Source organism: Scyliorhinus torazame, chromosome 22, assembly GCF_047496885.1.
Source record: "Scyliorhinus torazame isolate Kashiwa2021f chromosome 22, sScyTor2.1, whole genome shotgun sequence".
Lineage (NCBI taxonomy): Eukaryota > Metazoa > Chordata > Chondrichthyes > Carcharhiniformes > Scyliorhinidae > Scyliorhinus > Scyliorhinus torazame.
In genome coordinates, this window is record NC_092728.1 from 25,545,707 (window position 1) to 25,834,064 (window position 288,358).

Here is a 288,358-nt window from a genome sequence, read left to right on the forward strand (position 1 = left end):
GTGACGAAACCTCCAAATGGAATTTGATCTATTGACCACGGGAAAAGCAGAGGCGCAGTGGAGGAAAATGCAGGGGGCGGTATATGAGTATGGGGAGAAGGCGAGCCGGATGCTGGCACATCAGCTTCGTAAGAGAGAGGCAGCGAGGGAGATTGGTGGAATTAGAGATCGAGGGGGGAATACGGTCCGGAGTGCGGTGAGAATAAACAAGGTATTTAGGGTGCTTCTATGGGGATCTGTATAGGTCTGAGCCCCCGGAGAGGGGGGGGGGGGTGTGAGGTTCCCGAGGGTGGAGGAGGAGCAGGTGACTGGTTTGGGGGCGCCAATTGGGTTGGAGGAGCTGGTTAAAGGATTGGGGAGCATGCAGGCGGGGAAGGCCCCGGGACCGGACGGGTTCCTGGTTGAATTTTACAGAAAGTATGTGAACCTGCTGGGCCTGTTGCTGGTGAGAACTTTCAATGAGACGAGGGAGGAGGGGACCCTGCCCCCGACAATTTCCAGGGCGCTGATCTCGTTGATTTTGAAGCGGGATAAGGATCCATTGCAATGTGGATCGTATGTGAGGTGTCGGGTGCTCCGAGGTACAGACGAACCAACACGGTTGCGATTGGTACAACGCAGTTTTATTCCATCTATTTATACATCAGACTTGGTACTCAGTACGTTGTGACTGTGTGAGTGTCTTGCTAATGAGGTCCTGGCCCTGTGCCGTCTCCAGGTGGACTGCCTTGGAAGTGTTGTGTTTCTTGTCTTATACTGTGTCTGCTCTTGTCTGTGATTGGCTGTCGTGTTATGTGTGCTAATTGGTCCGTTGGTCTGTCTATCATTATGTATGTGTTATGATGTATGTTTGAATATCATGACAGTATAGGCCGATTTCGCTCCTCAATGTAGACGCTAAGTTGTTGGCCAAGGTGCTGGCTACGAGGATTGAGGACAGTGTCCCGGGGCTGATCCATGAGGACCAGACGGGGTTTGTGAAGGGCAGGCAGTTAAACACGAATGTGCGGAGGCTCTTAAATGTGATCATGATGCCCTCGGCGGAGGGGGAAGTGGAGGTAGTGGCGGCTATGGACGCGGAGAAGGCCATTGATCGGGTGGAGTGGGAGTGCCTCTGGGAAGTGCTGGGGAGGTTTGGGTTCGGGGACGGGTTCATAAGATGGGTCAGGCTGTTATATAGGGCCTCAGTGGCGAGTGTGGCTACGAACCGGCGGAGGTCGGAGTACTTTAGGTTGTACCGCGGGACGAGGCAGGGGTGTCCCTAATCCCCATTGTTGTTTGCACTGCCAATTGAGCCGCTGGCCATGGCACTGAGGGAGTCCAGGAAATGGAGGGGATTGGTCCGGGGGGGGGGGAGAAACACCGGGTGTCGTTATATGCAGATGACCTGTTATATGTTGCAGACCTAGTGGAGGGGATAGCGGAGGTTATGCGGATCCTTAGGGAGTTTGGGGACTTCTCGGGCTATAAGCTCAACGTGGGGAAGAGTGAGCTCTTTGTGGTGCATTCAGGGGACCAGGGAAGGGGGATAGACGAGCTACCGCTGAAGAGGGCGGAGAGGAGTTTCCGATACCTGGGATCCAGGTAGCTAGGAGCTGGGGGGTCCTGCACAAGCTCAATTTGACGCGGTTGGTGGAGCAGATGGAGGAGGACTTTAAGAGGTGGAATATGCTGCCACTCTCCCTGACGGGTAGGGCGCAGTCGGTCAAGATGACGGTCCTCCCGAGGTTCCTGTTTGTGTTCCGGTGCCTGCCCATCCTAATCCCCAAGGCTTTTTAAAAACGGGTAAGCAGGAGTATTATGGGATTCTTATGGGCGAATAAGACCCGAGGGTGTTTTTGGAGCATAGCAGGGACGGGGGGGGCGGGCTGGAGCTGCCGAATCTATGTGGCTATTATTGGGCAGCTAATGTGGCGATGATCCGTAAGTGGGTGGTGGGGGAGAGGGGGCGGCGTGGTGGAGGCTAGAGGTGGTGTCTTGTGTGGGTACGAGTCTGGGGGCGCTGGTGATGGCACCGTTGCTGCTTCCACCTTGTCCGGTGGTGGCGGCGACTCTGAAGATCTGGGGCAGTGGAGGCGACATAGGGGCGAGGTGGGTGCCTCGGTCTGGTCCCCGATACGAGAGAACCACAGGTTCGTTCCGGGTAGGATGGATGGGGGGTTTCTGAGCTGGCATCGGGCTGGGATTAAAAGAGTGGGGGACCTATTCATCGATGGGACTTTAGCGAGCCTAGGGGCGCTGGAGGAGAAATTTGGGTTACCTCCCGGGAATGCTTTTAGGTACATGCAAGTGAGGGCGTTTGTAAGATGGCACATGAGGGAACTTTCGCTGCTCCCAGCACGAAGGATTCAGGACAGGGTGATTTTGGGTGTATGGGTTGGAGAAGGCAAGGTCTCGGCGATCTATCAGGAGCTGCTGGAGGCGGTGGAGGCCTCGATGGAGGAGTTAAAGGGGAAGTGGGAGGAGGAGCTGGATGAAGATCTTTGGGCTGCTGCCCTGAGTAGGGTTAATTCTTCCTCCTCGTGCGCCAGGCTCAGCCTAATACAGTTCAAAGTTGTCCATAGGGCGCATACGACAGGGGCGAGGATGAGTAGGTTTTTTGAGGTGGAGGACAGGTGTGTGAGGTGCTCAGGGAGCCGAGCAAATTACGCCCACATGTACTGGACATGCCCGGCGCTGGAGGGGTTCTGGAGGGGCTTTGCGAGGACTATGTCTAGAGTTGTGAACACCCGGGTCAAGCTGGGCTGAGGGATAGCACTATTTGGGGTATCGGACGAGCCGGGAGTGCAGGACCCAAAAGAGGCCGGAGTTCTGGCCTTTGTGTCCTTGGTAGCCTGGCGATGGATCCTACTAGTGTGGAGGGATGCGAAGCCCCCAAGCGTGGAAGCTTGGATTAACAATATGGCAGGGTTCATCAAGCTGGAAAGGATAAAGTTTGCCTTGCGACTGTCAGTGCAGGGGTTCTCCAGGCGGTGGCAACCGTTCCTAGACTTTTTTGCGGAATGTTAGGTGGAGGTCAACAGCAGCAGCTGTTGGAGGGTGGGGGGGGGGGGGGGTGGCGTTTAGTTTTTCTGTTTTGTTTAGGTTAGAGTGGGGCGTTTTTCCTTACTGGTGTGTTTATTTGTTAATTGGGGGTTATTGTATTTTGGTGGAAATCTCATGTACAATTTTTGCTTTATTCTATTTTTTTCTGGTTGTAGTGTTTTGTTGAAAATCGTTGAAAATTTGAATAAATATATATTTTTTTTAAGTTGTGGGTCAGGTGAACTCCATGATACACTTTAGGGTTCTCTAAACCCTGGCCCATAACAAATTGTGGGCTCAAGGGGGATAAAAGTCTATCTATTGGATTGGCTTAGTGGACTTAAAGACAGTGAGGGGTGAGCATATTGTGGTTGCTTTTCAAGTGTGGTATTCTAGTTTAAGTAGGGACAATGGCTCTTTCAGAGGCTCAGATGTTTGTGGGGGTGGAGATGGTCACATGCAGTGCCTTACGGACAGAGACTAAAAGCAGACTGTTAGATTTGGCAAAAACATTGCAGTTAACATTACCTGACAAAATACGAAAAGATGAGGTAATTATGGCGGTGGCTAAGCATTTTAAATTGCCTGAGATACAGTTTGACTCATTGGAAATGGTAAAAATTCAGTTACAACTTAAACAAATGGAACATGAGAAAGAATTAAAGCAGCTTGAATACGAAAGAGTGAGAGAGGAAAAAGAAAGAGAAAGGGAGACACAGATCAGGGAAAAAGAAAAAGAGAGAGAGTTTGAACTTCAGAAAATGGCCATGAAACATGACAGTCAGTTAAAATTGGGCAGGCGTAAAGGGAAACGTACAGTTGGATGATAGTGATGAGGATAGTGAGAAAGAACGTCATTGTTGAAGGCTTGGTGGGATCTATTTAAATGTGTCCCAGCATTGCGAAGGTTTGATGAGAAGGAGGTGGAAGCATTTTTCATTTCATTTGAGGAGATAGCTAAACAAATGAAATGGCCACAGGACATGTGGGTATTACTGATTCAAACAAAGCTGGTAGGTAGGGCTAGTGAAGTGTTTGCATCACTATCAGAGGAGGTATCTGGGATGTATGAGGAGGTGAAAAAATCTATCTTGGGTGCATATGAACTAGTGCCTGAAGCCTACAGACAAAGGTTTAGAAATTTAAGGAAAGAATTTGGTCAAACATACATGGAGTTTGAAAGGATCAAACAGAGTAATTTTGATAGATGGATAAGGGCTTTGCAAACAGACCAAACGTATTCAGCTCTCAGAGCAATTATACTTTTGGAGGAGTTTAAAAATTCAATTCCTGATGTAGTGAGAACTCATGTGGAAGAGCAGAGGGTTAAAACTGCGAGATTAGCAGCAGAAATGGCAGACGATTATGAATTGGTTCATAAATCAAAGTTTGGTTTCCAATATCAGTTTCAGCCTGTGAGGGATAGAAACTGGGAACATGAGAAATACTCAAGTGGTAAAGGTAAAGGTGATCTGATGAGAGATAATAAGGAGAGTGTACGTCAGATTAAAAAAGAAATCCAGGAGGGTGGAAGAGACATGAAAAATTTCAAATGTTTTCACTGTAATAAATGTTATGGGCGAGGCGTTTTCAGAACCCCAAAATGTATCATGGAGTTCAACCAACCTCTCCCTTTAATGGATTTGTTGCTTTTCCTAGCACACGGCTTGTTCCCTAGGTGTGTGATTACAATTATGGACACGTGGGTTTTTAAACACAAAACACTGTTTATTCCATGAACTCAACTTAACATCTTAAATAAACATTGGATCTCTTAACACCCCTTACTTCAAAGATAACTCAGAAAATATTGCAACAGTAAATAACTCCTTAAAATGTTCCTTCAAACTTCCAAGAGACTTAACACCTTTAAACAGTATCACATCAGGTTAAAGGATATATATATTTTCTGTAGAATTGCAGAGATATATTAGCTTGGGTGACTTCAGCTCCAGCACCTTGCTTTCTTCATGCAGCTCTCTGGAAACCCACAGACACACACACGCTGCTTTCTCAAACCTGGCTTTCTCCCTTCAAGCAGATCACAGCAAAACAGAACTTCTCAAGCTGCTGTCTCAAACTGGCTTTCTACTTTTAAATTGCTCTCAGCAAAACCAGTGATGCACAATCAATTACTCGTGAGACAAGGAGAGTCATACTAATCGGCTTTAATCAGCTAGAACTGTACCCAGCAGCTTCGATACAGAAAGTGAAGGCTGCTGGGATGGCATTGGTTCTTGTACCCCGCCTCTCAGGGCGGAGCTATGTACGTTAGCCAATGGTAGACTGCTAGGTCTAGCCAATGGTCATCCACCTCTCAGGTACTGCAATACCTGGTATTACCACAACCAGCCAGGCACTTTTCAAAACTGAAACTAAACTGCAAAATGGCTGAACTGAGCTGAGCTCCACCCACTCCATGACATCACTGTTTTCTTAAAGGTACATTGCTTAAACATCCCGTTCTTAAAGGCACTCTCGCATGACATAAACCAGGCCATGGTTTACCGGGGCATCACGGTAGCATTGTGGATAGCACAATTGCTTCACAGCTCCAGGGTCCCAGGTTCGATTCCGGCTCGGGTCACTGTCTGTGCGGAGTCTGCACATCCTCCCCGTGTGTGCGTGGGTTTCCTCCGGGTGCTCTGGTTTCCTCCCACAGTCCAAAGATGTGCAGGTTAGGTGGATTGGCCGCAATAAATTGCCCTTGTGGAGTAAGGTAACTGCTTTGAGAAAGAGAAAACAAGTTCTATGTTCTATGTAGATGGGCTTTAGAGTGATTTCACAGGTTGGCGCAACATCGAGGGCCGAAGGGCCTGTACTGCGCTGTAATGTTCTATGTTCTAAGGTATGGCATTGGCTCTTTCTCTACCATATGGCAGTAAAATCCAAAACAAAGTGCTTTCTGAGCTGGAATTGGAAGAGTTAGACTCAGAAGAAGGCCTGGAGACTTTATTACATTATATGGATAAGATTTATAAGAAAGGTGACTTGTTAAGTGCGTATGAAGCATGGTCGGATTTTGCTAAGTTCCGGACAATGGAGGCTATCTCCATGGAAGACTATATAATGGAATTTGGCAGACTATATAAAAGGCTACAGAAACACAAGCTGGAATTTCCACAGTCTGTGTTGGCCTTTAAATTACTTGACTGTGCTAGAGTGAGCAACATGAAATGAAATGAAATGAAAATCGCTTATTGTCACAAGTATTCTTTCAAAGGACGTTACGGTGAAAAGCCCCTAGTCGCCACATTCCGGCGCCTGTTCAGGGAGGCTGTTACGGGAATTGAACCGTGCTGCTGGCCTGCCTTGGTCTGCTTTCAAAGCCAGCAATTTAGCCCTGTGCTAAACAGCCCCTGGATAGGCTCCTGGTTTTGACAGGAGTTCAGTTTACTGATAAGGATACCTTATTCAAACAGATGACAAAAGCTTTACAAACGTTTCTGGGGAAACATTCGATTCCGATGGCTCTGATGACCCAAATAGGTCAGCCTGCAATAAGGCAGAATATGGAAGGTACACTACTAACAGGATGGTGAAATCGTATGGCTACGAACAGGGCTCAAGAATATAGAAGGAGACCAAGATAAGGAAATTATGAAGACGGAAACCCAGTTAGAACCTACAATAGGAAGATGAACCCCAGAAATGCACGGGGCATGATAAATCGACGTTTTCAATGTGACTCTCAATACCATTATGCTTTCAACTGTCCAACTCGTTATGATAGAGTGTTTGAAGCAACATATGACACAGAAGAGTCAGAAGAGGAAAAAGATAGTGACCAGAAAGAAGGCAATGTCCTATTGACAAGCAGTTTTACGCCGGTAATGAGGGTGTTGGTTGCAGAATCCTTTAACTGTGCTGTATTGGACAGTGGCTGCACATCTACTGTGTGTGGAATTGACTGGCTAAAATGTTATCTGGACTCCTTGAATGCTCAAGATCGTAACAAGGTTATGGAATTTGAAAGTTCCACAAGTTTCAGGTTTGGGGATGATAATACTCTGAAGTCGCTGAAAAGAGTGGTGATCCCTTGCAATATTGCCGGAGTGAATCATTTCATTAGCACGGATGTTGTATCAAGTGAGATACCTTTGCTTCTGAGCAGACCGTCGATGAAGAAAGCACACATGAAACTGGATATGGAACAGGATAAGGCAACAGTTTTTGGAAAGACGGTGGACTTACAATTTACACAGTCGGGACACTATTGTATTCCATTACTGACAAATACTATTTCAAGTAGAGTGGTTAAGGATGTGTTAATGGCAGTTGAAAATGGGACTTTAGCTGATAAAAAGCTTGTGGAATTAAAACTGCATAGTCAATTTGCACATCCGTCTCCTTGGAGGCTGAAAAATGTATTAAAGGATGCAGGGGTAAGGGATGACGACTATGCTAAACTGATAGAATAGGTTAGTGACCGCTGTGAAGTTTGTAGGAAGTACAGAAGGACACCAGCACGACTGATAGTAACCCTACCTTTGTCCAGGGATTTTAACGACATTGTGGCCATGGATCGTAAGATCTGGGATAAAGCAAATAATATCTTTATTTTGCATTTTGTAGATTTAGCAACCAGATTTAGTCAATCAATGATTGTACGAAGTAAAGAAAAGAGAGTAATTCTGGATCAAATCGTGGAAAAATGTATAGGGACAGGAATGGGTCCACCGGCAAAATTCCTTACGGACAATGGGGGGGAATTGGCTCATGATGAGTTTAGGGATATGTGTGAAAGCGTGAATATCAGAGTTATGAATACGGCTGCAGAAAGCCCATTTAGTAATGGCGTCTGTGAAAGAAATCATGCTGTCATCGATGACATGCTTCGGAAAATGTTTGCAGATCAACCAAATTGCAGGCTAAATTCAGCTTTAGCCTGAATTCATTGCAGATGGTTGGGGGCTATAGTCCTTATCAATTAGTGTTTGGTAGAAATCCTAAAATTCTGTCTATTTTGGAGCGGGGAGCGAGCGGGGAGTGAGATTAGACTGTGTGGGATATTAAAGTGTGTGGGGAGTTAGGGGGAGAGTGGGATTAGACTGGGTGGGATAATAAAGTGTGAGGTGAGTGAGGGGGAGAGTGGGATTAGACTGGGTGGGATATTAAAGGGTGCGGGGAGTGAGGGGGAGAGTGGGATTAGACTATGTGGGATATTAAAGTGTGTGGGGAGTAAGGGGGAGAGTGGGATTATACTGGGTGGGATATTAAAGGGTGCGGGGAGCGAGGGGAGAGTGGGATTAGACTTGGGAGGGGACTACAATTAGCTCTGGTTTTGCTGAACATTTAAATGCATTACATAGCAGTAGAAAAGCTTTTTTGAAAGAAGTCTCTGAAAGAATTCGCAGAGCTTTAAGACATAACGTACGGCCATCAGATGCCATTTTTCAGCAAGGAGGCATGGTATACTATAAGAGAGACAATTCTAATAAATGGAAAGGCCCAGGGAAGATCATAGGCGTAGATGACAAAACAATTATTTTGCAACATGGTCATAAAACTGTTAGGGTACATTCATCAAGGATAATGGGTACAGATTACAAATTTTCAAATTTAGACAGAGCAGACAGACATGACGAGGAACCAGAGTCATCTGGTACGCATGTGTTACAGAACTATGAGGAACAGTTAACTGATATAGACAGGGTTCTTGTAGAGGAACACAACACTTCTGATGAATTAGAACAGGCCATTTTTCCGAAAGGGCGACTGCCAAAGGTTGGTACAAAAGTGACATACTTGCCTGAAGGATCTCGTCAATGGAAGGATGCAACTGTTATTAGTAGAGCAGGGAAGGTCACTGGAAAGTATAAACATTGGTTGAATGCACAGCATTCAGTGGAAGGAGTCAAGACAATGGATTGGGAAAACGAAGTTCAAAAATGGAGGGCACAGAAACGCAGCGCCAGTTCAGATAGTACATCGGATAGTGAACAGGTTCGCAGGAAAAGGTCGAGAACTATTGAAAGGCCATCCTACAGCAGAAGGGAAAGATCAAGCAGTAGCAGTACAGAACGAGATACCAGGCGGGACAGGGGACGTAGTTTATCAAGATCTCGGAACATGAGTAAGACTAGAAATACTAATAGGAGTAGAAGCCCACATGCATGTGAGATTTTGGTGGCTTCAAATAAATTCGATGAAAAGTTATCAAAGAAGCTAAACAGCAAGAATTGCACAGTTGGAGTGAATTTGGGGTATACACGGAATTACCGGTTAGGGGACAAAGAGCTCTATTCCACAGATGGATTTGCATGGAAAAGGTTCTTCCGGATGGAACTTATAAGGCAAAGGCCAGGCTTGTGGCAAGGGGATTTGAAGAAAACTTAGATCAGGATTTAAGGGTAGATTCACCTACAGCAGGACAGGTTATTTTAAAGATCTTCTTGGCTCTATTAGCCACAAAGGCATGGGAATGCAAAACTATAGATATAAAAACTGCCTTTTTGCAGGGGCACCAGCTCCAGAGAGACATTTTTCTCCGTCTTCCTAAAGAAGCAGCTAACACAGAAGGGGTACTCTGGAAGTTGAACAAATGTGTATATGGATTAAATGATGCATCTAGAGCCTGGTATTTTTCGGTAAGGTCAGTTTTGTTAAAGTTAGGCTGTTGCCAGTTCAAAGCAGATCCTGCAATGTTTTACTGGCACTATAAAGGAAATCTTTCTGACATTTTTATGATGCATGTCGATGATTTTTTGTGGGGTGGGACTAGTGATTTTGAAGCTATTGTAATCTCTGGTTTGAGGAAAGAATTCAGGGTTGGAAGTCAGGCTTCCGGTGCATTTAAATATATTGGACAGACTAAGTTAGGGGCAATTTTACGTCAGCAATCTTATTTGGAAAGCATCAGCCCAATAGCAATTAGTCATGGCCGAGTTTCACAAAAAGATGCAATGGTTTCAAAGATAGAAAAAGAGCAACTGCGAAGTTTAATTGGGCAACTGAACTGGTTAGGTAGACAAACTAGACCAGATGTGAGTTTTGATGTCTTAGAGTTGAGTCCAAAAATGAATGATCCCAAAGTGGAAGACATAATAAGAGCAAATAAAGCGTTGGCCAAACTAAAAATGCAGGAGTGTGTTTTGAAGTTCCCGGTTTTAGGTGATCTTAGGCACTTGAAACTCATAGTTTATAGTGATGCGTCCTACGCAAATTTATGTGATGGGGTTTCAAGCGCAGGAGGTTTTATAATTTTCCTTTTGGGGAACAATGGTAAATGTTGCCCGCTTGCGTGGGAAAAAAAGAAAATAAGGAGAGTGGTAAAAAGCACTTTGGCTGCTGAGACATTAAGCCTTGTAGAGGCGGTGGATATGGCCTTTTATATAAGTCAGATATTGACAGAAATTTTGGGATTAGGGGATTTGAGTAATATACCTATTGACTGTCACATTGACAATAAATCCCTGTGGGAAAATGTGCACTCTCCAAAAAGTGTCAATGAAAAGAGGTTATGGATAGACATCGCAAGTTTGAAGCAGATATTGGACAGAGGGGGAATAACAAAAAATTAAATGGGTCGACAGTAGCTATCAACTGTCAGACTGTTTTACGAAAAGAGGGGCGAGTTCACAGAAACTTTTGGATATTGTTTCTGAAGGGCGCTTGTTTCTGTGACTGTTTTTTTTTCTTTCTCATCCAAACAAGAAAAAAAAGGGGGGGAAATCATGTGTGTGTTTTTGAGTTTCTTGAAGTTTTGTTTTCACCTAATTATTTCTTTTCTCCAAGGAAGGGCAGACCGTTAATTAATGGGTTAAGAGACATGGCAATTGTCTTATTTATGTTAAGTGTCCATTAATTGACACTGATATGTAAAGGGGCTTCAGGTGGCCTCTGGCAGGTGATGTGTATTTCGAGTTTTGTGCAAAGTCTGTTGGAATGAAATAAATGTGTGTTGGTGAAAAAGGAACAGAACTTTAGACTCTTCATATCACAGCAACTAAAACGTCTAACAATCTTGTGGTAAAAGGACGTAGATCCACTGGGAGGACGCGATTCTCACGTTTTGGCGCTTCAGAGTCTCCTTCAGATTGCCCTGCGTCGTCACCAATTTCACTATTTCCGTCTCTGGGCGGTGATCTGGTCTGTTGAGGCTTTTTCTAATTATTTTGTGGTGTTCCCCTGGGCCTCCAGGTGCCTCTCAGCCTTGTCCAGGGCCACCTGCGTGGTTACCATGGCCTCCGCGTCCGCCACACTGATCGTAGCTTGGATAACGGTCTTTGTCTCTTCCCTGTGTTCTCTTAGTTCCCCGGAGAGGAACATCCTCCATCCACCCTCTGGTGAGGGGGAAACCCCATGTGCGGTTTCCGGCCCTTTATGCTCTGGTGGGACTGGCGCTTCATCGCCTCGTGCGTCTGCCATCTCGGCCGCTTGTCTCTCTCGGTTTCTCGGCTCTTTACGGCCTTTGGTGTTTCTATTGTTCGGCATCCTCTCTTGTAGTATTATTGGCTAGGCGGAGGGGATACTTTTTTCCCGGTTTTAACGGGTTATTTTGGGTAGAAGAGTCTGTTGTCGGGTTCGTAGGAGGAGAGCCACATAATGTGCGACTTCTCAACACATCCCCGTCACCGGAAGTCCCAGCAGGGCCAATACTGTTGCCCAGTTTGGGATGAACTTGCCATAATAATTTATATGGCCCAAAAAAGAATGAAGTTCTGTTTGTTCCCTTGACACGGTGGCCTGTCGGATTGCCCGTACCTTATCGTCCACTGGGGGTAACCAGTTATTGTCCACCCAGTCGCCTCAGCATACTGCCTCTTTCGCCTGGAATAGGCACTTTTCACACTGTAGGCGGACCCCGACTGCCTCGAAGCGACACAGCTCATCCTCCAGGTTTTTCATGTGCTCCTGGTCGGAGGAATCAGTGACCAATACTTCATCCAGGTAAACCGCCACCTGTGGTAATCCTCAGAGGATATTCTCCATCACCCCTTAGAATATGGCACGTGCTGAAGAAGCTCCGAATGGCAGCCTGGTTTACTCATACTGTAGCCATGTAAAATGATCACCTGCAAAGGACCATGGGAATTGTGGTCAAGTTGGGACACAGACAGGTACACAGCCTCTGTGTATTGTGCAAAGAAACCAGACTTGGCTGAAACTTGTATCCATTAAGAGTCGATCACCATTTCCCCCAGGACAATAGAGTTTGAATCAAGGAGTTACAACAGTAGCAGGCTAACCAGTGTTATGGGCGAGGCGTTTTCAGAACCCCCCAAAATGTATCATGGAGTTCAACCAACCTCCCCCTTTAATGTATTGTTGCTTTTGAAGCACACGGTGTGGTTTTGCAATTATGGACATGTGGGTTTTTAAACACAAAACACTGTTTATTCCATGAACTCAACTTGACATCTTAAATAAACATTGGATCACTTAACACCCCTTACTTCAAAGATAACCCCGAAAATAATACAACAGTAAATAATCCCTCAAAATGTTCCTTCAAACTTCCAAAAGACTTCACCTTTAACAACAGGCATGAGGTTACATTCAATATACTTATAGTCTCAACAGACCAGTTCTGTGTTTTCTTATTGCAGTTTTTTGCAAAACACCTCCCAGCTTTCTCCTCAAACTGGCTTTCTCCTTTTATGCAGCTCGCAGCAAACCAGCCAGGCACTTTTCAGCTGCTCTCCTCAAACTAAAAACTGCAAAATGGCTGAAGCTCCACCCACACTCTGACATCACTGCATTTCTTAAAGGCACATTGCTTAAACATCCATTTCTTAAAGGTACTCTCACATGACACCAACGCCAGCCCTCTTATTTGGAAAGGCCTGGGACAATAAGAGCCGGGACCCGCCCAGCTATCGAGGTTTCGCCCCCTAATTGGCTGAGATCGATGAGGGTGATTGAAAACCCTATCGATCCATTGGACCTGGAGTAAGGACCGCCCAAAAGGGCGCGAAAGAGACAAAGGATAAAAAGCCCTGCGCACTAGAGATCGGCCTCCTTTGGGACCGGCCTGTGTGCGACCAACTGCAGCAGAACAACCAAGTTCAAGGACCCACAACCATTCCTGAAGGATGAGCCCAGCTGAGACGAACCCAGCAACTTAGAACCGACCACGTGGACCCGGATAAAGGCCTTATCTCGCACATTGCCGGTCACTCGAAATGAAGTAAAGGTCATCTTAGTCGTTAGGTGTAGTTTAGTACGGAGCCGCGTGTATTATTGCATAGAGATACAAGTCTTGTTTTATTAATAAACTGTGTCTTTGAGCTGGTTGTGTGGTCATTTGGTCAATATAAGAAACAGCTTGTGGTTCACATAAAGGGTAAGAAAAGGCATTAGGGGCTTTTCACAGTAACTTCATTTGAAGCCTATTTGTGACAATAAGCGATTTTCATTTCAAATACAAACCCCTGTGAGTGTTGATGGTACATATTTCTGCAAGGCCAGGTCCAGAACTATTTGAAGATAAGTGTGGCTCATGTCGAGCTTGGTGAAGGTACAACCTCCACTGAGCCTCCAGGCCTTTGGTTTCAGTGCAAAGGGGATGGGGCGGGCCCGGAAATACCTTGGTTGGGCCCCTGGGTCCACTGAGATCTTGGCGGCGGCCCCTCAGATGGTACCGAGTCCCACTTGGAAAACCCCTCCCTGGGAATCGTGGCAATACTGAGTCCGGCCTGTCGGAGTACTTACGGCAGGCACAGTTGCTGCCAGTCCAGCCGGAGGCGTATCAGCCAATCACAGCCCGGCAAATTTGGGCCTGAGCCTTTCACTACCACCAATGGTAGGTTTGCTGACCGGGTCCCGTATTCCATGGGGACTTCCGAAGTGCCCAAGATCTCCAATAGTTCCCACGTGTCTGTCGCCAGCCGAGTGTCGGTGTCTTGCAACTCCAAAACACATATGTCTGAGCGGATTTGGTCGTAAATGTTGGATTTGTTTATTGTCAAGTGTACCGAGGTACAGTGAAAAGTATTTTTCTGCGAGCAGCTCAACAGATCATTAAGTACATGGGAAGAAAAAAAGGTAATAAAAGAAAATACATAATAGGGCAACACAAGATATACAATGTAACTACATAAGCACTGGCATCGAATGAAGCATACAGGGTGTAGTGTTAATGAGGTCAGTCCATAAGAGGGTCTTTTAGGAGTCTGGTGACAGTGGGGAAGAAGCTGTTTTTGAGTCTGTTCGTGCGTGTTCTCAGATTTCTGTATCTCCTGCCCGATGGAAGAAGTTGGAAGAGTGAGTAAGCCGGGTGGGAGGGGTCTTTGATTATGCTGCCCGCTTTCCCCAGGCAGCAGGAGGTGTAGATGGAGTCAATGGATAGGAGGCAGGTTTGTGTGATGGACTGGGCGGTGTTCACGACTCTCTGAAGTTTCTTGCGGTCCTGGGCCGAGCAGTTGCCATATCAGGCTGTGATGTAGCCAGATAGGATGCTTTCTATGGTGCATCTGTAAAAGTTGGTAAGGGTTAATGTGGACATGCTGAATTTCCTTAGTTTCCTGAGGAAGTATAGGCGCTGTTGTGCTTTCTTGGCGGTAGCGTACACGTGGGTGGACCAGGACATATTTTTGGAGATGTGCACCCCTAGGAATTTGAAACTGCTAACCATCTCCACCTGATGCTGACAGGGGTATGTACAGTACTTTGCTTCCTGAAGTCAATGACCAGCTCTTTAGTTTTGCTGGCATTGAGGGAGAGATTGCTGTCGCTACACCACTCCACTAGGTTCTCTATCTCCCTCCTGTATTCTGACTCGTCGTTATTCGAGATCCGGCCCACCCTCTATGGTCGTATCGTCAGCAAACTTGTAGATGGAGTTGGAACCAAGTTTTGCCACGCAGTCGTGTGTGTACAGGGAGTAGAATAGGGGGCTAAGTACGCAGCCTTGCGGGGCCCCGGTGTTGAGGGCTATTGCGGAGGAGGTGTTGTTGTTCATTCTTACTGATTGTGGTCTGTTGGTCAGAAAATTGAGGCTCCAGTTACAGTGTGGGGAGCCAAGTCCTAGGTTTTGGAGCTTTGATATGAGCTTGGCTGGGATTATGGTATTGAAGGCGGAGCTGTAGTCAATAAATAGGAGTCTAATGTAGGAGTCCTTGTTTTCAAGATGCTCTAGGGATGAGAGTAGAGCCAGGGAAATGGTGTCTGAGGTGGACCGGTTGCAGTGGTATGCGAATTGCAGTGGATCAAGACGTTCTGGGAGTATGAAGGTGATGCGCTTCATGATCAACCTCTCGAAGCACTTCATTACGACTGAAGTCAGGGCCTCTGGTCGGTAGACATTGAGGCACGTTGCCTGGTTCTTCTTTGGTACCGGTATGATGGTGGTCTTCTTGAAGCAGGTGGGGACCTCAGAGTGGAGTAGGGACAGGTTAAGGAGAATTTGAAGGCAGTTTTGGCAGCATTTTAAATTGGGGGTGGGGTCAAAGTTGATGTCGATCTGAGGAAACTGTGGGGTTGAACCTGGGAGGATGGATGCAAGGTTTCGGGGGTGATGCGACATTCACCCCCTGTTTAAAAAATGAAGTCCGGCGGGGGTGACGGGCTCACAGATTCAGTCGGTCCGGTGGCCGGATCATACGTTGCGACCGCCGAAGCACTGGTGTTGCAGCCGCTTCGGGTGGCTGTGGAGCTGGGCCCGGAGCAGGCACAGGCGTGGACTCCGGGAGCGGCTCTTCCAGAGCTTAATTCCTGTGTACCAGTGCGGCAGGTGGGAGGGAGCCCGGGAACCATATCGGGGTGGGGGCGCTGAACATGGGAGGTTGGACGGGACATAGTGTGGGGGATGCAGTAGTGGGAGTGGTGTTGGAGCGTACGGGCGCCAGGTCCTGGAGGGAGACGGTATCCTGCCGGCCATCGGGGTGTTCGACGTACGCATAGTGTGGGTTGGAGTGCAGGAGCTGGACCCTCTCTACCAGGGGGTCGGTCTTATGGCTCCGAACATGTTTTCGGAGGAGGACTGGACCCGGTGTCATCAGCCAGGGCGGAAGCGAGGCCCCTGAGGTAGCTCCCCTCGGGAAAACAAACAAACGGTCATGAGGAGTCTGGTTTGTGGCCGTGCAAAGGAGGGACCTAATAGAGTGGAGCGCATCGGGGAGGACCTCCTGCCAGTGAGAAACTGGGAGATTCCTGGACCGCAGGGTCAGGAGGACGGTCTTCCAGACCGTCGCGTTCTCCCTCTCCACCTGCCCGTTTCCCCTGGGGTTATAGCTGGTAGTCCTGCTCGAGGCGATGCCCTTACTGAGCAGGTACTGACGCAGTTCGTCGCTCATGAACGACGAGCCCCTGTCGCTGTGGACATAACTGGGGAAACCAAACAGGGTGAAGACACTATGCAGGGCTTTAATGACAGTGGGGGTGGTCATATCGGGGCAGGGGATGGCGAACGGAAAACGGGAGAACTCATCGATGATGTTGAGGAAGTACGTGTTGCGATTATTGGAGGGGAGGGGCCCTTTGAAATCGATACTGAGGCATTCAAAGGGCCGGGATGCCTTTACCAGGTGGGCCTTATCCGGTCGATAGAAGTGCGGTTTACACTCCGCACAGATTTGGCAGTCCCTGGTCATGGCTCTGACCTCCTCGGTGGAGTAGGGCAGGTTACGGGCCTTGATGTAATGGGCGAGCCGGGTGACCCCCGGGTGGCAGAGGTCATTGTGGATAGCCCGTAGTCGGTCATCTTGTGCGCTGGCGCATGTGTCGCGGGACAGGGCATCTGGGGGCTTGTTGAGCTTCCCAGGACGATATACCATATCGTAGTTATAGGTGGAGAGTTTGATTCTCCACCTCAAGATCTTATCATTCTTGATCTTGCCCCGCTGCATATTGTCAAACATAAAGGCAACTGATCGTTGGTCGGTGACGAGGGTAAACCTCCTACCAGCGAGGTAGTGCCTCCAGTGCCGCACGGCTTCCACGATGGCTTGGGCTTCTTTTTTGACCGAGGAGTGTGGAATTTCGGAGGTGGTGAGGGTGCGTGAAAAAAACGCTACCGGTCTGCCTGCTTGGTTGAGGGTGGCGGCGAGAGTGACCTCTGAGGCGTCGCTCTCCACCTGGAAGGGGACGGACTCGTCCACCGCGCGCATCGCAGCTTTGGCAACGTCCGCCTTGATGCAGCTGGAGGCCTGGCGAGCCTCGGCTGCCAGTGGAAAGGGGGTGGCCTTAAATAGTGGGTGGGCTTTGTCTGCATACTGGGGGACCCACTGGGCGTAATAGGAGAAAAATCCAAGGCACTTCTTCAGGGCCTTGGGACAGTGAGGGAGAGGGTGTTGTAGGAGGGGGACGCATACGGTCAGGGTCGGGCCCTCGGACCCCGTTTTCCACGACGTAGCCGAGGATGGCTAGCCTGGTTGTGCGGAAAACGCATTTCTCCCTGTTGTAGGTGAGGTTGAGTTTTTGGGCGGTTTGGAGAAATCGGTGGAGGTTGGCGTCGTGGTCCTGCTGATCATGGCCGCAGATGGTGACATTGTCCAAGTACGGAAACGTGGCCCGCAGCCCGTACTGGTCCACCATTCGGTCCATCGCTCGGTGGAACACCGAAACCCCGTTCGTGACACCAAAGGGGACAAATGGAAAAGGCGGCCGTCTGCCTCAAAAGCCGTGTAGTGGCGGTCCTCCAGGCGGATTGGGAGCTGCTGGTATGCAGACTTCAGATCTACCGTAGAGAACACGCGGTAGTGCGCGATCTGATTTACCATGTCTGCAATCCGGGGAAGGGGGTACGCATCGAGTTGCGTAAACCGGTTAATGGTCTGGCTGTAATCAACCACCATCCGGAACTTTTCCCCGGTCTTGACGACCACCACCCGAGCTCTCCAGGGGCGATTGCTGGCCTCTATGACCCCCTCCCGCAAGAGACGCTGGACCTCAGACCTAATGAACGTCCTTTCCTGCGTACTATACCGCCTGCTTCTGGTGGCTACTGGCTTGCAATCGGCTGTGAGGTTTGCGAAGAGGGGGTGGGGTCGATTTTTAGGGTCGCGAGGCTGCATATGGTGAGTGGGGACAGGGGCCCCCCGAACTTAAGAGTTAGGTTCCTGAGGTTGCACTGAAAGTCGAGTCACAAAAGGAGAGGAGCGCAGAGGTCTGGGAGCACATATAATTTAAAGTTAGCGTTGTCAGCGCTCTGTATCGCTCGGGTTGCAGTAGTGCACCCTTGGATTTGCACCGAGTGCAACCTAGAGGCGAGGGATATGGTTTGTTGCGTCGGGAATATTGGGAGCGAGCAGCGTCTGACCATGTCCAGGTGAATGAAGCTCTCTGTGCTCCCGGAGTCGAAAAGGCAAGGTGTCTCGTACCCGTTAACCCGGACGGCCATCATGGAGCTCCGGAGGCGCTTAGATCGCGACTGGTCCAGGGTGACTGCGCTGAGGTGTGGGTAGCCGGCGGCGTGATCGGTGGTGCTGGGGCGGCCCCGCGATGGCTGTCCGTGTAGGTCGTACGCGTCGAGCGACGTAGCAGCCCCCGTTGGTCAAGAGTGGCGGGCGGTGAGGAAGATGGCGTCCAAGATTGCGGCTGCCATGGATCGCACGTGGCCGGCCGCGTGGGGGGAGGATGGCCAAGATGGCGGCCCCCGTTGGTCAAGCGTGGCGGGCGGTGAGGAAGATGGTGTCCAAGATGGCGGCCCCCATGGATCGCACGTGGCCGGCCGAGTGGGGGAGGATGGCCAAGATGGCGGCCCCCATGAGTCGCACATGTAATGTGGAGGCGGAGTCAGCAGACATGGTGCCACCTTGCGGGGTCTGCGGGGTCTGCGGGCCTGTGAGTCTGTGGATCGGGTCTGTGAGTTCGAGTTCTTAGACCTGGCCAGGCAGACCTTGGCGAAATGTCCTTTTCGCCCGCAGCTGCTGCAGTTCGCGTTGCGGGCCGGGCAGTGCTGTCGGGGGTGTTGGGACTGGCTGCAAAAATTGCAGGGTAGCCCCCATGATGGGCGGGCAGCCGCGCGGCACAGGCCTGGGGTAGTCTCGGGTCGGGGGCCCACAAGGAGGTCGCGTGATCGGCCGGGAACGCAGTAAGGCTCTGAAAAGCGGCCTCCAGAGAGGTAGCCAGTTTTACCGTGTCGTCCAGGTCCTGGGCTCCTTTTTCGAGCAGGCGCTGTCTCACATAGTTCGATCGGACTCCCGCCACGTAGACGTCTCGGACGGCGAGCTCCATGTGCTGAGTGGCCGTAACGCCTGGTAGCAAGGGCTTTGAGGTTGCGTAGGTAATCATCTAGCGACTCCCTGGGGCGCTGGCGGCGAGTGGTGAAGACGTGTCGTGCGTATACCTCATTCACGGGCCGCACATAGAGGCGTTCGAGGGCCTCTGTATTGGAATCGGCTTCGTCGAGCTGGACAGAAATGCGATGGCTGACCCGTGCGTGGAGGAGGCTCAGCTTCTGTTTGTCAGTGACGGATGGCGTAGACGACGTGGCGAGATAGGCCTTGAAGCATCGAAGCCAATGTGAAAACATTTCTTTCGCCTCCGCGGCCTGTGGATCGAGTTCCAGTCTGTCAGGTTTGAGGGCTGATTCCATAGTAGTATTTTAAGCTGATTAAATTGATGCTACCATCAATTCACTCGAAGACACGTGGAGAAGTAAACCGTGGTCTTAATCAGCTTAGAACTGAGCCTGCCTGTGACCGGTACAACACTGAAGGCGGCCCCGCAGGTCAGCAGCTCTTATACTTCCTGTAAAGGGGGTGGGGCCATGGGCGGAGCCCGTACATGCCCCGACATATCCCCTGTGGGTGAAGCCACACAATGGCCCATAGGTAGAGTCCACAGGGTTAAACACATAACACAGTGCACTGGTGAATTATCTGTAATTATACATTCACCACAAGGGGTTAGGAGGAACGAGGGCTGGCGGAAGTGAATGATCTGTTTTTAGAAGGTCGATTATGCGACCTTGGAGGAGCTGGAGATAATTTATGGGGTCCCCTAGGGGGAGGGGTTCAGGTTTATGCTGGTGTGGGATTTTGTAAAAAAAAAAGGCCTGGTGGTGGGAGGAGGTGGTGTCGGTGGGAGGGCTGGAGGGGAGGGTTATCTCGGCGTTATGTGGGAGGGTATTATGGGCACCTCTGGAGGGGGTCAATGCCAGTTGGGAGGAGGTGTTGGGGATGGAGTTGGAGGAGGAATTGTGGTATGAGGTGCTGCGGAGGGTGAATGCCTCGTCTGTGAGACCTGTGCGGTGTGGGAGGGGACCAGCCAATCATGTGCATATATTCTGATCCTGCCCGAAGTTGGGGAAGTTTGGGGTCGCTCTTCAGCACCATGTCGATGATCTTACATGTGGACATGGAGCCCAATCCTCTGGGGGCCATTTACGATGTGTTGTACTTGCCAGAGTTGCAGATGGGTGCGGGGTCAGATATTTTATGGGAATAGTGTAGATGGGCTTCAGAGTGGTTTCACAGGTCGGCGCAACATCGAGGGCCGAAGGGCCTGTACTGCGCTGTAATGTTCTATGTTTTAGCCTCGTTCACCACTTGCAGGCGGGTCCTATTGGGGTGGAGGTCAGCTTCTCCTCCCTGTGCTCAGTGTGGCTGGGAGATTTAATGGAGTTCCTGGCCGGGATTCTCCAAAATCCTGGCTAAACGTTGACGCCGGCGTAAACACCAGAGTGTTTCACGCTGGCGTCCACAGCCTCTTGGCCCAGCGATTCAGTGGGCCACAGGGGGCCAGCACGGTGCTGGAGTGCTCCACGCAGCTCCGGCGTCGATACACGGCCCTGCGCTGCCGGCGCAGGTCCGCACATGTTCGCAGCGGCCATTTACACGCCGGTGCATGCACTGCCGGCCGACGACCAATGGAAGCGAGGTAGCCCCCGACCGCGGGCCTGGCCGTCGTGGAGGCCCCACCGAAGTCTGATCCCCTCCCTCCCCCCACTAGGACGGCCACCGCAGCCGCGGGTCCGAGCTCCCGCCGGGTGGTACCATATGTGAACCACGCCGTCGGAACTCAGCCAGTCGACGCGAAGAATCGCCGCAGGGGCCTCTTTCAACGGCCCGCGACCGGCGCCGCATCGACCGTGAGCATGCGACTGCCGCCGATTCTCCGGTCGCCAGAGAATCGCGTCCCCGTGTCGGAGCGGTGTGGTGGGAATTTTCGGCATCACCGCCGATTCTCAGACCCGGCGCGGGCTCGGAGAATCCCGATCCCTGTGTTTGGAAAAGGTGAAATTTGCCTTGAGGGGTCGAGTGAGGGGTTCCACAAGAGATGGGGATCTGTCTGTATTACATGTTGGTGAGCTAGATGTCGCTAACAGGTAGGGGGGAGGGGTTGGGTGGGTTTGTGGGGTTGCTTCAGTTGGAAATGTTGTGTCTACCTAGGATTCAAAGCTCATTTGACATACCCTCCACAGATCAGCTGGTGTGTCGAGATCAGGAATGGACGACAATATTTATTTAATGAATATCACATCATTCCAGTTTGGCGCATAGATATTTACTGGGACCACCAAAGTGTAGAGACCCACTGACCATTACGAATCTGCCATTGGGATCCGATACGGTCCCAGTGGCCTGGGTCAAAATCCTGGACCTCCATCCCTAACAGCACTCTGGGTGGACCTACACCTCAGGGACTGCAGCGGTTCAAGAAGACAGTTCACAACCACCTTCCGAAGGGCAACTAGGGATGGGCAATAAATGCTGGCCTAACCAGCGACGCCCAATTCCGTAAGTTAATTTTTAAGAAAGAGTCAGTTTACTGACTAAGATCTCTGCACCTCAGGCCCGTCCATCTAAACCCAAATGAACACTTGGGTCATATATTATTATTATTATGGTGGGCAGCACGGTGGCGCAGTGGGTTAGCCCTGCGGCCTCACGGCGCCATGGACCCAGGTTCGATCCCGGCTCTGGGACACTGTCCGTGTGGCGTTTGCACATTCTCCCCGTGTTTGCGTGGGTTTCACCCCCACAACCCAAAGATGTGCAGGGTAGGTGGATTGGCCCCTTAATTGGAAAAATGAATTGGGCACTAATTATTATTTACCCCTTCTGCAGTCTGATTTGATCCCTTCACAGCAAATGGGTCTTCAGCAAAAACACCGCATCAGCACTCAGGGCAAAAAATTCTCAACCTTTTTTACCGGCCCACCAAACCCCCAGGTGGCCAGCCAAATTTGGGGCCTCCCATCACCGTCGTCCCTGAGTCAGTCAATTCCAGAGGCAGGGGCCGCCAAGTTCCTACTCAAATTCACCCACAGTGAGGCAAAGAGAACCTTGTAATTACCATCAGCAAACTAACCCTCCCCAACTAACACGTCACACAAATATACATATTGATGGTGTTATAACCCCCTACAGGACGTAACTTGTATAACATCCGATTCCCCTCCCCCGTATACCAGAGCTACCCAGATGACTAGGGGGCAGAGTTTCCTCCCAATTGGAGGAGCTTCCCACAGGATATAAACCAGTTCGGGAAAGGAAATCCGTTGCGGAGTGATTGTTGTGACCAGTGTGGAATAAAGAGAGTTGTACCGTCAGCCTGGTCTCTTGTGGAGTCTATTCCTCAGCCTGCAACGCTGGCGATGAGGATGGGATGGGTAGGCAAGTGCTGCGAGCTGGGACCCTTTTTCAACGACCTCGGGAGGCTGCTCTCCAGCCGGCAGGCATCGCACACATAGATAAACTCAAGCCTTTTGACGCCGACTCGGACGATTGGGGCCAGTATGTCAAAAGACTTAAACTTCTTTTTCGCACAAACGCCATCACCAATGATGAGCGACAAACCGTCACCTTGCTGATCGTTGTTGGCGGATCAGCTTTTGCACTAATCAGGAACTTGACTTACCCGGACAGGCCGGATGGATTGCCATTCGCCATGCTGATCGGCCAGGTGGGCAGTCACCTAAATCCACAGCCTCCGATTATGGTCCACGGTATCGCTTCCATACCGCAGACGCCGCGCAGTCCACCGGGGAATATCTGGTATGCTGAGGGGGACTCTCTGCCCCCTGCGAGTTTGGAGCTGCCCTGGCTGAATCATTGTGGGACCGCTCCATTTGTGGACTTTGAGACCGGGAGACACAGCGGAAGCTGCTAATGGAGACACCCTTGACCCTCGACAGGGCCACTGACATAGCGCTCAACCAGGAAAGCAGCGACTGCGGACTCCAAGAACTCAGGGCCTGCTGGTCCTGAACATTGGGCATCGAAAAGACTGCCGGCCGACGACCAATGGAAGCAAGGTGCCTAGACCGTCCCAGGTCAGAGGTACCGCAGGTTCTGCAACCGCCGCTGCGACTCACCCCGGAGCGACCGTGGAGCTTCCCCGACTCAGCATTCCTGGATGGCAGGCAGCAGTATGGAACAGGACACCAAGTCCAGGAACGAGGCTGCAGGCGATCATGTGAGAGCGCCGTTCCCTGGCAGTGGACAAGTCGCCATTCCCCCCCCCCCCCTCCTCGAGAGGCCACAAGCGTTTCCTGGAGTACGTCGAAGCTGCGGAGCCAACCCTGCCATTGCTGTGTGTGACTGGCCCCAGAATGGCACCTATCCGGGTGATGCTGCTGCTAAACAGACCCCACCGACATGGAACTGGAAATGGGAGCAGCCGTTTCGGTCATTGGTTTTCACACATTTACAGCCATCCGGACGGATCTTCAGCCGCTGGAGCTTCACAACATGGGGCCCGACTGGCCACGTATACCAGGGAGCCGTTAGAAATTGGGGGCACCGCCCATGTGCTCGTGGCACACGCCAACCAGTCCGCGTGCCTATCACTGGTGGTAGTCCGCAGTAACGGGCCCAGCCTATTGGAGTGCGATTGGCTGCATCAACTATGTTTGGATTGGCAACGTGTGTGCCAGATGTACCCCCAGGCTGTCCAAGATGGAGTGCCGTCCAAGTTGCCTTTGGTTTTCGCCGAAGGCCTCGGGAGCATTAACGGAACGATTAATGTGGAAGGGAACGCCTAGCCCTGATATTTCCGTGCCCGCCCTGTGCCGTACGCACTTTGCGCCAAGGCAGACCGGGAATGGATCGTTTGGAGCAGCTGGGTATTGTTCTCCCCTTCCACTATGCTGATTGGGCCACGCCTGTAGTCCCCGTGTTGAAGCCAGACGGGTCGGGACGGCTCTGTGGGGACTATAAAATGACTGCAAACCGGGTATCCCACCTTGACCGTTACCCGGTCCCTCGGATCGAGGATCTCTACGTCTGGCTCAGCGGAGGAAAAATCTTCACTAAGCTGGATGTGAACCTCACCTACTGGAGGTCACATATCTCGGCTACCAAGTGGACAGCAGCGGTCTCCATCCAATGGAGGACAAGGTGCAGGCGATTCGCCAGGCCCCCATCCCTCGTGACCAAAAGGAGCTCCGCTCTTTCCTCGGCCTGGTGAACGATTACAGGATGTTCATCCCAGGGTGGCCATGCTGCTCAGTCCGCTCCACCAACTACTGAAGAAGGGGCAGGGGTGGGACTGGGCCCCCGCACCTGAAGGCGTTTCAAGAGGTGAAGCGGCAATTCATCGTCAGGTGAATTGCTGACCCACTTTGACCCGGACAAGCCCCTGCTCCTCACGTGCGACGCCTCGCCATACAGCATTGGGACAGTCCTGGCACACCACACGTCCGACGGCTCAGAGCGACCGATAGCTTTTGCATCCTGCACGCTGGCGGACCGAGCGAAACTTCGCACAGATAAAGAAGGCTTGGCAGTTGTGTTCGTGGTGAGGAAATTCCACGACTATGAACAGGCGTTGACGGTATAATCTGACCACCAGCCCCTGCTGGGGTTATTCACGGAAGATCAAATGTTTCCACTGATCATCTGTCCTGGTTCAACAGTGGGCCCTGCTGTTGTCGGCCTATGAACAAAGCCGCCAGCTCCCACCCCAGCCACAGAGGTGATAGCTGCGGAGGTAAAAGCCACCCTCCATTTCATGGACACTTTGCCTGTAATGTCAGCTCATATCCGAGAATGGACCCAGACCGACCCTTCATTGTCGAGGGTCCGACATATGACCCAAAACGGGGCCCGACGTAGAACGATACCAGACGGACTGAGGGCCTACACCTCCAAGCTGCCCGAAATGAGTGTCGAAGACGGCACCATCCTGTGGGGGACACGGGTGGTCGTACCTGAACGGAGGCGGGCACTCCTGTTGAACGACCTCCATAGTGGGCACCCTGGGGTGGCTAAAATGAAAACGTTGGCGCGCAGCTACGCTTGGCGGCCCGGACTGGATGCCGAGATCGAGCAGGTGACCCGCAATTCCGCCCCATGCCAGGAACACCAGAAGGCCCTGATACACCCTGGGGAATGGCCCGGGAAGCCATGGACCCATGTACACATTGACGTTGCCGGCCCATTTTAGTGGGCCACATTCCTCAGATTAATGGATGGCCTCTCGAAGTGGCTTGAAGTACACTGGGTACCCAGGGCAACCACACGAGCAACTACGGACAGACAGCAAGGTATTGTAGCACGCACTCACTGCCCGAGGTCCTGGTGTCCAACAGTGTACCGGCATTTACAAGCCACGAGTTTGCGTCGCTCATGGCTACGATGGCATCAGTCAGCCCTGTACCACCCGTCTACCAACGGGTCAGCCAAACAAGCGGGTCAAACATTCAGGCGGGCCATGAGAAAGATGACCTCGGGGTTGGGAAACGCGGTTGGCACGGTTTCTCTTCAGTTACTGCAGGGCACCTCACACCATAACCGGCAACGCACTGGTGGAGTTGCTCATGGGGCGACGACTTTGGACACACCTCAACCTCGTCCTCCCCGATGTCAGGGTACAGGTATGTCAGCTCTCACCGCCGCCCACAAGCTCGCACCTTCACGGCAGGTGGTGCAGTTTAAGTGAGGAACTTCGGGACCAGAGGCACATGGATCCCTGGGGTAGTCCTCCACTTGACGAGGCCAGTCTCCTACGCGATCCAGGAACAGGGCACAGAGACATCATCGAATTTACAATGCAGGAGGGCATTCGGCCCATCTAGTCTGCACCGGCCCTTGGAAAGAACATCCTACCCAAGCCCACACCTCCACCCTATCCCAGTAACCCCAACTAACCTTTTAGGACACTAAGGGCAATTTATCATGGCCAGTCCACCAAACCTGCACATCTCTGGACTGTGGAGGAAACCGGAGCACCCGGAGGAAACCCACGCAGACACGGGGAGAACGTGCAGACTCCGCACAGACAGTGACCCGAGCCGGAATCGAACCTGGGACCCTGGAGCTGTGAAGCAACTGTGCTAACCACAATGCTACCGTGCTGCCCACATGCCGCCACCTGGACCACTTACGACGACGCGAACCGGAACCACCGGCGCGAGGCCTGGAGGCCCCACGTAAGACCCTGACTACGTTCCCCGAACGGCCAAGGGGGTGCCCCGAGGCCAGAGAGGAACCAGGGCCCCACTGGCCCGCTCCGCCTCCTATTGAACATCAGGACGCCAGGGGATGTCACATCCACGGATCTGGCCAGCGCCGGCGTAGACAGCGGAGCAGATTCCAATATTGAACCGGCAATACGCCAATGATAAGCCGGCACCGTACCGGCTGCCTTGCCGGCTGCACCAGCTACAAGGTTTCTCACGGACGCAGTGGTCCCCGGGTGCTACACACCACCCGGGCCAGCTGTACCACCTCTGGACCTCCCTCTCCCCAGCCCCTCCCTCTCTTCAGCCCCTCCCTCTCCCCCCTCCCCCAGCCCCTCCCTCTCTCCTCCACCAGCCCCTCCCTCTCTCCTCCCCCAGCCCCTCCCTCTCTCCACCCCCCCAGCCCCTCCCTCTCTCCTCCCCCAGCCCCTCCCTCTCTCCACCCCCCTGCCCCTCCCTCTCTCCTCCCCCAGCCCCTCCCTCTCTTCAGCCCCTCCCTCTCCCCCCTCCCCCAGCCCCTCCCTCTCTCCTCCACCAGCCCCTCCCTCTCTCCTCCCCAAGCCCCTCCCTCTCTCCTCCCCCAGCCCCTCCCTCTCTCCACCCCCCCAGCCCCTCCCTCTCTCCACCCCCCCAGCCCCTCCCTCTCTCCTCCCCCAGCCCCTCCCTCTCTCCACCCCCCTGCCCCTCCCTCTCTCCACCCCCAGCCCCTCCCTCTCGCCACCCCCCAGCCCCTCCCTCTCTCCGCCCCCCAGCCCCTCCCTCTCTCCCCCCAGCCCCTCCCTCTCTCCACCCCCCAGCCCCTCCCTCTCTCCACCCCCAGCCCCTCCCTCTCGCCACCCCCCAGCCCCTCCCTCTCTCCGCCCCCCAGCCCCTCCCTCTCTCCCCCCAGCCCCTCCCTCTCTCCACCCCCCAGCCCCTCCCTCTCTCCACCCCCAGCCCCTCCCTCTCTCCGCCCCCCAGCCCCTCCCTCTCTCCGCCCCCCAGCCCCTCCCTCTCTCTCTCCCCCCCCAGCCCCTCCCTCTCTCCCCCCAGCCCCTCCCTCTCTCCCCCCAGCCCCTCTCTCCACCCCCCAGCCCCTCCCTCCACCCCCCCAGCCCCTCCCTCTCTCCACCCCCCCAGCCCCTCCCTCTCTCCACTCCCAGCCCCTCCCTCTCTCCACCCCCCCAGCCCCTCCCTCTCTCCACCCCCCCAGCCCCTCCCTCTCTCCACCCCCCCAGCCCCTCCCTCTCTCCACCCCCCCAGCCCCTCCCTCTCTCCACCCCCAGCCCCTCCCTCTCTCCACCCCCCAGCCCCTCCCTCTCTCCGCCCCCCAGCCCCTCCCTCTCTCCACCCCCCAGCCCCTCCCTCTCTCCACCCCCCCAGCCCCTCCCTCTCTCCACCCCCCAGCCCCTCCCTCTCACCTCCCCCCAGCCCCTCCCTCTCACCTCCCCAGCCCCTCCCTCTCCTCCCCCCCCAGCCCCTCCCTCTCCCAGCCACGCCGCCTCCCTCCCCCAGCCCCGCCCCCTCTGTCAGTTCTCGCGAGCTCCCTCCCCCCCCCCCCCCCCAGCGCCGGCCCGCTCTGCCGGCTGCTGTGTGACGCGCTGGAAATAATTTGAAAATGGCCGCCGCGCCGAGCGGAGGAGAGAGGCTGTGAGTACCTGAGCGGGAGGGAGAGCCTTCCAGCAGGCCCGGGGCGGGCGCCCGGGGGTGGCCGAGCGATTTTCTCTCTGCCTGTGCGTGAGGAGGAATAGTAATCATCAATCGGGACAGCTTTAGGAGGAGAAGCTTTGATTTACCAAGGGGGGGGTGGTGGGGAGCGGGGTTGCGGGATGAATGATAATCTGTCTTCCAGGAGCTAAGGCCTAGCTGGAAAAGGGCGGGGTGCAGAGAGAGAAGGAGGCAGCCGTTAGACGCCAGCGGATGGAGGGGGCGCCGGGGGCCAATGTCCAGGGGGGCCCCCCTCCCGGGGGCGGGGGGGAGCAGGCCCCATGGCAACCAGCCCCGGCGACGCCATGGCAACCCCGCCCCCCTCGCGTTCTCGCTCGCTCAACCCCCAGCTGTCAATCAAATCCCAACTGTCAGTCCACCCCCAACTGACAATCAAACCCCCAACAGTCAATCAAACCCCCCAACAGTCAATCAAACCCCCCAACAGTCAATCAAACCCCCCAACAGTCAATCAAACCCCCCAACAGTCAATCAAACCCCCCAACTGACAATCAAACCCCCCAACAGTCAATCAAACCCCCCAACAGTCAATCAAACCCCCCAACTGACAATCAAACCCCCAACAGTCAATCAAACCCCCCAACAGTCAATCAAACCCCCCAACAGTCAATCAAACCCCCCAACAGTCAATCAAACCCCCCAACAGTCAATCAAACCCCCCAACAGTCAATCAAACCCCCCAACAGTCAATCAAACCCCCCAACAGTCAATCAAACCCCCCAACTGACAATCAAACCCCCCAACAGTCAATCAAACCCCCCAACAGTCAATCAAACCCCCCCACAGTCAATCAAACCCCCCAACTGACAATCAAACCCCCCAACTGACAATCAAACCCCCAACAGTCAATCAAACCCCCCAACAGTCAATCAAACCCCCCAACAGTCAATCAAACCCCCCAACTGACAATCAAACCCCCCAACTGACAATCAAACCCCCAACAGTCAATCAAACCCCCCAACAGTCAATCAAACCCCCCCAACAGTCAATCAAAACCCCCAACAGTCAATCAAAACCCCCAACAGTCAATCAAACCCCCAACAGTCGATCAAACCCCCAACAGTCGTTCAAACCCCCCAACAGTCGTTCAAACCCCCCAACAGTCGTTCAAACCCCCCAACAGTCGTTCAAACCCCCCAACAGTCGTTCAAACCCCCCAACAGTCGTTCAAACCCCCAACAGTCGTTCAAACCCCCCAACAGTCGTTCAAACGCCCAACAGTCGTTCAAACCCCCCAACAGTCGTTCAAACGCCCAACAGCCGTTCAAACCCCCCAACAGTCGTTCAAACCCCCCAACAGTCGTTCAAACCCCCCAACAGTCGTTCAAACCCCCCAACAGTCGTTCAAACCCCCCAACAGTCGTTCAAACCCCCCAACAGTCGTTCAAACCCCCCAACAGTCGTTCAAACCCCCCAACAGTCGTTCAAACCCCCCAACAGTCGTTCAAACCCCCCAACAGTCGTTCAAACCCCCCAACAGTCGTTCAAACCCCCCAACAGTCGTTCAAACCCCCCCCAACAGTCGTTCAAACCCCCCCCAACAGTCGTTCAAACCCCCCCCCAACAGTCGTTCAAACCCCCCAACAGTCGTTCAAACCCCCCAACAGTCGTTCAAACCCCCCAACAGTCGTTCAAACCCCCCAACAGTCGTTCAAACCCCCCAACAGTCGTTCAAACCCCCCAACAGTCGTTCAAACCCCCCAACAGTCGTTCAAACCCCCCAACAGTCGTTCAAACCCCCCAACAGTCGTTCAAACCCCCCAACAGTCGTTCAAACCCCCCAACAGTCGTTCAAACCCCCCAACAGTCGTTCAAACCCCCCAACAGTCGTTCAAACCCCCCAACAGTCGTTCAAACCCCCCAACAGTCGTTCAAACCCCCCAACAGTCGTTCAAACCCCCCAACAGTCGTTCAAACCCCCCAACAGTCGTTCAAACCCCCCAACAGTCGTTCAAACCCCCCAACAGTCGTTCAAACCCCCCAACAGTCGTTCAAACCCCCCAACAGTCGTTCAATCCCCCCCAACAGTCGTTCAATCCCCCCCAACAGTCGTTCAAACCCCCCCAACAGTCGTTCAAACCCCCCCAACAGTCGTTCAAACCCCCCAACAGTCGTTCAAACCCCCCAACAGTCGTTCAAACCCCCCAACAGTCGTTCAAACCCCCCAACAGTCGTTCAAACCCCCCAACAGTCGTTCAAACCCCCCAACAGTCGTTCAAACCCCCCAACAGTCGTTCAAACCCCCCAACAGTCGTTCAAACCCCCCAACAGTCGTTCAAACCCCCCAACAGTCGTTCAAACCCCCCAACAGTCGTTCAAGCCCCCCAACAGTCGTTCAAGCCCCCCAACAGTCGTTCAAGCCCCCCAACAGTCGTTCAAGCCCCCCAACTGTGGATCCACCCACAAACTGTCGAGTAGACTTCAACTGTCGATCAACCCCCACCTGTCAATCAAATGCCCCTCCTCCCAACTGTCAATCACATTCCTGTCCCAGCTGTCAATCAAATTCCTGTCCCAGCTGTTAATCACATTCCTGTCCCAGCTGTCAATCAGTGCATATATGTAATGTATTTAGCACAACAATAATTTCATATGTCTGATGATTCCTCCTCTTGCAATTCTTGTATGTGTATATAATATATATTTCCAACATCTGCGATAATATGTTCATACGTATCTTTTCATTATGCCGCAATCCCTTGCAATTTTAATGTGCAGATTTCATTTTGCAGATTATATGTATTAATTATTTTGTACATCTCATTGTACATAATTTCACGTCTTGAATATATAATCTATTCTATATCACATTGTGTATTATATGTGCTAATTTTATACATGTTCCTCCTGCAATTCTTGTGTGTGTGTGTATATTTAACTTTGCCCAATTTATTTTCTTCCAAATGATTCCTCCCTCCTCTTTATGCAGTCATATGGAAATGATGCATCCTCCTTTTTATTTCCTTGATACTGTTTTGCACGATTGATTCTTCCTCTTTTTGCGATTCCCAAATATTAGTTGTTTTGCCCAGATCCACCCCCCACCTCTTGTGGCTAAGATACCTCACGAGGACGTGCGCGGTGTGCCCCAGCGCAGTACGTTGGTCAAACTAGTCAGTCCCGATCGTGGCCTGACCTGCGTTGCGCTGGCGAATCTTGTGGGTGGTCTTTCCTTTTTTTTTCTTGGTTGGATGGCACAGAAGCGAGCTGAAAGTCTGCACGTAAACCGTCGCCAAGGTATCAAACCTGATGGCGGCCGCTTTTGCATCGCACATCTGGCGCGCGGTGGCCAGCCTTGTCTTTTTTAATGTTTGCAAAGTGTGTCTGTTCCTGTTGCGGGCGAGTATGTCAGCCACCAAAAGATATTATTGGGCTGACAGAATTGGAAGAGGGTGAGGGTGGAGCACGTTGGACGCAATAAGACCGTAACACAGTCCGATGTTGTGATCTGAAAGGCCAGTTGAAGCAGATTCACCCTCAAATGAAGCAAATTAGATACACAGTTAAATAGCTAAATTGTGTTGGGCTGTGGGCAAAGAAGTTTGGAGTAGGGCTTATTAGATATTTCTTTCAAAGTGCCAACACTGGTGCAAGGGGCTGAATGGCCACCTGTGCTGTGTGACTATATCATTTTTTTATGGATGATATGGTCTTGTTATGGGAAATCAGCGGAATCCTCTGTGTATTACTCAGCACGGCAATTTGCGTTTCTGTTTCTGAATTTATACAACGCTGCTGTATACATCTAACTGTAGGGTGTAGTTATTCTGGTGTTATTTTCTTGTTGTCTCTATCACGACATTAACTCCGAGTTGAGCCGGTCGATATAACTTAATAAAGCAGTGCAGGTCAGGTTTCTTCTTTTTCCCAGCCTTGCTGCCCGATGAGAGTTCCTGAAGAACTAATCCTCACCCTTGTTTTCCTTCCCCCGTCAGTTGCGTTGTTACCGTCGAGAAAAATTCCGCACCCTTCTGTCCCGGTTTCAATAAAGGTTGCGGGTTGGGTGAAAGTGAAAGTTGTCTTGATGAGAAGCGGGCGGCCTTAAATTATTTGTTTTTTTGACGGGCTGACTAATAGCATTAGATGTGTCCGCGATGCTGCAGGTCCGACAAGATCTTGATCATGCAACAGGCTCTATCATCGCACACTGCACGTCTGGCAGGCGGTCTCTCTGGTGTTGTGAGCATTGCTCACCATCCTAAGAACGACAGGAAATTTCCTTGAATCCTGCCCGTTAGTTGGGAGGGGGCAGGGCAAAATCTTATGGTCCAGCTCCTGGTTGGTTGGGCAAAGTGAGCCCCTTTTTTCAAAGTTTTGAAGCCCGAGTAAGTGACACAGCAGCAACTACTTGTATTTATGTAGCACCTCTCGTGTGAAACGTCCTGAGGTTCTGTGCATGAGCATGTTACAAAGCAAGATTTGATGCAGAGCCGCAAAAGGGGACATTGGGAACAGAGGTCAAGGAGGTCAGTTTTAAGGAGCGTTTTAAAGGAGAGGGAGCGAGAGAGAGACAGGGAGGTTTAAGGAGGGAATTCCAGATCTTGGGCAGCCCAGGTAACTGAACGCATGCCCACCAATGCAGCGTGATGGAAACCAGAGTGCGCTGAGAGCTGTCCCAGAAGCCTGAAATGGAGAAATGTTGAGATTTGGGAGGGTTGCATTGGAGAAGATTACACCGAGATGGAGAGCGAGGCCATTGGAAGCGTTTGAAAAGAAGGATGAGAATTTTGAAATGGAGGCATTGCCAAACTGGGATCCAGTGGAGTTCATCGAGCACAGGCGATGATGGGTGAACGGGACGGAGAGTTTGGATACTGGGCAACAGAAGGTTGGGTGACCCCAAATCTCCGGAGGGCGGAATGTGGGAGGCTGGTCAGGAGATCCTTGGATTGGTCGAGTCTGGGGGAGGGGCATGAAAGGCTTTTCAGCCGGAATGGACGCGGGCAATGTTGCAAAGATGGCGATGGGCTGACGGCGGGGAGATCAAATTGTAGAAAACCAGCCGTCGTGGAACGGTTTGAGAGCCACATTTCCACAACACACTTTATGCCAAGGAATGGTTGATTTGCGAAGAAAATTTGCACCTCCAGTTTCACGCTTAAATCGTCAACCATTTCCATGCATTGGATGAACTAGTTCTATTCACAGCTGGGCCCAGTGCTATTCTCATCCACCATCCGCATGTGCATTTAGCACTGTGAACTTTGGAAGATATCGAGTCGGTGCTCCGATACCTAGCTGGACACTGTTTACACACGCAATCTCTATCCTCTTAGGTTCCTGGTTTCCAGGAGATTGCGGAGGAGGAGGGAAAGTCCGAAGGATGAGTCAAGCTGGTGCCTTGTGCAGGTTCCTGGGCTCCGGCAACGGTTCCGGGTGGACCAATGAATGGGTGTGGACGGGGCATGAGAAGCAGAGTGTGTGAGGACGGAGTGAGCCATTCCCTCAATGGTCTGGAAGGCTAGCGGCGCCTGAACCCGTGCGATGGCCACTTCGAACTGGAGAGCTCCCGCTTTCAGGAGAACTGTCACTAAGCGAGGAGCCACCATATTGAAAAGGGAAGGTGGTCAGCAACTTTGGTCAGCCAAGTAAAAGGACCAGAATCTGACCTTTTTTGAAAATAATTTTTTGTTTTAAGTAATCAATTTGAGGTATAGTGGAGAAGGCAGGCCCAGCATTTGCTGCCCATCCCAAATTGCCCCTCGAGAAGGTGGTGGGTGAGCCGCCATCTTGAACCGCTGCAGTCGCCATGTGGTATGCATATATCCACAGTGCTGTTAGGAGGGAGTTCCAGGATTCTGACCGAGCGGCAGTGAAGGAATGGCCGTATTTCCAACGTCGGGATGGTGTGTGTGTTGGGGGAGGAGGCTCGGAGGGGGAACTTGCAGGTGGTGGATGTTCCTCATGGCATCTGCTCCCTTGTCCTTCTAGGGGGTAGAGGTGGCGGGTTTAGGCAGCGCTGTCGAAGGAGCTATGTAGATGGTACACACAGCTGCTGCTGTGCGTCAGTGGGTGGAGGGAGTGGATGTTTGAGTAAGGGGCACCGATCAAGTGGGGCTGCTTTGTTCTGGATGGTGCCGAGCTTCTTGAGTGGGAAGGGGCTGACATTTCCTGTAAAACAAAAACTTGTGATTGTAGAATTGTCAGTTTAGTTCATTGAGAGAGGGGCTGCCTGAATACCACTCCGATTCCAGATGGTACTCATTGGGAACCACTCTTTTTTCCTATTTTAATTTTCCCTGGACAATCCAGTACGTGGTATCTCTTTAACACCTATCGCATCTGATCATTAAGATTTGTGTTCGAGCACCTGGATATGTGGGAGGAAAAGGAACAATGGTTCTCATTTTAATTTTCCCGCTTTCTGAAATGCACCGGCGCCTGAACACTTCCCACCTTTTTTTCCATTCTGTCCTGAAGGCTTTGGGAGCGACTGTGGACTCCTCAGTCACGGGGCTTTCAGATCCAGCCCGTTGTGCACACGATGTTACCAGCCAGGCTCGCTGAGTTGACCTACACCTCGAACTCAGGCACGATGAAGATAATCGGCGTGTCCGAACTGCTAATCCGGCTGGGGACACCGGCTGGCGGACTCAAGCGGATCAGCAATTTGCGTGATGACCTTGCCGGACTGTCGGTGCAACCCCGACGCCGTCGATAAAGAAAGCTTCCCATCCCACAGGGATAGCGGCAAGCCTCGGTGACCCTCCGCCCGAAAGGAGGGGCGGGGGGGGAAATGCACCCCGGGCCGCCTGCCTCTGATCAGTAAATGGACGTCAGTCGAGGGAGCTCAGCTTGGATCCTTCCCTCCAGTCCAGTAACCCATCAGCAATTAACCTTCAGGACTCGTACAAGGGACCCTAAAACTTGGATAAGTGTGAAGCAGTTAAACCAGCCCCCCCAAAAAAATAAAGTCTGCAGTGCCTTCGGAAGGCGAGGAAAGTGGGAGAAGAGTTACATTTTCAAGTTGTGTTTAAGTCGGCAGAGTTGTGCGTAGCTGAACGTGTATGGCGCCTGTATCGGCTCCCCTCATAGTGTTGTGCAGACCTTGGTACAGCATGGTGCTAGTCAAGCATACTAATTTTGTTTTGGTTCATAAACATTGATGTTTTTACAAATTAATCCTGTAAGGTGCAGCTGTACGTGTGGTGTCATTGTGATTAGCGATGGACCGAATCCTGAGGCAAATGGCGTGTCATAGGCAGAGCACAGAGTTGTTGGATAATGGGCAGGGTGTTGAGTTCCTTGATAAACGAGAGGTTTTACTTCAGCGTCGCAAATGCCTCCAGATTTCGGAGATAGAAATGCGGGGGTGTGACGGTGGCCCATTCTGTGTTTACGGCGAAGGGTTTACGGCATGACTGCGTTCTTGCCCGCTTTCTGATTCCTTCCCCCTGTCCTTTGTCTTTTAGCACTCCTCACGGAGTCACTGCCACTTAACGACCACCCCACAGAGATTCCGTGGAGATCAGAAACGTGGCTCTCAGGTGATCGTGAATGTATACCCACATCCTGCCAGCGTGCAGTGTGGCTCAGTGAGCCTCTGGCATGCTGTGCCACCGCACTGTCTCCCATCACCTGTGTCTTACCTGCAAGTTCATAAGCAGCCTTGACTGCATTTGAACGCCTGTAATTTGAAGCAACGCTCTCCCTGTCCTCACGTTTGTCGTTTGTGCGCCATTGTCTGACTAAAGAAGGCCAGCTCTTTGTAAATTGCTGCTCTGTGATGTGGCAGAGCCGCCCTGGGTGAGTACATTTGAATCTGATAACTTATATTGGATTGAGAATTCCTGTTTGGTCGCACCCACCATTCAATTGTCCTTTGCCCCTTTTTGTGTGTAATGCATGGGCCCAGACCATTGTGTTTGCTGTGTTCGATGTCACCGGGGAGGAAGTCATTGCTGGAAACGTGTGCTGTTCTCCGGGGCCTCGTCATCTCTGAAATATTGACTTGACTATTTCAGCTGAGGATTATTTTAGCTGCGCCCAGCTCTTACCTCCTTTCCGGAGTGCGTACCAGTGCATTCTTTGCAAAGTCGCAGAACTTGACCCGAGCACCATTTGGGTTGATTGTAGCGCGAGCCCCTTCGGCATTTTAAAAACTAAACTTGTTCCTCGGATGAAGCCGTGGCTGACCTTGCTCCGGTGAGGTGGCGGTAGTGCCCTGGGCAGTTTGCTTGGCTATTTCAGAAGGTAAAGAGTCAACCCCCTCCCCGCACATTGGCATGAGCCTGGAGTCACAAGGAGGTCAGACTGGGTAGGGGGCGGGACTGCCCCTTTCCTGGAAGGAGATGATGGGCAGACAACTTTGCGATCGATCTTGCTGATTCTAGCTTTCTTTAACTTTATAAATTAAATTTGCGTTCTCCTATTACGATCTCAGACCAGACCCTATCAATGGACAGAAACCCCAATATTTTATTTTAATTTTGTAAGAGAGTGAGGAAAGGATACTTCGCTCCAGGAGTGATTTCACAAAAAAATAAGGATCGGGTTTATTGAAACAAACTTTATTACTAACACAGTATTAAAATCTTCAACATCACACCAGAAAATAGCTTACAATTACTCCTTAAACAATACCACTTAATACAGTGAATCTAATAGCCTTAACTGCTCTCTTTATTCCCACTTAAACAAGAAATTAAACCATCTCAGCTCTCAATCCACCTTAAATATCAATGGCACAAAGGAATCTTGCTTTACAGAGTTATTCTTTGAGAAAGAGATTTCTTGACACTGCTTTACAGAAAAGATCTGACTCCTGTCAGACCCATGCAGAAACCTTGGCTGTATGTCTTCAAAAGCTGTTTCAACTGGCTTGTTTCAGCTTCTCCTCGTACTCAAACAAGTCTGCACTGCTTTAAAGACTGTTCATCTCTTTTTAACTAAACTGCAGAGAGCAAAATCTGACTCGTCTCAGCTTCATACTGAACTGAACTGAAAATGCATCTTCAAACAGCCTTAGCTCCACTCAGCAATTACATCATCGCACCAAGCTGAAAACTAATTAACTCCCAGGGAATCCCCTTAATCAAAATCAAACTGCATTTGGCCAAGCTTTTTACGATGGTTTAATTGCACCTCGGGCTCCCAAAAACGTTATAGTCTTTCAACCCAAGAATCTTTTAAAACGTGATTTCAGCAGTCAAACACACGCAAACCCAGGTTTTTAACCCTTGGGTCACCAACTGATTCTAATACAATATATCTGAAATCCGCTGGGTTATTGGATTATTAATATCGCGCTGGGAATCTCACTCGGCCCACACCTGCTTGGTGTTCAGCTGGGGGATCTCAGTCACGCCGGGCCCGACCACTGGGTCAGCGAGACAAAAATCAAACTCGCCTTTCAGCAAATGGGCACGCTGAGCAAAAGCAGAACTAACTGGGTTTGGGACGGAGTGGCTCCGAACAATCCCACCCCTCTCCCCGGGTGATTGTAATTATGCAGAGGTCAGAAACCGTTAAGTCCGATTGGTGCAGCACATCATCGAATGGGTGCCTTTACTTAACCAAGGTGGTCTTTTTGTCCCTGCTGGAATTAAATGATTTTTTTTCCTTGCCCCCTTTCCTCCTCAGGGTATCTTATTCTGTAGATGCCCTCTCCACACATTTTACCCGAATGGCAGGGTCGGGAGAGGGGTGGGTTTGTCCGTCCCAAACCCAGTTAGTTCTGCCGTTGCTTAGCTCCATTTGCTGAAAGGTGAGTTTGATTTTTGTCTCCCTGACCCAGTGGTCGGGCCCGGCGTGACTGAGATCCCCCAAGTGAACACCAAGCAGGTGTGGGCCAAGTGAGATTCCCAGCGCGATATTGATAAACCAGTTTTCAACCAGTGCTCTCCCAGTGTGGAGATTTCAGGAAAGGGGCAGAGGTAACCTTAAACCCTCCATCCCTCGACTTAGCCCGTGCCTTGGGGAGCATTTCAAATTCTGGAAGGTAGGAACGTGAACTTCTGCTTGTCTCTCTCTGCTGATGCGGGGCGGACCGGTGGCACAGCGGGTAACACAGCGCCAGGGACCAGGATTCGATTCCGGCCTTGGGTGACTGTCTGCTTTTAATTCAAGTATTCTCCCTCAATCATCTTTCTAAAAGTTGCCAGAATCTGCAGAACTTGTTGATGAGGTTTGCTAATTTGGACCTTGTGGGTTTCTGAGATGAGGTGTTTGATAGCGGGGAATTGTGACGTTGTTTCGAGGCAGCTTGTGGCATCTCTGCGGCTGAACACTGGGAAATGGTCCGTCTCGTTAATATATCATATCGCCCAACACAGAACTTGCTCAGTGACCTCTAGCGGATATGATGAGGCACATAGAAAGATAAACCCCGGGGACCTCTTCCGGCTGCTTGCTGGTTTTTGTCCGATCTTCCCCTTCTCTGAAGCACCTTTTTCATAGATTTCATAGAATTTACAGTGCAGAAGGAGACCATTCGGCCCATCGAGTCTGCACCGGCTCTTGGAAAGAGCACCCTACCCAAGCCCACACCTCCACCCTACCCCCATAACCCAGTAACCCCACCCAACACTAAGGGCAATTTAGCACGGCCAATCCACCTAACCTGCACATCTTTGGACTGTGGGAGGAAACCGGAGCACCCGGAGGAAACCCCCACACACACGGGGAGAACGTGCAGACTCCGCACAGACAGTGACCCAAGCCGGGAATCGAACCTGGGACCCTGGAGCTGTGAAGCAATTGTGCTAACCACTATGCTACCGTGCTGCCCACCTTGGATGTTTTTATATTTTAAACGCCCATTACCAGTGTTGCTGATACCGCACGGCTAAGCAATTTTTCTCCGGGGTGGTGGAGAGAGAGAGTGAAATGGGCGGAAGTGTGTACTTGGGAGTTCTTGCCTTACCCCACTGATAGTGGGGCTGAGATCAGGAATGCGGTGGCACAGTGGTCAGTACACTGACTCACAGCGCCAGGGATCCGGGTTCAACTCCAGCCTTGGGTCACTGTGTGGAGTTTGCACTTCCCGTGTCTGCTTGAGTTTCCTCCCACAGTGCAAAGAGGTGCAGGTTAGGTGGATTGGCCATGCAAATTGTCCCTTCGTGTCCAAAAAAAGGTAAAGTGGGATTACTGTGTTACAGGGCTAGGGTGGGGGCGTGGGCCTACGTAGGGTTCTCTTTCAGGGGGTCGGTGCAAACCCGATGGGCTGAATGGGCCCCTTCTGCACTGCAGGGATTCTATGAAGCCAACCAAAATAACGAACTTCATCACCCGACATCTTGTTGGGGAGTGGTTGTCGAGTTGCCGAGCACCCTCCTGCCCTCGCCTAATTAACCAATTAACCGTTTCTGCTCATGAGTCCAGAATGGGAAGAACCGTCTCACTCTCTGAATTCAGATTTTCTTTTTGGCAACCCAGCCTGCTGGGTCCTCTCCTTTCCAGCTAGCAAACAGCGGATGCAACCGTGTGCGACCGGACCCTCGCCCAAAATCGCACCCCCCCTCGCCCTCCGCCCGCCAATAACAGCCACCCCAGCCCATGACCTCCACCTCCCCCCTCGCCCACAAAAGCCCCCCACCTCCCTTGTCCATGGCCAGTTCCCTCACCCATGACCGCCACTCCCTCGCCCTGACTGCGCCCCCCCCACCCACAACCGTGCACCATCCTTCGCCCACGACTGCCTCCACCCCTCCCTAATCCAAAAGCGATGTGAGGAACACTGTGGAGCTTTTACCGCCTCGCTGGCTCGACGAGGTATTTTAATACAGGCGATTGAATCTGGAATTTCCTGCTCTGTGTGACTCATTCACTGAACCACTGTGGGAGCTCTGAGCAAATTATTTATAATGTGAAAATATTTCAGCTTTCAGTGACTAAATCTGTAGCTGCTTTGTTTACTATCTCTGTTGTTACGGGAATCTGCCCGAGGTGTTTCTCTCCAGTGCTCGGTGCCTTCAAGAAGATATTTGAAGATTTAAAAAGAAAATACATCGAAGTAACATTTCCGGAAATGTTGCCAGGTCCATGAATTCGCTGCAGGAGGGTGGGTGGGGATGGTGCGGAGAGTAAGGAAACTCCTTGTCGGCACCGTGATCTTGAATTGCTTTTCATAACGTTCCTTCCGTCCTTAACCTTCGCCGAAAATGGCGACTAAAGTGTTTGACTAATGTCTTTTTGTGGTGCCCATGCTCCGCTGTGGAATATGTGTTCGCGGTGTGCGTTCCCCAAGTGTGAGGGGTGGAAAGGCTGTCTCTTATCTTCCCATTCGTGGGTGGAAGTGGCGGTGGGAGACAGAAAAAGTTTTTAATGGCTTTATTGAAGGAAAGATTTGCACGCCGTGGTTATTTATTGTCGCTCTCTGCCTGGAGTTTGTTTCGCTCCGCCCACAGGTCCAGCCCCTTTCACACTGAGCTATGCTAGATGCGGTTCCATCTGGGTGATTCCCAACGCTACTACCCAGCCTCCCCTGCGGACCCAAACTCTCAGGCAAGGCTGGGAGCGATTTGACAATTTTGTCACGCCGTTTGCTGGAGATTACAAGAATGAGAGGCGGGCCGGAATTCTCCGTCCGATCGCCAGCGCTGGAATTCTCTGGTCACGCTGGCAATAGCCTCCGCCTGCGGGTTTCCCATGGGGGCGGCTTCTATGGGAAACCCCATTGACAAGCGGCAGCAGTAGCGAATCCCGCTGGTGGGAAGAGACTGGAGACCAGGCTCGGAAAGAGAGGGAGGGTCATTGCCTTCGGGCAGTTGTCCTGCTGGAAGTTATCGACTGACTGGAAGAATGGATGCGCTGTGATCCAAAATCGGAAGAAAGTAAATTTGTCACCCTATCCCAGCATTGATTAAAAACAGATGGCGAGGGTCCCACTGAGGAAACCGAACTCCCTTTAGCCCCCCCAAAAAAGATTTGTTTCTTCCAATTGGTCAGGCCATCTCCATTTTATTTTGTCTTCTCGTTCTGACCAGCAGTGGAAATAAGCCGAATGCGCTTTATGCCTAAATAGGACGTGCTGCTAAATTAAATGCTCTCCCTGCAATATTAAATGACCCCCCCCCCACATTTCCCCCAATGTGTATGAATGAGAGCTGCTTGGATAGATTCCAGTGAAGCAGAAGCGGGAACTGGCTAGTTCAGGAGGATTGGTGTCTGAAAGGCAACGGTCAGCTAACCATTCCTGTGTGCCTCACAACCCCCCCCCCCCCCCCGTTCAGTGTCCCAGTTGCAATGTTTCGTTGTTTTCCTCTTTTAAGCTGCTCACTGGACTGTGCGTCAGCAGCCTTTTCCGTTTCGTTTTCTAACTGATATCAGCTGCTGCTCCTGCTGTGCTCTTTGGAATGCTTGGTTGCTGCATAACGAAGTGTAATAGTCACCCCCCCCCCCCCCCCACGCACTCCGTGTCTGCCAGGCCTTTTAAAAATCTCTGCACCAAATGCACAAGTGCGACTTTTCAGAGTCGCAAGTCATAAGCAGCGGTGTGGCAGCACAATCTGCACATGACAATTTGTACCTGCCTGGATTCGAAAACAATTAAATCAGCAGGCTTTTGGGGGGGGGGGGGGGGTCTGCATTTATGTGGCACCTACTTGCCTTTTACAAAGATCTCAAGGAGCGACAGGCGGAGAGCGGAGCCATTTCTTTTTCTAAGTTGCACTGACTTGTGGTGGAGGACATTTTACAAACAGCAAAGTTCCCACAAAGCAGCAAAATGAATGACCGTTCACTCGTTTTCTGGCAGCGCTCTGTCGAATTGGGGGCGCTGCACCGGACTATCAGCCAGGGCTGCCCACTGGATTGGACCGAACGGGGTGTTTGGAATCTACTCGAGTGGGCAGATCGCAGTTTCCGACTAATGCTCTCCGTCCAAATCGTGCATCTCTGTCGTGGGGCTTGACTCCGAGCTCGGAGTGCCACCAACTGAGCTGCGCCAGCCAGTGGCGCTATGCCGACAACTTCTGTAGGTCTGCCAGTGCATCTGTTGCAAGTGACGTGATAGAGTGTTGACATTCCCTTGTAGGAAATGGAGTTACCTCTGTTCGGTGGCAGTCTGGGTCTGCGTCCAGCTCCTTTTCCGTTGTGCTTTGGGAACCACAATATGGTTTGATGCCGCACTTAGTTAACGCACTTGGCAATGTTGGAGTTTCTACAACTGGTGCCTGCTGGCTCCATGCAAGATGAACCTCTGTTTCCATTTTGTTGCTGTCCACCTGAAGGCTGACTCGTTCCGGCACATTGTGCTGTCAGCCTTCCAGTCCCTTCACCCAACTGCCTACCACAACGTGAGCTGGGATAGTGTACATCGACAAGCTGTCCAAATATCAAACTCCATTCTATTCTCGTTCAAATTCCACACGTGTGAGCTTTCCAGGAGTCCCCATGGCCGAATTCAGGCCTCCCACACCATCCCTGCCCTTTCCCCCAATTGAGATCAGCCAGATTCCTAGAAGAATCCTTATGAGTCGCCTTACTCAGTCACTCCCTGGCAGTTGGGACGCGTGTGTGTCAGAGTGTAAATGTCTGGCGGGGCATAATTGTGCTGGATGGTTACCATCCACCTCCCCCTGTGGTGAAAAAGCCGTCGACACTTTCTGTCCGAAGTCTGTTGGGCAAGGTAAAGAAAGACACTGATCCCCACAGACTTGTAATTAAAGAAATAGCCGCCACAATTGGGAAGTGGGGTGAGCAAAAAAATTAGTGAGGCCAAAAATGAGCTGGATACTCTGTCTTTTTAAAGAGAAATATAACCAAAACTTGGGATGCAAAGCAATCTTATTTTTGCTTCTACTGTGTGTATGCGTGTCTTTCTGTTTGTGAGTGTGTGTGTGCGTCTGCCTCTGCGCTTGCATGTCTGCCTGTGTCCATGTGTGTGTGAGCTCATCTGCCTGTGTGCTCGTGTGTGTGTGCTCATCTGCCTGTGTGCTCGTGTGTTCGTGCTCATCTGCCTGTGTGCTTGTGTGTTCGCACACACATCTGCCCGTGTGCTCGTTTGTTCGCGGGCGTCTGCCTGTGTGCTCGTGCGTGTGCCCGCATATGTGTGCACGCATGGCTGCCTGTGTGCATGTCTGTCTGTGTGCGGGGTTACACACCTGCCTTTGTGTGTATACCTGCACACATCTTTGTTTGCTTGTGTGTGCGTGTCTGCCTGTGCACACGTGTGCATATCTGCTTTTGTGCATATATGTGTGCGCACAGCTGGTTGTGTGCATGTGCCCGTCTACCTTTGTACATATGTGTGCATGCATGTCTGCCTGTCTATACGTGGTCACCTGCCTGCTTGTGTGTGTGCATGTCCGCCTTTGTGAAGCGTGAATGCATGTGTATACATCTGCCTGTGTGTGCGTGTCTACCTGTGTATACATGTATGTGCTTGTGTCTGCCTATGTGCATAGTTGTGTACACGCCTGCCTTTGTGTGTACATGTGTGTGCATCTGTCTGCGTGCGTGAGCCTGTCTACCTGTGTGTTAGTATGCGCGTATGTGTACATGTCAGCCTGTGTACATGTCCGCCTGTGTGCATGTGCCGTCTACCTGTGTGTGTGAGACGCAGGTCTACCTAAGCACAAGTGTGTGCGTGCATGTGTACCTGTTAGTGCAAGTGTGCACGAGCACGTCTGCCTATGCAAGCACATCTGCCTGTGTGTGCATGCGCGTGTGTACACATGTCTGCCTGCATGCACATGTCTGTGTTTGAAGAATGTCAATAATCAAGTTATATATGTGCTAATGACCTAAATTTATTTTGTTGTTGGTCGAGGTCGTCATTACCTCTGAGTTAATTAACATTGACAATATTTATTTATCCAGGGGTGCTCCAGTATTGACGCCAATTTAAGTTGCCTATCTACTAATTTAACTCGTGCGCAGATTTGCCCAATCTCCCTGGGCGCATTGCTGTGACGTTGTCAGCGATCAGTAATTAAACATTAATTAGGAGAATTAATCTTATGAAATGAGCAACAAGGTTCTCTCATCAACACTGTTTTGTTTTCTAATGTCAGTTTTAACCACACCGCCCGGAGTCTGTAACTGCAAATCTCGTGTAGCTGCCCCTGCCCGCGTGGCTTTGGCCCCGTGCCCACGTAGCTCCGTCCCCTTGCCCGCGCGGCTCCGGCCCCCTGCCCGCGCGCCTCCGGCCCCCTGCCCGCGAGGCTCCGGCCCCCTGCCCGCGCGGCTCTTTGGTTCGCCCCACGACCGCGCGGCTCTTTGGCCCGCCCCATGCCCACGCAGCTTTTGAGGCTCCGGCCCCCTGCCCGCGCGGCTCCGGCCCCCTGCCCGCGCGGCTCCGGCCGCCTGCCCGCGCGGCTCTTGGCGCCACTCCCTGCCCGCCTGGCCCTTGGGGCAGCCTCCCCTGTCTGCGCATCTCTTGGGTCCCCTGCCTGCGTGGCTCTTGGAGCTGCCGCCTCCTGCCTGCGTGGCTCTTGGAGCTGCCGCCCCCTGCCTGCGTGGCTCTTGGAGCTGCCGCCTCCTGCCTGCGTGGCTCTTGGAGCTGCCGCCTCCTGCCTGCGTGGCTCTTGGAGCTGCCGCCCCCCTGCCCGCTCGGCTCTTGGAATTGCCGCCCCCCTGCCCGCTCGGCTCTTGGAATTGCCGCACCCCTGCCCGCTCGGCTCTTGGAGCTGCCGCCCCCTGCCCGCTCGGCTCTTGGAGCTGCCGCCCCCTGCCCGCTCGGCTCTTGGAGCTGCCGCCCCCTGCCTGCGTGGCTCTTGGAGCTGCCGCCCCCTGCCCGCTCGGCTCTTGGGAGCTGCTGCCCCCTGCCCGCGTGGCTCTTGGGGCCGCCTACCCCTGCCCGTGCGCTCTTGGGGCCGCCTCCCCCTGCCCGTGCGGCTCTTGGGGCTGCCTCCCCCTGTCTGCATGGCTCTTGGGGCTGCCTCCCCCTGTCTGCACGACTCTTGGGGCCACCCACTGGCCATCAGCAGTGGCCGCTCTCCAGCCAGTTTTTACCATCCCCTTTCCTTTTTCATCAAGTTAAGATCAAGGCCAGCGACCCAGAACGTACCACTGCTGAGCAAGTATTTCCAACTATTTTGGGTTAACCAATTAACCTAAATCAAATGAACTGGGGGACAAAGTAAAAGGGGCAGCCCCTTAGAGGGATGCAGCCTTGAACAAACACACACCACAAATTAAACCTAAAATATTAAAGCACCCTCAAGGGTCCCAGCTGTGAAGTTTAGAAAGATGCAGTGTCATTCAAGAAATCGCAGAATGATTGCATGTTTTTCGGCTTCACACACCAGCAGCCTGATGGTCTGTGCCTCCCCTGTTTGAAAACCTGGGGCTTCAAAGGTCCCGTGTCACAATTCATGTTTTGCTTTTGGGGGGGGAGGGGGGGGGGGGAGTTTGTGGGGTCTGACAAGGGAGCAGACGCTGCCGTTTTGTCAAATCCTGCATCAGCTGAACCTCAGAAGACCAACCGAGCCGCGCAAGTTCATCCAAAAGGAGCTTTTTGTTTCTGTTCTGAAGTGGCGAGACCTGATGACCTCGTGAAGGGGTGGCCGGGGTTTTGTTTTTGAGGGAGTGGCTGATTGAAGTTAACTGAGCTGTGACAGCATGAAGCAGCTCAATGAACGGCGGACAGTTAAAGGAAAGGATTCCCTGTTCTCTGGGGTTACTGAGTCGTGGCTGCTGTTTGTTTTCTCACGCCATCGGTCTCAGCCATTTTGCTTTGATAGCGTCATCAGTGCTTGCTGTTGTTACACCACGCACACACACACGAGAATGGGGAGGGGTGAGAAAAATCTTCAATCTAGCGGCCCTTAATAATTGCTTCATCTGTCTTTTTCCTTGTGTTAAATGTGCATAAAGGTGTCCTGTGAGTGAAGCTGGCATGTTACGCAGAGCACTGTTGTCAAGGTTGCTTTTAATCGCACTCTCCCGAAGCCCGATGCATATATCACCAGGTATCCATGATGTAATCTGATACCTCGGTGAATTTGATGCTTCTGCCCAGAGTGCCGCGTTCTGCTTTATTCATTGTCGTTGACTCCCGTTCTCCAGTTCTGTTTTTCCTTGCCGAAAGGGTTTGCAGCTTTTTGGATACATTTTAATGAGCTGTGTTGGTACCTGGAAGGGTGGGGCAGGACGTGTTTGGATGGGTGGGGGGGTGGGGGGGGGGGGAGGTGCAGCGACTACAATTATTGATTATTTCCTCTTGTGGGGGCGGGGGGGGGGGGGGATTTTGCAGTATTTTTGCCTGGGTGGTCTGCAACAGGGTCTCTTGCCCCCTTTGCGGTTTGTTTCGTTCCCCATTTTGTGCAACATGACGAGCTTGTCCCTGCACCCCTCACCATGTCGCCGGTCCCTTCGGGGTGGTCTCTGCGAAGAATTGGACTCATCCCCTTTGCAACATGGTGCAAGATTGAGGAGGCCTCACTGCGATGGTCCTTCTCTGTAACACTTGGCGTACAAGTCTCTGATTTACTGGAGTGGGCCCTATCCAGGTGTGTGTTTGAACAGCGAGGGCTCTCAGACACTGTGCAGGCATTGCGACTGATCCTGATCATATCTCCACATCAACCTGGATGGTGGCCAGGGGCAGGAATCCTGGCCATGTTTGGCCTTCCGTAACACAGTGACACTGAGGCCAAATTTAATTGTTGTCCTGGATGCAAATCACTGAGCCAAGCTTTTATTGTTTTTTTTAAATGTCTACCAATTTCAGAATTCAGTTTCCTGCATCACTTTTTATCGTTGGGGCCTTATTTTAGACATTTCTACGTACTACAGTCTTTCTCAGTGGTCCTGCTGCTCCCCATGTCAGTCACGTGGAGTTCCAAATTATGGCCGTCTGTCTTCTGGGTACGCAAACACACAAGATACACTTGGACAAAGACAGAGAAACACCTACAAGAACGAGAGAGAGAGACGAACACCACAAAGAGAGAGAGAGAGAGACAGGCTGACGGAGAGAGAGAGAGAGACATGCTGGCGGAAAGAGAGAGCGACACGCTGACGGAGAGAGGGAGAGAGAGACACGCTGACGGAGAGAGAGAGAGAGAGAGAGACACGCTGACGGAGAGAGAGAGAGACACGCTGACGGAGAGAGAGAGAGACACGCTGACGGAGAGAGAGAGGCATGCTGAGAGAGAGAGACACGCTGAGAGAGAGAGACACTCCAACAGAGAGAGAGGCACGTTGAGAGAGAGAGAGAGACACGCTGACAGAGAGAGACAAACACCAACAGAAAGTGGGAGAGAGCGAGACAAGCTGACAGAGAGAGAGAGAGAGAGAGACATGCCGACGGGGAGAGAGACACGCGCCAACAGAGAGAGAGAATGAATGAAATGAAATGAAATGAAAATGAAATGACTGAATGAAATGAAATGAATGAAATGAAAATCGCTTATTATCACAAGTAGGCTTCAAATGAAGTTACTGTGAAAAGCCCCTAGTCGCCACATTCCGGCGCCTGTTCGGGGAGGCTGGTACGGGAATCGAACCGTGCTGCTGGCCTGCCTTAGTCTGCTTTAAAAGCCAGCGATTTAGCCCAGTGTGCTAAACCGACAGAGAGAGAGAGAGAGAGACGCCAACTGAGAGAGACGCCGACAGAGGGAGAGAGACACCGACAGAGCGAGAGACGAGAGATGACGACAGAGAGACACCAACAGAGAGAGAGAGAGACGCCGACAGAGAGAGAGACGCCGACAGAGAGAGAGACGCCGACAGAGAGAGAGACGCCGACAGAGAGAGAGACGCCGACAGAGAGAGAGACGCCGACAGAGAGAGAGACGCCGACAGAGAGAGAGACGCCGACAGAGAGAGAGACGCCGACAGAGAGAGAGACGCCGACAGAGAGAGAGACGCCGACAGAGAGAGAGACGCCGACAGAGAGAGAGACGCCGACAGAGAGAGAGACGCCGACAGAGAGAGAGACGCCGACAGAGAGAGAGACGCCGACAGAGAGAGAGACGCCGACAGAGAGAGAGACGCCGACAGAGAGAGAGACGCCGACAGAGAGAGAGACGCCGACAGAGAGAGAGACGCCGACAGAGAGACGCCGACAGAGAGAGAGACGCCGACAGAGAGAGAGACGCCGACAGAGAGAGAGACGCCGACAGAGAGAGAGACGCCGACAGAGAGAGAGACGCCGACAGAGAGAGAGACGCCGACAGAGAGAGAGACGCCGACAGAGAGAGAGACGCCGACAGAGAGAGAGACGCCGACAGAGAGAGAGACGCCGACAGAGAGAGAGACGCCGACAGAGAGAGAGACGCCGACAGAGAGAGAGACGCCGACAGAGAGAGAGACGCCGACAGAGAGAGAGACGCCGACAGAGAGAGAGACGCCGACAGAGAGAGAGAGACGCCGACAGAGAGAGAGAGACGCCGACAGAGAGAGAGAGACGCCGACAGAGAGAGAGAGACGCCGACAGAGAGAGAGAGACGCCGACAGAGAGAGAGAGACGCCGACAGAGAGAGAGACGCCGACAGAGAGAGAGACGCCGACAGAGAGAGAGACGCTGACAGAGAGAGAGACGCCGACAGAGAGAGAGAGAGACGCGGCGACAGAGAGAGAGAGAGACGCGGCGACAGAGAGAGAGAGAGACGCGGCGACAGAGAGAGAGAGAGACGCGGCGACAGAGAGAGAGAGAGACGCGGCGACAGAGAGAGAGAGAGACGCGGCGACAGAGAGAGAGAGAGACGCGGCGACAGAGAGAGAGAGAGACGCGGCGACAGAGAGAGAGAGAGACGCGGCGACAGAGAGAGAGAGAGACGCGGCGACAGAGAGAGAGAGAGACGCGGCGACAGAGAGAGAGAGAGACGCGGCGACAGAGAGAGAGAGACGCGGCGACAGAGAGAGAGAGAGACGCGGCGACAGAGAGAGAGAGAGACGCGGCGACAGAGAGAGAGAGAGACGCGCCGACAGAGAGAGAGAGAGACGCGCCGACAGAGAGAGAGAGAGACGCGCCGACAGAGAGAGAGAGAGACGCGCCGACAGAGAGAGAGAGAGAGACGCGCCGACAGAGAGAGAGAGAGACGCGCCGACAGAGAGAGAGAGAGACGCGCCGACAGAGAGAGAGAGAGACGCGCCGACAGAGAGAGAGAGGGACGCGGCGACAGAGAGAGAGAGGGACGCGGCGACAGAGAGAGAAGCCCACAGAGAGAGAGAGAGAGAGACGCCCACAGAAAGAGAGAGAGAGACGCCCACAGAGAGAGAGAGAGACGCCAAGAGAGACAGAGACGCCGACAGAGAGAGAGAGACAGGCCGACCGAGAGAGGAGACACCAACAGAGAGAGACATGCCGAGAGAGAGAGAGAGAGACACGCCGACAGAGAGAGAGAGACACGCCGACAGAGAGAGAGAGAGAGAGATGCTGACAGAGAGAGAGAGACACGCCGACAGAGAGAGAGAGAGAGAGATGCTGACAGAGAAAGTGATATACACTCCGACAGAGAGAAAGCGACAGGCAGACCAGAAAGAGAGAGAGACGCCGACAGAGAGAGAGACGCTGACAGAGAGAGAGAGACGCCGACAGAGAGAGAGAGACGCCGACAGAGAGAGAGAGACGCCGACAGAGAGAGAGAGACGCCGACAGAGAGAGAGAGACGCCGACAGAGAGAGAGAGACGCCGACAGAGAGAGAGACGCCGACAGAGAGAGAGAGAGACGCCGACAGAGAGAGAGAGACGCCGACAGAGAGAGAGAGACGCCGACAGAGACCGCCGACAGAGAGAGAGAGAGACGCCGAGAGAGAGAGAGAGACGCCGAGAGAGAGAGAGAGACGCCGAGAGAGAGAGAGAGACGCCGAGAGAGAGAGAGAGACGCCGACAGAGAGAGAGAGACGCCGACAGCGAGAGAGAGACGCCGACAGAGAGAGAGACAGAGAGAGACAGAGAGAGAGAGAGACGCCGACAGAGAGAGAGACGCCGACAGAGAGAGAGAGAGAGAGACGCCGAGAGAGAGAGAGAGACGCCGAGAGAGAGAGACGCCGACAGGGAGAGAGAGACGCCGACAGAGAGAGAGAGACGCCGACAGAGAGAGAGAGACGCCGAGAGAGAGAGAGAGACGCCGACAGAGAGAGAGAGAGAGAGACGCCGAGAGAGAGAGAGAGAGACGCCGAGAGAGAGAGAGAGAGAGAGACGCCGACAGAGAGAGAGAGAGACGCCGACAGAGAGAGAGAGAGACGCCGAGAGAGAGAGAGAGACGCCGACAGAGAGAGAGAGACGCCGAGAGAGAGAGAGACGCCGAGAGAGAGAGAGACGCCGACAGAGAGAGAGAGGCATGCTGAGAGAGAGAGAGACACGTTGATGGAGAGAGAGAGAGACACGCTGACAGAGAGAGAGACACGCTGAGAGAGAGAGAGAGAGACACGCTGGCGGAGAGAGAGAGAGACACGCTGACCGAGAGAGAGGCACGCTGAGAGAGAGAGAGACACGCTGACAGAGAGAGACAAACACCAACAGAAAGTGGGAGAGAGAGAGACAAGCTGACAGAGAGAGAGAGAGAGAGACACGCCGACGGGGAGAGAGACACGCGCCAACAGAGAGAGAGAATGAATGAAATGAAATGAAATGAAAATGAAATGACTGAATGAAATGAAAATCGCTTATTATCACAAGTAGGCTTCAAATGAAGTTACTGTGAAAAGCCCCTAGTCGCCACATTCCGGCGCCTGTTCGGGGAGGCTGGTACGGGAATCGAACCGTGCTGCTGGCCTGCCTTAGTCTGCTTTAAAAGCCAGCGATTTAGCCCAGTGTGCTAAACCGACAGAGAGAGAGAGAGAGAGAGAGAGACGCCGACAGAGAGAGAGAGAGAGAGAGACGCCAACTGAGAGAGACGCCGACAGAGCGAGAGACGAGAGATGACGACAGAGAGACACCAACAGAGAGAGAGAGAGACGCCGACAGAGACGGAGACGCCGACAGAGAGAGAGAGACGCTGACACAGAGACGCCGAGAGAGAGAGAGAGAGAGACGCCGAGAGAGAGAGAGAGAGACGCCGACAGAGAGAGAGAGAGACGCCGACAGAGAGAGAGAGAGACGCCGACAGACAGAGAGAGAGACGCCGACAGAGAGAGAGATGCCGAGAGAGAGAGAGATGCCGAGAGAGAGAGAGAGATGCCGACAGAGAGAGAGAGACGCCGACAGAGAGAGAGACGCCGACAGAGAGAGAGAGAGACGCCGAGAGTGAGAGAGATGCCGAGAGAGAGAGAGATGCCGAGAGAGAGAGAGAGATGCCGACAGAGAGAGAGAGACGCCGACAGAGAGAGAGACGCCGACAGAGAGAGAGACGCCGACAGAGAGAGAGACGCCGACAGAGAGAGAGACGCCGACAGGGAGAGAGACGCCGACAGAGAGAGAGACGCCGACAGAGAGAGAGACGCCGACAGAGAGAGAGACGCCGACAGAGAGAGAGACGCCGACAGAGAGAGAGACGCCGACAGAGAGAGAGACGCCGACAGAGAGAGAGACGCCGACAGAGAGAGAGACGCCGACAGAGAGAGAGACGCCGACAGAGAGAGAGACGCCGACAGAGAGAGAGAGACGCCGACAGAGAGAGAGAGAGACGCGCCGACAGAGAGAGAGAGAGACGCGCCGACAGAGAGAGAGAGAGACGCGCCGACAGAGAGAGAGAGAGACGCGCCGACAGAGAGAGAGAGAGAGAGAGACGCGCCGACAAGAGAGAGAGAGAGACGCGCCGACAGAGAGAGAGAGAGACGCGCCGACAGAGAGAGAGAGAGACGCGCCGACAGAGAGAGAGAGAGACGCGCCGACAGAGAGAGAGAGAGACGCGCCGACAGAGAGAGAGAGAGACGCGCCGACAGAGAGAGAGAGAGACGCGCCGACAGAGAGAGAGAGAGACGCGCCGACAGAGAGAGAGAGAGACGCGCCGACAGAGAGAGAGAGAGACGCGCCGACAGAGAGAGAGAGAGACGCGCCGACAGAGAGAGAGAGAGACGCGCCGACAGAGAGAGAGAGAGACGCGCCGACAGAGAGAGAGAAGCGACGCGGCGACAGAGAGAGAGAAGCGACGCGGCGACAGAGAGAGAGAAGCCCACAGAGAGAGAGAGAGAGACGCCCACAGAAAGAGAGAGAGAGAGACGCCCACAGAAAGAGAGAGAGACGCCCACAGAGAGAGAGAGAGACGCCAAGAGAGAGAGAGAGACAGGCCGACCGAGAGAGGAGACACCAACAGAGAGAGACACGCTGAGAGAGAGAGAGAGAGACACGCCGACAGAGAGAGAGAGACACGCCGACAGAGAGAGAGAGAGAGAGATGCTGACAGAGAGAGAGAGACACGCCGACAGAGAGAGAGAGAGAGAGAGATGCTGACAGAGAAAGTGATATACACTCCGACAGAGAGAAAGCGACAGGCAGACCAGAAAGAGAGAGAGACGCCGACAGAGAGAGAGAGACGCCGACAGAGAGAGAGAGACGCCGACAGAGAGAGAGACGCCGACAGAGAGAGAGAGAGAGACGCCGACAGAGAGAGAGAGACGCCGACAGAGAGAGAGAGAGAGACGCCGACAGAGAGAGAGAGAGAGACGCCGACAGAGAGAGAGAGAGACGCCGAGAGAGAGAGAGAGACGCCGAGAGAGAGAGAGAGAGAGACGCCGACAGAGAGAGAGAGACGCCGACAGAGAGAGAGAGAGACGCCGACAGAGAGAGAGAGAGAGACGCCGACAGAGAGAGAGAGACGCCGACAGAGAGAGAGAGAGACGCCGACAGAGAGAGAGAGAGACGCCGACAGAGAGAGAGAGACGCCGAGAGAGAGAGAGACGCCGAGAGAGAGAGAGAGAGAGAGAGAGACACGCTGGCGGAGAGAGAGAGAGACACGCTGACCGAGAGAGAGGCACGCTGAGAGAGAGAGAGACACGCTGACAGAGAGAGACAAACACCAACAGAAAGTGGGAGAGAGCGAGACAAGCTGACAGAGAGAGAGAGAGAGAGACACGCCGACGGGGAGAGAGACACGCGCCAACAGAGAGAGAGAATGAATGAAATGAAATGAAATGAAAATGAAATGACTGAATGAAATGAAAATCGCTTATTATCACAAGTAGGCTTCAAATGAAGTTACTGTGAAAAGCCCCTAGTCGCCACATTCCGGCGCCTGTTCGGGGAGGCTGGTACGGGAATCGAACCGTGCTGCTGGCCTGCCTTAGTCTGCTTTAAAAGCCAGCGATTTAGCCCAGTGTGCTAAACCGACAGAGAGAGAGAGAGAGAGACGCCGACAGAGAGAGAGAGAGAGAGAGAGACGCCAACGGAGGGAGACGCCGACAGAGGGAGAGAGACGCCGACAGAGCGAGAGACGAGAGATGACGACAGAGAGACACCAACAGAGAGAGAGAGAGACGCCGACAGAGAGAGAGAGAGGCCGACAGAGAGAGAGAGACGCCGACAGAGAGAGAGAGAGACGTCGACAGAGAGAGAGAGAGACGGCGACAGAGAGAGAGAGAGAGACGCCGACACAGAGACGCCGAGAGAGAGAGACGCCGAGAGAGAGAGAGAGATGCCGAGAGAGAGAGAGACGCCGAGAGAGAGAGAGAGACGCCGAGAGAGAGAGAGAGACGCCGAGAGAGAGAGAGAGACACTGAGAGAGAGAGAGAGACGCCGAGAGAGAGAGAGAGACGCCGAGAGAGAGAGAGAGACGCCGAGAGAGAGAGAGAGAGAGACGCCGAGAGAGAGAGAGAGACGCCGAGAGAGAGAGAGAGACGCCGAGAGAGAGAGAGAGACGCCGAGAGAGAGAGAGAGAGACGCCGAGAGAGAGAGAGAGACGCCGAGAGAGAGAGAGAGACGCCGAGAGAGAGAGAGAGAGACGCCGAGAGAGAGAGAGAGAGACGCCGAGAGAGAGAGACGCCGAGAGAGAGAGAGAGAGACGCCGAGAGAGAGAGAGAGAGACGCCGAGAGAGAGAGAGAGAGACGCCGACAGAGAGAGAGAGAGACGCCGACAGACAGAGAGAGAGACGCCGACAGAGAGAGAGCGACGCCGAGAGTGAGAGAGATGCCGAGAGAGAGAGAGATGCCGAGAGAGAGAGAGAGATGCCGACAGAGAGAGAGAGACGCCGACAGAGAGAGAGAGACGCCGACAGAGAGAGAGACGCCGACAGAGAGGGAGACGCCGACAGAGAGAGAGACGCCGACAGAGAGAGAGACGCCGACAGAGAGAGAGACGCCGACAGAGAGAGAGACGCCGACAGAGAGAGAGACGCCGACAGAGAGAGAGACGCCGACAGAGAGAGAGACGCCGACAGAGAGAGAGACGCCGACAGAGAGAGAGACGCCGACAGAGAGAGAGACGCCGACAGAGAGAGAGACGCCGACAGAGAGAGAGACGCCGACAGAGAGAGAGAGACGCCGACAGAGAGAGAGACGCCGACAGAGAGAGAGACGCCGACAGAGAGAGAGACGCCGACAGAGAGAGAGAGACGCCGACAGAGAGAGACAGAGACGCGGCGACAGAGAGAGAGAGACACGCGGCGACAGAGAGAGAGAGAGAGACGCGCCGACAGAGAGAGAGAGAGACGCGCCGACAGAGAGAGAGAGACGCGCCGACAGAGAGAAAGAGAGACGCGCCGACAGAGAGAGAGAGAGACGCGGCGACAGAGAGAGAGAAGCCCACAGAGAGAGAGAGAGAGACGCCCACAGAGAGAGAGAGAGACGCCCACAGAGAGAGAGAGAGACGCCCACAGAGAGAGAGAGAGACGCCGTCAGAGAGAGAGATACGCCGACACACAGAGAGACGCCAAGAGAGACAGAGACGCCGACAGAGAGAGAGAGAGACGCCGACAGAGAGAGAGAGAGGCCGACAGAGAGAGAGAGACGCCGACAGAGAGAGAGAGAGGCCGACAGAGAGAGAGACGCCGACAGAGAGAGAGACGCCGACAGAGAGAGAGACGCCGACAGAGAGAGAGACGCCGACAGAGAGAGAGACGCCGACAGAGAGAGAGACGCCGACAGAGAGAGAGACGCCGACAGAGAGAGAGACGCCGACAGAGAGAGAGACGCCGACAGAGAGAGAGACGCCGACAGAGAGAGAGACGCCGACAGAGAGAGAGACGCCGACAGAGAGAGAGACGCCGACAGAGAGAGAGACGCCGACAGAGAGAGACGCGCCGACAGAGAGAGAGAGAGACGCGCCGACAGAGAGAGAGAGACGCGCCGACAGAGAGAGAGAGACGCGCCGACAGAGAGAGAGAGAGACGCGGCGACAGAGAGAGAGAAGCCCACAGAGAGAGAGAGAGAGAGACGCCCACAGAGAGAGAGCGAGACGCGGCGACAGAGAGAGAGAAGCACACAGAGAGAGAGAGAGAGACGCCCACAGAGAGAGAGAGAGACGCCCACAGAGAGAGAGAGAGACGCCGTCAGAGAGAGAGAGAGACGCCGACAGAGAGAGAGAGAGGCCGACAGAGAGAGAGAGAGGCCGACAGAGAGAGAGAGACGCCGACAGAGAGAGAGAGAGGCCGACAGAGAGAGAGAGGCCGACAGAGAGAGAGACGCCGACAGAGAGAGAGACGCCGACAGAGAGAGAGACGCCGACAGAGAGAGAGACGCCGACAGAGAGAGAGACGCCGACAGAGAGAGAGACGCCGACAGAGAGAGAGACGCCGACAGAGAGAGAGACGCCGACAGAGAGAGAGACGCCGACAGAGAGAGAGACGCCGACAGAGAGAGAGACGCCGACAGAGAGAGAGACGCCGACAGAGAGAGAGACGCCGACAGAGAGAGAGACGCCGACAGAGAGAGACGCGCCGACAGAGAGAGAGAGAGACGCGCCGACAGAGAGAGAGAGACGCGCCGACAGAGAGAGAGAGACGCGCCGACAGAGAGAGAGAGAGACGCGGCGACAGAGAGAGAGAAGCCCACAGAGAGAGAGAGAGAGAGACGCCCACAGAGAGAGAGCGAGACGCGGCGACAGAGAGAGAGAAGCACACAGAGAGAGAGAGAGAGACGCCCACAGAGAGAGAGAGAGACGCCCACAGAGAGAGAGAGAGACGCCGTCAGAGAGAGAGATACGCCGACACACAGAGAGACGCCAAGAGAGACAGAGACGCCGACAGAGAGAGAGAGAGGCCGACCGAGAGAGAGAGAGGCCGACAGAGAGAGAGAGAGACGGCGACAGAGAGAGAGAGAGAGACGCCGACAGAGAGAGAGACGCCGACAGAGAGAGAGACGCCGACAGAGAGAGAGACGCCGACAGAGAGAGAGACGCCGACAGAGAGAGAGACGCCGACAGAGAGAGAGACGCCGACAGAGAGAGAGACGCCGACAGAGAGAGAGACGCCGACAGAGAGAGAGACGCCGACAGAGAGAGAGAGAGACGCCGACAGAGAGAGAGAGAGACGCCGACAGAGAGAGAGAGAGACGCCGACAGAGAGAGAGAGAGACGCCGACAGAGAGAGACAGAGACGCGGCGAAAGAGAGAGAGAGAGAGACGCGCCGACAGAGAGAGAGAGAGACGCGCCGACAGAGAGAGAGAGAGACGCGCCGACAGAGAGAGAGAGAGACGCGCCGACAGAGAGAGAGAGAGACGCGCCGACAGAGAGAGAGAGAGACGCGCCGACAGAGAGAGAGAGAGACGCGCCGACAGAGAGAGAGAGAGACGCGCCGACAGAGAGAGAGAGAGACGCGCCGACAGAGAGAGAGAGAGACGCGCCGACAGAGAGAGAGAGAGACGCGGCGACAGAGAGAGAGAAGCCCACAGAAAGAGAGAGAGACGCCCACAGAGAGAGAGAGATACGCCGACACACAGAGAGACGCCAAGAGAGACAGAGACGCCGACAGAGAGAGAGAGAGACGCCGACAGAGAGAGAGAGAGGCCGACAGAGAGAGAGAGAGGCCGAGAGAGAGAGAGAGAGGCCGAGACAGAGAGAGAGAGGCCGAGACAGAGAGAGAGAGGCCGACAGAGAGAGAGAGACGGCGACAGAGAGAGAGAGAGAGACGGCGACAGAGAGAGAGAGAGACGGCGACAGAGAGAGAGAGAGGTGCCGACAGAGAGAGAGAGACAGGCCGACCGAGAGAGGAGACACCAACAGAGAGAGACACGCCGAGAGAGAGAGAGAGAGAGACACGCCGACAGAGAGAGAGAGACAAGTCGACAGAGAGAGAGAGAGAGAGATGCTGACAGAGAGAGAGAGACACGCCGACAGAGAGAGAGAGAGAGAGAGATGCTGACAGAGAAAGTGAGATACACTCCGACAGAGAGAAAGCGACAGGCAGACCAGAAAGAGAGAGAGACGCCGACAGAGAGAGAGAGACGCCGACAGAGAGAGAGAGACGCCGACAGAGAGAGAGAGACGCCGACAGAGAGAGAGAGACGCCGACAGAGAGAGAGAGGCGCCGAGAGAGAGAGAGACGCCGACAGAGAGAGAGAGGCATGCTGAGAGAGAGAGAGACACGTTGATGGAGAGAGAGAAAGACACGCTGACGGAGAGAGAGAGAGACACGCTGACAGAGAGAGAGACACGCTGAGAGAGAGAGACACTCCAACAGAGAGAGAGGCACGTTGAGAGAGAGAGAGAGAGAGAGACACGCTGGCGGAGAGAGAGAGAGACACGCTGACCGAGAGAGAGGCACGCTGAGAGAGAGAGAGAGACACGCTGACAGAGAGAGACAAACACCAACAGAAAGTGGGAGAGAGCGAGACAAGCTGACAGAGAGAGAGAGAGAGAGACACGCCGACGGGGAGAGAGACACGCGCCAACAGAGAGAGAGAATGAATGAAATGAAATGAAATGAAAATGAAATGACTGAATGAAATGAAAGAAATGAAAATCGCTTATTATCACAAGTAGGCTTCAAATGAAGTTACTGTGAAAAGCCCCTAGTCGCCACATTCCGGCGCCGGTTCGGGGAGGCTGGTACGGGAATCGAACCGTGCTGCTGGCCTGCCTTAGTCTGCTTTAAAAGCCAGCGATTTAGCCCAGTGTGCTAAACCGACAGAGAGAGAGACGCCGACAGAGAGAGAGAGAGAGACGCCAACAGAGAGAGAGAGACGCCGACGGAGAGAGAGAGACGCCGACACAGAGAGACGCCGAGAGAGAGAGAGAGACGCCGAGAGAGAGAGACGCCGAGAGAGAGAGAGACGCCGACAGAGAGACGCCGACAGAGAGAGAGACGCCGACAGAGAGAGAGAGACGCCGAGAGTGATCGAGATGCCGACAGAGAGAGAGAGACGCCGACAGAGAGAGAGAGACGCCGACAGAGAGAGAGAGACGCCGACAGAGAGAGAGACGCCGACAGAGAGAGAGACGCCGACAGAGAGAGAGACGCCGACAGAGAGAGAGACGCCGACAGAGAGAGAGACGCCGACAGAGAGAGAGACGCCGACAGAGAGAGAGACGCCGACAGAGAGAGAGACGCCGACAGAGAGAGAGACGCCGACAGAGAGAGAGACGCCGACAGAGAGAGAGACGCCGACAGAGAGAGAGACGCCGACAGAGAGAGAGACGCCGACAGAGAGAGAGAGACGCCGACAGAGAGAGAGAGAGAGACGCCGACAGAGAGAGAGAGAGAGAGAGAGACGCCGACAGAGAGAGACGCCGACAGAGAGAGACGCCGACAGAGAGAGACGCCGACAGAGAGAGAGAGAGACGCCGACAGAGAGATAGAGAGACGCCGACAGAGAGAGAGAGAGACGCCGACAGAGAGAGACGCCGACAGAGAGAGAGAGAGACGCCGACAGAGAGAGAGAGAGACGCCGACAGAGAGAGAGAGACGCCGACCGAGAGATAGAGAGACGCCGACAGAGAGAGAGAGAGACGCCGACAGAGAGAGAGAGAGACGCCGACAGAGAGAGAGACGCCGACAGAGAGAGAGACGCCCACAGAGAGAGAGACGCCCACAGAGAGAGAGACGCCGACAGAGAGAGAGAGACGCCGACAGAGAGAGAGAGAGAGACACGGCGACAGAGAGAGAGAGGGGCACGGCGACAGAGAGAGAGAGAGACACGCCGACAAAGAGAGAGAGACGCTGACAGAGAGAGAGAGAGAGACACGGCGACAGAGAGAGAGAGGGGCACGGCGTTAGAGAGAGGGACACGGCGAGAGAGAGAGAGAGAGATGCCGACAGAGAGAGAGACACGCCGACAGAGAGAGAGACACGCCGACAGAGAGAGAGAGAGACGCCGACAGAGTGAGAGATGCCGACAGAGTGAGAGATGCCGACAGAGTGAGAGATGCCGACAGAGAGAGAGATGCCGACAGAGTGAGAGACGCCGACAGAGAGAGAGACGCCGACAGAGAGAGAGACGCCGACAGAGAGAGAGATGCCGACAGAGAGAGAGATGCCGACAGAGAGAGAGATGCCGACAGAGTGAGAGATGCCGACAGAGTGAGAGACGCCGACAGAGTGAGAGAGCGATGCCGACAGAGGGACAGAGAGAGACACGACGACAGAGAGAGACACGACGACGGAGAGAGAGAGAGAGACACCGACAGAGAGAGAGAGAGACGCCGACGGAGAGAGAGAGACATGACGACAGAGGGAGAGAGAGAGACACGACGACAGAGAGAGACACGACGACGGAGAGAGAGAGACACGCCCAGAGAGAGAGAGAGACGCCGACGGAGAGAGAGAGACGCCGACAGAGAGAGAGTGAGTCACGGCGACAGAGAGCGACACGGCGACAGAGAGAGAGGGGGACACGGTAACAGAGAGAGAGACACGCTGACAGGGAGAGAGAGAGACGCTGACAGAGAGAGAGAGACACGCTGACAGAGAGACAGAGACATGCTGACAGAGAGAGAGAGACGCTGACAGAGAGAGAGAGAGAGACGCTGACAGAGAGAGAGAGAGACACGCTGACAAAGAGATAGAGACGCTGACAGAGAGAGAGAGAGAGACACACCGACAGAAAGAGAGAGAGAGAGACCCTGACGGAGAGACAGACACGCCAAGAGAGAGAGAGAGACACGCTGACAGAGAGACAGAGACAAGCTGACGGAGAGACAGAGACACGAGAGAGAGAGAGAGAGAGACGCCAACAGAGAGACAGAGACACGCCGAGAGAGAGAGAGAGAGAGACGCCGACAGAGAGACAGAGACACGCCGAGAGAGAGAGAGGGAGACATGCTGACGGAGAGACAGAGACACGCCGAGAGAGAGAGAGAGAGAGACGCCGACAGAGAGACAGAGACACGCCGAGAGAGAGAGAGACACGCCGAGAGAGAGACAGAGACACGCCGAGAGAGAGAGAGAGACACGCCGAGAGAGAGAGAGACACGCCCAGAGAGAGACAGAGACACGCCGAGAGAGAGAGAGAGACACGCCGAGAGAGAGACGCCGACAGAGAGACGCCGAGAGAGTGAGAGGGAGACACGCTGACGGAGAGACAGACACGCCGAGAGAGCGAGAGAGACACGCTGACAGAGAGAGAGACACGCCGACAGAGAGAGAGACACGCTGACGGAGAGACAGACACGCCGAGAGAGAGAGAGAGACGCCGACAGAGAGACAGAGAAACGCCGAGAGAGAGACGCCGACAGAGAGACGCCGAGAGAGTGAGAGGGAGACACGCTGACGGAGAGACAGACACGCCGAGAGAGCGAGAGAGACACGCTGACAGAGAGAGAGACACGCCGACAGAGAGAGAGACACGCTGACGGAGAGACAGACACGCCGACAGAGAGAGAGACACGCCGACAGAGAGAGAGACACGCCGACAGAGAGAGAGAGAGACGCCGACAGAGAGAGAGACACGCCGACAGAGAGAGAGAGAGACACGCCGACAGAGAGAGAGAGAGACACGCCGACAGAGAGACAGACACGCCGACAGAGAGAGAGAGAGAGACACGCCGACAGAGAGAGAGACACGCCGACAGAGAGAGAGAGAGAGAGAGAGAGAGGGAGACACGCCGACAGAGAGAGGGAGAGACGCCGAGAGAGAGAGAGAGACGCCGAGAGAGAGAGAGAGACGCCGACAGAGAGAGAGAGACGCCGAGAGAGAGAGAGAGACGCCGAGAGAGAGAGAGAGACGCCGAGAGAGAGAGAGAGACGCCGAGAGTGAGAGAGGGAGACACGCCGACAGAGAGAGAGAGAGAGACGCCGACAGAGAGAGAGAGAGACGCCGAGAGAGAGAGAGAGAGACGCCGAGAGAGAGAGAGAGAGACACGCCGACAGAGAGAGAGAGAGAGACGCCGAGAGAGAGAGAGAGAGACGCCGAGAGAGAGAGAGAGAGACGCCGAGAGAGAGAGAGGGAGACACGCTGACGGAGAGACAGAGACACGCCAAGAGAGAGAGGGAGACACGCCGACAGAGAGAGAGACACTCCGACAGAGAGAGAGAGACACTCCGACAGAGAGAAAGCGACAGGCCAACCAGAAAGAGAGAGGGATGGCGGCAGAGAGAGAGGCACGGCGGCAGAGAGAGGGACACGGCGATAGAGAGAGGGACACGGCGACAGAGAGAGAGAGAGAGAGACGCCGGCAGCACGTGAGAGACGCCGACAACGAGAGAGAGACGCAGACAGCGCGAGAGAGACACCGACAGAGAGAGAGACGCCGACAACGAGAGAGAGATGCCGACAGAGAGAGAGACGCCGACAGAGAGAGAGAGACGCCGACAGAGAGAGAGACGCCGAGAGACAGAGAGAGAGAGAGACGCCGACAGAGAGAGAGACGCCGACAGAGAGAGAGACGCCGACAGAGAGAGAGACGCCGACAGAGAGAGAGACGCCGACAGAGAGAGAGACGCCGACAGAGAGAGAGACGCCGACAGAGAGAGAGACGCCGACAGAGAGAGAGACGCCGACAGAGAGAGAGAGACGCCGACAGAGAGAGAGACGCCGACAGAGAGAGAGAGAGAGGCCGACAGAGAAAGAGAGAGAGACGCCGACAGAGAGAGAGAGAGAGACGCCGACAGAGAGAGAGAGAGAGACGCCGACAGAGAAAGAGAGAGAGAGACGCCGACAGAGAGAGAGAGAGACGCCGACAGAGAGAGAGAGAGAGACGCCGACAGAGAGAGAGACGCCGACAGAGAGAGAGACGCCGACAGAGAGAGAGACGCCGACAGTGAGAGAGACGCCGACAGTGAGAGAGACGCCGACAGAGAGAGAGACGCCGACAGAGAGAGAGACGCCGACAGAGAGAGAGACGCCGACAGAGAGAGACGCCGACAGAGAGAGAGACGCCGACAGAGAGAGAGACGCCGACAGAGAGAGAGACGCCGACAGAGAGAGAGACGCCGACAGAGAGAGAGACGCCGACAGAGAGAGAGACGCCGACAGAGAGAGAGACGCCGACAGAGAGAGAGACGCCGACAGAGAGAGAGACGCCGACAGAGAGAGAGACGCCGATAGAGAGAGAGACGCCGACAGAGAGAGAGAGAGAGACGCCGACAGAGAGAGAGAGAGAGAGAGACGCCGACAGAGAGAGAGAGAGACGCCGACAGAGAGGGAGAGAGAGACGCCGACAGAGAGAGAGAGAGAGACGCCGACAGAGAGAGAGAGAGAGACGCCGACAGAGAAAGAGAGAGAGAGACGCCGACAGAGAGAGAGAGAGAGACGCCGACAGAGAGAGAGAGACGCCGACAGAGAGAGAGAGAGAGGCGCCGACAGAGAGAGAGAGAGAGACGCCGACAGAGAGAGAGACGCCGACAGAGAGAGAGACGCCGACAGAGAGAGAGACGCCGACAGTGAGAGAGACGCCGACAGAGAGAGAGACGCCGACAGAGAGAGAGACGCCGACAGAGAGAGAGACGCCGACAGAGAGAGAGACGCCGACAGAGAGAGAGACGCCGACAGAGAGAGAGACGCCGACAGAGAGAGAGACGCCGACAGAGAGAGAGACGCCGACAGAGAGAGAGACGCCGACAGAGAGAGAGACGCCGACAGAGAGAGAGACGCCGACAGAGAGAGAGACGCCGACAGAGAGAGAGACGCCGACAGAGAGAGAGACGCCGACAGAGAGAGAGACGCCGACAGAGAGAGAGACGCCGACAGAGAGAGAGACGCCGACAGAGAGAGAGACGCCGACAGAGAGAGAGACGCCGACAGAGAGAGAGACGCCGACAGAGAGAGAGACGCCGACAGAGAGAGAGACGCCGACAGAGAGAGAGACGCCGACAGAGAGAGAGACGCCGACAGAGAGAGAGACGCCGACAGAGAGAGAGACGCCGACAGAGAGAGAGACGCCGACAGAGAGAGAGACGCCGACAGAGAGAGAGACGCCGACAGAGAGGGAGAGACGACGACAGAGAGAGACAGACGACGACAGAGAGAGACAGACGCCGACAGAGAGAGAGAGACGACGACAGAGAGAGAGAGAGACGGCGACAGAGAGAGAGAGAGACGCCGACAGAGAGAGAGACGCCGACAGAGAGAGAGACGCCGACAGAGAGAGAGACGCCGACAGAGAGAGAGACGCCGACAGAGAGAGAGACGCCGACAGAGAGACGCCGACAGAGAGAGAGACGCCGACAGAGAGAGAGACGCCGACAGAGAGAGAGACGCCGACAGAGAGAGAGAGAGACGCCGACAGAGAGAGAGACGCCGAGAGAGAGAGAGAGACGCCGACAGAGAGAGAGAGAGACGCCGACAGAGAGAGAGAGAGACGCCGACAGAGAGAGAGAGAGACGCCGACAGAGAGAGAGACGCCCACAGAGAGAGAGACGCCGACAGAGTGAGAGAGACGCCGACAGAGAGAGAGAGACGCCGACAGAGAGAGAGAGAGACGCCGACAGAGAGAGAGAGACGCCGACAGAGAGAGAGAGAGATGCCGAGAGAGAGAGACACGGCGACAGAGAGAGAGACACGCCGACAAAGAGAGAGAGACGCTGACAGAGAGAGAGAGAGAGACATGGCGACAGAGAGAGAGAGGGACACGGCGAGAGAGAGAGATGCTGAGAGAGAGACACGCCGACAGAGAGAGAGACACGCCGACAGAGAGAGAGACACGCCGACAGAGAGAGAGAGACGCCGACAGAGAGAGAGAGTGAGAGACGCCGACAGAGTGAGAGATGCCGACAGAGTGAGAGATGCCGACAGAGTGAGAGATGCCGACAGAGAGAGAGAGGCCGACAGAGTGAGAGACGCCGAGAGAGAGAGAGACGCCGAGAGAGAGAGAGACGCCGAGAGAGAGAGAGACGCCGACAGAGAGAGAGACGCCGACAGAGAGAGAGACGCCGACAGAGAGAGAGACGCCGACAGAGAGAGAGACGCCGAGAGAGAGAGAGACGCCGAGAGAGAGAGAGACGCCGAGAGAGAGAGAGACGCCGACAGAGAGAGAGACGCCGACAGAGAGAGAGACGCCGACAGAGAGAGAGACGCCGACAGAGAGAGAGACGCCGACAGAGAGAGAGACGCCGACAGAGAGAGAGAGGCCGACAGAGTGAGAGACGCCGAGAGAGAGAGAGAGACGCCGACAGAGAGAGAGACGCCGACAGAGAGAGAGACGCCGACAGAGAGAGAGAGAGAGAGAGACGCCGACAGAGTGAGAGACGCCGAGAGAGAGATGCCGAGAGAGAGAGAGAGACGCCGAGAGAGAGAGAGAGACGCCGACAGAGAGAGAGACGCCGACAGAGAGAGAGACGCCGACAGAGAGAGAGACGCCGACAGAGAGAGAGACGCCGACAGAGAGAGAGACGCCGACAGAGAGAGAGACGCCGACAGAGAGAGAGACGCCGACAGAGAGAGAGACGCCGACAGAGAGAGAGACGCCGACAGAGAGAGAGACGCCGACAGAGAGAGAGACGCCGACAGAGAGAGAGAGAGAGAGAGAGACGCCGACAGAGAGAGAGAGAGAGAGAGAGACGCCGACAGAGAGAGAGAGAGAGAGAGAGACGCCGACAGAGAGAGACGCCGACAGAGAGAGACGCCGACAGAGAGAGAGAGAGACGCCGACAGAGAGAGAGAGAGACGCCGACAGAGAGATAGAGAGACGCCGACAGAGAGAGAGAGAGACGCCGACAGAGAGAGACGCCGACAGAGAGAGACGCCGACAGAGAGAGAGAGAGACGCCGACAGAGAGAGAGAGAGACGCCGACAGAGAGAGAGAGACGCCGACAGAGAGAGAGAGAGACGCCGACAGAGAGAGAGAGAGACGCCGACAGAGAGAGAGAGAGACGCCGACAGAGAGAGAGAGAGACGCCGACAGAGAGAGAGACGCCGACAGAGAGAGAGACGCCCACAGAGAGAGAGACGCCGACAGAGAGAGAGAGACGCCGACAGAGAGAGAGAGACGCCGACAGAGAGAGAGAGACGCCGACAGAGAGAGAGAGACGCCGACAGAGAGAGAGAGACGTCGACAGAAAGAGAGAGAGAGAGACGCTGACAGAGAGAGAGAGAGATGCCGAGAGAGAGAGACACGGCGACAGAGAGAGAGAGAGACACGGCGACAGAGAGAGAGAGAGACACGCCGACAAAGAGAGAGAGACGCTGACAGAGAGAGAGAGAGAGACACGGCGACAGAGAGAGAGAGGGGCACGGCGTTAGAGAGAGGGACACGGCGAGAGAGAGAGAGAGAGATGCCGACAGAGAGAGAGACACGCCGAGAGAGAGAGAGAGAGACGCCGACAGAGTGAGAGATGCCGACAGAGTGAGAGATGCCGACAGAGTGAGAGATGCCGACAGAGAGAGAGACGCCGACAGAGAGAGAGACGCCGACAGAGAGAGAGATGCCGACAGAGTGAGAGATGCCGACAGAGTGAGAGACGCCGACAGAGTGAGAGAGCGATGCCGACAGAGGGACAGAGAGAGACACGACGACAGAGAGAGACACGACGACGGAGAGAGAGAGAGAGACACCGACAGAGAGAGAGAGAGACGCCGACGGAGAGAGAGAGACATGACGACAGAGGGAGAGAGAGAGACACGACGACAGAGAGAGACACGACGACGGAGAGAGAGAGAGAGACACCGACAGAGAGAGAGACGCCGACAGAGAGAGAGAGAGAGACGCCGACAGAGAGAGAGTGAGTCACGGCGACAGAGAGCGACACGGCGACAGAGAGAGAGGGGGACACGGTAACAGAGAGAGAGACACGCTGACAGGGAGAGAGAGACACGCTGACAGAGAGACAGAGACATGCTGACAGAGAGAGAGAGACGCTGACAGAGAGAGAGAGAGACACGCTGACAAAGAGATAGAGACGCTGACACAGAGAGAGAGAGAGAGACACACCGACAGAAAGAGAGAGAGAGAGACCCTGACGGAGAGACAGACACGCCAAGAGAGAGAGAGAGACACACTGACAGAGAGACAGAGACAAGCTGACGGAGAGACAGAGACACGCCGAGAGAGAGAGAGAGAGAGAGACGCCAACAGAGAGACAGAGACACGCCGAGAGAGAGAGAGACACGCCGAGAGAGAGAGAGAGAGACACGCCGAGAGAGAGAGAGGGAGACACGCTGACGGAGAGACAGAGACACGCCGAGAGAGAGAGAGAGAGAGACGCCGACAGAGAGACAGAGACACGCCGAGAGAGAGAGAGACACGCCGAGAGAGAGACAGAGACACGCCGAGAGAGAGAGAGAGACACGCCGAGAGAGAGAGAGAGACACGCCGAGAGAGAGAGAGACACGCCGAGAGAGAGAGAGACACGCCGAGAGAGAGACAGAGACACGCCGAGAGAGAGAGAGAGACACGCCGAGAGAGAGACGCCGACAGAGAGACGCCGAGAGAGTGAGAGGGAGACACGCTGACGGAGAGACAGACACGCCGAGAGAGCGAGAGAGACACGCTGACAGAGAGAGAGACACGCCGACAGAGAGAGAGACACGCTGACGGAGAGACAGACACGCCGAGAGAGAGAGAGAGACGCCGACAGAGAGACAGAGAAACGCCGAGAGAGAGACGCCGACAGAGAGACGCCGAGAGAGTGAGAGGGAGACATGCTGACGGAGAGACAGACAAGCCGAGAGAGCGAGAGAGACACGCTGACAGAGAGAGAGACACGCCGACAGAGAGAGAGACACGCTGACGGAGAGACAGACACGCCGACAGAGAGAGAGACACGCCGACAGAGAGAGAGACACGCCGACAGAGAGAGAGAGAGACGCCGACAGAGAGAGAGACACGCCGACAGAGAGAGAGAGAGACACGCCGACAGAGAGAGAGAGAGACACGCCGACAGAGAGACAGACACGCCGACAGAGAGAGAGAGAGAGACACGCCGACAGAGAGAGAGACACGCCGACAGAGAGAGAGAGAGAGAGAGAGAGAGTGAGAGAGGGAGACACGCCGACAGAGAGAGGGAGAGACGCCGAGAGAGAGAGAGAGACGCCGACAGAGAGAGAGAGACGCCGAGAGAGAGAGAGAGACGCCGAGAGAGAGAGAGAGACGCCGAGAGAGAGAGAGAGACGCCGAGAGTGAGAGAGGGAGACACGCCGACAGAGAGAGAGAGAGAGACGCCGACAGAGAGAGAGAGAGACGCCGAGAGAGAGAGAGAGAGACGCCGAGAGAGAGAGAGAGAGACACGCCGACAGAGAGAGAGAGAGAGACGCCGACAGAGAGAGAGAGAGACGCCGAGAGAGAGAGAGAGAGACGCCGAGAGAGAGAGAGGGAGACACGCTGACGGAGAGACAGAGACACGCCAAGAGAGAGAGGGAGACACGCCGACAGAGAGAGACACTCCGACAGAGAGAGAGAGACACTCCGACAGAAAGAGAGAGACACTCCGACAGAGAGAAAGCGACAGGCCAACCAGAAAGAGAGAGGGATGGCGGCAGAGAGAGAGGCACGGCGGCAGAGAGAGGGACACGGCGATAGAGAGAGGGACACGGCGACAGAGAGAGAGAGAGAGCGACGCCGGCAGCACGTGAGAGACGCCGACAACGAGAGAGAGACGCAGACAGCGAGAGAGAGACGCCGACAGAGAGAGAGACGCCGACAACGAGAGAGAGATGCCGACAGAGAGAGAGACGCCGACAGAGAGAGAGACGCCGAGAGACAGAGAGAGAGAGAGACGCCGACAGAGAGAGAGACGCCGACAGAGAGAGAGACGCCGACAGAGAGAGAGACGCCGACAGAGAGAGAGACGCCGACAGAGAGAGAGACGCCGACAGAGAGAGAGACGCCGACAGAGAGAGAGACGCCGACAGAGAGAGAGACGCCGACAGAGAGAGAGACGCCGACAGAGAGAGAGACGCCGACAGAGAGAGAGACGCCGACAGAGAGAGAGACGCCGACAGAGAGAGAGAGAGAGACGCCGACAGAGAAAGAGAGAGAGACGCCGACAGAGAGAGAGAGAGAGACGCCGACAGAGAGAGAGAGAGAGACGCCGACAGAGAGAGAGAGAGAGACGCCGACAGAGAGAGAGAGAGAGAGACGCCGACAGAGAGAGAGAGAGAGACGCCGACAGAGAGAGAGAGAGAGACGCCGACAGAGAAAGAGAGAGAGAGACGCCGACAGAGAGAGAGAGAGAGACGCCGAAAGAGAAAGAGAGAGGGAGACGCCGACAGAGAGAGAGAGAGAGACGCCGACAGAGAGAGAGAGAGAGAGACGCCGACAGAGAGAGAGAGACGCCGACAGAGAGAGAGAGAGAGACGCCGACAGAGAGAGAGACGCCGACAGAGAGAGAGACGCCGACAGAGAGAGAGAGACGACGACAGAGAGAGAGAGACGACGACAGAGAGAGAGACGCCGACAGAGAGAGAGAGACGGCGACAGAGAGAGAGACGCCGACAGAGAGAGAGACGCCGACAGAGAGAGAGAGAGACGCCGACAGAGAGAGAGAGAGACGCCGACAGAGAGAGAGAGAGACGCCGACAGAGAGAGAGAGAGACGCCGACAGAGAGAGAGACGCCGACAGAGAGAGAGACGCCCACAGAGAGAGAGACGCCGACAGAGTGAGAGAGACGCCGACAGAGAGAGACGCCGACAGAGAGAGAGAGAGATGCCGAGAGAGAGAGACACGGCGACAGAGAGAGAGACACGCCGACAAAGAGAGAGAGACGCTGACAGAGAGAGAGAGAGAGACATGGCGACAGAGAGAGAGAGGGACACGGCGAGAGAGAGAGAGAGAGATGCTGAGAGAGAGAGAGACACGCCGACAGAGAGAGAGACACGCCGACAGAGAGAGAGAGACGCCGACAGAGAGAGAGAGTGAGAGACGCCGACAGAGTGAGAGATGCCGACAGAGTGAGAGATGCCGACAGAGTGAGAGATGCCGACAGAGAGAGAGATGCCGACAGAGAGAGAGAGGCCGACAGAGTGAGAGACGCCGAGAGAGAGAGAGACGCCGAGAGAGAGAGAGACGCCGAGAGAGAGAGAGACGCCGACAGAGAGAGAGACGCCGACAGAGAGAGAGACGCCGACAGAGAGAGAGACGCCGACAGAGAGAGAGACGCCGACAGAGAGAGAGACGCCGACAGAGAGAGAGACGCCGACAGAGAGAGAGACGCCGACAGAGAGAGAGACGCCGACAGAGAGAGAGACGCCGACAGAGTGAGAGACGCCGAGAGAGAGAGAGAGACGCCGACAGAGAGAGAGACGCCGACAGAGAGAGAGACGCCGACAGAGTGAGAGACGCCGAGAGAGAGATGCCGAGAGAGAGAGAGAGACGCCGAGAGAGAGAGAGAGACGCCGACAGAGAGAGAGACGCCGACAGAGAGAGAGACGCCGACAGAGAGAGAGACGCCGACAGAGTGAGAGACGCCGACAGAGTGAGAGAGAGACGCCGACAGAGAGAGACACGCCGACAGAGAGTGAGAGACGCCGACAGAGAGAGAGAGTGAGAGACGCCGACAGAGTGAGAGATGCCGACAGAGTGAGAGATGCCGACAGAGTGAGAGATGCCGACAGAGTGAGAGATGCCGACAGAGAGAGAGAGGCCGACAGAGTGAGAGACGCCGAGAGAGAGAGAGACGCCGAGAGAGAGAGAGACGCCGACAGAGAGAGAGACGCCGACAGAGAGAGAGACGCCGACAGAGAGAGAGACGCCGACAGAGAGAGAGACGCCGACAGAGAGAGAGACGCCGACAGAGAGAGAGACGCCGACAGAGAGAGAGACGCCGACAGAGAGAGAGACGCCGACAGAGAGAGAGACGCCGACAGAGAGAGAGACGCCGACAGAGAGAGAGACGCCGACAGAGTGAGAGACGCCGAGAGAGAGAGAGAGAGACGCCGACAGAGAGAGAGACGCCGACAGAGAGAGAGACGCCGACAGAGAGAGAGAGAGACGCCGACAGAGTGAGAGACGCCGAGAGAGAGATGCCGAGAGAGAGAGAGAGACGCCGAGAGAGAGAGAGAGACGCCGAGAGAGAGAGAGAGACGCCGACAGAGAGAGAGACGCCGACAGAGAGAGAGACGCCGACAGAGTGAGAGACGCCGACAGAGTGAGAGAGAGACGCCGACAGAGAGAGAGACGCCGACAGAGAGAGAGAGAGAGAGAGAGAGAGAGAGACGCCGAGAGAGAGAGAGACGCCGAGAGAGAGAGAGACGCCGAGAGAGAGAGAGAGACGCCGAGAGAGAGAGAGAGACGCCGAGAGAGAGAGAGAGACGCCGAGAGAGAGAGAGAGACGCCGAGAGAGAGAGAGAGACGCCGACAGAGAGAGAGAGACGCCGAGAGAGAGAGAGACGCCGACAGAGAGAGAGACGCCGAGAGAGAGACGCCGACAGAGAGAGAGACGCCGACAGAGAGAGAGACGCCGAGAGAGAGATGCCGAGAGAGAGAGAGAGAGACGCCGAGAGAGAGAGAGACGCCGAGAGAGAGAGAGACGCCGACAGAGAGAGAGACGCCGACAGAGAGAGAGACGCCGACAGAGAGAGAGATGCCGACAGAGTGAGAGACGCCGACAGAGAGAGAGATGCCGACAGAGTGAGAGACGCCGACAGAGAGAGAGAGCGATGCCGACAGAGGGACAGAGAGAGACGCCGACAGAGAGAGAGAGAGATGCCGACAGAGAGAGAGACGCTGAGAGAGAGAGAGAGACGCTGAGAGAGAGAGAGAGTGAGTCACGACGACAGAGAGAGAGAGACACACCCAGAGAGAGAGCGAGACGCCGACGGAGAGAGAGAGACATGACGACAGAGGGAGAGAGAGAGCCACGACGACAGAGAGAGACACCGACAGAGAGAGAGAGACACGCCCAGAGAGAGAGAGAGACGCCGACGGAGAGAGAGAGACATGACGACAGAGGGAGAGAGAGAGCCACGACGACAGAGAGAGACACCGACAGAGAGAGAGACGCCGACAGAGAGAGAGAGAGAGAGACGCCGACAGACAGAGAGAGACGCCGACAGAGAGAGAGACGCCGACAGAGAGAGAGTGAGTCACGGCGACAGAGAGAGAGGGGGACACGGTAACAGAGAGAGAGACACGCTGACAGGGAGAGAGAGAGACGCTGACAGAGAGAGAGAGACACGCTGACAGAGAGACAGAGACATGCTGACAGAGAGAGAGAGACGCTGACAGAGAGAGAGAGAGACACGCTGACAAAGAGATAGAGACGCTGACAGAGAGAGAGAGAGAGACACACCGACAGAAAGTGAGAGAGAGAGACGCTGACGGAGAGACAGACACGCCAAGAGAGAGAGAGAGACACGCTGACAGAGAGACAGAGACAAGCTGACGGAGAGACAGAGACACGCCGAGAGAGAGAGAGAGAGACGCCGACAGAGAGACAGAGACACGCCGACAGAGAGAGAGAGAGAGAGACGCCGAGAGAGAGAGAGGGAGACACGCTGACGGAGAGACAGAGACACGCCAAGAGAGAGAGAGAGACACGCCGACAGAGAGAGAGAGACGCCGACAGAGAGAGAGAGAGAGACGCCGACAGAGAGAGAGACGCCGACAGAGAGAGAGACGCCGACAGAGAGAGAGAGACGACGACAGAGAGAGAGAGACGACGACAGAGAGAGAGACGCCGACAGAGAGAGAGAGACGGCGACAGAGAGAGAGACGCCGACAGAGAGAGAGACGCCGACAGAGAGAGAGAGAGACGCCGACAGAGAGAGAGAGAGACGCCGACAGAGAGAGAGAGAGACGCCGACAGAGAGAGAGAGAGACGCCGACAGAGAGAGAGACGCCGACAGAGAGAGAGACGCCCACAGAGAGAGAGACGCCGACAGAGTGAGAGAGACGCCGACAGAGAGAGACGCCGACAGAGAGAGAGAGAGATGCCGAGAGAGAGAGACACGGCGACAGAGAGAGAGACACGCCGACAAAGAGAGAGAGACGCTGACAGAGAGAGAGAGAGAGACATGGCGACAGAGAGAGAGAGGGACACGGCGAGAGAGAGAGAGAGAGATGCTGAGAGAGAGAGAGACACGCCGACAGAGAGAGAGACACGCCGACAGAGAGAGAGAGACGCCGACAGAGAGAGAGAGTGAGAGACGCCGACAGAGTGAGAGATGCCGACAGAGTGAGAGATGCCGACAGAGTGAGAGATGCCGACAGAGAGAGAGATGCCGACAGAGAGAGAGAGGCCGACAGAGTGAGAGACGCCGAGAGAGAGAGAGACGCCGAGAGAGAGAGAGACGCCGAGAGAGAGAGAGACGCCGAGAGAGAGAGAGACGCCGACAGAGAGAGAGACGCCGACAGAGAGAGAGACGCCGACAGAGAGAGAGACGCCGACAGAGAGAGAGACGCCGACAGAGAGAGAGACGCCGACAGAGAGAGAGACGCCGACAGAGAGAGAGACGCCGACAGAGAGAGAGACGCCGACAGAGAGAGAGACGCCGACAGAGTGAGAGACGCCGAGAGAGAGAGAGAGACGCCGACAGAGAGAGAGACGCCGACAGAGAGAGAGACGCCGACAGAGTGAGAGACGCCGAGAGAGAGATGCCGAGAGAGAGAGAGAGACGCCGAGAGAGAGAGAGAGACGCCGACAGAGAGAGAGACGCCGACAGAGAGAGAGACGCCGACAGAGAGAGAGACGCCGACAGAGTGAGAGACGCCGACAGAGTGAGAGAGAGACGCCGACAGAGAGAGACACGCCGACAGAGAGTGAGAGACGCCGACAGAGAGAGAGAGTGAGAGACGCCGACAGAGTGAGAGATGCCGACAGAGTGAGAGATGCCGACAGAGTGAGAGATGCCGACAGAGTGAGAGATGCCGACAGAGAGAGAGAGGCCGACAGAGTGAGAGACGCCGAGAGAGAGAGAGACGCCGAGAGAGAGAGAGACGCCGACAGAGAGAGAGACGCCGACAGAGAGAGAGACGCCGACAGAGAGAGAGACGCCGACAGAGAGAGAGACGCCGACAGAGAGAGAGACGCCGACAGAGAGAGAGACGCCGACAGAGAGAGAGACGCCGACAGAGAGAGAGACGCCGACAGAGAGAGAGACGCCGACAGAGAGAGAGACGCCGACAGAGAGAGAGACGCCGAGAGAGAGAGAGAGAGACGCCGACAGAGAGAGAGACGCCGACAGAGAGAGAGACGCCGACAGAGAGAGAGAGAGACGCCGACAGAGTGAGAGACGCCGAGAGAGAGATGCCGAGAGAGAGAGAGAGACGCCGAGAGAGAGAGAGAGACGCCGAGAGAGAGAGAGAGACGCCGACAGAGAGAGAGACGCCGACAGAGAGAGAGACGCCGACAGAGTGAGAGACGCCGACAGAGTGAGAGAGAGACGCCGACAGAGAGAGAGACGCCGACAGAGAGAGAGAGAGAGAGAGAGAGAGAGAGACGCCGAGAGAGAGAGAGACGCCGAGAGAGAGAGAGACGCCGAGAGAGAGAGAGACGCCGAGAGAGAGAGAGAGACGCCGAGAGAGAGAGAGAGACGCCGAGAGAGAGAGAGAGACGCCGAGAGAGAGAGAGAGACGCCGACAGAGAGAGAGAGACGCCGAGAGAGAGAGAGACGCCGACAGAGAGAGAGACGCCGAGAGAGAGACGCCGACAGAGAGAGAGACGCCGACAGAGAGAGAGACGCCGAGAGAGAGATGCCGAGAGAGAGAGAGAGAGACGCCGAGAGAGAGAGAGACGCCGAGAGAGAGAGAGACGCCGACAGAGAGAGAGACGCCGACAGAGAGAGAGACGCCGACAGAGAGAGAGATGCCGACAGAGTGAGAGACGCCGACAGAGAGAGAGATGCCGACAGAGTGAGAGACGCCGACAGAGAGAGAGAGCGATGCCGACAGAGGGACAGAGAGAGACGCCGACAGAGAGAGAGAGAGATGCCGACAGAGAGAGAGACGCTGAGAGAGAGAGAGAGACGCTGAGAGAGAGAGAGAGTGAGTCACGACGACAGAGAGAGAGAGACACACCCAGAGAGAGAGCGAGACGCCGACGGAGAGAGAGAGACATGACGACAGAGGGAGAGAGAGAGCCACGACGACAGAGAGAGACACCGACAGAGAGAGAGAGACACGCCCAGAGAGAGAGAGAGACGCCGACGGAGAGAGAGAGACATGACGACAGAGGGAGAGAGAGAGCCACGACGACAGAGAGAGACACCGACAGAGAGAGAGACGCCGACAGAGAGAGAGAGAGAGAGACGCCGACAGACAGAGAGAGACGCCGACAGAGAGAGAGACGCCGACAGAGAGAGAGTGAGTCACGGCGACAGAGAGAGAGGGGGACACGGTAACAGAGAGAGAGACACGCTGACAGGGAGAGAGAGAGACGCTGACAGAGAGAGAGAGACACGCTGACAGAGAGACAGAGACATGCTGACAGAGAGAGAGAGACGCTGACAGAGAGAGAGAGAGACACGCTGACAAAGAGATAGAGACGCTGACAGAGAGAGAGAGAGAGACACACCGACAGAAAGTGAGAGAGAGAGACGCTGACGGAGAGACAGACACGCCAAGAGAGAGAGAGAGACACGCTGACAGAGAGACAGAGACAAGCTGACGGAGAGACAGAGACACGCCGAGAGAGAGAGAGAGAGACGCCGACAGAGAGACAGAGACACGCCGACAGAGAGAGAGAGAGAGAGACGCCGAGAGAGAGAGAGGGAGACACGCTGACGGAGAGACAGAGACACGCCAAGAGAGAGAGAGAGACACGCCGACAGAGAGAGACACTCCGACAGAGAGAGAGAGACACTCCGACAGAGAGAGAGAGAGACGCCGACAGAGAGACAGAGACACGCCGACAGAGAGAGAGAGACACTCCGACAGAGAGAGACACGCCGACAGAGAGAGAGAGACACTCCGACAGAGAGAGAGAGACACGCCGACAGAGAGAGAGAGACACTCCGACAGAGAGAGAGAGACACTCCGACAGAGAGAGAGAGACACTCCGACAGAGAGAGAGAGACACGCCGACAGAGAGAGAGAGACACGCCGACAGAGAGAGAGAGACACTCCGACAGAGAGAGAGAGACACGCCGACAGAGAGAGAGAGACACTCCGACAGAGAGAGAGAGACACGCCGACAGAGAGAGAGAGACACTCCGACAGAGAGAGAGAGACACTCCGACAGAGAGAAAGCGACAGGCCAACCAGAAAGAGAGAGGGATGGCGGCAGAGAGAGAGGCACGGCGGCAGAGAGAGGGACACGGCGATAGAGAGAGAGAGACGCCGACAGAGGGAGAGAGAGAGAGACGCCGGCAGCACGTGAGAGACGCCGACAACGAGAGAGAGACGCAGACAGCGAGAGAGAGACGCCGACAGAGAGAGAGACACACGACGACAGAGATTGAGACACGGCGACAGCAAGACATAGACGCTGACAGAGAGAGAGAGAGAGGGACACGGCGAGAGAGAGAGAGAGACGCCGACAGAGAGAGAGAGAGAGACGCCGACAGAGAGAGTGAGAGATGCCGACAGAGAGAGAGAGAGATGCCGACAGAGAGAGAGAGAGAAACGCCGACAGAGAGAGAGAAACGCCGACAGAGAGAGAGAAACGCCGACAGAGAGAGAGAGACGCCGACAGAGAGAGAGACACCGACATAGACGCCGACAGAGAGAGAGAGAGAGACTCCTACAGAGAGAGAGAGACGCCGACATAGGCAGAGAGAGAGAGAGAGAGACACCGACAGAGGCAGAGAGAGAGAGAGAGACGCCGACAGAGAGAGAGAGAGAGAGACGCCGACAGAGAGAGCGAGAGAGACGCCGACAGAGGGAGAGGGAGAGACGCCGACAGAGAGAGAGAGGCGCCGACAGAGAGGGAGAGGGAAACGCCGACAGAGAGAGAGAGACACGCCGACAGAGAGAGAGAGACACGCCGACAGAGAGAGAGAGAGAGAGAGATGCCGACAGAGAGGGAAAGGGAGACGCCGACAGAGAGAGAGAGACACACCGACAGAGAGAGAGAGAGACACGCCGACAGAGAGAGAGAGAGACACGCCGACAGAGAGAGAGAGAGACACGCCGACAGAGAGAGAGAGAGAGACGCCGACAGAGAGAGAGAGGCGCCGACAGAGAGGGAGAGGGAGACGCCGACAGAGAGAGAGAGACACGCCGACAGAGAGAGAGAGACACGCCGACAGAGAGAGAGAGAGAGAGAGACGCCGACAGAGAGAGAGAGAGAGACGCCGACAGAGAGAGAGAGAGAGACGCCAACAGAGAGAGAGAGACGCCGACAGAGAGAGAGAGAGAGACGCCGACAGAGAGAGAGAGAGAGACGCCGACAGAGAGAGAGAGAGAGACGCCAACAGAGAGAGAGACGCCGACAGAGAGAGAGACGCCGACAGAGAGAGAGACGCCGACAGAGAGAGAGACGCCGACAGAGAGAGAGAGAGAGACGCCGACAGAGAGAGAGAGAGAGACGCCGACAGAGAGAGAGACGCCGACAGAGAGAGAGACGCCGACAGAGAGAGAGACGCCGACAGAGAGAGAGAGACGCCGACAGAGAGAGAGACGCCGACAGAGAGAGAGACGCCGACAGAGAGAGAGACGCCGACAGAGAGAGAGACGCCGACAGAGAGAGAGACGCCGACAGAGAGAGAGACGCCGACAGAGAAAGAGAGAGAGACGCCGACAGAGAGAGAGACGCCGACAGAGAGAGAGAGAGAGACGCCGACAGAGAGAGAGAGAGAGACGCCGACAGAGAGAGAGAGAGACGCCGACAGAGAGGGAGAGAGAGACGCCGACAGAGAGAGAGAGAGAGACGCCGACAGAGAAAGAGAGAGAGACGCCGACAGAGAGAGAGAGAGAGACGCCGACAGAGAGAGAGAGAGAGACGCCGACAGAGAAAGAGAGAGAGAGACGCCGACAGAGAGCGAGAGACGCCGACAGAGAGAGAGAGACGCCGACAGAGAGAGAGAGAGGCGCCGACAGAGAGAGAGAGAGAGACGCCGACAGAGAGAGACGCCGACAGAGAGAGAGACGCCGACAGAGAGAGAGACGCCGACAGAGAGAGAGACGCCGACAGAGAGAGAGACGCCAACAGAGAGAGAGACGCCGACAGAGAGAGAGAGAGACGCCGACAGAGAGAGAGAGACGCCGACAGAGAGAGAGAGAGATGCCGACAGAGAGAGAGAGAGATGCCGAGAGAGAGAGACACGGCGACAGAGAGAGAGAGAGACACGCCGACAAAGAGAGAGAGACGCTGACAGAGAGAGAGAGAGAGACATGGCGACAGAGAGAGAGAGGGACACGGCGACAGAGAGAGAGAGAGATGCTGAGAGAGAGAGAGACCCGCCGACAGAGAGAGAGAGACGCCGACAGAGAGAGAGAGAGAGAGACGCCGACAGAGAGAGAGAGTGAGAGACGCCGACAGAGTGAGAGACGCCGAGAGAGAGAGAGACGCCGACAGAGAGAGAGACGCCGACAGAGAGAGAGACGCCGACAGAGAGAGAGACGCCGACAGAGAGAGAGACGCCGACAGAGAGAGAGAGGCCGACAGAGTGAGAGACGCCGAGAGAGAGAGAGACGCCGACAGAGAGAGAGACACCGACAGAGAGAGAGACGCCGACAGAGAGAGAGACGCCGACAGAGAGAGAGACGCCGAGAGAGAGATGCCGAGAGAGAGAGAGAGACGCCGAGAGAGAGAGACGCCGACAGAGAGAGAGACGCCGACAGAGTGAGAGACGCCGACAGAGAGAGAGAGAGAGAGAGAGAGAGACGCCGAGAGAGAGAGAGACGCCGAGAGAGAGAGACGCCGACAGAGAGAGAGACGCCGAGAGAGAGAGAGAGACGCCGAGAGAGAGAGAGAGACGCCGAGAGAGAGAGAGAGACGCCGAGAGAGAGAGAGACGCCGAGAGAGAGAGAGACGCCGAGAGAGAGAGAGAGACGCCGAGAGAGAGAGAGAGACGCCGAGAGAGAGAGAGAGACGCCGAGAGAGAGAGAGACGCCGAGAGAGAGAGAGACGCCGAGAGAGAGAGAGAGACGCCGAGAGAGAGAGAGAGACGCCGAGAGAGAGAGAGAGACGCCGAGAGAGAGAGAGAGACGCCGAGAGAGAGAGAGACGCCGAGAGAGAGATGCCGAGAGAGAGAGAGACGCCGACAGAGAGAGAGACGCCGAGAGAGAGATGCCGAGAGAGAGAGAGAGATGCCGAGAGAGAGAGAGAGACGCCGAGAGAGAGAGAGATGCCGACAGAGTGAGAGACGCCGACAGAGAGAGAGATGCCGACAGAGTGAGAGACGCCGACAGAGAGAGAGAGCGATGCCGACAGAGGGACAGAGAGAGACGCCGACAGAGAGAGAGAGAGATGCCGACAGAGAGAGAGACGCTGAGAGAGAGAGAGAGAGAGAGTGAGTCACGACGACAGAGAGAGAGAGACACGCCCAGAGAGAGAGAGAGACGCCGACGGAGAGAGAGAGACATGACGACAGAGGGAGAGAGACACGCCGACAGAGAGAGAGAGAGACACGACGACAGAGAGAGACACCGACAGAGAGAGAGAGACACGCCCAGAGAGAGAGAGAGACGCCGACGGAGAGAGAGAGACATGACGACAGAGGGAGAGAGAGAGCCACGACGACAGAGAGAGACACCGACAGAGAGAGAGACGCCGACAGAGAGAGAGAGAGAGAGACGCCGACAGAGAGACAGAGACACGCCGAGAGAGAGAGAGACACGCCGAGAGAGAGACAGAGACACGCCGACAGAGAGAGAGAGACGCCGAGAGAGAGAGAGGGAGACACGCTGACGGAGAGACAGAGACACGCCAAGAGAGAGAGGGAGACACGCCGACAGAGAGAGACACTCCGACAGAGAGAGAGAGACACTCCGACAGAGAGAGAGAGACACTCCGACAGAGAGAAAGCGACAGGCCAACCAGAAAGAGAGAGGGATGGCGGCAGAGAGAGAGGCACGGCGGCAGAGAGAGGGACACGGCGATAGAGAGAGAGAGACGCCGACAGAGGGAGAGAGAGAGAGACGCCGGCAGCACGTGAGAGACGCCGACAACGAGAGAGAGACGCAGACAGCGAGAGAGAGACGCCGACTGAGAGAGAGACACACGACGACAGAGATTGAGACACGGCGACAGCAAGAGAGAGACGCTGACAGAGAGAGAGAGAGAGGGACAGGGCGAGAGAGAGAGAGAGACGCCGACAGAGAGAGAGAGAGAGACGCCGACAGAGAGAGTGAGAGATGCCGACAGAGAGAGAGAGAGATGCCGACAGAGAGAGAGAGAGAAACGCCGACAGAGAGAGAGAAACGCCGACAGAGAGAGAGAGACGCCGACAGAGAGAGAGACACCGACATAGACGCCGACAGAGAGAGAGAGAGAGACTCCTACAGAGAGAGAGAGACGCCGACAGAGGCAGAGAGAGAGAGAGAGAGACACCGACAGAGGCAGAGAGAGAGAGAGAGACGCCGACAGAGAGAGAGAGACACACCGACAGAGAGAGAGAGAGACACGCCGACAGAGAGAGAGAGAGAGGCGCCGACAGAGAGAGAGAGAGAGAGGCGCCGACAGAGAGAGAGAGGCGCCGACAGAGAGGGAGAGGGAGACGCCGACAGAGAGAGAGAGACACGCCGACAGAGAGAGAGAGACACGCCGACAGAGAGAGAGAGAGAGAGAGAGAGAGATGCCGACAGAGAGGGAAAGGGAGACGCCGACAGAGAGAGAGACACACACCGACAGAGAGAGAGAGAGACACGCCGACAGAGAGAGAGAGACGCTGACAGAGAGAGAGAGAGAGAGAGAGTGACGCCGACAGAAAGAGAGAGAGACACGCTGACAGAGAGACAGAGACAGAGACATGCTGACAGAGAGAGACGCACGCTGACAGAGAGAGAGAGAGTGACGCCGACAGAAAGAGAGAGAGACACGCTGACGGAGAGACAGAGACACGCCGAGAGAGAGACACGCTGACAGTGAGACAGAGACAAGCAGACGGAGAGACAGAGACACGCCGAGAGAGAGAGAGAGAGAGACTCTCCGACAGAGAGAAAGCGACAGGCCGACCAGAAAGAGAGAGGGATGGCGGCAGAGAGATAGGCACGGCGGCAGAGAGAGGGACACGGCGACAGAGAGAGAGAGAGACGCCGACAGCGAGAGAGGGACACGCCGACAGAGAGAGAGAGCGAGACACGCCGACAGAGAGAGAGAGAGAGAGAGACGCCGACAGCGCGTGAGAGACGCCGACAGCGAGAGAGAGACGCCGACAGCGAGAGAGAGACGCCGACAGCGAGAGAGAGACGCCGACAGCGAGAGAGGGACACGCCGACAGAGAGAGAGAGCGAGACACGCCGACAGAGAGAGAGAGATGCCGACAGAGTGAGAGACGCCGACAGAGAGAGAGAGAGAGACGCCGACAGAGAGAGAGAGAGAGACGCCGACAGAGAGAGAGAGAGAGACGCCGACAGAGAGAGAGAGAGAGACGCCGACAGAGAGAGAGACGCCGACAGAGAGAGTGAGAGACACCGACAGAGAGATAGAGAGAGATGCTGACAGAGGGAGCGAGAGAGACGCCGACAGAGTGAGAGACGCCGACAGAGAGAGTGAGAGACGCCGACAGAGAGAGAGAGAGAGATGCCGACAGAGGGACAGAGAGATACGCCGACAGAGAGAGAGAGACGCCGACAGAGAGAGAGAGAGAGAGAGACGCCGACAGAGAGAGTGAGAGACGCCGACAGAGAGAGAGAGAGACGCCGACAGAGAGAGAGATACGCCGACAGAGAGAGAGAGACGCCGACAGAGAGAGACGCCGACAGAGAGAGACACTGACAGAGAGAGAGAGACACGAAGACAGAGAGAGAGAGACACGACGACAGAGAGAGAGTGACACGACGACAGAGAGTGAGAGACACGACGAGAGAGAGAGAGAGACACGCCGACAGAGAGAGAGAGACACGCCTACCGAGAGAAGAGACACCAACAGAGACAGAGACATGCTGACAGAGAGAGAGACGCTGACAGAGAGAGAGAGAGTGACGCCGACAGAAAGAGAGAGAGACACGCTGACGGAGAGACAGAGACACGCCGAGAGAGAGAGACACGCTGACAGTGATACAGAGACAAGCTGACCGAGAGACAGAGAGACACGCCGAGAGAGAGAGAGAGAGAGACGCCGACAGAGAGACAGAGACACGCCGAGAGAGAGAGAGAGACACGCCGAGAGAGAGAGAGACGCCGACAGAGAGACAGAGACACGCCGAGAGAGAGACGCCGACAGAGAGACAGAGACACGCCGAGAGAGAGAGAGACACGCCGAGAGAGAGAGAGAGAGAGACGCCGACAGAGAGACAGAGACACGCCGAGAGAGAGAGAGACACGCCGAGAGAGAGAGAGAGAGAGACGCCGACAGAGAGACAGAGACACGCCGAGAGAGAGAGAGAGAGACACGCCGAGAGAGAGAGAGAGAGAGACGCCGACAGAGAGACGCCGACAGAGAGACAGAGACACGCCGAGAGAGAGAGAGAGACACGCCGAGAGAGAGAGAGAGAGAGACGCCGACAGAGAGACAGAGACACGCCGAGAGAGAGAGAGAGACACGCCGAGAGAGAGAGAGAGAGACGCCGAGAGAGAGACGCCGACAGAGAGACAGAGACACGCCGAGAGAGACACGCCGAGAGAGAGACGCCGAGAGAGAGACGCCGAGAGAGACACGCCGACAGAGAGACGCCGACAGAGAGACAGAGACACGCCGAGAGAGAGACGCCGACAGAGAGAGAGAGACACGCCGAGAGAGAGAGAGAGAGACACGCCGAGAGAGAGACGCCGACAGAGAGACAGAGACACGCCGAGAGAGAGAGAGAGACACGCCGAGAGAGAGAGAGAGAGAGACGCCGACAGAGAGACAGAGACACGCCGAGAGAGAGAGAGACACGCCGAGAGAGAGACAGAGACACGCCGAGAGAGAGAGAGAGAGAGACGCCGACAGAGAGACGCCGACAGAGAGACAGAGACACGCCGAGAGAGAGAGAGAGACGCCGACAGAGAGACAGAGACACGCCGAGAGAGAGAGAGAGAGAGACGCCGACAGAGACACGCCGAGAGAGAGAGAGAGACACGCCGAGAGAGAGAGAGACGCCGACAGAGAGACAGAGACACGCCGAGAGAGAGAGAGACACGCCGAGAGAGAGAGAGAGAGACGCCGACAGAGAGAGAGACAGAGACACGCCGAGAGAGAGAGAGAGAGAGACGCCGACAGAGAGACGCCGACAGAGAGACAGAGACACGCCGAGAGAGAGAGAGAGACACGCCTAGAGAGAGAGAGACGCCGACAGAGAGACAGAGACACGCCGAGAGAGAGAGAGAGAGACGCCGACAGAGAGACAGAGACACGCCGAGAGAGAGACGCCGAGAGAGAGACGCCGACAGAGACACGCCGACAGAGAGACGCCGACAGAGAGACAGAGACACGCCGAGAGAGAGACGCCGACAGAGAGACAGAGACACGCCGAGAGAGAGACGCCGAGAGAGAGACGCCGACAGAGAGACAGAGACACGCCGCCAGAGAGACGCCGACAGAGAGACGCCGAGAGAGAGAGACGCCGACAGAGAGACAGAGAAACGCCGAGAGAGAGACGCCGACAGAGAGACAGAGAAACGCCGAGAGAGAGACGCCGACAGAGAGACGCCGAGAGAGTGAGAGGGAGACACGCTGACAGAGAGACAGACACGCCGAGAGAGCGAGAGAGACACGCCGACAGAGAGAGAGACACGCCGAGAGAGAGAGAGAGAGACGCCGAGAGAGAGACGCCGACAGAGAGACAGAGACACGCCGAGAGAGAGAGACACGCCGAGAGAGAGAGAGAGAGACGCCGAGAGAGAGACGCCGACAGAGAGAGAGAGAGACGCCGAGAGAGAGAGAGAGAGACGCCGAGAGAGAGAGAGAGAGACGCCCAGAGAGAGAGAGAGAGACGCCGAGAGAGAGAGAGAGAGACGCCGAGAGAGAGAGAGAGAGACGCCGAGAGAGAGAGAGAGACGCCGAGAGAGAGAGAGAGACACGCCGACAGAGAGAGAGACACGCCGAGAGAGAGAGAGAGAGACCCCGAGAGAGAGACGCCGACAGAGAGACAGAGACACGCCGAGAGAGAGAGAGAGAGACGCCGAGAGAGAGAGAGAGAGACGCCGACAGAGAGACAGAGACACGCCGAGAGAGAGAGACGCCGAGAGAGAGACGCCGACAGAGAGACAGAGACACGCCGAGAGAGAGAGAGAGACACGCCGAGAGAGAGAGAGAGACACGCCGAGAGAGAGAGAGAGAGACGCCGACAGAGAGACAGAGACACGCCGAGAGAGAGACGCCGACAGAGAGACAGAGACACGCCGAGAGAGAGAGAGAGACACGCCGAGAGAGAGAGAGAGAGACGCCGAGAGAGAGACGCCGAGAGAGAGAGAGAGACACGCCGAGAGAGAGAGAGAGACACGCCGAGAGAGAGAGAGAGACACGCCGAGAGAGAGAGAGAGACACGCCGAGAGAGAGACGCCGACAGAGAGACAGAGACATGCCGAGAGAGAGAGAGAGAGAGACGCCGAGAGAGAGAGAGAGAGACGCCGAGAGAGAGAGACGCCGACAGAGAGACAGAGACACGCCGAGAGAGAGAGAGAGAGAGACGCCGAGAGAGAGAGAGAGAGACGCCGAGAGAGAGAGACGCCTACAGAGAGACAGAGACACGCCGACAGAGAGACGCCGAGAGAGAGAGAGACACGCCGACAGCGAGAGAGAGACGCCGACAGCGAGAGAGGGACACGCCGACAGAGAGAGAGAGCGAGACACGCCGACAGAGAGAGAGAGATGCCGACAGAGTGAGAGACGCCGACAGAGAGAGAGAGAGAGAGACGCCGACAGAGAGAGAGAGAGAGACGCCGACAGAGAGAGAGAGAGAGACGCCGACAGAGAGAGAGAGAGACGCCGACAGAGAGGGAGAGAGAGACGCCGACAGAGAGAGAGAGACGCCGACAGCGCATGAGAGACGCCGACAGCGAGAGAGAGAGAGACGCCGACAGAGAGAGAGAGAGACGCCGACAGAGAGAGCGAGAGAGAGCCGCCGACAGAGAGGGAGAGAGAGACGCCGACAGAGAGAGAGAGAGAGAGACGCCGACAGCACGTGAGAGACGCCGACAGCGAGAGAGAGACACGCCGACAGAGAGAGAGAGAGAGACACGCCGACAGAGAGAAAGAGACGCCGACAGAGAGAGAGAGAGAGACGCCGACAGAGAAAGAGAGAGATGCCGACAGAGGGACAGAGAGAGACGCCGAAAGCGAGAGAGAGACGCTGAGAGAGAGAGAGAGAGTCACGACGACAGAGAGAGAGAGACACGCCCAGAGAGAGAGAGAGACGACGACAGAGAGAGAGAGAGAGACACGACGACAGAGAGAGAGAGAGAGACACAACGACAGAGAGAGAGAGAGAGACACAACGACAGAGCGAGAGAGAGACACGGCGACAGAGAGAGAGAGAGAGACACGACGACAGAGAGAGAGAGACACAACGACAGAGCGAGACAGACACGCCGACAGAGAGAGAGAGAGACACGGCGACAGAGAGAGAGAGAGACACGCTGACAGAGAGAGAGAGACGCTGACAGAGGGAGAGAGAGAGAGACGCTGACAGAGAGAGAGAGAGAGACACGCCGACAGAGAGAAAGAGACGCCGACAGAGAGAGAGAGAGAGACGCCGACAGAGAAAGAGAGAGATGCCGACAGAGAGAGAGAGAGAGACGCCGAAAGCGAGAGAGAGACGCTGAGAGAGAGAGAGAGAGTCACGACGACAGAGAGAGAGAGACACGCCCAGAGAGAGAGAGAGACGCCGACGGAGAGAGAGACACACAACGACAGAGAGAGACACGACGACAGAGAGAGAGAGAGAGACACGACGACAGAGAGAGAGAGAGACACAACGACAGAGCGAGACAGACACGCCGACAGAGAGAGAGAGAGACACGGCGACAGAGAGAGAGAGAGACACGCTGACAGAGAGAGAGAGACGCTGACAGAGGGAGAGAGAGAGAGACGCTGACAGAGAGAGAGAGAGACGCTGACAGAGGGAGAGAGAGAGAGACGCTGACAGAGAGAGAGAGAGAGACACGCCGACAGAGAGAAAGAGACGCCGACAGAGAGAGAGAGAGAGACGCCGACAGAGAGAGAGAGAGACGCCGACGGAGAGAGAGAGAGAGACGCCGACAGAGAGAGAGAGAGACGCCGACAGAGAGGGAGAGAGAGACGCCGACAGAGAGAGAGAGAGAGACGCCGACAGCGCATGAGAGACGCCGACAGCGAGAGAGAGAGAGACGCCGACAGAGAGAGAGAGAGACGCCGACAGAGAGAGCGAGAGAGAGCCGCCGACAGAGAGGGAGAGAGAGACGCCGACAGAGAGAGAGAGAGAGAGACGCCGACAGCACGTGAGAGACGCCGACAGCGAGAGAGAGACACGCCGACAGAGAGAGAGAGAGAGACACGCCGACAGAGAGAAAGAGACGCCGACAGAGAGAGAGAGAGAGACGCCGACAGAGAAAGAGAGAGATGCCGACAGAGGGACAGAGAGAGACGCCGAAAGCGAGAGAGAGACGCTGAGAGAGAGAGAGTCACGACGACAGAGAGAGACACGCCCAGAGAGAGAGAGAGACGCCGACGGAGAGAGAGAGACACGCCGAGAGAGAGACGCCGACAGAGAGAGAGAGACACGCCGAGAGAGAGACAGAGACACGCCGAGAGAGAGACGCCGACAGAGACACGCCGAGAGAGAGACGCCGACAGAGAGACAGAGACACGCCGAGAGAGAGAGAGAGACACGCCGAGAGAGAGAGAGAGAGAGACGCCGACAGAGAGACAGAGACACGCCGAGAGAGAGAGAGACACGCCGAGAGAGAGAGAGAGACACGCCGAGAGAGAGAGAGAGAGACACGCCGAGAGAGAGAGAGAGACACGCCGAGAGAGAGAGAGAGAGACGCCGAGAGAGAGACGCCGAGAGAGAGACGCCGACACGCCGAGAGAGAGACGCCGAGAGAGAGACGCCGAGAGAGAGACGCCGAGAGAGAGACGCCGAGAGAGAGACGCCGAGAGAGAGACGCCGACAGAGAGACAGAGACACGCCGACAGAGAGACGCCGACAGAGAGACGCCGAGAGAGAGAGACGCCGACAGAGAGACAGAGAAACGCCGAGAGAGAGACGCCGACAGAGAGAGAGAGACGCCGAGAGAGAGACGCCGACAGAGAGACAGAGACACGCCGAGAGAGAGAGAGAGAGACGCCGAGAGAGAGAGAGAGAGACGCCGACAGAGAGAGAGAGAGACGCCGACAGAGAGAGAGACACGCCGAGAGAGAGAGAGAGAGACGCCGAGAGAGAGAGAGAGAGACGCCGAGAGAGAGAGAGAGAGAGACGCCGAGAGAGCGAGAGAGAGAGAGAGAGACGCCGACAGAGAGACAGAGACACGCCGAGAGAGAGAGAGAGAGAGACGCCGAGAGAGAGAGAGAGAGACGCCGAGAGAGCGAGAGAGACACGCCGACAGAGAGAGAGACACGCCGAGAGAGAGAGAGAGAGACGCCGAGAGAGAGACGCCGACAGAGAGACAGAGACACGCCGAGAGAGAGAGAGAGAGACGCCGAGAGAGAGAGAGAGAGACGCCGAGAGAGAGAGAGAGAGACGCCGAGAGAGAGAGAGAGACGCCGAGAGAGAGAGAGAGAGAGAGAGAGAGACGCCGACAGAGAGAGAGAGAGAGACGCCGAGAGAGAGACACGCCGAGAGAGAGACAGAGACACGCCGAGAGAGAGAGAGAGAGACGCCGAGAGAGAGAGAGAGAGACGCCGACAGAGAGACAGAGACACGCCGAGAGAGAGAGACGCCGAGAGAGAGACGCCGACAGAGAGACAGAGACACGCCGAGAGAGAGAGAGAGAGAGACGCCGACAGAGAGAGAGAGAGAGACACGCCGAGAGAGAGAGAGAGACACGCCGAGAGAGAGAGAGAGACGCCGAGAGAGAGACGCCGACAGAGAGACAGAGACAGGCCGAGAGAGAGAGAGAGACACGCCGAGAGAGAGACACGCCGAGAGAGAGAGAGAGAGACGCCGAGAGAGAGAGAGAGAGACGCCGACAGAGAGACAGAGACACGCCGAGAGAGAGAGAGAGAGAGACGCCGAGAGAGAGAGAGAGAGACGCCGAGAGAGAGAGACGCCGACAGAGAGACAGAGACACGCCGACAGAGAGACGCCGAGAGAGAGAGAGACACGCCGACAGCGAGAGAGAGACGCCGACAGCGAGAGAGGGACACGCCGACAGAGAGAGAGAGCGAGACACGCCGACAGAGAGAGAGAGATGCCGACAGAGTGAGAGACGCCGACAGTGAGAGAGAGAGAGACGCCGACAGAGAGAGAGAGAGAGACGCCGACAGAGAGAGAGAGAGAGACGCCGACAGAGAGAGAGAGAGACGCCGACAGAGAGGGAGAGAGAGACGCCGACAGAGAGAGAGAGAGAGACGCCGACAGCGCATGAGAGACGCCGACAGAGAGAGAGAGAGACGCCGACAGAGAGAGCGAGAGAGAGCCGCCGACAGAGAGGGAGAGAGAGACGCCGACAGAGAGAGAGAGAGAGAGACGCCGACAGCACGTGAGAGACGCCGACAGCGAGAGAGAGACACGCCGACAGAGAGAGAGAGAGAGACACGCCGACAGAGAGAAAGAGACGCCGACAGAGAGAGAGAGAGAGACGCCGACAGAGAAAGAGAGAGATGCCGACAGAGGGACAGAGAGTGACGCCGAAAGCGAGAGAGAGACGCTGAGAGAGAGAGAGAGAGTCACGACGACAGAGAGAGAGAGACACGCCCAGAGAGAGAGAGAGACGCCGACGGAGAGAGAGACACACAACGACAGAGAGAGACACGACGACAGAGAGAGAGAGAGAGACACGACGACAGAGAGAGAGAGAGAGACACAACGACAGAGCGAGACAGACACGCCGACAGAGAGAGAGAGAGACACGGCGACAGAGAGAGAGAGAGACACGCTGACAGAGAGAGAGAGACGCTGACAGAGGGAGAGAGAGAGAGACGCTGACAGAGAGAGAGAGAGAGACACGCCGACAGAGAGAAAGAGACGCCGACAGAGAGAGAGAGAGAGACGCCGACAGAGAAAGAGAGAGATGCCGACAGAGGGACAGAGAGAGACGCCGAAAGCGAGAGAGAGACGCTGAGAGAGAGAGAGAGAGTCACGACGACAGAGAGAGAGAGACACGCCCAGAGAGAGAGAGAGACGCCGACGGAGAGAGAGACACACAACGACAGAGAGAGACACGACGACAGAGAGAGAGAGAGAGACACGACGACAGAGAGAGAGAGAGACACAACGACAGAGCGAGACAGACACGCCGACAGAGAGAGAGAGAGACACGGCGACAGAGAGAGAGAGAGACACGCTGACAGAGAGAGAGAGACGCTGACAGAGGGAGAGAGAGAGAGACGCTGACAGAGAGAGAGAGAGAGACACTGACAGAAAGAGAGAGAGAGAGATGCTGACGGAGAGAGAGACACGCCGAGAGAGTGAGACACGCTGACAGAAAGAGAGAGAGAGACACGCTGACAGAGAGAGAGAGACACGCCGACAGAGAGAGAGAGACACGCCGACAGAGAGAGAGTGACACGCCGACAGAGAGAGAGAGACACGCCGACAGAGAGAGAGAGAGGCGCCGATAGAGAGAGATAGGCGCCGACGGAGAGGGAGACGCCGACAGAGAGGGAGAGAGAGACGCCGACAGAGAGGGAGAGAGACACACCGACAGAGAGAGAGACACGCTGCCAGAGAGAGAGAGACACGCCGACAGAGAGAGAGAGACACGCCGACAGAGAGAGAGAGAGAGATGCCGACAGAGAGGGACTGGGAGACGCCGACAGAGAGTGAGAGACACACCGACAGAGAGAGAGAGAGAGACACGCCGACAGAGAGAGAGAGAGAGACACGCCGAGAGAGAGAGAGAGGCGCCGGCAGAGAGAGAGAGACGCTGACAGAGAAAGTGAGATACACTCCGACAGAGAGAAAGCGACAGGCTGACCAGAGAGAGAGAGACGCCGACAGAGAGAGAGACGCCGACAGAGAGAGTGAGAGACACCGACAGAGAGATAGAGAGAGATGCTGACAGAGGGAGCGAGAGAGACGCCGACAGAGTGAGAGACGCCGACAGAGAGAGTGAGAGACGCCGACAGAGAGAGAGAGAGATGCTGACAGAGGGACAGAGAGATACGCCGACAGAGAGAGAGATACGCCGACAGAGAGAGAGAGAGACGCCGACAGAGAGAGAGAGAGAGAGAGACGCCGACAGAGAGAGTGAGAGACGCCGACAGAGAGAGTGAGAGACGCCGACAGAGAGAGAGATACGCCGACAGAGAGAGAGAGACGCCGACAGAGAGAGACGCCGACAGAGAGAGACACTGACAGAGAGAGAGAGACACGAAGACAGAGAGAGAGAGACACGAAGACAGAGAGAGAGAGACACGACGACAGAGAGAGAGTGACACGACGACAGAGAGTGAGAGACACGACGAGAGAGAGAGAGAGACACGCCGACAGAGAGAGAGAGACACGCCTACCGAGAGAAGAGACACCAACAGAGACAGAGACATGCTGACAGAGAGAGAGACGCTGACAGAGAGAGAGAGAGTGACGCCGACAGAAAGAGAGAGAGACACGCTGACGGAGAGACAGAGACACGCCGAGAGAGAGAGACACGCTGACAGTGATACAGAGACAAGCTGACCGAGAGAGAGAGAGACACGCCGAGAGAGAGAGAGAGAGAGACGCCGACAGAGAGACAGAGACACGCCGAGAGAGAGAGAGAGACACGCCGAGAGAGAGAGAGAGAGAGAGACGCCGACAGAGAGACAGAGACACGCCGAGAGAGAGACGCCGACAGAGAGACAGAGACACGCCGAGAGAGAGAGAGAGGGAGACGCCGACAGAGAGACAGAGACACGCCGAGAGAGAGAGAGACACGCCGAGAGAGAGAGAGAGAGAGACGCCGACAGAGAGACAGAGACACGCCGAGAGAGAGAGAGACACGCCGAGAGAGAGAGAGAGAGAGACGCCGACAGAGAGACAGAGACACGCCGAGAGAGAGAGAGAGAGACACGCCGAGAGAGAGAGAGAGAGAGACGCCGACAGAGAGACGCCGACAGAGAGACAGAGACACGCCGAGAGAGAGAGAGAGACACGCCGAGAGAGAGAGAGAGAGAGACGCCGACAGAGAGACAGAGACACGCCGAGAGAGAGAGAGAGACACGCCGAGAGAGAGACGCCGACAGAGAGACAGAGACACGCCGAGAGAGAGACGCCGAGAGAGAGACGCCGAGAGAGACACGCCGACAGAGAGACAGAGACACGCCGAGAGAGAGACGCCGACAGAGAGAGAGAGACACGCCGAGAGAGAGAGAGAGAGACACGCCGAGAGAGAGACGCCGACAGAGAGACAGAGACACGCCGAGAGAGAGAGAGAGACACGCCGAGAGAGAGAGAGAGAGAGACGCCGACAGAGAGACAGAGACACGCCGAGAGAGAGAGAGACACGCCGAGAGAGAGACAGAGACACGCCGAGAGAGAGAGAGAGAGAGACGCCGACAGAGAGACGCCGACAGAGAGACAGAGACACGCCGAGAGAGAGAGAGAGACGCCGACAGAGAGACAGAGACACGCCGAGAGAGAGAGAGAGAGAGACGCCGACAGAGAGACGCCGACAGAGAGACAGAGACACGCCGAGAGAGAGAGAGAGACACGCCGAGAGAGAGAGAGACGCCGACAGAGAGACAGAGACACGCCGAGAGAGAGAGAGACACGCCGAGAGAGAGAGAGAGAGACGCCGACAGAGAGAGAGACAGAGACACGCCGAGAGAGAGAGAGAGAGAGACGCCGACAGAGAGACGCCGACAGAGAGACAGAGACACGCCGAGAGAGAGAGAGAGACACGCCGAGAGAGAGAGAGACGCCGACAGAGAGACAGAGACACGCCGAGAGAGAGAGAGAGAGACGCCGAGAGAGAGACGCCGACAGAGAGACAGAGACACGCCGAGAGAGAGACGCCGAGAGAGAGACGCCGAGAGAGAGACGCCGAGAGAGACACGCCGACAGAGAGACGCCGACAGAGAGACAGAGACACGCCGAGAGAGAGACGCCGAGAGAGAGACGCCGAGAGAGACACGCCGACAGAGAGACGCCGACAGAGAGACAGAGACACGCCGAGAGAGAGACGCCGACAGAGAGACAGAGACACGCCGAGAGAGAGACGCCGAGAGAGAGACGCCGACAGAGAGACAGAGACACGCCGACAGAGAGACGCCGAGAGAGAGACGCCGAGAGAGAGAGACGCCGACAGAGAGACAGAGAAACGCCGAGAGAGAGACGCCGACAGAGAGACAGAGAAACGCCGAGAGAGAGACGCCGACAGAGAGACGCCGAGAGAGTGAGAGGGAGACACGCTGACAGAGAGACAGACACGCCGAGAGAGCGAGAGAGACACGCCGACAGAGAGAGAGACACGCCGAGAGAGAGAGACGCCGAGAGAGAGACGCCGACAGAGAGACAGAGACACGCCGAGAGAGAGAGACACGCCGAGAGAGAGACGCCGAGAGAGAGACGCCGACAGAGAGAGAGAGAGACGCCGAGAGAGAGAGAGAGAGACGCCGAGAGAGAGAGAGAGAGACGCCGAGAGAGAGAGAGAGAGACGCCAAGAGAGAGAGAGAGAGACGCCGAGAGAGAGAGAGAGAGACGCCGAGAGAGAGAGAGAGAGACGCCGAGAGAGAGAGAGAGACGCCGAGAGAGAGAGAGACACGCCGACAGTGAGAGAGACACGCCGAGAGAGAGAGAGAGAGACGCCGAGAGAGAGACGCCGACAGAGAGACAGAGACACGCCGAGAGAGAGAGAGAGAGACGCCGAGAGAGAGAGAGAGAGACGCCGACAGAGAGACAGAGACACACCGAGAGAGAGAGACGCCGAGAGAGAGACGCCGACAGAGAGACAGAGACACGCCGAGAGAGAGAGAGAGACACGCCGAGAGAGAGAGAGAGACACGCCGAGAGAGAGAGAGACGCCGACAGAGAGACAGAGACACGCCGAGAGAGAGACGCCGACAGAGAGACAGAGACACGCCGAGAGAGAGAGAGAGACACGCCGAGAGAGAGAGAGAGAGACGCCGAGAGAGAGACGCCGACAGAGAGACAGAGACACGCCGAGAGAGAGAGAGAGACACGCCGAGAGAGAGAGAGAGACACGCCGAGAGAGAGACGCCGACAGAGAGACAGAGACACGCCGAGAGAGAGAGAGAGAGAGACGTCGAGAGAGAGAGAGAGAGACGCCGAGAGAGAGAGACGCCGACAGAGAGACAGAGACACGCCGAGAGAGAGAGAGAGAGAGACGCCGAGAGAGAGAGAGAGAGACGCCGAGAGAGAGAGACGCCGACAGAGAGACAGAGACACGCCGACAGAGAGACGCCGAGAGAGAGAGAGACACGCCGACAGCGAGAGAGAGACGCCGACAGCGAGAGAGGGACACGCCGACAGAGAGAGAGAGCGAGACACGCCGACAGAGAGAGAGAGATGCCGACAGAGTGAGAGACGCCGACAGAGAGAGAGAGAGAGACGCCGACAGAGAGAGAGAGAGAGACGCCGACAGAGAGAGAGAGAGAGACGCCGACAGAGAGAGAGAGAGACGCCGACAGAGAGGGAGAGAGAGACGCCGACAGAGAGAGAGAGAGAGACGCCGACAGCGCATGAGAGACGCCGACAGCGAGAGAGAGAGAGACGCCGACAGAGAGAGAGAGAGACGCCGACAGAGAGAGCGAGAGAGAGCCGCCGACAGAGAGGGAGAGAGAGACGCCGACAGAGAGAGAGAGAGAGAGACGCCGACAGCACGTGAGAGACGCCGACAGCGAGAGAGAGACACGCCGACAGAGAGAGAGAGAGAGACACGCCGACAGAGAGAAAGAGACGCCGACAGAGAGAGAGAGAGAGACGCCGACAGAGAAAGAGAGAGATGCCGACAGAGGGACAGAGAGAGACGCCGAAAGCGAGAGAGAGACGCTGAGAGAGAGAGAGAGAGTCACGACGACAGAGAGAGAGAGACACGCCCAGAGAGAGAGAGAGACGCCGACGGAGAGAGAGACACACAACGACAGAGAGAGACACGACGACAGAGAGAGAGAGAGAGACACGACGACAGAGAGAGAGAGAGAGACACAACGACAGAGCGAGACAGACACGCCGACAGAGAGAGAGAGAGACACGGCGACAGAGAGAGAGAGAGACACGCTGACAGAGAGAGAGAGACGCTGACAGAGGGAGAGAGAGAGAGACGCTGACAGAGAGAGAGAGAGAGACACTGACAGAAAGAGAGAGAGAGAGATGCTGACGGAGAGAGAGACACGCCGAGAGAGAGAGACACGCTGACAGAAAGAGAGAGAGAGACACGCCGACAGAGAGAGAGAGACACGCCGACAGAGAGAGAGTGACACGCCGACAGAGAGAGAGAGACACGCCGACAGAGAGAGAGAGAGAGAGGCGCCGATAGAGAGAGAGAGGCGCCGACGGAGAGGGAGACGCCGACAGAGAGGGAGAGAGAGACGCCGACAGAGAGGGAGAGAGACACACCGACAGAGGTAGAGAGAGACACGCTGCCAGAGAGAGAGAGACACGCCGACAGAGGTAGAGAGAGACACACCGACAGAGAGAGAGACACGCTGCCAGAGAGAGAGAGACACGCCGACAGAGAGAGAGAGACACGCCGACAGAGAGAGAGAGAGAGAGATGCCGACAGAGAGGGACTGGGAGACGCCGACAGAGAGAGACACACCGACAGAGAGAGAGAGGCGCCTACAGAGAGAGAGAGACGCCGACAGAGAGAGAGAGACGCCGACAGAGAGAGAGAGAGACACACCGACAGAGAGAGAGAGAGACACACGCCGACAGAGAGAGAGAGAGAGACACGCCGAGAGAGAGAGAGAGGCGCCGGCAGAGAGAGAGAGAGAGAGAGACGCTGACAGAGAAAGTGAGATACACTCCGACAGAGAGAAAGCGACAGGCTGACCAGAGAGAGAGAGACGCCGACAGAGAGAGAGACGCCGACAGAGAGAGTGAGAGACACCGACAGAGAGATAGAGAGAGATGCTGACAGAGGGAGCGAGAGAGACGCCGACAGAGTGAGAGACGCCGACAGAGAGAGTGAGAGACGCCGACAGAGAGAGAGAGAGAGATGCCGACAGAGGGACAGAGAGATACGCCGACAGAGAGAGAGATACGCCGACAGAGAGAGAGAGAGACGCCGACAGAGAGAGAGAGACGCCGACAGAGAGAGAGACGCCGACAGAGAGAGAGAGAGACGCCGACAGAGAGAGAGATACGCCGACAGAGAGAGAGAGACGCCGACAGAGAGAGACGCCGACAGAGAGAGACACTGACAGAGAGAGAGAGACACGAAGACAGAGAGAGAGAGACACGACGACAGAGAGAGAGTGACACGACGACAGAGAGTGAGAGACACGACGAGAGAGAGAGAGAGACACGACGACAGAGCGAGAGAGACACGCCGACAGAGCGAGAGAGACACGCCTACCGAGAGAAGAGACACCAACAGAGACAGAGACATGCTGACAGAGAGAGAGACGCTGACAGAGAGAGAGAGAGTGACGCCGACAGAAAGAGAGAGAGACACGCTGACGGAGAGACAGAGACACGCCGAGAGAGAGAGACACGCTGACAGTGATACAGAGACAAGCTGACCGAGAGAGAGAGAGACACGCCGAGAGAGAGAGAGAGAGAGACGCCGACAGAGAGACAGAGACACGCCGAGAGAGAGAGAGAGACACGCCGAGAGAGAGACAGAGACACGCCGAGAGAGAGACAGAGACACGCCGAGAGAGAGAGACGCCGACAGAGAGACAGAGACACGCCGAGAGAGAGAGACGCCGACAGAGAGACAGAGACACGCCGAGAGAGAGAGATTGAGAGACGCCGACAGAGAGACAGAGACACGCCGAGAGAGAGAGAGACACGCCGAGAGAGAGAGAGAGAGACGCCGACAGAGAGACAGAGACACGCCGAGAGAGAGAGAGAGAGAGACGCCGACAGAGAGACAGAGACACGCCGAGAGAGAGAGAGAGAGAGACGCCGACAGAGAGACAGAGACACGCCGAGAGAGAGAGAGAGACACGCCGAGAGAGAGAGAGAGAGAGACGCCGACAGAGAGACAGAGACACGCCGAGAGAGAGAGAGAGAGAGACGCCGACAGAGAGACAGAGACACGCCGAGAGAGAGAGAGAGAGAGACGCCGACAGAGAGACAGTGACACGCCGAGAGAGAGAGAGAGACACGCCGAGAGAGAGAGAGAGAGAGAGAGACACCGACAGAGAGACGCCGACAGAGAGACAGAGACACGCCGAGAGAGAGAGAGAGACACGCCGAGAGAGAGAGAGAGAGAGACGCCGACAGAGAGACAGAGACACGCCGAGAGAGAGACGCCGACAGAGAGACAGAGACACGCCGAGAGAGAGAGAGAGACACGCCGAGAGAGAGAGAGAGAGACGCCGACAGAGAGACAGAGACACGCCGAGAGAGAGAGAGAGAGAGAGACGCCGAGAGAGAGACGCCGACAGAGAGACAGAGACACGCCGAGAGAGAGAGAGAGAGAGACGCCGACAGAGAGACGCCGAGAGAGTGAGAGGGAGACACGCCGACAGAGAGAGACAGACACGCCGACAGAGAGAGACGCCGAGAGAGAGAGAGAGACACGCCGACAGAGAGAGAGAGACACGCCGACAGAGAGAGACGCCGAGAGAGAGAGAGAGACACGCCGACAGAGAGAGAGAGACACGCCGAGAGAGAGAGAGAGAGACGCCGAGAGAGAGACGCCGACAGAGAGACAGAGACACGCCGAGAGAGAGACGCCGACAGAGAGAGAGAGACACGCCGAGAGAGAGACAGAGACACGCCGAGAGAGAGACGCCGACAGAGACACGCCGAGAGAGAGACGCCGACAGAGAGACAGAGACACGCCGAGAGAGAGAGAGAGACACGCCGAGAGAGAGAGAGAGAGAGACGCCGACAGAGAGACAGAGACACGCCGAGAGAGAGAGAGACACGCCGAGAGAGAGAGAGAGACACGCCGAGAGAGAGAGAGAGAGACGCCGAGAGAGAGACGCCGAGAGAGAGACGCCGACACGCCGAGAGAGAGACGCCGAGAGAGAGACGCCGAGAGAGAGACGCCGACAGAGAGACAGAGACACGCCGACAGAGAGACGCCGACAGAGAGACGCCGAGAGAGAGAGACGCCGACAGAGAGACAGAGAAACGCCGAGAGAGAGACGCCGACAGAGAGACAGAGAAACGCCGAGAGAGAGACGCCGACAGAGAGACAGAGAAACGCCGAGAGAGAGACGCCGACAGAGAGAGAGAGACACCGAGAGAGAGACGCCGACAGAGAGACAGAGACACGCCGAGAGAGAGAGAGAGAGACGCCGAGAGAGAGAGAGAGAGACGCCGACAGAGAGAGAGAGAGACGCCGACAGAGAGAGAGACACGCCGAGAGAGAGAGAGAGAGACGCCGAGAGAGAGAGAGAGAGACGCCGAGAGAGAGAGAGAGAGAGACGCCGAGAGAGCGAGAGAGAGAGAGAGAGACGCCGACAGAGAGACAGAGACACCCCGAGAGAGAGAGAGAGAGAGACGCCGAGAGAGAGAGAGAGAGACGCCGAGAGAGCGAGAGAGACACGCCGACAGAGAGAGAGACACGCCGAGAGAGAGAGAGAGAGACGCCGAGAGAGAGACGCCGACAGAGAGACAGAGACACGCCGAGAGAGAGAGAGAGAGACGCCGAGAGAGAGAGAGAGAGACGCCGAGAGAGAGAGAGAGACGCCGAGAGAGAGAGAGAGACGCCGAGAGAGAGAGAGAGAGAGAGAGAGAGACGCCGACAGAGAGAGAGAGAGAGACGCCGAGAGAGAGACACGCCGAGAGAGAGACAGAGACACGCCGAGAGAGAGAGAGAGAGACGCCGAGAGAGAGAGAGAGAGACGCCGACAGAGAGACAGAGACACGCCGAGAGAGAGAGACGCCGAGAGAGAGACGCCGACAGAGAGACAGAGACACGCCGAGAGAGAGAGAGAGACGCCGACAGAGAGAGAGAGAGAGACACGCCGAGAGAGAGAGAGAGACACGCCGAGAGAGAGAGAGAGACGCCGAGAGAGAGACGCCGACAGAGAGACAGAGACAGGCCGAGAGAGAGAGAGAGACACGCCGAGAGAGAGACACGCCGAGAGAGAGAGAGAGAGACGCCGAGAGAGAGAGAGAGAGACGCCGACAGAGAGACAGAGACACGCCGAGAGAGAGAGAGAGAGAGACGCCGAGAGAGAGAGAGAGAGACGCCGAGAGAGAGAGACGCCGACAGAGAGACAGAGACACGCCGACAGAGAGACGCCGAGAGAGAGAGAGACACGCCGACAGCGAGAGAGAGACGCCGACAGCGAGAGAGGGACACGCCGACAGAGAGAGAGAGCGAGACACGCCGACAGAGAGAGAGAGATGCCGACAGAGTGAGAGACGCCGACAGAGAGAGAGAGAGAGACGCCGACAGAGAGAGAGAGAGAGACGCCGACAGAGAGAGAGAGAGAGACGCCGACAGAGAGAGAGAGAGACGCCGACAGAGAGGGAGAGAGAGACGCCGACAGAGAGAGAGAGAGAGACGCCGACAGCGCATGAGAGACGCCGACAGAGAGAGAGAGAGACGCCGACAGAGAGAGCGAGAGAGAGCCGCCGACAGAGAGGGAGAGAGAGACGCCGACAGAGAGAGAGAGAGAGAGACGCCGACAGCACGTGAGAGACGCCGACAGCGAGAGAGAGACACGCCGACAGAGAGAGAGAGAGAGACACGCCGACAGAGAGAAAGAGACGCCGACAGAGAGAGAGAGAGAGACGCCGACAGAGAAAGAGAGAGATGCCGACAGAGGGACAGAGAGAGACGCCGAAAGCGAGAGAGAGACGCTGAGAGAGAGAGAGAGAGTCACGACGACAGAGAGAAAGAGACGCCGACAGAGAGAGAGAGAGAGACGCCGACAGAGAAAGAGAGAGATGCCGACAGAGGGACAGAGAGAGACGCCGAAAGCGAGAGAGAGACGCTGAGAGAGAGAGAGAGAGACACGCCGACAGAGAGAAAGAGACGCCGACAGAGAGAGAGAGAGAGACGCCGACAGAGAAAGAGAGAGATGCCGACAGAGGGACAGAGAGAGACGCCGAAAGCGAGAGAGAGACGCTGAGAGAGAGAGAGAGAGTCACGACGACAGAGAGAGAGAGACACGCCCAGAGAGAGAGAGAGACGCCGACGGAGAGAGAGACACACAACGACAGAGAGAGACACGACGACAGAGAGAGAGAGAGAGACACGACGACAGAGAGAGAGAGAGAGACACAACGACAGAGCGAGACAGACACGCCGACAGAGAGAGAGAGAGACACGGCGACAGAGAGAGAGAGAGACACGCTGACAGAGAGAGAGAGACGCTGACAGAGGGAGAGAGAGAGAGACGCTGACAGAGAGAGAGAGAGAGACACTGACAGAAAGAGAGAGAGAGAGATGCTGACGGAGAGAGAGACACGCCGAGAGAGAGAGACACGCTGACAGAAAGAGAGAGAGAGACACGCCGACAGAGAGAGAGAGACACGCCGACAGAGAGAGAGTGACACGCCGACAGAGAGAGAGAGACACGCCGACAGAGAGAGAGAGAGGCGCCGATAGAGAGAGAGAGGCGCCGACGGAGAGGGAGACGCCGACAGAGAGGGAGAGAGAGACGCCGACAGAGAGGGAGAGAGACACACCGACAGAGGTAGAGAGAGACACACCGACAGAGAGAGAGACACGCTGCCAGAGAGAGAGAGACACGCCGACAGAGAGAGAGAGACACGACGACAGAGAGAGAGAGATGCCGACAGAGAGGGACTGGGAGACGCCGACAGAGAGTGAGAGACACACCGACAGAGAGAGAGAGAGACACACGCCGACAGAGAGAGAGAGAGAGACACGCCGAGAGAGAGAGAGAGGCGCCGGCAGAGAGAGAGAGACGCTGACAGAGAAAGTGAGATACACTCCGACAGAGAGAAAGCGACAGGCTGACCAGAGAGAGAGAGACGCCGACAGAGAGAGAGACGCCGACAGAGAGAGTGAGAGACACCGACAGAGAGATAGAGAGAGATGCTGACAGAGGGAGCGAGAGAGACGCCGACAGAGTGAGAGACGCCGACAGAGAGAGTGAGAGACGCCGACAGAGAGAGAGAGAGAGAGAGATGCCGACAGAGGGACAGAGAGATACGCCGACTGAGAGAGAGACGCCGACAGAGAGAGAGAGAGAGACGCCGACAGAGAGAGAGACGCCGACAGAGAGAGTGAGAGACACCGACAGAGAGATAGAGAGAGATGCTGACAGAGGGAGCGAGAGAGACGCCGACAGAGTGAGAGACGCCGACAGAGAGAGTGAGAGACGCCGACAGAGAGAGAGAGAGAGAGAGATGCCGACAGAGGGACAGAGAGATACGCCGACAGAGAGAGAGATACGCCGACAGAGAGAGAGAGAGACGCCGACAGAGAGAGAGAGACGCCGACAGAGAGAGAGACGCCGACAGAGAGAGAGAGAGACGCCGACAGAGAGAGAGATACGCCGGCAGAGAGAGAGAGACGCCGACAGAGAGAGACGCCGACAGAGAGAGACACGAAGACAGAGAGAGAGAGACACGACGACAGAGAGAGAGTGACACGACGACAGAGAGTGAGAGACACGACGAGAGAGAGAGAGAGACACGACGACAGAGCGAGAGAGACACGCCGACAGAGAGAGAGAGACACGCCTACCGAGAGAAGAGACACCAACAGAGACAGAGACATGCTGACAGAGAGAGAGACGCTGACAGAGAGAGAGAGAGAGTGACGCCGACAGAAAGAGAGAGAGACACGCTGACCGAGAGACAGAGACACGCCGAGAGAGAGAGAGAGAGAGACGCCGACAGAGAGACAGAGACACGCCGAGAGAGAGAGAGACACGCCGAGAGAGAGAGATTGAGAGACGCCGACAGAGAGACAGAGACACGCCGAGAGAGAGAGAGAGAGAGACGCCGACAGAGAGACAGAGACACGCCGAGAGAGAGAGAGAGAGAGACGCCGACAGAGAGACAGAGACACGCCGAGAGAGAGAGACGCCGACAGAGAGAGAGAGACGCCGAGAGAGTGAGAGGGAGACACGCCGAGAGAGAGAGAGAGACACGCCGAGAGAGAGAGAGAGAGAGACGCCGACAGAGAGACGCCGACAGAGAGACAGAGACACGCCGAGAGAGAGAGAGAGACACGCCGAGAGAGAGAGAGAGAGAGACACGCCGAGAGAGAGAGAGAGACACGCCGAGAGAGAGACGCCGACAGAGAGACAGAGACACGCCGAGAGAGAGAGAGAGACACGCCGAGAGAGAGAGAGAGAGAGAGAGACGCCGACAGAGAGACGCCGAGAGAGTGAGAGGGAGACACGCTGACAGAGAGAGACAGAGACGCCGAGAGAGAGAGAGAGACACGCCGACAGAGAGAGAGAGACACGCCGAGAGAGAGAGAGAGAGACGCCGAGAGAGAGACGCCGACAGAGAGACAGAGACACGCCGAGAGAGAGAGAGAGAGACGCCGAGAGAGAGAGAGAGACGCCGAGAGAGAGAGAGACGCCGACAGAGAGACAGAGACACGCCGAGAGAGAGAGAGAGAGACGCCGACAGAGAGACAGAGACACGCCGAGAGAGAGAGAGAGAGACGCCGAGAGAGAGACGCCGACAGAGAGACAGAGACACGCCGAGAGAGAGAGACGCCGACAGAGAGACAGAGACACGCCGAGAGAGAGAGAGAGAGACGCCGACAGAGAGAGAGAGACGCCGAGAGAGAGAGAGAGAGAGACGCCGAGAGAGAGAGAGAGAGACGCCGAGAGAGAGACGCCGACAGAGAGAGAGAGAGACACGCCGAGAGAGAGAGAGAGAGACGCCGAGAGAGAGAGAGAGAGAGACGCCGAGAGAGAGACGCCGACAGAGAGACAGAGACACGCCGAGAGAGAGAGAGAGACACGCCGAGAGAGAGAGACGCCGAGAGAGAGACGCCGACAGAGAGAGAGAGAGACACGCCGAGAGAGAGAGAGAGAGACGCCGAGAGAGAGAGAGAGAGACGCCGAGAGAGAGACAGAGACACGCCGAGAGAGAGAGAGAGAGAGACGCCGAGAGAGAGACGCCGACAGAGAGACAGAGACACGCCGAGAGAGAGAGAGAGACACGCCGAGAGAGAGAGACGCCAAGAGAGAGACGCCGACAGAGAGACAGAGACACGCCGAGAGAGAGACGCCGACAGAGAGACAGAGACACGCCGAGAGAGAGAGAGAGACACGCCGAGAGAGAGAGACACGCCGAGAGAGAGAGACGCCGAGAGAGAGAGAGAGAGACACGCCGAGAGAGAGAGAGAGACACGCCGAGAGAGAGAGAGAGAGAGACGCCGAGAGAGAGACGCCGACAGAGAGACGCCGAGAGAGTGAGAGGGAGACACGCTGACGGAGAGACAGACACGCCGAGAGAGCGAGAGAGACACGCCGACAGAGAGACAGAGACACGCCGAGAGAGAGAGACGCTGACAGAGACACGCCGACAGAGAGACAGAGACACGCCGAGAGAGAGAGAGAGAGAGACGCCGACAGAGAGACGCCGAGAGAGAGAGAGAGAGAGACGCCGACAGAGAGACAGAGACACGCCGAGAGAGAGAGAGAGACGCCGACAGAGAGAGAGGGAGAGACGCCGACAGAGAGAGAGAGACACGCCGACAGAGAGAGAGAGAGAGAGAGAGATGCCGACAGAGAGGGAAAGGGAGACGCCGACAGAGAGAGAGAGACACGCCGACAGAGAGAGAGAGACACACCGACAGAGAGAGAGAGAGACACGCCGACAGAGAGGGAGAGGGAGACGCCGACAGAGAGAGAGAGACACGCCGACAGAGAGAGAGAGACACGCCAACAGAGAGAGAGAGAGAGATGCCGACAGAGGGAAAGGGAGACGCCGACAGAGAGAGAGACACACACCGACAGAGAGAGAGAGAGACACGCCGACAGAGAGAGAGAGACGCTGACAGAGAAAGTGAGATACACTCCGACAGAGAGAAAGCGACAGGCCGACCAGAGAGAGAGAGACGCCGACAGAGAGAGAGACGCCGACAGAGAGAGAGAGAGACGCCGACAGAGAGACAGAGACACGCCGAGAGAGAGAGAGAGACACGCCGAGAGAGAGAGAGAGAGAGACGCCGAGAGAGAGACGCCGACAGAGAGACGCCGAGAGAGTGAGAGGGAGACACGCTGACGGAGAGACAGACACGCCGAGAGAGCGAGAGAGACACGCCAACAGAGAGACAGAGACACGCCGAGAGAGAGAGACGCCGACAGAGACACGCCTACAGAGAGACAGAGACACGCCGAGAGAGAGAGAGAGAGAGACGCCGACAGAGAGACGCCGAGAGAGAGAGAGAGAGAGACGCCGACAGAGAGACAGAGACACGCCGAGAGAGAGACGCCGACAGAGAGACAGAGACACGCCGAGAGAGAGAGAGAGACGCCGACAGAGAGAGAGGGAGAGACGCCGACAGAGAGAGAGAGGCGCCGACAGAGAGGGAGAGGGAAACGCCGACAGAGAGAGAGAGACACGCCGACAGAGAGAGAGAGACACGCCGACAGAGAGAGAGAGAGAGAGAGATGCCGACAGAGAGGGAAAGGGAGACGCCGACAGAGAGAGAGAGACACGCCGACAGAGAGAGAGAGACACACCGACAGAGAGAGAGAGAGACACGCCGACAGAGAGAGAGAGAGAGACACGCCGACAGAGAGAGAGAGACACGCCGACAGAGAGAGAGAGACACGCCGACAGAGAGAGAGAGAGAGAGATGCCGACAGAGGGAAAGGGAGACGCCGACAGAGAGAGAGACACACACCGACAGAGAGAGAGAGAGACACGCCGACAGAGAGAGAGAGACGCTGACAGAGAAAGTGAGATACACTCCGACAGAGAGAAAGTGACAGGCCGACCAGAGAGAGAGAGACGCCGACAGAGAGAGAGAGAGACGCCGACAGAGAGAGTGAGAGACGCCGACAGAGAGAGAGAGAGATGCCGACATAGAGAGACGTCGACAGAGAGAGAGAGACACAACGACAGAGAGAGAGAGAGACACGACGACAGAGCGAGAGAGACACGCCGCCAAGAGAGAGAGAGACACGCCGACCGAGAGAAGAGACACCAACAGAGAGAGACACGCTGACAGAGAGAGAGAGACGCTGACAGAGAGAGAGAGAGAGAGAGAGTGACGCCGACAGAAAGAGAGAGAGACACGCTGACAGAGAGACAGAGACAGAGACATGCTGACAGAGAGAGACGCACGCTGACAGAGAGAGAGAGAGTGACGCCGACAGAAAGAGAGAGAGACACGCTGACGGAGAGACAGAGACACGCCGAGAGAGAGACACGCTGACAGTGAGACAGAGACAAGCAGACGGAGAGACAGAGACACGCCGAGAGAGAGAGAGAGAGAGACTCTCCGACAGAGAGAAAGCGACAGGCCGACCAGAAAGAGAGAGGGATGGCGGCAGAGAGATAGGCACGGCGGCAGAGAGAGGGACACGGCGACAGAGAGAGAGAGAGACGCCAACAGCGAGAGAGGGACACGCCGACAGAGAGAGAGAGCGAGACACGCCGACAGAGAGAGAGAGAGAGAGAGACGCCGACAGCGCGTGAGAGACGCCGACAGCGCGTGAGAGACGCCGACAGCGAGAGAGAGACGCCGACAGCGAGAGAGGGACACGCCGACAGAGAGAGAGAGCGAGACACGCCGACAGAGAGAGAGAGAGAGAGAGACGCCGACAGCGAGAGAGAGAGACGCCGACAGCGAGAGAGAGACGCCGACAGCGAGAGAGAGACGCCGACAGCGAGAGAGGGACACGCCGACAGAGAGAGAGAGCGAGACACGCCGACAGAGAGAGAGAGATGCCGACAGAGTGAGAGACGCCGACAGAGAGAGAGAGAGAGACGCCGACAGAGAGAGAGAGAGAGACGCCGACAGAGAGAGAGAGAGAGACGCCGACAGAGAGAGAGAGAGAGACGCCGACAGAGAGAGAGAGAGACGCCGACAGAGAGGGAGAGAGAGACGCCGACAGAGAGAGAGAGAGAGACGCCGACAGCGCATGAGAGACGCCGACAGCGAGAGAGAGAGAGACGCCGACAGAGAGAGAGAGAGACGCCGACAGAGAGAGCGAGAGAGAGCCGCCGACAGAGAGGGAGAGAGAGACGCCGACAGAGAGAGAGAGAGAGACGCCGACAGCACGTGAGAGACGCCGACAGCGAGAGAGAGACACGCCGACAGAGAGAGAGAGAGAGACACGCCGACAGAGAGAAAGAGACGCCGACAGAGAGAGAGAGAGAGACGCCGACAGAGAAAGAGAGAGATGCCGACAGAGGGACAGAGAGAGACGCCGAAAGCGAGAGAGAGACGCTGAGAGAGAGAGAGAGAGTCACGACGACAGAGAGAGAGAGACACGCCCAGAGAGAGAGAGAGACGCCGACGGAGAGAGAGACACACAACGACAGAGAGAGACACGACGACAGAGAGAGAGAGAGAGACACGACGACAGAGAGAGAGAGAGACACAACGACAGAGCGAGACAGACACGCCGACAGAGAGAGAGAGAGACACGGCGACAGAGAGAGAGAGAGACACGCTGACAGAGAGAGAGAGACGCTGACAGAGGGAGAGAGAGAGAGACGCTGACAGAGAGAGAGAGAGAGACACTGACAGAAAGAGAGAGAGAGAGATGCTGACGGAGAGAGAGACACGCCGAGAGAGAGAGACACGCTGACAGAAAGAGAGAGAGAGACACGCCGACAGAGAGAGAGAGACACGCCGACAGAGAGTGACACGCCGACAGAGAGAGAGAGACACGCCGACAGAGAGAGAGAGAGGCGCCGATAGAGAGAGAGAGGCGCCGACGGAGAGGGAGACGCCGACAGAGAGGGAGAGAGAGACGCCGACAGAGAGGGAGAGAGACACACCGACAGAGAGAGAGACACGCTGCCAGAGAGAGAGAGACACGCCGACAGAGAGAGAGAGACACGCCGACAGAGAGAGAGAGAGAGATGCCGACAGAGAGGGACTGGGAGACGCCGACAGAGAGTGAGAGACACACCGACAGAGAGAGAGAGAGAGACACGCCGACAGAGAGAGAGAGAGAGACACGCCGAGAGAGAGAGAGAGGCGCCGGCAGAGAGAGAGAGACGCTGACAGAGAAAGTGAGATACACTCCGACAGAGAGAAAGCGACAGGCTGACCAGAGAGAGAGAGACGCCGACAGAGAGAGAGAGAGAGAGAGAGAGACGCCGACAGAGAGAGAGACGCCGACAGAGAGAGTGAGAGACGCCGACAGAGAGAGAGAGAGAGATGCCGACAGAGGGACAGAGAGATACGCCGACAGAGAGAGAGATACGCCGACAGAGAGAGAGACGCCGACAGAGAGAGTGAGAGACACCGACAGAGAGATAGAGAGAGATGCTGACAGAGGGAGCGAGAGAGACGCCGACAGAGTGAGAGACGCCGACAGAGAGAGTGAGAGACGCCGACAGAGAGAGAGAGAGAGATGCCGACAGAGGGACAGAGAGATACGCCGACAGAGAGAGAGATACGCCGACAGAGAGAGAGAGATACGCCGACAGAGAGAGAGAGAGACGCCGACAGAGAGAGAGAGACGCCGACAGAGAGAGAGACGCCGACAGAGAGAGAGATACGCCGACAGAGAGAGAGAGACGCCGACAGAGAGAGACACTGACAGAGAGAGAGAGACACGAAGACAGAGAGAGAGAGACACGACGACAGAGAGAGAGAGACACGACGACAGAGAGTGAGAGACACGACGAGAGAGAGAGAGAGACACGCCTACCGAGAGAAGAGACACCAACAGAGGCAGAGACATGCTGACAGAGAGAGAGACGCTGACAGAGAGAGAGTGACGCCGACAGAAAGAGAGAGAGAGACACGCTGACGGAGAGACAGAGACACGCCGAGAGAGAGAGACACGCTGACAGTGATACAGAGACAAGCTGACCGAGAGAGACAGAGACACGCCGAGAGAGAGAGAGAGAGAGACGCCGACAGAGAGACAGAGACACGCCGAGAGAGAGAGAGAGACGCCGAGAGAGAGACGCCGACAGAGAGACAGACACGCCGAGAGAGAGAGAGAGACACGCCGAGAGAGAGAGAGAGACACGCCGAGAGAGAGAGAGAGACACGCCGAGAGAGAGAGAGAGAGACGCCGACAGAGAGACAGAGACACGCCGAGAGAGAGAGAGAGACACGCCGAGAGAGAGAGAGAGAGACGCCGAGAGAGAGACGCCGACAGAGAGACAGCGACACGCCGAGAGAGAGAGAGAGACACGCCGAGAGAGAGAGAGAGAGACACGCTGACAGTGATACAGAGACACGCCGACTGAGAGACGCCGACAGAGAGACGCCGAGAGAGTGAGAGGGAGACACGCTGACAGAGAGAGAGAGACACGCCGAGAGAGAGAGAGAGACACGCCGACAGAGAGAGAGAGACGCCGAGAGAGAGAGAGAGAGACACGCCGAGAGAGAGAGAGAGAGACGCCGAGAGAGAGACGCCGACAGAGAGACGCCGAGAGAGTGAGAGGGAGACACGCTGACAGAGAGAGACAGAGACACGCCGACAGAGAGAGACGCCGAGAGAGCGAGAGAGACACGCCGACAGAGAGAGAGAGACACGCCGAGAGAGAGAGAGAGAGACGCCGAGAGAGAGACGCCGAGAGAGAGACAGAGACACGCCGAGAGAGAGAGAGAGACACGCCGAGAGAGAGAGAGAGAGAGACGCCGAGAGAGAGAGAGAGAGACGCCGAGAGAGAGACGCCGACAGAGAGAGAGAGAGACGCCGAGAGAGAGAGAGAGAGACGCCGAGAGAGAGAGAGAGAGAGACGCCGACAGAGAGACAGAGACACGCCGAGAGAGAGAGAGAGACGCCGACAGAGAGAGAGAGACGCCGAGAGAGAGAGAGAGAGAGACGCCGAGAGAGAGAGAGAGAGAGAGAGACGCCGAGAGAGAGACGCCGACAGAGATAGAGAGAGACACGCCGAGAGAGAGAGAGAGAGACGCCGAGAGAGAGAGAGAGAGAGACGCCGAGAGAGAGACGCCGACAGAGAGACAGAGACACGCCGAGAGAGAGAGAGAGACACGCCGAGAGAGAGAGACGCCGAGAGAGAGACGCCGACAGAGAGAGAGAGAGACACGCCGACAGAGAGAGAGAGAGACGCCGAGAGAGAGAGAGAGAGACGCCGAGAGAGAGACAGAGACACGCCGAGAGAGAGAGAGAGAGAGACGCCGAGAGAGAGACGCCGACAGAGAGACAGAGACACGCCGAGAGAGAGAGACGCCGACAGAGAGAGAGACGCCGAGAGAGAGACGCCGACAGAGAGACAGAGACACGCCGAGAGAGAGAGAGAGACGCCCACAGAGAGAGAGGGAGAGACGCCGAGAGAGAGAGAGACGCCGCGAGAGAGACGCCGACAGAGAGACAGAGACACGCCGAGAGAGAGACGCCGACAGAGAGACAGAGACACGCCGAGAGAGAGAGAGAGACACGCCGAGAGAGAGAGACGCCGAGAGAGAGACGCCGACAGAGAGACAGAGACACGCCGAGAGAGAGAGAGAGACACGCCGAGAGAGAGACAGAGACACGCCGAGAGAGAGAGAGAGAGAGACGCCGACAGAGAGACAGAGACACGCCGAGAGAGAGACAGAGACACGCCGAGAGAGAGACAGAGACACGCCGAGAGAGAGAGAGAGACACGCCGAGAGAGAGACAGAGACACGCCGAGAGAGAGACGCCGACAGAGACACGCCGAGAGAGAGACGCCGACAGAGAGACAGAGACACGCCGAGAGAGAGAGAGAGACACGCCGACAGAGAGAGAGAGAGACGCCGAGAGAGCGAGAGAGACACGCCGACAGAGAGACAGAGACACGCCGAGAGAGAGAGACGCCGACAGAGACACGCCGACAGAGAGACAGAGACACGCCGAGAGAGAGAGAGAGAGAGACGCCGACAGAGAGACAGAGACACGCCGAGAGAGAGACGCCGACAGAGAGACAGAGACACGCCGAGAGAGAGAGAGAGACGCCGACAGAGAGAGAGAGGCGCCGACAGAGAGGGAGAGGGAAACGCCGACAGAGAGAGAGAGACACGCCGACAGAGAGAGAGAGACACGCCGACAGAGAGAGAGAGAGAGATGCCGACAGAGAGGGAAAGGGAGACGCCGACAGAGAGAGAGAGACACGCCGACAGAGAGAGAGAGACACACCGACAGAGAGAGAGAGACGCTGACAGAGAGAGAGAGACACGCCGACAGAGAGAGAGAGAGAGAGAGAGAGCGAGATGCCGACAGAGGGAAAGGGAGACGCCGACAGAGAGAGAGACACACACCGACAGAGAGAGAGAGAGACACGCCGACAGAGAGAGAGAGACGCTGACAGAGAAAGTGAGATACACTCCGACAGAGAGAAAGCGACAGGCCGACCAGAGAGAGAGAGACGCCGACATAGAGAGAGAGACGCCGACAGAGAGAGAGAGAGATGCCGACATAGAGAGACGTCGACAGAGAGAGAGAGACACAACGGCAGAGAGAGAGAGAGACACGACGACAGAGCGAGAGAGACACGCCGCCAAGAGAGAGAGAGAGACACGCCGACCGAGAGAAGAGACACCAACAGAGAGAGACACGCTGACAGAGAGAGAGAGACGCTGACAGAGAGAGAGAGAGAGAGTGACGCCGACAGAAAGAGAGAGAGACACGCTGACAGAGAGACAGAGACAGAGACATGCTGACAGAGAGAGACGCACGCTGACAGAGAGAGAGAGAGTGACGCCGACAGAAAGAGAGAGAGACACGCTGACGGAGAGACAGAGACACGCCGAGAGAGAGACACGCTGACAGTGAGACAGAGACAAGCAGACGGAGAGACAGAGACACGCCGAGAGAGAGAGAGCGAGAGACTCTCCGACAGAGAGAAAGCGACAGGCCGACCAGAAAGAGAGAGGGATGGCGGCAGAGAGATAGGCACGGCGGCAGAGAGAGGGACACGGCGACAGAGAGAGAGAGAGACGCCGACAGCGAGAGAGGGACACGCCGACAGAGAGAGAGAGCGAGACACGCCGACAGAGAGAGAGAGAGAGAGAGACGCCGACAGCGCGTGAGAGACGCCGACAGCGCGTGAGAGACGCCGACAGCGAGAGAGAGACGCCGGCAGCGAGAGAGAGACGCCGACAGCGAGAGAGAGACGCCGACAGCGAGAGAGGGACACGCCGACAGAGAGAGAGAGCGAGACACGCCGACAGAGAGAGAGAGATGCCGACAGAGTGAGAGACGCCGACAGAGAGAGAGAGAGAGACGCCGACAGAGAGAGAGAGAGAGACGCCGACAGAGAGAGAGAGAGAGACGCCGACAGCGCATGAGAGACGCCGACAGCGAGAGAGAGAGAGACGCCGACAGAGAGAGAGAGAGACGCCGACAGAGAGAGCGAGAGAGAGCCGCCGACAGAGAGGGAGAGAGAGACGCCGACAGAGAGAGAGAGAGAGAGAGACGCCGACAGCACGTGAGAGACGCCGACAGCGAGAGAGAGACACGCCGACAGAGAGAGAGAGACGCCGGCAGCGAGAGAGAGACGCCGACAGCGAGAGAGAGACGCCGACAGCGAGAGAGGGACACGCCGACTGAGAGAGAGAGCGAGACACGCCGACAGAGAGAGAGAGATGCCGACAGAGTGAGAGACGCCGACAGAGAGAGAGAGAGAGACGCCGACAGAGAGAGAGAGAGAGACGCCGACAGAGAGAGAGAGACGCCGACAGAGAGAGAGAGAGACGCCGACAGAGAGGGAGAGAGAGACGCCGACAGAGAGAGAGAGAGAGACGCCGACAGCGCATGAGAGACGCCGACAGCGAGAGAGAGAGAGACGCCGACAGAGAGAGAGAGAGACGCCGACAGAGAGAGCGAGAGAGAGCCGCCGAAAGAGAGGGAGAGAGAGACGCCGACAGAGAGAGAGAGAGAGAGAGACGCCGACAGCACGTGAGAGACGCCGACAGCGAGAGAGAGACACGCCGACAGAGAGAGAGAGAGAGACACGCCGACAGAGAGAAAGAGACGCCGACAGAGAGAGAGAGAGAGACGCCGACAGAGAAAGAGAGAGATGCCGACAGAGGGACAGAGAGAGACGCCGAAAGCGAGAGAGAGACGCTGAGAGAGAGAGAGAGAGTCACGACGACAGAGAGAGAGAGACACGCCCAGAGAGAGAGAGAGACGCCGACGGAGAGAGAGACACACAACGACAGAGAGAGACACGACGACAGAGAGAGAGAGAGAGACACGACGACAGAGAGAGAGAGAGACACAACGACAGAGCGAGACAGACACGCCGACAGAGAGAGAGAGAGACACGCCGACAGAGAGAGAGAGAGACACGCTGACAGAGAGAGAGAGACGCTGACAGAGGGAGAGAGAGAGAGACGCTGACAGAGAGAGAGAGAGAGACACTGACAGAAAGAGAGAGAGAGAGATGCTGACGGAGAGAGAGACACGCCGAGAGAGAGAGACACGCTGACAGAAAGAGAGAGAGAGACACGCTGACAGAGAGAGAGAGACACGCCGACAGAGAGAGAGAGAGGCGCCGGCAGAGAGAGAGAGAGGCGCCGACGGAGAGGGAGACGCCGACAGAGAGTGACACGCCGACAGAGAGAGAGAGACACGCCGACAGAGAGAGAGAGAGGCGCCGACGGAGAGGGAGACGCCGACAGAGAGGGAGAGAGAGACGCCGACAGAGAGGGAGAGAGACACACCGACAGAGGTAGAGAGAGACACACCGACAGAGAGAGAGACACGCTGCCAGAGAGAGAGAGACACGCCGACAGAGAGAGAGACGCCGACAGAGAGAGAGACGCCGACAGAGAGTGAGACACGCCGACAGAGAGAGAGAGAGAGATGCCGACAGAGAGGGACTGGGAGACGCCGACAGAGAGTGAGAGACACACCGACAGAGAGAGAGAGAGAGACACGCCGACAGAGAGAGAGAGAGACACGCCGAGAGAGAGAGAGAGGCGCCGGCAGAGAGAGAGAGACGCTGACAGGGAAAGTGAGATACACTCCGACAGAGAGAAAGCGACAGGCTGACCAGAGAGAGAGAGACGCCGACAGAGAGAGAGACGCCGACAGAGAGAGTGAGAGAGATGCTGACAGAGGGAGCGAGAGAGACGCCGACAGAGTGAGAGACGCCGACAGAGAGAGTGAGAGACGCCGACAGAGAGAGAGAGAGAGATGCCGACAGAGGGACAGAGAGATACGCCGACAGAGAGAGAGAGATACGCCGACAGAGAGAGAGACGCCGACAGAGAGAGAGAGACGCCGACAGAGAGAGAGACGCCGACAGAGAGAGAGATACGCCGACAGAGAGAGAGAGACGCCGACAGAGAGCGACACTGACAGAGAGAGAGAGACACGACGACAGAGAGAGAGTGACACGACGACAGAGAGTGAGAGACACGACGAGAGAGAGAGAGAGACACGCCTACCGAGAGAAGAGACACCAACAGAGACAGAGACATGCTGACAGAGAGAGAGACGCTGACAGAGAGAGAGAGAGTGACGCCGACAGAAAGAGAGAGAGAGACACGCTGACGGAGAGACAGAGACACGCCGAGAGAGAGAGACACGCTGACAGTGATACAGAGACAAGCTGACCGAGAGAGAGAGAGACACGCCGAGAGAGAGAGAGAGAGAGACGCCGACAGAGAGACAGAGACACGCCGAGAGAGAGAGAGAGACGCCGACAGAGAGACAGAGACACGCCGAGAGAGAGACACGCCGAGAGAGAGAGAGACGCCGACAGAGAGACAGAGACACGCCGAGAGAGAGACGCCGACAGAGAGACAGAGACACGCCGAGAGAGAGAGAGAGACACGCCGAGAGAGAGACAGAGACACGCCGAGAGAGAGAGAGAGAGAGAGACGCCGACAGAGACACGCCGAGAGAGAGACACGCCGAGAGAGAGAGAGACGCCGACAGAGAGACAGAGACACGCCGAGAGAGAGACGCCGACAGAGAGACAGAGACACGCCGAGAGAGAGACGCCGACAGAGAGACAGAGAAACGCCGAGAGAGAGACGCCGACAGAGAGACGCCGAGAGAGTGAGAGGGAGACACGCTGACGGAGAGACAGACACGCCGAGAGAGCGAGAGAGACACGCCGAGAGAGAGAGAGAGAGACACGCCGACAGAGAGACGCCGAGAGAGCGAGAGAGACACGCCGACAGAGAGAGAGACGCTGACAGAGAGAGAGGGAGACACGCCGACAGAGAGAGAGAGAGAAACGCCGACAGAGAGAGAGAGAGAGAGACGCCGACAGAGAGAGAGACGCTGACAGAGAGAGAGAGTGACGCTGACAGAAAGAGAGAGAGACACGCCGACAGAGAGAGAGAGACACCAACAGAGACAGAGACATGCTGACAGAGAGAGAGACGCTGACAGAGAGAGAGAGAGTGACGCCGACAGAAAGAGAGAGAGACACGCTGACGGAGAGACAGAGACACGCCGAGAGAGAGAGACACGCTGACAGTGATACAGAGACAAGCTGACCGAGAGAGAGAGAGACACGCCGAGAGAGAGAGAGAGAGAGACGCCGACAGAGAGACAAAGACACGCCGAGAGAGAGAGAGAGAGAGACGCCGACAGAGAGACAGAGAGACGCCGAGAGAGAGAGACGCCGACAGAGAGACGCCGAGAGAGTGAGAGCGAGACACGCTGACGGAGAGACAGACACGCCGACAGAGAGAGAGACACGCCGACAGAGAGAGAGACGCCGACAGAGAGAGAGAGAGACGCCGACAGAGAGAGAGACACGCCGACAGAGAGCGAGAGAGACACGCCGACAGAGAGAGAGAGAGACGCCGACAGAGAGACAGAGACACGCCGACAGAGAGAGAGAGAGAGACACGCCGACAGAGAGAGAGAGAGAGACACGCCGAGAGAGAGAGAGAGACACGCCGACAGAGAGAGGGAGAGACCCCGACAGAGAGAGAGGGAGATGCCGAGAGAGAGAGAGAGAGAGACGCCGAGAGAGAGAGAGAGAGACGCCGACAGAGAGACAGAGAAACGCCGAGAGAGAGAGAGAGAGACGCCGACAGAGAGAGGGAGAGACCCCGACAGAGAGAGAGGGAGATGCCGAGAGAGAGAGAGAGATGCCGAGAGAGAGAGAGAGAGAGACACGCCGACAGAGAGAGGGAGAGACCCCGACAGAGAGAGAGGGAGATGCCGAGAGAGAGAGAGAGAGAGACGCCGACAGAGAGACGCCGAGAGAGTGAGAGGGAGACACGCTGACAGAGAGACAGACACGCCGAGAGAGAGAGAGAGACACGCCGACAGAGAGAGAGAGAGAGACCCCGACAGAGAGACGCCGAGAGAGTGAGAGGGAGACACGCTGACAGAGAGACAGACACGCCGAGAGAGCGAGAGAGACACGCCGACAGAGAGAGAGACACGCCGACAGAGAGAGAGAAACGCCGACAGAGAGAGAGAGAGAGACGCCGACAGAGAGAGAGAGAGAGAGAGACGCCGACACAGAGAGAGAGAGAGAGAGACGCCGACAGAGAGAGGGAGAGACCCCGACAGAGAGAGAGTGAGACACGGCGACAGAGAGCGACACGGCGACAGAGAGAGAGAGAGAGAGAGAGACGCCGACAGAGAGAGAGAGAGAGAGAGACGCCGACAGAGAGAGAGAGAGAGAGAGACGCCGACAGAGAGAGGGAGAGACCCCGACAGAGAGAGAGGGAGACACGCCGACAGAGAGAGAGAGAGAAACGCCGACAGAGAGAGAGAGACGCCGACAGAGAGAGAGAGAGACGCCGACAGAAAGAGAGAGAGACGCCGACAGAGAGAGAGAGAGACGCCGACAGAGAGAGAGAGAGACGCCGACAGAGAGAGAGAGAGACGCCGACAGAAAGAGAGAGAGACACGCTGACGGAGAGACAGAGACACGCCGAGAGAGAGAGACACGACGACAGTGATACAGAGACAAGCTGACCGAGAGAGAGAGAGACACGCCGAGAGAGAGAGAGAGAGAGAGACGCCGACAGAGAGACAGAGACACGCCGAGAGAGAGAGAGAGACGCCGACAGAGAGAGAGGGAGAGACGCCGAGAGAGAGAGAGAGACGACGACAGAGAGAGAGAGACACGCCGACAGAGAGACAGAGACACGCCGAGAGAGAGAGAGACACGCCGAGAGAGAGAGAGAGAGAGACGCCGACAGAGAGACAGAGACACGCCGAGAGAGAGACGCCGAGAGAGAGAGAGAGAGACGCCGAGAGAGAGAGAGAGACACGCCGAGAGAGAGAGAGACACGCCGAGAGAGAGAGAGAGACACGCCGAGAGAGAGAGAGAGAGACGCCGAGAGAGAGACGCCGACAGAGAGACAGAGACACGCCGAGAGAGAGACACGCCGAGAGAGAGAGAGAGACACGCCGAGAGAGAGAGAGAGAGACACGCCGAGAGAGAGACAGAGACACGCTGACAGTGATACAGAGACACGCCGAGAGAGAGAGAGAGACACGCCGAGAGAGAGAGAGAGAGAGACTCCGACAGAGAGAGAGAGAGAGACGCCGACAGAGAGACAGAGACACGCCGAGAGAGAGAGAGAGAGACACGCCGAGAGAGAGAGAGAGAGAGACGCCGACAGAGAGACAGAGACACGCTGACAGTGATACAGAGACACGCCGAGAGAGAGAGAGAGACACGCCGAGAGAGAGAGAGAGAGAGACGCCGACAGAGAGAGAGAGAGAGACGCCGACAGAGAGACAGAGACACGCCGAGAGAGAGAGAGACACGCCGAGAGAGAGAGAGAGAGAGACGCCGACAGAGAGACAGAGACACGCCGAGAGAGAGAGAGAGACACGCCGAGAGAGAGACGCCGAGAGAGAGACAGAGACACGCCGAGAGAGAGAGAGAGAGACGCCGAGAGAGAGAGAGAGACGCCGAGAGAGAGAGAGAGAGAGAGACGCCGAGAGAGAGAGAGAGACGCCGAGAGAGAGAGAGAGACGCCGACAGAGAGACAGAGACACGCCGAGAGAGAGAGAGACACGCCGAGAGAGAGAGAGAGACACGCCGAGAGAGAGAGAGAGAGAGACGCCGAGAGAGAGAGAGAGACGCCGAGAGAGAGAGAGAGACACGCCGAGAGAGAGAGAGAGAGAGACGCCGACAGAGAGACAGAGAGACGCCGAGAGAGAGACACGCCGAGAGAGAGACAGAGACACGCTGACAGTGATACAGAGACACGCCGAGAGAGAGAGAGAGACACGCCGAGAGAGAGAGAGAGAGAGACGCCGACAGAGAGAGAGAGAGAGACGCCGACAGAGAGACAGAGAGACGCCGACAGAGAGACAGAGACACGCCGAGAGAGAGAGAGAGAGACGCCGAGAGAGAGACGCCGACAGAGAGACAGAGACACGCCGAGAGAGAGAGAGAGACACGCCGAGAGAGAGAGAGAGAGAGACGCCGACAGAGAGACAGAGACACGCCGAGAGAGAGAGAGAGAGAGACGCCGACAGAGAGACAGAGACACGCCGAGAGAGAGAGAGACGCCGACAGAGAGAGAGAGACGCCGAGAGAGTGACGCCGAGAGAGAGACACGCCGAGAGAGAGAGAGAGAGAGACGCCGACAGAGAGACAGAGACACGCCGAGAGAGAGAGAGAGAGACGCCGACAGAGAGAGAGAGACGCCGAGAGAGTGACGCCGACAGAGAGACAGAGACACGCCGAGAGAGAGACGCCGAGAGAGAGACGCCGAGAGAGAGACAGAGACACGCCGAGAGAGAGAGAGAGAGACGCCGAGAGAGAGAGAGAGACGCCGAGAGAGAGAGAGAGAGAGAGACGCCGAGAGAGAGAGAGAGACGCCGAGAGAGAGAGAGAGACGCCGACAGAGAGACAGAGACACGCCGAGAGAGAGAGAGACACGCCGAGAGAGAGAGAGAGACACGCCGAGAGAGAGAGAGAGAGAGACGCCGAGAGAGAGAGAGAGACGCCGAGAGAGAGAGAGAGACACGCCGAGAGAGAGAGAGAGAGAGACGCCGACAGAGAGACAGAGAGACGCCGAGAGAGAGACACGCCGAGAGAGAGACAGAGACACGCTGACAGTGATACAGAGACACGCCGAGAGAGAGAGAGAGACACGCCGAGAGAGAGAGAGAGAGAGACGCCGACAGAGAGAGAGAGAGAGACGCCGACAGAGAGACAGAGAGACGCCGACAGAGAGACAGAGACACGCCGACAGAGAGAGACGCCGAGAGAGAGACGCCGACAGAGAGACAGAGACACGCCGAGAGAGAGACAGAGACACGCTGACAGTGATACAGAGACACGCCGAGAGAGAGAGAGAGACACGCCGAGAGAGAGAGAGAGAGAGAGAGACGCCGACAGAGAGAGAGAGAGAGACGCCGACAGAGAGACAGAGACACGCCGAGAGAGAGAGAGAGACACGCCGAGAGAGAGAGGGAGAGAGACGCCGACATAGAGACAGAGACACGCCGAGAGAGAGAGAGAGAGAGAGACGCCGACAGAGAGACAGAGACACGCCGAGAGAGAGAGAGAGAGACGCCGACAGAGAGAGAGAGACGCCGAGAGAGTGACGCCGAGAGAGAGACACGCCGAGAGAGAGAGAGAGAGAGAGACGCCGACAGAGAGACAGAGACACGCCGAGAGAGAGAGAGAGAGACGCCGACAGAGAGAGAGAGACGCCGAGAGAGTGACGCCGACAGAGAGACAGAGACACGCCGAGAGAGAGACGCCGAGAGAGAGAGAGAGATGCCGAGAGAGAGAGAGACGCCGAGAGAGAGAGAGAGACGCCGAGAGAGAGAGAGAGAGAGACGCCGAGAGAGAGACAGAGACACGCCGAGAGAGAGAGAGAGACGCCGAGAGAGAGAGAGAGAGAGAGACGCCGACAGAGAGACAGAGACACGCCGAGAGAGAGAGAGAGACGCCGAGAGAGAGACACGCCGAGAGAGAGACAGAGACACGCCGAGAGAGAGAGAGAGACACGCCGAGAGAGAGAGAGACACACGCCGAGAGAGAGACACGCCGAGAGAGAGACACGCCGAGAGAGAGAGAGAGACACGCCGAGAGAGAGAGACGCCGAGAGAGAGAGAGAGACACGCCGAGAGAGAGACACGCCGAGAGAGAGAGAGAGACACGCCGAGAGAGAGAGACGCCGAGAGAGAGAGAGAGACACGCCGAGAGAGAGACACGCCGAGAGAGAGACAGAGACACGCCGAGAGAGAGAGAGAGACACGCCGAGAGAGAGAGACGCCGAGAGAGAGACACGCCGAGAGAGAGACAGAGACACGCCGAGAGAGAGACACGCCGAGAGAGAGAGAGAGAGAGAGACGCCGAGAGAGAGACAGAGACACGCCGAGAGAGAGAGAGAGAGAGACGCCGAGAGAGAGACAGAGACACGCCGAGAGAGAGACACGCCGAGAGAGAGACAGAGACACGCCGAGAGAGAGAGAGAGACACGCCGAGAGAGAGAGAGAGAGACGCCGACAGAGAGAGAGAGAGAGACGCCGACAGAGAGACGCCGAGAGAGAGAGAGAGAGAGACGCCGACAGAGAGACAGAGACACGCCGAGAGAGAGAGAGAGACACGCCGAGAGAGAGAGAGACGCCGACAGAGAGACAGAGAAACGCCGAGAGAGAGACGCTGACAGAGAGAGGGAGACACGCTGACGGAGAGACAGACACGCCGAGAGAGCGAGAGAGACACGCCGACAGAGAGAGAGAGAGACACGCCGACAGAGAGAGGGAGAGACGCCGACAGAGAGAGAGAGAGACGCCGACAGAGAGAGAGAGACACGGCGACAGAGAGAGAGAGACACGGCGACAGAGAGAGAGGGAGACACGGCGACAGAGAGAGAGAGACACGGCGACAGAGAGAGAGAGACACGGCGACAGAGAGAGAGAGACACGCCGACAGAGAGAGAGAGACACGGCGACAGAGAGAGAGAGAGACACGGCGACAGAGAGAGAGAGAGACACGGCAACAGAGAGAGAGAGAGACACGGCGACAGAGAGAGAGAGACATGGCGACAGAGAGATAGAGACACGGCGACAGAGAGATAGAGACACGGCGACAGAGAGAGAGAGAGACACGGCGACAGAGAGAGAGAGGCACGGCGACAGAGAGAGAGAGAGAGACACGGCAACAGAGAGAGAGAGAGACACGGCAACAGAGAGAGAGAGGCACGGCGACAGAGAGAGAGAGACACGGCGACAGAGAGAGAGAGACACGGCGACAGAGAGAGAGAGAGGTGCTGACAGAGAGAGTGAGACACACCGAGAGAGAGAGAGACGCCGAGAGAGAGAGAGAGACGCCGAGAGAGAGAGAGAGACGCCGAGAGAGAGAGAGAGACGCCGAGAGAGAGAGAGAGACGCCGACAGAGGGTGAGAGACACGCCGACAGAGAGAGAGAGAGAGGCGCTGACAGAGAGAGAGTTGCTGACAGAGAGAGTGAGACACACCGACAGAGAGAGTGACACGCCGACAGAGAGAGAGTGACACGCCGACAGAGAGAGGGAGAGATGCCGACAGAGAGAGAGAGACACGCCGACAGAGAGAGAGAGACACGCCGACAGAGGGAGAGAGACACGCCGACAGAGAGAGAGAGAGAGGCGCTGACAGAGAGAGAGTTGCTGACAGAGAGAGTGAGACACACCGACATAGAGAGTGAGACACACCGACATAGAGAGTGACACGCCGACTGAGAGAGAGTGACACGCCGACAGAGAGAGAGTGACACGCCGACAGAGAGAGGGAGAGATGCCGACAGAGAGAGAGAGAGACGCCGACAGAGAGAGAGAGACGCCGACAGAGAGAGAGACGCCGACAGAGAGAGAGAGGCCGACAGAGAGAGAGAGGCCGACAGAGAGAGAGAGGCCGACAGAGAGAGAGAGGCCGACAGAGAGAGAGAGGCCGACAGAGAGAGAGAGGCCGACAGAGAGAGAGAGGCCGACAGAGAGAGAGAGGCCGACAGAGAGAGAGAGGCCGACAGAGAGAGAGGCCGACAGAGAGAGAGACGCCGACAGAGAGAGAGACGCCGACAGAGAGAGAGACGCCGACAGAGAGAGAGACGCCGACAGAGAGAGAGACGCCGACAGAGAGAGAGACGCCGACAGAGAGAGAGACGCCGACAGAGAGAGAGACGCCGACAGAGAGAGAGACGCCGACAGAGAGAGAGACGCCGACAGAGAGAGAGACGCCGACAGAGAGAGAGACGCCGACAGAGAGAGAGACGCCGACAGAGAGAGAGACGCCGACAGAGAGAGAGACGCCGAGAGAGAGAGAGAGACGCCGACAGAGAGAGAGACGCTGAGAGAGAGAGAGAGATGCCGACAGAGAGAGCGAGACGCCGAGAGAGAGAGAGAGACGCCGAGAGAGAGAGAGAGAGACGCCGAGAGAGAGAGAGACGCCGAGAGAGAGAGAGATGCCGACAGAGAGAGCGAGACGCCGAGAGAGAGAGAGAGACGCCGAGAGAGAGAGAGAGACGCCGAGAGAGAGAGAGATGCCGACAGAGAGAGCGAGACGCCGAGAGAGAGAGAGATGCCGAGAGAGAGAGAGATGCCGACAGAGAGAGCGAGACGCCGAGAGAGAGAGAGAGACGCCGAGAGAGAGACGCCGAGAGAGAGAGAGAGACGCCGAGAGAGAGAGAGAGACGCCGAGAGAGAGAGAGATGCCGACAGAGAGAGAGAGATGCCGACAGAGAGAGAGATGCCGAGAGAGGGAGAGATGCCGACCGAGAGAGAGATGCCGACAGAGAGAGCGAGACGCCGAGACAGAGAGATGCCGAGAGAGAGAGAGAGATGCCGAGAGAGAGAGAGAGACGCCGAGAGAGAGAGAGAGACGCCGAGAGAGAGAGAAGAGACGCCGAGAGAGAGAGACGCCGAGAGAGAGAGTGAGACGCCGACTGAGAGAGAGAGAGACGCCGACAGAGAGAGAGACGCCGACAGAGAGAGAGACGCCGAGAGAGAGAGAGACGCCGACAGAGAGAGAGAGACGCCGACAGAGAGAGAGAGACGCCGACAGAGAGAGAGACGCCGACAGAGAGAGAGAGACGCCGACAGAGAGAGAGACGCCGACAGAGAGAGAGAGACGCCGACAGAGAGAGAGACGCCGACAGAGAGAGAGACGCCGACAGAGAGAGAGAGACGCCGACAGAGAGAGAGACGCCGACAGAGAGAGAGACGCCGACAGAGAGAGAGACGCCGACAGAGAGAGAGACGCCGACAGAGAGAGAGACGCCGACAGAGAGAGAGACGCCGACAGAGAGAGAGACGCCGACAGAGAGAGAGACGCCGACAGAGAGAGAGACGCCGACAGAGAGAGAGACGCCGACAGAGAGAGAGACGCCGACAGAGAGAGAGACGCCGACAGAGAGAGAGACGCCGACAGAGAGAGAGACGCCGAGAGAGAGAGAGACACGCCGACAGAGAGAGAGAGACACGCCGACAGAGAGAGAGAGACACGCCGACAGAGAGAGAGAGAGAGAGACACGCCGAGAGAGAGAGAGAGAGACACGCCGACAGAGAGAGTGAGACACTCCGACAGAGAGAGAGAGACACTCCGACAAAGAGAGAGAGACACGCCGACAGAGAGAGAGAGACACGCCGACAGAGAGAGAGAGAGAGACACGCCGACAGAGAGAGAGAGAGAGAGACGCCGACAGAGAGAGAGAGACACGCCGACAGAGAGACAGTGACACGCCGATAGAGAGAGAGAGACACGTCGACAGAGAGAGAGAGACACGCCGACGGAGAGAGAGAGGGGCACGGCGGCAGAGAGAGGGACACGGCGACAGAGAGAGAGAGAGACACGGTAACAGAGAGGGAGACACGCTGACAGAGAGAGAGAGAGAGAGAGAGAGAGAGACACGCTGACAGAGAGAGAGGGACATGCCGACAGAGAGGGAGAGGGAGATGCCGACAGAGAGAGAGAGACGCCGACAGAGAGAGAGAGAGAGACGCCGACAGAGAGAGAGTGAGACACGGCGACAGAGAGCGACACGGCGACAGAGAGAGAGACGCCGACAGAGAGAGAGACGCCGACAGAGAGAGAGACGCCGACAGAGAGTGAGACGCCGACAGAGAGAGAGACGCCGACAGAGAGAGAGACGCCGACAGAGAGAGAGAGACGCCGACAGAGAGAGAGACGCCGACAGAGTGAGAGACGCCGACAGAGTGAGCGACGCCGAGAGAGAGAGAGAGACGCCGAGAGAGAGAGAGAGATGCCGACAGAGAGAGAGACGCCGAGAGAGAGAGAGATGCCGACAGAGAGAGCGAGACGCCGAGAGAGAGAGAGAGACGCCGAGAGAGAGAGAGAGACGCCGAGAGAGAGAGAGAGACGCCGAGAGAGAGAGAGATGCCGACAGAGAGAGCGAGACGCCGAGAGAGAGAGAGAGACGCCGAGAGAGAGAGAGAGACGCCGAGAGAGAGAGAGATGCCGACAGAGAGAGCGAGACGCCGAGAGAGAGAGAGATGCCGAGAGAGAGAGAGATGCCGACAGAGAGAGCGAGACGCCGAGAGAGAGAGAGAGACGCCGAGAGAGAGAGAGAGACGCCGAGAGAGAGAGAGAGACGCCGAGAGAGAGAGAGAGACGCCGAGAGAGAGAGAGAGACGCCGAGAGAGAGAGAGATGCCGACAGAGAGAGAGAGATGCCGACAGAGAGAGAGATGCCGAGAGAGGGAGAGATGCCGACCGAGAGAGAGATGCCGACAGAGAGAGCGAGACGCCGAGACAGAGAGATGCCGAGAGAGAGAGAGAGATGCCGAGAGAGAGAGAGAGACGCCGAGAGAGAGAGAGAGACGCCGAGAGAGAGAGAAGAGACGCCGAGAGAGAGAGAGAGACGCCGAGAGAGAGAGTGAGACGCCGACAGAGAGAGAGAGAGACGCCGACAGAGAGAGAGACGCCGACAGAGAGAGAGACGCCGAGAGAGAGAGAGACGCCGACAGAGAGAGAGAGACGCCGACAGAGAGAGAGAGACGCCGACAGAGAGAGAGACGCCGAGAGAGAGAGAGAGACACGCCGACAGAGAGAGAGAGAGAGAGACACGCCGACAGAGAGAGAGAGACACGCCGATAGAGAGAGAGAGACACGTCGACAGAGAGAGAGAGACACGCCGACGGAGAGAGAGAGGGGCACGGCGGCAGAGAGAGGGACACGGCGACAGAGAGAGACACGGTAACAGAGAGGGAGACACGCTGACAGAGAGAGAGAGAGAGAGAGAGAGACACGCTGACAGAGAGAGAGGGACATGCCGACAGAGAGGGAGAGGGAGATGCCGACAGAGAGAGAGAGACGCCGACAGAGAGAGAGAGAGAGACGCCGACAGAGAGAGAGTGAGACACGGCGACAGAGAGCGACACGGCGACAGAGAGAGAGGGGGACACAATAACAGAGAGAGAGACTCGCTGACAGAGAGAGAGCGACACGGCGACAGAGAGAGGGGGACATGGTAACAGAGAGAGAGATTCGCTGACAGAGAGACACGCTGACAGAGAGAGAGAGACACGCCGATAGAGAGAGAGAGACACGCTGACAGAGAGAGAGAGACACGCCGACAGAGAGAGAGACGCCGACAGAGAGAGAGACGCCGAGAGAGAGAGAGAGACACGCCGACAGAGAGAGAGAGAGAGAGACGCCGACAGAGAGAGAGAGACACGCCGACAGAGAGACAGTGACACGCCGATAGAGAGAGAGAGAGAAAGACACCGACAGAGACAGAGAGTGACACGCCGAGAGAGAGCGGGAGAGACACGTCGACAGAGAGAGAGAGACACGTCGACAGAGAGAGAGAGACACGCCGACGGAGAGAGAGAGGGGCACGGCGGCAGAGAGAGAGAGAGACACGGTAACAGAGAGGGAGACACGCTGACAGAGAGAGAGAGAGAGAGAGAGAGAGAGAGACACGCTGACAGAGAGAGAGGGACATGCCGACAGAGAGGGAGAGGGAGATGCCGAGAGAGAGAGAGAGACGCCGAGAGAGAGAGACACGCCGAGAGAGAGAGAGAGACACGCCGACAGAGAGAGAGGGAGAGACGCCGACAGAGAGAGAGGGAGACACTCCGACAGAGAGAGAGGGAGACACGCCGACAGAGAGAGAGAGAGAGAGAGAGGCGCCGACAGAGAGAGAGAGAGAGAGAGATGCTGACAGAGAGAGTGAGATACACTCCGACAGAGAGAAAGCGACAGGCAGACCAGAAAGAGAGACGCCGACAGAGAGAGAGAAGACGCCGACAGAGAGAGAGAGACGCCGACAGAGAGAGAGAGAGACGCCGACAGAGAGAGAGAGAGACGCCGACAGAGAGAGAGAGACGCCGACAGAGAGAGAGAGACGCCGACAGAGAGAGACGCCGACAGAGAGAGAGAGACGCCGACAGAGAGAGAGAGATGCCGAGAGAGAGAGAGAGATGCCGACAGAGAGAGAGAGAGAGAGACGCCGACTGAGAGAGAGAGAGACGCCGACAGAGAGAGAGTGAGACACGGCGACAGAGAGCGACACGGCGACAGAGAGAGAGGGGGACACAATAACAGAGAGAGAGACTCGCTGACAGAGAGAGAGCGACACGGCGACAGAGAGAGAGGGGGACATGGTAACAGAGAGAGAGACATTCTGACAGAGAGAGAGACACGCTGACAGAGAGAGAGAGACACGCCGACAGAGAGAGAGAGACACGCCGAGAGAGAGCGAGACACGCCGAGAGAGAGCGGGAGAGACACGCCGACAGAGAGAGAGGGAGACACGCCGACAGAGAGAGAGGGAGACATGCCGACAGAGAGAGAGAGAGACGCCGACAGAGGGAGAGAGACACGCCGACAGAGAGAGAGGCGCTGACAGAGAGAGAGTTGCTGACAGAGAGAGTGAGACACACCGACAGAGAGAGTGACACGCCGACAGAGAGAGAGTGACACGCCGACAGAGAGAGGGAGAGATGCCGACAGAGAGAGAGAGACACGCCGACAGAGAGAGAGAGACGCCGACCGAGAGAGAGACGCCGACAGAGAGAGAGAGACGCCGACAGAGAGAGAGACGCCGACAGAGAGAGAGACGCCGACAGAGAGAGAGAGAAGCCGACAGAGAGAGAGACGCCGACAGAGAGAGAGACGCCGACAGAGAGAGAGACGCCGACAGAGAGAGAGAGACGCCGACAGAGAGACGCCGACAGAGAGAGAGACGCCGACAGAGAGAGAGACGCCGACAGAGAGAGAGACGCCGACAGAGAGAGAGACGCCGACAGAGAGAGAGACGCCGACAGAGAGAGAGACGCCGACAGAGAGAGAGACGCCGACAGAGAGAGAGACGCCGACAGAGAGAGAGACGCCGACAGAGAGAGAGACGCCGACAGAGAGAGAGACGCCGACAGAGAGAGAGACGCCGACAGAGAGAGAGACGCCGACAGAGAGAGAGACGCCGACAGAGAGAGAGACGCCGACAGAGAGAGAGACGCCGACAGAGAGAGAGACGCCGACAGAGAGTGAGACGCCGACAGAGAGAGAGACGCCGAGAGAGAGATGCCGAGAGAGAGAGAGAGACGCCGACAGAGAGAGAGAGAGACGCCGAGAGAGAGAGAGAGACGCCGAGAGAGAGAGAGAGACACGCCGAGAGAGAGAGAGACGCCGACAGAGAGAGAGAGACGCCGAGAGAGAGAGAGACGCCGACAGAGAGAGAGAGACGCCGACAGAGAGAGAGAGACGCCGAGAGAGAGAGAGAGACACGCCGAGAGAGAGAGAGAGACACGCCGACAGAGAGAGAGACACGCCGACAGAGAGAGAGACACGCCGAGAGAGAGAGAGACGCCGACAGAGAGAGAGAGACGCCGACAGAGAGAGAGAGACGCCGACAGAGAGAGAGAGACGCCGAGAGAGAGAGAGAGACGCCGAGAGAGAGAGAGAGACACGCCGAGAGAGAGAGAGACGCCGACAGAGAGAGAGACACGCCGAGAGAGAGAGAGACGCCGACAGAGAGAGAGAGACGCCGAGAGAGAGAGAGAGACGCCGAGAGAGAGAGAGAGACGCCGAGAGAGAGAGAGAGACACGCCGAGAGAGAGAGAGACGCCGAGAGAGGGAGAGACGCTGAGAGAGAGAGAGAGACGCCGACAGAGAGAGCGAGACGCCGAGACAGAGAGACACCGACAGAGAGAGAGATGCCGAGAGAGAGAGAGAGAGATGCCGAGAGAGAGAGAGACGCCGAGAGAGAGAGAGAGACGCCGAGAGAGAGAGAAGAGACGCCGAGAGAGACACGCCGACAGAGAGAGAGAGAGAGAGACGCCAACAGAGAGAGAGAGACACGCCAACAGAGAGACAGTGACACGCCGATAGAGAGAGAGAGAGAAAGACACCGACAGAGACAGAGAGTGACACGCCGAGAGAGAGAGAGAGACACGTCGACAGAGAGAGAGAGACACGTCGACAGAGAGAGAGAGAGACACGCCGACAGAGAGAGGGAGACACGCTGACAGAGAGAGAGAGAGAGACACGCTGACAGAGAGAGAGGGACACGCCGACAGAGAGGGAGAGGGAGATGCCGACAGAGAGAGAGAGACGCCGACAGAGAGAGAGACACGGCGACAGAGAGAGAGCGACACGGCGACAGAGAGAGAGCGACATGGCGACAGAGAGAGGGGGACATGGTAACAGAGAGAGAGATTCGCTGACAGAGAGACACGCTGACAGAGAGAGAGACACGCCGACAGAGAGAGAGAGACACGGCGAGAGAGAGAGAGAGACACGCCGACAGAGAGAGAGAGACTCGCTGACAGAGAGGGACACGCCGACAGAGAGAGACACGCCGGCAGAGAGAGAGAGACACGCCGACAGAGCGAGAGACACACACCGACAGAGCGAGAGACACACACCGACAGAGAGAGAGAGAGGCGCCGACAGAGAGAGAGACATTGACAGAGAGAGAGAGAGACGCCGATAGAGAGAGAGAGAGGTGCTGACAGAGAGAGAGAGACACGCCGACAGAGAGAGAGAGAGAGAGAGAGGCGCCTACAGAGAGAGAGTTGCTGACCGAGAGAGACACGCCGACAGAGAGACAGTGACACGCCGATAGAGAGAGAGAGAGAAAGACACCGACAGATTCAGAGAGTGACACGCCGAGAGAGAGCGGGAGAGACACGTCTACAGAGAGAGAGAGACACGTCTACAGAGAGAGAGAGACACGTCGACAGAGAGAGAGAGACACGCCGACGGAGAGAGAGGGGGGCACGGCGGCAGAGAGATGGACACGGCGACAGAGAGAGAGAGAGAGACACGGTAACAGAGAGGGAGACACGCTGACACAGAGAGAGAGAGAGACACGCTGACAGAGAGAGAGGGACACGCCGACAGAGAGAGAGAGACGCCGACAGAGGCAGAGAGAGAGACGCCGACAGAGAGAGACACGCCGACAGAGAGAGAGAGAGACACGCCGACAGAGAGAGAGAGAGAGACACGCCGACAGAGAGAGAGAGAGACACGCCGACAGAGAGAGAGAGACGCCGACAGAGAGAGTGGGAGGCGCCGACAGAGAGAGAGAGAGGCGCCGACAGAGAGAAAGAGAGAGATGCTGACAGAGAAAGTGAGATACACTCCGACAGAGAGAAAGCGGCACGCCGACAGAGAGAGAGAGACGCCGACAGAGAGAGAGAGACGCCGACAGAGAGAGAGTGAGACACGGCGACAGAGAGCGACACGGCGACAGAGAGAGGGGGACACAATAACAGAGAGAGAGTCTCGCTGACAGAGAGAGCGACACGGCGACAGAGAGAGAGGGGGACACAATAACAGAGAGAGATTCGCTGACAGAGAGACACGCCGACAGAGAGAGAGGGAGACACGCCGACAGAGAGAGGGAGACACGCCGACAGAGAGAGAGAGAGAGACACGCCGCCAGAGAGAGGGAGACACGCCGACAGAGAGAGGGAGACACGCCGACAGAGAGAGAGAGACACGCCGACAGAGAGAGAGAGATACGCCGACAGAGAGAGAGAGACACGCCGACAGAGAGAGAGAGACACGCCGACAGAGAGAGAGAGAGAGACACGCCGACAGAGAGAGAGACACGCCGACAGAGAGACACGCCGACAGAGAGAGAGAGACACGCCGACAGAGAGAGAGACACGTCGACGGAGAGAGAGAGACACGCCGACAGAGAGAGAGAGAGACACGCCGACAGAGAGAGAGACACGCCGACAGAGAGACACGCCGACAGAGAGAGAGAGACACGTCGACGGAGAGAGAGAGGGGCACGGCGACAGAGAGAGAGAGAGACACGGTAACAGAGAGGGAGACACGCTGACAGAGAGAGAGAGAGAGAGACACGCTGACAGAGAGAGAGGGACACGCCGACAGAGAGGGAGACGGAGATGCCGACAGAGAGAGAGAGAGACACCGACAGAGAGACAGACACGCCGACAGAGGCAGAGAGAGAGAGAGACACGGTAACAGAGAGAGAGACACGCCGACAGAGAGAGAGAGAGACACGCCGACAGAGAGAGAGAGACACGCCGACAGAGAGAGAGAGGGACACGCCGACAGAGAGAGAGAGAGACACGTCGACGGAGAGAGAGAGGGGCACGGCGACAGAGAGAGAGAGAGACACGGTAACAGAGAGGGAGACCCGCTGACAGAGAGAGAGAGAGAGAGACACGCTGACAGAGAGAGAGGGACACGCCGACAGAGAGGGAGACGGAGATGCCGACAGAGGCAGAGAGAGAGAGAGACACGGTAACAGAGAGAGAGACACGCTGACAGAGAGAGAGAGGGAGGCGCTGACAGAGAGGGAGACGCTGACAGAGAGAGAGAGAGACACGCCGACAGAGAGAGAGAGACACGCCGACAGAGAGAGAGAGAGACACGCCGACAGAGAGAGAGAGACACGCCGACAGAGAGAGAGAGAGACACACCGACAGAGAGAGAGAGACACGCCGACAGAGAGAGAGAGACACGCTGACAGAGAGAGAGAGAGACACGCCGACAGAGAGAGAGAGACACGCCGACAGAGAGAGAGAGACACGACGACAGAGAGAGAGAGACACGCCGACAGAGAGAGAGAGACACGCCGACAGAGAGAGAGAGACACGCCGACAGAGAGAGAGAGAGAGAGACACGCCGAGAGAGAGAGAGAGAGACGCCGACAGAGAGAGTGAGACACTCCGACAGAGAGAGAGAGACACTCCGACAAAGAGAGAGAGACACGCCGACAGAGAGAGAGAGAGAGACACGCCGACAGAGAGAGAGAGAGAGACACGCCGACAGAGAGAGAGAGAGAGACACGCCGACAGAGAGAGAGAGACACGCCGACAGAGAGAGCGACACACACCGACAGAGAGAGAGACACGCCGACAGAGAGAGAGAGAGAGAGAGACACGCCGAGAGAGAGAGAGACGCCGACAGAGAGAGAGAGGGAGGCGCTGACAGAGAGGGAGACGCTGACAGAGAGAGAGAGAAACGCCGACAGAGAGAGAGACACGCCGACAGAGAGAGAGAGGGAGGCGCTGACAGAGAGGGAGACGCTGACAGAGAGAGAGAGAAACGCCGACAGAGAGAGAGAGAGACACGCCGACAGAGAGAGAGAGAGAGACACGCCGAGAGAGAGAGAGAGACGCCGACAGAGAGAGAGAGACACTCCGACAGAGAGAGAGAGACACTCCGACAGAGAGAGAGAGACACGCCGACAGAGAGAGAGAGACACGCCGACAGAGAGAGAGAGACACGCCGACAGAGAGAGAGAGAGAGAGACACGCCGACAGAGAGAGAGAGACACGCCGACAGAGAGAGAGACACACACCGACAGAGAGAGAGACACGCCGACAGAGAGAGAGAGAGAGAGAGACACGCCGAGAGAGAGAGAGAGAGAGAGACGCCGACAGAGAGAGAGACACGCCGACAGAGAGAGGGAGAGATGCCGACAGAGAGAGACAGACACGCGGAGAGAGAGAGAGACACGCCGACAGAGAGAGAGAGAGACACGCCGACAGAGAGAGAGAGAGACACGCCGACAGAGAGAGAGTGACACGCCGATAGAGAGAGAGAGAGAAAGAGACCGACAGAGACAGAGTGACACGCCGAGAGAGAGCGGGAGAGACACGCCGACAGAGAGAGAGGGAGACACGCCGACAGAGAGAGAGGGAGACACGCCGACAGAGAGAGAGAGGGAGACACGCCGACAGAGAGAGAGAGAGGGAGACACGCCGGCAGAGAGAGGGGCACGGCGGCAGAGAGAGGGGCACGGCGGCAGAGAGAGGGGCACGGCGGCAGAGAGAGGGGCACGGCGGCAGAGAGAGGGGCACGGCGGCAGAGAGAGGGGCACGGCGGCAGAGAGAGGGGCACGGCGGCAGAGAGAGGGGCACGGCGGCAGAGAGAGGGGCACGGAGGCAGAGAGAGGGGCACGGCGGGAGAGAGAGGGGCACGGCGGGAGAGAGAGGGGCACGGCGGCAGAGAGAGGGGCACGGCGGCAGAGAGAGGGGCACGGCGGGAGAGAGAGGGGCACGGCGGCAGAGAGAGGGGCACGGCGGCAGAGAGAGGGGCACGGCGGCAGAGAGAGGGGCACGGCGGCAGAGAGAGGGGCACGGCGGCAGAGAGAAGGGCACGGCGGCAGAGAGAGGGGCAAGGCGGCAGAGAGAGGGGCACGGCGGCAGAGAGAGGGGCACGGCGGCAGAGAGAGGGGCACGGCGGCAGAGAGAGGGGCACGGCGGCAGAGAGAGGGGCACGGCGGCAGAGAGAGGGTCACGGCGGCAGAGAGAGGGGCACGGCGGCAGAGAGAGGGGCACGGCGGCAGAGAGAGGGGCACGGCGGCAGAGAGAGGGGCACGGCGGCAGAGAGAGGGGCACGGCGGCAGAGAGAGGGACACGGCGACAGAGAGAGAGAGGGACACGGCAACAGAGAGAGAGAGGGACACGGTAACAGAGAGAGAGACACGCCGAGAGAGAGAGAGACATGCCGTCAGAGAGAGAGAGAGAGAGACTTGCCGACAGAGAGAGAGAGAGAGACATGCCGACAGACAGAGAGAGAGAGAGAGACACGCCGACAGAGAGAAAGTGACAGGCCGACCAGAAAGAGAGAGAGACGCCGAGAGAGAGAGAGAGAGACGCCGAGAGAGAGAGAGAGTGACGCCGACAGAGTGAGAGTGACGCCGACAGAGAGAGAGACGCCGACAGCGAGAGACGCCGACAGAGAGAGTGGGACGCCGACAGAGAGAGAGATGCTAACAGAGAGAGTGAGATACACTCCGACAGAGAGAAAGCGACAGGCCGACCAGAAAGAGAGAGAGAGACGCCGACATAGAGAGAGCGAGACGCCGACAGAGAGAGAGAGACGCCGACAGAGGCAGAGAGACGCCGAGAGAGAGAGATGCACTCCGACAGAGTGAAAGCGACAGGCTGACCAGAGAGAGAGAGACCCCGACAGAGAGAGACGCCGACAGAGAGAGAGAGAGACGCCGAGAGAGAGAGAGAGAGAGAGAGACACTGACAGAGAGAGACGCCGACCAGAGAGAGAGAGAGAGAGAGAGACACTGACAGAGAGAGACGCAGACAGAGAGAGAGATGCCGACAGAGAGAGAGATGCCGACAGAGAGAGAGATGCCGACGGAGAGAGAGAGATGCCGACAGAGAGAGAGAGACGCCGACCAGAGAGAGAGAGAGAGAGAGAGAGAGAGACACTGACAGAGAGAGACGCAGACCAGAGAGAGAGAGAGATGCTGTCAGAGAGAGAGAGAGAGACGCAGACAGAGAGAGAGATGCCGACAGAGAGAGAGATGCCGACGGAGAGAGAGAGATGCCGACAGAGAGAGAGAGACGCCGACAGAGAGGGAGAGACGCCGACAGACTGAGAGATGCCGACAGAGAGAGAGACGCCGACAGAGGCAGAGACGCCGAGAGAGAGAGATGCACTCCGACAGAGTGAAAGCGACAGGCCGACCAGAGAGAGAGAGACCCCGACAGAGAGAGACGCCGACAGAGAGAGAGAGAGATACGCCGACGGAGAGAGAGAGACACGCTGACAGAGAGAGGTAGTGACACGCCGACAGAGAGAGAGAGAGACACGCTGACGGAGAGAGAGAGGGGCACGGCGGCAGAGAGAGGGACACGGCGACAGAGAGAGAGAGAGAAACGGTAACAGAGAGAGAGACAGTCCGACAGTGAGAGAGAGAGAGACACGCCGACAGAGAGAGAGAGAGACACGCCGACAGAGAGAGAGAGAGGCGCCGACAGAGAGAGAAGAGACGCCGAGAGAGAGAGAGAGACACGCCGACAGCGAGAGAGAGAGAGAGACGCCGACAGAGAGAGAGAGAGAGAGGCGCCTACAGAGAGAGAGTTGCTGACAGAGAGAGTGAGACACACCGACAGAGAGAGAGACACGCCGATAGAGAGAGAGAGAGAAAGACACCGACAGAGACAGAGAGTGACACGCCGAGAGAGAGCGGGAGAGACACGTCGACAGAGAGAGAGAGACACGTCGACAGAGAGAGAGAGACACGCCGACGGAGAGAGAGAGGGGCACGGCGGCAGAGAGAGGGACACGGCGACAGAGAGAGAGAGAGACACGGTAACAGAGAGGGAGACACGCCGACAGAGAGAGAGAGAGAGAGAGACACGCTGACAGAGAGAGAGGGACACGCCGACTGAGAGGGAGAGGGAGATGCCGACAGAGAGAGAGAGAGACGCCGACAGAGAGAGAGAGACGCCGACAGAGAGAGAGTGAGACACGGCGACAGAGAGCGACACGGCGACAGAGAGAGAGGGGGGACACAATAACAGAGAGAGAGTCACGCTGACAGAGAGAGAGCGACACGGCGACAGAGAGAGGGGGACATGGTAACAGAGAGAGAGACACGCTGACAGAGAGAGAGACACGCTGACAGAGAGAGAGAGACACGCCGAGAGAGAGAGAGAGACACGCCGAGAGAGAGCGGGAGAGACACGCCGACAGAGAGAGGGAGAAACGCCGACAGAGAGAGAGAGACACGCCGAGAGAGAGAGAGGGAGACACGCCGACAGAGAGAGAGGGAGAGAGAGAGAGATGCTGACAGAGAGAGTGAGATACACTCCGACAGAGAGAAAGCGACAGGCAGACCAGAAAGAGAGACGCCGACAGAGAGAAGACGCCGAGAGAGAGCGAGAGACGCCGACAGAGAGAGAGAGAGACGCCGACAGAGAGAGAGAGACGCCGAGAGAGAGACGCCGACAGAGAGAGAGAGAGAGACGCCGACAGAGAGAGAGAGACGCCGAGAGAGAGAGAGAGATGCCGACACAGAGAGAGACGCCGACAGAGAGAGAGAGAGACGCCGACAGAGAGAGAGAGACGCCGAGAGAGAGACGCCGACAGAGAGAGAGAGACGCCGACAGAGAGAGAGAGACGCCGCGAGAGAGAGAGAGACGCCGACAGAGAGAGAGAGACGCCGAGAGAGAGACGCCGACAGAGAGAGAGAGAGACGCCGACAGAGAGAGAGAGACGCCGAGAGAGAGACGCCGACAGAGAGAGAGAGACGCCGACAGAGAGAGAGAGATGCCGAGAGAGAGAGAGAGATGCCGACAGAGAGAGAGAGAGAGACGCCGACTGAGAGAGAGAGAGACGCCGACAGAGAGAGAGTGAGACACGGCGACAGAGAGCGACACGGCGACAGAGAGAGAGGGGGACACAATAACAGAGAGAGAGACTCGCTGACAGAGAGAGAGCGACACGGCGACAGAGAGAGAGGGGGACATGGTAACAGAGAGAGAGACACTCTGACAGAGAGAGAGACACGCTGACAGAGAGAGAGAGAGACACGCTGACAGAGAGAGAGAGAGACACGCCGACAGAGAGAGAGAGACACGCCGAGAGAGAGCGGGAGAGACACGCCGACAGAGAGAGAGGGAGACACGCCGACAGAGAGAGAGGGAGACACGCCGACAGAGAGAGAGAGACACGCCGACAGAGAGAGAGAGACACGGCGAGAGAGAGAGAGGGACACGCCGACAGAGAGAGAGAGACTCGCTGACAGAGAGGGACACGCCGACAGAGAGAGAGAGACACGCCGATAGAGCGAGAGACACACACCGACAGAGAGAGAGACACGGCGAGAGAGAGAGAGGCGCCGACAGAGAGAGAGACATTGACAGAGAGAGAGAGAGACGCCGATAGAGAGAGAGAGGTGCTGACAGAGAGAGTGAGACACACCGACGGAGAGAGAGAGACGCCGACAGAGAGAGAGAGACACGCCGACAGAGAGAGAGAGAGGCGCCTACAGAGAGAGAGTTGCTGACAGAGAGAGTGAGACACACCGACAGAGAGAGAGACACGCCGACAGAGAGACAGTGACACGCCGATAGAGAGAGAGAGAGAAAGACACCGACAGAGACAGAGAGTGACACGCCGAGAGAGAGCGGGAGAGACACGTCGACAGAGAGAGAGAGACACGCCGACAGAGAGAGAGAGACACGCCGAGAGAGAGCGGGAGAGACACGTCGACAGAGAGAGAGAGACACGTCGACAGAGAGAGAGAGACACGCCGACGGAGAGAGAGGGGGGCCCGGCGGCAGAGAGATGGACACGGCGACAGAGAGAGAGAGAGAGACACGGTAACAGAGAGAGAGAGACGCCGACAGAGGCAGAGAGAGAGAGAGACACGGTAACAGAGAGAGAGACACGCCGACAGAGAGAGAGAGAGACACGCCGACAGAGAGAGAGAGAGACACGCCGACAGAGAGAGAGACACGCCGACAGAGAGAGAGAGACGCCGACAGAGAGAGAGGGAGGCGCCGACAGAGAGAGAGAGACGCCGACAGAGAGAGAGAGAGGCGCCGACAGAGAGAAAGAGAGAGATGCTGACAGAGAAAGTGAGATACACTCCGACAGAGAGAAAGCGGCAGGCCGACCAGAAAGAGAGAGAGACGCCGACAGAGAGAGAGAGACGCCGACAGAGAGAGAGAGACGCCGACAGAGAGAGAGAGACGCCGACAGAGAGAGAGAGAGACGCCGACAGAGAGAGAGAGAGACGCCGACAGAGAGAGAGAGACGCCGACAGAGAGAGAGTGAGACACGGCGACAGAGAGCGACACGGCGACAGGGAGAGAGGGGGACACAATAACAGAGAGAGAGATTCGCTGACAGAGAGACACGCCGACAGAGAGAGAGGGAGACACGCCGACAGAGAGAGGGAGACACGCCGACAGAGAGAGACACGCCGACAGAGAGAGAGAGAGAGACACGCCGACAGAGAGAGGGAGACACGCCGACAGAGAGAGAGAGACACGCCGACAGAGAGAGAGAGACGCCGACAGAGAGAGAGAGAGAGAGATGCTGACAGAGAGAGAGACACGCCGAGAGAGAGAGAGACACGCCGACAGAGAGAGGGAGACACGCCGACAGAGAGAGAGAGACACGCCGACAGAGAGAGAGAGACACGCCGACAGAGAGAGAGAGAGACACGCCGACAGAGAGAGAGAGAGACACGCCGACAGAGAGAGAGAGAGACATGCCGACAGAGTGAGAGACACGCCGACAGAGAGACACGCCGACAGAGAGAGATAGACACGCCGACAGAGAGAGAGAGAGAGACACGTCGACGGAGAGAGAGAGGGGCACGGCGACAGAGAGAGAGAGAGACACGGTAACAGAGAGGGAGACACGCTGACAGAGAGAGAGAGAGAGAGACACGCTGACAGAGAGAGAGGGACACGCCGACAGAGAGGGAGACGGAGATGCCGACAGAGAGAGAGAGACGCCGACAGAGGCAGAGAGAGAGAGAGACACGGTAACAGAGAGAGAGACACGCCGACAGAGAGAGAGAGAGACACGCCGACAGAGAGAGAGAGACATGCCGACAGAGAGAGAGACACGCCGACAGAGAGAGAGAGACACGCCGACAGAGAGAGAGAGACACGCCGAGAGAGAGCGAGACACGCCGAGAGAGAGCGGGAGAGACACGCCGACAGAGAGAGAGGGAGACACGCCGACAGAGAGAGAGGGAGACACGCCGACAGAGAGAGAGAGACACGCCGACAGAGAGAGAGAGACACGGCGAGAGAGAGAGAGAGACACGCCGACAGAGAGAGAGAGACTCGCTGACAGAGAGGGACACGCCGACAGAGAGAGAGAGACACGCCGATAGAGCGAGAGACACACACCGACAGAGAGAGAGACACGCCGACAGAGAGAGAGAGAGAGGCGCCGACAGAGAGAGAGACATTGACAGAGAGAGAGAGAGACGCCGATAGAGAGAGAGAGGTGCTGACAGAGAGAGTGAGACACACCGACGGAGAGAGAGAGACGCCGACAGAGAGAGAGAGACACGCCGACAGAGAGAGAGAGAGGCGCCTACAGAGAGAGAGTTGCTGACAGAGAGAGTGAGACACACCGACAGAGAGAGAGACACGCCGACAGAGAGACAGTGACACGCCGATAGAGAGAGAGAGAGAAAGACACCGACAGAGACAGAGAGTGACACGCCGAGAGAGAGCGGGAGAGACACGTCGACAGAGAGAGAGAGACACGTCGACAGAGAGAGAGAGACACGCCGACGGAGAGAGAGGGGGGCACGGCGGCAGAGAGATGGACACGGAGAGAGAGAGAGACACGGTAACAGAGAGGGAGACATGCTGACAGAGAGAGAGAGAGAGAGACACGCTGACAGAGAGAGAGGGACACGCCGACAGAGAGGGAGAGGGAGATGCCGACAGAGAGAGAGAGACGCCGACAGAGGCAGAGAGAGAGAGAGACACGGTAACAGAGAGAGAGACACGCCGACAGAGAGAGAGAGAGAAACAGGCCGACAGAGGGAGAGAGAGACACGCCGACAGAGAGAGAGAGACGCCGACAGAGAGAGAGGGAGGCGCCGACAGAGAGAGAGAGACGCCGACAGAGAGAGAGGCGCCGACAGAGAGAAAGAGAGAGATGCTGACAGAGAAAGTGAGATACACTCCGACAGAGAGAAAGCGGCAGGCCGACCAGAGAGAGAGAGACGCCGACAGAGAGAGAGAGACGCCGACAGAGAGAGAGAGACGCCGACAGAGAGAGAGAGACGCCGACAGAGAGAGAGAGACGCCGACAGAGAGAGAGAGACGCCGACAGAGAGAGAGAGACGCCGACAGAGAGAGAGTGAGACACGGCGACAGAGAGCGACACGGCGACAGGGAGAGAGGGGGACACAACAGAGAGAGAGACTCGCTGACAGAGAGAGAGCGACACGGCGACAGAGAGAGAGGGGGACACAACAGAGAGAGAGATTCGCTGACAGAGAGACACGCCGACAGAGAGAGAGGGAGACACGCCGACAGAGAGAGGGAGACACGCCGACAGAGAGAGAGACACGCCGACAGAGAGAGAGAGAGAGACACGCCGACAGAGAGAGAGACACACACCGACAGAGAGAGACACGCCGACAGAGAGAGAGAGAGAGAGAGAGAGCCGCCGACAGAGACAGAGAGTGACACGCCGAGAGAGAGCGGGAGAGACACGTCGACAGAGAGAGAGAGACACGTCGACAGAGAGAGAGAGACACGTCGACAGAGAGAGAGAGACACGTCGACAGAGAGAGAGAGACACGCCGACGGAGAGAGAGAGGGGCACGGCGGCAGAGAGAGGGACACGGCGACAGAGAGAGAGAGACACGCCGACTGAGAGGGAGAGGGAGATGCCGACAGAGAGAGAGAGAGACGCCGACAGAGAGAGAGAGACGCCGACAGAGAGAGAGTGAGACACGGCGACAGAGAGCGACACGGCGACAGAGAGAGAGGGGGGACACAATAACAGAGAGAGAGTCTCGCTGACAGAGAGAGAGCGACACGGCGACAGAGAGAGGGGGACATGGTAACAGAGAGAGAGATTCGCTGACAGAGAGACACGCTGACAGAGAGAGAGACACGCTGACAGAGAGAGAGAGACACGCCGACAGAGAGAGAGAGACACGCCGAGAGAGAGCGGGAGAGACACGCCGACAGAGAGAGGGAGAAACGCCGACAGAGAGAGAGGGAGAGAGAGAGAGATGCTGACAGAGAGAGTGAGATACACTCCGACAGAGAGAAAGCGACAGGCAGACCAGAAAGAGAGACGCCGACAGAGAGAAGACGCCGAGAGAGAGCGAGAGACGCCGACAGAGAGAGAGAGAGACGCCGACAGAGAGAGAGAGACGCCGAGAGAGAGACGCCGACAGAGAGAGAGAGAGAGACGCCGACAGAGAGAGAGACGCCGACAGAGAGAGAGACGTCGACAGAGAGAGAGAGACACGTCGACAGAGAGAGAGAGACACGCCGACGGAGAGAGAGAGGGGCACGGCGGCAGAGAGAGGGACACGGCGACAGAGAGAGAGAGAGACACGGTAACAGAGAGGGAGACACGCCGACAGAGAGAGAGAGAGAGAGAGACACGCTGACAGAGAGAGAGGGACACGCCGACTGAGAGGGAGAGGGAGATGCCGACAGAGAGAGAGAGAGACGCCGACAGAGAGAGAGAGACGCCGACAGAGAGAGAGTGAGACACGGCGACAGAGAGCGACACGGCGACAGAGAGAGAGGGGGGACACAATAACAGAGAGAGAGTCTCGCTGACAGAGAGAGAGCGACACGGCGACAGAGAGAGGGGGACATGGTAACAGAGAGAGAGACACGCTGACAGAGAGAGAGACACGCTGACAGAGAGAGAGAGACACGCCGAGAGAGAGAGAGAGACACGCCGAGAGAGAGCGGGAGAGACACGCCGACAGAGAGAGGGAGAAACGCCGACAGAGAGAGAGAGACACGCCGAGAGAGAGAGAGGGAGACACGCCGACAGAGAGAGAGGGAGAGAGAGAGAGATGCTGACAGAGAGAGTGAGATACACTCCGACAGAGAGAAAGCGACAGGCAGACCAGAAAGAGAGACGCCGACAGAGAGAAGACGCCGAGAGAGAGCGAGAGACGCCGACAGAGAGAGAGAGAGACGCCGACAGAGAGAGAGAGACGCCGAGAGAGAGACGCCGACAGAGAGAGAGAGAGAGACGCCGACAGAGAGAGAGAGACGCCGAGAGAGAGAGAGAGATGCCGACACAGAGAGAGACGCCGACAGAGAGAGAGAGAGACGCCGACAGAGAGAGAGAGACGCCGAGAGAGAGACGCCGACAGAGAGAGAGAGACGCCGACAGAGAGAGAGAGACGCCGCGAGAGAGAGAGAGACGCCGACAGAGAGAGAGAGACGCCGAGAGAGAGACGCCGACAGAGAGAGAGAGAGACGCCGACAGAGAGAGAGAGACGCCGAGAGAGAGACGCCGACAGAGAGAGAGAGACGCCGACAGAGAGAGAGAGATGCCGAGAGAGAGAGAGAGATGCCGACAGAGAGAGAGAGAGAGACGCCGACTGAGAGAGAGAGAGACGCCGACAGAGAGAGAGTGAGACACGGCGACAGAGAGCGACACGGCGACAGAGAGAGAGGGGGACACAATAACAGAGAGAGAGACTCGCTGACAGAGAGAGAGCGACACGGCGACAGAGAGAGAGGGGGACATGGTAACAGAGAGAGAGACACTCTGACAGAGAGAGAGACACGCTGACAGAGAGAGAGAGAGACACGCTGACAGAGAGAGAGAGAGACACGCCGACAGAGAGAGAGAGACACGCCGAGAGAGAGCGGGAGAGACACGCCGACAGAGAGAGAGGGAGACACGCCGACAGAGAGAGAGGGAGACACGCCGACAGAGAGAGAGAGACACGCCGACAGAGAGAGAGAGACACGGCGAGAGAGAGAGAGGGACACGCCGACAGAGAGAGAGAGACTCGCTGACAGAGAGGGACACGCCGACAGAGAGAGAGAGACACGCCGATAGAGCGAGAGACACACACCGACAGAGAGAGAGACACGGCGAGAGAGAGAGAGGCGCCGACAGAGAGAGAGACATTGACAGAGAGAGAGAGAGACGCCGATAGAGAGAGAGAGGTGCTGACAGAGAGAGTGAGACACACCGACGGAGAGAGAGAGACGCCGACAGAGAGAGAGAGACACGCCGACAGAGAGAGAGAGAGGCGCCTACAGAGAGAGAGTTGCTGACAGAGAGAGTGAGACACACCGACAGAGAGAGAGACACGCCGACAGAGAGACAGTGACACGCCGATAGAGAGAGAGAGAGAAAGACACCGACAGAGACAGAGAGTGACACGCCGAGAGAGAGCGGGAGAGACACGTCGACAGAGAGAGAGAGACACGCCGACAGAGAGAGAGAGACACGCCGAGAGAGAGCGGGAGAGACACGTCGACAGAGAGAGAGAGACACGTCGACAGAGAGAGAGAGACACGCCGACGGAGAGAGAGGGGGGCCCGGCGGCAGAGAGATGGACACGGCGACAGAGAGAGAGAGAGAGACACGGTAACAGAGAGAGAGAGACGCCGACAGAGGCAGAGAGAGAGAGAGACACGGTAACAGAGAGAGAGACACGCCGACAGAGAGAGAGAGAGACACGCCGACAGAGAGAGAGAGAGACACGCCGACAGAGAGAGAGACACGCCGACAGAGAGAGAGAGACGCCGACAGAGAGAGAGGGAGGCGCCGACAGAGAGAGAGAGACGCCGACAGAGAGAGAGAGAGGCGCCGACAGAGAGAAAGAGAGAGATGCTGACAGAGAAAGTGAGATACACTCCGACAGAGAGAAAGCGGCAGGCCGACCAGAAAGAGAGAGAGACGCCGACAGAGAGAGAGAGACGCCGACAGAGAGAGAGAGACGCCGACAGAGAGAGAGAGACGCCGACAGAGAGAGAGAGAGACGCCGACAGAGAGAGAGAGAGACGCCGACAGAGAGAGAGAGACGCCGACAGAGAGAGAGTGAGACACGGCGACAGAGAGCGACACGGCGACAGGGAGAGAGGGGGACACAATAACAGAGAGAGAGATTCGCTGACAGAGAGACACGCCGACAGAGAGAGAGGGAGACACGCCGACAGAGAGAGGGAGACACGCCGACAGAGAGAGACACGCCGACAGAGAGAGAGAGAGAGACACGCCGACAGAGAGAGGGAGACACGCCGACAGAGAGAGAGAGACACGCCGACAGAGAGAGAGAGACGCCGACAGAGAGAGAGAGAGAGAGATGCTGACAGAGAGAGAGACACGCCGAGAGAGAGAGAGACACGCCGACAGAGAGAGAGAGACACGCCGACAGAGAGAGAGAGACACGCCGACAGAGAGAGAGAGAGACACGCCGACAGAGAGAGAGAGAGACACGCCGACAGAGAGAGAGAGAGACATGCCGACAGAGTGAGAGACACGCCGACAGAGAGACACGCCGACAGAGAGAGATAGACACGCCGACAGAGAGAGAGAGAGAGACACGTCGACGGAGAGAGAGAGGGGCACGGCGACAGAGAGAGAGAGAGACACGGTAACAGAGAGGGAGACACGCTGACAGAGAGAGAGAGAGAGAGACACGCTGACAGAGAGAGAGGGACACGCCGACAGAGAGGGAGACGGAGATGCCGACAGAGAGAGAGAGACGCCGACAGAGGCAGAGAGAGAGAGAGACACGGTAACAGAGAGAGAGACACGCCGACAGAGAGAGAGAGAGACACGCCGACAGAGAGAGAGAGACATGCCGACAGAGAGAGAGACACGCCGACAGAGAGAGAGAGACACGCCGACAGAGAGAGAGAGACACGCCGAGAGAGAGCGAGACACGCCGAGAGAGAGCGGGAGAGACACGCCGACAGAGAGAGAGGGAGACACGCCGACAGAGAGAGAGGGAGACACGCCGACAGAGAGAGAGAGACACGCCGACAGAGAGAGAGAGACACGGCGAGAGAGAGAGAGAGACACGCCGACAGAGAGAGAGAGACTCGCTGACAGAGAGGGACACGCCGACAGAGAGAGAGAGACACGCCGATAGAGCGAGAGACACACACCGACAGAGAGAGAGACACGCCGACAGAGAGAGAGAGAGAGGCGCCGACAGAGAGAGAGACATTGACAGAGAGAGAGGGAGACGCCGATAGAGAGAGAGAGGTGCTGACAGAGAGAGTGAGACACACCGACGGAGAGAGAGAGACGCCGACAGAGAGAGAGAGACACGCCGACAGAGAGAGAGAGAGAGAGAGGCGCCTACAGAGAGAGAGTTGCTGACAGAGAGAGTGAGACACACCGACAGAGAGAGAGACACGCCGACAGAGAGACAGTGACACGCCGATAGAGAGAGAGAGAAAAAGACACCGACAGAGACAGAGAGTGACACGCCGAGAGAGAGCGGGAGAGACACGTCGACAGAGAGAGAGAGACACGTCGACAGAGAGAGAGAGACACGCCGACGGAGAGAGAGGGGGGCACGGCGGCAGAGAGATGGACACGGAGAGAGAGAGAGACACGGTAACAGAGAGGGAGACATGCTGACAGAGAGAGAGAGAGAGACACGCTGACAGAGAGAGAGGGACACGCCGACAGAGAGGGAGAGGGAGATGCCGACAGAGAGAGAGAGACGCCGACAGAGGCAGAGAGAGAGAGAGACACGGTAACAGAGAGAGAGACACGCCGACAGAGAGAGAGAGAGAAACAGGCCGACAGAGGGAGAGAGAGACACGCCGACAGAGAGAGAGAGACGCCGACAGAGAGAGAGGGAGGCGCCGACAGAGAGAGAGAGACGCCGACAGAGAGAGAGGCGCCGACAGAGAGAAAGAGAGAGATGCTGACAGAGAAAGTGAGATACACTCCGACAGAGAGAAAGCGGCAGGCCGACCAGAGAGAGAGAGACGCCGACAGAGAGAGAGAGACGCCGACAGAGAGAGAGAGACGCCGACAGAGAGAGAGAGACGCCGACAGAGAGAGAGAGACGCCGACAGAGAGAGAGAGACGCCGACAGAGAGAGAGAGACGCCGACAGAGAGAGAGTGAGACACGGCGACAGAGAGCGACACGGCGACAGGGAGAGAGGGGGACACAACAGAGAGAGAGACTCGCTGACAGAGAGAGAGCGACACGGCGACAGAGAGAGAGGGGGACACAACAGAGAGAGAGATTCGCTGACAGAGAGACACGCCGACAGAGAGAGAGGGAGACACGCCGACAGAGAGAGGGAGACACGCCGACAGAGAGAGAGACACGCCGACAGAGAGAGAGAGAGAGACACGCCGACAGAGAGAGAGACACACACCGACAGAGAGAGACACGCCGACAGAGAGAGAGAGAGAGAGAGAGAGCCGCCGACAGAGACAGAGAGTGACACGCCGAGAGAGAGCGGGAGAGACACGTCGACAGAGAGAGAGAGACACGTCGACAGAGAGAGAGAGACACGTCGACAGAGAGAGAGAGACACGTCGACAGAGAGAGAGAGACACGCCGACGGAGAGAGAGAGGGGCACGGCGGCAGAGAGAGGGACACGGCGACAGAGAGAGAGAGACACGCCGACTGAGAGGGAGAGGGAGATGCCGACAGAGAGAGAGAGAGACGCCGACAGAGAGAGAGAGACGCCGACAGAGAGAGAGTGAGACACGGCGACAGAGAGCGACACGGCGACAGAGAGAGAGGGGGGACACAATAACAGAGAGAGAGTCTCGCTGACAGAGAGAGAGCGACACGGCGACAGAGAGAGGGGGACATGGTAACAGAGAGAGAGATTCGCTGACAGAGAGACACGCTGACAGAGAGAGAGACACGCTGACAGAGAGAGAGAGACACGCCGACAGAGAGAGAGAGACACGCCGAGAGAGAGCGGGAGAGACACGCCGACAGAGAGAGGGAGAAACGCCGACAGAGAGAGAGGGAGAGAGAGAGAGATGCTGACAGAGAGAGTGAGATACACTCCGACAGAGAGAAAGCGACAGGCAGACCAGAAAGAGAGACGCCGACAGAGAGAAGACGCCGAGAGAGAGCGAGAGACGCCGACAGAGAGAGAGAGAGACGCCGACAGAGAGAGAGAGACGCCGAGAGAGAGACGCCGACAGAGAGAGAGAGAGAGACGCCGACAGAGAGAGAGACGCCGACAGAGAGAGAGAGACGCCGACAGAGAGAGAGAGACGCCGACAGAGAGAGAGAAACGCCGACAGAGAGAGAGAGACGCCGACAGAGAGAGAGAGAGACGCCGACACAGAGAGAGACGCCGACAGAAAGAGAGAGAGACGCCGACAGAGAGAGAGAGACGCCGAGAGAGAGACGCCGACAGAGAGAGAGAGACGCCGACAGAGAGAGAGAGAGATGCCGACACAGAGAGAGACGCCGACAGAGAGAGAGAGAGACGCCGACAGAGAGAGAGAGACGCCGAGAGAGAGACGCCGACAGAGAGAGAGAGACGCCGACAGAGAGAGAGAGACGCCGAGAGAGAGAGAGACGCCGACTGAGAGAGAGAGAGACGCCGACAGAGAGAGAGTGAGACACGGCGACAGAGAGCGACACGGCGACAGAGAGAGAGGGGGACACAATAACAGAGAGAGAGACTCGCTGACAGAGAGAGAGCGACATGGTAACAGAGAGAGAGACACTCTGACAGAGAGGGAGACACGCTGACAGAGAGAGAGAGAGACACGCAGACAGAGAGAGAGAGAGACACGCCGACAGAGAGAGAGGGAGACACGCCGACAGAGAGAGAGAGACACGCCGACAGAGAGAGAGAGACACAGCGAGAGAGAGAGAGGGACACGCCGACAGAGAGAGAGAGACTCGCTGACAGAGAGGGACACGCCGACAGAGAGAGAGAGACACGCTGATAGAGCGAGAGACACACACCGACAGAGAGAGAGACACGGCGAGAGAGAGAGAGGCGCCGACAGAGAGAGAGACATTGACAGAGAGAGAGAGAGACGCCGATAGAGAGAGAGAGGTGCTGACAGAGAGAGTGAGACACACCGACGGAGAGAGAGAGACGCCGACAGAGAGAGAGAGACACGCCGACAGAGAGAGAGAGAGGCGCCTACAGAGAGAGAGTTGCTGACAGAGAGAGTGAGACACACCGACAGAGAGAGAGACACTTCGACAGAGAGAGAGAGAGACACGCCGACGGAGAGAGAGGGGGGCACGGCGGCAGACAGATGGACACGGCGACAGAGAGAGAGAGAGAGACACGGTAACAGAGAGAGAGAGACGCCGACAGAGGCAGAGAGAGAGAGAGACACGCCGACAGAGAGAGAGAGACACGCCGACAGAGAGAGAGAGACACGCCGACAGAGAGAGAGAGACACGCCGACAGAGAGAGAGAGACACGCCGAGAGAGAGCGAGACACGCCGAGAGAGAGCGGGAGAGACACGCCGACAGAGAGAGAGGGAGACACGCCGACAGAGAGAGAGGGAGACACGCCGACAGAGAGAGAGAGACACGCCGACAGAGAGAGAGAGACACGGCGAGAGAGAGAGAGGGACACGCCGACAGAGAGAGAGAGACACGCCGATAGAGCGAGAGACACACACCGACAGAGAGAGAGACACGCCGACAGAGAGAGAGAGAGAGGCGCCGACAGAGAGAGAGACATTGACAGAGAGAGAGGGAGACGCCGATAGAGAGAGAGAGGTGCTGACAGAGAGAGTGAGACACACCGACGGAGAGAGAGAGACGCCGACAGAGAGAGAGAGACACGCCGACAGAGAGAGAGAGACACGCCGACAGAGAGAGAGAGAGACACACCGACAGAGAGAGAGACACGCCGCCAGAGAGAGAGAGACACGCCGACAGAGAGAGAGAGAGATGCCGACAGAGAGGGACTGGGAGACACCGACAGAGAGAGAGAGAGAGACACACCGACAGAGAGAGAGAGGCGCCTACAGAGACAGAGAGTGACACGCCGAGAGAGAGCGGGAGAGACACGTCGACAGAGAGAGAGAGACACGTCGACAGAGAGAGAGAGACACGTCGACAGAGAGAGAGAGACACGCCGACGGAGAGAGAGGGGGGCACGGCGGCAGAGAGATGGACACGGCGACAGAGAGAGAGAGAGACACGGTAACAGAGAGGGAGACACGCTGACAGAGAGAGAGAGAGAGAGAGACACGCTGACAGAGAGAGAGGGACACGCCGACAGAGAGGGAGAGGGAGATGCCGACAGAGAGAGAGAGAGAGAGACACGGTAACAGAGAGAGAGACACGCCGACAGAGAGAGAGAGAGAGACACGCCGACAGAGAGAGAGAGACGCCGACAGAGAGAGAGGGAGGCGCCGACAGAGAGAGAGAGACGCCGACAGAGAGAGAGAGAGGCGCCGACAGAGAGAAAGAGAGAGATGCTGACAGAGAAAGTGAGATACACTCCGACAGAGAGAAAGCGGCACGCCGACAGAGAGAGAGAGACGCCGACAGAGAGAGAGAGACGCCGACAGAGAGAAAGAGAGACACGCCGACCAGAAAGAGAGAGAGACGCCGACAGAGAGAGAGAGAGAGAGAGGCGCCGATAGAGAGAGAGAGGCGCCGACAGAGAGAGAGAGACACACCGACAGAGAGAGAGAGACACGCCGACAGAGAGAGAGAGACACGCCGACAGAGAGAGAGAGAGAAACGCCGACAGAGAGAGAGAGAGAGAGACGCCGACAGAGAGAGAGAGAGACGCCGACAGAGAGAGAGAGACACCGACATAGACGCCGACAGAGAGAGAGAGAGAGACTCCTACAGAGAGAGAGACGCCGACAGAGGCAGAGAGAGAGAGAGAGACACCGACAGAGGCAGAGAGTGAGCGAGACGCCGACAGAGAGAGTGAGCGAGACGCCGACAGAGGGAGAGGGAGAGACGCCGACAGAGAGAGTGAGCGAGACGCCGACAGAGGGAGAGGGAGAGACGCCGACAGAGAGAGAGAGGCGCCGACAGAGAGGCGGAGGGAGACGCCGACAGAGAGAGAGAGACACATCGACAGAGAGAGAGACACGCCGACAGAGAGAGAGAGACACGCCGACAGAGAGAGAGAGACACGGCGACAGAGAGAGAGAGACACGGCGACAGAGAGAGAGAGAGACACGGCGACAGAGAGAGAGAGACACGGCGACAGAGGGAGAGAGACACGGCGACAGAGAGAGAGAGAGACACGGCGACAGAGAGAGAGACACGGCGACAGAGAGAGAGAGAGACACGGCGACAGAGAGAGCGAGACACGGCGACAGAGAGATAGAGACACGGCGACAGAGAGAGAGAGAGACACGGCGACAGAGAGAGAGAGGCACGGCGACAGAGAGAGAGAGAGACACGCCGAGAGAGACGCCGACAGAGAGAGAGAGACGCCGACAGAGAGACAGAGACGCCGAGAGAGAGACGCCGAGAGAGAGACGCCGACAGAGAGACGCCGAGAGAGTGAGCGGGAGACACGCTGACGGAGAGACAGACACGCCGACAGAGAGAGAGACACGCCGACAGAGAGAGAGACACGCCGACAGAGAGAGAGACGCCGAGAGAGAGAGACGCACACCGACAGAGAGAGAGAGAGAAACGCCGAGAGAGAGAGAGAGACGCCGACAGAGAGAGAGAGAGAAACGCCGACAGAGAGAGAGAGAGAGAGAGACGCCGACAGAGAGAGGGAGAGACCCCGACAGAGAGAGAGGGAGACACGCCGACAGAGAGAGAGAGAGAAACGCCGACAGAGAGAGAGAGAGAGAGACGCCGACAGAGAGAGAGAGAGACGCCGACAGAGAGAGAGAGACACCGACATAGACGCCGACAGAGAGAGAGAGAGAGACTCCTACAGAGAGAGAGACGCCGACAGAGGCAGAGAGAGAGAGAGAGACACCGACAGAGGCAGAGAGAGAGAGAGACGCCGACAGAGAGAGTGAGCGAGACGCCGACAGAGGGAGAGGGAGAGACGCCGACAGAGAGAGTGAGCGAGACGCCGACAGAGGGAGAGGGAGAGACGCCGACAGAGAGAGTGAGCGAGACGCCGACAGAGGGAGAGGGAGAGACGCCGACAGAGAGAGAGACGCCGAGAGAGAGAGAGACACACCGACAGAGAGAGAGAGAGACGCCGACAGAGAGAGAGAGAGACCCCGACAGAGAGAGAGGGAGACACGCCGACAGAGAGAGAGAGAGAAACGCCGACAGAGAGAGAGAGAGAGAGAGACGCCGACAGAGAGAGGGAGAGACCCCGACAGAGAGAGAGGGAGACACGCCGACAGAGAGAGAGAGAGAAACGCCGACAGAGAGAGAGAGAGAGAGACGCCGACAGAGAGAGAGAGAGACGCCGACAGAGAGAGAGAGACACCGACATAGACGCCGACAGAGAGAGAGAGAGAGAGAGACACCGACAGAGGCAGAGAGTGAGCGAGACGCCGACAGAGAGAGTGAGCGAGACGCCGACAGAGGGAGAGGGAGAGACGCCGACAGAGAGAGTGAGCGAGACGCCGACAGAGGGAGAGGGAGAGACGCCGACAGAGAGAGAGAGGCGCCGACAGAGAGGCGGAGGGAGACGCCGACAGAGAGAGAGAGAGACACATCGACAGAGAGAGAGACACGCCGACAGAGAGAGAGAGACACGCCGACAGAGAGAGAGAGACACGCCGACAGAGAGAGAGAGACACGGCGACAAAGAGAGAGAGACACGGCGACAGAGAGAGAGAGAGACACGGCGACAGAGAGAGAGAGACACGGCGACAGAGGGAGAGAGACACGGCGACAGAGAGAGAGAGAGACACGGCGACAGAGAGAGAGACACGGCGACAGAGAGAGAGAGAGACACGGCGACAGAGAGAGCGAGACACGGCGACAGAGAGATAGAGACACGGCGACAGAGAGAGAGAGAGACACGGCGACAGAGAGAGAGAGGCACGGCGACAGAGAGAGAGAGAGACACGGCGACAGAGAGAGAGAGACACGGCGACAGAGAGATAGAGACACGGCGACAGAGAGAGAGAGAGGCACGGCGACAGAGAGAGAGAGGCACGGCGACAGAGAGAGAGAGAGACGCCGAGAGAGAGAGAGGTGCTGACCGAGAGAGTGAGACACACCGAGAGAGTGAGACACACCGAGAGAGAGAGAGACGCTGACAGAGAGAGAGACACGCTGATGGAGAGAGAGAGACACGCTGACACAGAGAGAGAGAGACACCGACAGAGGGAGAGAGACACGCCGACAGAGAGAGAGAGAGAGGCGCTGACAGAGAGAGAGTTGCTGACAGAGAGAGAGTTGCTGACAGAGAGAGTGAGACACACCGACAGAGAGAGAGACACGCCGACAGAGAGAGAGTGACACGCCGACAGAGAGAGAGTGACACGCCGACAGAGAGAGGGAGAGATGCCGACAGAGAGAGAGAGACACGCCGACAGAGAGAGAGAGACGCCGACCGAGAGAGAGACGCCGACAGAGAGAGAGAGACGCCGACAGAGAGAGAGAGACGCCGACAGAGAGAGAGAGACGCCGACAGAGAGAGAGAGACGCCGACAGAGAGAGAGACGCCGACAGAGAGAGACGCCGACAGAGAGAGACGCCGACAGAGAGAGACGCCGACAGAGAGAGACGCCGACAGAGAGAGACGCCGACAGAGAGAGACGCCGACAGAGAGAGACGCCGACAGAGAGAGACGCCGACAGAGAGAGACGCCGACAGAGAGAGACGCCGACAGAGAGAGACGCCGACAGAGAGAGAGACGCCGACAGAGAGAGAGACGCCGACAGAGAGAGAGACGCCGACAGAGAGAGAGACGCCGACAGAGAGAGAGACGCCGACAGAGAGAGAGACGCCGACAGAGAGAGAGACGCCGACAGAGAGAGAGACGCCGACAGAGAGAGAGACGCCGACAGAGAGAGAGACGCCGACAGAGAGAGAGACGCCGACAGAGAGAGAGTCACGTCGACAGAGAGAGAGTCACGTCGACAGAGAGAGAGTCACGTCGACAGAGAGAGAGTCACGTCGACAGAGCGAGAGTCACGTCGACAGAGCGAGAGTCACGTCGACAGAGCGAGAGTCACGTCGACAGAGCGAGAGTCACGCCGACAGTGAGAGAGTCACGTCGACAGAGAGCGAGTCACGTCGACAGAGCGAGAGTCACGCCGACAGAGCGAGAGTCACGCCGACAGAGAGAGAGTCACGCCGACAGAGAGAGAGTCACGCCGACAGAGAGCGAGTCACGTCGACAGAGAGCGAGTCACGTCGACAGAGAGCGAGTCACGTCGACAGAGAGCGAGTCACGTCGACAGAGAGCGAGTCACGTCGACAGAGAGCGAGTCACGTCGACAGAGAGCGAGTCACGTCGACAGAGAGCGAGTCACGTCGACAGAGAGCGAGTCACGCCGACAGAGAGAGAGTCACGTCGACAGTGAGAGAGCCACGTCGACAGAGAGAGAGTCACGTCGACAGAGAGCGAGACACGTCGACAGTGAGAGAGTCACGTCGACAGAGAGAGAGTCACGTCGACAGTGAGAGAGTCACGTCGACAGTGAGAGAGTCACGCCGACAGAGAGAGTCACGCCGACAGAGAGAGTCACGTCGACAGTGAGAGAGTCACGTCGACAGAGAGAGAGTCACGCCGACAGAGAGAGAGTCACGCCGACAGAGAGAGAGTCACGCCGACAGAGAGAGAGTCACGTCGACAGTGAGAGAGTCACGCCGACAGTGAGAGAGTCACGTCGACAGTGAGAGAGTCACGTCGACAGAGAGAGAGTCACGTCGACAGAGAGAGAGTCACGTCGACAGTGAGAGAGTCACGCCGACAGTGAGAGAGTCACGCCGACAGAGAGAGAGTCACGTCGACAGTGAGAGAGTCACGTCGACAGAGAGCGAGACACGTCGACAGAGAGAGAGTCACGTCGACAGAGAGAGAGTCACGTCGACAGTGAGAGAGTCACGTCGACAGTGAGAGAGTCACGTCGACAGAGAGAGAGTCACGTCGACAGTGAGAGAGTCACGTCGACAGTGAGAGAGTCACGTCGACAGTGAGAGAGTCACGCCGACAGAGAGAGAGTCACGCCGACAGAGAGAGAGTCACGTCGACAGAGAGAGAGTCACGTCGACAGTGAGAGAGTCACGCCGACAGTGAGAGAGTCACGTCGACAGTGAGAGAGTCACGTCGACAGAGAGAGAGTCACGTCGACAGAGAGAGAGTCACGTCGACAGTGAGAGAGTCACGTCGACAGAGAGTCACGTCGACAGAGAAAGAGTCACGCCGACAGAGCGAGAGTCACGCCGACGGAGAGCGAGACACGCCGACAGTGAGAGAGTCACGTCGACAGAGAGAGAGTCACGTCGACAGTGAGAGAGCCACGTCGACAGAGAGAGAGTCACGTCGACAGTGACAGTCACGAGTGAGACGCCGACAGAAAGACAGAGACAAACTGACAGAGAGAGATATTGAGACACGCCAAGAAAGAAAGAGACGCCGACAGAGAGACACGCCGACAGCGAGTGAGAGAGAGAGAGACACGCGGACAGAAAGAGAGAGAGACGCCGACAGTGAGAGTGAGACACCGGTAGAGAGAGATACGCCGACAGAGAGAGAGACGCGCTGACAGAGAGAGATGGACACGCCGACAGGGAATGAGAGACATGCCGACAGAGAGAGAGAGAGACGCACCGACAGAGAGAGATAGACACGCTGACAGGGAATGAGAGACATGCCGACAGAGAGAGAGATACGCCGACAGAGAGAGCGAGACACGCTGACAGAGAGAGAGTCACGCTGACAGAGAGAGAGTCATGCCGACAGAGAGAGAGTCACGTCGACAGTGAGAGAGACACGTCGACAGTGAGAGAGTCACGTCGACAGTGAGAGAGTCACGTCGACAGTGAGAGAGTCACGTCGACAGTGAGAGAGTCACGTCGACAGTGAGAGAGTCACGTCGACAGTGAGAGAGTCACGTCGACAGAGAGAGAGTCACGTCGACAGAGAGAGAGTCACGTCGACAGAGAGCGAGACACGTCGACAGTGAGAGAGTCACGTCGACAGTGAGAGAGTCACGTCGACAGTGAGAGAGTCACGTCGACAGTGAGAGTCACGTCGACAGTGAGAGTCACGTCGACAGTGAGAGAGTCACGCCGACAGAGAGAGAGTCACGTCGACAGAGAGTCACGTCGACAGAGAGAGAGTCACGTCGACAGAGAGAGAGTCACGTCGACAGAGAGAGAGAGACACGCCGACGGAGAGAGAGGGGGGCCCGGCGGCAGAGAGATGGACACGGCGACAGAGAGAGAGAGAGAGACACGGTAACAGAGAGAGAGAGACGCCGACAGAGGCAGAGAGAGAGAGAGACACGGTAACAGAGAGAGAGACACGCCGACAGAGAGAGAGAGAGACACGCCGACAGAGAGAGAGAGAGACACGCCGACAGAGAGAGAGACACGCCGACAGAGAGAGAGAGACGCCGACAGAGAGAGAGGGAGGCGCCGACAGAGAGAGAGAGACGCCGACAGAGAGAGAGAGAGGCGCCGACAGAGAGAAAGAGAGAGATGCTGACAGAGAAAGTGAGATACACTCCGACAGAGAGAAAGCGGCAGGCCGACCAGAAAGAGAGAGAGACGCCGACAGAGAGAGAGAGACGCCGACAGAGAGAGAGAGACGCCGACAGAGAGAGAGAGACGCCGACAGAGAGAGAGAGAGACGCCGACAGAGAGAGAGAGAGACGCCGACAGAGAGAGAGAGACGCCGACAGAGAGAGAGTGAGACACGGCGACAGAGAGCGACACGGCGACAGGGAGAGAGGGGGACACAATAACAGAGAGAGAGATTCGCTGACAGAGAGACACGCCGACAGAGAGAGAGGGAGACACGCCGACAGAGAGAGGGAGACACGCCGACAGAGAGAGACACGCCGACAGAGAGAGAGAGAGAGACACGCCGACAGAGAGAGGGAGACACGCCGACAGAGAGAGAGAGACACGCCGACAGAGAGAGAGAGACGCCGACAGAGAGAGAGAGAGAGAGATGCTGACAGAGAGAGAGACACGCCGAGAGAGAGAGAGACACGCCGACAGAGAGAGAGAGACACGCCGACAGAGAGAGAGAGACACGCCGACAGAGAGAGAGAGAGACACGCCGACAGAGAGAGAGAGAGACACGCCGACAGAGAGAGAGAGAGACATGCCGACAGAGTGAGAGACACGCCGACAGAGAGACACGCCGACAGAGAGAGATAGACACGCCGACAGAGAGAGAGAGAGAGACACGTCGACGGAGAGAGAGAGGGGCACGGCGACAGAGAGAGAGAGAGACACGGTAACAGAGAGGGAGACACGCTGACAGAGAGAGAGAGAGAGAGACACGCTGACAGAGAGAGAGGGACACGCCGACAGAGAGGGAGACGGAGATGCCGACAGAGAGAGAGAGACGCCGACAGAGGCAGAGAGAGAGAGAGACACGGTAACAGAGAGAGAGACACGCCGACAGAGAGAGAGAGAGACACGCCGACAGAGAGAGAGAGACATGCCGACAGAGAGAGAGACACGCCGACAGAGAGAGAGAGACACGCCGACAGAGAGAGAGAGACACGCCGAGAGAGAGCGAGACACGCCGAGAGAGAGCGGGAGAGACACGCCGACAGAGAGAGAGGGAGACACGCCGACAGAGAGAGAGGGAGACACGCCGACAGAGAGAGAGAGACACGCCGACAGAGAGAGAGAGACACGGCGAGAGAGAGAGAGAGACACGCCGACAGAGAGAGAGAGACTCGCTGACAGAGAGGGACACGCCGACAGAGAGAGAGAGACACGCCGATAGAGCGAGAGACACACACCGACAGAGAGAGAGACACGCCGACAGAGAGAGAGAGAGAGGCGCCGACAGAGAGAGAGACATTGACAGAGAGAGAGGGAGACGCCGATAGAGAGAGAGAGGTGCTGACAGAGAGAGTGAGACACACCGACGGAGAGAGAGAGACGCCGACAGAGAGAGAGAGACACGCCGACAGAGAGAGAGAGAGAGAGAGGCGCCTACAGAGAGAGAGTTGCTGACAGAGAGAGTGAGACACACCGACAGAGAGAGAGACACGCCGACAGAGAGACAGTGACACGCCGATAGAGAGAGAGAGAAAAAGACACCGACAGAGACAGAGAGTGACACGCCGAGAGAGAGCGGGAGAGACACGTCGACAGAGAGAGAGAGACACGTCGACAGAGAGAGAGAGACACGCCGACGGAGAGAGAGGGGGGCACGGCGGCAGAGAGATGGACACGGAGAGAGAGAGAGACACGGTAACAGAGAGGGAGACATGCTGACAGAGAGAGAGAGAGAGACACGCTGACAGAGAGAGAGGGACACGCCGACAGAGAGGGAGAGGGAGATGCCGACAGAGAGAGAGAGACGCCGACAGAGGCAGAGAGAGAGAGAGACACGGTAACAGAGAGAGAGACACGCCGACAGAGAGAGAGAGAGAAACAGGCCGACAGAGGGAGAGAGAGACACGCCGACAGAGAGAGAGAGACGCCGACAGAGAGAGAGGGAGGCGCCGACAGAGAGAGAGAGACGCCGACAGAGAGAGAGGCGCCGACAGAGAGAAAGAGAGAGATGCTGACAGAGAAAGTGAGATACACTCCGACAGAGAGAAAGCGGCAGGCCGACCAGAGAGAGAGAGACGCCGACAGAGAGAGAGAGACGCCGACAGAGAGAGAGAGACGCCGACAGAGAGAGAGAGACGCCGACAGAGAGAGAGAGACGCCGACAGAGAGAGAGAGACGCCGACAGAGAGAGAGAGACGCCGACAGAGAGAGAGTGAGACACGGCGACAGAGAGCGACACGGCGACAGGGAGAGAGGGGGACACAACAGAGAGAGAGACTCGCTGACAGAGAGAGAGCGACACGGCGACAGAGAGAGAGGGGGACACAACAGAGAGAGAGATTCGCTGACAGAGAGACACGCCGACAGAGAGAGAGGGAGACACGCCGACAGAGAGAGGGAGACACGCCGACAGAGAGAGAGACACGCCGACAGAGAGAGAGAGAGAGACACGCCGACAGAGAGAGAGACACACACCGACAGAGAGAGACACGCCGACAGAGAGAGAGAGAGAGAGAGAGAGCCGCCGACAGAGACAGAGAGTGACACGCCGAGAGAGAGCGGGAGAGACACGTCGACAGAGAGAGAGAGACACGTCGACAGAGAGAGAGAGACACGTCGACAGAGAGAGAGAGACACGTCGACAGAGAGAGAGAGACACGCCGACGGAGAGAGAGAGGGGCACGGCGGCAGAGAGAGGGACACGGCGACAGAGAGAGAGAGACACGCCGACTGAGAGGGAGAGGGAGATGCCGACAGAGAGAGAGAGAGACGCCGACAGAGAGAGAGAGACGCCGACAGAGAGAGAGTGAGACACGGCGACAGAGAGCGACACGGCGACAGAGAGAGAGGGGGGACACAATAACAGAGAGAGAGTCTCGCTGACAGAGAGAGAGCGACACGGCGACAGAGAGAGGGGGACATGGTAACAGAGAGAGAGATTCGCTGACAGAGAGACACGCTGACAGAGAGAGAGACACGCTGACAGAGAGAGAGAGACACGCCGACAGAGAGAGAGAGACACGCCGAGAGAGAGCGGGAGAGACACGCCGACAGAGAGAGGGAGAAACGCCGACAGAGAGAGAGGGAGAGAGAGAGAGATGCTGACAGAGAGAGTGAGATACACTCCGACAGAGAGAAAGCGACAGGCAGACCAGAAAGAGAGACGCCGACAGAGAGAAGACGCCGAGAGAGAGCGAGAGACGCCGACAGAGAGAGAGAGAGACGCCGACAGAGAGAGAGAGACGCCGAGAGAGAGACGCCGACAGAGAGAGAGAGAGAGACGCCGACAGAGAGAGAGACGCCGACAGAGAGAGAGAGACGCCGACAGAGAGAGAGAGACGCCGACAGAGAGAGAGAAACGCCGACAGAGAGAGAGAGACGCCGACAGAGAGAGAGAGAGACGCCGACACAGAGAGAGACGCCGACAGAAAGAGAGAGAGACGCCGACAGAGAGAGAGAGACGCCGAGAGAGAGACGCCGACAGAGAGAGAGAGACGCCGACAGAGAGAGAGAGAGATGCCGACACAGAGAGAGACGCCGACAGAGAGAGAGAGAGACGCCGACAGAGAGAGAGAGACGCCGAGAGAGAGACGCCGACAGAGAGAGAGAGACGCCGACAGAGAGAGAGAGACGCCGAGAGAGAGAGAGACGCCGACTGAGAGAGAGAGAGACGCCGACAGAGAGAGAGTGAGACACGGCGACAGAGAGCGACACGGCGACAGAGAGAGAGGGGGACACAATAACAGAGAGAGAGACTCGCTGACAGAGAGAGAGCGACATGGTAACAGAGAGAGAGACACTCTGACAGAGAGGGAGACACGCTGACAGAGAGAGAGAGAGACACGCAGACAGAGAGAGAGAGAGACACGCCGACAGAGAGAGAGGGAGACACGCCGACAGAGAGAGAGAGACACGCCGACAGAGAGAGAGAGACACAGCGAGAGAGAGAGAGGGACACGCCGACAGAGAGAGAGAGACTCGCTGACAGAGAGGGACACGCCGACAGAGAGAGAGAGACACGCTGATAGAGCGAGAGACACACACCGACAGAGAGAGAGACACGGCGAGAGAGAGAGAGGCGCCGACAGAGAGAGAGACATTGACAGAGAGAGAGAGAGACGCCGATAGAGAGAGAGAGGTGCTGACAGAGAGAGTGAGACACACCGACGGAGAGAGAGAGACGCCGACAGAGAGAGAGAGACACGCCGACAGAGAGAGAGAGAGGCGCCTACAGAGAGAGAGTTGCTGACAGAGAGAGTGAGACACACCGACAGAGAGAGAGACACTTCGACAGAGAGAGAGAGAGACACGCCGACGGAGAGAGAGGGGGGCACGGCGGCAGACAGATGGACACGGCGACAGAGAGAGAGAGAGAGACACGGTAACAGAGAGAGAGAGACGCCGACAGAGGCAGAGAGAGAGAGAGACACGCCGACAGAGAGAGAGAGACACGCCGACAGAGAGAGAGAGACACGCCGACAGAGAGAGAGAGACACGCCGACAGAGAGAGAGAGACACGCCGAGAGAGAGCGAGACACGCCGAGAGAGAGCGGGAGAGACACGCCGACAGAGAGAGAGGGAGACACGCCGACAGAGAGAGAGGGAGACACGCCGACAGAGAGAGAGAGACACGCCGACAGAGAGAGAGAGACACGGCGAGAGAGAGAGAGGGACACGCCGACAGAGAGAGAGAGACACGCCGATAGAGCGAGAGACACACACCGACAGAGAGAGAGACACGCCGACAGAGAGAGAGAGAGAGGCGCCGACAGAGAGAGAGACATTGACAGAGAGAGAGGGAGACGCCGATAGAGAGAGAGAGGTGCTGACAGAGAGAGTGAGACACACCGACGGAGAGAGAGAGACGCCGACAGAGAGAGAGAGACACGCCGACAGAGAGAGAGAGACACGCCGACAGAGAGAGAGAGAGACACACCGACAGAGAGAGAGACACGCCGCCAGAGAGAGAGAGACACGCCGACAGAGAGAGAGAGAGATGCCGACAGAGAGGGACTGGGAGACACCGACAGAGAGAGAGAGAGAGACACACCGACAGAGAGAGAGAGGCGCCTACAGAGACAGAGAGTGACACGCCGAGAGAGAGCGGGAGAGACACGTCGACAGAGAGAGAGAGACACGTCGACAGAGAGAGAGAGACACGTCGACAGAGAGAGAGAGACACGCCGACGGAGAGAGAGGGGGGCACGGCGGCAGAGAGATGGACACGGCGACAGAGAGAGAGAGAGACACGGTAACAGAGAGGGAGACACGCTGACAGAGAGAGAGAGAGAGAGAGACACGCTGACAGAGAGAGAGGGACACGCCGACAGAGAGGGAGAGGGAGATGCCGACAGAGAGAGAGAGAGAGAGACACGGTAACAGAGAGAGAGACACGCCGACAGAGAGAGAGAGAGAGACACGCCGACAGAGAGAGAGAGACGCCGACAGAGAGAGAGGGAGGCGCCGACAGAGAGAGAGAGACGCCGACAGAGAGAGAGAGAGGCGCCGACAGAGAGAAAGAGAGAGATGCTGACAGAGAAAGTGAGATACACTCCGACAGAGAGAAAGCGGCACGCCGACAGAGAGAGAGAGACGCCGACAGAGAGAGAGAGACGCCGACAGAGAGAAAGAGAGACACGCCGACCAGAAAGAGAGAGAGACGCCGACAGAGAGAGAGAGAGAGAGAGGCGCCGATAGAGAGAGAGAGGCGCCGACAGAGAGAGAGAGACACACCGACAGAGAGAGAGAGACACGCCGACAGAGAGAGAGAGACACGCCGACAGAGAGAGAGAGAGAAACGCCGACAGAGAGAGAGAGAGAGAGACGCCGACAGAGAGAGAGAGAGACGCCGACAGAGAGAGAGAGACACCGACATAGACGCCGACAGAGAGAGAGAGAGAGACTCCTACAGAGAGAGAGACGCCGACAGAGGCAGAGAGAGAGAGAGAGACACCGACAGAGGCAGAGAGTGAGCGAGACGCCGACAGAGAGAGTGAGCGAGACGCCGACAGAGGGAGAGGGAGAGACGCCGACAGAGAGAGTGAGCGAGACGCCGACAGAGGGAGAGGGAGAGACGCCGACAGAGAGAGAGAGGCGCCGACAGAGAGGCGGAGGGAGACGCCGACAGAGAGAGAGAGACACATCGACAGAGAGAGAGACACGCCGACAGAGAGAGAGAGACACGCCGACAGAGAGAGAGAGACACGGCGACAGAGAGAGAGAGACACGGCGACAGAGAGAGAGAGAGACACGGCGACAGAGAGAGAGAGACACGGCGACAGAGGGAGAGAGACACGGCGACAGAGAGAGAGAGAGACACGGCGACAGAGAGAGAGACACGGCGACAGAGAGAGAGAGAGACACGGCGACAGAGAGAGCGAGACACGGCGACAGAGAGATAGAGACACGGCGACAGAGAGAGAGAGAGACACGGCGACAGAGAGAGAGAGGCACGGCGACAGAGAGAGAGAGAGACACGCCGAGAGAGACGCCGACAGAGAGAGAGAGACGCCGACAGAGAGACAGAGACGCCGAGAGAGAGACGCCGAGAGAGAGACGCCGACAGAGAGACGCCGAGAGAGTGAGCGGGAGACACGCTGACGGAGAGACAGACACGCCGACAGAGAGAGAGACACGCCGACAGAGAGAGAGACACGCCGACAGAGAGAGAGACGCCGAGAGAGAGAGACGCACACCGACAGAGAGAGAGAGAGAAACGCCGAGAGAGAGAGAGAGACGCCGACAGAGAGAGAGAGAGAAACGCCGACAGAGAGAGAGAGAGAGAGAGACGCCGACAGAGAGAGGGAGAGACCCCGACAGAGAGAGAGGGAGACACGCCGACAGAGAGAGAGAGAGAAACGCCGACAGAGAGAGAGAGAGAGAGACGCCGACAGAGAGAGAGAGAGACGCCGACAGAGAGAGAGAGACACCGACATAGACGCCGACAGAGAGAGAGAGAGAGACTCCTACAGAGAGAGAGACGCCGACAGAGGCAGAGAGAGAGAGAGAGACACCGACAGAGGCAGAGAGAGAGAGAGACGCCGACAGAGAGAGTGAGCGAGACGCCGACAGAGGGAGAGGGAGAGACGCCGACAGAGAGAGTGAGCGAGACGCCGACAGAGGGAGAGGGAGAGACGCCGACAGAGAGAGTGAGCGAGACGCCGACAGAGGGAGAGGGAGAGACGCCGACAGAGAGAGAGACGCCGAGAGAGAGAGAGACACACCGACAGAGAGAGAGAGAGACGCCGACAGAGAGAGAGAGAGACCCCGACAGAGAGAGAGGGAGACACGCCGACAGAGAGAGAGAGAGAAACGCCGACAGAGAGAGAGAGAGAGAGAGACGCCGACAGAGAGAGGGAGAGACCCCGACAGAGAGAGAGGGAGACACGCCGACAGAGAGAGAGAGAGAAACGCCGACAGAGAGAGAGAGAGAGAGACGCCGACAGAGAGAGAGAGAGACGCCGACAGAGAGAGAGAGACACCGACATAGACGCCGACAGAGAGAGAGAGAGAGAGAGACACCGACAGAGGCAGAGAGTGAGCGAGACGCCGACAGAGAGAGTGAGCGAGACGCCGACAGAGGGAGAGGGAGAGACGCCGACAGAGAGAGTGAGCGAGACGCCGACAGAGGGAGAGGGAGAGACGCCGACAGAGAGAGAGAGGCGCCGACAGAGAGGCGGAGGGAGACGCCGACAGAGAGAGAGAGAGACACATCGACAGAGAGAGAGACACGCCGACAGAGAGAGAGAGACACGCCGACAGAGAGAGAGAGACACGCCGACAGAGAGAGAGAGACACGGCGACAAAGAGAGAGAGACACGGCGACAGAGAGAGAGAGAGACACGGCGACAGAGAGAGAGAGACACGGCGACAGAGGGAGAGAGACACGGCGACAGAGAGAGAGAGAGACACGGCGACAGAGAGAGAGACACGGCGACAGAGAGAGAGAGAGACACGGCGACAGAGAGAGCGAGACACGGCGACAGAGAGATAGAGACACGGCGACAGAGAGAGAGAGAGACACGGCGACAGAGAGAGAGAGGCACGGCGACAGAGAGAGAGAGAGACACGGCGACAGAGAGAGAGAGACACGGCGACAGAGAGATAGAGACACGGCGACAGAGAGAGAGAGAGGCACGGCGACAGAGAGAGAGAGGCACGGCGACAGAGAGAGAGAGAGACGCCGAGAGAGAGAGAGGTGCTGACCGAGAGAGTGAGACACACCGAGAGAGTGAGACACACCGAGAGAGAGAGAGACGCTGACAGAGAGAGAGACACGCTGATGGAGAGAGAGAGACACGCTGACACAGAGAGAGAGAGACACCGACAGAGGGAGAGAGACACGCCGACAGAGAGAGAGAGAGAGGCGCTGACAGAGAGAGAGTTGCTGACAGAGAGAGAGTTGCTGACAGAGAGAGTGAGACACACCGACAGAGAGAGAGACACGCCGACAGAGAGAGAGTGACACGCCGACAGAGAGAGAGTGACACGCCGACAGAGAGAGGGAGAGATGCCGACAGAGAGAGAGAGACACGCCGACAGAGAGAGAGAGACGCCGACCGAGAGAGAGACGCCGACAGAGAGAGAGAGACGCCGACAGAGAGAGAGAGACGCCGACAGAGAGAGAGAGACGCCGACAGAGAGAGAGAGACGCCGACAGAGAGAGAGACGCCGACAGAGAGAGACGCCGACAGAGAGAGACGCCGACAGAGAGAGACGCCGACAGAGAGAGACGCCGACAGAGAGAGACGCCGACAGAGAGAGACGCCGACAGAGAGAGACGCCGACAGAGAGAGACGCCGACAGAGAGAGACGCCGACAGAGAGAGACGCCGACAGAGAGAGACGCCGACAGAGAGAGAGACGCCGACAGAGAGAGAGACGCCGACAGAGAGAGAGACGCCGACAGAGAGAGAGACGCCGACAGAGAGAGAGACGCCGACAGAGAGAGAGACGCCGACAGAGAGAGAGACGCCGACAGAGAGAGAGACGCCGACAGAGAGAGAGACGCCGACAGAGAGAGAGACGCCGACAGAGAGAGAGACGCCGACAGAGAGAGAGTCACGTCGACAGAGAGAGAGTCACGTCGACAGAGAGAGAGTCACGTCGACAGAGAGAGAGTCACGTCGACAGAGCGAGAGTCACGTCGACAGAGCGAGAGTCACGTCGACAGAGCGAGAGTCACGTCGACAGAGCGAGAGTCACGCCGACAGTGAGAGAGTCACGTCGACAGAGAGCGAGTCACGTCGACAGAGCGAGAGTCACGCCGACAGAGCGAGAGTCACGCCGACAGAGAGAGAGTCACGCCGACAGAGAGAGAGTCACGCCGACAGAGAGCGAGTCACGTCGACAGAGAGCGAGTCACGTCGACAGAGAGCGAGTCACGTCGACAGAGAGCGAGTCACGTCGACAGAGAGCGAGTCACGTCGACAGAGAGCGAGTCACGTCGACAGAGAGCGAGTCACGTCGACAGAGAGCGAGTCACGTCGACAGAGAGCGAGTCACGCCGACAGAGAGAGAGTCACGTCGACAGTGAGAGAGCCACGTCGACAGAGAGAGAGTCACGTCGACAGAGAGCGAGACACGTCGACAGTGAGAGAGTCACGTCGACAGAGAGAGAGTCACGTCGACAGTGAGAGAGTCACGTCGACAGTGAGAGAGTCACGCCGACAGAGAGAGTCACGCCGACAGAGAGAGTCACGTCGACAGTGAGAGAGTCACGTCGACAGAGAGAGAGTCACGCCGACAGAGAGAGAGTCACGCCGACAGAGAGAGAGTCACGCCGACAGAGAGAGAGTCACGTCGACAGTGAGAGAGTCACGCCGACAGTGAGAGAGTCACGTCGACAGTGAGAGAGTCACGTCGACAGAGAGAGAGTCACGTCGACAGAGAGAGAGTCACGTCGACAGTGAGAGAGTCACGCCGACAGTGAGAGAGTCACGCCGACAGAGAGAGAGTCACGTCGACAGTGAGAGAGTCACGTCGACAGAGAGCGAGACACGTCGACAGAGAGAGAGTCACGTCGACAGAGAGAGAGTCACGTCGACAGTGAGAGAGTCACGTCGACAGTGAGAGAGTCACGTCGACAGAGAGAGAGTCACGTCGACAGTGAGAGAGTCACGTCGACAGTGAGAGAGTCACGTCGACAGTGAGAGAGTCACGCCGACAGAGAGAGAGTCACGCCGACAGAGAGAGAGTCACGTCGACAGAGAGAGAGTCACGTCGACAGTGAGAGAGTCACGCCGACAGTGAGAGAGTCACGTCGACAGTGAGAGAGTCACGTCGACAGAGAGAGAGTCACGTCGACAGAGAGAGAGTCACGTCGACAGTGAGAGAGTCACGTCGACAGAGAGTCACGTCGACAGAGAAAGAGTCACGCCGACAGAGCGAGAGTCACGCCGACGGAGAGCGAGACACGCCGACAGTGAGAGAGTCACGTCGACAGAGAGAGAGTCACGTCGACAGTGAGAGAGCCACGTCGACAGAGAGAGAGTCACGTCGACAGTGACAGTCACGAGTGAGACGCCGACAGAAAGACAGAGACAAACTGACAGAGAGAGATATTGAGACACGCCAAGAAAGAAAGAGACGCCGACAGAGAGACACGCCGACAGCGAGTGAGAGAGAGAGAGACACGCGGACAGAAAGAGAGAGAGACGCCGACAGTGAGAGTGAGACACCGGTAGAGAGAGATACGCCGACAGAGAGAGAGACGCGCTGACAGAGAGAGATGGACACGCCGACAGGGAATGAGAGACATGCCGACAGAGAGAGAGAGAGACGCACCGACAGAGAGAGATAGACACGCTGACAGGGAATGAGAGACATGCCGACAGAGAGAGAGATACGCCGACAGAGAGAGCGAGACACGCTGACAGAGAGAGAGTCACGCTGACAGAGAGAGAGTCATGCCGACAGAGAGAGAGTCACGTCGACAGTGAGAGAGACACGTCGACAGTGAGAGAGTCACGTCGACAGTGAGAGAGTCACGTCGACAGTGAGAGAGTCACGTCGACAGTGAGAGAGTCACGTCGACAGTGAGAGAGTCACGTCGACAGTGAGAGAGTCACGTCGACAGAGAGAGAGTCACGTCGACAGAGAGAGAGTCACGTCGACAGAGAGCGAGACACGTCGACAGTGAGAGAGTCACGTCGACAGTGAGAGAGTCACGTCGACAGTGAGAGAGTCACGTCGACAGTGAGAGTCACGTCGACAGTGAGAGTCACGTCGACAGTGAGAGAGTCACGCCGACAGAGAGAGAGTCACGTCGACAGAGAGTCACGTCGACAGAGAGAGAGTCACGTCGACAGAGAGAGAGTCACGTCGACAGTGAGAGAGACACGTCGACAGTGAGAGAGTCACGTCGACAGAGAGAGAGTCACGTCGACAGTGAGAGAGTCACGTCGACAGTGAGAGAGTCACGCCGACAGTGAGAGAGTCACGTCGACCGAGAGAGAGTCACGCCGACAGTGAGAGAGTCACGTCGACAGTGAGAGAGTCACGTCGACAGAGAGAGAGTCACGTCGACAGAGAGAGAGTCACGTCGACAGAGAGAGAGTCACGTCGACAGAGAGAGTCACGTCGACAGTGAGAGAGTCACGCCGACAGTGAGAGAGTCACGTCGACAGTGAGAGAGACACGTCGACAGTGAGAGAGTCACGTCGACAGTGAGAGAGTCACGTCGACAGTGAGAGAGTCACGTCGACAGTGAGAGAGTCACGCCGACAGTGAGAGAGTCACGCCGACAGTGAGAGAGTCACGTCGACAGAGAGAGTCACGTCGACAGAGAGAGAGTCACGTCGACAGAGAGAGAGTCACGTCGACAGAGCGAGAGTCACGTCGACAGTGAGAGAGTCACGTCGACAGTGAGAGAGTCACGCCGACAGTGAGAGAGTCACGTCGACAGAGAGAGAGTCACGTCGACAGTGAGAGAGTCACGTCGACAGAGAGAGAGTCACGCCGACAGAGAGAGAGTCACGCCGACAGAGAGAGAGTCACGCCGACAGTGAGAGAGTCACGTCGACAGAGAGAGAGTCACGTCGACAGAGAGAGAGTCACGTCGACAGTGAGAGAGTCACGTCGACAGAGAGAGTCACGTCGACAGAGAGAGAGTCACGCTGACAGAGAGAGAGTCATGCCGACAGAGAGAGAGTCACGTCGACAGTGAGAGAGTCACGTCGACAGTGAGAGAGTCACGTCGACAGTGAGAGAGTCACGTCGACAGTGAGAGAGTCACGTCGACAGTGAGAGAGTCACGTCGACAGTGAGAGAGTCACGTCGACAGTGAGAGAGTCACTTCGACAGTGAGAGAGTCACGTCGACAGTGAGAGAGTCACGTCGACAGTGAGAGAGTCACGTCGACAGTGAGAGAGTCACGTCGACAGAGAGCGAGTCACGTCGACAGAGAGCGAGTCACGTCGACAGAGAGAGAGTCACGTCGACAGTGAGTGAGTCACGTCGACAGTGAGTCACGTTGACAGTGAGAGAGTCACGTTGACAGTGAGAGAGTCACGTTGACAGTGAGAGAGTCACGTTGACAGTGAGAGAGTCACGTGGACAGTGAGAGAGTCACGTCGACAGTGAGAGAGTCACGTCGACAGAGCGAGAGTCACGTCGACAGTGTCACGTCGACAGAGAGAGAGTCACGTCGACAGAGAGAGAGTCACGTCGACAGAGAGAGAGTCACGTCGACAGTGAGAGAGCCACGTCGACAGTGAGAGAGTCACGTCGACAGTGAGAGAGTCACGTCGACAGAGAGAGAGTCACGTCGACAGAGCGAGAGTCACGTCGACAGAGAGAGAGTCACGTCGACAGAGCGAGAGTCACGTCGACAGAGCGAGAGTCACGTCGACAGAGCGAGAGTCACGTCGACAGAGCGAGAGTCACGTCGACAGAGCGAGAGTCACGCCGACAGTGAGAGAGTCACGCCGACAGAGAGAGAGTCACGCCGACAGAGAGAGAGTCACGTCGACAGTGAGAGAGTCACGCCGACAGTGAGAGAGTCACGTCGACAGAGCGAGAGTCACGTCGACAGAGAGAGAGTCACGTCGACAGAGAGAGAGTCACGCCGACAGTGAGAGAGTCACGCCGACAGTGAGAGAGTCACGTCGACAGAGAGAGAGTCACGCCGACAGTGAGAGAGTCACGTCGACAGAGAGCGAGTCACGTCGACAGAGAGAGAGTCACGTCGACAGTGAGAGAGTCACGCCGACAGTGAGAGAGTCACGTCGACAGAGAGCGAGTCACGTCGACAGTGAGAGAGTCACGTCGACAGTGAGAGAGTCACGTCGACAGAGCGAGAGTCACGTCGACAGAGCGAGAGTCACGCCGACAGTGAGAGAGTCACGCCGACAGTGAGAGAGTCACGTCGACAGAGAGAGAGTCACGTCGACAGTGAGAGAGTCACGCCGACAGTGAGAGAGTCACGTCGACAGAGAGCGAGTCACGTCGACAGTGAGAGAGTCACGTCGACAGTGAGAGAGTCACGTCGACAGAGCGAGAGTCACGTCGACAGAGCGAGAGTCACGTCGACAGAGAGCGAGTCACGTCGACAGTGAGTGAGTCACGCCGACAGTGAGAGAGTCACGCCGACAGTGAGAGAGTCACGTCGACAGAGAGAGAGTCACGCCGACAGAGAGAGAGTCACGCCGACAGAGAGAGTCACGTCGACAGTGAGAGAGTCACGCCGACAGTGAGAGAGTCACGCCGACAGAGAGAGAGTCATGTCGACAGAGAGCGAGTCACGTCGACAGAGCGAGAGTCACGTCGACAGAGAGAGAGTCACGCCGACGGAGAGCGAGACACGCCGACAGTGAGAGAGTCACGTCGACAGAGAGAGAGTCACGTCGACAGAGAGCGAGTCACGTCGACAGAGAGCGAGTCACGTCGACAGAGAGAGAGTCACGCCGACAGAGAGCGAGTCACGTCGACAGTGAGAGAGTCAAGTCGACAGAGCGAGAGTCACGTCGACAGAGAGAGAGTCACGCCGACAGAGAGCGAGTCACGTCGACAGAGAGAGAGTCACGCCGACAGAGAGCGAGTCACGTCGACAGTGAGAGAGTCACGCCGACAGAGAGCGAGTCACGTCGACAGTGAGAGAGTCAAGTCGACAGAGCGAGAGTCACGTCGACAGAGAGAGAGTCACGCCGACAGAGAGCGAGTCACGTCGACAGAGAGAGAGTCACGCCGACAGAGAGCGAGTCACGTCGACAGAGAGAGAGTCACGCCGACAGAGAGCGAGTCACGTCGACAGTGAGAGAGTCACGTCGACAGTGAGAGAGTCACGTCGACCGAGAGAGAGTCACGCCGACAGTGAGAGAGTCACGTCGACAGTGAGAGAGTCACGTCGACAGAGAGAGAGTCACGTCGACAGAGAGAGAGTCACGTCGACAGAGAGAGAGTCACGTCGACAGTGAGAGAGCCACGTCGACAGTGAGAGAGTCACGTCGACAGAGAGAGAGTCACGTCGACAGTGAGAGAGTCACGTCGACAGTGAGAGAGTCACGTCGACAGAGAGAGAGTCACGTCGACAGTGAGAGAGCCACGTCGACAGTGAGAGAGTCACGTCGACAGAGAGAGTCACGTCGACAGAGAGAGAGTCACGTCGACAGTGAGAGAGTCACGTCGACAGAGAGAGTCACGTCGACAGAGAGAGAGTCACGTCGACAGAGAGAGAGTCACGTCGACAGTGAGAGAGTCACGTCGACAGAGAGAGAGTCACGCCGACAGTGAGAGAGTCACGTCGACAGTGAGAGAGTCACGTCGACAGTGAGAGAGTCACGTCGACAGTGAGAGAGTCACGTCGACAGTGAGAGAGTCACGTCGACAGTGAGAGAGTCACGTCGACAGAGAGAGAGTCACGCCGACAGTGAGAGAGTCACGTCGACAGTGAGAGAGTCACGTCGACAGAGCGAGAGTCACGTCGACAGAGAGAGAGTCACGCCGACAGAGAGCGAGTCACGTCGACAGAGAGAGAGTCACGCCGACAGAGAGCGAGTCACGTCGACAGAGAGAGAGTCACGCCGACAGAGAGCGAGTCACGTCGACAGTGAGAGAGTCACGTCGACAGTGAGAGAGTCACGTCGACCGAGAGAGAGTCACGCCGACAGTGAGAGAGTCACGTCGACAGTGAGAGAGTCACGTCGACAGAGAGAGAGTCACGTCGACAGAGAGAGAGTCACGTCGACATAGAGAGAGTCACGTCGACAGTGAGAGAGCCACGTCGACAGTGAGAGAGTCACGTCGACAGAGAGAGAGTCACGTCGACAGTGAGAGAGTCACGTCGACAGTGAGAGAGTCACGTCGACAGAGAGAGAGTCACGTCGACAGTGAGAGAGCCACGTCGACAGTGAGAGAGTCACGTCGACAGAGAGAGTCACGTCGACAGAGAGAGAGTCACGTCGACAGTGAGAGAGTCACGTCGACAGAGAGAGTCACGTCGACAGAGAGAGAGTCACGTCGACAGAGAGAGAGTCACGTCGACAGTGAGAGAGTCACGTCGACAGAGAGAGAGTCACGCCGACAGTGAGAGAGTCACGTCGACAGTGAGAGAGTCACGTCGACAGTGAGAGAGTCACGTCGACAGTGAGAGAGTCACGTCGACAGTGAGAGAGTCACGTCGACAGTGAGAGAGTCACGTCGACAGAGAGAGAGTCACGCCGACAGTGAGAGAGTCACGTCGACAGTGAGAGAGTCACGTCGACAGTGAGAGAGTCACGTCGACAGAGAGAGAGTCACGTCGACAGAGAGCGAGACACGTCGACAGAGAGAGAGTCACGTCGACAGAGAGAGAGTCACGTCGACAGTGAGAGAGTCACGTCGACAGTGAGAGAGTCACGCCGACAGAGCGAGAGTCACGTCGACAGAGAGAGAGTCACGTCGACAGAGCGAGAGTCACGTCGACAGAGCGAGAGTCACGTCGACAGAGCGAGAGTCACGTCGACAGAGCGAGAGTCACGTCGACAGAGCGAGAGTCACGCCGACAGTGAGAGAGTCACGCCGACAGAGAGAGAGTCACGCCGACAGAGAGAGAGTCACGCCGACAGAGAGAGAGTCACGTCGACAGTGAGAGAGTCACGCCGACAGTGAGAGAGTCACGTCGACAGAGCGAGAGTCACGTCGACAGAGAGAGAGTCACGTCGACAGAGAGAGAGTCACGCCGACAGTGAGAGAGTCACGCCGACAGTGAGAGAGTCACGTCGACAGAGAGAGAGTCACGCCGACAGTGAGAGAGTCACGTCGACAGAGAGCGAGTCACGTCGACAGAGAGAGAGTCACGTCGACAGTGAGAGAGTCACGCCGACAGTGAGAGAGTCACGTCGACAGAGAGCGAGTCACGTCGACAGTGAGAGAGTCACGTCGACAGTGAGAGAGTCACGTCGACAGAGCGAGAGTCACGTCGACAGAGCGAGAGTCACGCCGACAGTGAGAGAGTCACGCCGACAGTGAGAGAGTCACGTCGACAGAGAGAGAGTCACGTCGACAGTGAGAGAGTCACGCCGACAGTGAGAGAGTCACGTCGACAGAGAGCGAGTCACGTCGACAGTGAGAGAGTCACGTCGACAGTGAGAGAGTCACGTCGACAGAGCGAGAGTCACGTCGACAGAGCGAGAGTCACGTCGACAGAGAGCGAGTCACGTCGACAGTGAGTGAGTCACGCCGACAGTGAGAGAGTCACGCCGACAGTGAGAGAGTCACGTCGACAGAGAGAGAGTCACGCCGACAGAGAGAGAGTCACGCCGACAGAGAGAGTCACGTCGACAGTGAGAGAGTCACGCCGACAGTGAGAGAGTCACGCCGACAGAGAGAGAGTCATGTCGACAGAGAGCGAGTCACGTCGACAGAGCGAGAGTCACGTCGACAGAGAGAGAGTCACGCCGACGGAGAGCGAGACACGCCGACAGTGAGAGAGTCACGTCGACAGAGAGAGAGTCACGTCGACAGAGAGCGAGTCACGTCGACAGAGAGCGAGTCACGTCGACAGAGAGAGAGTCACGCCGACAGAGAGCGAGTCACGTCGACAGTGAGAGAGTCAAGTCGACAGAGCGAGAGTCACGTCGACAGAGAGAGAGTCACGCCGACAGAGAGCGAGTCACGTCGACAGAGAGAGAGTCACGCCGACAGAGAGCGAGTCACGTCGACAGTGAGAGAGTCACGCCGACAGAGAGCGAGTCACGTCGACAGTGAGAGAGTCAAGTCGACAGAGCGAGAGTCACGTCGACAGAGAGAGAGTCACGCCGACAGAGAGCGAGTCACGTCGACAGAGAGAGAGTCACGCCGACAGAGAGCGAGTCACGTCGACAGAGAGAGAGTCACGCCGACAGAGAGCGAGTCACGTCGACAGTGAGAGAGTCACGTCGACAGTGAGAGAGTCACGTCGACCGAGAGAGAGTCACGCCGACAGTGAGAGAGTCACGTCGACAGTGAGAGAGTCACGTCGACAGAGAGAGAGTCACGTCGACAGAGAGAGAGTCACGTCGACAGAGAGAGAGTCACGTCGACAGTGAGAGAGCCACGTCGACAGTGAGAGAGTCACGTCGACAGAGAGAGAGTCACGTCGACAGTGAGAGAGTCACGTCGACAGTGAGAGAGTCACGTCGACAGAGAGAGAGTCACGTCGACAGTGAGAGAGCCACGTCGACAGTGAGAGAGTCACGTCGACAGAGAGAGTCACGTCGACAGAGAGAGAGTCACGTCGACAGTGAGAGAGTCACGTCGACAGAGAGAGTCACGTCGACAGAGAGAGAGTCACGTCGACAGAGAGAGAGTCACGTCGACAGTGAGAGAGTCACGTCGACAGAGAGAGAGTCACGCCGACAGTGAGAGAGTCACGTCGACAGTGAGAGAGTCACGTCGACAGTGAGAGAGTCACGTCGACAGTGAGAGAGTCACGTCGACAGTGAGAGAGTCACGTCGACAGTGAGAGAGTCACGTCGACAGAGAGAGAGTCACGCCGACAGTGAGAGAGTCACGTCGACAGTGAGAGAGTCACGTCGACAGTGAGAGAGTCACGTCGACAGAGAGAGAGTCACGTCGACAGAGAGCGAGACACGTCGACAGAGAGAGAGTCACGTCGACAGAGAGAGAGTCACGTCGACAGTGAGAGAGTCACGTCGACAGTGAGAGAGTCACGCCGACAGTGAGAGAGTCACGTCGACAGAGAGAGAGTCACACCGACAGAGAGAGAGTCACGCCGACTGAGAGAGAGTCACGCCGACGGAGAGCGAGACACGCCGACAGTGAGAGAGTCACGTCGACAGTGTCACGTCGACAGAGAGAGAGTCACGTCGACAGAGAGAGAGTCACGTCGACAGAGAGAGAGTCACGTCGACAGTGAGAGAGCCACGTCGACAGTGAGAGAGTCACGTCGACAGTGAGAGAGTCACGTCGACAGTGAGAGAGTCACGCCGACAGAGAGAGAGTCACGTCGACAGTGAGAGAGTCACGTCGACAGTGAGAGAGTCACGCCGACAGTGAGAGAGTCACGTCGACAGTGAGAGAGTCACGTCGACAGTGAGAGAGTCACGCCGACAGTGAGAGAGTCACGTCGACAGTGAGAGAGTCACGTCGACAGAGAGAGAGTCACGCCGACAGTGAGAGTCACGCCGACAGAGAGAGAGTCACGTCGACAGTGAGAGAGTCACGTCGACAGAGAGAGAGTCACGCCGACAGAGAGAGTCACGTCGACAGTGAGAGAGTCACGCCGACAGAGAGAGAGTCACGTCGACAGTGAGAGAGTCACGTCGACAGTGAGAGAGTCACGTCGACAGTGAGAGAGTCACGCCGACAGAGAGAGAGAGTCACGTCGACAGAGAGAGAGTCACACCGACAGAGAGAGAGTCACGCTGACAGAGAGAGAGTCACGTCGACAGTGAGTGAGTCACGTCGACAGAGAGAGAGTCACACCGACAGAGAGAGAGTCACGCTGACAGAGAGAGAGTCACGCCGACAGAGAGAGAGAGTCACGTCGACAGTGAGAGAGTCACGTCGACAGTGAGAGAGTCACGCTGACAGAGAGAGAGTCACGCCGACAGAGAGAGAGAGTCACGTCGACAGTGAGAGAGTCACGTCGACAGTGAGTGAGTCACGTCGACAGAGAGAGAGTCACGCCGACTGAGAGAGAGTCACGCCGACGGAGAGCGAGACACGCCGACAGTGAGAGAGTCACGCCGACAGTGAGAGAGTCACGTCGACAGTGAGAGAGCCACGTCGACAGAGAGAGAGTCACGTCGACAGTGACAGTCACGAGTGAGACCCCGACAGAAAGACAGAGACAAACTGACAGAGAGAGATATTGAGACACGCCAAGAAAGAAAGAGACGCCGACAGAGAGACACGCCGACAGAGAGTGAGAGAGAGAGAGACACGCCGACAGAGAGTGAGAGAGAGAGAGACACGTGGACAGAAAGAGAGAGAGACGCCGACAGAAAGAGAGAGAGACGCCGACAGTGAGAGTGAGACACCGGTAGAGAGAGATACGCCGACAGAGAGAGAGACGCGCTGACAGAGAGAGATGGACACGCCGACAGGGAATGAGAGACATGCCGACAGAGAGAGAGAGATACGCCGACAGAGAGAGAGAGACGCCGACAGAGAGAGAGAGAGGGAGAGACGCCGACAGAGAAAGAGATACAGAGACACACCGACCGAGAGAGAGATGTAGACACGTCGCTAGAGAGAGGGAGACACGAGAGAGAGAGAGGAAGAGACACGCCGAGTGAGAGAGAGCGACATGCCGAGAGAGAGAGAGACACGCCGACAGAGAGATGGAGAGAGAGAGACACGCCGACAGAGAGAGAGCGACATGCCGAGAGAGAGAGAGAGAGAGACACGCCGAGTGAGAGAGAGCGACATGCCGAGAGAGAGAGAGACACGCCGACAGAGAGATGGAGAGAGAGAGACACGCCGACAGAGAGATGGAAATGGAGAGACTCGCCGACAGAGATAGAGCGAGAGGCCGGCCAGAGAGCGAGAGACGCCGACAGAGGGAGAGAGTCGCCGACAGAGAGAGAGTCGCCGACAGAGAGAGAGATGCCGACAGAGATAAAGAGAGATGCCGACAGAGAGTGAGACGCCGACAGAGAGAGCGAGAGTAGAGAGATGCTGACAGAGGGAGAGAGAGAGATGCCAACTGAGAGAGAGACGGCGACAGAGGGAGTGACGGCGACAGAGGGAGATGGAGTGACTGCGACAGAGGGAGATGGAGTGACTGCGACAGAGGGAGAGGGAGCGACGCCGACAGAGGGAGAGAGAGAGACGCCGACAGAGGGAGAGAGAGAGACGCCGAGAGAGAGAGAGAGACGCCGACAGAGGGGGTCAGAGAGACGCCGACAGAGAGAGAGACGCCGACAGAGAGAGAGAGACGTCGACAGAGAGAGAGAGACGTCGACAGAGAGAGAGAGAGAGAGACGCCGACAGAGAGAGAGAGACGTCGACAGGGAGAGAGACGCCGACAGAGAGAGAGAGAAAGAGACGCCGACAGAGAGAGAGACACACTGGCAGACACCTTGGCATTACACCGAGTAATGACATCATTTTACCAAGCTGAAATCTGATTATCCGCACAGGGAATCACCTTCATCATATTAAAATTCCATTTGCCCAAACTTTTTGCGATGGTTTAATTGCACTCCTGGATTCCAACCTTTCAACCTAGGATTTATTTTAAAACATGACTGCAGCGATCACACACACTCTAACTCAGGCTTTTAACCCTTACTGCACCAAATACCAGTAATACAATACATCGTAAATTCTGATGTTCATCACAATTAAGTTAATCCTCTGGCAGACCCCACAATCTCTTTGTTGATTCAATCAAGTCTGCTGTGAAGTCCACACACTTCCTGGCGGTCTCTGCTTCTTTTGGCATTCAGGATTCGGAGCTGCTTAAGCATTGGAAATCTGATCAGTATTCTCTCTGCTGTTTGCTAGTACAACATGTAGTGGCGGTGAGCGGGCAAGGATGGGGGAATTGTTGGGTTGAGAATTGGTTTTGCCAACCTGTGCCGAAGTTTTATGGATTGAGGGAAGAATCTGGGAATGATCGGAAGAGCAAGCTCCGTTGCAGCCTCGATATTGCTGCACAGGAGTGGGACAGCATAAACTGGACCCTTCCATCCACTGCAGCTCAGCTTTAAAACCGGGCAGTTTTCATAGAATTTACAGTGCAGAAGGAGGCCATTCGGCCCATCGCGTCTGCACCGGCTCTTAACACCTCCACCCTATCCCCATAACCCAGTAACCCCACCCAACACTAAGGGCAATTTTGGACACTAAGGGCAATTTATCATGGCCAATCCACCTAACCTGCACATCTTTGGACTGTGGGAGGAAACCGGAGCACCCGGAGGAAACCCACGCACACACGGGGAGGTGTTGCAGACTCCGCACAGACAGTGACCCAAGCCGGAATCGAACCTGGGATCCTGGAGCTGTGAAGCAATTGTGCTATCCACCGTGTTTTTATTCACTGGGCGGTTTTTGCCAATGTAGAAATTCGACTCTCAAGACTTGACCAGGAATCACTCGGTTGACGCTGTCTTGCGCTGCGCGAGTGCTGCACTTTCGCACGGGATGTTAAGCCATTGAGTGAGAACCAATGAGAACCATTTCCGAGAAGAGCAAGGGGATTTGCGGGGGGGGCGGGTGGAATAGAATTTTCCCCCGGTGTCCTGGGGCCATTGGTTTTCTGTCAGAGTGAAATTGATGAAAGCAGAATATCGGGTCATCACCACATTGGTAGCTTGCTATGCTGCCCCCAGCGTGTTTCCTATATTACAGGGAAGGCAGTGGTGTGGTTGCCTGCCTAGTAATCCAGAGCCCTTGGGTGACATGGTGGCACAGCGATTAGCGCTGCTGCCTCACAGCGCAAGCGACCCAGGTTCAATTCTGGCCTTGGGTGACTGTCTGTGTTCTTACCCCCGTGACTGCGTGGGATTCCTCCAGGTGCCCCAGTTTCCTCCCACAGTCCAAAGATGTGCAGGTTTGGTCGATTAGCCATGCTAAATTGCCCCTTGGTGTCTGTGCTGGCTAGGTGGATTGGCCATGCTACATAACAGAAAAAATAGGAGCAGGAGGAGGCCATTCGGCCCTTCAAGCCTATTTGCCATTCATTATGATCATGTCTGATCATCCACCTCAATTGCCTAATCCTGCTTTCCTCCATTTCCTTTGAACCCCTTCGCTCTAAGTGCTATATCTAACTGCTTCTTCAAAACGTACAATGTTTTGGACTCAAGTACTTCCTGTGGTAACAAATTCCACTGGCTCACCACTCTCTTTGTGAAGAAGGTTCTCCTCATCTCTGTCCTAAATGGTCTACCCCGTATCCTCAGACTGTGACCCCTGGTTCTGAACATACCCACCATCGGGAACATCTACCGTGTCCAGTCCTGTTAGAATTTCCATGAGACCACCCCCCTCATTCTTCTCAACTCCAGCGAATACAATTCTAACAGATTCCGTCTCTCCTCGTACATCAGTCCTGCCATACCAGGAATCAGTCTGGTAAACCTTCGCTGCACTCCCTCTAGAGCTGGAACATCCTTCCTCACATTAGAAGACCAAAACTGCATGATAAAATTGCCCGTTACTCTCCAGGGCGGGATGGTCAGGGGCGAGGGATAGGTTAGGGTGCTCTTTCAGACGGTCGGTGCAGATGCACTGGGTTGATTGACGTCCTTCTGCACTGTAGAGATTCTATGATTCGACTACTCTGGGGATCGGGGTTCGAATCCCACCACCAGATGGAGAAATTTGAATTCAATAAAAATCTGGAATTAAAAGGTGACCATGAAACCTCGACTGTTGTAAAAACCCATCTGGTTCACTAATGTCCTTTTAGGGAAGGAAATCTGCCGTGCCTTAACCGGTCTGGCCTCTACCTGGAGTATTGTGTCCAGTTTTGGTCTCCTTACCTGAGAAAGGACATACTGGCGCTGGAGGGTGTGCAGAGGAGGTTAATCCCGGAGTTGAGGGGGTTGGATTACGAGGAGAGGTTGAGTAGACTGGGACTGTACTCGTTGGAATTTAGAAGGATGAGGGGGGATCTTATAGAAACATATAAAATTATGAAGGGAATAAATAGGATAGATGCGGGCAGGATGTTTCCACTGGCGGGTGAAAGCAGAACTAGGGGGCATAGCCTCAAAATAAGGGGAAGTAGATTTAGGACTGAGTTTAGGAGGAACTTCTTCACCCAAAGGGTTGTGAATCTATGGAATTCTTTGCCCAGTGAAGCAGTTGAGGCTCCTTCATTAAATGTTTTCAAGATAAAGATAGATAGTTTTTTGAAGGATAAAGGGATTAAGGGTTATGGTGTTCGGGCCGGAAAGTGGAGCTGAGTCCAGAAAAGATCTGCCATGATCTCATTGAATGGCGGAGCAGGCTCGAGGGGCCAGATGGCCTACTCCTGCTCCTAGTTCTTATGTTCTTATGTGACTACAGACCCACAGCAATGTGGTTGACTCGTAATTGCCCCTCAGGGATGGAGAATAAATGCTGACCCAGCCAGCGACTCCCACATCCCATGAATGAATAAGAAGAAGCAAAGATGGCTGCTCTTCTTGGCTGGCTGGAAAGTGCTTGGTGATGTACCTGAGGTGGGAAAAGTTGCTGCTGGCAGGCCACAAATCTGATGCGCTGTGAAGGCTCCCCCTGCCTTTAACACCGGAGCGTCTGATTCCTTTTCCTATACATCCATATTTTAAAAATAACATTGATAACCGGCGAATCTGTGTTTTGAAAGGGGGCAGGGAGGGGTGCAACATGAATGCCAGCAGTCTGCCGGGAAGCTATGGCATTGCAGTGGGCAGGTTTATTGTGTGGTTGGTGTGCATTTTGTGCAGCAGTGTGATGGAGCGCAGTGGGCTGTCTACAGTGAGCTTCAGCGGGATGAAAGATGAAACCTCTGCTGTCGTGACAAGAGAGAGGACAGTTTGGAGAGCTGTTGTTGCAGTTCCGGCTGCAGACACAACTGGAAGTAAATAAGTGACTGTTTTGGTCAGTGCATAACAGCAGCTGTGCAGGTGATAAATTTTTTTTTCAAGCTGCGCACTGTATAGAAAGGAAACCACCTTCCTCACTGTACTGGCTTGCACGGTAGCACAGTGGTTAGCACTGTTGCTTCACAGCACCAGGTTCCCAGATTTGATTCCCGGCTTGGGTTACTGTCTGTGCGGAGTCTGAACGTTCTCCCTGTGTCTGTGTGCGTTTCCTCCCACAAGACCCAAAAGATGTGCTGTTGGGTAATTTGGGCATTCTGGGGGACTTCCGGGTGCGGCGATGACCAGCTGAGTCGCACGTTTCGGCAGCTCCCTGTGAAACGGACTTTTGGGCTCTTGATAGGAGCCCCAACGGCAATTTTGACGGCTAAAAACACTATGCGGTAAACCAGAAGGGAATCCCCCCTGGATACGGATGGAAAAAGGAGGAGAGAGTGGCCAGATTGCAGTGGATCCTTTAGAACAGCGGCAAGGAAGGCAAGCAAAAACCAAGATGGCGTCGGAAGGTGGCAGTTTAACATGGGGCCCTGAACAACAAGAGTTCTTGAAATGCTGTGTGGAAGAGATCAAAAAGGAAATGAAGAAAGAGCTGTTGGCCCCGATACTACAGGCGGTCGAAGGGCTAAAGGAGGAACAAAAGACCCAGGAGCGGGAGCTTCGGGTCGTGAAGGCAAAGGCAGCCGAGAATGAGGACGATATACAGGGCCTGGTGGTGAAGACGGAGACGCAGGAGGCACATCAGAAACGATGTGTGGAAAGGTTGGAGGCACTGGAAAACAACGCAAGGAGGAACAACCTGAGGATTCTTGGTCTTCCTGAAGGTGTGGAGGGAGCGGACGTCGGGGCATATGTGAGCACGATGCTACACTCGTTAATGGGAGCGGAGGCCCCGGCGGGTCCGTTGGAGGTGGAGGGAGCATACTGAGTGATGGCGCGAGGACCGAGAGCAGGAGAAATTCCCAGAGCCATAGTGGTGAGATTCCTCCGTTTTAAGGATAGAGAAATGGTCCTTAGATGGGCGAAGAAAACTCGGAGCAGTAAATGGGAGAACGCGGTGATCCACGTTTATCAAGACTGGAGTGCGGAGGTGGCGAGAAGGAGGGCGAGCTTTAATCGGGCCAAGGCGGTGCTTCATAAAAAGAAGATAAAATTTGGAATGCTGCAACTGGCAAGACTGTGGGTCACATATCGAGGGAGGCACCACTACTTTGAGACGGCGGATGAAGCGTGGACTTTTATTGTGGAAGAAAAACTGGAATGAGCGGGTTATTAAAAAGAACATTCGAACAAGGTGGTGGGGCGAATGTGGGGGGCAAAGAGGGGTTTTATGTACTAATCCTGCGATGTGGTAACTTTTCTCTCTCCCACAGGTGGTGATGGGGGAGGAGGGGAGGTGGAGGAGATGGGGCGTTGGCCATTGGGGGCGGGGCCAAGGGAGAAGCGCGGGCTTGGTTCCCGCGCTATGATAATCATGGCGGGAATAGAGAAGCAGGAAGGAGGGGGCGTCGCACGGTGCGAGCCGAGGTCACGGGGGGAAGCCGAGGTCAGCCAGAGTTTGCTGACTTCTGGGAGCAACATGGGGGGAGTAATTACGCTAGCGGGGGATCTAGCGGGGGGGGGGGTGGGAGGGGGGAATTACTGGGTTGCTGCTGCTGGGGAGAGGGGGGAGCTGGTATGGGAGAGGATGGGCGGGGGGGGCACCGCCTGGGGGAGATACAGCTGCGTGGGAACCGGGTGAGGAGCTGGAAAAAGGTGATGGCTAATCGACAAGGGGGGGGGGGGTAGGAAGCCCCCCAACTCGGCTGATCACGTGGAACGTGAGAGGGCTGAACGGGCCGGTAAAGAGGGCACGGGTACTCGCACACCTTAAGAAACGTAAAGCAGATGTGGTTATGCTACAGGAAACGCACCTGAAACTGATAGACCAGGTTAGGCTACGCAAAGGATGGGTGGGGCAGGTGTTCCATTCGGGGCTAGATGCGAAAAACAGGGGGGTGGCTATATTAGTGGGGAAGCGGGTAATGTTCGAGGCAAAGACTATAGTGGCGGATAACGGGGGCAGATACGTGATGGTGAGTGGCAAACTACAGGGGGAGACGGTGGTTTTGGTAAACGTATATGCCCCGAACTGGGATGATGCCAATTTTATGAGGCGGATGCTAGGACGCATTCCGGACCTAGAGGTGGGAAAGCTGATAATGGGGGGAGATTTTAATACGGTGTTGGAACCAGGGCTGGATAGGTCGAAGTCCAGGACTGGAAGGAGGCCGGCAGCAGCCAAGGTACTTAAAGATTTTATGGAGCAGATGGGAGGTGTAGACCCGTGGAGATTTAGCAGACCTAGGAGTAAGGAGTTCTCGTTTTTCTCCTATGTCCATAAAGTCTACTCGCGAATAGACTTTTTTGTGCTGGGTAGGGCATTGATCCCGAACTTTTGAGGGTGGACAGACAATATGCGGAAGCACCAGAGGAGGGACTGTACAGGGAAAGGCAAAGGCTACATGTAGAATTTGACTTGCTGACTACAGGCACTGCAGAGACACAATGGAGGAAGGCACAGGGTGCACAGTACGAATATGGGGAGAAGGCGAGCAGGTTGCTGGCACACCAATTGAGGAAAAGGGGAGCAGCGAGGGAAATAGGGGGAGTGAGGGATGAGGAAGGAGAGATGGAGCGGGGAGCGGAGAGAGTGAATGGAGTGTTCAAAACATTTTATAAAAAATTATATGAAGCTCAACCCCCGGATGGGAGGGAGAGAATGATGGGCTTCTTGGATCGGCTGGAATTTCCCAAGGTGGAAGAGCAGGAAAGGGTGGGACTGGGAGCACAGATCGAGGTAGAAGAAGTGGTGAAAGGAATTAGGAGCATGCAGGCGGGAAAGGCCCCGGGACCGGATGGATTCCCAGTCGAATTCTATAGAAAATATGTGGACTTGCTCGCCCCGGTACTGACGAGGACCTTTAATGAGGCAAAGGAAAGGGGACAACTGCCCCCGACTATGTCTGAAGCAACGATATCGCTTCTCTTAAAGAAGGAAAAGGACCCGCTACAATGCGGGTCCTATAGACCTATTTCCCTCCTAAATGTAGATGCCAAGGTCCTGGCCAAGGTAATGAGAATAGAGGAATGTGTCCCGGGGGTGGTCCACGAGGACCAAACTGGGTTTGTGAAGGGGAGACAGCTGAACACGAATATACGGAGGTTGTTAGGGGTAATGATGATGGCCCCACCAGAGGGAGAAACGGAGATAGTAGTGGCGATGGATGCCGAGAAAGCATTTGATAGAGTGGAGTGGGATTATTTGTGGGAGGTGTTGAGGAGATTTGGTTTTGGAGAGGGGTATGTTAGATGGGTACAGCTGTTGTATAGGGCCCCAGTGGCGAGCGTGGTCACGAATGGACGGGGATCTGCATATTTTCGGCTCCATAGAGGGACAAGGCAGGGATGCCCTCTGTCCCCATTATTGTTTGCACTGGCGATTGAGCCCCTGGCGATAGCGTTGAGGGGTTCCAAGAAGTGGAGGGGAGTACTTAGGGGAGGAGAAGAGCACCGGGTATCTTTATATGCGGACGATTTGCTACTATACGTGGCGGACCCGGCGGAGGGGATGCCAGAAATAATGCGGATACTTGGGGAGTTTGGGGATTTTTCAGGGTATAAATTGAACATGGGGAAAAGTGAGTTGTTTGTGGTGCATCCAGGGGAGCAGAGTAGAGAAATAGAGGACCTACCGTTGAGGAAGGTAACAAGGGACTTTCGTTACCTGGGGATCCAGATAGCTAAGAATTGGGGCACATTGCATAGGTTAAATTTAACGCGGTTGGTGGAACAGATGGAGGAGGATTTCAAGAGATGGGATATGGTATCCCTATCAATGGCAGGGAGGGTGCAGGCGGTTAAGATGGTGGTCCTCCCGAGATTCCTCTTTGTGTTTCAGTGCCTCCCGGTGGTGATCACGAAGGCTTTTTTTAAAAGGATTGAAAAGAGCATCATGGGTTTTGTGTGGGCCGGGAAGACCCCGAGAGTGAGGAAGGGATTCTTACAGCGTAGCAGGGATAGGGGGGGGCTGGCACTACCGAGCCTAAGTGAGTATTATTGGGCCGCTAATATTTCAATGGTGAGTAAGTGGATGGGAGAGGAGGAGGGAGCGGCGTGGAAGAGATTAGAGAGGGCGTCCTGTAGGGGGACTAGCCTACAGGCTATGGTGACAGCCCCATTGCCGTTCTCACCGAGGAACTACACCACAAGCCCGGTGGTGGTGGCTACACTGAAGATTTGGGGACAGTGGAGACGGCATAGGGGAAAGACTGGAGCCTTGGGGGGGTCCCCGATAAGAAACAACCATAGGTTTGCCCCGGGGGGAATGGATGGGGGATATGGAATGTGGCAAAGAGCAGGAATAACGCAACTGAAAGATCTGTTTGTGGATGGGAAGTTCGCGAGTCTGGGAGCGCTGACCGAGAAATATGGGTTGCCCCAAGGGAATGCATTCAGGTATATGCAACTGAGGGCTTTTGCGAGGCAACAGGTGAGGGAATTCCTGCAGCTCCCGACACAAGAGGTGCAGGACAGAGTGATCTCAAAGACATGGGTGGGGGATGGTAAGGTGTCAGATATATATAGGGAAATGAGGGACGAAGGGGAGACTATGGTAGATGAACTAAAAGGGAAATGGGAAGAAGAGCTGGGGGAGGAGATCGAGGAGGGGCTGTGGGCAGATGCCCTAAGCAGGGTAAACTCGTCGTCCTCCTGTGCCAGGCTAAGCCTGATTCAGTTTAAGGTATTACACAGGGCACATATGACTGGAGCACGGCTCAGTAAATTTTTTGGGGTGGAGGATAGGTGTGCGAGGTGCTCGAGAAGCCCAGCAAATCATACCCATATGTTTTGGTCATGCCCGGCACTACAGGGGTTTTGGATGGGGGTGACAAAGGTGCTTTCAAAAGTAGTAGGAGTCCGGGTCGAACCAAGCTGGGGGTTGGCTATATTTGGGGTTGCACAAGAGCCGGGAGTGCAGGAGGCGAGAGAGGCCGATGTTTTGGCCTTTGCGTCCCTAGTAGCCCGGCGCTGGATATTGCTAATGTGGAAAGAAGCCAAGCCCCCGGGGGTGGAGACCTGGATAAATGACATGGCAGGGTTTATAAAGCTAGAGCGGATTAAGTTCGTCCTAAGGGGGTCGGCTCAAGGGTTCACCAGGTGGTGGCAACCGTTCGTCGAATACCTCGCAGAAAGATAGACGGAATGGGAAAAAGAAGGCAGCAGCAGCAGCCCAGGATCGGGGGGGAGGGGGGAGGGGGGAGGAGGAACCAGAAGGACTCTCAGGGTTGTTAATATATACTGTATAGTATGTATAGGTCGTTGCTACAGATAATTATATATTGGACTGTTAAATTATATTTTTGGAGAGTGTTACTTGTGACAAGGCAGTTGCCAATTAGGGCTAGTTTTCATTTTTGTTATTTATTATTTATTTATTTTTTGTTTATAAAATAGGTCATTGTTATTTGTGTTGTTATAATATTGTGTAAAGGATGCACAATGTACTGTGTTGGTTGACCAAAAATTTTCAATAAAATATTTGATAAAAAAAAATTGGGGCATTCTGAATTCTCCCTCTGTGTACCTGAATAGGCGCCGGAATGTGGCGACTAAGGGCTTTTCACAGTAACTTCATTGCAGTATGTAAACCTACTTGTGGCAATATTAAAGATAATTATTATTATTATTCTCCCATTCACAGTTTGCAACACGTTGTATGTGTAGTGAGTGTGATTGCGTGTGTGGTGAGTGTGATGTGGGTGAGTGTGATGTGGGTGAGTGTGATGTGGGTGAGTGTGATGTGGGTGAGTGTGATGTGTGGGTGAGTGCGATGTGTGGGTGAGTGCGATGTGTGGGTGAGTGCGATGTGTGGGTGAGTGCGATGTGTGGGTGAGTGCGATGTGTGGGTGAGTGCGATGTGTGGGTGAGTGTGATGTGTGATTGGGTGTGTGTGATTGGGTGAGTGTGATGTGGGTGAGTGACGTGTGTGTGGTGAGTGATGAGAGTGAGTGAGTGTGGTGTGATGTGTGTTTGTCGAGTGTGAGTGGGTGAGTGTGACGTGTGTGGTGAGCGTGATGTGGGTGGATGAGTGACGTGTGTGTGGTGAGTGTGATGAGAGTGAGTGAGTGGTGAGTGTGATGTGGGTGAGTGACGTGTGTGGTGAGTGAGTGAGCGTGGTGCAAGTGTGAATGTGATGTGTGTTTGGTGAGTGTGATGTCTGTGGTGAGTGTGATGTGTTTGTGTGGTGAGTGTGATGTATGTGGTGAGTGTGATGTGTTTGTGTGGTGAGTGATCTGTGTGTTTTGCATGTGTCGTGAGTGTGATGTGTTTGTATGATGTGTGTGTGGTGAGTAATTGTGTGTGGTGAGTGAGTAATGTGTGTGTGTGGTGAGTGAGTAATGTGTGTGTGTGGTGAGTGTGTCGTGAGTGTGATGCGTGTGTGAATGTGTTGTGTGTGTGGTGAGTGTGATGTATGGTAAGTGAGTGTGATGTGTTCGAGTGCGAGTGTGTGGTGTGGTTTGTGTGAGTGACTGTTGGTGTGGTTGGTGTGTGCTGTGTAAAGTCAATACAGTGTGTGTTTGAGTGTGATGGCTGTGTGGTGTGATGTGAGTGTGTGGGTGTGATGTATTCTGTGTTGAGTGAATACAGTTTGAGTGTGTAGGGGGGAGCAGTCAGCATTTCCTTTTACAAAGCAACAGCAGCGAGGGGTTCAGATTCACCTTTCCATTTCCAAAATACTCCTCAACCCGGTCTACTCACATGTATATTCTCCAGCCAGCATTGTTGGGAACTCAGGCTGATTTTTATAATGTAGAAAATCGGGAACTACAGACCTGATAGTCTTACATCCGTGGTAGGGAAAATGTTAGAATCTATTATAAAGGTGTGCTAAATGGACATTTGGATGATCATGATCTGATTGGGCACAGTCAGCATGGATTTACCAATGGGGAATCATGTTTGCTGAACTCTGACTCATGAAGAGAGATTGAGCAATTCAGGCCTATACTCTCTGGAGTTCAGAAGAATGAAAGGAGATCTAATTGAGGTATATAAGTTGATAAAAGTTCCTGGGCAGCACGGTAGCACAGTGGGTTAGCACTGCTGCCTCACAGCAGTGGCCTAGGGTCACTACCAGGAGTTTGTACACCTGTAAGGTTGCGTCACTGTCTGGAGTTTGTATGCCCCCAAGGTTGGGTGGGGTTGCAGGGTTAGGGTGGGGCGTTGGGCATAGGTAGGGTGGTCTTTCGAAGGGTCGGTGCAGACTCGATGGGCTGAATGGCCTTCTTCTGCACTGTTGGGATTCTATGGTTGACAAAGTAGACGTAGAGCGGATGCTTCCTTTTTAAAAAATAAATTTAGAGGACCCAATTCATTTTTTTCCAATTAAGGGGCAATTTAGTGTGGCCAATCCACCTATCCTGCACATCTTTGGGTTGTGGGGGGCGAAACCCACGCAAACACGGGGAGAATGTGCAAACTCCACACAGACAGTAGCATGTTCAACTTGTGGGGAGTAGAATCTCACCGTCCTTGCTATCATCCTTGTGAATCAGTTTTGCATCCTCTCTAGCACCTCTCTATACCGGGATTCTCTGGTCTCGCGGGCAGCGCGCCGCCACCCGCAGGTTTCCCGACGGCTTGGAATGGCTTCAATGGGAATTCCCATTGACAAGTGGTGGGGGGAAAGAATCACGCAATCAGCGAACGGTGTGGCCAAATTCTCTATCCTCACTGGCAGCGGTAGCGGGGCCAACTCACAACGGAGGACATGGTTATGGGGAGGTCACGTCTGACCAACTTGATTGAATTTTCTGAAGAGGTGATCAGGTGTGTGGATGAGTAATCAACTTGGATTTCAGCAAGACCTTTGATCAGGTTCCACATAAGACCATAAGAAATAGGAGCAGATTAAGGCCACTCGGCCCATCGGGTCTGCTCCGCCATTCAATCATGGCTGATATCTTTCTCATCCCCATTCTCCTGCCTTCTCCCCAGAACCCCTGATCCCCTTAGTAATCAAGAACCCATCTATCTCTGTCTTAAAGACACTCAGTGATTTGGCCTCCACAGCCTTCTGTGGCAAAGAGTTCCACAGACTTACCACCCTCTGGCTGAAGAAATTCCTCCTCATTTCTGTTTTAAAGAATCGTCCCTTTAGTCTGAGATAGTGTCCTCTGGTTCTAGTTTTCCTACAAGTGGAAACATCTTCTCCATGTCCACTCTATCCAGGCCTCGCAGTATCCTGTTTCAATAAGATCTCCCCCCCTCATCCTTCTAAACTCCAACAAGTACAGACCCAGAGTCCTCAAACGTTTCTATGATTAATCTAGGACAAAGGTTCGGCACAACATCGTGGGCCAAAGGGCCTGTTCTGTGCTGTATTTTCTATGTTCTATGTTCTATGTTCCTCAAACGAAAAACTGTTCATTCCAGGGATCATTCTTGTGAACCTCCTCTGGACCCTTTCCAAGGTCAGCACATCTTTCCTGAGATACGGGGCCCAAAACTGCTCACAATACTCCAAAGGGGCTGGTTTAGCACAGTGGGCTAAACAGCTGGCTTGTAATGCCGAACAATGTCAGCAGCCCGGGTTCAATTCCCGTACCGGCCTCCCCGAACAGGCGCCGGAATGGGGCGACTAGCGGCTTTTCACAGTAACTTCATTGAAGCCTACTTGTGACATTAAGCGATTATTATTATTATTATTATTATTATTATTATTATTATTATTATTATTATTAATGGGATCTGACCAGAGCCTCATACAGCCTCAGAAGTACATCCCTGGTCTTGTATTCTAACCCTCTTGACATGAATGCTAACATTGCATTTGCCTTCTTAACTGCCGACTGAACCTGCACGTTAATCTTAATAGAATCGTGAACAAGGAATCCCAAGTCCCTTTGTGCTTCTGATTTCCTAAGCATTTCCCCATTTAGAAAATTGTCTATGCCTAAATTCTTCCTTTCAAAGTGCATAACCTCACACTTTTCCACATTGTATTTCATCTGCCACTTGCCCAGTCTCCTAGGTTGTCCAAATCCTTCTGCAACCCCTTTGCTTCCTCAATACTACCTGTCCCTCTACTGATCTTTGTATGGGAGACTGATAGCGACGGTAAGAGCCCATGGGATCCAAGGAAATTTGGATCCAGAATTGGCAGGAAGCGGAGGGTGATGGTCGAGGGGTGTTTTTCCGAGTGGAAGCTTGTGTCCAGTGGGATCCCGCTGGAATCAATGTTGGGGCCCTTGCTGTTTGTGGTTTATATAAATGATTGGGTCACGCAGTGGTTAGCACTGTTGCTTGTTGTCTGTGCGGAGTCTGCACGTTCTCCCCGTGTCTGCGTGGGTTTCCTCCGGGTGCTCCGGTTTCCTCCCGCAAGTCCCGAAAGACGTGCTGTTAGGTGAGTTGGACATTCTGAATTCTCCCTCTTGTGTACCCGAAAAGGCGCCGGAGTGTGGCAACTAGGGGACTTTCACAGGAACTTAACTGCAGTGTTAACGTAAGCCTACTTGTGACATTAATAAAGATTATTATTATTATCAGGGGGTAGATAGGAAGAAACCTTTCCCATTGGTGGAGGGATCAGTGACCAGGGGCATAGATTTTAGGGAAGGGGCTGGAGGTTTAGAGAGGCTGTGAAGAAACATTTTTCACCCAGAATGTGGTGGGAGACTGGATCTCGCTACCTGAAAGGTTGGTGGAGGCAGAGACCCTCATAACATTTAAGAAGTATTTAGTGTGTACTTACAATCCCAGAGCAAGCAAGGCTATGGACCAAGTTTTGGGAAATGGGATTAGAACAGTTCGGTGGTTGTTTCTGACCAGCGCAGACTCGATGGGTCGAAGGGCCTTTTCTGTGCTGTCAACCTCTGACTAGTCCAACCCCCTTTCTATGATATGGCGCGAATAGCCGTGTCAAACTCCCATCTCTACGTTTGGTACTTTATAATCCCTGATCCCTTAAGTCCTCTTAACCCTTTAGCTTCCTATTTTCCCAGCCCTGCGTGAGTTAACTTGCCTTCGCAGTTCTTTAGCTAACTCCTCACGGGTTAGGGCAAAATTCCTGGCCTGCGGGGAGTGCATTGGAGTTGTCGAAACGGGCGTGCGTTCTCGAATGTGTTGAGTCGAACTCCCTTCCAGCCCCCTCCCTTGTCATGGCGTTCTTGCCTGTCAGCCTTGCACCCTGCAATCATCAGAAATCTTATCCCCCAGCCCAGCAGTGCTGTCCTCTGCTGGCAATGCATGAGCAAGAGAAGAGGTTCCCTCTGTGGGGAAGAATCAAACTGCGCCATCATGGTAATCAAAGCTGCACTCTGCTCTCACAGTGACGAGCACTCAGTGACAATTTCCCAGATGGCACGAGTCTATAAACGCACGAGCTGACGAGAACTGCAGTGCTGTGATATTACTTTGCCGTAATAAACCCATTTTTTATTTCGAGAAGGTGCCATGAAATAACACGTCTGTGCATCAAATTAAATGAGCTCTCAAACAACAGCCTGTTTTCTGATTGGCGTTGAGCTCCCAGCTTACTCATTCAGTTCCCTGCACCACCTCTTCTCGACAGTATGATTACTTATCATTTCAAGTCATGATCAATTGCTAAATAAGGGGCAAAACACAGTGTCAAGCGGTTGAAAGCGGACGTTTGGGGCTGTATCTATTTTCAAGAAAAGCAAATCACATGCGCGATTACTCTGGCACTCTTGTGTCACCTCTTGATAATACCTTCCTGGTATGGACGTGCTCTTATTTATCATGAGGTAATCCTGGGCCCAGCGAGCTCAAGATACCAGTATTTTGTGACAGTGCTTTACTTAAACATTGGGGACTTAACCATTGAATCCCTACATTGCAGAAGGAGGCTATTCAGTCCATCGAGTCTGCATTGCCCTAATTAATGGGCAATTTAGCGTGGGTTGTGTGGGTGCGAAACACACACAAACATGGGGAGAATTTGCAATCTCCACACGGACAGTGACCCAGAGCCGGGATCGAACCTGACCACTGCGCCACCGTGCTGCCCCACTCTCCCATCCTAACCTGGAACCCCACCTAACCTGTACATCTTTGGACTGTGGGAGGAAACCGGAGGAAACCCACGCAGACACGGGGAGAACGTGCAGACTCCACACAGTTATTCAAGGCCCGAATCACACCCCTCGAGCAACACACAATGCAGCATTGCTCGCCTGTTTCCAGGTATCAAAGGTTGGCTGGACCCAGAGTTGGGGCTTGTAGGGCCCCCCTCCCCCTCCACGCACTCCAGTAGCTTGGTGGCCGTTCCCTGTCAAACGACGGTGCTGATAACATTCCTGCATTTTGTTTTTCCTCTGACACAGCCGGGGTTTATTGAACTCACTAACATTACGGTCTGACTCCAATTGCCAACTCATTACAACGACGGGCCTTCTCGACGATACCCTGCACCCATGCATGGCATTTCCCTGTGCCAGAAAGGAACGTTGCCCTGTGGTCTGGGAAAGCTCGGCTGTAAACAAGCTATCGTTTGCCCTGATTCCACAGAAACCCGCTACTGCCTGTTGACACAACATGCTGTGGTCCGACAGCAGTTTCCTTACTCCATGTTCAATTTCCCAAATTTACACCAGTTGCGTCAGGGCTGGTAATGAACCCAAAACAAATGACCCAAAAACATGTTTTTGTAGTTATGCATTTTCCTGGCGATATTTTTTGATTTATTTTTTACAAAGGAAGTGCGTCTGCTGCTGTTGAATGCAGCTAAATGATCAGAATTAAAACTGGCAGAGGCATAAAGCAAACTGTGCAGAATGCCTGTCGACAACAGGCAGCAGCTTCAAACTTTATTTCTCATACGTAAAGTGGAAGTTGAAAGAAGGGAAACTGTGCCTGCTGGGAACTCTACTCGGAACCAAATTCCTTGCACTCCTCTCCGCTGGCTTTGAAGCCATGTTTCGTTTTGTGGCTTGTCCTCTGGACGTTTCCGCAGAACCTCCTATCAGGTAGAGAAGCATTTGTTTCCGGTTGATCTCAGTGGTTCATGAATAAAGGGAACAGGCGAGATGATTAGGCTGTGCCATCTGCTTTATTGTTCCTGTAATCAGTGAGGCGTCCCGAAAAGGTGAGTCAAAAGTAGCTTGTTTCCTATTCACAGCTAGGAAATACAGCAACTAGACAACAGTTCCAAATCCCAACCGGGACCATCCTGAGATGCCAGTTCCATCCTTATTGCGGGGAAATAACAAGCCTGCCGTTGGGCCTCCGCCCCTCAGCGGGGGGGGAACTCTTACTCCACAAGCTCCACGGGGAGATCAATCGGCTCCCCATGGGGATTATAACAATTGTTAATTATCCAGGGAATCTTTGCACATGTCTGGGTTTATAAAAAATCTTTTATTCAGGTATTTGCATAAACAAACAGAACAAATGAAAGCAGAAGTGAAATTATACAATGTAATAAATACCCAACAACCGCTCCCCCCCGCCTTACCCCCTTCTCCCGTCCTACCATCTCCATTTTAACCCCCTTACCCTTCCTCCCCCAATCCTCCTTAAAGAAGTCAATGAACGGTTTCCACTTCCAAGCGAACCCATCGATTGCCCCCCCCCCGCCCCCAGACGAACTTGACACTCTGCAACCTCAGGAATTCCACCAAGTCACTCACCCACGTCCGCCTTGAGGCTCCTCAGGTGCGCTCCCACACATTCCATGTGACCAGCCTGTTGGGGGCTCCCGCCCTCCCCTCCCTGCCGATCAACCATATCCCTTTTTGGACCAGCCCCCGGCCCATGTCTCGCAACCCTCCAGGCCCACGATCATCACTCCTTTTCCAATTGTGCCAAAACAACCACACCAGTGTCAACTCTCCCACCCCCCAAACAAAACAACAACCCCATCCCCCTCCCCTGTACCAACCACCTGACCATCCCCCACTGTGCTCCCGTTAACTAGCCTGCACAGCTAGCCTGGCAGCCCCCGCCCAAGGCCGTCAAACCTCCCCTCCCCCTGATTCTCCCTCCTCCCCTGTCCACACTCCCTCAAGAAACAGAAAACCTCTTTGGCCCAGAGGGCCCTTGATGCCTCCTTATGCAGCTGAGGGTTAAATTTTGTTTGACAGTGCTTTTGTGAGGGACTTTGGAGGACAGGCATCAACGCGAGTGTTTACATCGCGACTCGTGCGCGTCGCACCCTGAGCATCTTCAAGTGCAGTCGATAAAAAGCAAATTACTGCGGACACGAATCTGAAACCAAAAGCTTTGACAACGAGTCATCGGACTCGAAACGTTAGCTCTTTTCCTGCCAATGCTGCCAGACCTGCTGAGATTTTCCAGCATTTTCTTTTTGGTTTCAAGTGCAGTAGGTTGTTCCTGAGATGCCAAGTGGCACAGTGGTTAGTACTGCTGTCTCACATTGCCAGGGACCCAGGTTCCGACTTCAGGTTACTGTCTGCATGGGGTTTGCAAGTTCTGCACCCCCCCCCCCCCCAATGCCTGCATGGGTTTCCTCCGGGTGCTCCGGTCTCTTCGCACAGATGTGCAGGTTAGGTGGATTGGCCATGCTAAATTGCCCCCTTTGTGTCCAAATGTTGGGTGGGATTATGGGGATAAGGCAGCGGAGTGGGACTCGGGAGGGTGCTCTTTCAGAGGGTCGGTGCAGCCTAAATGGGCCGAATGGCTTCCTTCTGCAGAGTAGGGATTCTATGGTTCTTTCCCTGGCAAGCATAGCAGCCATTTTGTGCACTGCAATGTCCACTCAGTAACAACGAGATGAATGAGCAACTGGACTGACGCAGGGCGCAGGCCGGCTTGAGTTCCATTCAATCCTCTCAAATCTGCGGTGAGGATTGCCCTAAACCTCAGCTCCAAGCACAGGCCAAGAAAGCGGCAGATGTAAATGTCAAAGTCAACCAGCCGAATGAGTAATTTGACCTAAGCAGCTTCGCAGACCTGAGCTTTTGAATATGAGACGAGCCGTTTGAAGCATTGAAACCAGTCAAAGAACCTCTCCCTGACGAAGTGGAGATACCATTCACGTCATGTGTGCCAGCACACACACTCTCTCTCTCTTTTATTATTTTTAAAAAACGTGTGGATGCTATTGCTGTCCCGGAAGTGCGCGGGGTAGGAATTGTAAAACCACCTGATGAGTTTCCATTTGAAATTAACATTTATGTCCAACTCCAATGACTTGCCTACAGTGCTGAATAAACCGACTACATGATGAGGAACCCTGGGATGTGACTTTTAGCCCATCTGTGACATCTTCGTTGCTTAACCAGGTCAACCTGCTGCATAAATTATACCTTCATCAGGTGGTTAGGTGAAGCGCTGCAGAGGAGTGACTTGTCGTCCGCAGTGTTAACTTGGCTTCCCTTCCTGCTGCACGTGGCAATTCCTCTCGGCTCTGACTTCTATTTCCACCTGTTCACTGCACTGGAGATCCGCCTTGTGCCGTGCACCTTGTGGTCTGGTTCGAGAATAGGTTCGAGTGTGTCTGTCGCTGCGTGCAGTAGCCACTTGGGTCGATACTTGGGGAGTAGTCAGCACCCATAGGACTGCACACTGTGATTAATTTTTGGTGGGGTGGACTCCCCTGCGTTTTCAGCAGTTCTGAGACATTGAGCAAACGGTGGCTGATATTGTCACCACCCTTCGACCCCTGAATTGGATTTTGCATGTTCTGGCATAATGGTGCAAGCCAGAAAGTCATCTATCACCGGGTTGTTTCTCGTGCTCACTCTTGCATGCTCTCTTTTTGTTTCTCTCCCATCCTCTCTCTTTCTATTTCTCTCTATTTCTATTTCTCTCTCTTTCTGTCTTTCTTTCTCTCCCTCTATTTTCCCTCTCTCCATTTCTCACTGTTCCTATTTCTCTCTCTTTCTATTTCTCTTTCTCTCTCTATTTTTCTGTCTGTGTATGTGTGTGTCTCTCTCTCCTCTGTGCTCTAAGCTTTCTGTGATTGTGTGAACCAAGTCAGGCTGGGTTAGGTGAGAGGACTCTTGACAATCTGTTCCTCACCTCATCCTGGACTCTTCTGCACATGACCTAACTTGCAGCAGGTCGTCTTCACCCATCACCCTCCCCGGTGACCTACACTGGCTTCTTGTCTGGCAGCACTTTCAATTTTACAATTCTCCGTGTTATTTTCAACTCACTCCGCAGCCTCCCCCAATCTCCTGTCATCCCCTATGACCCGCCTTGATCGCTGAGCTGTTTTATGCGTGGGACCGCAATCTTACGAAGAAACAAATAGTGAAATCGGGGGACTTGAGACTCTATTTCTGCTGTATGCCAGCATGGATCGCTGACACTGAGTGTTTAAATACACATGGGAAAGAGACGGGGGGAAAAGCAATGCCAGGAGGGTTTGTCCTGCTTAATACACGAATACCAGGTATGGAAGAATGGGTTGGAGGGGTTGATGTTCACTCATTGATCTCGACATAACCTGGAGGAGGAGGGAGGAGAATAGACGAGGGGAGGCTTTCTTTGTAAACAAAACCGGGGCGCAGGAGAGGGATAGGCCTAACCAAGACAGTGGCATTGGGATAATGCCACTGGACCAGTAATCTTGGGGACCTAGGTTAATGCTCCGGGGGATATGGGTTTCAATCCCACCACGGCAGTCAGTGGGAATTTAAATTCAGTTAATAAAATCTGGAATTATAAAGCTCGTCTCAATCACGGGGACGATGAAACTATCATTGATTGTTGCAAAACACCCATCTGGTTCACTAATGCTCCTTTAGGGAGGGAAATTTGGCATCCATCCGTACCCCGGTCCCCACACAGAAATGTGGCCGACTTTTAACCGCCCCTCGGAAATGGCCCCGAGCGAGACACCCACTCCAAGGGGCAATTGGAGATTGGGCAATAAATGCTGAGCCCTTTCCCAGCGATGCCCCACATCCCCGTGAATGAATGAAGAAAAGAGAGTGACGGAACCTCGCACCTTTGACCTGAAAACGTGAACAAATTGGCTTCCACAGAGTGACTGACTATCTTGCTGCTTTCTTGTCTGAGGAGCTCTGTCTTGGGCACAGCTTCCACAGCCGTCTGTCATCTTGCTGCTCGTGGACCATTGTTCACCAGTGGTTCTGCACAGCAATCGGTCTGACCATGGGCCCCGCACAGTGGACAGGCATGCGTCCTTACCTGAAATCTCTCACTCTTCAAAAGGCCTCATTTGAGCAGCTGCATGTTTAAAAAACACACAACACATGCAAACTTCCTTCAGGCACAGATACTCTAATTCTGGTAAAGAAAATCAGTGTCAATCTTGTCCTATTTCCAGTTCTCTCTAGCTTTTGACAGAGTCATCCAGACTTGAAATGTTAGTTCCCTTCTCTCTCCACAGACGCTGTCAGACCTGCTGAGATTGTCCAGCATTTTCTGTTTTGTTTCAGATTCTAGCACCCGCAGTCATTTGCTTTCATTTTGCTCTCATTCCGCGCTGTGCTTCCTTTCTTACACAAAATTACCCTGTACTTTGCTGCCCAGAAGTTTCACGTCTTCCAGCTCCTGGTGCTTGGCTTTGTTTGAAACCAAAAGGAAGCAACAACGGGCCGATCACGCACGCACGCTCTCCTGCCTGGAGTGGGGCCTGAAGAATGTAAAGTAAATCAGAGAGCTGACAGCTCGGGTGGAGCTCTATTTATAGTGGAGAGAATAGATACATAGAGTGTTCCAATCTTGTGCCATTGCCAGAGTCAACACAAGTGCTGCTGCAGTGCTCCACAGAGAGGCACAGACAATGATGGCTAGTCGGCGGGGAGTTTCAGACAGCTTGACGCATTTTACAACGGTGGGTTCACTGCAGATAGGTTTGATGCATTGACAAAGGCAGGAATCTAATTGAGAGTTTCAGACGGTTTCAGTCCAGGGGCATGGGGGGGGGGGGGGGTTTACATAGGAGAGCAGGTAGCCGGAAGTGGATTCCCAGTTAGTGTGGCCAGATGCTTTGACATGGAGAACCCATGGCTACCCAAAGATGTCAGACGAGTACAAGTGAAGCGTCCATTCCTGGGTCTTTAATTGTGCAGAATCTGACCCCGAGCCGCCTGACGAGATGCCCGGGGATTAGTGACCAGAAGCTCAAAGTGGTCAGTCTTAAGGAGCATCTTCAACGACAAGATAGAGGTGCCGAGGTTTAGGGAGGGAATTCCAGAGCATAGGACCCCAGGAAGCTGAAGATATGGCTCAATGTCAGCACATTACACTGCTGTACAGCCCAGCGTGCGTGGGCACTGCTGTCACGATGCTACCTCAAGTCCCCTCATTTCAGCAGCTGTTTTTTATACATATGTTTAAAAACTGCCCTATTCTGCTTCAAATGGTTGCAAGTGCTTCGAGATATGTGTTTTAAAAAATTATTTGTCTTGTCGCCCAGCTCTTCCACTGCAAGTGCTGGGATGTTAGAAACTCCCTTTTGTGAGTGTTACCACAGGTTTACAGGGGAATTCCCGCCCCCACCTCACCCCCCGACACACACACGCACACACACTGTCGACTGCACCTGTACGGTAAATCCAACCCTCCCATCTCCCATACGCAAATTAGGGACAAGTGGTCAGGAAGAAGCAACCTCTCGACCTGGTTTCTAAAAAGATTGAACTGCTGGCCGTGTTCAGGCGGCCTCTTTATCTAAACAGCATATTATTTCAGTCATCTATGAGATTATCTGTCCAGTTTTACCTTGCAGGGATTGTCCTGGGGAGGTGGGGATGTTTCTGGGTTTGCTGCAATTTCAGTAAAGCACGCCAGCAGCTGATGCTGCCAACCCAGCATATTTTTCCTCAGCGGGATTTAAAATAAAGCACCTTTTCTTTTTTACTCTCTCCCTCGCTGACGGAACAGGCTCAAAGCACAGAATGCCCCACGCCTGTTCCTGTACACTCCTGAACCTAGCCCAAAATGGAGGGAAGGAAGCCTATCTGTCCTCCCCTTCAGTAACGGCGTGCTGACTTGGAATGTCAGTTGTTTGTTTAATTCCGTCTGGGTGGAAGCCAGTATTGGCCACATTCTGCTGACTGTGTCGCTGCCACATTACCCTCTTGTCATCCCCTGGAGTCACAGATCTATTTAAAATAAGTCAGACCGGGCCTGCGGTTGGAAGGCGACCTTATTGAGACGTGTAAGATCCCAAGGGGACCTGGCAGGATGGATGCAGAAAGGTTATTTTCCCCTCCTTGCAGGAGAGACTGGAACTAAGGAAAGGACACAGTTTGAAAGTAAAGGGTTGCCCATTTAAGACGGAGAGGTAGAGACATTTACTTTCCCTCGGAGATGGCCGCGAGCCTGTGGGACTCTCTCTTCCCAGTGATCGGTCGAGGCAGGGCGCATTAATACATTCTCTACCATCAAGGGAGTCAAAGGCTATCGGTGGGCGGGCAGGAAAGTAGAGTTGAGGCCGCAATCAATCCAGCCCACCACCTTATCGAATGGTGCAGCAGACTCAAGGGGGGGGGGCTGAATGGCCTCCTCCTCACTATTTGTATGTTCGTAAAGAGGGAAGGGCACCAGCTGATTGAGGGGGTGCGTTATGGTTTGCACAAGCTTGTTGTATTCCTGTTATTTTTGAAAATGTTTCCTTCATAAAGGGTAACTGTAATCTGCTGGATTCTGGTCATGTTTTACGTTGGTTTTCCATGAGAAATCCTTAATGTTGGTGTGAACTCCCTTTAATAGAATCATTAGCAGCGAGGAGAGTCCAGCCCAGAGGTACACCAGGCAATGTGTGTCCCCAAATCACCAAGTATCGACTCCTAAATAGAAATAGATTTCTTTGGTGCCCTAGCCACTGAAATGTTGTCGCTTTTTTTTTAAAGTGATGTATTTAGGGAGCATGTATTTTTCACATGTTTCCTGGGCGTTGAATTAATGTGATAGTACGGTGACTTCAGCAGGCAACAGCAATACCGGATTCACGTGATTGTGCTTTCCTGACAGACACTTTTGAACCTAGCGTTGGGGAGAGCTCTGGCCCTATTTGAGAATGTGCCCTGGGAGGTGAACGTCCTACTCCTGAACCAGCGGGGCAGTTTGGCGCAGACTCTGTTGTGTGTGCGGGCAGGCGCCGTCCGACACATTGGGGCACCCGCCTCGGTTCCATCACGGAGTGCCAGCCGGCTTTATGGACTCAGGCTCTGGATGTGTCGCGGGACTGGAACCCACTGAGCCAGAGGCCGGTCTGGTACCTAATGGCATTTTAAAAAAGATCTGTAAACTGCCACGGCGTCAGAAAGGAATGCCTGATTCAGCATAATTGTGGAAAATATTCTAAACCAAAGGTGCGGATATAATCCATAATTAAAATCTTAAATTTGTTCAGACCCCCTGCTAATTTCTGCCATTTTAGATTCCTGTGACTGCATTATGAATGGGACCTGGTTAATGGGATAGTTTAAGTTGTGTTGTAATGCTGCTATTGGCAAGAGGGCCTCATTGCAGCATGAACAAAGCTTGTGCAGATAGCATCCGTCATTAATGTGGGCGTAAGAATTTAAATGGAAATACAAATTGGAACAGAACGTGCGCTTTCCATTGCACCCTGGTTGAATTAACGCAGCTTCTAAACTGACATCGCCTGATGCCTGCAGTTATGGTGGGGGTGCTGGGTGCTCTTGAGGCATTGACACGGGCAGGGGAACTGGTTTCATGCCTATCTTTTCAACTGGAGATACGGGGTGGAATTCAACCGAAACATTTCGAAGTGTCACTTTGGGTGAGATTCACAGCACTATTCGGCCATATTTAGTCATTGGACTAGATTCTCCGCCTGCGGGATCCTCCATTTCACCGGCAGCTCGCTTGCGCCCGAGGATTTCCCGAACCCCCATTCGCTGGCTGCCGGGACGGAGGATCCTGCTGCGAGCGAAGGCACGCCGCTCCAGAAAACAGGTGCGGCGAGATGGAGAATCCCGCCCATTTATTTTGGGCCTTGGGAGGTTTCTCCCCGATCTAGCCCACACTTGAAATTTATTTCATCACTGGGGAGCTGCACTGGCCGGCTGGTCCAGCACCTCCGAAATCGGGCCGCCATTTCGCAAGTGCGCCCATAAGTGAGCTTGAGAGTCCCGCCGCCCACGGGCAGTGTCACTCCTACACAAATAGGCATTACCCACCGGTCCCCCCCAAGTGAGGACACCCTGCTGTTTTTCAGGCCTGCCCACCCAACCTTTTGGGCTCCCCACACCCCTTTCAGGACCCCCACCCGTAACCCAACTTTGACCCTCCCAACCATTATGAGACCCCTTCACATCCTTCCGATCTTTTATTCACCCCCACCCACCCATCGCCCCTTTCATGGGCATGGCCCCCCTCGGGCCCTGATCTTTGGCAGTGCCACCCAGGCACACTGGCACCCGGGCATCCTGGCTGTGCCAAGGTGCCAGAGAGAGAGCCACCCTTCCCTGCCCCCGACCACCCAGGGGTCTCCAATGGCCTGGGAAACTCTCCAGGTGCCGTTTCACCTGGTTTACATTTGTGTGGACCAATACTAAACGGTGCTTGGTCGAGACCTCACTGGAGAGGCCGTTAGTTCCTGTTGCTAACTTTTGGTTGGTTTAATTGGCTCTGTTTTATAACCTTTGCTCTCGAGTCGCCAGGTATCTTTATGATACCGCCACGAGGTTCAAGTTCAAGTAATGATCAATAACTCAACACACCAATTAGTAAGATTCAAATCAAAACACATTTATTATACACAGTAAATCACTACTCATGCATAAACTCTACTTTCTAGGCTATTCCTATCACTAACAGGCCTATACTTAGCTTCGGACTGGCCCACCAGGTCAGGGGAACAAATGGCCTTTCGTTCAGGTCCTGAGTCTGCGTGGCTGGTATGGACTGGTAGCTAGGAGCGCCTATCTCGTAGCGAGCGTTGACTTGAGACTTACTTGCTTGGAGGCAACAAGACAGGTCACTGTCAAGGGTTGGTTCAAGTTGCTGAGTGACCCTGCCAAAGAAGGACGATTTGAACTTGGGGCTTTACTTTATAGTCCCCAGGGGCTTCCCACCCTTCAGGGCGGACACCGTACCTGGTTCCAAGTGATTGGACTACTTTCCGATCACTTGGATAGATTTCTCCAATGCTGGAGCGGTTCCCTGATCGCTGGGCGGTCCTAAGTGTCCGTCGGCCTTCCTTTGTCTTGGCTCCTGCTGGAGTCTGGCTTGGCTTTGTTTACCTTAACTGTTGCCATTGTGCCTGGGAATCGCACATTACTATGTAGATGGCTGCTACATTATATACAGATGGCTGCTGGTTTCGGTGCCATCTGGTTGTTTTGCAGGTTCCAATATACATGATCTCTGTATTTGATAGTCTTTGCCTGTGTTGGCTGAATTTCCCTTCAGCCTTTGCGCTTCTCCATTTCAAGTCGGGAAGTGGCCACTACATTCCCAGGCACCGGGAGAATCCGACGCAGAGTTTAAATAGGCTGATCTGGTTTTTGCCCAGCGAGGGCAGAATCCAGATCACGACGTCTCGTAAGGTTCAATTGAATTTCTCGAGATGTCTTAAGCGTCACAAATCTCGCATCACCAGGTCGGCCGATGAGCTCGGTACATTGTGCCCACGGTGTGTGGAGAGGAAACAGGAGTAAGCAGCCCTGTGTGTCATCCACTTGCTTAAACATTTGCATTCTCCACTCGCAAAGCAGCTGCAGTATGTGCCAAGATGCACCGAGTGTCCTTCCGACAGTGGAAGCAGGGACGATAGTGACATTTAAGGGGCATCTTGACAAATACATGAATAGGATGGGAATAGAGGGATACGGAGCCAGGAAGTGTAGAAGATTGTAGTTTAGTCGGGCAGCATGGTCGGCACGGGCTTGGAGGGCCGAAGGGCCTGTTCCTGTGCTGTACTTTTCTTTGTTCTTTGTTCTTTGACAGAATCTCCCAAACCGGCGCCGTCTCCCACCTAGGAGGACAGCAGAAGCATGAGGAACCTGCAAATCTCCCCTCACACACACACCATCCCGACTTGGAAATATATCGGCCGTTCGTTCACTGTCGTTGGGTCAGAATCCTGGAACTCGCTCCCTATAAGCACTGTGGGTGTACCTACACCACACAGGGACTGCAGCGGTTCAAGATGGCAGCTCACCCACCACCTTCTCATGGGATAATTAGGGATAGGCAGCAAATGCTGGCTTAGTCAGTGACACCCAACGGCTGTGAGGTACTTTGTTGGCTGTAATACACCTGAGGGACATCCTGAAAGGCAATATGGAAACACAAACCATTGTTTTCCTGGTTGTTTAAGAAGTGTGAAACTGTGCCCTACAGATCCGTGGATTGGTGTGGGGATTTCGCCGGCTTCGCCTGATCTCAGCCCGGAAACGATGGCGGGAAAGCTTTGGCGCAACTGTGCGAGGAACAGGGAATTGTGGTTCCAGTCCCTGATTTGTTTTTAAAAAGACATTTTCACCCTTCTATCCCCCCTCTATTCATCTTCCCATCTACTCACCCTTTCCATCCCCCTCCCCCGCCAATTACCCTTGTATTCCCCTTCCCCTCTATTTACCATTGAGCGCCCTGTATTCACCCTCCCCTCTATCCCCTCCCCTCTATCCCCCTCAACCCCTCTATCCCCTTCTACTACCCCTCCCCTCTATTCCCCCGCCACCCCCCATCTACTCCCCCTCCCCTCTGCCCCCCCGCTACTGCCCCATCACCCCTGATTTGTTATCCAGTGACCGCTGTTCTTGTATCAGCACCTTGTGGGGCAGGTTTAACACTTCCTGTGGTGTCTCGTACTCTCGTGACATGCTAGCCTGAAGCACCGCTCCTCGAGTGAGATTCCTGCAGGGAAACTGTAACCCTGGCGTGGAGTCTACTGTTTCCCTGGGAGAGGGAGAAATGTGAAGGATTGCGAGGCATTTGTTTTTTTTTAAAAGCCAGAGCAATCAGAATAATTCTCGTCCCTAACACTTAATGGTCAGCACCGAGTGGGCTCAGATGACTCATTTTATTTCCGTCATAAAACTACATTTCCTCTTTAGCGACTCGAATCTTGATAAAAAGCACACTTGTATCATGTGCCTGCACTGTGTTCTTTTTAGGTTACGGGCTAGTTCCGATATCGCACAATTACTTCCTGGAACATCAACATGTGCACTTAACAAGGGGACAAAGTCCTGAACCCACCACCCGTTAACCATTTTGTGTATTACAGCAGCGTGCCCATTAGTGCGTCAGCTCGTTTGTTGCTGAAGTCATTTCTCTCAGTTCTTCCATTTTTGGGAACAAAATTAGTGTTTGCATGGCAGTGCCTTCCCAGGACAAACCCCAGGGTCTGCAAGGGGAAGAAATGGGAGCAGTGAGGAGATCCCTCGAGCCTGCGTTGCCAATCACCGAGGCAGTGGCTCATCTCATCTTGGCCTTGAACTTCATTTTGCTGCCTGCCCCCCCCCCCCCCCCCCCCCCCCCCCCCCCCCCCCCCCCAAACTCTCACCCCGACCCAGAACTAGCCCAGCTAACCTGTTTCCAGGCCCTGGCGAGCACTGCTCCAGGATAAGGATGCCCCCCCCCCCCCCCCCCCCCCCCAAGACTCTGAATGAGGTGTAACCTCTCCGCTGATTGGGAATAACCAGTACTACAGGAGCAATATTGATCTTTTCACCGCGTGAGTGAAGGAGGCTTGAATTACTAAGCAGCCGCAGAGCCCAAGCAGTGTCCTTGTTCCCGTTCACCCTGTGGTTTATTGAAGGGGGCGCAATGTGTGGCTAATCCAGGAAGTACTGGATTTCCAATAATTGTGGTCTTACGATCAATACCTGCAGATAAGTAGCCTATTTTATAAAAGTTCCACTCCTTGAGAGGTACTTTATGCTGTTGAATGCAATACAATAACTGAAGCAACGCTTTGTTGGGTTGGTCTTTTTTTAATCCCTGTTCCATTGTCGGTGAGCACTGACCTCTGTTCAGTCTCTAAGCCCGACGTAGAGGATAAAGAGCGTGATTGTGTGTTGTTTTCATGGTTTTCTTTTCTCAGATAAAGGGCAATTGTAAAGTTGGAGGGCGTGTGGGAATTTCATGCAACATTTGGGTACATTCTGAATTGGCTATCACCGTATCATGAACGGTTTGTTGCGCCAGGCTTTGCGCTTTTCAATCACGTGTGCAGCCATGTGCTTTCTGGCCCTGCCACCTGTTCTTCCTGCATGTGGCAGGGGCAGAGGGCTCTCGGGTGCCGCTCGACCATAGATGGACTCGCGGTCTTTGTGCGCTGCGCGTTCCAGGGTTGCTTTAACTTCGCCCTGCCCACTTTCTTTCCCGAGGATCAGGTAGCAAGGCCAGTTGTGGCATTCCCTGCTGCCACTTTGCCTAAGATCAAGCAAACTCCTCTTGAGACTAAGTGAAAGCCAAGAGCATTGGGTCGCTGTCATATCAGAAAGGACAGTTTTAAACCCACTAATCTATCTGGGAAATTCCTGAGTTTTCAAAGCGGTCAGACCATCAGGACCTGTTTTGTCAGGTTCCGTACGAAGAATTGTGGTCAAATGTGACAGACAGCACTTTGACTTCTTTAAACATTGGATTTTTGGGGGGGCACTGGTGAAGGGAGATGGCTTGGAGGAGTTGGACACCCCACCCCCCATCTCCCCTCCTCTCGAGGTCAGGGAACCAGATGTAGTTGAAGCTCTCAGCTTAGAGCAAGATGGCGCGCTGCCATCTCCTCGATGGGCAACTAAGGATGGTTACTTAATACTGGCCTTGCCAGAGAGCGTTTTACCAGAAAGAAATGAGAAGAAATTGAAAGGCTTGTTTTGCTACAGTACCGTTAACCACCTCAGGCGAACACAATACCTCGGTTAAAGCAGTGCAGGGTCCACAGCAGCTGTTTTGCACACAGCAAGATCCCACAGCAGGGCTCCCTCCCTCTCTCTCTCGTCACAGATTGCAAGAGTGCAGGTGCATGTCCTTTTAAATTGGGATGAGAGTTTCTGCCTTCATTACCTTTTCAGGCAGTGAGTTCCAGATCCCGACAACCCGCTGGGTGAAAATAGGTTTCCTCCCCGCTAACCCTCGACCAATCACTTTAAATCTATGCTTCACCCTAGCCACTGACCTCTCTGCTAAAATAAATGGGTCCTTTCCATTCACCTTATCCAGACCCCTTGCAATGTTGTCTATCGCAATCAAATCTCCCCGCAGCCTCCTCCTGTTCCAAGGAGAAGAAGTAAATAAGCTTAGCCTATCCAGGCTTCCCTCATCACTGCCGTTGTCCGGCCCTGGGTGGCAACACCCTAGTAAATCGCCTCTGTACCCTGTCAAGCGCAGTGATATCCGTTCTGTAATGCGATGACCAGAACTGCACACTCAAGTTGTGGCCGAACTAATGTTTTACATCGTTCCGGCATAAACTCCCTGCTCTTGTATTCGACCTCAGCCAGTAAAGGAAAGGATTCCACCTGCCTTCTTAACCATCTTGTCGACCTGTCCTGCAACCTTCGGGAATCTCTGGATGTTAGCTCCCAAACTTCCACATTTCCTCTACACCTCTCAGTATTCTCACATTTGTTAGGTCAATTATTGTATTGTTATTTCCTGATTATTTTTTTTGTGTGGGCCCCCCGATGAGTAGTGAAACAGCAGTGCAGCACGATGGCACAGTGGTCAGCACGGCTGCCTCACAGCGCCAGGGACCCGGGTTCGATTCCGGCCTTGGGCGACTGTCTATGTGGAATTTGCACTTACTCCCCCTGTTGCGTGGGTCTCCTCCGGGCGCTCCGGTTTCCTCACATGGTCCAAAGGATGTGCAAGTTAGGTGGACTGGCCACACTAAATCGCAGCTTATGATCATAGGTCATAGATTTACAGTGCAGCAGGAGGCCATTCGGCCCATCGAGTCTGCACCAGCTCTTGGAAAGCGCACCCTACCCAAGCCCACACCTCCATCCTATTCCCATAACCCAGTAACCCCACCCGACACAAAGGGCAATTTTGGACACTAAGGGCAATTTATCACGGCCAATCCACCTAACCTGCACATCTTTGGACTGTGGGAGGAAACCGGAGCACCCGGAGGAAACCCACGCACACACGGGGAGAACCTGCAGACTCAGCACAGACAGTGACCCAAGCCGGAATCGAACCTGGGACTCTGGAGCTGTGAAGCAATTGTGCTAACCACAATGCTACCGTGCTGCCCAAATATAAATATTATAAAAAAGGGGGTTGCCCATTTCAGACGGAGATGAGAAATTCTTTCTCTCAGAGGGTCGAGAGTCTCTGGAACTTTCTTCCTCAGAAGGCGGGGAAGGAAAATCTGAATGTTTTTAAGGCCGAGGTGGACAGATTTTCGATTAACAAAGGGGAGGTGAAAGGTTATCGGTGGGGGGGGGGGGGGGGGCGGTCAGCAGGGTCATGGGGGTGAGGTTCCAATCAGATCAGCAGTGATCGTATTGAATGGGGGAGCAAGACTGGGATGGCTGAGTCGCCTCATCCTGCTGCCTAAGTTTTGTGTTTGCATGTATGAATTCAGTTTGTCAGTGTTGGGAAAAACCCTATCTTTGTACGTCTGCTCTCAATATCGATCAAACACAGATGCGTGGAGGTTAGTTGCCGTTGCAGACTCATAACGATGCGATGTGATTAAAAATCGGGTTGTCAAAATAGACTTTATGAAATTTCTTCATCTCCCTCAACACCCTTGGTTACTGGGGGTGGAATATTTTCACAGTGCATACCTCAATCAGCCCGAATTGCTCTTTTATCTCCTGACTGTGTTTATCCAAATTTAGCTAACTTGCATTCATGAATGAGTGCAGAGAGAAGTTGCTGGCACTCGTGTGATGGTTTTATTTTTTGTAAAGCCGTTCTGACAGTCTTGCTGTTTACGTTGAAACTTTTCTGCGGTTTTAAATTAATGTGTCTCTTTTTTTGGTCACAGCATTTCAGGGGATGTGCTTTGTATCCTTCATCAACTCGCACCTTTGATGTCAAACATCCCACTCTGCCCTGGGTGTACAGAGGGATCGGGGTTTTCCTTGTGCACAAGTCAATGAAAGTGGGGAGACGTGTGCAGCGAGCCATTAGTAAGGCAAATGGTCCGCTGGCCCTCATTGCAAGATGATTTGAGTTCCGAAGTAGGGATGTCTTACTGCAGTTATTCAAGGCCTTGATGAGGCCATACCTGGGGTATTGGTGTGCAGACTTCGTCTCCCCAACTAAGAACATAGAACATAGAAAAATACAGCACAGAACAGGCCCTTCGGCCCACGATGTTGTGCCGAACCTTTGTCCTAGATTAATCATAGATTATCACAGAATTTACAGTGCAGGAGGCCATTCGGCCCATCGAGTCTGCACCGGCTCTTGGAAAGAGCGCCCTACCCAAGGTCAATACCTCCACCCTATCCCCATAACCCAGTAACCCCACCCAACACTAAGGGCAATTTTGGACACTGAGGGCAATTTATCATGGCCAATCCACCTAATCATTCTCACTCATACACTCACACGCTCACTCAGTCACTTTTACTCACACACTCACTCTTAAACACTCACATGCTCACTCACTCAGACTCACTCACTCACTCAGACTCACTCACTCATTCACACACTTGTACTCACTCACTCTCACACACTCAAACTCACTTTTATGCACACACACACTCACTCGCACACTCATACTAACTCTCATGTTGTGAGGGACAGTGAGAAAGGGGGGGGACAGAGAAAGGGGGGGACAGAGAGAGAGGGACGCAGAGAGAGAGGGATGCAGAGAGAGAGGGATGCAGAGAGAGAGGGATGCAGAGAGAGAGGGACGCAGAGAGAGAGGGACGCAGAGAGAGAGGGACGCAGAGAGAGAGGGATGCAGAGAGAGAGGGATGCAGAGAGAGAGGGATGCAGAGAGAGAGAGAGGGACGCAGAGAGAGAGGGACGCAGAGAGAGGGATGCAAAGTTTATCTTCCTGTAGAGAGAGTGAATCAGAGGTTTACTCGGCTGATATCGGGGTTGCCGGGTCTGTCCAATGAGGAGAGTGAAGAGATATTGGTTCAACTGGGTCAGCAGGGTGGCACAGTGGTGCCTCACAGCGCCAGGAACCCAGGTTCAACACTGCCTGTACATTCTCCCCGTCTCTGCATGGCCATGTTAAATTGCCCCTGTGTCCAAGGATCTGCAGGTTAGGTGGGGTTTATGTGAAATGGGCAGGTGAGAGGGTAGTGAACCTGTGGAATTCTTTACCACGGGAAGCTGTGGAGGCCAGGTCACTGAATGTATTCAAGAACGAGATAGATAATTTTTTCGATTTTAATGGCATCGAGGTATGTGGGGAGTAATTGAGATTGAGTTTCAGCCATGATCATTTTGAATGGCTTGAAGAGCCGAATGGCCCACTTCTCCTCGTTTCCATGTTTTAGAGCCACTCTTAAAGCTTAGCTCTTGGGCAAAGTTTGTAGTTTCTCCTCGTTCGCCTCAGCATAAGTTTTCAATCTGCGAATGTTCCTGCAAAGTGCCCTTGGAGATATCCGAGCGCGAGCTGTTGCCGCACGTTTCTAGTCTTTGCTGTTTTTCGATTTTACGGATTTTCACATTCCGCCGCTCTCAGTCACATGACAGATTGCGGCGGGAGAGTGAGTGGGAGGGATTGGGCAGGGGTGGAGTGTTTGGGCATGTTACTGAGTGTGAGCCAGATTTGAGCAGTGTGCACTGTCCCGAGGATCAGCCATGATCACATTGACTGGCGAACCACGTTTACTTGCTGGGTGGATTGGCCATGCTAAATTGCCCCATAGTTTGAAAAAATGAATTGTGTGCTTTCAATTTATTAAAAAGAACATTGACTGGTGGAGCAGGCTCAAAGGCCTGCACAACTGACTCCTGCCCCTATGTTTCTCTGTTTTGACCAATTGGCTGTGACCATACGGGGAGACTGTGAAAGGATCTTGAAATGAGCTCTTGTTTTCTACGGGTTGTGACACGTTAAGTGATGGACTCCTGTTGTCGTTGTTGTTGCAGCGAGGAGAAATCGGAAGACCACGAGCAGGCCGGGCAAAGGGAGAACCAGCTGAAAGTGAAGAAACACAAGAAGAAGGAGGAGCACGATGAGGATAAGCACCGAGAAGCCCAGCCAACCGAAGCTCTGGTCCCAGAGCCGGCAGACGGCAACAAAGCTGAGACAGCTGAGCAAGAAGGAGCAGTCGCGGCTACCCCTTCCACTCCCAAGCCCAGGCGCTCCCTGATTCGAGACCGTGGCCCGCTGTACGACGACCCCACGCTCCCCGAGGGATGGACACGGAAGCTGAAGCAGAGGAAGTCTGGGAGGTCGGCGGGGAAGTACGATGTGTACATTATCAAGTAGGTAACCCTTAAAGTGGTATTTGAACCGTTGAAAATCTATTTACCGCAGTTTCCACACTCGCTTCGACATCTTTTGTTGCGCTGTCGAGTGCACCGCCGGCCGTGGCTATCCCAGTACTTTCCTTGCCGGCCTCTTCGGTCACTCCTTCTCTAATTTTGAACTCATCTGGATCTAAATTCCAGCTGCTCTCTCTCTCTTTCTCTCTCTCTCTGTCTCTCTCTGTCTCTCTCTCTCTCTCTCTCACACACTCACTCACTCACTCACTCACTCACTCTCTCTCTCTCTCTCTCTCTCTCTGTCTCTGTCTCTCTCTCTGTCTCTCTCTCTCTCTCTCACTCTCTCTCACTCTCTCTCTCTCTCTCTCTCTCTCTCTCTCCCCCGGCGCTCGCTGACCTATGTTATCTCCCAGTCCCTGCAGCACCTCAATTTTAAAAAAATTCTCATCGACATTTACAAGTCCTTCCCTATCTCTGTGACCTCCTCCTGCCCTGTAACTCTCCAAGATCTCTGCACTCCTCCTGTTCTCGACTTCTGCGCCACCCTAGTTTCCATCGCTCCCCATTGGCGACCGTGACTTCGGCCACTTAAATCCTAAACTCTGGGATTACCCTCCTAAATCCCTCCATCCCTTTGACTCTCTCCCCTCCTGGAAGATATCCTTACTATCTCATCGTCTGAGCTTTCAGCCTCTTGTTCAAAAAGTTTTCTATGGTTCAGTGTGAAATTATGTTGGCATGGGGTGTTTCTCTTAAAGTAAAGGCACTACACAAATGAGTGGCCCGGTAGCACAGTGGTTAGCACTGTTGCTTCACAGCGCTAGGGTCCCAGGTTCGATTCCTGCTTGGGTCACTGTCTGTGCGAAGTCTGCACGTTCTCTCCGTGTCTGCGTGGGTTTCCTCCGGGTGCTCCGGTTGCCTCCCACAAGTCCCGAAAGACGCGCTTGTTAGGTGAATTGGACATTCTGAATCCTGCCTCTGTATACCCGAACAGGCGCCGGAATGTGGCACCTGAGGGCTTTTCACAGTAACTTCATTGCAGTGCCTACTTGTGACAATAATAAAGATTATTTAAAAATAAGATAATAATTATTATTATAATGCAAATTGTTTGTTTGACCAAATGGCAATTCTCCATGTGACCCTGCACATGTATAAGTCAAGTAAAGTTACCATCGTCCCAGATGACTATAGGCTGCTTTCCTCTTTTGAGGGGGAGAGCTCCTGGTGGTGATTTAACAAGAGGATCACCACACCTCAGGCGAGGGGCGAGGTTGAGAAGGCCTCAGCCGTTAACATGAATTGAACCTGCGGCTGTAGGCCTTGTCCAGCCAACAGAGCTAAAACAGCCCCCTGACAACATACAGGGGGCATCACTGCTAGATATTAGGGTATGAACACAGCGACCAGCAGTGAGAACTCTGGCTAGCATCCCATTCTCTAGCCACAGGCTCTGGCACTGGCACTCATCTTTATGGCTGGGCTGATTGTCCTGGCTCAGGCATGGGTGAAACCGGGTACCTTCCCAGTCTATACAATTCCGCTGCTCACTAAACCTCAAAGCAAAGCTTCCCGGAGTGTTTGTCTACTTTGTCGGACTGGGGAGATATATGGAAACACTTCATAAAAGGCTGGTGGTTTATTGGGCGAAACCGTACAGTTTTAAAAAGAGCAAACCATCACTGGGCTTTATTTCTAGAGGGATAGGATTGGAAAGTAGAGAGGTTACGCTCAGCCAGCATGTAACTTTGGATAGGCGACACTGCATGTGATTCTGGTCACCATGTTATAAAAAGGATATTGAAACACTGGAGAGGTTGCGGAGATTTATAAGGATGATCCCAGAAATGCGTGGGTTTACATATTTGGGTGGCACATGCTTAGCTGTGCTGCCCACAGCACCAGGGACCCAGGTTCAATTCCGACCTTGGGTCGCTGTCTGTGCGGAGTCTGCACGGTCTCCCCACGTGTCTGCGTGTTTCCTCCGGGTGCTCCGGTTTCCTCCCACAGTCCAAAGATGTGCAGGTTGGGTGGGGTTATAGTGTTATGGGCCAGGGTTTAGAGAACCCCAAAGTGTATCATGGAGTTCACCTGATCCACACTTTTAATAGATTGTGGTATGGGGAGCACACGGCCTACTCTACAGGTGTGGTACAGCAGAAATGGAAAAGTATTTTTTTAAAGCAAAACATTATTTATTCTATGAACTCAAGTTAACCTTTTTAAAACATACAGTGAACATCTTAGCAACCATTAATTCAAATACAAACCCCAAAGAATACAACACTAAGTAATCCTTTAAGCTATCCTTTTAACACCCAGAAGACTTAACAAATCTTTAAACAAAAGCACATCAGGTTAAAGTCACTACTGCGAGCAGTTATTAGTTTTAAATAACCAGGATCGATTTACAGTCTTTAGATTACAGAGAGAGATTCATACATAGGGGCTGGTTTAGAACACTGGACTAAATCGCTGGCTTTTAAAGCAGACCAAGGCAGGCCAGCAGCACAGTTCAATTCCTGTACCAGCCTCCCCGAACAGGCGCCGGAATGTGGCGACTGGGGGCTTTTCACAGTAACTTCATTGAAGCCTACTTGTGACAATAAGCGATTTTCATTTCATTTCACCTTCTGGCTGTGACTGCAGCTATCCAGCTCTGAAAACGAAACTAAAACACACCCTGCAGTCTGCTCAAAAATGAAAGTAAAAAGCTGACGACAGACAGCCCAGCTCCACCCACTCTCTGACATCACTGCAGTGGTAAACACCCATTTCTTAAAGGTACTCTCACCACAAATATTTATACACCCCCATTTATAAACACCCATTTCTTAAAGGTACGCTCACATGACACCTCCCCCAAGAAAAAAAAATAAACCATCAACTTAAGATGGTTTCATTTTTCACCTTTTCATCATTCTTTAAGAAATGCACACAGTAAATATACTTTTTTGTTTCAAAAAAACAACACACACAAACAGATATAATAATATGGTCCTTTTTTTTTGGTTCTTCCTCCAAATGAAATCCTTCTCGATTGACAGTCTTTGAACAAGAAGGTCTCTGCACGATCTGTCCATTTCTCTACGCCTCGGCATTTCTCTTTAAAGTCAGATATTTTGTTCAATCTGATCACAGAGTCCCTTGTAATTCTCCAACACATGCGCATTGGTTATCACAGCTTTCCGGCAGTCAAATGCCTGTTGAAAGTCCGCTGTCCACTGAAATTTTCGATGTTTCTTCAGCAAGTCCATCAGTGGAGCTACCACGCTACAAAACGTTTGCACAAATGTTCGATCAAATCCACTCATGCCAAGAAATCGCATTATTTCCCTTCGTCTTGAGGGTATCGGAAACTCCTCAAGGAAATTGACTTGGCCTTTTCCAAATTCACTTTTGGCTAGGTTTAGCACTAAACCCGCCTCCTGAAGTCGATCGAATAACTCCCTCAGATGTTTTAACTGTTCTTTCCATGTTGGGCTGAAAATTATCAGATCGTCGATGTATACCGCACAATTGGGTAATCCTGAATCGACTTTGTTAGTTAACCGTTGAAATGTGGCTGGGACGTTTTTCGTACCAAATGGCATAACGTTGAATTGGTATATACCATCTGGAGTCACAAAAGCTGAAATCTCCTTCGCCCTTTCGGATAAAGGTTCCTGCCAGTAACCTTTAAGTAAATCCAGTTTGGAAATAAAAGCTGATTGTCCCACTTTCTCAATGCAATCCTCCAAACGTGGGATAGGATAAGAGTCCATTCTTGTAACTGCATTAACCTTTCTATAGTCCACACACAACCATTGGGTACCGTCTGGTTTAGGTACCAATACTATGGGTGAGTTCCATTGGCTGCAACCCACTTCAATTATGCCATTTTTTAAGCATACTCTCAATTTCTTTGTTAACCTGTGCCAATTCTAAAGGGTTAAGTCTGTATGGATGTTAGAACATAGAACATAGAACAATACAGCGCAGTACAGGCCCTTCGGCCCACGATGTTGCACCGAAACAAAAGCCATCTAACCTACACTATGCCATTATCATTCATATGTTTATCCAATAAACTTTTAAATGCCCTCAATGTTGGCGAGTTCACTACTGTAGCAGGTAGGGCATTCCACGGCCTCACTACTCTTTGCGTAAAGAACCTACCTCTGACCTCTGTCCTATATCTATTACCCCTCAGTTTAAAGTTATGTCCCCTCGTGCCAGCCATATCCATCCGCGGGAGAAGGCTCTCACTGTCCACCCTATCCAACCCCCTGATGTTGTTTGATTGGAACAGCATTTCCCACAACCAAATCATGTATAGCCATTTTAGTACTTCCCAATTTATCTCTACAAACTTGCCCTTGTGATATCAATAACTCTTTCAGGTCAGTTCGTTTTTCATCTGGAAGATAACTCAACAATTTATCCCAATTTTTAAGAGCATCCTCATTTTCCAATTTAATTTGAGGTATGTCAAATTCACAGTCATCTGGATTTGGTTTGTAACTTTGAGTTTTAATCATTAAAACTTCCTCCATTTTCTCTTCTTCCCTTTCATAGAATCATAGAAGTTTACAGCATGGAAACAGGCCCTTCGGCCCAACCAGTCCATGCCGCCCAGTTTTTACCATGAAGCTAGTCCCAGTTGCCCGCACTTGGCCCATAACCCTCTATACCCATCTTACCCATGTGACTATCTAAATGCTTTTTAAAAGACACAATTGTACCCGCCTCTACTACTACCTCTGGCAGCACATTCCAGACACTCACTACCCTCTGAGTGAAGAAATTGCCCCTCTGGGCCCTTCTGAATCTCTCCCCTCTCACCTTAAACCTATGCCCTCTAGTTTTAGACTCCCCTACCTTTGGGAAAAGATGTTGACTATCTACCTTATCTATGCCCCTCATTATTTTATAGACCTCTATAAGATCACCCCTAAGCCTCCTACGCTCCAGGAAAAAAAGTCCCAGTCTATCCAGCCTCTCCTTATAACTCGAACCATCAAGTCCCGGTAACATCTTAGTAAATCTTTTCTGCACTCTTTCTAGTTTAATAATATCCTTTCTATAATAGGGTGACCAGAACTGCACACAGTATTCCAAGTGTGGCCGTACCAATGTCTTGTACAACTTCAACAAGACGTCCCAACTCCTGTATTCAATGTTCTGACCAATGAAACCAAGCATGCCGAATACCTTCTTCACCACCCTGTCCACCTGCGACTCCACCTTCAAGGAGCTATGAACCTGTACTCCTAGATCTCTTTGTTCTATAACTCTCCCCAACGCCATACCATTAACTGAGTAGGTCCTGGCCTGATTCGATCTGCCAAAATGCATCACCTCACATTTATCTAAATTAAACTCCATCTGCCATTCGTCGGCCCACTGGCCTAATTGATCAAGATCCCGTTGCAATCCTAGATAACCTTCTTCACTATCCACTGTGCCACCAATCTTGGTGTCATCTGCAAACTTACTAACCATGCCTCCTAAATTCTCATCCAAATCATTAATATAAATCACAAATAACAGTGGACCCAGCACCGATCCCTGAGGCACACCACTGGTCACAGGCTTCCAGTTTGAAAAACAACCCTCTACAACCACCCTCTGTCTTCTGTCGTCCAGCCAATTTTGAATCCAATTGGCAACCTCACCCTGGATCCCGTGAGCTTTAACCTTCTGCAACAACCTACCATGCGGTACCTTGTCAAAGGCTTTGCTAAAGTCCATGTAGACAACGTCTACTGCACTGCCCTCATCTACCTTCTTGGTCACCCCCTCAAAAAACTCAATCAAATTTGTGAGACATGATTTTCCACGCACAAAGCCATGCTGACTGCCCCGAATCAGTCCTTGCCTCTCTAAATGCTTGTAGATCCTGTCTCTCAGAATACCTTCTAGCAACGTACCTACTACAGACGTTAGGCTCACCGGTCTGTAGTTCCCAGGCTTTTCCCTGCTGCCCTTCTTAAACAAGGGCACAACATTCGCCACTCTCCAATCTTCAGGCCCCTCACCTGTGGCTGCCGATGATTCAAATATCTCTGTTAGGGGACCCGCAATTTCCTCCCTAGCCTCCCACAACATCCTGGGATACATTTCATCAGGTCCCGGTGATTTACCTACCTTGATGCGCTTTAAGACTTCCAGCACCACCTCCTCTGTAATATGCACACTTCTCAAGACATCACTATTTATTTCCCTTAGTTTCCTAACATCCATGCCTTTCTCCACCGTGAATACCGATGAGAAATATTCATTCAGGATCTCACCCAACTCTTGTGGCTCTGCACATAGATGTCCTTGTTGATCCTTAAGAGGCCCTACTCTGTCCCTAGTTACTCTTTTTCCCTTTATGTATCTGTAGAAGCTCTTTGGATTCTTCTTTGCATTATTTGCCAAAGCAATTTCATGTCCCCTTTTTGCCCTCCTGATTTCCCTCTTAACTCTATTTCGACAATCTCTATACTCTTCAAGGGATCCACTTGATCCCAGTTGTTTATGTACGTCATATGCCTCCTTTTTGACCAGAGTCTCAATATCTCGAGTCATCCAGGGTTCCCTACTTCTACCAGCCTTGCCCTTCACTCTAAAGGGAATGTGCTTACCCTGAACCCTGGTTAACACATTTTTAAAAGCCTCCCAGTTACCACCCGTCCCTTTGCCTGCCAACAGTCTCCCCCAATCTACCTCTGAAAGTTCCTGTCTGATACCATCAAAATTGACCTTGCCCCAATTAAGAATTTTAACTCTTGGGCCAGACCGATCATTCTCCATAGCTATCTTAAAACTAATGGAGTTATGGTCACTTGTCCCAAAGTGATCCCTCACTAACACTTCTGTCACTTGCCCTTCCTTATTTCCCAAGACGAGGTCAAGTTTTGCCCCCTCTCTAGTCGGTCCATCCACATACTGAATGAGAAATTCCTCCTGAATACACTCAACAAATTTCCCTCCATCCAAGCCCCTAATGCTATGGCTGTCCCAGTCAATGTTGGGAAAGTTAAAGTCCCCTACTATTACCACCCTATTATTCTTGCAGCTATCTGTAATCTCCTTACATATTTGCTCCTCAATTTCCCGCTGACTATTTGGGGGCCTGTAGTACAGTCCTATCAAGGTGATCTCTCCCTTCTTATTTTTCAGTTCCACCCATATAGACTCAGTGGGCGAACCCTCGGATATATCCCCTCTAAGTACTGCCGTGATGTTCTCCCTAATCAAAAAAGCCACTCCCCCTCCTCTCTTACCTCCTGTTCTATCCTTTCTATAGCATCTGTACCCCGGAACATTGAGCTGCCAGTCCTGCCCCTCCCTTAGCCATGTTTCAGTCATAGCTATGATATCCCAGTCCCATGTGCCCATCCATGCCCTGAGTTCATCCGCTTTGCCCGTCAGGCCCCTTGCATTGAAATAAATGCAGTTTAATGTAGACTTTCCTTGCTCTCTGCCCTGCTTTCTCTGGTCATGCTTTACACACTCTCCCTTCCTGCCTTTTGTTTCCATCCCCACTGACTTCCTACATCGGTTCCCATCCCCCTGCCACATTAGTTTAAACCCTCCCCAACTGCACTAGCAAACACATCCCCGAGAACATTGGTTCCGGTCCCACCCAGATGCAGACCGTCCGATTTGTACAGGTCCCACCTCCCCCAGAAACGGTCCCAATGTTCCAGGAATTTGAAACCCTCCCTCTTGCACCATCCCTCAAGCCACGCATTCATCCTAGCTATCCTGTCATTCCTACTCTGACTATCACATGGCCTTTCAAAGTACCTTTTAAGCATATTCACATGACACACTCGGTGAGTCTTCCTTTTATCTGGTGTTTTTACCACATAATTCACCTCACTTAATTTCCTTTCAATTTGATAAGGTCCACAAAACCTAGCTTTTAAAGGTTCACCTACCACTGGTAACAATACTAAAACTTTATCTCTACTGGCAAAACTACGCACTTTGGATTTCTTGTCCGATACCCGTTTCATCACATGTTGTGCAACTTTTAAATGCTGTCTAGCCAATTCACCTGCTCTATTTAATCGTTCCCTAAAATTTGACACGTAATCCAATAATGTAATTTCCGATTTTTCATTCACCAATAATTTAAGTGGTCCTCTTACCTCATGACCAAAAATTAGTTCAAAAGGACTAAATTTGGTTGACTCATTAGGTGCATCCCTCATTGCAAACAGTACGAATGGAATTCCTTTATCCCTATCCTCTGGATAATCGTGACAAAAAGCCCTCAACATTGTCTTTAATGTCTGATGCCACCTTTCTAACACTCCCTGCGATTCTGGATGGTACGTAGTTGATTTAAATGTTTTTATTCCTAAACTATGCATAACTTCTTTGAATAACCTTGAGGTAAAATTTGATCCTTGATCCGATTGTATTTCTGTGGGTAGTCCATATCGAGTAAAGAATTGAAGTAATTCCTCCACAATCTTTTTAGCAGTAATATTACGTACTGGAATGGCCTCTGGAAACCTAGTAGACACATCCATTATTGTCAAAAGATACTGATTCCCACTTTTTGCTTCAGGAAGCGGTCCTATGCAATCAATTAGGACCCTTGTAAAAGGTTCCTCAAATGCTGGAATGGGTATTAAGGGTGCTGGTTTTATCACTGCTTGAGGTTTCCCTATCACTTGACATGTGTGACATGATTGACAAAATTTAACTACATCTTTATGTAGTCCAGACCAATAAAAATGTTTCTGGATTTTAGCTTGAGTTTTCCTTATTCCCAAATGACCTCCCACTGGTACCTCATGTGCAACTCGCAACACCTCCTTTCTATACCCTACCGGCAATACTACTTGATGAACTTCTGCCCACTTTTCATGTAAAGGTCTCCATTTTCTCATCAAGACATCATTTTTACGGTAATAACACTGGTATACACGCAGATTCCTCTTCCGTATATGCTTTCTGATACATCCGTTTTATTTCTATATCTTTCGGTTGTAACTCCACCAGTGTTCCTGAACTAAAAATATCCGCCTCATCCTCTACCTGTTCTTGCTCTTTTTCAATCATCTGATCAAAAATCGTTCCTGATAATTGCACTTCAACTTCATCTTCACTCTTTGATTTCTCCTCTTGTCTTAACCTGTGACTTTGCGACCTTGTTACTACACAATCCAGAAAAATCCCAGGATATTCGTCCTTCAACACTGCAGTTGTCTGATTTTCCATTGGCTTATCAACTACAGTAGGCATCACTCCCAGCTGCGATCCAGCTAACTCATTACCCAAGATAAACTATATTCCGGGACAAGATAGTTTCTCTATTACTCCTACTACCACTTCACCACTCTTCACTGGACTTTCCAACCTTACCTTATATAATCTCACCCTGAATTCCACATAATACCACCTTTTCTGACAACATTCTTCCCAAACTACATAACTCCTCATCTCTTACCATTAAAGATTGACTAGCTCCCATATCTCTTAAAATTGTGACTTTACCTGCTCCTCTTGATACACATGAGTAAACTTTACCCACACAAGTAAATTATTTAAAGAGATCTGGCACCTTCTTATCAATCACCTCTTGATCAGGCTGTACAATCTTTTGCACCTCCTTCGCTTCCCTTGGGCTTTCCTTTACCACTTTAACAAACCCCACTGTCTTCCTGTTTTACCACATCAGCCTTCCCAGTGCTTTTCTTCAACCACCAACACTGTGACTTTACATGGCCTAGTTTATTACAGTGAAAACATTTGAAACTTTTCATTTCTTTTCCACCCTCCTGGATTTCTTTTTTAATCTGAGGTACCCTCTCCTTATTATCTCCCATTAGATCACCTTTGCCACTACCACGTGAGCATTTCTCATGTCCCCAGTTTCTATCCCTCACCGGCTGAAACTGATGTTGGAAACCAAGCTTTGATTTATGAACTAATTCATAATCGTCTGCCATTTCCGCTGCTAATCTCGCAGTTTTAACCCTCTGTTCTTCCACATGAGTTCACACTACATCAGGAATAGAATTTTTAAACTCCTCCAAAAGTATAATTTCTCTGAGAGCTTCATACGTTTGGTCTATTTTCAAAGCCCTTATCCACCTATCAAACTTATTCTGTTTGAGCCTTTCAAACTCCATGTATGTTTGATGAAATTCTTTCCTTAAATTTCTAAACCTTTGTCTGTAAGCTTCAGGCACTAGTTCATATGTACCTAATATGGATTTTTTTTCACCTCCTCATACGTCCCAGATACCTCCTCCGGTAGTGATGCAAGCACTTTACTAGCCCTACCTATCAGCTTCGTTTGAATCAATAATACCCACATGTCCTGTGGCCATTTCATTTGTTTAGCCACCTCAAATGAAATGAGAAAGGCTTCTACCTCCTTCTCATCAAACCGCCGCAATGCTTGGACATATTTAAATAGATCCCCACCACGCCTTCAACTTTGACGCTCTTTCTCACTATCCTCATCGCTACTGTACGTTTCCCTTTATGTCTGCCAATTTTAACTGACTGTCGTGTTTCATGGCCATTTTCTGAAGTTCAAACTCTTTCTATCTTTTTCCCTGATCTGTATCTCCCTTTCTCTTTCTTTTTGTTCTGCTGGGGCTATTCTTTCTTTTCTCCTTCTCTCTCTTTTTCCTCTCTTTTGTATTCAAGCTGCTTTAATTCTTTCTCATGTTCCATTTGTTTAAGTTGTAACTGAATTTTTGCCATTTCCAATGAGTCAAACAGTATCTCAGGCAACTTTAAATACTTAGCCACCGCCATAATTACCTAATCTTTTTGCATTTTGTCAGGTAATGTTAACAGCAAAGTTTTTGCCAAATCTAACAGTCTGCTTTTAGTCTCTGTTCGTAAGGTACTGCGTGTGACCGTCTCCACCCCCAAAACTTCAGAGCCTCTGAAAGAGCCATTGTCCACAACACACTCCTACTGACTAGAATACCACACCTGAAAAGCAACCACAATGTGCTCACCCCTCAGTGTCTTTAAGTTCACTAAGCCAATCCAATAGATAGACTTTTATCCCCCTCGAGCCCCCAATTGTTATGGGCCAGGGTTTAGAGAACCCCAAAGTGTATCATGGAGTTCACCTGACCCACAACTTTTAATAGAATGTGGTATGGGGAGCACAGGGCCCACTCTACAAGTGTGGTACTTCAGAAATGGACAAATATTTTTTTTAAACAATGTTTATTCTATGAACTCAAGTTAACCTTTTTAAAACAAACAGTGAACATCTTCGCAACCAGTAAATCAAATACACCCCCCTAAGTAATCTGTAAGCTGTCCTTTTAACACCGAGAAGACTTAACAAACCTTTAAACAGGAGCACATCAGGTTAAAGTCACTACTGTGAGCAGTTATTAGTTTTAAATCATCAGGATCGATTTACGGTCTTTAGATTACAGAGAGAGATTCATACACCTTCTGGCTGTGACTGCAGCTATCCAGCTCTGAAAACAAAACTAAAACACACCCTGCAGCCTGCTCAAAAACGAAAGTAAAAAGCTGACAGACAGCCCAGCTCAACCCACTCTCTGACATCACTGCAGTGGTAAACACCCATTTCTTTAAGGTCCTCTCACATGACAATAGGGAGGGGGAGGGGGCCTATGTAGGGTGCTCTGTCAGAGGGTCGGTGCAGACTCGATGGGCCAAATGGCCGCCTCCTGCACCGTAGGGGTTTTATGATCAGGAAAGGATTGATAGGTTGGGGTCTCTTTCTCTTTAAATAATTTTTTGGGGGGTGTGGGAAGTGTAGTTGTGGCCCTAATCGAGATCTTTAAAATGACGAAAGGTTTGGATCGGGTGGAGACGGAGGGAATGTTTTCTCTTGTGGTGAAGAGCAGGACGAGAGCGCATACCCAACAAATCTAATCGCGGGAGGCAAGTGGGCATTGAATTCAGGAGAAATGTCTTTCCTCAGAGAGTGGGGAGAAGGTGGAACTCGTTCCCACACCGAGTGAGGTGAATCGTCAAGATGTGTTTCAGGGGAAGCGAGACCTGGGAGAAGGGAAGAGAGAGTTAGAATGGTGGATTTAGACGAGCAAGGGCGGGAGGAGTCGCGGGTGGCACATGAAAATCGGCACGGACTGGTTGGTGTTTCTGTGCAGTGTATCCGAAGGAACCATGTGTACGAGTACAGTTAAGAATTAAAGAGGAATGAGACTTCCGGTGGCGGCAATGAGTGAGTGAGCCGCACATTCGGGGATTCTCACTCCGGCGGGATTTGAGGACCTGCTTCCCCAGTTTGGCGGGACTGTGAAACGACGGCCACGGAGGGCTAAGGAGCGAGCAGAGCTGCATGGAACTGCGGGAGAGCAGAAAGCAGCACAAACGGGAGAGGAAGGGACAAAGGCAAGGTGCAGGGGAAGCTGACCCAGGAGCAAAGATGGCGGACCTCGGACCCGGCGATCCAGCAGGCGCTAGAAAACATGTTGCAGGTGATAAAGAGCAGTTTTGAGTTGTTGAAGCGGAATAACTTGGACCCACTTCAGAAGGCAGTGGATCAGCTGAACCAGAGACTGGGTGCCCAGGACGACAAAGTTAAGGAGCTGGGGGAGGCGGTGGAGGAGCAGGCGGACGTGCAGACGAATGCTGCGCTAGATGTCGACGGGTTGAAGGAGAAGACTGCTGGACAGAATAGAGGAGCTGGAAAATAGAGCCCGTGGACAAAATCTGAGGATCATCGGCCTCCCGGAGGGGGCGGAGGGAGCTGATGCCACAGCGTTCGTGGTGGACCTGTTGATGCAGCTGATGGGGGCTGAAGCCTGTCCACGACCGCCGGAGCTGGAGGGGGCACACAGAGCACAGGCGAGACAGGTGCGTCTGGGGGGGGGGCCCTGTCCGATGGTGATTAGGTTCCACAGGTTTGTGGAGAAGGAGCGGGTGGTGCAGTGGGCAAAGAGCGCTAAGAGCAGCATGTGGAATAACAGTGTCCTTCACATTTACCAGGACCTAAGCCAGGAGGTGGCCAGGCGGCGAGCAGCCTTTAAACAAGATAAGGAGGTGTTGTTCAAAAAGCACGTGAAGTTTGGTCTGCTCTTCCTGGCCCGTCTTTGGGTTATGCATCAGGGCCAACACCACTACTTCTCCGAGCCCGAAGAAGCGACGGACTTTGTGAGGGATCAGGGGCTGGTCTCGAAAAGAGGTCCCACGGACACAAGCTATGGTCCGTGAATTACTGGTTGAAGGGACGCCTACTGTGCCTGGACTGCAGGTCGACTGTTTACTGCTTTAAAGGTGCCTTGTGGTGTATTTTGTGTGGTCAGTTTTTGCCTGTGGGGGGAGGGTATCCTCCCTCCCTCTCAAATGGTCTTTTTCCTTTTTTCTGATGTTTTTTTCTTCTCTCTTTTTTTCTCCTGTTGTGGTGGGTACCTTTTGTTGGGCTCTCTGAGTGCGCTGGAGCCTGTATGGTAACAAAAGGGTGGCCGGTCAGCAATGGGGATTAAAGATGTTGGGTGGGGGCTTTTGTTTCATTTATGTCTAAGGTTTTTATGTTTGTTTCGGATGGGGGATGTACGGGTATTGGGTTATTGCGGTGTTATATATATATTTTTTTGGTGCTCAGAAAGGGACGTGGGTTAACACTTTTCTGTGTACGAAGCTGGAACTGTATTGTACCTGGAGCAGCCTCGCGTTGCTGTTTGATGTTCACATCTTGTTTGATCTTTCCCATCTTAGTGAGACTGCTCCAGTGGGTTCGAGTGGGGGAAGGTGTGCTGGGGAGTGGGGAGATGCGGTCGGGGAAACAATGAGAGTGAGACAAGGGGGCGCCGGAGCGACGAGTCACCGGGCTAACAGATTGGCTAGCCAAGGGAGTCAGGTGGGGGGGAGAATACAGCCATTGAATGGCAGGGGTGGGGTTATCGGGGGATGTTGGGGGGGGGGGGGGTTTATTTTGCTGACGTGGGGAGGATCTGAAGTAGGTCATGGAAAGGAGGTCGGGGGTGGAGGCAGCCAAGAGGCGAGCCAGGAATGGCAAAGCACATGGGCCGGGGGCGGGCCCAAGAAAGGTTATGGCTGACCGGCAGGGAAGGGGGGGGCGGTTGTGCCCCCCAACCAGGCTGATCACCTGGAATGTCAGGGGACTAAATGGGCCAGTTAAAAGGGCACGTGTGTTCGCGCATTTGCGGGCTTTAAAGGCGGACGTAATTATGTTGCAGGAGACACATCTGAAGTGTCTGACCAGACTAGGCTAAGGAAGGGCTGGATCAGCCAGGTCTTCCACTCGGACTTGGATTCGAAGTCCAAGGGGGTAGCAATTATGAGCAATAAGCGGGTTCAATTTGAGGCGGAGGGCGTAGTCGCAGAGGGCGGGGGCAGATTCCTTATGGTAAGGGGCAAGCTGGAGGGGAGAAGAGTGGTGCTGGTGAACATATATGCCCTGAACTGCGACGACGTTGACTTTATCAAAAGAGTGCTGGGGAAGATCCCGGACCTAGACTCGCGTAAGTTGATAATGGGGGGGGGACTTTAATACGGTCCTTGACCCGGGGCAGGACCGGTCATGTCCCAGAACGGGCAGACTCCCAGCAATGGCAAAGGAGCTGAAAGGGCTCATGGAGCAAATGGGGGCTGTGGACCCATGGAGAGCCAGACAGCCGACGGGAAGGGGCTACTCTTATTCGCATGTTCATAAAGTATATTCTAGGATTGATTTTTTTATCGTGAGCAGGGACTGGGTAGGGGATGTAAAGAATTCGGAATACTCGGCAATCACTATCTCGGACCATGCCCCACACTGCGTGGACCTGCAGGTCGGGGGGGCAAATTACCAACACCTGCAATGGAGGTTAGACGTAGGACTGTTGTCGGAGGAGGGGATATGTGAGAGACTTCGGAAGTGTATGCAAAATTACTTGCAGGCGAACGATACGGGGGAGGTTTCAGCAACGACCCTGTGGGAGGCGCTGAAGGCAGTAGTGAGGGGGGAGCTGATCTCAATTCGGGCTCACAGAGTCAGGGCGGACAGAGCAGAAAAGGACAGATTGGTTAGGGAAATTCACCGGATAGACGAGGAGCATGCGGGGTCCTCGGGGGAAGACCTACTCAGGGAGAGACGGAGATTGCAGTCGGAACTGGGGGTGCTATCCACGAGTGGGGCCGTGGAACTACTTAGGAAGGCGAGGGGAGTGGTGTATGAGCATGGGGATAAGGCCAGTAGATTGCTAGCGCAGCAACTCAGGAAGAGGGAGGCGGCCAGGGAAATAAGTAGAGTGGTTGATGGGGAGGGGAGCAGAGTGGAGGACCCGGCAGGACTGAATAAGGTATTTCGGGACTTCTATAGTAAGCTGTACACTTCAGAACCCCCGGAAGAGCCGGAGGAGATGAAAAGGTTCCTGGATGGACTAACCTTCCCAAATGTAGGCAGGGGACTAGTGGACGGGCTCGGGGCCCTGATTAGAGCAGAGGAGGTATTGTGGGGCCTAAAGGCCATGCAGTCGGGGAAAGCCCCGGGACCAGATGGATACCCAGTACAGTTTTACAAGAAGTTCTCGGAGATAGTGGGACCGGTCCTGACAAGGGTTTTTAATGAGGCAAGGGACAGAGGGACCCTGCCACCGACGATGTCGCAAGCCACCATCTCGCTGATACTGAAGTGGGACAAGGACCCGGAATCCTGCGGGTCATACAGGCCAATCTCCCTGATCAATGTGGATGCCAAGCTCCTGGCCAAGGTCCTGGCGATTAGAATTGAGGACTGCGTACCGGAGGTGATTGGGGATGATCAGACAGGGTTTGTGAAAGGCAGACAGCTGACAGCTAACTTGAGAAGATTGCTTAATGTGACCATGATGCCCCCGACGGGCAAGGGGGTGGAGGTAGTGGTGGCAATGGACGCTGAGAAGGCCTTCGACTGGGTGGAGTGGGGCTATTTGTGGGAGGTGCTTGGACGGTTTGGGTTCGGGGAGGGACTGGTTAACTGGGTCAGACTATTGTACCAGGCCCCAAAAGCTAGCGTTAGGACGAACAGGATAATGTCAGATTATTTCAGACTACACAGCGGGACCGGACAGGGGTGCCCACTCGCCCCGTTGAGAGCTGCGGAGGGGTGGAAGGGACAACCCTCCCTAGATTTCTGTTCATCTTCCAGTGCCTCCCGATATTTATCCCACGGTCCTTCTTCAAAAGGACTGGCAAAATCACCATGAGCTTTGTCTGGGCGGGAAAATCCCCGCGGGTGAAGAAGGTGATGCTTGAAAGGGGGGGGACTGGCATTGCCGAGTCTGATCAACTACTACTGGGCGGCTAACATAGCCATGATAAGGAAGTGGATGGTGGGTACGGGGTCTATCTGGGAGCGAGTGGAGGCGGCTTCGTGCAGGGGCACCAGTTTGGCAGCCCTGGTCACGGCTCCCCTACTGCTGTCGCCGGCCAGGTACTCCACCAGCCCGGTAGTGGGGGCGGCCCTGCGGATATGGGGCCAGTGGAGGAGGCATGTGGGGGTGGGCGGGGGGGGGGGGGGGGGTGCGGCGTCTGCCTGGGCTCCAATATGGGATAACCATCGATTCGCCCCCGAAAACATGGATGGAGGGTTTCGAACATGGCGGCGGGGGTGGGGAGGGTGGGCGATATGTTCCTGGAGGGGAGCTTTGCTAGTTTGAGGGGCTTGGAGGAGAAATTTGGCCTGGTAAGGGGAAATGACTTTAGGTACTTACAGATGCGGGACTTTGTACGCAGACAGGTCCCATCGTTCCCACGCCTCCCGCCAATAGGGATCCAAGACAGAATAGTCTCTAGAGGAGAGGGTAGGGTCTCGGATATCTACAAGGTGCACATGAAGGGGGAAGAGTCCCAGACAAACTTAAGGTATGAAGGAGGGTAAACTCTTTTTTTTATTTTTAAAAATATGTTTATTCAAAGTTTTCCAACAAAAATTTTCAACCAATCCCCCCCCCCCCCCCCCCCGTAACAAAAAGAAAAAGTGAAGGAACAAAACATAAACATATCAATCCAACATGACACAGAACTTGGACAGTGGGTTCCTCCCAACATATTGACTCTCCCATATGTTTATGTTTTTCCATTTTCAAGTGCCCCGAGGAAAAACCCCTTCCCCGCCCACCCATACAGCCCTCCCCGAAAGAGACACGCCCCCCCTTCCCCGCCCCACTCCCTCCCTGGGTTGCTGCTGCTGACCGACCTCCTAATGCTCTGCGAGATAGTCTAGGAACGGTTGCCACCGTCTGAAGAACCCCTGCGCAGACCCTCTCAAGGCAAACTTTATCCTCTCCAGCTTGATGAACCCCGCCATGTCATTTATCCAGGCTTCCACACTGGGGGGCTTCGCGAATTTCCATAATAGCAAGATCCTCCGCCGGGCTACCAGGGACGCAAAGGCCAGAATACCGGCCTCTTTCGCCTCCTGCACTCCCGGCTCGTCCGCCACCCCAAATAATGCCAGCCCCCAACTTGGCTTGACCTGGACTTTCACCACCATAGACATAGTCCTCGCGAAACCCCTCCAGAACCCAGGGCACGACCAGAACATATGGACATGGTTCGCCGGGCTTCCTGAGCACCTTCCACATCTGTTCTCCATCCCAAAGAACCTACTCAGCTTCGCCCCTGTCATATGCGCTCTGTGAACGACCTTAAACTGTATCAGGCTAAGCCTGGCACACGAGGAAGAGGAATTAACCCTACTCAGGGCATCAGCCCACAGACCCTCTTTAATCTCCTCCCCCAACTCCTCCTCCCATTTGCCCTTCAGCTCCTCGTTCTCGGCGGCTTTTTCCCGCACCTCTCGGATCTCTACCCCGTGGGCCTTCTGGGTCTCCTTTAGCCCCTCGATCGCCGTCAGCAGTGGCGCCAGCACCTCTTTCTTAAGCTCCTCCACGCAGCGCCTGAGAAACTCCTGCTGCTCCGGCCCCCATGCCGCTCGATCTCCGCCATCTTATTTTTTCTCCCTCGCTTCTTTCGCTGCTCTAAAACCTCTTCTGGTCCACTCCATATACTATGGAAGGGGGACCTTGCTCTCACCTTCCCACACGGGAAGTCGTCGAAAAATTTCCGTTGGGGCTCCTCTGGAGAGCCCAAAAGCCCGTTCTAGCGGGAGCCGCCGAAATGTGCGGCTTAGCTCCGCATCGCCGCAACCGGAAGTCCTGAGTAGGGTAAACTCAACCGCAACTTGTGCCAGGCTCGGCCCGATTCAGTTTAAGGTCGTTCACCGGGCCCACATGACGGTAGCTCGGATGAGCAAATTCTTTGTGGTAGAGGACAAGTGCGCTAGATGCGCGGGAGGACCAGCGAACCATGTTCACATGTTTTGGGCATGTCCGAAGCTTAGGGGGTACTGGGAGGGATTTGCGGGGGTCATACCCGGGTGCTGAAAACAAGGGTGGTGATGAGTCCAGAGGTGGCAACTTTCGGGGTTTCGGAAGACCCGGGAGTCCAGGGGGAGAAAGAGGCAGATGTTCTGGCCTTTGCTTCCCTAATAGCCCGACGGCGGATACTGCTGGCATGGAGGGACTCAAAACCCCCGAAGACCGAAGTATGGCTTTCGGACATGTCAAGTTTTCTGGGTATGGAAAAAATTAAGTTTGCCTTGAGGGGCTTTGTACTGGGGTTCGCCTGACTTGTTCGCGGGAGAGGGAACGTCAGCCGCGGGGGGGGGGAGGAGATTAGGGTAGAGTAGGAGGGATAAATAGACAGGTAGTGTCTAGGGGAGAGGAGCGGGCATGTGCAGTATGGTTTGATTGAAGTATTGGTTTTATATTGATGTTTGCACATTTCTGTTAACTGTAACTGTTTACAATGCCAAAAAAATACCTCAATAAAATTGTTGTTAAAAAAAAAAAGACTTAAAGATGAATAAAAACTGAAAATGCTGGGGGCAGTGTGGCGAGTGAAATGGTGTCCGCATTTTGGGTAGAAGATAGGGAATGAAAGGGCGTTCATTTTGCTCCCTCCCCCCCAGGGGACTGTGGGTATGTTTTCTGTCTCCGCAGAGAAAGAGTTTGCTCAGCTCCTTGGGCGAGCAGAAATTCTATCCCGTGTGGCTCTTAGAAATATGTGAATGTGGCCCCCTGCGCGTAGTCTGCAAAGCAGAAGCTGGGGTCTGTCACTGGGACTGGCGGGAAGGTGACGAGCAACAGTTTTCAGCTTTTAAGCTTATTTATTGGGCATGTATGCCACGTCTTCAATTTTTTTTAATGCTGCTTTTTTTTTTTCCTTCTGCTCTTCAGCCCACAAGGAAAGGCGTTCCGTTCCAAAGTGGAGCTCCTGGCGCACTTCGAGAAGGTTGGAGACACCACCCTTGACCCCACTGACTTTGACTTCACCGTCACAGGCCGAGGAAGCCCCTCGAGGAGGGAGAAGAAGCCGCCCAAAAAGGCCAAGGTCCTCAAGTCGCCTGGCACGGGCAGAGGGCGAGGCAGGCCCAAGGGGAGCGGCAAAGACAAGAGAGTGCTGAAAGGCGGCCCTTCCAAAAGATTGTCGGACAAAAGCGCGGCAAAGCTCCTGGTCAAAATGCCTTTCTCGGCTCCCCTGCTGCCAAAGGCTGAAGGAGCCACGTCTTCCACGGAGCAGCCTCCAAAGATGCGGAAAGGTGGGCCTGGCAGGAAAAGGAAGTCCGATGCTGAGCCCAAGGCCGTCCCGAAGAAGCGGGGCAGAAAGCCGAGCGTGGCCAATGTGGTACCGGCCGTGAACAAGAAAATCGTCAAGGAGTCTGCCGTCAAGCCCGAGGAAGTGACTGTTTTGCCAATCAGAAAGAGGAACCTGGGGGAAGAGAGCTCACCCCTGAAGAAGAGAAAAAGCAGCCGCATCTTCGAGGAGGACACCAGCGTACCAGTTTTAGGAAGCCTGGCAGTGAAGGAAAGCACCCAGCCCGAACAGTCAGCGGTGGATGCCGGTGACAAAAGTGGGAAAGGACAGAAAGGCGTAAAGAGTGTGATTCACAAGGTCAGAGAGGGGAGCCCGAAAGGCCGGGGCATCAAGAAAGAGCTCCCCCACCCTGCTGACCCCAGGGAACTGGAGCCCAAGGAAGTGACTGCTCAAGAGGCGGAGAGCTCCAAGGACAGGAGGAGCCCCTCCGAACCCAAAGACTTGAGCGCGAGAGTGTGCGCCGAGGAGAGGCCTCCGCGAGGTAGACCCGAGGCTGACCTGCTACCAAAGGAGCCCTCAAAGACTGAGCTCGCAGACAAGGGCAAACTGAGAGGTGAGGGCGATCAGCGGGGCGTCATCTCAGCCGTGCCCAGGCCGAGCAGAGAAGAGTCGGCGGATACCCGGGCGACCGTCTCGGAAAGAGTTAGCTGACTTTGATAGGAAGAAGAGAGAAAAAAAAAATGAACGAGGCAGCTGTTGTGTCTTTTTCTCTCCCTTGTGAGTAGGGCTCTAACGAAGGTTTTCCGGAGCAAGTGATCCTGAACCTCGAAGCTTATCTGGGGCAAGATTTCATTTCTAATTTCTTCCTTGAAGTGTTTGCATCTGTTAGGTGGTCAAATGTTCAGTCTGTCTTTTGTGTTTCGTTCGGCCCTGGGAAAGATAGCGAGTGAGAGTTGCCCACCCCAACCCCCAAGTTCACCATGCCCTTCGGTCACGGAGCCCACCTCCAGTTAGTGGGATGTTAGCAGCACCCACCTCCCTGTCCGAACCTTCAGATTAACGCGTCCCAATACTTTACAGCCCAATTTGAGTTTGAACCCCTCTGAGTCCGTACTGTAGAGGCGGGGAGAAAGGTGATGCTGTTGTGCCCTTCATATGCCTGTCGTCAGCTTTGCAAGTTACTTGCTAGTGGCGTGACTGACATCTGGAGGCAGGCGACCAATAATGCACCAACTCTTTTAGTTTTTTTCTTAAAAAAACAATTACCCTGACCCGCTTTGTCCAATTTGAGACCATTTTCAGTGGTGCCCTGATTGGAGGGTCACCCAGCCGCCCATTGCAGTGTGGAGATACTTAGTAAGATTTATCAATTACCCCCCAAATGCTTGAGCGGCGGGGCTGTCCGTTTGGTGAATGGGTACAAGCTTGAGACTCACGCCGCTCAGTGCCCACCGCCCCTCAGCCAAGGGACGTCGAAGTGCTGCATTGGGCCTGAAAATTGATGAGAGTGCGCCCTTGTTGAATGAACCCCTCTTTGCCGTGAAGAATGCTGCCCCTTGGGGCGCGCCAGCGATAGGAGCACATTTCCGTACTGTTAACTGACGAGGGCACAGGGTACGCCAGCTCTGGTGAAGGCAGATATTGGGCCCAACAAGTGCAGCCTGAACCATGTGAATTTGAGTGAAAGGTGCCAACCAACCCCCCCCCCCCCCCCCCCCCACTTCCCCCTAACCACCACCCCACCACCACCGCCACATTTAGTAAACCGAGACAGCTGCGTATGCACACCAGCTTAATTTGTGAAATTAGTGAGGGATATGCGCAATGGTGCACGGCCTACAGCGAGATATTGTGGAACCCAGTCTGGGATGGGGAGAGGGTAGCATGGAAACCACTCTGGGGTCCACTTCGAAACCCAGAGCGAAGGTTGCCTATTCTGATCAGATTGTGTGTGGTGGGGTGGGACAACGATGTGTCCCGAGAGGGGAGAAGGAACTGGGTCCTATACTGATTGTGGATGGTGTGAGATGGGCCAGGGTACATTTTGTGCTCATGGGATTTTCCCTCGAATGCGATAAGGTTAATAGTTATTGGTTGGGGGGTGGGGGGGGGGGGGGGGGGGGGGGGGGGGGGGGGGTGGATGGCGACAGAATTAAATTGTGGGCTTTCAAAATCCCAGGAGCCCCCGGGAGATGATTGAACACTCGCTTACTGATTTCCCCAATGTCGCAGGCCTTGCAAATTCACGCAGCCGCGTATATCTTGCCTGCTCTCGGGTGGCGCCCGACGATGAACGCACTCTCCCGCCTGCCCCCCGCCTCCAACCACCCCGCCCTATTTAACCTCGGTGGCCCTGCTACTGAGTGAGCTTGTGACCCTCATCTCAGTATCTTGTGTGTGGAACACTCTGAACAAAACCCCCGTTGACGTCGATTTTCAGAAATCCAACCTGCCTGCACTTCTGTCCGGCAAGGGAAAGTCGCACCCCTTCTGTGTGTGGGTGACGTGAGGAGTAAATGCTGCTTTTTGTTGGGGAGGGTTTAAAAATAAATCCAAAATATTGGCCAACTTTAAAAAAAACGACATCTAAAGATACACACATATATATATATATATATATATATATATAAAATAGAACAAGTAGATAAGTGGAGTGTAATCGTCCCCAAGATAGTGTTCTGTCTACTTCCCACGTTAGACTGTCGATTCGACATCCATGTGTCCGCGCGAGAGCAAAGCCCGGTGCTTCCGCTGTACTACGTTAAGGGTCGCAAACACTTTGAAACACTTGCTGTGTCCTGGCGTCAATACGACCAATCCGACTTCCACGTCCCACCTTTCCACGGAGCCGCCTATGAGCTGTCCTGCTAGCCTTGAATCTTATTCTTCCCGCTTGCAACGTCGACTAGAGGATTTTACTGTATTGTAAGCTGTCCTTTATATCGTAATATTATTTATATCTCAATAGTTTTGATTGTGTGTTTTTTTTTAAATGAAGAAGAGAGTGTGATCCAAGCAGGCTGCCTGATAACGTGCTGACACCCAACACTTCCAAACGTCTGACTGATTTTTGTTTTTTCCGAAAAAAGCTCACAAGATTTTTTTTTTAAATCAAGGCTGAGGGTCCAGTTGTTCTCTTAAGGATAACGCTGGGTTGCTGCTGACGGTGATTGGGGGGTGGGGGGAAAGGAGGCAGGGGTGGGTGACCAGCTTGTGAGTCGCGGGCTCCTGCAAATCCGGTTTCACCGTGAAAAACCGTCTGTTTTTCTTAAAATAAAATGTCAAAACAAAAATACTCCCTTTCCGGGTTATTTTTTAAATTCCCCGCTCCACCTCCACCCCCTCACTTTTTCATAGTACGAAGTCTTACAACACCAGGTTAAAGTCCAACAGGTTTGTTTCGATGTCACCTGTTGGACTTTAACCTGGTGTTGTAAGACTTCGTACTGTGCTCACCCCAGTCCAACGCCGGCATCTCCACATCATCACTTTTTCATGTCCAACAGTTTGTAGCGGGGCAGGGCGGGGGACAGTGGCGAGGTTGGGTCCGATGGAGCGTTGACTGGTCAGGCCCCTGTCACGAGGTCTCACTCAGGGAGTCATCATGATGGACGGCAAGGTGACTACTGGTTTGGAACCTCCTGCCAGAAGTGGAAATGGGCGACAGGGGTACAGCGAGAGGAGAGTGGCGAAGCCAAGGCGAAGGGGAATGGCAGACTCCCAATAGTTTGAAAGAATGACACCTGGGGATTGTATCTGTCATCTGTTCCTTTCCCAGCTATCGCCTTGTAACAACCATGGTCACACATCCTGTAGCTTTAAAAATACTGACGGAGCAAGGTAGAAAGGCAATTGGCCAGGCGAGAGGTTTACTGTGGAGGCACTTCCCTTTCCCTTCCCTTCCTTTCCTCTCCTTTTGCCCCTCTTCCCCCAAACTCTTACCCCACTGCCACCCCCTACCCACCCAGCCAGCCACAGTAGAACTGCTGAATGGGTAACCAGTCTCTTTCCCCCTAAACACCCCTCTTCCAGAGTATGGGACGCGATAGATGTAACGGAAGCCGGTCACTGACGGCGAGACAGTGTCTTAGTGTCAGAGCGTCAAACGTGGAGCCAAGACAACGTCTTGTGGATTAAGCTGGATGGTGGCGTTGACAGTTCTGTGGATTTGAATTCTTATTTTCCAGGAGGGAGCCACCTGTTTTTAAGTGCGCCATTCCGTTCCGTGCTTCCCTTGAGGCCTGTGCACCAGGCCCAGTGTCATGCAGATATCTTATGCTAAGGAGGTAGCGGCCTGTGTTTTTGAGGTAGGGGTCAGCCAAGATTGCGAGGCACACACCCTCTCTTGAGTATTTTCCAAATTTCCCATCAGGGTAGCACACAGACGTCAAGCAAACCACCGTTGTAAGTGTCGACGAGCTGATTTAACCAGATTTTCAGACTGTGCGAATGTGTCGGCTGAGGGTTTGATTGGACAGCGTGAACTAGATAGATGACAGGTGCATACAGCTAGGTGTGGATTTGTATCTTCCCTGGCTCGATCTTCCCATTCCAAATCTTCAGGTGAGGGTGGGTAAAGAACGCGAGCCATGCATAAATTTAAACAGCGTCTTTCATAGGAATCAGGAGTAGACGTAGGCAATTCAGCCCCTCTAACCTGCTCCGCCATTCAATCATTTCATGCCTGATCTCTTCCTGGTGTCAAATCCACCTCCCGACCTGTACCCCATATCCCTTTAACCCATTTTTATATCAGAAATATATCTGCCTTGAAACCATTTAATGACTCAGACTCCACCGCACTATGGGACAGCGAGTTCCACAAATTCACCACCCTCTTCAAGAAGTAGTTCCTCCTGATCTCAGCCCCCCCCCCCCCTCAGTTATGCCTTTTATCCCTTTCCAGGTACAATTAAGCACTTTTATTTAAGCTTTTTTTAATGCCTTAAAATGCACTAAATTGCACCTTTTTAAGAAAGTACTTATATTTATTGTAAATGTAAGCATGCGTGTGACTCTATTACAGCTTCATTAGCTATTCTGGGGTGGCGAGGTCTCCATAACAGCATTGACACCTCTGCTAAGCAGTAGCCATGGGGCATTATTTTTCAATGATAAAACCCTCCAAACTGCGATGCGAGGACTTGAGGTTCTGTTTGTGTTGGGGGGCAGGGGGTGAAGAGCGACAGACAGTTTTCCATCACGCTCGTGACAAAGCAGTGCATCCGTTCCATCTTTGCTGCAAAGCACAGAGGGCTTCTATTGACAGTGTAAAATCCTGCAGCTTTAAGCATGCGTTCTGCAAACATTTGTGGGGAGTTTCGCTTCCTTTTTCCACCTTGCCTCTGAAAACCCCTCGGCCAGTAGCCCTTCTGGGCGCCTGCAACCACGCTCTGCATAGACCTGAGACGATCCAGTTTCCGGCTGCATCCCCCGCACGTGCCACTTCCCTTGCAGCCTGCCGGCAGGGCGGGATCTGGGAGCAGCTAGCCACTATAGCTTTGCACAGCTGAATACAGTTTGACATCCAAAGATGTGCAGGTTAGGTGAATTGGCCATGCTGAAATTTCCCCTTAGTGCCCAGGTGTTAGGTTATAGGGATAGGGCGGGAGAGTGGGCCTGGGTAGAGGGTCAGTGCAAATTTGATGGGCTGAACGGTCTCTTTCTGTACTGCAGGAATTCTACGGTTCTGTGAACATCCTCTGCTTTTATCTATATTCCATGAATCGTTACCAGCAGGAAATCAGTAAAATTTTAAATCCTGGGACTAAGGACCTTAATGCCAGAGAAAAGCACACTGCTAATATTAACATTGAAATGTTCACAAAGACTCTACAGATGGCATAGAGAGAGTAAGAAGCCAAACAGTTTTCTGAGCTTAGGAATTTCCGAAATTTAAAGAAATGGTTTTTCTTTACTCCCTTGTGCGCTTATTGACATGAGTAGGTGGACCTGCAGCGTCTGACACGTGAAGAACAGCTCAATTTGCACACAAGGGCTCAGAACCAACATGGAGCCTAAACGGAGGTGAATTTAAGTGACATGAAAACACTGACTTTTTTTTTCTGTCAATCCCTGTAATGTTTGCTGAAAACCTCCTCCTACAGTTCGATTCGATAGTCCACAGCAAGCTTCTTGTGAAGGATGAACCCAAATTCACTTCGCAAGATTGCCATCGTGCCACATCTGCTGTTTTTCAGTGGCTGTATGCTGCGGGGGAGAGGAGGAAATTACACTTCAGCCAACACCCTATTTGTGCGATTTCCACAGACTGCTCACACCTCCAGTGACAGACCTGTAACCGTGGGCATCCCGCTCCCTAATGTTCCACAGCTCAATGTGCTCCCAGTGACAGACCGGTAACCGTGAGCATCCCGCTCCGTAATGTTCCACAGCTCAATGTGCTCCCAGTGACAGACCTGTAACCGTGAGCATCCTGCTCCGTAATGTTCCACAGCTCAATGTGTTCCCAGTGACAGACCTGTAACCTTGAGCATCCCGCTCCGTAATGTTCCACAGCTCAATGTGCTCCCAGTGACAGACCTGTAACCGTGAGCATCCCGCTCCGTAATGTTCCACAGCTCAATGTGCTCCCAGTGACAGACCGGTAACCGTGGGCATCCCGCTCCCTAATGTTCCACAGCTCAATGTGCTCCCAGTGACAGACCTGTAACCGTGGGCATCCCGCTCGGTAATGTTCCACAGCTCAATATGCTCCCAGTGAGAGACCTGTAACCGTGGGCATCCCGCTCCGTAATGTTCCACAGCTCAATGTGCTCCCAGTGACAGACCTGTAACCGTGAGCATCCTGCTCCCTAATATTCCACAGTTCAATGTGCTCCCAGTGACAGACCTGTAACCGTGAGCATCCTGCTCCCTAATGTTCCACAGTTCAATGTGCTCCCAGTGACAGACCGGTAACCGTGAGCATCCCGCTCCGTAATGTTCCACAGCTCAATGTGCTCCCAGTGACAGACCTGTAACCTTGAGCATCCCACTCCCTTATGTTCCACAACTCAATGTACTCCCAGTGACAGACCTGTAACCTTGAGCATCCCACTCCCTTATGTTCCACAACTCAAAGTGCTCCCAGTGACAGACCTGTAACTGTGGGCATCCCGCTCCCTAATGTTCCACAGCTCAATGTGCTCCCAGCGACAGACGTGTAAACGTGGGCATCCCGCTCCGTAATGTTCCACAGCTCAATGTGCTCCCAGTGACAGACCTGTAAACGTGGGCATCCCGCTCCCTAATGTTCCACAGCTCAATGTGCTCCCAGTGACAGACCGGTAACCGTGAGCATCCCGCTCCGTAATGTTCCACAGCTCAATGTGCTCCCAGTGACAGACCTGTAACCGTGAGCATCCCGCTCCGTAATGTTCCACAGCTCAATGTGCTCCCAGTGACAGACCGGTAACCGTGGGCACCCCGCTCTGTAATGTTCCACAGCTCAATGTGCTCCCAGTGACAGACGTGTAAACGTGGGCATCCCACTCCCTAATGTTCCACAGCTCAATGTGCTCCCAGTGACAGACCTGTAAACGTGGGCATCCCACTCCCTAATGTTCCACAGCTCAATGTGCTCCCAGTGACAGACCGGTAACCGTGAGCATCCCGCTCCGTAATGTTCCACAGCTCAATGTGCTCCCAGTGACAGACCTGTAAACGTGGGCATCCCACTCCCTAATGTTCCACAGCTCAATGTGCTCCCAGTGACAGACCGGTAACCGTGAGCATCCCGCTCCGTAATGTTCCACAGCTCAATGTGCTCCCAGTGACAGACCTGTAAACGTGGGCATCCCACTCCCTAATGTTCCACAGCTCAATGTGCTCCCAGTGACAGACCTGTAAACGTGGGCATCCCGCTCCGTAATTTTCCAGAGCTCAATGTGCTCAGAGTGACAGACCTGTAAACGTGGACATCCCGCTCCCTAATGTTCCACAGCTCAATGTGCTCCCAGTGACAGACCTGTAACCGTGAGCATCCTGCTCCCTAATGTTCCACAGCTCAATGTGCTCCCAGTGACAGACCTGTAACCGTGAGCATCCTGCTCCCTAATGTTCCACAGCTCAATGTGCTCCCAGTGACAGACCTGTAACCGTGGGAATCCTGCTCCCTAATGTTCCGCGGCTCAAAGTGCTCCCAGTGACAGACCTGTAACCGTGAGCATCCCGCTCCCTAATGTTCCACAGCTCAATGTGCTCCCAGTGACAGACCTGTAACCGTGAGCATCCTGCTCCCTAATGTTCCATAGCTCAATGTGCTCCCAGTGACAGACCTGTAACCGTGAGCATCCCGCTCCCTAATGTTCCACAGCTCAATGTGCTCCCAGTGACAGACCTGTAACCGTGAGCATCCTGCTCCCTAATGTTCCATAGCTCAATGTGCTCCCAGTGACAGACGTGTAAACGTGGGCATCCCGCTCCGTAATGTTCCACTGCTCAATGTGCTCCCAGTGACAGACCTGTAACCGTGGGCATCCCGCTCCCTAATGTTCCACAGCTCAATGTGCTCCCAGTGACAGACCTGTAACCGTGGACATCCCGCTCCCTAATGTTCCACAGCTCAAAGTGCTCCCAGTGACAGACCTGTAAACGTGGGCATCCCGCTCCCTAATGTTCCACAGCTCAATGTGCTCCCAGTGACAGACCGGTAACCGTGGGCATCCTGCTCCCTAATGTTCCACAGCTCAATGTGCTCCCAGTGACAGACCTGTAACCGTGAGCATCCTGCTCCCTAATGTTCCACAGCTCAATGTGCTCCCAGTGAGAGACCTGTAAACGTGGGCATCCCGCTCCGTAATGTTCCACAGCTCAATGTGCTCCCAGTGACAGACCTGTAAACGTGGGCATCCCGCTCCGTAATGTTCCGCAGCTCAATGTGCTCAGAGTGACAGACCTGTAACCGTGAGCATCCCGCTCCGTAATGTTCCGCGGCTCAATGTGCTCCCAGTGACAGACCTGTAACCGTGAGCATCCTGCTCCCTAATGTTCCACAGCTCAATGTGCTCCCAGTGACAGACCTGTAACCGTGAGCATCCTGCTCCCTAATGTTCCACAGCTCAATGTGCTCCCAGTGACAGACCTGTAACCGTGGGAATCCTGCTCCCTAATGTTCCGCGGCTCAAAGTGCTCCCAGTGACAGACCTGTAACCGTGAGCATCCCGCTCCCTAATGTTCCACAGCTCAATGTGCTCCCAGTGACAGACCTGTAACCGTGAGCATCCTGCTCCCTAATGTTCCATAGCTCAATGTGCTCCCAGTGACAGACCTGTAACCGTGAGCATCCCGCTCCCTAATGTTCCACAGCTCAATGTGCTCCCAGTGACAGACCTGTAACCGTGAGCATCCTGCTCCCTAATGTTCCATAGCTCAATGTGCTCCCAGTGACAGACGTGTAAACGTGGGCATCCCGCTCCGTAATGTTCCACTGCTCAATGTGCTCCCAGTGACAGACCTGTAACCGTGGGCATCCCGCTCCCTAATGTTCCACAGCTCAATGTGCTCCCAGTGACAGACCTGTAACCGTGGACATCCCGCTCCCTAATGTTCCACAGCTCAAAGTGCTCCCAGTGACAGACCTGTAAACGTGGGCATCCCGCTCCCTAATGTTCCACAGCTCAATGTGCTCCCAGTGACAGACCGGTAACCGTGGGCATCCTGCTCCCTAATGTTCCACAGCTCAATGTGCTCCCAGTGACAGACCTGTAACCGTGAGCATCCTGCTCCCTAATGTTCCACAGCTCAATGTGCTCCCAGTGAGAGACCTGTAAACGTGGGCATCCCGCTCCGTAATGTTCCACAGCTCAATGTGCTCCCAGTGACAGACCTGTAAACGTGGGCATCCCGCTCCGTAATGTTCCGCAGCTCAATGTGCTCAGAGTGACAGACCTGTAACCGTGAGCATCCCGCTCCGTAATGTTCCGCGGCTCAATGTGCTCCCAGTGACAGACCTGTAACCGTGAGCATCCTGCTCCCTAATGTTCCACAGCTCAATGTGCTCCCAGTGACAGACCTGTAACCGTGAGCATCCTGCTCCCTAATGTTCCGCGGCTCAAAGTGCTCCCAGTGACAGACCTGTAACCGTGAGCATCCTGCTCCCTAATGTTCCACAGCTCAATGTGCTCCCAGTGACAGACCTGTAACCGTGAGCATCCCGCTCCCTAATGTTCCACAGCTCAATGTGCTCCCAGTGACAGACGTGTAAACGTGGGCATCCCGCTCCGTAATGTTCCACTGCTCAATGTGCTCCCAGTGACAGACCGGTAACCGTGGGCATCCCGCTCCCTAATGTTCCACAGCTCAATGTGCTCCCAGTGACAGACCTGTAAACGTGGGCATCCCGCTCCGTAATGTTCCACAGCTCAATGTGCTCCCAGTGACAGACCTGTAAACGTGGGCATCCTGCTCCCTAATGTTCCACAACTCAAAGTGCTCCCAGTGACAGACCTGTAAACGTGGGCATCCCGCTCCCTAATGTTCCACAACTCAAAGTGCTCCCAGTGACAGACCTGTAAACATGGGCATCCCACTCCCTAATGTTCCACAGCACAAAGTGCTCCCAGTGACAGACCGGTAACCGTGGGCATTACGCTCCCTAATGTTCCACAGCTCAATGTGCTCCCAGTGACAGACCTGTAAACGTGGACATCCCGCTCCCTAATGTTCCACAGCTCAATGTGCTCCCAGTGACAGACCTGTAAACGTGGACATCCCGCTCCCTAATGTTCCACAGCTCAATGTGCTCCCAGTGACAGACCTGTAAACGTGGGCATCCCGCTCCGTAATTTTCCAGAGCTCAATGTGCTCAGAGTGACAGACCTGTAAACGTGGGCCTCCCGCTCCCTAATGTTCCACAGCTCAATGTGCTCCCAGTGACAGACCTGTAACCGTGGGCATCCTGCTCCCTAATGTTCCACAGCTCAATGTGCTCCCAGTGACAGACCTGTAACCGTGAGCATCCCGCTCCGTAATGTTCCACAGCTCAATGTGCTCCCAGTGACAGACCTGTAAACGTGGGCATCCCGCTCCGTAATTTTCCAGAGCTCAATGTGCTCAGAGTGACAGACCTGTAAACGTGGGCATCCCGCTCCCTAATGTTCCACAGCTCAATGTGCTCCCAGTGACAGACCTGTAACCGTGAGCATCCTGCTCCCTTATGTTCCACAGCTCAAAGTGCTCCCAGTGACAGACCTGTAACCGTGGGCATCCCGCTCCCTCATGTTCCACAGCTCAATGTGCTCCCAGTGACAGACCTGTAACCGTGGGCATCCCGCTCCCTAATGTTCCACAGCTCAATGTGCTCCCAGTGACAGACCTGTAACCGTGAGCAACCTGCTCCCTAATGTTCCACAGCTCAATGTGCTCCCAGTGACAGACCTGTAACTGTGAGCATCCCGCTCCGTAATGTTCCACAGCTCAATGTGCTCCCAGTGACAGACCTGTAACCGTGAGCATCCCGCTCCCTAATGTTCCACAGCTCAATGTGCTCCCAGCGACAGACGTGTAAACGTGGACATCCCGCTCCGTAATGTTCCACAGCTCAATGTGCTCCCAGTGACAGACCTGTAAACGTGGGCATCCCGCTCCCTAATGTTCCACAGCTCAATGTGCTCCCAGTGACAGACCGGTAACCGTGAGCATCCCGCTCCGTAATGTTCCACAGCTCAATGTGCTCCCAGTGACAGACCTGTAACCGTGAGCATCCCGCTCCGTAATGTTCCACAGCTCAATGTGCTCCCAGTGACAGACCGGTAACCGTGGGCACCCCGCTCTGTAATGTTCCACAGCTCAATGTGCTCCCAGTGACAGACGTGTAAACGTGGGCATCCCACTCCCTAATGTTCCACAGCTCAATGTGCTCCCAGTGACAGACCTGTAAACGTGGGCATCCCACTCCCTAATGTTCCACAGCTCAATGTGCTCCCAGTGACAGACCGGTAACCGTGAGCATCCCGCTCCGTAATGTTCCACAGCTCAATGTGCTCCCAGTGACAGACCTGTAAACGTGGGCATCCCGCTCCCTAATGTTCCACAGCTCAAAGTGCTCCCAGTGACAGACCTGTAAACGTGGGCATCCTGCTCCGTAATGTTCCACAGCTCAATGTGCTCCCAGTGACAGACCTGTAAACGTGGGCATCCCGCTCCGTAATTTTCCAGAGCTCAATGTGCTCAGAGTGACAGACCTGTAAACGTGGACATCCCGCTCCCTAATGTTCCACAGCTCAATGTGCTCCCAGTGACAGACCTGTAACCGTGAGCATCCTGCTCCCTAATGTTCCACAGCTCAATGTGCTCCCAGTGACAGACCTGTAACCGTGGGAATCCTGCTCCCTAATGTTCCGCGGCTCAAAGTGCTCCCAGTGACAGACCTGTAACCGTGAGCATCCCGCTCCCTAATGTTCCACAGCTCAATGTGCTCCCAGTGACAGACCTGTAACCGTGAGCATCCTGCTCCCTAATGTTCCACAGCTCAATGTGCTCCCAGTGACAGACCTGTAACCGTGAGCATCCCGCTCCCTAATGTTCCACAGCTCAATGTGCTCCCAGTGACAGACCTGTAACCGTGAGCATCCTGCTCCCTAATGTTCCATAGCTCAATGTGCTCCCAGTGACAGACGTGTAAACGTGGGCATCCCGCTCCGTAATGTTCCACTGCTCAATGTGCTCCCAGTGACAGACCTGTAACCGTGGGCATCCCGCTCCCTAATGTTCCACAGCTCAATGTGCTCCCAGTGACAGACCTGTAACCGTGGACATCCCGCTCCCTAATGTTCCACAGCTCAAAGTGCTCCCAGTGACAGACCTGTAAACGTGGGCATCCCGCTCCCTAATGTTCCACAGCTCAATGTGCTCCCAGTGACAGACCGGTAACCGTGGGCATCCTGCTCCCTAATGTTCCACAGCTCAATGTGCTCCCAGTGACAGACCTGTAAACGTGGGCATCCCGCTCCGTAATTTTCCAGAGCTCAATGTGCTCAGAGTGACAGACCTGTAAACGTGGGCATCCCGCTCCCTAATTTTCCACAGCTCAATGTGCTCCCAGTGACAGACCTGTAACCGTGAGCATCCTGCTCCCTAATGTTCCACAGCTCAATGTGCTCCCAGTGAGAGACCTGTAAACGTGGGCATCCCGCTCCGTAATGTTCCACAGCTCAATGTGCTCCCAGTGAGAGACCTGTAAACGTGGGCATCCCGCTCCGTAATGTTCCACAGCTCAATGTGCTCCCAGTGACAGACCTGTAACCGTGAGCATCCTGCTCCCTAATGTTCCACAGCTCAATGTGCTCCCAGTGACAGACCTGTAACCGTGAGCATCCTGCTCCCTAATGTTCCGCGGCTCAAAGTGCTCCCAGTGACAGACCTGTAACCGTGAGCATCCTGCTCCCTAATGTTCCACAGCTCAATGTGCTCCCAGTGACAGACCTGTAACCGTGAGCATCCCGCTCCCTAATGTTCCACAGCTCAATGTGCTCCCAGTGACAGACGTGTAAACGTGGGCATCCCGCTCCGTAATGTTCCACTGCTCAATGTGCTCCCAGTGACAGACCGGTAACCGTGGGCATCCCGCTCCCTAATGTTCCACAGCTCAATGTGCTCCCAGTGACAGACCTGTAAACGTGGGCATCCCGCTCCGTAATGTTCCACAGCTCAATGTGCTCCCAGTGACAGACCTGTAAACGTGGGCATCCTGCTCCCTAATGTTCCACAACTCAAAGTGCTCCCAGTGACAGACCTGTAAACATGGGCATCCCACTCCCTAATGTTCCACAGCTCAAAGTGCTCCCAGTGACAGACCGGTAACCGTGGGCATTACGCTCCCTAATGTTCCACAGCTCAATGTGCTCCCAGTGACAGACCTGTAAACGTGGACATCCCGCTCCCTAATGTTCCACAGCTCAATGTGCTCCCAGTGACAGACCTGTAAACGTGGACATCCCGCTCCGTAATGTTCCACAGCTCAATGTGCTCCCAGTGACAGACCTGTAAACGTGGACATCCCGCTCCCTAATGTTCCACAGCTCAATGTGCTCCCAGTGACAGACCTGTAAACGTGGACATCCCGCTCCGTAATGTTCCACTGCTCAATGTGCTCCCAGTGACAGACCTGTAAACGTGGGCATCCCGCTCCGTAATTTTCCAGAGCTCAATGTGCTCAGAGTGACAGACCTGTAAACGTGGGCCTCCCGCTCCCTAATGTTCCACAGCTCAATGTGCTCCCAGTGACAGACCTGTAACCGTGGGCATCCTGCTCCCTAATGTTCCACAGCTCAATGTGCTCCCAGTGACAGACCTGTAACCGTGAGCATCCCGCTCCGTAATGTTCCACAGCTCAATGTGCTCCCAGTGACAGACCTGTAACCGTGGGCATCCCGCTCCGTAATTTTCCAGAGCTCAATGTGCTCAGAGTGACAGACCTGTAAACGTGGGCATCCCGCTCCCTAATGTTCCACAGCTCAATGTGCTCCCAGTGACAGACCTGTAACCGTGAGCATCCTGCTCCCTTATGTTCCACAGCTCAAAGTGCTCCCAGTGACAGACCTGTAACCGTGGGCATCCCGCTCCCTCATGTTCCACAGCTCAATGTGCTCCCAGTGACAGACCTGTAACCGTGGGCATCCCGCTCCCTAATGTTCCACAGCTCAATGTGCTCCCAGTGACAGACCTGTAACCGTGAGCAACCTGCTCCCTAATGTTCCACAGCTCAATGTGCTCCCAGTGACAGACCTGTAACCGTGAGCATCCTGCTCCATAATGTTCCACAGCTCAATGTGCTCCCAGTGACAGACCTGTAACCGTGAGCATCCCGCTCCGTAATGTTCCGCGGCTCAAAGTGCTCCCAATGACAGACCTGTAACCGTGAGCATCCCGCTCCGTAATGTTCCACGGCTCAATGTGATCCCAGTGACAGACCGGTAACCGTGAGCATCCTGCTAATGTTCCAGAGATCAATGTACTCCTGTGCTGGGACTTAAGGGATCAGATTGTGCCTCCGACCCAAGTAACGTGCAAGACGTGAGTGTTTTGGATTCATCAGTCCTTCCACGGCCAGTAGGAAAAGAAAAAGGGTAGAGCCTCTTTCTTAGTGGTCACAAGGTGAACCTATACGTTTCAAGTTGGGTGTGAGAGCAGAATATCAAGGTGTGTGTTGCTTCAGTGGGTCTGGACTCATTCCTGGTGTAACCTTAGGGTGGAGAGATGATGTGGTGGTCGTCGGCGGAGACAACTGCGCAGGTCATGGTTAGCATATGATCCCAAAGGCAATCTCTTTGAATGGGAGCCATTTTGTGCTGGTGTAGTTGCTGAAGTTGCGTTTGCGTTCCCTGTTCATTGGTTAAGGCAGCCCTGGAGGAAGTGGTCTTGAAGCGCAGGAAGCGATGGGAAGTGGCGCTGACTGGTCCGCACTGTCTCTTGCTCCCTTTTGTAACCCTTTGGAATAATGGGGCATTCCAAATGAGTTTGCTTCTTTAGTTTGGATATTGTACAACTGCAGCCAGGCAGTGACTTCAGGCTTTCATCTGTCCAACAGCTCCAAACAATTTCACTGTAAAAGCTCTTGTTCTGCCTGAGAGGCTACTTGAAACCGCCTTGTGACATCAGGACTAGTAATCACTCAACGGTCATTCACTCCTAATGCGTACTGCTGCATGCTGGCGTCTTTTTCTATTTTCATCACCGTTGCACGACTGCCAGGTTGCAGAGGTTAGGGTCTTGTGCAGGCGACCAAAATCAAAGCAGAGGGCCCAAAACCCACCATTGCGCAAAAACGAAAGACCCATGGCCAAGATTACTTGTCACAGCTTTACTTTGCGTAGCTCGACACATTGTGTTCACGGTACCCCGGCTGCCTCCGATGCCTTTTCTCAGTGGGCAGCATTCGCGACCTCGGCGCCACTTTGCAGGACCGGCACCCCGTTGCTCTCGGCTTTAGCAGGTTGCAGAGGAGCAGGCCGCGCAAAGCTGTGGCGAAATCCCAGGACGCCATCCAGCTGCGCTGTTTTTGTTTCCCGGCAACAATGGTTTGCCTCGCTTTCACAAAACGAAGCAGCGTTGCGGTTTTAGAAACAAAGTGACCCGTGTGACCCAACCAGCCCCTCCTGTTTGGTTAGCTCTCAGTCCGGTCTGCTTGGATCTGGGCCCCCCCGGACTTTTTAAAAAGGTGCAACGGCCATGCGGTTATATTCTTGCCGCTGCAGGGCGGTCTACACAAACAGGATGCCCTCCCTGGGTTGCAAACCTAACCTAACAAAAAAAAAACTCCAGTCTCATTCTTCGGCACCCGGGGCCGGGTTTGAGAGCGATGGTGATGGCAGGATCCGATTGAGGACCTGCTGTTTTTGCAGCGGCTGTGGTGGTAAAACATGCTGCAGTGCCCTGACGGAGCAGTGTCGCCACTTTGCAGTTGTGGTTTTTTTTAAGACGCACGGGGTGGCACAGTGGTTAGCACTGCTGCCTCGGGTAACTGTGTGGAGTGTGCCCATTCTTCTCACACTCTCCTCCTCTGCCTGTGTCTGCATGGGTTTGCCAAGGGTGCTCCAGTTTCCTCCCACAGTCCAAAACTGTGCAGGTTGGGTGGATTGTCAGTGCTAAATTGCCCCTTAATGTCCAAAGATGTGCAGGTTAGGTGGATTGGCCATGCAAAAATTACTTCAGCAACGAGTCATCCAGACTCGAAGCGTTAGCTCCCTTTTCTCTCCACAGATGCTGTCAGACCTGCTTAGATTGTCCAGTATTTTCTGTTTTTGTCTAAAATTGCCCGTCGTGTCCAAAGATGTGAAGATTATGTGGGGTTACGGGGATGGGGGCGTGGGCCTCGGTAGGGTGCTTTCTCAGACACGATGGGCTGAATGGCCTCCTGGTTCTATCTTCTGGTGGTGCAGTTGTGGGACAAAAAGGGGAGGCACTGGAGGTGGACAAGATCACTTACTTGGTCCCCAACCATTCATACAAGAGGGCACATCAGTGTACAATCCTACCAACCCTTTAATGGAGGAGGGAGGAAAGTAGATGAATGTTTGTTCCCCTTTGTTGACGGTGACACCGCCAAGAGGGTCCACAGAAGGATTGGTGGGGGTGGCTTGAACAATTGGATCAAACTTGTGGCCAGTATTTTGAGTCAAGGGCACATCCAGCTCTTTGCTACATTTCTTCAGTGACCTCAATTTTAAAGCAGGAATAATAACTAGCATCTTTATTGTCACAAGTAGGCTTACATTGACACTGCAATGAAGTTACTGTGAAAAGCCCCTAGTCGCCACATTCCGGCGCCTGTTCGGGTACAGTGAGGGAGATTTCAGAATGTCCAAATTACCTAACAGCACGTCTTTCGGGACTTGTGTGAGGAAACCGGAGCACCCGGAGGAAACCAACGCAGACACGGGGAGAACGTGCAGACTCCGCACAGACAGTGTCCCAAGCCGGGAATTGAACCTGGGACCCTGGCGCTGTGAAGCAACAGTGGTAACCACTGAGCTAGGCAGTGGGTGGAGTAAGGAGGGTGCGAGCCGGTTGTCACGTGCTCCTTTCCAGGGGCTGTCTTGGAATGCTGAACGTTTGCACCCTAGCCAATGCCCCTCTCCCCACCCACTCCTGTTCAAGCCAGGGGAATAAAAGGAAAAGGGGGTTTGCATGTTTGTGAGGTGGCAGGTGTGGTCGTGGAAGGAAGCCTCGGGGATTACGTGATGCACTTCAGCCCCAGTCCATCCATCCGTTCTCTGCTGCGCAAGCTCTCTGCCGCACCTCAGCTGCACGGGGGCCAAGTTAAAACTGGTCCCGAACGAGGTCCAAAGAAAGAGTCCGGCCGGACTTAGAAATGTTACTTCGCTCTCTCCCCCTCTCTCTCCACAGGCGCTGTCAGAGCGGCCTGAGTTTTTTCCCCGGCGTCCTCTGTTTTTATTTTAAACCGTGCCGCTGGTAACAGAGTTGACGAATGATGACTGCAGACAGGTTCGCAGATACCTCTCCTGAGAAACCTTGTGGGGGGGGGGGACGTGCGACCCAGCAACTGGAAGGGTTAGATTCTCCCGCCTTGGATGGTGCCCAAAGCCTTCCACGGTGAGGCTCCCGTTCGAGGCCAGAGGATTTTGCTTGTTGATATGCACGTTAGCTGTCCCTACATGGGAAATATGCCATGCTACCAGGCTGCTGTAACAGTGGCAGCACACTTGTATTTTAAAGAAAAAAAACTATTGTTGGAGCATGGATTGACCCATCGGGTTGGAGTATCCATTGTTGTAAGTGACCTGGCCTCACTGGGTTGTAAGATTTTAAGATACACCACGGGGGGCGATTCTCCAAAATGGAGACTAAGTGTTTGCGTCGTGAACAGCGTCATGTTTCACGACGGCGTGAAACAGGCACGGGTCAACCGATTCTGTCCCCATAGGAGGCCAGCACTGCGCTGGAGCGGTTCACGCCGCTCAGGCCTCCCTTCCCGGTACCAAATGGGCGCCGTGCCAACCCGCGCATGCGCGGGGGACTTCTTCAGCACGCCGGCCCCTACGCAACATGGCGTGGGGGTTCAGGGGCCGGCCGCTTAACAAAGTAGGCCCGGCGAGGGAGAGGCCAGCCCGCCGATTGGTGAGCCCCGATCGCGGGCCAGACCCCATCGGAGGCCCCCCCGGTGAAGGATCCCTTTCCCCTGACCCTTCGCGCAGAATTCCCACCGGCAGCGACCAGGGGTGAACGACGCCGGCGGGACTCTGCTTTTTCCGCACGGCAACTTGGCCCATCCGGGCCGGAGAATCGGCGCCCCCGCGATTCCAGCGGCCGACGCCGCGTCAAATGCGCCGGCGCAAATGGTGCCAATTCTCCGCACCTCGGGGCGTCGTGGCGCGGTTGTGCCGATTCTCCGGCCCGGAGCAGGGCTCGGAGAATCACGCCCCAAAGCTCTTGACAAGTGATGTTTCTACTGACATCCCTGCCCCAACCAGTTAAAAATACACACATGCTTTGTTTTTCCCCCCGAATTGTCCAATATTACGAAGAAGGTCAGACAGTTGCTACCTGTGCCTGGGTGGCCTCTGTTTCTGTATCCGACTGTTGGTGACATCCGAGATCCAGTATAGAGTTACTTCAGGCTCCTGGATTTGTGTGTGAGTGCGCTTTTTAATTGTTAGCAAATCCATAGCCGTGTTCAGGGAGGGTGGCAGTATGCGCGCTTTGGAAGTGATGCTCTGCTAATTGTAAACCGTGACAGTTTAGGAAGGCCCCCTTGCAACAACAGCTTGTAGTGCCTTTCAGTGCAAGCATTTTTTTTAAATGCCCCAACGCGCATGCAAGTTTCTTTGGAAGCCGGGCTTCTAGTGGAAGGCGGAGCCTTCAAACTGCAGCATTTTCAGCAGGATTTCTTAAAATTAGTTGCTCAAAGAGGAGGAGGATGTCATATTGTACGTCCAGGTGCCCAGTTACAGTCCAAATCTTTGGGAGGGAGAGCGAGAGGGCGGAGACAGATTTCATGCCAGAGCCCTCTGAGAGAATCTCCCCTTCTCCCTCTGCCCCCTCCCGCTCGATAAAGGCAAGTGGCTGAGCTTGCTCAAGATGGCGTCGTCTCCCTCCTCACGATCTGACCTCGTGAAGCTTGGCTGAGGTCAGTGACTCTCCCCTTCATCGGGGTTGGAGGCCAGCAATGTCTCACTCCAGTAGATTGGAGCAACATCTCTTTCACAACCTCTCATGCCCCGAAGGGTCTAACGTCTCCCTTTCCCAGTCCCCCCACCACCGCCCTCTCCTTGTTCTTTACAAAACTGCAATCCTGCTTGTGCTCTTTTTGTATATTCCTGCACGGAAAGCCCCTCCCTGCTTCGCAGTGGGGGTTATTATTTGTTCACAGCCCTTCCCGACAGTTGGACAAACATCTGCGAAGTACCCAACAGTGGGCAAGGATTGGCCTGAACTCTTTTCTAGTCTGACACCTAACACGTCGTTCTTTGTGTGTGTGTGTGTGTGTGTGTGTGTGTGTGTTTGTCAGTGATGAGATTCTTCCTGTAAGCGAATAACCAATAACACACCTAGGTTTAACCCGTGAGTCTTTTATTCTGTAGAATAAATGCTTTTGTTTTTGCACGAGAAATAGAGAAAACAAGTTTATATTTTTTTTTAAAAAAGGTTTAAAAAATCATAATTGTCAAACTGTTCTGCTTATGACTCCACCGAAATGTTTCAGTAAACAAAAATATAAATTATATATATATATATATCATATATAATTGTTGCTTTTGCATTGTTCACACTTGCCGTAACCTAGGTAACTCAATCGGTGTGCCGGTGACTTCCTTTTTTAGCCAAGGCAGAGTAAAGTAAATCAGCGTTCCCCGTGCTTCTGCAGTCGACATTTGGTCGCAAGTCGCAGATCTGTGACCTCAATCCAGCCTCCCTCCCTCCACACAAACCTCTTTCTTCTAAAGACAAAAAAGGTAGATGGCGGAGTGGGGGGTGGAGCAGGTGACTGTTCAATGCTTGCAAGCGGGACGGAGGGAAAGAAAATGTAACGGATGGGGGGTGGTGACGATTCGACGCTGGCAAACAGGAGAGGGGGAAAGACAATGTAACTGGGGTCTGGAGGGGCATGAAGGGACTTGCAAGTCATAATTTGGGTTCAAATTTGGCAGCCGCTCAGTATGGCATAGCGTCTCCCTATTACAGTGGTCGTGGCCAATTCCTAGCTGTTAATGTGTGTTGATTATTAATTTTTTTTAATTTTAAATCGATAATCCGTTTGTCCGGTGAGGATTGACCGGTTGGGGGACCACCTGGTTTATATTTTTTACATTTTAGTAATATATAGAATATATAAAGCTTCCTATAGAATATAAACATATAGTTTCCTATAGAATATATACGTATAGTTACTTAATAGATTATAGCTCAGTGCTTCCTTTTTCTCTTGTACGTGTCCGACTAACGTGACTGTAAAAACCCTGTAGTTTGTGTGGTTGGCTCGAGCATCCTCAAAAGCCCTCACTCCTCTGATTACACTACAGTGCTGGAGCGTCCATTGTGCTCGCTGCGTGGACTTCCTGTTCATTTAGCAGTTAAGGACTGCCCGTCTGTAATTATGGAATCCCTGTTTGCTCAGTGGAGTACAAGCTCTCACGCTCACTGTGTGTAACCATGTCGAATTCTTGCTCAGCAGGGTAAGGATTTACTCATCTGTGATTATGTAGTTTTATTTTCTTTGGGGGAAGGGTGGGTGGGGGTGTCGCGGGGGTGGGGGTGCTGTTAGTGAAACCCAATCGCTGTGTAATGGTCTTGGAGGTTCTTGTTTCCTCAGCAGGGCAAGGATTGCTCACTGTAACTGTGCATGTGTGATGGGGGTGGGTGGGGCGGGATTTGCTTTATTCAGTAGGGTTAAAAGGGTCACTTGCCGTGTAACGGGGTGGAGTTTGTGTTCGTTCAGCAGGGTATGGGTCACTCACTGTGTAACTGTAGGGGGATGGGTCTGTTTTGTTCAGCAGGGTAAGGTTTAAGGTGACTCTGCAGACTGATTGATCTTCTCATTTAACCTTCCAAGTGATTCTTAAGTGTGACTTCCATGACTCGGAACGTATGATGAACTGATGTGGTCTCCCATCACTGTCGAAACGCAAATAAAAACTTCCAAGTCCTCAATTTTAATCACTTGTAAGAGTTTTACTTGGCAGCAAAATGTAGTTACGTCTTTTTTTTTTTTTTACTTCCCCACCCCCCCAAATCCTGTAGTCCATCAAACCTCCTAGCCCACGAGGTCAGAGATCACAGACCCAGTTCTTAGACGTAAGCGCATCACTTTAAGACACTAGGACCGAACCAAACTTATGTCTTGAAGCTCGACCCCTGGCGGCCAATGGGAGGCTGACCACCGAACAAGGCCCAGACAGAGGCCACGGAACCTGAGGTCTGCACAAATCCTGAGCCAAGGCTGCTTTGCGGGGGTGGGGTGGGGGGTGGCTGCAGGTAAACCTTTTTTGAAAGAAAAAGCAAAGTGGTGAATGCGGGAATAGAAAAAGGGGGTGGGGAAAGGTGCGAGCGTCAGACAAGTGAAATGGACCGGCCCTGCGGTGGGGAGGTGTGTGACACTGATTCGAGGCTTCACATCATAGTCTCACTTCATTTCCCCCCCCCCCCCCCACCCACCCATCACCTTTCCACGTCATATGCTGTCTTTGAGAGAGCAAGCGACCTTGGCCACCCCTGTATGGATACACCCTCAGAATTGAATACCACCTCCCCCTGCTCCTTGAGCAAGAAGCAGCTGATCTCTGCTGGTAACCTCCCTACCCAACCCGAGACTGGTTACCTATTTGCCGAGGATAGCCCATAGCCACAACTATTCTCTCTTCCCTACCCACAGTATACCCCCTACCCTCCAACTCACCCAGTTGGGAAACACATCCCCACCTGTCCCCTTGTCGTACCTGTTAATAGTGTTACAAGCCCCTAGGCTAATGCACAGTCAATTCCAGCCCCACTTGACCCAGAGTCACAACACAATTGAAATTAATAAATAATTCTTAGAAACACACCCAATGTCTTTGGCTCTTGACTGCCCAATAACTATAGCCTCCAGGTTTGTAAATTCAAACACAATTAATTTTATTAGTCACAATAACTGATTAAATATGTATCAAATGCAACAGGTTAACTATTATCTAATTCCTCCCCCTCCCCCACTTAAACTCGCCCCACCCTCCCCACACACACACACACACACGACAAGCAAATACAGAGGGGAAAAGAGGGGTGACAAATACTGGTAAAAGTGAAAAGGATGTTTCAGATGGTTGTTTTCTTGCACACCTTTATTCATTCCAGGCTTTCTGTTTCGAGGTTCCTGTTTCCAGTCCGCAATGGTTTTCACTGTAGATTCATTCAGCTCTCTGCAGAAAGCGAGAGCAGGTCCTTTCCTCTGAACATCCAGGACTCAACTGTCCTTTCCTTGGTTCTTGAAAAACATCATCCCACTCAGGTAGGATCCAGTCACTTGCCTGTTACCGGGGCAAAATATGGCTTTTCGGCCAATTTATTGGCCACCGGCCAAGCAATCGAACCGAATCTCACCGATCTCTTGGGTGTCGAAAAGGTCTGCTGTCCAAAGGCTAACACAGCGTTATCTTTTCTAACTTTTGATTCCCTCACGTCCCCTGCTCGAATTAAAGATAGATGTCCATTAAACTTCCATGGATAAATATGATAACAGCAAAAATAAAGAAATGGGAAATAAGGGAAGGGCCACTCCATGCCTCTCTCCCTAAAAGGAGCGAAGCGTCAGGGCACGGAAGTTTCATTATGAGACATAAATCATAAAAACATATTCATTCATCCATCCTCATGTAATTTCCCTTCCCAGTCTCCACATTGGTAACTAGTCAGTCCTTAAACCCATGAGAAAGCATCTGCAATCGCATTGCCCTTTCCGGGGATGTGTACAATTTTAACAGTGAACTGTTGTGACAATAAACTCTTAACAAAATAAACTTGAGTTCCGGGTTTTAAACTTTTCTCTCAATGCAAGCGGATTATGGTCAGTACAAACTAAACTTTGTTTATTGTCATGCCGGGCATATACTTCAAATTGCTGAAGGGCTAGTAGCAAGGTGAAGGCTTCCTTTTTGATGGTGGAACACTTTCTTTGGCACAGGCATTGCTTTTTTGAAACACATCCCACTGGCCTCTCTATTCCTACATCGTCGTCTTATAGAAGCACTGCCCTCACACCCAGGTGGCTGGCATCTGTGGCCATTTTAAATGGTCTGGAAAATAGGCAGCCAGCACCGGTTCACTTTTTAATATGGCCTTCAACCTCGCAAACTCGACTTCTGCATTCTGTGGACCACAGCGTTTTCACTTGTTTGCACAGCTGTTCCAACATGCATTGTATTTCAGTCTCTAACTGAGCCAGTCTCTGGTTTTAGTCGAGTCGGTTGTGGCTTTATTGATTCAGAGTTCCCTATGCCTACATCATAACTAGTTAACAAAGTGCCTACAAATCTGTCTGTATTAATTAGCTCTTCCCACTGTTGTTCGTTCTTCTGAGGATAGGTTTGCATCTTTAGCTTTCGAACTCCCTGTAATATCTTCAAACAGTGCCTTGCTTTCACTCTCTTCAAAAGACAATGTGCTTCCCTTTGTTGGGTACTAAGATCACAGACCAGACCCCAACAGTGTGTAGAATACTGGATTGAAACCTCAATACTTTAGTTGATTTTGTAAGACTGCGGAAATAATTATTCGTTCCTGGAGTGATTGCACGAAAAAAATAGGGATTTGGTATTTTTAAAACAGAACTTTATTATGAATACAATATTAAACTCTTTCACTTCACAATTTAAAAGAATAGCTTACAATTACCCCTTAAAGAATCCTACTCAGTTCCCCATTAAATGTTTAAAAATTTTTTTTTTAGAGTACCCAATTATTTTTTTCCAATTAAGGGGCAATTTAGCTTGGCCAATCCACCTAACCTGTACATCTTTTGGGTTGTGGGGGTGAAACCCACGCAGACGCAGGGAAATTCCCCGTTAAACAATAAGAAAATAGACTTACAGCTCTCAATGGGGAGGTGGCGGTGTAGTGGTATTGTCACTGGACTAGTAAACCAGTAGACCCAGAGTAATGCTCTGGGGACCCAGGTTCAAATCCCGTCACTGCAGGTAGCAAAATTTAAATTGAATAAAAATCTGAAAATAAAAGTCTATGGATGACCACAAAGCCATTGTCGATTGCCGTAAAACCCTATCCAGTTCACGGATGAAGGAAATCTGCTGGCCTCCATGTGACTGGTCCAGGGCAAGCAATGTGGTTGACTCTTAACTGCCCCCTCAATGGCAATTAGGGATGGGCAATAAATGCTGACCCAGCCTGAGACGCCTCCATCCCATGAACAAATAAAAAAAAATCCAGTTTAAAATCAGCATGGCATAGAGTAATACTTCTTTACAGAACAGATCTGGGCTCCTGTTAGAACGCTACAGACTCTGGCTGAAAGTCTTTAAAAAGCTGTTCCAACTGGCTTGTTTCAGCTCCTTCCTTGTCCTCAGGCAAGACTGCTCTGCTTTAAATATTATTACTCTTTTTATCACTATCCTACTGGGACAGAATTGTGGACTCCGTGTCAGACAGATCCTCTCCAAAGCCATCTCAAAAAGTCTCTGAATCCCTTCGCTCCACTAGAAATTACATCACCTCCCCAAGCTGTAAAACAAATGAACTCTCTCCAGGCTGAACACGTTAACTCCCCAGGGACTTCCCCAGTCAAACAACAGTGCGATAGCCCAGACTGAAAAACACATTCCTCTGGTCAATTTCCCCTGCTGGCTCCTAAAAGCTCCCATGCCCTGCAAAACAGGATTTTAAAAAAACATGACCACTGCAGCCAAATACACTAACCCCAGGCTTTCAACCCTTAAATTGCCCCAATGTTTAGAATCCAATAGTCCTAAAATCACACCTCCCCCCTTAAAAAAAGGAACCAGCAATATAAACAGATGGCTTCATTTTAAACATAACTTCAAACATTTCTTGTAATTACATGCAACTTATACTCTATAAGATATATCATTTTACATTTTTAAACAAGCAAACATAAACACGGGTGTAGACCATTTTAGTCTTCTCACATGTCACAGTCATGATAAAGCATCAGCAAACACGTTTTCTCTTCCTGCCACATGTAGAATTTGTAAATTAAACAGTTGTAACAATAAACTCCATCTGAACAGTCTTGCGTTTTGATTTTTAAATTTGTCCAAGAATTTTAATGGATTATGGTCTGTATATACGATTGTCTCTGCTAAATTATTACTAACATAGATGTTAAAACGCCAATACCAAACTCATTGTCTCATTCTCGATGGTCGAATATTTCTTTTGGTGAATGTTGAGTTTCCTAGAAAAATACCAGACTCCTTTGTGGTGTTCATGCAACAGTGCAGCACCAACACCCACATAACATAAGTGGGTCGGTGCAGACTCGATGGGCCGAATGGCCTCCTTCTGCACTGTATGTTCTATGTTCAATAACACTCCTCAATTGCCACCTTAAACGGTTTGGCATAATTAGGTGTCACCATCACTGGTGCGGTTGTTTACACCAGTGTTTTGCATACTATTTTTCCACTGACCCATTTTTACAGAAAGGCCAACTCTCGCGACCCACGCCACATTCACAATAGATCCTCCATAGTTACTTTTAAAGAACATCACACTCATTGTTGACACTTCTGTATTATTAAATGTAAAAATTGTAAATTGCGCTGCAATTAAACAAGTTGTCCTTAAAGGACAATTCTATTCCGAAACCTTGCTAAAGGGTGTAACTCAGGATTATTTGGTATTTTATATCTTCACACCCATTGTTAGCATTTAGAGTATTGCCTGCAAGCGCTGGACAGGTTCAATATTCCACAGCTTTAACAACATCATGCTTATTCCAAATCTAACATGATCTCGGACAGGAAATTAAACTTAACTTCCACTTCAGAAACAGGATCCCTAACTGTTGAAATAAAGGCACGGTCCGACAATATCACTGGGCACCTGCCAATACTGTTTCCCAGGTAAATATGTAACAGACAGTAAACATGCTAAAAACGAAATGCTGCTCATAACTCAGCTGACCAATATGTAAAACGCGCAGATACACTCCAGTCCATACACCTGCAACATTTTACCAGCTTCCGTATGCCTGAGTGTAGCTTAGTCACCAGCTAATGCCATCCTTGGCGAACAATTAAGTCCCGATAAAGCTAAAAGCAAAAGTCCTTGCGGTACAGGAGCCAATTCAGCTGATGGAGTCCGTGTAGCCGGGGGGGCAGAAACGGATGCTTGGGGACGAGTACCTGGGAAGAGGGGGTGGAGAGCGGCGGGGGAGGAGATGGACAAAAGAAGCCTCCTTGACGGCCAAGAGCCCCGGTGTGGAAAGACAATTCGGAAGTGGATGGAGTGGACATAGGGGCTTGTAGGGGTGGAAGAAGACGTACCTCCGGGCTAACTCAGAAAATGATAAAGTTTGCACGGTCTTAGTGACACACTGAACTCAAGGAATAATACAGATCCTGACACTGAATGCAACAGCTGGAAATGCCACCCAAAGAGAATTTTACAGGTCATTGACTGCAAGCTGCCCCAACTACACTGTGGCCCAGAGAGACTAGGAAGTCCATGGCACCGGCTTCAACATCAGCCTCATGTGGTCATGAGAATTTACCCAGAGAGAAAACGGAAAAAGATGGTCAGGCGACCTTTGGGGGTTATTTTTGGTGACCTTTTGACAACCCATTCTACGCCATCCCGCGACCCATTCTCAGGTCACGGCCGCACTTTGAAAATCACTGGTTTACACAGTCTTCAGATTATCGAATGCATCCTGACATTCCGACTTCCACTGAAACTTTGTTTTTCTTTACAAGTTCAGTCAGTGGAGCAACCAGGCTGCTGAAATTTGGCAAGAATTTCCGATAGAAACCACTCATGCCCAGAAATCTGCGAACTTCTCTCCTAGTTGGTGGTATTGGAAATTTTCCAATAGCTTTCGTTTTCACATTCCGTAGGGCCATCAGACCATGTCATACAGCCTAAGAGTGTGACTTGAGTTTCATTAGTCGATTGAATAATTTATAGAATTTACAGTGCAGAAGGAGGCCATCCAGCCCATCAAGTCTGCACCGGCACCCGGAAAGAGCACGCTACAGAAGCCCACACCTCCACTCTATCCCCGTAAACCAGCAACACCACCCCACCTTTGTGGACACTAAGGGCAATTTAGCATAGCCAATCCACCTAACCTGCACATCTTTGGACTGTGGGAGGAAACCGGAGCACCCGGAGGAAACCCACACAGACACGGGGGAGAACGTGCAGACAGTGACCCAAGCCGGGAATCGAACCTGGGTCCCTGGAGATGTGAAGCAACAGTGCTAACCACTGTGCTACTGTGTAGCCCAAATGCTCCTTCCATGTTTCACTGAACATCACCAAATCGTCAATTACACTACAAGATTGTTTAGTCCAGAAATGACCTTGTGGGTTAATCTCTGGAATGTTGCTGGTGCATTCTTCATTCCAAATGGCATAACTTTAAACTGATAAAGATCATTTGGCATCACAAAAGCTGAAACTCCTTCACCTTGTCTCATAAAGGTACTTTTTAAAATATAAATTTAGAGTATTCATCTGAGGGGGCTGCTTGGGGACTCAACAGGACAACCAGCGTCATCGTCATTTTGTTAAGTTGTTTTTATAACGCAATTTCTTTAAAATAAAAATTACACAAAGCACCTGCACTGTAAGTAGAAACTTGGAAGCTTCACTGAAACCGTAAAGAATTATACATTAAATTGAGGGATCTGTGCATTAAATTTTTTTTTTTTTTTAATTTAGAGTACCCAATTCATTTTTTCCAGTTAAGGGGCAAATTAGCATGGCCAATCCACCTAACCAGCATATCTTTGGGTTGTGGGGGTGAAACCCACGCAGACATGGGGAGAATGTGCAAACTCCACACGGACAGTGACCCAGGGCCGGGATTTGAACCCGGGTCCTCAGCACCGTAGACCCAGTGCTAACCCCTGCACCGCCCCTCATAAAGGTATTTGCCAATATCCTTCAAGTAAGTCAAGTTTGGTAATAAAATGTTCTTGCCCCACCTTTCCAACTTAGTCTTCCAAACGAGGAATAGGATACGAATCTGACTTCATAACTGCATCAACCTTACTACAGTCCACAATCGTTATATTCCATCCGGTTTTGGTACCATCACAATAGGTGAGCTCCAATTGCTGCAACTCACTTCGATGATATTGTAATCAAAGCTCTTTTCTCCATTTCGTAATATGGATTTACACAATTAGCCAAAGTGAAGCCTGTAGCTAGGCGTGTCCATAGTGGATGTGTTGAATTGAAGAGATATTGTTCCTTTAAATGGTGATGCCCTGCAACTACTTCCACACCATTTTCAGAATCAGAGGATAGCACATTGTTGGCTCCATGAGCTTTCTTTTTTTTTGTTAACAGATGTGGTTTTCAGAATCACTGCATGGTTCTTCATCCACCTTCCTCTTCATTTTCAAAATAAATTGATCACTAATTATTTCATGTTTGCTTCCTTACCTTGAAGGGCCTTGAAAAGAAGATGGGTTAATCAGCTGTTTGCTTGGTGTCATTTCTCACAGTCATTGCTGTTCTCATCCTGAATAGCTAATGCCATGCTATTATGTATATTTTCCTTCAAGACAGGCATGCTCTGGGAACTATTGGTACCTGAGTGGGATGGCAATGGGTTTACTACAAGTAGATGTAATAAGTTACTTTTTAGAAAGTCCAATTCACTTTCTTCTTCCAATTTGCTGTTGTCTTCCTTAGCTTTTTTTTAGCCGTCAGTGACAGGTCCATTCAGTAGCAGCTGTTCATCATTTCTTCATAATCAGAATCCAATTCAGATTCAGAACTCGCGTCTGAATCTTTGTCGCTGTTATTCTATTAGATTCGGACCCCCCCCCCCCCCCCCCCCTTCTTAGAATCGCCCTCAGTCTTCTCGGAGTCTGGTTCTCTTTTTTAAATAAATTTCAAGTGCCCAATTCTTTTTTTCCAATTAAGGGACAATTTAGCGTGGCCAATCCACCTACCCGACACATCTTTTGGGTTGTGGGGGCGAAACCCACGCAAACACGGGGAGAATGTTCAAACGCCACACGGACAGTGACCCAGAGCCGGGATCGAACCTGGGACCTCGGCGCCGTGAGGCAGCAGTGCTAACCACTGTGCCACATGCGCCCTTGAGTCTGGTTTTCTACTAGATTTTATCTTTGACAAACTTCTGTGTGGAATCATTCTCGTAGAGATTTCATCAATATCAGCAGAATCAGATTCACTACTATTGTCCTTTGATATGTGTCTTTCAACATTCTTTCTTTGAGTTATTTAATGAGTTTTTCTAATTCCCAAATGTCCTGTCATTGGTATCTCATACGCTATCCACAGTACTTCCCTCGGACTCTCTGTAATCATGGGTAAGGTTACAATCTTCACTCCTGGCCAATCATTCCCCAAAAGTAAGTCTACTCCATCCACCGGTAACTTCTTAATCACTCCAACAACTACTGAACCTGACACTAAATCACTCTCCAATTGTACTTTATACAACGGAACCGGAATATAATCTCCACCCACCCCATTCATTAATACCTCATCTTTCATTGAACTCTCTGGAGTTTCATCAATTAATGAAACTGTGGTGACCTTCCCTTTAGACAAAAGCCCGGCATATCTCTCATCTGCCACATTCATCATACCTGCTCCCACCATCCGTGTTTACCTCAGGTCTCCTAAGTCCACTTAGAGCTACAGTCTGCCCTGCAGTGTTCTTCTCTTTTGTTCCCTTTCCAGAATCCTCATTATGGATGCCAACAGGTCCCATGGGCTTTCGGCGTAAATTCCAATGTGCTAAACAAACGTGCCCCACTTTATGACAATGGTAACAACTAGGCATTGGACTCCCAGCTTCACCCTCCATACCTTCCTGGGCTGAGGAGGAGATCTCAGAGCATTCCCAGCTATCCATTCCTTACCTTGGCTACCTGCCTTCCTTTCACTCTGTGGGGTTGACGGAAATTTATGGATCAGCTCATAATCGTCAGCTATCATTGCTGCTTGTCTACCGATCATCACCCTTCGGTCTTCAACACGAGTTCTTATCACAGAAGGCAGGGAATTCTTAAATTCTTCAAAGAGAATGACCTCTGTCAGAGCCTCTTGGGTACTTTCAACTCCCAATGCTTGTCGCCATCTATTAAAATTGTTCTGCTTTACCATTTCAAATTCAGCACAAGTCTGTCCCGGTTCTCTCCTTAAATTCTGAAACTTTTGCTTTTATGCCTCGGGAACCAAATCATATGCATCCAGAATAGCAGCACGGTGGCACAGTGCTTAGCACTGCTGCCTCACAGCGCCAGACACCTGGGTTCGATTCTGACTTTGGGTAACTTCTGTAGTCTGCACGTTCTCCCCAGGTCTGCGTGGGTTTCCTCCGAGCGCTCTGGTTTCCTCCCACAGTCCAAGAATGTGCAGGTCAGGTGGATTGGCTTCGCTGAGGAGAGGTTATGGGTATAGGGTGGGGATTGGACCTAGATAGGGTACTCTTTCAGAGGATCAGTGCAGACACAGTGGGCCAAATGGCCTCCTTCACTGTGGGGATTCTACGAAGAACATTTTCACCTCTTCATAATTCTTATACACCCGCTCTGACAGGGAAGCATAAACGTCCTGTGCTCGCCCGGTCAATTTATTTTGAATGGGTAATGTCCACTTTTCTTTTGGCCATTCCATTTGGGTTGCTATTTTCTTAAATGCCCTAACAAAATGTTCTGCTTTTTTCTTCTTGGGAGGGCCTACATACTGCCACTGGGTTCCATTCTACGATGAAGCCACCCTCCAGCTGCTGGCAGCTCTCTTAATTTCCATTGCCTTAAACTGGATCTCACTCTCTAATGCCTTTTCCTCTCTTTTGCTTTTTCCACTCTCTCGAATTCCAAACTCCTCGTTTCAATTTCCATTTGAAAAGCTTTTACTTTTTGCTGCGACTCTCATTTCATTTGTCACGAGTTAAGCTAATTCTGCTGATTGTTACCATGACCCAGGCTATGTTTTTGGCATTTCTTTCAAATTTAAACGCTGAGCAATCTCATCAGTTATCTCTATCTTCCTAGCTTTAGCTGGCACCTCTATTTTTAACTCGCCTGCAAAATCAATTTGCTTCACTTTTTGAAGCCCTTTTAAATAAATCAAAGACATGTTGTCCACCTGAAGAAAACCCTTAGCAGCTTCCAGAGCCATCCTGTTATACTACTACAAACCTGGTGTCTGTTTTTAATTGATACTGTTACCCAAACGTTGCTTCTACTGCCCCAAATATCTTGGACCCGAGCCCCCAAATTACATTACGACCCCCTGGGCTGGTACGTGGTCAATCCCAGCCCCACTTGACCCGGAGTCACTACACAATTTAAATTAATAAATAATTGTTAGAGAAACACCCAAATAACTACAGTCACCAGGTCTCTAAATTTAAATGCAATTAATGTTATTAATAACAATAGCTATCATTTAAAATGAAGCAAATACAAAAGGTTAACTATTATCTAATTCCTAATCTCCCCACTTAAGCTCGCCCCACCCGCTACACACACCAGACAGGCAAACACAGAGAGGAAAATGGAGGTGAAAAAAATTCATAATAAAAGTAAAAATGAAGAGTCTTTGTTCCAGATGGTTGTTTTCTTGCACACCTTTATTCATTCCAGGCTTTCAGTTTGCGGTTTCTGTTTCCAATCGGTAATGGTTTTCACTGTAGATTCATTCAGGTCTCTGCAGTTTCAGAAATAGAGCAGCGACAAAGCTTTCCTGGAGAAAGAGAGAGCAGGTCATTTCCTCGGAGCATCCAGGACTCAACTGTCCTCTCCTTGCTTCTCTGAAAGAATCATCCCACTCGGGTAGGGTCCAATCACCACCTGTTACTGGGCAGAATAAAACCTTTTGGTCAATTCGTTGGCCACCAGCCAACCAATCAAACCAGGTCCCACCAGTCTCTTGGGTGCCAAAAAGTCTGAGCTCTACTGTCCAAAGGCTAACACAGAGTTCTCTTTGTAACTTTTGAATTCCTCACTTACCCTGCTTGACTTTATGCCTGCAACAGTCGTGGACTCACCAACACTAAGGGCATTCAAATGGTCATTGGATAGACGTATGGACAATAAGGGAATAGTGTAGATGGGCTTTAGAGTGGTTTCACAGGTCGGCGCAACATCGAGGGCCGAAGGGCCTGTACTGCGCTGTAATGTTCTATGTTAAACATCCATGGATCAAAATGATAACAACAAAAATAAAGAAATGGGAACTAAGGAAATCATCAGGAAAGGTACTTACAATAGACCGTGCCTTAAGTGTATAATTCACAGGCCCGTAATGGAAGAGGTACCCAATTTGCTTCTGATGTTTTGAACGAGAATGAAAGTCGGGGTGCGTTTTGTTGGGCATGTTCGTTGTTATGTGTTGTCATTGTTGGATTTAATTGCATTTGCAAAGAGTGTTGGCAGCTGATCAATTTTGGGGGGTGAAAGAGAGGTCAACCCTTCCTTGGCCGTCAGGTTTCATTGACCCCTCCCTGCCGCCCACCAAAGGAATTCCCATGAACCCCGTGCGATGGGTTATCAACGAGGATTTTTAATTTTGGTGACTGATCTATGGGAATGGTTTGCTTACCAGTCTGAAGGGCGCCTGCTATTCAGTGATGACACTTGTGAAATCTGTGCCTGTTAAAAGTGGTCAGGGCAGAGAGCAAGTGCCAAAAAATCGCAAGGCACCCAAGTGACCAGAACCGCCCCCCCCCCCCCCCCCCTCAGCCTTGAACGCCGACTTATAGCTTGGTTTTCAAGTGCATGCGCTGATAGAATAATCATCCTACTCCAGTTCTGAAGCACCAAACATGTATATGTGACTGCAGGCCTTTTGCCTTTTGTTATGGGCAAGGGTTTAGAAAACACCAAAGTATATTATGGAGTTCACCTGACCTATAACTGTTTATTGATTTTAGTTAGGATGAGTAGAAGAGCCTGCCTTTCAGGTGTTATTCAATAGACTTCTCAAGCACTTTTAATCAAAAAAACAAGCTTTATTCTAAGAATTTAGTTGACATTTGTATAAACACACAGTAAGAATTATTATCAACTACACAGATAAAGACCCCACACAGCTACAGTAACCTAGGTATTACTCTTAATGAATTCCCCATTAACTGTTCCAATTCAATAACAAGATCACATAAACCAAGAACTCGTTTTTACCAACAACAGCAAGTAACTATAGTCATTGGGTTTCTTCCTTGGAATAACTCTTTAAAATTGAAAAAAGCTCAGTAACCCTGCTGCCCTCAGTCTTTCCGTTAAGCGAAGTGTTGGGGAAAATCTGGGCACCCTCTCATTGGGGGGGGGGGGGGCGGGGGCGAACTAAACGGGGCTTTCCCAACTGGGGTGGTTGTGCCACGTTCCCAGGTATCACTGCGGCAGTGGCAGGTGTAATATCAGGTAGAGGGTTGTGATTTCTCGCACAAAATCCCTCAAAGCTCCAGTCTTACCTGAGGGAAGGATTGAGGGTCAGGTGGTCTGGGCACTTTCCACACCTGAATATGGACATCCCCATGGAATGATACACCCAATCTGCGGTTTTCTCAACTTGCCAGCCCACTGCTTCCCAATTGGTGGGCCAGCAAAGTTCTCAGAACTTGTGTCCCCCAGTGGTCAGCGAGCCGAACCGCAAGTGTGTGGTTGACGCAGTACTGTTCCAGTCTCACCATCAATGACCAAACGTCTGACCCTGCTTTGAAAAGTTTCTTTGACCTGTTAGTCGTCTTATCCTGATTCTCTCCCCCTCTAACTACCAACTCCACCAGATAATTGGAGTTGCTTTGCATCATCAGACGTAGGAGCAGAAGTTGGCCATTCAGCCCATCGAGTCTGCTCCACCATTCAATGAGATCATGACTGATCTGATATCATTCTCAACTCCACTTACCCGCCTTCTCCCCTCAATCTCACTGATTAACAATGTGTCCACCTCAGCCTTGAACACACTTAGCCTCTACAGCTCTCTGCGGTAAAGAATTCCACAGATTCACTCCCCTCTGAGAGAAGAAATTCCTCCTTATCTCTGTCTCAAATGGGCAACCCCCTGACTCTGAGATTCTGCCCTCTGGTCCTAGACTCTTCACAAGAGGAAACATCCTCTCAGCATCGACCCCGTCAAACCCACCCAGAATCCTCTGTCTCAATAAGGTCGCCTCACATTCTTCTAAACTCCCAAGGAGTACAGGCCCCGACCTACTCAACCCCTCCTCATAACAAAATCCGTCCATTCCCGGGATCAACCTCGTGAACGTTTTCTGGACGGCCTCCAATGCCATCTTCCTGCAATCCCCACCCCGCCCTGGCACCCCCACTTCCATCAAGAAAATACCCAATTAGATTCATCGGCCAGGTCACTGCCCTTCCCGTCCAATCTATCCTCGGCCAATTGATGACCACTGACTGTCCTGTACCCAATGCAATGGGTTTGGCGCGGCCTACGCCCAACGACATAGTGGGCGGCGATCCCTATACACAAGGCTCTCTGTAATGTGACATCAAAACGAGGGGCTGGTGTGGAAGGTAAAGCTATCCTGGATGATGATTTTCCTGAGGCTCAGGTCCAAGTGTGCCCGACAGAGAGTAAGCTTCATCCGATGTGAGTGTTTGCTGTTGACACTCGATGCTGAGAATGTTGACATCAGTTCTCTTGTTAGCTGCATTCAGACTGTGAGTCAGGAGAATTAGGCAAGGTTGAAATAACTCCTTCACCTTCTATGTTGCTGAAGGAACTCTGTTCAAACCCCCGCATGGTTTGGCTTCCTGATTCCTCTATTCAAGTGCAAAGAAAAATGTTGGCCAATAGCTGCTGGATGGGAAGTTGCTTGTTGGCATTTCCAGTTACGCCCACATGTGCCAACACTTCAGAAAATCTGACTCCCCCTTTCTTAGTCACACTCAATGTTGGCAAATAGGAATCACTTGGCAAAATTCTCTAACATCACTGTTGCCACTGTTCCCCCAAGTTGGTCGCTGCCATTCCCACTGAGCATTTCTTCTCCATCTTTCCTTCTCCCATTTTTCCACTCTCAAACCCTCTTGTCTTTCCTCTCTCTCCTACACGTCTGTCCTCTCTCTCTCCCTTCCATCATTCCTCTCTGTCCGTCCTCCCTCTCTCTCCGTCCTCCCTTTCTCTCCGTCCTCCCTCTCTCTCTGTCATTCCTCTCTCTCCGTCCTTCCTCTCCGTCCTTCCTCTCTGTCCGTCCTTCCTCTCTGTCCGTCCTTCCTCTCTGTCCGTCCTTCCTCTCTCTCTATCCTCCCTCTCTCTCCATCCTCCCTCTCTCTCTGTCCTCCCTCTCTCTCTGTCATTCCTCTCTCTCCGTCCTCCCTCTCTCCTTCCCCCCACTCTATCCTCCCTCCTTCTCCGTCCTCCCTCTCTCTCCGTCCTCCCTCTCTCTCCGTCCTCCCTCTCTCTCTCCGTCCTCCCTCTCTCTCTCCGTCCTCCCTCTCTCTCCGTCATTCCTCTCTCTCCGTCATTCCTCTCTCTCCATCCTCCCTCTCTCCTTCCCCCCCCACTCCATCCTCTCTCCCTCTCTGTCCTTCTCTCTCTCTATACTCTCTCCTTCTCCGCCCTTTCTCTTCCTCCGTCCTTCCTCTTCCTCCGTCCTGCCTCTATCGCCGTCCTTCCTCTCTCTCCACCCACTTCCTCTTTCCTTCCTCTCTCTCTCTCCGTCCTGTCTCTCTCCGTCCTTTCTCTCTCCGTCCTTTCTCTCTCTCCGTCCTTTTGCTCCGTCCTTACTCTCTCTCCGTCCTTACTCTCTCTCCGTCTTTACTCTCTCTCTCCGTCCTTACTCTCTCTCCGTCCTTACCCTTTCTCTCTGTCCTTCCTCTGTCTACACTTCCTCTCTGTCCTTCATCTCTCTCTCTCCCGTCCTTCCTCTATCTCTCGCCCATCCTCCCACTATCTCTCATCCACTCTCTCCCTCTCACTCTGTCCTTCCTCTCTCCCTCTCAATCACTCTCCTTCCTCTTTCTCACTCTTTCGTGAACTTCCTCACTGTCTCCGTCCTTCCTCTCTTTCTCCCTCTCTGTCCCCTCTCTCTCTCCTGTCCTTCGTCTCACTGTCTCTCTCCTGTCCTTCCACTCACTCCTCTCGCTGTCATTCATCTCTCCCTTTCGGACTTCCGGGTGCGGCGATGACCAGCTAAGTGGCACGTTTCGGCAGCTCCCGGTGGAACGGACTTTTGGGCTCTTAATAGGAGCCCCATCGTCAATTTTAACGGCAAATAACACTGTGCGGTAATCCAGAAGGGAATCCCCCCTGGACACGGATGGAAAAAAGAGAGGAAAGTGGCCGGATTGCAGTGGATCCTCTAGAGCAGCGGCCAGGAAGGCAGGCACAAAGCAAGATGACGTCGGAAGGAGGCAGTTTAATATGGGGCCCTGACCAACAAGAGTTCCTGCGGCGTTGCGTAGATGAACTCAAAAAGGAGATGAAGAAGGAGCTGTTGGCCCCGATATTACAAGCGATTGAGGGGCTAAAGGAGGAGCAAAAGACCCAGAAACAGGAGCTTCGGGTCGTGAAGGCAAAGGCTGCTGAGAATGAGGACGACATACAGGGCCTGGTGGTGAAAACGGAGATCCACGAGGCACAACACAAAAGATGTGTGGAAAGGCTGGAGGTGCTGGAGAATAATGCGAGGAGGAAGAACCTAAGGATTCTTGGTCTTCCCAAAGGTGCAGAAGGGGCGGACGTCAGGGCATATGTGAGCACGATGCTGCACTCGTTAATGGGATCGGAGGCCCCGACGGGTCCGCTGGAGGTGGAGGGAGCCTATCGGGTTATGGCGCGAAGACCGAGGGCTGGAGAAATTCCTCGAGCAATAGTTGTGAGATTTCTCCGATATAAGGACAGAGAGATGGTCCTCAGATGGGCAAAGAAAACCCGGAGCAGTAGGTGGGAGAATGCGGTGATCCGCGTATATCAAGATTGGAGTGCGGAGGTGGCGAGAAGGAGGGCAAGCTTTAATCGGGCCAAAGCGGTGTTACATAAAAGGAAGGTCAAATTCGGAATGCTGCAAGACTGTGGGTCACACATCTAGGGAAACACCACTACTTCGAAATGGCAGATGAGGCGTGGACATTTATTGTCGAGGAGAAGCTGGAGTGAGCGGGCCAGAAAAAGAACGTTTGGGACAAAAGTGGGGGGGTGAATTTGTGGGATGAAGGGGGGAAAAGGGGGAAGAGAGGACTTCCCAAGTTGTTAATCCTGCGACCCTGTAACTTCTCTCTCTTCCTCATGTCGTGGGGGAGGGTGTGAGGGAGGATGAGGAGCTGAGGGCGCCGGCCATTGGGGGCGGGGCCAAAAGGGAAGCGCGGGCTTTGTTCCCGCGCTATGGTAATCATGGCGGGAACAGGGAAGCAGGAAGGAGGGGGCCTCGCACAGTGTGAGCCGAGGTCACGGGGGGAAGCCGAGGTCGGCCAGAGTTTGCTGACTTCTGGGCGCAACATGGGGGGTGCAATTACGCTAGCTTGGGATCTAGCCGGGGGGGGGGGGGGGTTAACTGGGTTGCTGCTGCTGGGGAGAAGGGGGAGCTGGTATGGGAGGGGGGGGTTGGGGCGGGGGGGCACCGCCTGGGGGGGATACAGCTACGTGGGAACCGGGTGAGGAGCTGGATTGAAAAAGGAAATGGCTAGTCATCAAGGGGGGGGGGGGGGGTAAAGAGCCCCCGAACCCGGTTGATCACGTGGAATGTGAGAGGGCTGAACGGGCCGATTAAGAGGGCACGGGTACTCGCACACCTAAAGAAACTTAAGGCAGATGTGGTTATGCTTCAGGAGACGCATCTGAAGCTGTTAGACCAGGTTAGACTTCGCAAAGGATGGGTGGGGCAGGTGTTTCATTCGGGGCTAGATGCAAAAAACAGGGGGGTGGCCATACTAGTGGGGAAGCGGGTAATGTTTGAGGCAAAGACTATAGTGGCGGATAGTGGGGGCAGATACGTGATGATGAGTGGCAAACTGCAAGGGGAGGCGGTGGTATTAGTGAACGTGTATGCCCCGAACTGGGATGATGCCAATTTTATGAGGCGTATGTTAGGACGAATCCCGGACCTAGAAGTGGGGAAGTTGGTAATGGGTGGAGACTTTAATACGGTGCTGGACCCAGGGCTGGACAGATCGAGGTCCAGGACCGGAAGGAGGCCGGCTGCAGCTAGGGTGCTTAAGGATTTTATGGAGCAGATGGGAGGAATAGATCCCTGGAGATTTAGTAGACCTAGGAGTAAGGAGTTTTCGTTTTTCTCCTATGTACACAAAGTATTTTCACGAATAGATTTTTTTGTTTTGGGAAGGGCACTGATCCCAAAGGTGACGGGGCCGGAGTACACGGCTATAGCCATCTCGGATCATGTTCCACTCTGGGTGGACCTGGAGATAGGGGAAGAAAAACAACAGCTTCCACCCTGGAGAATGGACATGGGATTATTGGCAGATGAGGGGGGGGGTGTTTCAGGGTGAGGGGGTGTATTGAAAGGTACTTGGAACTTAATGATAATGGGGAGGTACAGGTGGGAGTGGTCTGGGAGGCACTGAAGGCAGTGGTTAGAGGGGAGCTGATATCTATTAGGGCACATAAAGGAAAGCAGGAGGGTAGGGAAAGGGAGCGGTTGTTGAAAGAACTTCTGAGGGTGGACAGACAATACGCGGAGGCACCGGAGGAGGGACTGTACAGGGAAAGGCAAAGGCTACATGTAGAATTTGACTTGTTGACTACGGGTAATGCAGAGGCACAATGGAGGAAGGCACAGGGTGTACAGTACGAATATGGGGAGAAGGCGAGTAGGTTGTTGGCCCACCAACTGAGGAAAAGGGGAGCAGCGAGGGAGATAGGGGGGGTGAGAGATGAGGAGGGAGAGATGGAGCGGGGAGCAGAGAGAGTGAATGGAGTGTTCAAGGCATTTTATGAAAGATTATATGAAGCGCAGCCCCCGGACGGGAAGGAGAGAATGATGTGCTTTCTGGATCAGCTGGAATTTCCTAAGGTGGAGGAGCAGGAGAGAGTGGGGCTGGGAGCACAGATTGAGACGGAGGAAGTAGTGAAAGGGATTGGGAGCATGCAGGCGGGGAAGGCCCCGGGACCAGAAGGATTCCCAGTTGAATTCTATAAGAAATATTTGGACTTGCTGGCCCTGCTACTGATGAGAACCTTTAATGAGGCGAGGGAAAGGGGGCAGCTGCCCCCGACTATGTCAGAGGCAACGATATCGCTCCTCCTAAAGAAGGAAAAAGACCCGCTGCAATGCGGGTCATACAGGCCCATTTCCCTCCTGAATGTGGATGCTAAGATTCTGGCAAGGTAATGGCAATGAGGATAGAGGATTGTGTCCCGGGGGTGGTCCATGAGGACCAAACTGGGTTTGTGAAGGGGAGACAGCTAAATACAAATATACGGAGGCTGCTAGGGGTAATGATGATGCCCCCACCAGAGGGGGAAGCGGAGATAGTGGTGGCGATGGATGCCGAGAAAGCATTTGATAGAGTGGAGTGGGATTATTTGTGGGAGGTGTTGAGGAGATTTGGCTTTGGGGACGGGTATATCAGGTGGGTACAGTTGCTGTATAGGGCTCCGATGGCGAGCGTGGTCACGAATGGACAGGGGTCTGACTATTTTCGGCTCCATAGAGGGACGAGGCAGGGATGTCCTCTGTCCCCGTTATTGTTTGCATTGGCGATTGAACCCCTGGCCATAGCACTGAGGGGTTCCAGGAAGTGGAGGGGGGTACTTAGGGTGGGAGAAGAACACTGGGTATCTCTGTATGCGGATGATTTGTTGCTATATGTGGCGGACCCAGCGGAGGGGATGCCAGAGATCATGTGGATACTTGGGGAGTTTGGGGATTTTTCAGGGTATAAACTGAACATGGGGAAAAGTGAGTTATTTGTGGTGCATCCGGGGGAGCAGAGCAGAGAGATAGAGGATTTACCATTGAGGAAGGTAACAAGGGACTTCCGGTATAGAATTGGGGTACATTACATAGGCTTAATTTAACACGGTTGGTGGAACAGGTGGAGGAGGATTTCAAGAGATGGGACATGGTGTCCCTGTCATTGGCAGGTAGGGTGCAGGCGGTTAAAATGGTGGTCCTCCCGAGATTCCTTTTTGTGTTCCAGTGCCTCCCGGTGGTGATCACGAAGGCTTTTTTCAAAAGAATTGAGAAGAGCATTATGAGTTTTGTGTGGGCTGGGAAGACCCCGAGAGTGAGGCGGGGATTCTTGCAGCGTAGTAGGGACGGGGGGGGCTGGCACTACCGAGCCTAAGTGAGTACTACTGGGCCGCCAATGTTTCAATGGTGTGTAAGTGGATGGGAGAAGCGGAGGGAGCAGCGTGGAAGAGATTGGAGAGGGCGTCCTGCAGGGGGACTAGCCTGCAAGCAATGGTGACGGCGCCGTTGCCGTTCTCACCAAAGAAATACACCACAAGCCCGGTGGTGGTGGCTACATTGAAAATTTGGGGGCAGTGGAGACGGCATAGGGGAGGGACGGGAGCTTCGGTGCGGTCCCCGATAAGAAACAATCATAGGTTCGTTCCGGGGAGAATGGATGGGGGATTTGGAACATGGCAAAGAGCTGGGGTAGTACAACTAAGAGATCTATTTGTAGATGGGACGTTTGCGAGTCTGGGAGCGCTGACGGAGAAATATGGGTTGCCCCAAGGGAATGCATTTCGGTATATGCAATTGGGGGCTTTTGCGAGGCAACAGGTGAGGGAATTCCCGCAGCTCCCGACGCAGGAAGTGCAGGATAGAGTGATCTCAGAGACATGGGTGGGGGACGGTAAGGTGGCGGACATATACAGGGAGATGAGGGACGAAGGGGAGATCATGGTAGATGAGCTGAAAGGGAAATGGGAAGAAGAACTGGGGGAGGAGATTGAGGAGGGCCTGTGGGCTGATGCCCTACGTAGGGTAAACTCATCGTCCTCGTGTGCCAGGCTAAGCCTGATACAATTTAAGGTGCTACACAGGGCGCATATGACTGGAGCACGGCTTAGTAAATTTTTGGGGGTAGAGGATAGGTGTGCGAGATGCTCGAGAGGCCCAGCGAATCGCACCCACATGTTCTGGTCATGCCCGGCACTACAGGGGTTCTGGGTGGGGGTGGCAAAGGTGCTTTCTAAGGTGGTGGGGGTCCGGGTCGAACCAAGCTGGGGGTTGGCTATATTTGGGGTTGCAGAAGAGCCGGGAGTGCAGGAGGCGAGAGAGGCTGATGTGTTGGCCTTTGCGTCCCTTGTAGCCCGGCGCAGGATATTGTTAATGTGGAAGGAAGCCAAACCCCCCGGGTGTGGAGACCTGGATAAACGATATGGCAGGGTTTATAAAGTTAGAACGGATTAAGTTCGTGTTAAGGGGTTCGGCTCAGGGGTTCACCAGGCGGTGCCAACCATTCGTCGACTACCTCACAGAAAGATAGAGGGAATGGAAAAGAAGTAGACAACAGCAGCAACCCAGGGGGGAGGGGGGGGAAGGGCGGGGGGGAGGAATCGGACGGACTCTCAGGGATGTTATTGTATATGTATCGGTATTTGGTATATGTAATTGTATATTGGATTGTTGGATTGTACTTTTGGAGAGTATTTATTTTGGACAAGGCAGTTGCCATTTAGTTTTGTTTTTTGTTTTTGTTTATATATTACTTATTTATTTGTTTAAAACTGGCCACGGTTATTTATATTGCTTTATTGTTGTGTAAAAGAAACACTATGTATTGTTATGTTTGGCCAAAAAACTTGAATAAAATATATTAAAATTCATCTCTCCCTTTCGATCTAGCCCGTCCATCGTCTTTCTCTCTTTCGCAAAATTCCTTTCTCTCTCTCCTGTCCTTTCTTTCTCTCGCTCCCCCGTCCTTTCTCTCTCTCTCTCTCTCTCTCTCCCTCTCCCTCCGGCCCTCCTGCTATCTCTCTACTGTCCTTCCCTCTCACTCTGTCCTTCCTCTCTCCCTCTCTATATCTCCCCTCCTTCCTCTCTCTCGCCCTCCATCCTTCTCTCTCCTTTTCTTCCTCTCTTTGTCTTCTCCCGTCTTTCTGCTCTCTCGCTCCCGTCCTCCCGCGCGCGCCTTCTCTCTCTCTCTCTCTCTATCCTTTTGCTCATCTCTCTATCCCTCTCTCCTCTTCTTCCACTCATGTTCTCTCCCCTCCTTCCCCTCTCACACTCCCTCCCCTCTGCCCCTCTCGCTCTCAGTCCTCCTTCCCCTCGCTCTCAGTCCTCATTCCCCTCGCTCTCTCTCCCCTCCTGCCCCTTGCGTTCTCTCCCCTTGTTCCGATCCCCCCTCTCACTCTCACCCTGCCGCCCGCCCTCTCTCCCTTCCAGCCCCTCTCACTCCAATCACACTGTCTCCTCTCTCATACTCTCCCCTCCGGCCCCCCCCCCTCATTCTTTCCATTCCACCCCTCGCTCTCTCTCCCCGCTGACCTCCCTCATTCTCTCCCTCCACCCCTCTTGTGTTATGGGCCAGGGTTTAGAAAACTCCAAAGTATATCATGGAGTTTACCTGACCTACAACTTTTAATAGATTTTGGATATGAGGAGCACAAGGGCCCACTTTCCAGGTGTTATGGAGCAGATCTTAAGTATTTTTAAACAAAACAATGTTTATTCTATGGATTCAGTTAGCATTTTACAAACACACGGTAAACATTTTATCAACTACCAACACAAATGCCCCCTACAGATACAGTACTCTATATGTAACCCTGAATAACTTTCCTAAAAACATCCATAAGCCAAACACCCTTTTTAACAGAGCAGTAGGTATAAATTCTTTACACAAGACAGTTATCACTTTTAAATTATCAAGTTATCTGGACACCTTTTACATAGAGAGACAAAATACACCTTCCTTGTCTGAATTCAGCTTTTAACTGCCAAAAACGAAAGTAAAACACAAAGCCACAAACAGCTTCCAGCTCAAAACGAAAGTAAAAGCCAGAGACACAACCCAGCTCCACCCACACAATGACATCAGTGCAGCTATTTGATAAACACCCATTTCTTAATGGTACACTCCCATGACACCTCCCCCCAAGAAAAAAAAAATCCATCAACTTCAAGATGGTTTCATTTTTCACCTTTTCACTTTCCTTTAAGAAATATTGACAGTAAATATACTTTTTTTAACAAAACAAAACACGCAAACATTTACAATAACATAGTCCATTTTAGTTCTTCCTCCATTGAACCTGCTTCTTTTTGTCACATTCGTGACAAAGCATCGGCTATCATGTTTTCTCATCCTGCCACATGTATTATTTTTAAATGAAATGGCTGTAACAATAAACTCCATCGAAACAGCCTTGCATTGTTATTCTGGAATAGCGGCAAAAACTCCAATGGATTATGATCAGTATGTAGAAGTGTTTCAGACAAATTGATGGTCACATAAATATAAACATCTTGCAAAGCCAACACCAAGCTCAAAGTCTCCTTCTCAATCGTTGAATACTTCTTCTGGTGCTTATTCAATTAACCAATAGGCCGCTCTATTCCTTTGTCGTCTTCTTGTAGAAGCACCGCACTTATGCCCACATCACTCGCATCAACAGCCACTTTGAATGATTTGGTATAATGTGGGATGACTAACACAGGAGCAGTGGTTAACACAGCCTTCAGGCCGTCAAATGCCTGTTGACACTCCGCTGTCCACTGGAATTTGTTACGCTTCTTTAGCAAGTCTGTCGGAGCGACCACACTGCTAAAATTCGGCACAAATTTCCAGTAAAATCCACTCATGCCAAGAAATTGCATTATTTCCCATCGTGTCGAGGGTATTGGAAACTCTCCAATAACTTTTGTTTTCACATCCCGTGGGACCACTCGACCCTGTCCAATTGTATGGCCAAGGAAAGTGACTTGGGCTTTTCCAAATTCACTTTTGGCTCGGTTTACCACCAAACCCGCCTCCTGAAGTTGATCGAATAACTCCATCAGATGCTTCAAATGTTCTTTCCATGTCTGGCTGAAAATTACCAGATCGTCGATGTATACCGCACAATTGGGTAATTCTAAAACAACTTTGTTAGTTAACCGTTGAAATGTGACTGGGGTGTTTTTCATGCCAAATGGCATAACTCTGAATTGGTATATACCATCTGGAGCCACAAAAGCTGAAATCTCCTTCGCCCTTTCAGATAAAGGTATCTCCTAGTAACCTTTAAGTAAATCCAGTTTGGAAATAAAAGCTGATTGTCGCACCTTCTCAATGCAATCCTCCAAGCATGGGATAGGATAAGAGTCCGTTCTTGTAACTGCATTAACCTTTCTATTGTCCACACACAATCATTGGGTACCGTCCGGTTTCGGTACCATCACTATGGGTGAGCTCCATTGGCTGCAACCCACTTCAATTATGCCATTTTTAAGCATACTTTCAATCTCTCTGTTAACCTGTGCCAATTTTAAAGGGTTAAGTCTATATGGAAGTTTTTTAATTGGAACAGCATTTCCCACATCTACATCAAGTCTGGACATTTTCGTACTTCCCAACTTAACTCCACAAACTTGCCCATGTGATATCAATAACTCTTTCAGGTCAGTTTGTTTTTCCTCTGGAAGGTAACTTAACAATTTACCTCAATTCTTAAGAACATCCTCATTTTCCAATTTAATTTGAGGGATGTCAAATTCACAGTCATCTAGATTTGGTTCTTCACTTTGAGCTAAAATCATTAAAACCTCCTTTTTCTCTCCTTCCCTTTCAAGGATATGCACCTTTTAAGCATATGCACATGACACACTCGGTGAGTTTTCCTTCTATCTGGTGCTCTTACCACATAATTCACCTCACTTAATTTCCTTTCAACCTGATAAGGTCCACAAAACCTAGCTTTTAAAGGTTCACCTACCACTGGTAACAATATTAAAACTTTAGAACTTTTCCTTTCTTGTCCGCTCCCCTTTTCATCACATGTTGTGAAACTTTTAAATGTTGTCTAACCAATTCACCTACTCTATTTAATCGTTCCCTAAAATTTGGCAAGTAATCCAATAATGTAAGTTCCGACTGCTCACTCACCAATTTTTTCTTAATCAATTTAAGTGGTCCTTTAGCTCATGACCAAAAACTAGTTCAAAAGGACTGAATTTGGTAGACTCAATAGGTGCTTCCCTAATTGCAAATAGTACAGAGGGAATTCCTTTATCCCAATCCTCTGGATAATCTTGATAATAAGCCCTCAACGTTGTCTTTAATGTCTTTCTAACGCTCCCTGCGATTCTGGATGGTACACAGTTGATTTAAATTGTTTCATTCCTAAGCTATCCATAACTTCTTTGACTAACCATGAGGTAAATTTTGATCCTTGATCTGATTGTATTTCTGTGGGTAGTCCATATCTAGTAATGAATTGAAGTAACTCCTCCACAATCTTTCTAGCTGTAATATTACGTACTGGAATGGCCTCTGGAAACCTAGGAGACACATCCATTACAGTCAAAAGATATTGATTCCCACTTTTTGTTTTAGGAAGTGGTCCTAAGCAATCAATTAAGACCCTTGTAAAAAGTTCCTCAAATGCTGGAATGGGTATTAAAGGCGCTGGTTTTATCACTGCATGAGGTTTCCCTATCACTTGACATGATTGACAAAATTTAACTACATCTTTATGTAGTCCAGGCCAATAAAATCTTTTTGTATTTTAGCTTGAGTTTTCCTTATTCCCAAATGACCTCCCACTGGTACTTCATGTGCTACTCGCAACACCTCCTTTCTATACCTACTGGCAATACCACTTGATGAACGTCTGCCCACTTTTTATCCGTCTGAATATGTACAGGTCTCCATTTTCTCATTAAGACAGCATTTTTATGGTGATAACATTCTGGTATACACTGAGATTCCTCTTCCGTGTATGCTTTCTGATACATCCATTTTATTTCTTTATCTTTCTGTTGTAACTCCACCAATTTTTCTGAACTAAAAATATCTGCCTCATCTTCCACTTGTTCCTTTCCAACCATCTGATCAAAAATCATTTCTGATAATTGAACTTCCACTTTATCTTCACTCTTTGATTTCTCCTCTTAACCTGTGACTGTGACCTTGTTGCTACACAATCCCGAAAAATCCCAGGATATTCGTCCTTCAACACTTCAGTTGTCTGATTTTCCATTGGCTTATCAACTACAGTAGGCATCACTCCCACCTGCGATCCAGCTATATCATTACCCAAGATAAACTGTATTCCTAGTTTCTCCATTACTCCTACTACCACTTCACCACTCTTCACTGGACTTTCCAACCTTACCTTATATAATGGAACACTGCTCTTCTCACACTGAATTCCACATATTACCACCTTTTCTGGCAATATTCCTCCCAAACTACATAACTCCTCATCTCTTACCATCAAAGATTGACTAGCTCCCATATCTCTTAAAATTCTGACTTCTTTACCTACTCCTACTGGTACACTTGAGTAAACTTTACCCACACAAGTAAATTCTTTAAAGACATCTGGCACCTTCTTATCAATCACCTCTTGATCAGGCTGTACAATCTTTTTTACCTCCTTCGCTTCACTTGGGCTTTCCTTTACCACTCTAACAAACCCCACTGTCTTATCCTGTTTTACCACATCAGTCTTCCCAGTGCTTTTCTTCAACCACCAACACTGATTTTACATGGCCTAGTTTATTACAGTGAAAACATTTGAAACTTAATTTCTCTCCCACCCTCCTGGATTTCTTTTTTAATCTGAGGTACACGCTCCTTATTATCTCCCATCAGATCCCCTTTACCTTTACCACTTGAATACTTCTCTTTTCCCCAGTTTCTATCCCTCACAGGCTGAAACTGATGTTGGAAACCAAACTTTGATTTATGAACTAATTCATAATCATCTGCCATTTCTGCTGCTAACCTCGCAATTTTAACCCTCTGCTCTTCCACATGAGTTCTCACTACATCAGGAATTGAACTTTTAAACTCCACCAAAACTATAATTTCTCTGAGAGCTTCATACATTTGGTCTATTTTCAAAGCCCTTATCCACCTATCAAAATTACTCTGATCCTTTCAAACTCCATGTATGTTTGACCAGGTTCTTTCCTTAAATTTCTAAATTTCTGTAGGCTTCCGGCACTAGTTCATATGCACCTAACATGGATTTTTTCACCTTCTCATACGTCCCAGATACCTCTTCTGATAGTGATGCAAACACTTTACTCGGTCTACCTACAACTTTGTTTGAATCAGTAATACCCACATGTCCTGTGGCCATTTCATTGTTTAACTACCTTCTCAAATGAAATGAAAAAGGCTTCTACCTCCTTCTCATCAAACCTTGGCAATGATTGGACATATTTAAATAGATCCCCGCCAAGCCTTCGACTATGACGTTCATGCTCATTATCCTCATCACTCTCCTTAGACCGTACGTTTTTCGTTACATCCGCCAATTTTAACTGACTCATGTTTCATGGCCATTTTCTGAAGTTCAAACTCTCTCTCTTTTCCCCATTCCTCCCTCTCTTTTTCTTTTTCCTCTCTATCTCTTTCTTTCTCTTTTTCTTTTTCCCTGATCTGTACCTCCCTTTCCCTTTCTTTTTGTTCTGCTAGGGCTATTCTTTCTTTTTTTCTTTCTTCTCTCTCCTTTTCTTTTTCTCTGATCTGTATCTCCCTTTCTCTTTTCCCTCATTTCATATTCAAGCTGCTTTAATTCTTCTTCATGTTCAAGTTGTTTGATTTGTAACTGAATTCTTGCCATTTCCAATGAGTCTGACTGTATCTCAGGCAATTTTAAATGCTCAGCTACCGCCGTAAGTACCTCTTCTTCTCGTGTGCTGTCAGGTAATGTTAACAGCACTGTTTTTGCCAAGTCTAAAATCCTCTTTTTAGTCTCTGTTCGTAAGGTATTGCGTGTGACCTTCTCCACCCCCAAAAACCTCTGAGCCTCTGAAAGGTCCATTGTCCACAACACACTCCCTACTTAAACTGGATTGCCACACCTGAAAAGCAAACACAAATATGCTCACCACTCACTGTCTTTAGGTTCACTAAGCCAACCCAATGATGAAAGATAGATTTTTATCCCATGAGTCCCCAATTTGTTATGGGACAGGGTTTAGAACACTCCAAAGTATATCATGGAGTTTACCTGACCGACAACTTTTAATAGATTTTAGTTAGGAGGAGCACAAGGGCTTACTTTCCAGATGTTATACAACAGAAACCTTAAGTATTTTAAAACAAAACAATGTTTATTCTATGAATTCAGTTAACACGCTATAAACACGCAGTAAACATTTTATCAGCTACCAACACAAATGCCCCCCACGGATACAGTACTCTATATGTAATCTTAATAACTTTCCTAACAACATCCATAAGCCAAACGCCCTTTTTAACAAAGCAGTCGGTATAAATTCTTCACACAAGACAGTTATCACTTTTAAATTATCAAGTGAACTGGACACCTTTTAACATACAGAGAGCGAGACAAAATGAACCTTGTCTGAATTCAGCTTTCAACTGCCTAAAATGAAAGTAAAACACAAAGCCACAAAAAGCTTCCAGCTCAAAACGAAAGTAAAAGCCAGAGACACCAGCTCAATCCACACAATGACATCAGTGCAGCTACTTGATAAACACCCATTTCTTAAAGGTACACTCCCATGACACTTTCTCTCTCCCCTCCGCCCCCTCTTACTTTCCTCCACACTTGCTATCTGCTCTCCTACTGCTCTCGCACTCTCCCCTTCTTCCCCTCTCGCTCCCTTCCCCTCTTGCTCCCTCCCCTCCTTCCCTTCTTGCTCTGTCCCCTCCTTCCCCTCAGGCTCTCTCCACTTCCCCTCAGGCTCTCTCCCCTCCTTCCCCTCAGGCTCTCCCCCTGCCCCTCATGCTCACTCCCCTCCTTCCCCTCGGGCTCTCTCCCCACCGTCCGTCCCCTCGGGCTCTCTCCCCTCCTTCCCCTCGGGCTCTCTCCCCCCCTTTGCCTCAGGCTCCCTCCCCTCCTTCCCCTCAGGCTCTCTCCCCTCCTTCCCCTCTCACTCGCTCCCCTCCTTCCGCTCTCACTCTCTCCCCTCCTTCCCCTCTCACTCTCTCCCCTCCTTCCCTTCAGGTTCTCTCCCCTCCTTCCCCTCGGGCTCTGTCCCTTCCATCTCACTCTCTCCCCTTCTTTCCTCTCGCATTCTCCTCTCCTCCCCCCCCCCCCCCCCCCGTGCTCTCCCTTCAACCATTCATGTTCTCACCCGTTCCTTTCACCATAGACCATAGCCATAGAATTTACAGTGCAGAAGGAGGCTATTCGGCCCATCGAGTCTGCACCGGCTCTTGGAAAGAGCACCCTACCCAAGATCAACATCTCCACCCTGTCCCCATAACCAAGTAACCCCACCCAACCCTAAGGGCAATTTTGGACACTAAGGGCAATTTATCATGGCCAATCTACCTAACCTGCACATCTTTGGACTGTGGGAGGAAACCGGAGCACCCGGAGGAAACCCACGCACACATGGGGAGGATGTGCAGACTCTGCACAGACAGTGACCCAAGACGGAATCAAACCTGGGACCCTGGAGCTGTGAAGCAATTGTGCTATCCACAATGCTACCGTGCTGCCCGAAATGAAATAATCTCATCAAAGGGCTCGTCCAGGACTCTCACATGTGCCCTCTCCCCACCTTGCCTGTTGCACTGTCCCCTTGGGCCCTCTACCCTCCTTCCCCTCGTTCTTTCCCCTCCTTCCCCTCGCTCTCTTTCCCCTCACACTCACTTGCCCCCTTCGCCTTGGGTTGTCCCCTCCTTCCTCCCGTGCTCATTCCCCTAATACCCTTGAGCTCTCCCTCCTAATACCCCCCGCTCTCCCCCTAATCCCCTCGCGCTCTCTCCCCAATCCGCTTGCGCTCTCTCCCTTAATCCCCTCGACCCCTCCCTCCTAATCCCCTCGTGCTCTCTCCCCTAATCCCGTCGCGCTCTCTTCCCTAATCCCCTCGTGCTCTCTCCCCAATCCCCTCGCGCTCTCTCCCCTAATCCCTTTGCGTGCTCTCCCCTAATCCCCTTGCACTCTCTCCCCTAAACCCCTCGCGCTCTCTCCCTTAATCCCCTCACGTGCTCTCCCGTGATCCCCTTGCGCTCTCTCCCCTAACCCCCTCGCACTCTCTCCCCTAATCCCCTCACACTCTCTCCCCTAATCCCCTCGTGCTCTCTCCCCTAATCACCTTGCGCGCTCTCCCATAATCCCCTCGCGCTCTCTCCCCTAATCCCCTTGTGCTCTCTCCCCTAATCCCCTTGCACTCTCTCCCCTAATCCCCTTGCACTCTCTCCCCTAAACCCCTCGCGCTCTCTCCCCTAATCCCCGCGCGCTCTCTCCCCTAATCCCCTCGCACTCTCTCCCCTAATCCCCTCGCACTCTCTCCCCGAATCCCCTCACGCTCTCTCCCCTAATCCCCTCATGGTCTCGCCTAATCCCCTCACGCGCTCTCCCATAATCCCCTCGCGCTCTCTCCCCTAATCCCCTTGCGCTCTCTCCCATAAACCCCTCGCGCTCTCTCCCCTAATCTCCTCGCACTCTCTCCCCTAATCCCCTCGCGCTCTCTCCCCTAATCCCCTCGTGCTCTCTCCCCTAATCCCCTCACGCTCTCTCCCCTAATCCCCTCGCGCTCTCTCCCCTAATCCCCTTACGCTCTCTCCCCTAAGCCCCTCGTGCTCTCCCCTAATCCCCTCAGGCTCTCTCTCCCAATCCGCTCGCGGTCTCTCCCCTAATCCACTCGCGCTCTCTCCTCTAATCCCCTCGCGCTCTCCCCTAATCCCCTCGCGTTTCTCTTAATCCCCTCGCGCCCTCTCCCTTAATCCTCTCGTGCTCTCTCCCCTAATCCCCGGGTGTTCTCTCCCCAGTCGCCTCGTGCGCTCTCCCCTAATCCCCTCGTGCTCTCTCCCCTAATCCCTTCATGATCTCTCCCCTAATGCCTTCACGCTCTCTCCCTTAATCCTCTCATGCTCTCTCCCTTAATCCTCTCGCGCTCTCTTCCCTAATCCATTCGCGCTCTCTCCCCTAATCCCCTCGCGCTCTCTCCCCTAATCCCCTCGCGCTCTCTCCCCAATCCCCTCACGCTCTCTCCCTTAATCCTCTCGCGCTCACTTCCCTAATCCATTCGCGCTCTCTCCCCTAATCCCCTCGCGCTCTCTCCCCTAATCCCCTCACGCTCTCTCCCCTACTCCCCTACGCTCTCTCCCCTAATCCCTTCATGCTCTCTCCCTTAATCCTCTCGCGCTCTCACCCCTAATCCTATTGAGCGCCCTCCCCTACTCCCCTTGCGCTCTCTCCCCTAATCCTCTTGCGCTCTCTCCCCTAATCCTCTCGCGCTCTCTCCCCTAATCCTCTCGTGCTCTCTCCCCTAATCCTCTCGTGCTCTCTCCCCTAATCCTCTCGTGTTCTCTCCCCTAATCCTCTCGTGCTCTTCCCCTAATTCCCTCATGCTCTCTCCCCTAATCCCTTCATGCTCTCTCCCCTAATCCCCTCGCGTGCTCTCCCCTAATCCCCTCGCGCGCTCTCCCCTAATCCCCTCGCGCCCTCTCCTCGAATCCCCGCGTGCCCCCTCCCCGAATCCCCGCGCGCCCTCTCCACTAATGCCCTCGCGCTCTCTCCCCTAATGCCCTCGCGCTCTCTCCCCTAATCCCCTCGCGCTCTCACCTCTAGTCCCCTCGTGTCTCTCCCCTAATCCCCTCACGTTCTCTCCCCTAATCCCCTCGCGCTCTCTCCCCTAATCCCTTCGCGCACTCTCCCCTAATGCCCTCGTGCTCTCTCCCCTAATCCCCTTGCGCTCCCTCCCCTAATCCCCTCGCGCTCTCTCCCCTAATCCCCTCGCGCTCTCTCCCCAATCCCCTCGCGATTTCTCCCCTAATCACCTCGCGCGCTCTTCCCCTAATCCCCTCGCGCTCTCTCCCCAAATCCCCTCGCGCTCTCTCCCCAATCCCCTCGCGCTTTCTCCCCAAATCACCTCGCGGGCTCTCCCCTAATTCCCTCACGCTCTCTCCCCTAATTCCCTCCCGCTCTCTCCCTTACTTCCCTCACGCTCTCTCCCCTAATCCCTCGCGCTCTCCCCTAATGCCCTCGCGCTCTCTCCCCTAATCCCCTCGCGTTCTCTCCCCTAATCCCCTCGCGTTCTCTCCCCTAATCCCCTCGCGCTCTCTCCCCTAATCCCCTCGCGCACTCTCCCCTAATGCCCTCGTGCTTCTCCCCATTCCCCTCGCGCTCCCTCCCCTAATCCCCTCGCGCTCTCTCCCCTAATCCCCTCGCGCTCTCTCCCCTAATCCCCTCGCGCTCTCTCCCCAATCCCCTCGCGCTTTCTCCCCTAATCACCTCGCGCGCTCTCCCATAATCCCCTCGCGCTCTCTCCCCTAATTCTCTCGAGCTCTCTCCCCTAATGCCTTCATGCTCTCTCCCTTAATCCTCTCACGCTCCCTCCCCTAATCCTCTCACACTCTCTCTCCCCTAATCCTCTCGCGTCTCTCCCCTAATCCCTTCATGCTCTCTCCCCTAACCCTGTTGCGCTCTCTCCCCTAATCCTCTCGTGCTCTCTCCCCTAATCCTCTCGTGCTCTCTCCCCCAATCCCTTCATGCTCTCTCCCCAAATCCCTCGCGCTCTCTCCCCTAACCCCTCGCGCTCTCTCCCCTAATCCCCTCATGCCCTCTCCCCTAATCCCCTCGTGTCGCTCCCCCAATCCCCTCGCGCTCTCTCCCCTAATCCCCTCGCGTTCTCTCCCCTAATCCCCTCGCGCTCTCTCCCCTAATCCCCTCGCGCACTCTCCCCTAATGCCCTCGCGCTCTCTCCCCTAATCCCCTTGCGCTCGCTCCCCTAATCCTCTTGCGCTCACTCCCCTAATCCCCTCGCGCTCTCTCCCCTAATCCCCTCGCGCTCTCTCCCCAATCCCCTCGTGCTTTCTCCCCTAATCACCTCGCGCGCTGTCCCCTAATTCCCTCACGCTCTCTCCCCTAATTCCCTCGCGCTCTCTCCCCTAATCCCTCGTGCTCTCCCCTAATGCCCTCGCGCTCTCTCCCCTAATCCCCTCATGCTCTCTCCCCTACGCTCTCTCCACTAATCCCTTCATGCTCTCTCCCTTAATCCTCTCGCACTCTTGCCCCTAATCCTCTCGTGCGCTTTCCCCTCATCCCTTCGTGTTCTCTCCCCAATCGCCTTGTGCGCTCTCCCCTACGCCGCTCGTGCTCTCTCACCTAATCCTCTCGAGCTCTCTCCCCTAATCCCTTCATGCTCTCTCCCTTAATCCTCTCCCGCTCTCTCCCCTAATCCTCTCACACTCTCTCCCCAATCCTCTCGCGTCTCTCCCCTAATCCCGTCATGCTCTCTCCCCTAATCCTCTCGCGCTCTCTCCCCTAATCCTCTCGCGCTCTCTCCCCTAATCCTCTCGTGCTCTCTCCCCTAATCCTCTTGTGCTCTCTCCCCTAATCCTCTCGTGCTCTTTCCCCTAATTCCCTCGTGCTCTCTCCTCTAATCCCTTCATGCTCTCTCCCCTAATCCCCTCGCGCTCTCTCCCCTAATCCCCTCGCGCGCTCTCCCCTAATCCCCTCGTGCCCTCTCCCTGAATCCTCGCGCGCCCTCTCCCCTAATCCCCTCGTGTCTCTCCCCTAATTCCTTCGCGCTCTCTCCCCTAATCCCCTAGCGTTCTCTCCCCTAATCCCCTCGCACTCTCTCCCCAATCCCCTCGCGCACTCTCCACTAATGCCCTCGCGCTCTCTCCCCTAATCCCCTTGCGCTCTCTCCCCTAATCCCCTTGCGCTCTCTCCCCTAATCCCCTCGCGCTCTCTCCCCAAATCCCCTCGCGCTCTCTCCCCAATCCCCATGCGCTTTCTCCCCAAATCACCTCGCGCGGTCTCCCCTAATTCCCTCGCGCACTCTCCCCAAATCACCTCGCGCGCTCTCCCCTAATTCCCTCCCGCTCTCTCCCCTACTTCCCTCACGCTCTCTCCCCTAATCCCTCGCGCTCTCCCCTAATCCCTTCATGCTCTCTCCCCTAATCCCCTCGCGCTCTCTCCCCTAATCCCCTCGCGCGCTCTCCCCTAATCCCCTCGCGCCCTCTCCCCGCGCGCCCCCTCCCCTAATCCCTTCGCGCTCTCTCCCCTAATCCCCGCGCGCCCTCTCCCCTAATCCCCTCGTGTCTCTCCCCAATCCCCTCGCGCTCTCTCCCCAATCCCCTCGCGCACTCTCCACTAATGCCCTCGCGCTCTCTCCCCTAATCCCCTTGCGCTCTCTCCCCTAATCCCCTCGCGCTCTCTCCCCAAATCCCCTCGCGCTCTCTCCCCAATCCCCTCGCGCTTTCTCCCCAAATCACCTCGCGCGCTCTCCCCTAATTCCCTCCCGCTCTCTCCCCTAATTCCCTCCCGCTCTCTCCCCTACTTCCCTCACGCTCTCTCCCCTAATCCCTCGCGCTCTCCCCTAATCCCCTCGCGCTCTCTCCCCTAATCCCCTCGCGCTCTCTCCCCTAGTCCCCTCGTGTCTCTCCCCTAATCCCCTCACGTTCTCTCCCCTAATCCCCTCGCGCTCTCTCCCCTAATCCCTTCGCGCACTCTCCCCTAATGCCCTCGTGCTCTCTCCCCTAATCCCCTTGCGCTCCCTCCCCTAATCCCCTCGCGCTCTCTCCCCTAATCCCCTCGCGCTCTCTCCCCAATCCCCTCGCGATTTCTCCCCTAATCACCTCGCGCGCTCTTCCCCTAATCCCCTTGCGCTCTCTCCCCAAATCCCCTCGCGCTCTCTCCCCAATCCCCTCGCGCTTTCTCCCCAAATCACCTCCCGCGCTCTCCCCTAATTCCCTCCCGCTCTCTCCCCTAATTCCCTCCCGCTCTCTCCCCTACTTCCCTCACGCTCTCTCCCCTAATCCCTCGCGCTCTCCCCTAATCCCCTCGCGCTCTCTCCCCTAATCCCCTCGCGCTCTCTCCCCTAATCCCCTCGTGTCTCTCCCCTAATCCCCTCGCGTTCTCTCCCCTAATCCCCTTGCGCTCTCTCCCCTAATCCCTTCGCACACTCTCCCCTAATGCCCTCGTGCTCTCTCCCCTGATCCCCTTGCGCTCCCTCCCCTAATCCCCTCGCGCTCTCTCCCCTAATCCCCTTGCGCTCTCTCCCCTAATCCCCTTGCGGTCTCTCCCCAATCCCCTCGCGATTTCTCCCCTAATCACCTCGCGCGCTCTCCCATAATCCTCTCGCGCTCTCTCCCCTAATCCTCTCATGCTCTCTCCCCTAATTCCCTCGTGCTCTCTCCCCTAATCCCTTCATGCTCTCGCCCTTAATCCTCTTGCGCTCTTCCCCTAATCCCCTCGCGCTCTCTCCCCAATCCCCTCGCGCACTCTCTCCCAATCCCCTCGTGCCCTCTTCCCTAATCCCCTCGTGCCTCTCCCCTAATCTTCGCGCACTCTCTCCCCTAATCCCCTCGCGCTCTCTCCCCTAATCCCCTTGCGCCCTCTCTCCTAATCCCCTCGTGCCCTCTTCCGTAATCCCCTTGTGCCCTCTCCCCTAATCCCCTCGTGCTCTCTCCCATAATCCCCTCGCGCTCTCTCCCCTAATCCCCTTGCGCGTCTCCCCTAATCCCCTTGCGCTCTCTCCCCTAATCCCCTTGCGCTATCTCCCCTAATCCCCTCAATCTCTCCCCTAATCCCCTCGCGCTCTCTCCCCTATGCTCTCTCCACTAATCACTTCTTGCTCTCTCCCTTAATCCTCTCGCGCTCTCTCCCCTAATCCTCTCGTGCGCTCTACCCTAATCCCCTCGTGTTCTCTCCCCAATCGCCTCCTGCGCTCTCCTCTACTCCCCTCGCGCTCTCTCCCCTAATCCTCTCAAGCTCTCTCCCCTAATGCCTTCATGCTCTCTCCCTTAATCCTCTCACGCTCCCTCCCCTAATCCTCTCACACTCCCTCCCCTAATCCTCTCGCGTCTCTCACCTAATCCCTTCATGCTCTCTCCCCTAATCCTCTTGCGCACTCTCCCCTAATCCTCTTGCGCTCTCTCCCCTACTCCCCTCGCGCTCTCTCCCCTAATCTTCTTGAGCTCTCTCCCCTAATGCCTTCATGCTCTCTCCCTTAATCCACTCGCGCTCCCTCCCCTAATCCTCTCACACTCTCTCCCCTAATCCCCTCGCGCTCTCTCCCCTAATCCCTTCATGCTCTCTTCCTTAATCCTCTCGCGCTCTCACCCCTAATCCTCTTGTGCGCTCTCCCCTAATCTCCTCGTGTTCTCACCCCAATTGCCTTGTGCGCTCTCCCCTACTCCCCTCGCGCTCTCTCCCCTAATCCTCTCGAGCTCTCTCCCCTAATGCCTTCCTGCTCTCTCCCTTAATCCTCTCAGGCTCCCTCCCCTAATCCTCTCACACTCTCTCCCCTAATCCCCTCGCGTCTCTTCCCTAATCCCTCCATGCTCTCTCCCCTAATCCTCTTGCGCTCTCTCCCCTAATCCTCTTGCGCTCTCTCCCCTAATCCTCTCGCGTTCTCTCCCCTAATCCTCTCGCGCTCTCTCCCCTAATCCTCTCGTGCTCTCTCCTAATCCTCTTGTGCTCTCTCCCCTAATCCTCTCGTGCTCTCTCCCCTAATTCCCTCGTGCTCTCTCCCCTAATTCCCTCGTTATCTCTCCCCTAATCCCTTCATGCTCTCTCCCCTCATCCCTTCACGCTCTCTCCCCTAATCCCCTCGCGCTCTCTCCCCTAATCCCCTCGCGCTCTCTCCCCTAATCCCCTCGCGCCCTCTCACCTAATTCCCTTGCGCCCTCTTCCCTAATCCCCTCGCGTTCTCTCCCCTAATCCCCTCGCGCTCTCTCCCCTAATCTCCTCGCGCACTCTCCCCTAATGCCCTCGCGCGCTCTCCCCTACTGCCCTCGCGATCTCTCCCCTAATCCCCTCGCGCTCTCTCCCCAATCCCTTCGCGCTTTCTCCCCAATCCTCTCGCGCTTTCACCCCTAATCATCTCGTGCACTCTCCCCTAATTCCCTCATGCTCTCTCCCCTAATTCCCTCGCGCTCTCTCCCCTAATCCCTCGCGCTCTCCCCTAATCCCCTCGCGCTCTCTCCCCTAATCCCCTCACGCTCTCTCCCCTACGCTCTCACCACTAATCCCTTCATGCTCTCTCCCTTAATCCTCTCGCGCTCTCTCCCCTAATCCTCTTGTGTGCTTTCCCCTAATCCCCTCGTGTTCTCTCCCCAATCACCTCGTGCGCTCTCCCCTACTCCCCTCGCGCTCTCTCACCTAATCCTCTCGAGCTCTCTCCCCTAATCCCCTCGCGCCTCTCTCCTAATCCCCTCGTGCCCTCTTCCCTAATCCCCTCGTGCCTCTCCCCTAATCTTCTCTCACTCTCGCCCCTAATCCCCTCGCGCTCTCTCCCCTAATCCCTTCGCGTCCTCCCCTAATCCCCTCGCGTCTCTTCCCTAATCCCTCCATGCTCTCTCCCCTAATCCTCTTGCGCTCTCTCCCCTAATCCTCTTGCGCTCTCTCCCCTAATCCTCTCGCGTTCTCTCCCCTAATCCTCTCGCGCTCTCTCCCCTAATCCTCTCGTGCTCTCTCCTAATCCTCTTGTGCTCTCTCCCCTAATCCTCTCGTGCTCTCTCCCCTAATTCCCTCGTGCTCTCTCCCCTAATTCCCTTGTTATCTCTCCCCTAATCCCTTCATGCTCTCTCCCCTCATCCCTTCATGCTCTCTCCCCTAATCCCCTCGCGCTCTCTCCCCTAATCCCCTCGCGCTCTCTCCCCTAATCCCCTCGCGCCCTCTCACCTAATTCCCTTGCGCCCTCTTCCCTAATCCCCTCGCGTTCTCTCCCCTAATCCCCTCGCGCTCTCTCCCCTAATCTCCTCGCGCACTCTCCCCTAATGCCCTCGCGCGCTCTCCCCTACTGCCCTCGCGATCTCTCCCCTAATCCCCTCGCGCTCTCTCCCCAATCCCTTCGCGCTTTCTCCCCAATCCTCTCGCGCTTTCTCCCCTAATCATCTCGTGCACTCTCCCCTAATTCCCTCATGCTCTCTCCCCTAATTCCCTCGCGCTCTCTCCCCTAATCCCTCGCGCTCTCCCCTAATCCCCTCGCGCTCTCTCCCCTAATCCCCTCACGCTCTCTCCCCTACGCTCTCACCACTAATCCCTTCATGCTCTCTCCCTTAATCCTCTCGCGCTCTCTCCCCTAATCCTCTCGTGTGCTTTCCCCTAATCCCCTCGTGTTCTCTCCCCAATCACCTCGTGCGCTCTCCCCTACTCCCCTCGCGCTCTCTCACCTAATCCTCTTGCGCACTCTCCCCTAATCCTCTTGCGCTCTCTCCCCTACTCCCATCGCGCTCTCTCCCCTAATCTTCTTGAGCTCTCTCCCCTAATGCCTTCATGCTCTCTCCCTTAATCCACTCGCGCTCCCTCCCCTAATCCTCTCACACTCTCTCCCCTAATCCCCTCGCGCTCTCTCCCCTAATCCCTTCATGCTCTCTTCCTTAATCCTCTCGCGCTCTCACCCCTAATCCTCTTGTGCGCTCTCCCCTAATCTCCTCGTGTTCTCACCCCAATTGCCTTGTGCGCTCTCCCCTACTCCCCTCGCGCTCTCTCCCCTAATCCTCTCGAGCTCTCTCCCCTAATCCCTTCATGCTCTCTCCCTTAATCCTCTCCCGCTCTCTCCCCTAATCCTCTCACACTCTCTCCCCAATCCTCTCGCGTCTCTCCCCTAATCCCGTCATGCTCTCTCCCCTAATCCTCTCGCGCTCTCTCCCCTAATCCTCTCGCGCTCTCTCCCCTAATCCTCTCGTGCTCTCTCCCCTAATCCTCTTGTGCTCTCTCCCCTAATCCTCTCGTGCTCTTTCCCCTAATTCCCTCGTGCTCTCTCCTCTAATCCCTTCATGCTCTCTCCCCTAATCCCCTCGCGCTCTCTCCCCTAATCCCCTCGCGCGCTCTCCCCTAATCCCCTCGTGCCCTCTCCCTGAATCCTCGCGCGCCCTCTCCCCTAATCCCCTCGTGTCTCTCCCCTAATTCCTTCGCGCTCTCTCCCCTAATCCCCTAGCGTTCTCTCCCCTAATCCCCTCGCACTCTCTCCCCAATCCCCTCGCGCACTCTCCACTAATGCCCTCGCGCTCTCTCCCCTAATCCCCTTGCGCTCTCTCCCCTAATCCCCTTGCGCTCTCTCCCCTAATCCCCTCGCGCTCTCTCCCCAAATCCCCTCGCGCTCTCTCCCCAATCCCCATGCGCTTTCTCCCCAAATCACCTCGCGCGGTCTCCCCTAATTCCCTCGCGCACTCTCCCCAAATCACCTCGCGCGCTCTCCCCTAATTCCCTCCCGCTCTCTCCCCTACTTCCCTCACGCTCTCTCCCCTAATCCCTCGCGCTCTCCCCTAATCCCTTCATGCTCTCTCCCCTAATCCCCTCGCGCTCTCTCCCCTAATCCCCTCGCGCGCTCTCCCCTAATCCCCTCGCGCCCTCTCCCCGCGCGCCCCCTCCCCTAATCCCTTCGCGCTCTCTCCCCTAATCCCCGCGCGCCCTCTCCCCTAATCCCCTCGTGTCTCTCCCCAATCCCCTCGCGCTCTCTCCCCAATCCCCTCGCGCACTCTCCACTAATGCCCTCGCGCTCTCTCCCCTAATCCCCTTGCGCTCTCTCCCCTAATCCCCTCGCGCTCTCTCCCCAAATCCCCTCGCGCTCTCTCCCCAATCCCCTCGCGCTTTCTCCCCAAATCACCTCGCGCGCTCTCCCCTAATTCCCTCCCGCTCTCTCCCCTAATTCCCTCCCGCTCTCTCCCCTACTTCCCTCACGCTCTCTCCCCTAATCCCTCGCGCTCTCCCCTAATCCCCTCGCGCTCTCTCCCCTAATCCCCTCGCGCTCTCTCCCCTAGTCCCCTCGTGTCTCTCCCCTAATCCCCTCACGTTCTCTCCCCTAATCCCCTCGCGCTCTCTCCCCTAATCCCTTCGCGCACTCTCCCCTAATGCCCTCGTGCTCTCTCCCCTAATCCCCTTGCGCTCCCTCCCCTAATCCCCTCGCGCTCTCTCCCCTAATCCCCTCGCGCTCTCTCCCCAATCCCCTCGCGATTTCTCCCCTAATCACCTCGCGCGCTCTTCCCCTAATCCCCTTGCGCTCTCTCCCCAAATCCCCTCGCGCTCTCTCCCCAATCCCCTCGCGCTTTCTCCCCAAATCACCTCCCGCGCTCTCCCCTAATTCCCTCCCGCTCTCTCCCCTAATTCCCTCCCGCTCTCTCCCCTACTTCCCTCACGCTCTCTCCCCTAATCCCTCGCGCTCTCCCCTAATCCCCTCGCGCTCTCTCCCCTAATCCCCTCGCGCTCTCTCCCCTAATCCCCTCGTGTCTCTCCCCTAATCCCCTCGCGTTCTCTCCCCTAATCCCCTTGCGCTCTCTCCCCTAATCCCTTCGCACACTCTCCCCTAATGCCCTCGTGCTCTCTCCCCTGATCCCCTTGCGCTCCCTCCCCTAATCCCCTCGCGCTCTCTCCCCTAATCCCCTTGCGCTCTCTCCCCTAATCCCCTTGCGGTCTCTCCCCAATCCCCTCGCGATTTCTCCCCTAATCACCTCGCGCGCTCTCCCATAATCCTCTCGCGCTCTCTCCCCTAATCCTCTCATGCTCTCTCCCCTAATTCCCTCGTGCTCTCTCCCCTAATCCCTTCATGCTCTCGCCCTTAATCCTCTTGCGCTCTTCCCCTAATCCCCTCGCGCTCTCTCCCCAATCCCCTCGCGCACTCTCTCCCAATCCCCTCGTGCCCTCTTCCCTAATCCCCTCGTGCCTCTCCCCTAATCTTCGCGCACTCTCTCCCCTAATCCCCTCGCGCTCTCTCCCCTAATCCCCTTGCGCCCTCTCTCCTAATCCCCTCGTGCCCTCTTCCGTAATCCCCTTGTGCCCTCTCCCCTAATCCCCTCGTGCTCTCTCCCATAATCCCCTCGCGCTCTCTCCCCTAATCCCCTTGCGCGTCTCCCCTAATCCCCTTGCGCTCTCTCCCCTAATCCCCTTGCGCTATCTCCCCTAATCCCCTCAATCTCTCCCCTAATCCCCTCGCGCTCTCTCCCCTATGCTCTCTCCACTAATCACTTCTTGCTCTCTCCCTTAATCCTCTCGCGCTCTCTCCCCTAATCCTCTCGTGCGCTCTACCCTAATCCCCTCGTGTTCTCTCCCCAATCGCCTCCTGCGCTCTCCTCTACTCCCCTCGCGCTCTCTCCCCTAATCCTCTCAAGCTCTCTCCCCTAATGCCTTCATGCTCTCTCCCTTAATCCTCTCACGCTCCCTCCCCTAATCCTCTCACACTCCCTCCCCTAATCCTCTCGCGTCTCTCCCCTAATCCCTTCATGCTCTCTCCCCTAATCCTCTTGCGCACTCTCCCCTAATCCTCTTGCGCTCTCTCCCCTACTCCCCTCGCGCTCTCTCCCCTAATCTTCTTGAGCTCTCTCCCCTAATGCCTTCATGCTCTCTCCCTTAATCCACTCGCGCTCCCTCCCCTAATCCTCTCACACTCTCTCCCCTAATCCCCTCGCGCTCTCTCCCCTAATCCCTTCATGCTCTCTTCCTTAATCCTCTCGCGCTCTCACCCCTAATCCTCTTGTGCGCTCTCCCCTAATCTCCTCGTGTTCTCACCCCAATTGCCTTGTGCGCTCTCCCCTACTCCCCTCGCGCTCTCTCCCCTAATCCTCTCGAGCTCTCTCCCCTAATGCCTTCCTGCTCTCTCCCTTAATCCTCTCAGGCTCCCTCCCCTAATCCTCTCACACTCTCTCCCCTAATCCCCTCGCGTCTCTTCCCTAATCCCTCCATGCTCTCTCCCCTAATCCTCTTGCGCTCTCTCCCCTAATCCTCTTGCGCTCTCTCCCCTAATCCTCTCGCGTTCTCTCCCCTAATCCTCTCGCGCTCTCTCCCCTAATCCTCTCGTGCTCTCTCCTAATCCTCTTGTGCTCTCTCCCCTAATCCTCTCGTGCTCTCTCCCCTAATTCCCTCGTGCTCTCTCCCCTAATTCCCTCGTTATCTCTCCCCTAATCCCTTCATGCTCTCTCCCCTCATCCCTTCACGCTCTCTCCCCTAATCCCCTCGCGCTCTCTCCCCTAATCCCCTCGCGCTCTCTCCCCTAATCCCCTCGCGCCCTCTCACCTAATTCCCTTGCGCCCTCTTCCCTAATCCCCTCGCGTTCTCTCCCCTAATCCCCTCGCGCTCTCTCCCCTAATCTCCTCGCGCACTCTCCCCTAATGCCCTCGCGCGCTCTCCCCTACTGCCCTCGCGATCTCTCCCCTAATCCCCTCGCGCTCTCTCCCCAATCCCTTCGCGCTTTCTCCCCAATCCTCTCGCGCTTTCACCCCTAATCATCTCGTGCACTCTCCCCTAATTCCCTCATGCTCTCTCCCCTAATTCCCTCGCGCTCTCTCCCCTAATCCCTCGCGCTCTCCCCTAATCCCCTCGCGCTCTCTCCCCTAATCCCCTCACGCTCTCTCCCCTACGCTCTCACCACTAATCCCTTCATGCTCTCTCCCTTAATCCTCTCGCGCTCTCTCCCCTAATCCTCTTGTGTGCTTTCCCCTAATCCCCTCGTGTTCTCTCCCCAATCACCTCGTGCGCTCTCCCCTACTCCCCTCGCGCTCTCTCACCTAATCCTCTCGAGCTCTCTCCCCTAATCCCCTCGCGCCTCTCTCCTAATCCCCTCGTGCCCTCTTCCCTAATCCCCTCGTGCCTCTCCCCTAATCTTCTCTCACTCTCGCCCCTAATCCCCTCGCGCTCTCTCCCCTAATCCCTTCGCGTCCTCCCCTAATCCCCTCGCGTCTCTTCCCTAATCCCTCCATGCTCTCTCCCCTAATCCTCTTGCGCTCTCTCCCCTAATCCTCTTGCGCTCTCTCCCCTAATCCTCTCGCGTTCTCTCCCCTAATCCTCTCGCGCTCTCTCCCCTAATCCTCTCGTGCTCTCTCCTAATCCTCTTGTGCTCTCTCCCCTAATCCTCTCGTGCTCTCTCCCCTAATTCCCTCGTGCTCTCTCCCCTAATTCCCTTGTTATCTCTCCCCTAATCCCTTCATGCTCTCTCCCCTCATCCCTTCATGCTCTCTCCCCTAATCCCCTCGCGCTCTCTCCCCTAATCCCCTCGCGCTCTCTCCCCTAATCCCCTCGCGCCCTCTCACCTAATTCCCTTGCGCCCTCTTCCCTAATCCCCTCGCGTTCTCTCCCCTAATCCCCTCGCGCTCTCTCCCCTAATCTCCTCGCGCACTCTCCCCTAATGCCCTCGCGCGCTCTCCCCTACTGCCCTCGCGATCTCTCCCCTAATCCCCTCGCGCTCTCTCCCCAATCCCTTCGCGCTTTCTCCCCAATCCTCTCGCGCTTTCTCCCCTAATCATCTCGTGCACTCTCCCCTAATTCCCTCATGCTCTCTC

The 288,358-nt window shown here is 54.1% G+C and overlaps 1 protein-coding gene across 2 annotated transcripts; it reads left to right on the top strand.

The window, feature by feature from the left end:
• The first annotated feature begins 27,856 nt into the window (after nucleotides 1-27,856).
• On the top strand, nucleotides 27,857-227,393 carry mecp2 (methyl CpG binding protein 2). Of its 2 annotated transcripts, none has more exons than XM_072487990.1 (3): nucleotides 27,857-27,946; nucleotides 204,546-204,884; nucleotides 224,069-227,393. In XM_072487990.1, the coding sequence occupies exons 1-3, from the start codon at nucleotides 27,915-27,917 to the stop codon at nucleotides 225,135-225,137; spliced, it is 1,440 nt and encodes a 479-aa protein (XP_072344091.1). In that variant the 5' UTR covers nucleotides 27,857-27,914; the 3' UTR covers nucleotides 225,138-227,393. The 2 variants fall into 2 exon arrangements, with proteins under 2 accessions (XP_072344091.1, XP_072344092.1); XM_072487991.1 differs by lacking the exon at nucleotides 27,857-27,946 and adding an exon at nucleotides 35,461-35,770.
• Nucleotides 227,394-288,358: the final 60,965 nt, after the last annotated feature.

Bases quoted from the DNA above. Each gene is read 5' to 3' on its own strand.
- mecp2 (XM_072487990.1), top strand. From the start codon at position 27,915: ATGGCCGCCGCGCCGAGCGGAGGAGAGAGGCT. The intron at 27,947-204,545 runs GTGAGTACCTGA...TTGTTGTTGCAG, and splicing joins CCGAGCGGAGGAGAGAGGCT to CGAGGAGAAATCGGAAGACC. The intron at 204,885-224,068 runs GTAGGTAACCCT...TCTGCTCTTCAG, and splicing joins TACGATGTGTACATTATCAA to CCCACAAGGAAAGGCGTTCC.